Source organism: Hyperoodon ampullatus (assembly GCF_949752795.1).
Source record: "Hyperoodon ampullatus genome assembly, chromosome: 5".
In the NCBI taxonomy this organism is placed as follows: Eukaryota; Metazoa; Chordata; class Mammalia; order Artiodactyla; family Ziphiidae; genus Hyperoodon; species Hyperoodon ampullatus.
Window position 1 is genome coordinate 77,466,648 of NC_136918.1, and position 288,358 is coordinate 77,755,005.

Genomic DNA, 288,358 nt, shown 5'->3' on the forward strand with positions numbered 1-288,358 from the left:
AAAGTTTCTTCCTAGTTTTTATAATGTTTTTTTGAACTAGTGTGACCGTGGGGTTGAACTGCAGTCTACAGAAATTGGGAAATCTAAGTCACCCCTAAGAAGGGCATTTCCCTCTCCTGCATTGAGTCTGTGTGGCTGTTCTCCTACCGTCGAACACTATTAGGTTTTGTCCTTGCACCTGTTCGCTGGTATCCTCTCCTCAATTATTAACCTTCTGAGAGCTCACAGCATACGTCGGTATGTATAACTGGCTTTACCAAATTGAATGAAAAAGGAGTTGTGCAAAAAAATTTAAAAATGGATGTCAAGATGTTATGTAAGAGATTAGTGTAATTGTGAAATGTTCTATACATTATCAAATATATAAAGCTTTCTATATTGAATGTACATTATACAGATCATTCTTATGTGTACATAAAATTTTAAAAATAAAGGGAATTGACTGCTTTGTTAATGAGATATATTTGTTCTCGTTTCATTTTTCCCTTTGAAGACCTTGTATATCTTTATTTCTAAGACATTTAGTAGTAGTAGCAGTAAACAGAGTTTGCCTCACATTTCTAGTATCTCATACAGCTACATTGACATATATGTTCATTCCTAAATCCCTTCATTAGTATTTCAACCACATCTAAATTTCAAGACACAGAGAGCATCTCATTTATTTTCCATACAATATTCAGGAATGGGTCAGGCTGTTAATAAATAGTTTAATGCATGTGACACATTAATTCCAATATTTTTAAGAGGAAAGAAATTTAAAGAGTGAGAGGAGATTTCACATAACACAGATTTCAGCACCGAGGTCTTCTAGTGTGATCACAGACTACAGGAAAATATAAACATGTAAAATATATACAAACACTTCTTAAAGAATAAGGAAATATCCAACCCTCCAAGTTGCCTTTGAAAGCAAGAACCAAGTTTATTCCACAGTTGATGTGTAAGAAGAGCTGGAATGGACACTTATTCATATCATAAATTGTTAATTCAGACTTTTCCATCAGATTTTTCCATCTCTCAACTTAAAGATTATGGAGTAATGCACCCATGTAAGTATTTTAACATATACCTAGGTTTTTAGTTTCTAAGAGGCAATACTTAGTCATAAAAATATGTTCACTAAAAGAGATCCTAACAGCTAATTTAGGAGTAGGTGTTTTAGAAGAGCATAAATCAATACAACAATATATTTTCTTTAAATACTAAAAGAATGTAAATATTGTGAATATTTACAGTAAGGCCCATTTAAATAAATCTGCAAGTCACTGATGTTTGAATACCAATAACAGTTCATCTTTTTTTTAATATTTGAATTTTATTTATTTTTTATACAGCAGGTTCTTATTATCCCTTTTATACATATTGGTGTATATATGTCAGTCCCAATCTCCCATTTCATTACACCACCGCCAGCTCATCTTTATTGAACATTATGCCAAGCATTTTATAAAGTGTCATATGTGCATAACTTCCATTAATCCTCAGCAAACCTATGGGCTTGTTGCTGATATAATTCCCATCTTCCAGGTGAAGAACATGAGGTTCAGAGAGGCAAAGCAACTTACCGAAAGTCACACAACTAGTAAGTAACAGAGTAAGAAATTAAAACTACTTTTACTTGCCACCATAGTCTGTTTTCTGAGCCACTATCCTGAGATAACGATAATCTCAAATAGGTGTATGTGACTAGGAAGACTGAGTTTCTTTGTTTTTCTTTTTTTTTTTTAATATTTGAGTTATTATTTTTTTTTTTTCTTTTGGCCACACCTCATGGCATGTGGAACTTCCCCGACCAGGGATCAAACCCATGCCCCATGCAGTGGAAGCACAGAGTCTTAACCACTGGACCACCAGGGAAGCCCCTGTTTTTCATTTTTAAACATTTTTTATTGTAAACTAAAACAGGTATAGAAAATCTCACTGAACAAATTAGTTTAATGAATCACCCTTGACCTCCCAGGCAGGTCAAGAACTTTGCCAGCCTCTCCAGAAGCCCCAACATGTGCCCCCATCAGAATCATAGCCCCTCCCTTCAAAAGTGACCACTTGTCCAACACGTCCTTGTGTGACTTCGTAGTTCATCACCCACATGTACATCGCTAGACACCAGAGTTTGGTCTTGCTTTTTTTCTTTTTTAAATGTGTCTTTGAGTCTCTTTCAATCTGGCTGCCCCTCCATCCCTTTCTTTTCCCCACCACTTGTCTGTCAAAGTCCCTGCGGCCATTTGACCTGTTGGTTTTCCTACAGTTGGAAGTTGCTGATCACACAGTCCTGTTGCAATTCAGCTTGGTCCTCTGTCCTCTTTTGGAGTGGAGGTTTTATCTGAGATTTATGCGTGGGGAAATTTGCCTTGAGAGAGAAAAGAGACAGCATGAGCAGGGTAACAGGAAAGTAAGTATAGGATATCTGGAGGGGTGGGGTGGTATGGTGTGGGTGGCATATAGGGGTCCAGAGAGAACCGAACCTGAGGCCTAGGGAGGGGCCAGTTGGGCAGTGTCCTGAGTGCCAAGCTGAGGCATCGGCATGCAGGCCCAGATGTGGTTCAGGAATGAGCGCTGTGTTTTAAAATAGCAGTGGGCTGTGATCAATTTGGTGTGTTTGTTGGTGGGGGAGGGTGGTGAGAGGTGGCAAAACTGAAAGACACTAGTAACACACAGCCCATCTAAGGAGCAATGCAGGGGATGAACGCGGGAAACGGGCAAGAGACCACTCTTGGAAGTCATATGTAAGCCAGAGGATTGTCACTAGATAATCAGCTCCAGAACCCTTTTCAGTCCAGAAATTCTGTGATCCCTTTCCTAATGCATATTGTCCATTATGTGATGAAATGTCTCTAAATGACTAAACTTTACTAGGATTTGGGGAAGAGCAATTTGCAAAAAGTATTGCAGATAAACTCAGTCTGTTTCTGGCAAACTGTTGACTAGAAATTTAACTACCTGCTTGGAATGCTCAGCCCCCTATATGGTATAAGCACTTCCCTTTTAGTGGCCAGAGGGGCTGTGAGCAAGGAATGCAAAGGCTCCCTTGCATTTGTTCCCTTATCTATAAAATAATGATCATTCTTAACTGGCCCTTCCCAGGGCTGTTGTGAGGATTAAATACGGCTGTGAGAGGGCGTTGGGAACTGTGAGGCCTAAGAAGAGTGACAATAATGGTGAGCTGTTGTATCAATAGCAATTTTTCTCATTGTCTTCATACTTGGGATCAGGAATAGGGTAAAACAAATTCCAAGGACACTTTAGGTCAACATAAAGTGATTTGTAATTTTTTGTTAGTTTTTAAAATAGTCATGTTGTTACATAATTGCTAACTAAAAAGTCATTATCTTGGCTCCAAAATCAGAGATGCCATAATCTTTGGTCAGCAAAACCATCTGTTTCCTACACACTAAAACATCTTTTCCCTTAAGCTGCTGCCTGTTTACCATCAGATAAGGTCCAAGAGGCAAGGCCCAGAGAATGACTTAAATTTACTTCCAAATTGAGGACGCTTAACTACTGAGTTGAGTGAAGAGTTCTGTACTAAAACTAAAACACAGACTGTTTACACAGTCAAATGAGTCTCACTATAAAATGAAATGTAGAATTCAGAGTTTGGAGTTGGTGGATTAGAAAAAGCTAGAGAATACAGAATTCCTTGGAAAGCTGATTTCTAGCAGGCAGGGATGCCTGGACAACAGCAACCAGCCTCCAGTTTCCATTCCCCTATGAAAAGACCAGGGCTAAAACCTTGACCTGCAAAGGTCTGGTGGGTGGGTGCAGAGGGATGGCAGCTGTGCCCAATGGAGAGCAGCCTCTGCTTGGCTCCACTGGGACCTTCTGGGGGAAGAGCAGTCGCAGTGTGCTAAATGCTCCCATGCTCAGGAAGATAGGATCAAGTCTGGATTTCCATGTGAAGTTGGCTTTTAAAATACGGGCAACCCATTCAAAGGTTTTAAAACCAAGTGGGCCATACAAAAAGTACCTGCAGATTAGATTTGACCCAAGGGTGTTCAGTCCTCTTGAAATGAGATCGAAAATAGGAGTTACACGGAGTTGGATGAATGTGCTTTCTGTCTAAAGAGTTAATTAAGTCAGTTGTATTTTTAAATGACTGAACTGCTGTTGCAGTATGGGGTAGTTTCACCATCAGGTGCACTCCTGCTGCTTTCATGAAGAGAGGGAAGAGGACAAGACTTCAGCAAAGCTGTCATTATGGACTGAATATTTGTGCCCCGCCCCCACAAACTCATATGTTGAATCCCTAACCCCCAGTGTCTTTGGAAGTGAGGGCTTTGGCAGGTGATTAGGGTTAGATGAGGTCATGAGGGTGCAGCCCTCATGATGGGGTTAGTGCCCTTATAAGAAGAGACACCAGAGAGCTTGCTCACTCTCTCCTTGTGTGCACAGAAAAAGGTCATGAGGGCATACAGTGAGATGGCAGCTGCTTATAAGCCAACAAGAGAGGCCTCAGATGAAACCTACCTTGCCAGAACCTTGATCTCAGACTCCCCAGCCTCCAGAACTGTGAGAAATAAATGTCTGTTGTTTAAGCCACCCAGTCTGGTATTTTTTTATGGCAGCCTGAGCTGACTGATACACTGGTGCTGGCTGGAGGACCAGTAGCAGAAGGGAGAGGACAGTTTGCTCATAGTTTAGCAGGACAAGGGCTGATCAGAACCAGAGCCAACTGAGCATTGGTTGCACTTGGTATAAATTCAGCTTCAGTACCTTGGTAAAGAACTGATAGCCTGTCCGGAAGTTGGGAAGGCAAACCTCCAAGGCTGGTCTACAGCACACACTGAAGTTTGGAATGGGCGCTGGGTTAGAAGTAGGTAACTGGTTGGCTCCTGGGACCAAGTGTGTGTTTCCTGTTTTGTTGATTTTTTAATGTGTTAAATTTTGAGATCCAGATTATATCAGAATCACTACTGGATGCCCAAGGACCTAGGTGTTCATCCTAAGTAGTCCATCCTCATTCACATCAACCCCAAGTGGTTGTGTGGACTTTGGGTTGAATTCTGTGTCTCCCTGTGGTCTTGTGTCACCCAGTCTGTTTAATTGAGAGCAAGAGAGAGGCAGCAATTTTTCCTGGAACCAGCATAGGCCCTGGAGTTGGGGCCATCCAGGCTGCGGTTCTGGCCCTCACTGTGTGACCTCTCATCTTCAACTGGGGCTCATTAACACCTCCCTCTGTTCTGTAGATCAGAGATAATCAACATAAACACCTAACACATCCTAGACAGTGCCAGCCTCCTAGACAGTGAGGTGGTGAAGGGGGAGAAAACACTGCCTTAACAGGTAGAATCTGCCCTGCTTGGGATTCTGATCTTGGGCATAGATTTCTTCTCTAAAATGCCTAGGTTTCGTTTCTTTTTATGGCTGAGTAATATTCCATTGTATATATGTGCCACATCTTCTTTATCCATTCATCCGATGATGGACACTTAGGTTGTTTCCAGCTCCGGGCTATTGTGAATAGAGCTGCAATGAACATTTTGGTACATGTCTCTTTTTGAATTATGGTTTTCTCAGGGTATATGCCTAGTAGTGGGATTGCTGGGTCATATGGTAGTTCTATTTGTAGTTTTTTAAGGAACCTCCATACTGTTCTCCATAGTGGCTGTACCAATTCACATTCCCACCAGCAGTGCAAGAGTGTTCCCTTTTCTCCACACCCTCTCCAGCATTTATTGTTTCTAGATTTCTTGATGATGGCCATTCTGACTGGTGTGAGATGATATCTCATTGTAGTTTTGATTTGCATTTCTCTAATGATTAATGATGTTGAGCATTCTTTCATGTGTTTGTTGGCAGTCTGTATATCTTCTTTGGAGAAATGCCTATTTAAGTCTTCTGCCCATTTTTGGATTGGGTTGTTGAGGTGGATAGACCTAGAGTCTGTCATACAGAGTGAAGTAAGTCAGAAAGAGAAAGACAAATACCGTATGCTAACACATATATATGGAATTAAAAAAAAAAAAATGTCATGAAGAACCTAGGGGTAAAACGGGAATAAAGACACAGACCTACTTGAGAATGGACTTGAGGATATGGGGAGGGGGAAGGGTAAGCTGTGACAAAGCGAAAGAGAGGCAAGGACATATATACACTACCAAACGTAAGGTAGATAGATAGAGGGAAGCAGCCGCAGAACACAGGGAGATCAGCTCGGTGCTTTGTGACCGCCTGGAGGGGTGGGATGGGGAGGGTGGGAGGGAGGGAGATGCATGAGGGAAGGGATGTGGGAACAGATATATATGTATGACTGATTCACTTTGTTATAAAGCAGAAACTAATTTAAAAAAATGTTAAAAAAATAAAATAAAATAAAATGCCTAGGTTGGTCTGGTCAGGTAATATTTCACTGTTAAGTATCTCATAAAAGATAATATAAGCCGGGACTTCCCTGGTGGCCCAGTGGTTAAGACTCTGCACTCCCAATGCAGGGGGCCCGGTTTCGATCCCTGGTCAGGGAACTATATCCCACATGCATGCTGCAACTAAGTGTTCTCATGCCACAACTAAGCAACTGGCGAGCCACAACTAAGACCTGGTGCAACCAAATAAATAAAGATAAATATTAAATAAAATTTAAAAAAGAAAACAAAAAAGATAAGCAGTCTATGCAAAAATGTATAAAGGCACATATTTTATATAAGAGAACTCAGTCCCTCTCTAACCCCAGTGCTAGATGACTTCTAAGTATTTTGATACTGTTGTCTCTCAAGTAACTGGACTTATCATGAAACAGACTCTTTCTATCCTCCACCATAGTGGGAACATCCAGGACTCTATCCTGCTCATCAGCACTTTCCTAATGCTAGTGTTTACTGCATATGTTGTTTAATATATCATCTAGCATTTAGAGCAAAGAACTTCACATCTGGACCATCCATAACTTCCAAATTCAGGGAGTAAAAGGTGAGGCTGGGTTACTGTGGGCTCCAGAGCCCCACGAATACAGGATGTAGGGTGGCCGGTTTAAAAAGTTTGTTTTTCCATATGGCTTACAAAAGAAATATAAGTACATTTCCATCATTTTACAAAGCCTCAGCTTAGGGAAATGAATTTGTAAGAGCAGATAAAGGCCACAGAACTGTTAATGGAAAGTCTCAGTTATACATACAACGAATTAATGTTTATTCCTATATATTTTTAAAGATTTATTATTTATTTTATTTATTTTTGGCTGCATCGGGTCAGTTGCAGCATGCAGAATCTTTCATTGTGGCGCATGGGCTTCTTTCTAGTTGTGGCACATGGGTTTTCTCTCTCTAGTTGCGGTGTGTGGGTTCCAGAGCGCGAGGGCTCTGTAGTTTGCATCACGCAGGCTCTCTAGTTGAGGCGTGAGAGCTCAGTAGTTGTGGCGCCTGGCCTTAGTTGCCCCATGGCATGTTCCCTGACCAGGGATCGAACCTGTGTCCCCTGCATTGGAAGGTGGATTCTTTATCACTGGACCACCAGGGAAGTCCCATATGCCTATGTTTTTCAACACTGAAAAGGTATATGGCTTTCATAACAAGGTTATGTGATTACTGTGTATAAATTTTTGACAATTTTCAGTTACTCTCCAATGACATATAATAAAATTCAATATCTGTGAGGGAATATTTGCCTCATTCCCTGGCCCCTGTCAAGTGTGGCAATGTCTGTGAACAGGAGAAGAGGAACCCCATGTCCTCAATCTCTTTATTTCAGGGAAAGGCTTATGAAGTTGTGTGGCTTGAGTTCTTGAAGAAATGAGTCATTTATCTTCAGAAAAAAAGGTCATATGGAAGTAATTCTACAAATATTTGGTTGTGCATAAATTTAGATACTTAAGCTCAAACCCCACCCTTACACACTAATATTGTACAGGACTGCAAACAGCCCCTTGTATACATCTGTTTGGTGTCCCAGCATTCCAAGACAGGAAATGGAGCATATCCTCTGGCTTTAAATGCAAGAATTGGCCAGAGACAATCTTGTTAGCTCTAAAACAAGCAAGATGAGTTCAGGGTATTTATGCACCTCTTGAGTTTAGAGCAGAAAACTTTATCATTTGTTCCAGGCAGGAGTGTAGAAGCATGGAAGAGGCCAAAACGGGAAAAGAAGGCAATTTGGAGAAAACAGAGAAGGAAGAAGAAAACATTGGAAAAGAAAGCTGTTATTAGTTAATACCCTCAGAGATAAACATTGCATCCACAATACAGCAGGATGCCACTTTAAAAAATACTTTTATTCAGAGAATTAAAACCAGGTCTTGTATATTTTTAAAAATTAAAATAGCAGAAATAAAAAACCATGAGAGACAAAGTTGACATTGAGAGATAAAGTTGAGGAAATTTCCTTAAGAAGCAGAGTAAAAAGATGGAGATAGAAAAACAGGAATAAAAGTTAAGCAAGAGGCCCAGCCCAGAAGGCCCATTATCCAAAAAACCTAGATCCAGAAAGAGATACTAGTTTTTTAAAGTAGATGTTATGGACTGAATTTTTGTCCCCCCCCCAAACCAAATTCTTATGTTGAAATCCTTATCTTCAAGATGATGGAATTAGGGTGGAGCCCGCATGAATAGGATTAGTGCTGTTATAAAAGGGACCCCAGAGAGCTCTTTCAAGCTTTTTCTGCCAAGTGAAAACATAGTGAGAATGCAGCATTTGGAAACCAGAAACAGCCCTCAACAGATGCTGAATCTGTCCGTGCCTTGATCTTGGACTTCCAGCTTACATAACTGTGAGAAATAAGGTATGTTTAAGCTACTCAGTATATGGTATTTTGTTATAGCAGCCCGAGCTAACTAAAATGAGCAGAGAACAAAATCAAAAAGTCAAACTTTCCCAGTGCCCAGCCAAATAGATGAAAATAAACTCTGACACATTCATGTCATTGTGAAATTTTACAATATGGAAACAAGAAGTTCCTATAAGCTTCCAGGGTGTGGCAGGAGAAGGGGAGAACATTTCTCAGAAAGGAACAAGAATCAGAATAGCCTGGATTTCTCAATAACACTGAATGTTAGAAGACAAGGAGGTGATGCCTTCAAAAGCCTAAAGGAAAATGATTTCCCAGCCTAGGATTCTAGATCCAGCCACACTACCAATTAAATGAAGGGGGGGAAATTAAGACATTTCCAATTACACAGGGTCTCAGATTTACCTCCCATGCATGTTTTGTAAGAAGCTCCTGAAGAATGTTTTCCACCAAAGTTGGGTAACCAAGAAAGCAAGGTGGGATTTTCCAAATGGTGGTGAAAAGAGATCCTAAGGTAAGGCAACAGCTTGCAGCTGACTTAGAGCATGACCAGCCTGGAAAAGGCCAGAGCAGACCAGAGGCTCAGGGAACAAATTCTTCAAGAAGATGAAACTGATAGACAACCTACGTGTTTGAACATTGTAAGAGGAAGGAGGTTGATGTACCTGAGGAAAAGTTCAGAAGAGTCGGACAGCAAAATAACATTGTACATATGACCTGTAAGATTCTGACTGGTACTTACATAATTATAATGCCACCATGATTATATTGGGAGAATGGAAATGCAGGAAGGATGTGTGAGGGAGTGTAAGTTTGGTAGGGGAGAAGATGAAAGACAACTAAATAATGGCTAAACTAGAAAAAAATCAAGGATTAGCAATATACCAAACTATATATGAATAATAGTATTTTATCCAGATCAAATTCCCCAAGTGTGGTCATTATTTATGGATAAATGACATGATGTCTGCAACTAACTTGTCAGATAGCACCGAGAGAGGGAGAGAGAGAGGGAGAGAAAGAAAGGAATGTGGATCTAGATAAGGATATTTAGCTGTTCATTTTACTCTTCCTGCAACTTTTCTGAAGGTTTGAAATTTTTCAAAATAAAAACTGGGAGATGAGTAGTAGCATACTTGCATTATTTAGAAGTAGATAGCCATGTTTATCAATTAGCTTAAAAGTTTTAAAGTGTTTGCCTACGGGAATGGGAGGTTAGCATGTTGGAAGGGTGGGAAGGAGGAACCACTGATGTTTTCATGACTAGCTTTGAACAGTGATTTGACTGTTGAACTCAGACATGTACACCTTTGATTAAAAATAAAAACTAAATTAACAAATCAATACATATTAAAGGGAAATTAAAAATCAGTAAAACCAAAACTTTTAAAAAGCAGCTTTTTAGGCTTCCCTGGTGGCGCAGTGGTTGAGAGTCCACCTGCCGATGCAGGGGACACGGGTTAGTGCCCCGGTCCGGGAAGATCCCACATGCCGCGGAGCGACTGGGCCCGTGAGCCATGGCCGCTGAGCCTGCGCTTCCGGAGCCTGTGCTCCACAACGAGAGAGGCCCGTGTACCGCAAAAAAAAAAAAAAAAAAAAAAAAAAAAAGCAGCTTTTTATGGAAAGCATGGAAAGATATCCCATGCTCTTAGACTGGAAGAATTAATATTGTTAAAATGGCCATACTACCCAAAGCAATCTACAGATTTAATGCAATCTCTATCAAATTACCCAGGACATTTTTCACAGAACTAGAACAAATAATCCTAAAATTATATGGAACCATGAAAGACCCAGAATTGCCAAGGCAATCCTGAGGAAAACGAACAAAGCTGAAGGCAAAACACTCTCAGACTTCAGACAGTTACAAAGCTACAGTAATCAAAACAATGTGGTATTGGCATAAAAACAGACATATGGATCAATGGAACAGACTAGAGAGCCCCAGAAATAAACCCACACACCTACTGTCAATCAATCTTAGACAAAGGAGACAAGACCGTACAATAGAGAAAAGACAGTCTCTTCAGCAAGTTGTATTGGGAAAGCTGGACAGCCTCATGTAAATCAATGAAGCTAGAACACTCCCTCACATCATACAAAAAAATAAACTCAAATGGCTTATGACATGTCACCATAAAACTCCTAGAAAGACTTAAATATACGACATGTCACCATAAATCTCATAGGCAAAACATTCTCTGACATAAATTGTACAAATGTTTTCTTAGGTCAGTCTCTTAAGGCAATAGAAATAAAAGCAAAAATAAACAAATGGAACTTAATCAAAGTTATAAGCTTTTGAACAGCAAAGGAAACCATAAACAAAATGAAAAGACAACCTACGGACTGGGAGAAAATATTTGCAAATGATGCAACCGACAAGGGATTAATTTCCAAAATATAAAAACAGCTCATACAACTCAATATCAAAGAAACAAATGACCCAATCAAGAAATAGGCAGAAGACCTAAATAGACATTTCTCCAAAGAAGACATACAGGTGGCCAACAGACACTTGAAAATATGCTCCACATAGATAATTATTAGAGAATTGCAAATCAAAACTACAATGAGATACCACCTCACACTGGTCAGAATGGCCATCATCAAAAAGTCTATAAACAATACATGCTGGAGAGGGTGTGGAGAAAATGGAACCCTCTTACACTGTTGGTGGGAATGTAAATTGGTGCAGCCACTGTGGAGAATTGTATGGAGATTCCTTAAAAAACTAAAAAATGGAGCTACCATACAATATGGCAGTCCCACTCCTAGGCATATATCTGGAGAAAACTCTAATTCGAAATGATACATGCACCCCAATGTTCATAGCAGCACTATTTACAATAGCCAAGACATAGAAGCAACCTAAATGTCCATCTACAGATGAATGGATAAAGCAGATGTGGTACATATCTACACCTACAATGGCATACTACTCAGCCATAGAAAAGAATGAAATAATGCCATTTGCAGCAACACGGCTGGACCTAGAGATTATCACACTAAGTGAAGTAAGTCAGAGAAAGACAAATATCATATGATATCACTTATATATGGAATCTAAAATATGATAGGGACTTCCCTAGTGGTCCAGTGGTTATGACTTTGCCTTCCAATGCAGGGGATGCGGGTTCAATCCCTGGTCAGGGAGCTAAGATCCCACATGCCTCACAGCCAAAAAAAAAAAAAAAAAAAAAAAAATCCCAAAAACATAAAACAGAAGCAGTATTGTAAGAAATTCAATAAAGACTTTAAAAATGGTTCACATCAAAAAAAAATCTTAAAATAAATAAATATGATACAAATGAACTTATTTACAAATAAAAATATCACATATATGGAATCTAAAATATGATACAAATGAACTTATTTGCAAAACAGAAATAGACTCACAGACATAGAAAACAAACTTAGGGTTACTGAGGGGGAAAGGGGCAGGGAAGGAATAAATTAGAAATTTGAGATTAACTTATACACACTACTATCTATAAAATAGATAATCAACAAGGACCTACTGTAAAGCACAGGGGACTATATTCAATATCTTATAATAAACTTTAATGGAAAAGAATATGAAAATAGTATATATATGTATAACTAACTGAGTCACTTTGCTGTACAGCAGAAACTAACACAACATTGTAAATCAACTAAACTTCAATTTTTAAAAAACGTAAAAAAGCAGATTTTGTACATTCAAACAGTGTGGGAAATACAATAGAAAAAATATTATCCACAACAACTAAAGAAACAAAATATTTAGGAATAACTTTAACATGAAATGTGCAAGATTTCTATGAAGACTAGCCCTCTACTGAGGGACATAGAGGAATTATGGAACAGGTAAACATGTCTTATTCCTGGGGAGGATGATTCAATATTATAGAGGTGTCAGTTGTCACTAAAGTAAACTCAATGCAATCTCAGTCAAAATCTCAACAAAATTATTTTATGGCTCACTTGTGAGAATACTATAGAACTACAAGAAAGAAATTGGATAACGAATTGCTCAACCAGATTTTAAAATATATTAAAAAGCTACAGAAAATTAAACCTGTAACTGTGTGGCATAGGCACTGTAAACAAAAGGTCAACAGAAGCAAACAAACTATCAGTCCAAGTACATGATAGAGAGCGTGTGGTAAAGATGGCCTTTCCACTAGACATGTGGGGGGGGTGAGAGAGGAGAAATGGATTAATCAAGCAACTGGCTAGCCCTCGTATAGATATCCCCCCATATAATAAAGGATCCACAGAGTGGCCCTACCTCATTTACTTACATGCACGTATATCCCAGCTACATCAAACGTTTAAAGTGAAAAATAAAACATAAAACCCATTAAATAAAAGAGTGAACCTTCAATCCTAGCCAGTTGCCACAACAAGCCATGAGCATCTTCCTTGATTTCATCCTCTTTCTCACCACGTCGCTTTCAATTAACTGAGTTTTGTTTTTTCTACACCTTAAATATCTCTAGGGTCTATCTCCAGTCTGTCTCCCCATTGTGAAGCCCTCCAACAAGTTGCCTTGGTTCAGGGCAACAGGATCCTACCTGGTGTCTGACTTCTAACATGGTCTGAGTCCAGTACATTTTTCATGGAGCAACAGTTCTAAAACCAAGTATGACCTTTTTGATCCCATGTTCAATGCCCTTCCATGACTCCTCACTGTCAGGACCAAGTCCAGTGGCTCGTCTTTGGCCCTGCAGCCCTTCATACTCCAGCCCCTTCTCTCTCTGGCATCATCTCTCCTACTATCTCTGTATCATTCCAAAAATAGTGAACTTCTCAGTTTCTAGAGCTTGCCAGACTTTTCCCTTCAAACCTTCCCATATACTGTTCCACCCAGAACATTTCTCCCACACCTCTTGTTCTTAAGGTCTGAGAACCTCCAGTGACCCCCTGATATCATGGACTCCACTAATGAAATCATTGTACTTACTTGACCATCTCCCCATAAGAAGTAAGTTTTGTGTGTGCCAGGATCACGTCTGTCTTGTCCATCTAAGATCCCCCAGAATTTAGTATTATATCTAGAACATAACAGGCATTCAATAAGTAGTTGGTGAATGAATTGAACTGTGCTTGTATAAATCCATTTTTCACAATTAAAAAAAAACCAAATTCACATGGTGTAAAATTGATGGTAACAGCAAACAGCAGCTTTTACCAATTGACATTAACAGAGCCCCGGGCTGGGTCTGAGCCAGTGCTGCATGGGCTGTTTACAAAATTACAAATTCCTGTTCCAGGGCAGTCTCTTCTGACATCTAGGTATTGGGTTGGCCAAAAAGGTTTTTTTGGTTTTTTCCATAAGATGTTACAGAAAAAAACCAAACGAACGTTTTGGCCGACCCAATATTTTCAACAATGCCAGCTGTTCAGAATCTGATCCCCTGAGGTTTGGGGCTGGGACTAGAGGTCCCAAATGAGGAGAAATCTCACCTGTGATCCTCTTTTGCTTCCTGCTTCTAGGTCCTTCAGCTGAAGTTGCTTCAAACTCATCTTGTGCACTGTCCTCAACTTTCTACAGTGGAAATGGGATCTTAGAAATTCTAAAAATATTTTCCATAGTTTTCCACGTTAAGTACCAGTTTATTTTCTCAAGATTGTGTGATTGATGAAAACCTGGCATTTTCTTTTAGAAATGGGTAGGAGTTTTAGGTTAAGGGAGTTGTCAGCTAGCTGAAAGACCTCCTGAGGGCAAGGACAACATAGGTCTGCGGGCAAGTGCATCCCCACGGGCACTCAGGAAGGACTGGGGGAATTGCCCGGGACCAGGGTGTTCTCCGCCTTGGCTCTAAAGTTAACCTGGTGTTCTCTCAATTCCAGTTGGTCTAATGTCGTGTTGCTTCATCTAGATATAAATACAAAGTCCTTTTGATTTAATACTTTAAAGAATCATGAGGCAGCAACACTGAATAGGAAGGAACTATTTTAAGTCCCTCAGCACTCATGCTTCACTTGGAGCAAATGACAAAGCTTCTGTGACTGGTGGCTTCTGCCTCTCTTTTCTTCTGGATGGATTTTCAAACTTTGTCAGCAAAAGAGAGGTTAAACAGAACAAATAAAATCATTAACTAAGTACGTGAGGGTCACAACATATTATGCGCTTGCCTGTCAAATTATTTACTCCTTTGGGATTTGGTCCAGCTGTCTTGATGGGTTGGCAGGAGACTTCTTGCAAAGAGGTTTCAAATGGATTTGGAATTTAAATCTAACTTCAAGCAAAGCGGTCAGAGAGACTGCCAGGGTCCATAGGTCTGGGTGGGTCTGGCCTGAGGTCACCTGTGAGAGCTGGCTGTGAATGGAGGCTTGTGGGCTCTCAGCACTCGGAGAAGGGAGCCTGCCCTTCCTTGTAGGCACTGAACATCCACACCTGAAGAGTGGGCCGTCCCTCCAGCTGCATTCATGGCTTAGTCCCTGAGTAGTAGAAAGTTTGTTTGGAATCTTGGAGACAGATAATAGGAGTTTGTGATGGACTAAATGGAATGAAATGCAGCAAGTAATCCATTTGGGGGCGATCTCCCCTCAAGCCAAAAACCTCATCATAAACAATTTGCAGAGGATGCGTTGGGAGAGAATAATTGATGATCACAGCTTGAATTTTATAAAAAGTATTGTCTCCATTTCCCATGACAAGATCATCATTAATTTCCACCAAGCGGGGAGGACTCTGCTCACAAATCAACTGTGTGACCTCAAGAGACTGAGTTTACACCCTTCTATTTCCGTGTATTAGAGCCAAGCGTTTTTCCTACTTGGAAACCCTAACTGCCCTGAACAAACAGCAATTTTCCCTCACATGATCTTCAAGAATGGTTTACCACAGGACCCTTGGTAAACTAGAGATGCTTAGCAGTTCCTGTCATGATGAGTTTTGTTTTGTTTTTTTGTTTTTTTCGAAATACAGGAAATGCACTGGAGTTAACTTTTTCCTGCACCAGACAAAAGCATAGAAGATATAAAAACACTACCTTCCCTTAGCTACAGTAGTAAACAGTAGTTTGGGCTGCTCAGCATCTGTTCTCCGTATCTAATACCTCAAGGCCTTTCCTGTACCGAGTGTGACTGGTGGGTCTCAGGAACCTCCTGGCCAGGACAGTAGCCACTGGCCACGTGTGACTACTGAGCACTTGAAATATATCTGAGAAACTAAATTTTTAATTTAATTTTAATTAATTTCTTCAAGTTTAAAAACTGATGCTCAATTCAGTTTTTGAAAACTTATAAATGTGTTTGGAACAATTCAAGATCTTCTTTTTCAACTATAAATTTTATGAAACCCACAGACAGTTAACTTTTTACAGGTCAAATATTTCCATTGAAAAGTTAGCTTCCAAATTGAGATGTGTTGTAAATGTAAAATATACTCTGGATTTTGGGAGGGAAAGTGCAAAATATCTTACTGGTAATTTTTTATATTGATTACGTGTTGAAATGATAATATTTGGATATATTAGGTTAAATAAAATATATTGTTAAAATTAGTTTCTCACGTTTCTTTGTACTTCTTTAAAAGTGGCACTAGACAATTTAAAATCACACATGTGGCAGGCACTATATTTCTCTTTTCTCTCCCTGTTCCAGGACAGGCCCCAGTGGCCTGTGAGCTGAGCTTGGCCAACCAGCTGCTCCTCAGAGCTTGATCGGGTGAGGCAGCGGGCGAGGCGCAGACTGAGGGGTGGGGGAGGTCAAGGGAGGTCAGCCCTGCTTGTCGCTCACTCTCCCTCCCTGTGTCCTTTCCTGGTGAGACCCTCCAGGCTTTCTTGGTCTTCTGCTTCCATGCCCACCTAGCAGATTCCCTTTAGTACACGTTAGCCAGTCTCTTCCCAGGGTTTTCAGCCAGACACCCTAAAACAGATCTGACCAGGATTTGCAGGGAGTGAGTCTCTAGGCCCTCATTTCTCCAGAATCCCTGGTGCATCAGTTACCACTGAAGTCACCATCACCAGCACTGGATTGGGGCTGGGCTGGGGCAGCTCAAACTCCTCAGGCGATTCTGATGCTCAGCCAGGATTGAGAAGCATGGCTTTAGAACATCTTCTTTTAAGCATCTGCATGGCCAGTGAGTAAACAGGAGCTTGTGCTACCATACTTCCGATGGAAAGGAAAGCAAAGTTCCTGGGATCCCTGCACTCTGGCAGTCAACAGATGTTTAGTGAGGACTTATTAAGCACTCCCTGGGCATTGTTCTAGACACTGTGTATCAATGAGACAAAAACACAAGTATACTTCTTATTGGGAAATGGGAGGATAATAAGCCAAATAAAAAGGAAAGATACATAGTATGTTACAAGATGGACATTCTCAGGAGAAAGCCAAACCGGGGAAGGGGGTAAGGAGTGTGTGCATGTGTGTGTGTATGTGTGTGTGTGTGTGTTAGAAGGGCAGAGACATTTAGATAGGGTGATCACAGAGGGGACACCTAGAATGTTACATTTACAGGAAGGGAGCAAGCCTTGAGAAGGTGGAGTTGGGCCACCCCCAACTTGTGAGGCTGAAGGCTGCTCAAGGCTTCTGGACTTTGGAAGCTGTTGCTCGCAAGGAGCAGTGGTCCTGAGGGGGAGGGAAGGGGGTGTCAGAGTCTGTGTGAGGACATGATGAGACCCTTGCCTTAATGATATTCTCTACTTCGTATAACTTGATGTGCCATTTTGAAACTTGAATTCACTTTTGTCGTTTTAAGGGATCACAAGAGAATTTACATAGCTTCTAGACCAGATACCGTTTGTGGCCAGATGGGTGCCCTACTTCACCCAAAATATTCCTTGCTAAGAAGGGACTTCAGGGCTTCCCTGGTGGTGCAGTGGTTATGAATCCACCTGCACATGCAGGGGACACGGGTTCAAACCCTGGTCCAGGAAGATCCCACATGCTGCGGAGCAACTAAACCCGTGAACCACAACTACTGAGCCTGCACTCTAGAGCCTGTGAGCTACAACTCCTGAGCCCACATGCCACAACTACTGAAGCCTGCATGCCTAGAGCCCATGCTCCGCAACAAGAGAAGCCACCAAAAGGAGAAGCCCATGCACCGCAATGAAGAGTAGCCCCCACTCGCTGCAACTAGAGAGAGCCCGTGCACAGCAACAAAGACCCAACTCAGCCAAAAATAAATAAATACATAAGATTTATAAAAAAAAAAAAAAGGAGGGATCTCAACCTCTCACTGGAGGCTTCATGTTTTCAGCCAGCTGACCAGGAGCTGGGGTCTTCTTTGTTCCCTAGCCAGCAGCACCCACTTGACTACCAGAGTACCTCTAATCCTGGCCTGCACATGGGGGATGTGGACTTGAGGCTCATGTCTGTCTGTCTATCCAGGTGGAATGGGACTGTGTGCCTAGGGACAGGTAGCCTGTTAACAGTTGGGTTTTGATCGGTTTTTCATGCATGCGAGTAATCAAAGTTAAAACTAGAGTAGCCTAATTTCCTGGGAGTAGGTGGAGAGCCTTCCCCTGTGCAGAGTGAGGAAGATTTGGAATCAATAGTCCAGGTCTGTTGGGATAAGTGAGAAAACACAGGAGTGTTCTTTTTGCACATTTGTTTTTCATGAGTGCCCTATTTTAACAGGAAACAATATATATCGTTTCTAATTTTTTAAAAAATCTGGGGTATCCGAGGAACAGCAGAAGGCTGGTGTGGCTGGTATGCAGTAAGGAAAAACCAGTAGAAACGGAAGTCACAGAGGCCAGGGCAGGGGGGCGAGGAGGCATCTGCACCCTCCACTTTCGCTTGTTTAAAAGAGTGAAACAAGACTTTCCACCGGCTGGTAACAACCAACGACGCAGCGGGAAAAGGAGCTTCTGGCCACATGCCATTCTCCACCTGTCCGGCAGGCCCCAGAGAGGCACTGCTCAGGACAATCACCCTTTGTTTCCTCACATATTTGGGGGTGAAGATAAAGCAGATAAATGCCCTTGTTTCACAGAGCTTATCGAAACCACACTCTTACACTAGAATGTTTGTGGCTTTTCTTCATGATAATCACATAATCACAATGAGAAAGATAACAAAAAAAGAAATAAAATTATTGTGTCAGGATCATAAACTCTGAATGCTCTTTGCCCTGGATTAAGTGAGGACACATTCCCAGAATATTGTTTATTTGGAAAATTCTAACAATCACTGAATGTGGTTTTGTTTTTCTTAGTTACTCTGACTTCCCTCTGTACCTCGAGCTGATCACAGCACTCTGGCTGCTTTCCACATCAAGAAAATTTTAAAAAGTAAACATGCATTCTCTGAATTGTTAAAATACTCATTAAACGCCTATTTCATCAACTGATCTGTCCAAACTGCTGTGTGCCCCCCATTGCTGGGGCACTAATATCCCTTTTCAGCCCCAGCGTTTCTCCAGTTACCCGTAACCCACTCTGAGTCTGTTGTCCAACCACTGTGCTCATGGGCTGGTGCTCAGGCTTCTGCTCTGTTCTGTTTGCAGACCTATAAGTAAATGATTTGCCCTCTCGCCAACTGCAAATCAGGGACAAGGAGAGCATCCATGCACATGAATTCATTCATTCATACTTTTTTTTGAGTGCATACCAGCCAGACATGGTTCCAGTACACAAAATAAGTGGACTCTAGTGAGAAGACAGACCATAAATAAGTAGACATGTCAAGTGATAAGTGCTGTGAAAAGAATGGCAGGTAAAGAGGCTGGAGAGTGACAGCAGGTGGTGCTAGTCCAGAACAAGTGCTCAGGAAAGGACCTTTCGACAAGGTGACTTTGGAGCAGCCATCTGGTAATCTCAGGGTAGGTCTTCCCAGGCAGAGAAAAGAGTGAGAGCCAAGACTCCGAGGCCCAGCTGTGGTGGTCTGGTCTGCTGGAAGCACAGTCCAGAGGCTGTTTGGAGGGAGGCAGGTGGATGAGCGCAGAGAGGTACTGGGGACAAGCTCAGGTGGATCCTTGTCGGCCAAGGTGAGGGTTAGGGTTTTATTCCTAGTGAGATGGAAAGCCACTGCAGCATTTTGAGAGGTTCAGGCTGGCTGCTATGAGAACAGATTTGAAGCCCAGTTAGAAGACTACCACAGTAATCCAGGCAAAGGGAGAGTGGGGAAATAGGTGCAACAGGCAAACATTGGTTCCAAGTGCTAACAGGAGGCCCACTGCTTGGCCTGCACCCCTTCCACTCTGCTTCTTGGGGAGGGATCATCAGGCGCCCGGGAAAAAGAGAGGTCTGGCTGAGGCTACCTGGCTTGACTGAAATCAAGCGTTTGTTCATAGCAGTCATTTTCTTAAATACATTTCATTTTATAATATCCTTTATTTAAGAACTTTACTAATTTAAATCCTTCAGAAGCCTGGGTGAGACAGTGCCTTCTTCTGAATTTCCCAGCAACTGTTGTAGCTTAATTCAAGAAAAACAGGAGATGTATTTGTCTGCAAGCTTTATGCAGCCTATCTATTGAATCATCTACATGCTATACTATTGGTCTTTGCTGCTGTCACCCACTTTAATTTTCTTCGACAAAATGCATGCATGCCTATGACATGTAAGTAGACCAGAGTTGTGGGAAGAGCTGGAGTGATGTGGACCTGGGGGAAGGCTTGTAAACAGGTTGATGAGGAAATCAGCTCCTCCGTGATCAGCTGAAATTTCTCTTGTGTGTTCTTAAAAGGTTAGAACGTCAACTCCCAGAGATCCTTAACTGGCTGCTTCCTTGGATAAGCACTGCCACACCTTCTGTGACTGCTTATGTGTAGAGCTTTATGGCGACTTCCTGTCGGGCAGCCACAGCCCCACCTCTCCTGCTGCTGCCCACACTGCAAATCTTGGGTAAAGCCCTGACTGGTGAGCTCTCCCCTTCTTCTTGCCTTCCCACGTGGGGTCACCCTGAAGGGCTACTTCTCATTTTACAGCTGTGTGGGTTCAAATTCCTGGCAAACCTGGCTGACTGTCCTGGGTGGACTGCTCAGAGTGACCCACAGTGACAGCCTGAGGAGACCCCAGAAATGGCCCTGCCACTCCCATGTTTACAGTCATTCGCTCACTGTGACTGAGGCATAGTTCCCTTGATCTTACTTTATCCTTTGGAGACTGGAATTTTCCGTTTCAACAACTTTTACTACTCTTGTTTAACATGATTTTATCTGAATAACTTAAAGGTAGGTGAGAGAGGTGAATATGGATCACATGGGGGGATGGGTGAGGATGTGACAGACCTAGATAAAAACAGATCAACTGAAATGAATCAACCACCAACATAGCCAGTTTTTCTCAAAGAGGAAAAAATTATCACAAAATTACAACTACCAGATATAACTTTTAATTCTAATTGTTCAGAAACAATCCTGATTTCTCCTAAATCACAGCTTTTAAAACTAGTAATAAGGTTGACCAGCTTGGGTTATAAGATTTTATCCACTTTAAATAAGGATGCCTTATAAAGTACTTTATTGTGGTTCACAAGTATCAAAGTGCTTCTATATGGCTTCAGTGATTCCCACACAAGCCCTCAGTAGATAAGGGTCCTCTAGGTTTAAAAGTTAATCCCAACGTACAAAAAGAAATACGAGGTGCAGCGAGGTTAAGGCTCAAAGGCAAATGTTTACAAAGCCCACATGACATGGGTTTCGTAAATGTCTGGCCCTAACCCCACTCCAAGATGACATTTAAATAATGATTGAAATAATCTCTATGCATCAATAAATTCATGTGATGTGTATGCTTTCTAATAAAACAGTTTTAAAGCTTTCCAAACTCAAAATACTTTCATTTGAAAATTTAAAAAAATTGCCAGTAACTATTCCAATTCCACAAACTAAAAATGCAACAAGAAACTGGTAAAATTCATTTAAATAATATATTTTATTTAACTCAATATATCCAAAATATTACCATTTCAGCATGTAATCAATATTAAAAAAGTATTAATGAGACATTTAATTTTTTTTTCATACTGAGTCTTCAAAATCTGGTATATATTGTATACTTTCTTAATTTGGATGTTAAATTTTCATTCAAAATACTTGCTCTGTATTTAGATTTCATAAAATTTACATTTGCAAAAGACAATTCACATACCCAAGTTATTCCAAGCGTACTTAAAAGTTTTCCAGTAACTAAGTTGAGAATCTATATTTGGATTAATTAAAATGTAAAAAAATCAAAAATTCAGTTCTTCAGTTATGCTGACCACAGTTCAGGTGCTCAAGACTTACAACATGGCCCGGGCTGCAGTCCTCAGCAGCACTGACCTAAAGTGCCCCAAGGTAAGCTGTGACAAAGCGAAATAGAGGCATGGACATATATACACTACGAAACCTAAGGTAGATAGATAGTGGGAAGCAGCCGCAGAACACAGGGAGATCAGCTCGGTGCTTTGTGACCGCCTGGAGGGGTGGGATGGGGAGGGTGGGAGGGAGGGAGATGCATGAGGGAAGGGATGTGGGAACAGATATATATGTATGACTGATTCACTTTGTTATAAAGCAGAAACTAATAAAAAAATAAAAAAAAAAATAAAAAAATAAAATAAAGTGCCCCAAGGATGTTGGCTTAGGGTGTTGATATTAACAGAATGGTGTTCAGAGAACACTGTCTTTAATCTCCTCTCAAAACTGCATAACTTTCTTGTAGGTTAAACTATCCACTGTTAGCATCAACATTTTATACATAATTAAAATTTTTCTTAATTATATTTTCTCATAAGATGCCATGTCTTCTAGTAACAATCAGATTTTATGTATAAATGCTTCCTGTTGAATTAAGAAGAGGCTTATAGCAATACAAACTCTAAAATGACCCAATCAGTCATCCATCTTTCTCTAGTGCAAACATTACCACAAAGTGTTAAACCAGCCCCTAAAACCAATGTTAAAAAGGGGATTCCCGGGGCTTCCCTGGTGGCGCAGTGGTTGAGAGTCCGCCTGCCGATGCAGGGGACACGGGTTCGTGCCCCGGTCCGGGAAGATCCCACGTGCCGCGGAGCGGCTGGGCCCGTGAGCCATGGCCGCTGAGCCTGCGCGTCTGGAGCCTGTGCTCCGCAACAGGAGAGGCCACAACAGTGAGAGGCCCGCATACCGCAAAAAAAAAAGGGGGGGGGGATTCCCACAATATTTTTTACAAAGTAGTGATTAAATATTCCTTGAATATTTATTTAAGTGGAACAATTCCTGAAAGTAAAGAAGTGAAAATATTTTTACGCTATGCTTTAGTTCTCCAATTTATTTCATGATTTCTTTACAAGAGGAGCGTTTAAAAAATAAATGCTATACACTTAGGTGTTACACTGAATGACAACAGCTATGAAATTTCCTTTTTCACTGAAACCCTTGAAATTATAAGATTTTTAGTGTGACCCTTGAAATGACAAAACCCATTGATTAAAACAGATGCTCAAATCTTTACCAAAGTGAGTGATTAATCCTGTGCTTAAACTGCTGCAAAAGCTGAATGAGATACAAATGCTGCAGCCGATGAATTCTACACCTTGGCTCTCAGCCTTCTGGCTTGGTCCCACAGCTCCATTTTTGCGACTGCCGAGAGGTGAACTTCATCGGGCCCATCTGCTAAGCGCAATGTTCGCGTTAGGGCATACCTGCAAAAACACAAAGAGCAGGGATGGCAGGACTTATCAAAGAGGAACCTGATGCTTTAGCATCAGTCACTCTGATTCTAAGCCAAGATTATTAGTGTTTGAAATCTCGCCAAGGCAGTGATAAGAAAAATTGCACAGGGAAAATCAAGGAAAGTCAGCCCAAGGGCTTGTGAAATGCCATTTTCAAGTCCTCACCTTGGGAGTGGAATCTTAAATGGCACAGTGCAGTGGGCTTAATCTCAGTCTTGGTTTGCTGTAGGTACTAGTATTTGCTAGAACTAGGAGATGTCTTAGGTAATCCACAGGCCATGAAGAATATATAACATTTATATACTATAAATATATAGTACTATATATTGAGTTCTTTCTTATTAAAAATTGATGGGGGATAAACTGATGGGGCACTAGACTCTTATCTCCAGTGTGAGAGAGAAGGTGGCACCATGCCCGGTGATGATGGGCAGTGGAGAGTATTCCTTCTTGATCCCAGCAAGCACATGTGGACATGAGATGGTGGCTGGCATGCACTGCCGCGGTCTGGCCACGGCCTCCGGGTGTGGGTGGTGAAGTGTCCTAAGTGCACACCTAAGCCTTGCTCTGCTCCCCTCCTCTCCTTCCTGTTCCAGGGTGAACCCCCATGAGTTATTTACAGCCCAGGAACCCTCAGTGCCTCTTCTCAGTGTAAAAGTGAACATGATTGAGTGAAATGACAATTGTAATCATAAAACTATCTATTGGTACTGAGCTCTATAGTAAAATACCTATATTGCCTCAGTTAGCCTTCAATTTTGCTTTAAAGTAAGTTAGTTATCTTTATTTTCTTCATCAACAGTTAGTATCAAGCCATCTGTAGATTTTTAACTCCAAGCCCATCAAATGTAGACGGTGATTAAATGACATCTACTCACATGTTAGCCAGAGGGTATTCATGGGAAACGCCGGCACCTCCACACACTTGGATGGCCTGGTCAATAATTTTGCAGACGGCCCGAGGGGCAGCCACTTTAATCATTGCAATCTACATAAACAAGATATAAAAAGAATGTTCCTTTCTTAGACAATACACAATGTGATAGAATTTGATATAGTCTGTATTTTCTTTGTGAAAATAAACAAGGGAACTTTCCCGCATACACACACCACTGAAACACGATCTTTGATGAAAGCCAACAAAGATCCACTAATGCAGCTAACGGACATATTTCAGTCAACACAGACCTTCAAAGGAAAGAGATATCTCTTCCAAATCACATTTTATTAACTTATTTATTACTTGCATTGTCTTGTTTCTGAAAGGATTTCAGGCAACTGATAAGTGACATTCATCACCTTAGAGATCATGAAGAGTTAAAAAGTCTTTGATAATCAGTTTCCCCTTGGCAATTTCATGGCTTTTATAATTAAATGATCATGTTCTTATTCCAAATAAGGCCAGAAACATAAGAAGGTGGGGAAAAGAGGTGTCTTCTATGAAACATTTCTATGTGGCAGCACCGTGCTCTGCATTCTGTATCAACTTGGTCAGTCTTCGCTAGAACCCTAGGCCATAGGCAGACAGGTCAGATACTTTGCCCAAGGTCAAGCGGTTAGCAGAAATTAACATACCGGGTACAATTCCAAGTCAGTATAAAGTTTGGTATTTCTCTACTTTCTTTGCCTTCTGTTACTGCATCTCCAGAAAGCTGAAGATATTCTGCATCCTGAAAATCATTCCCTAAAGCAGCTCAGTGAAAGGAAAACTAGCAAGGGTGACTGTATAAATGTATAAATTATACATTTATAATTTTTAAACTGAAATCACATGGAAGCTTCCGATATTCTGAGTGCCCTCAAGCCACCATGAAACCTGGAATGCCCAAAGAGTGGGACAAAATTCTTGGAGAAGGCTTGGCAGATGGTGGTCCAAGGGGCCTCACCTCCTTCTTAGCACCAGAGCTGCCCAGAGTATCAATGCTGTGGGCAGCTTTCAAGGTCAACAAGCGGATCTCCTCAATGGCAATGCGGCTTTCAGCGATCCAGTGAGCCACCACCTCCTGCAGGGGAGCAAAGGGCAGCAGAAAAAGGAGATAAGCTGGTGTGTGAGTTCCACGTGTAACACAGACTGGTAGTTTGGTGAAAACATCATCTACGCCAAGGACTGTTCTCAAGCCTTCCTCTATATGTTTTTATTTTTATTATATATTTTAAATTTATTTATTTATTTATTTTATCTTTGGCTGCGTTGGGTCTTAGTTGCTGCATGTGTGCTTCCTCTAGTTGCGGTGAGTGGGGGCTACTCTTCGTTGTGGTGCGTGGGCTTCTCATTGTGGTGGCCTCTCTTGTTGCAGAGCACAGGCTCTAGGCATGCGGGCTTCAGTAGTTGTGGCACGCGGGCTCAGTATTTGTGGCGCACGGGATTAGTTGCTCCATGACATGTGAGGTCTTCCCAGACCAGGGCTTGAACCCGTGTTCCCTGCATTGGCAGGCAGGTTCTTAACCACTGCGCCACTGGGGAAGTCCTCTATATATTTTTAAATGGAAGAGTTAATTTGTTTGAAATAACCAGCCAGCCACTTACCCATGGAATGCTGCAGGTAACATTGGTGGATTTTAGAAAAAAACTTCATTTGCTCAGAAAAATAATTTATTTTGGATATCCTGGTGTCTAAAGTTAAGATGGTCTAACTGAGCAATTGTCTTATTGCCAAGACACTCCTTACTGGCCTTTCTGAATGCTAACTGCACAGTACCATTGAAACTTGGTTAAATGTAAGGTGGTGGACCTGCTTATAGACAATCTAGATAATTCCTAAGATAATTTCAGTGTGAGAATGGTCCAGCATCCTTTGTTGTGTTATTACTATTATTTATTTAGTAAACATGAACTTTTTCTTTGGTGAAGAGTTCTATGAATTTTAACACATGTATATACTGGTATAACCACAATCAAGATACCGAACAGTTTCATCTCCCCCAAAAAACTCCCTCATGCTGCCCCTTTTTAGCCCTACTTCTGCCCTCTAGCAACCACTGAATGGTTCTCAGTTATTATACTGTTGCCTTTTCCAGAATGTCATATAAATGGAATCATTTAGCATGTATTCTTTAGAGGCCAGCTTCCTTCACTCAGCATAATTCCTTTGAATTTCATCCGAATTGTTCTGTGTATCAACTGTCCATTCCTCTTTATCACTGAGTAGTATTCCATTGTAGGTATGTACCACAATTTGTTTTTCCATTCACCTGTTGAAGGACAGTTGCGTTGTTTCCAGTTTTTGGTGAATTATTAACAGAGCTTCTGTAAATATCTGTATATGGGTTTCTGTGTGAATATACTTTTTTATTTTTTAAAGCAAATACCAGGAGTGGAATTGTTAGGTCATGTGGTAAATACTTATAGGAAGCCATCAAAGTTTTCCAGGGTGACTGTACTATTTTGCCTCCCCACCAGCAGTATATGAGTTCCAGTTACTCTCCAAACCATCAGCACTTGCTATTGTCAATACTTTTAAATTTTAGCCATGTTAACAATGTGCAGAGATATCTCATGGTGGTTTTTTTTTTGTTTTGTTTTGTTTTTTTGCGGTACGCGGGCCTCTCACTGCTGTGGCCTCTCCCGTTGCGGAGCACGGGCTCCGGATGCGCAGGCTCAGCGGCCATTGCTCACGGGCCCAGCCGCTCCGTGGCATGTGGGATCTTCCCGGACCGGGGCACGAACCCGTGTCCCCTGCATCGGCAGGCGGACTCTCAACCACTGCGCCACCAGGGAAGCCCATCATGGTGGTTTTAATTTGCATTTCCCTAATTGCTGATGATATTGGTCACCTCTTGATATGTTTATTTGCCATTTATATATTCTGTTTGGTGACAAGTCTGTTCAAGTCATTTGCCCATTTTTTAATTGGGCTTAGAGAGCTGGGCTTAGAGTTCATTATTCAGTCATTTGTTAGATAGGCAATTTGCAAACACTTTCTCCCAGTCCATAGCTTTTTTCATTCTCTTAATAGTGACTTTCATAGTGCCAAAATGTTCAATTTTAATGACGTACAATTTGTCAATTTTTTTCCCTTATGTGTCATGTTTTTGGTGCATGTCTAAGAACATTTTGCCTAATACCAGGTCAGGAGACTTTTATCTTCGTGATATTTTCACCTATATAAAAAAGTCAATTGACCCATGTTTTTATGAGTCTATTTCTAGACCTGCTATTCTGTTCCAAAGACCTATGTGTCTCTCCTTATACCACACTGTCTTGATTGTCGTAGCTTATGGTAAGTCTTCAATCAGATACTGTGATTCCTCCAATTTTACTCTTCTTTTTCAAACTGTTTTATTATTTTAGTTTCTCTGCATTTCCATATAAATTCTAGGATCAACTTGCTTATGTCTACAAAAATGTTCTGCTGGGATTCTGATTGGAATTACATTAAACCTATAGATCAATTTGAGAATAGCTGACATCTTTACTATGTTAGCCTTCCAATCCATGAACACAGTATTTCTTTGTATTTATTTAGGCTTCTTTTGGTTTATTTTACACTTTTATAATTTTTAGCATGTAGATTCTATAAATGTTTTGTTAGATTTGTACTTATTTCCTTTCTTAGTCTATTGTAAATGGTATTTTAAAAATTTCAGCTTCCAATTGTTCACTGCTAGTATACAGAAATAAAATTAATTTTATGTGTTGATTCAATCCTATGACTTTGCTAAACTCACTTATTATTAGTTCTAGGAGGATTGTTTTGTTTAGTTTGGTAGATTTCTAAGGATTTTCTACACAATCATGTTGTCTGCAAAGAGGGGCAGTTTTATTTATTTTTTTCCCCAACTATGCACTTTATTTCTTTTTCTTGTCTCACCACAATGGCTAAGACTTCCTCTATGATGATAAAGAGCAGTGGTGATGGGACTTCCCTGGTGGCACAGTGTTTAAGAATCCGCCTGCCAATGCAGGGGACATGGGTTCGAGCCCTGGTCTGGGAAGATCCCACATGATGCCGAGCAACCAAGCCCGTGTGCCAAAACTACTGAGCTTATGCTCTAGAGCCTGTGAGCCACAACTACTGAGCCCATGTGCCGCCACTACTGAAGCTTGTGCACCTAGAGCCCATGCTCTGCAACAAGAGAAGCCACCGCAATGAGAAGTCCGCGCACTGCAATGAAGAGTAGCCCCCGCTCGCCCCAACTAGAGAAAGCCTGCGTGCAGCAATGAAGACCCAACACAGCTAAAAATAAATAAATAAATAAAAATTTTAAAAGTGTTTAAAAAAAAAAAGAGCAAAGGTGAGAGTAAACATCCTTGCTTTTTTCCCAATCTTGGGAATGAAAACATTCAGTTTTTCATTATTAAGTACGATGTTGGCTGTAGAATTTTTAGATGCTCCATATCAGGTTAAATAAATTCCTTTCTATCTCTAGTATGCTGAGAGTTTTATCATGAATAGATGCTGAATTTTGTCAAGTGCCTTTTTCTATCAATCGATATGATCATGTGGCTTTTCTTTTCTAGGCTGTTAATATGGCACATTACAGTGAGTAATTTTCTTAATGATTGATATTTGAATATGAATCAGCCTTGCATTCCTGGGATAAACCTCACTTGGTTGTTCTTTTTACATATTGCTGGATTACATTTGCTAGGTTTTTGCATCTATACTGGTCTGTAGTTTGTTCTTGTCTGGTTTTGGATTAGTGTAATTCTGGTCTCATAAATGAGTTGGCAAGTGCTTGCTCCTCTTCATTTTTCTGGAAGAGATTGTGTGGAATTTGTGTTATTTCTTCTTTAACTGTTTAGCAGAATTTACCAGTGATACCATTTGGGCCTGAAGATTTCTTTTCTCAGGATATTTTAAACTGTGTATTCAGCTTCTTTAATAGTTGTAGAACCATTCAGGTTATCTATTTCACATTGAGTGAGTTTTGGTATTTTGTGGCTTTTGAGGAATTGATCCATTTCATCTAAGTTGCTAAATTTATGTGCTCTGCATACATGCCTGAGTGTGTGTTTCCTAAGCCCCAGATCTAGAGTGGAGCAGACTCTACCTCAGATTCAGTACCAGTCCCTATTCTCCAGTTCAGGTTTTCCCAGAGAGCTCCACATTGTGGTTTATAGAATACTTGCACAAATTATGAAATTGGTATTTCCAAAGACTTCTATATCCAGGAAGGTGGAATAGATGTACTTTTCCCTATTCCTCCTGCAAAGTACAACTAAAATCTTGGGCATCATCCATAGGACAAAAACAAGAAGACTCTGAAAGGTAGAGAGAAGAAGCCAGACTGGCCAGGGACTTTGGGAACAGAAGAACAACATGGTAGTAAGTTCCCTCCGTTTCCTCTTTGTCTCATATATCCCAGACTTGGAGCTGAAGAAGCCAGCAACCTGGAAATACCAATGAGCACAGACAAAAATCAAACAAAAAACAGCCTCAACAAATACTGTCTTTAGCTGAAGGATTGGGAAGGGGCAGCTAGAAAGACAGAAAACTTAGAGAATAACCATTCTACCCAAGCCAATACTAAAGAAAAAAGCACTGGCCCCACTCCTATTCATGCCAGCACAGACTTCCACCTTTGTGAGTGCTGAGATGAGGTACCTCAACACCCTTGACAGGGTGGTATCAGACAGAGAGTGTCAAGTAAGGAGCGACAACAGGAACAAGTTCCCTCCCCTCTATGATGTCATTGGGGACCACCCGGTGATGAGAATGCACCCCTTTCCTCAGCTATCAGTGGAGACTGAGCAGGAAGCTGGACTTCTACCTACCTCTGCCTGGCAGTAATGAGGTGCAACCCCTTCCTCTAACAGAGCAGTGTCAGAGAAACCCAGCTAAAATAGAAAGTTTAAATAAGATCCAGAATCTCGTAACATAATATGAAAATGTCTAGGTTTTAACAAAAAATTATTTGTCATGCCAAAACCCAGGAAGTCTCAAAATTTATGATGATGACAACACTGAGATAACAGAAATGTTATAATTTCTGACAAAGATTTTAAAGCAACTATGAGAAAAATGCTTCAATCAGTAAATAGAAATACAACTGAAACAAATGAGAAAACAGAAAGCCTCAGCAAAGGAACTTAAGTCTTAGTAATGAAATTACTAAGAAGAAATAAAGAAGAAAAAAATGGATATTTTGTAACTGAAAAATATAACCATTTAAATAAAAAGCTCAGTGGATGGGCTCAACAGCAGAATGGAGGGGACAAAGGAAAAAATCAGTGAACTGGAAGACAGGACAATAGCAATTGCCCAATCTGAACTACAGCGAGAAAATAGACCAAAAAAATTTTTTTTAAAGAATAGCATTAAAATAAACAAATTAATTAATTAAAAATTAAAAAAAAGAGGATCTCAAGGAAAATTGAAAAATACACTGATGGGATTAATATGAAAATACAATACATAAAAATTTGTGGAATACAGGTAAAGCAGTGTTGAGAGGAAAATTTACAGCACTAAACACATAGATTAGAAAAGAGGAAATGTCTCACATCAATACTCCTTGCTACCGCACCAAGAACCTAGAAAAAAAGAGCAAAATAAGTCTGAAGAAAGCAAAAGAAAGGATATGATAAATAGCAGAAATCAATAAAATTGAAAACAAAACAAAAAAATAGAGAAAATCAATGAAACAAAGATCTTGTTAATGTTAAGTCATATCAATTATTATATTGTATAATTTTATATATTAATAATTAATATATATTCTTTGAAAAGACCACTAAAATTGAAGACCTCTAACAAGACAGACAAAGGAAAAGGAAGGCACAAATAACTAATTTCAGTAATGAAACAGGGTATCACTGAAGACCCTGCAGACATCAATAGGATAACAGGAGAATATTATGAACAACTCTAAACACATAAAATTGACAGCTTAGACAAAATGGATCACTTCCTCAAAAAATACAAACCACCACAATTCATTCAATATAAAATAGATAATGTGAATAACCCTATAACTATTAAGGAAACTGAACTGTAAATTAAAAACAACCCCCAGGGCTTCCCTGGTGGCGCAGTGGTTGACAGTCCACCTGCCGATGCAGGGGACACGGGTTCGTGCCCTGGTCCGGGAAGATCCCACATGCCGCGGAGCGGCTGGGCCCGTGAGCCATGGCCGCTGAGCCTGCGTGTCCGGAGCCTGTGCTCCGCAACGGGAGAGGCCACAACAGTGAGAGGCCCGCGTACCGCAAAAAAATAAAAATAAAAACAACCCCCAGACCAAATCTCCAGGCCCAAATAGTTTCATTGGAGAACTCTACCAAATGTCTAAAGAAGAATTAACATAAATCTAGACAATCTGGTTTTCTTTAATTAACAATAATCTTTTGATGTCCAGACTACCTGCCCTTTGTTGCAAAACTCCTATATATCCTGGCTCCCTCCTAGGAACAGTTCTCTCAGGGTTACTTGAGATGCTGCCTCTCAGGCTTGAAGTCCTAAAAATTTCTACCAAGTAAAACATAACTCTCGGGACTTCCCTGGTGGGCCAGTGGGTTAGACTCTGTGCTCCCTATGCAGGGGGCCCATGATCAATCCCTGGTTGGGGAACTAGATCCCGCATGCTTGCAGCAACTAAGAGTGCACATGCCACAACTAAGAAGTCTGCGTGCTTCAACTAAGAACCCACGTGCCACAACTAAGAGAGTCCACATGTTGCAACTAAAGATCACGCATGCCACAAATAAGACCTGGTGCAGCCAAAATAAAAAATAAATAGTAAATTTAAAAAGCAATAAAACTTTCAAAAAATAAAAATAATTATACATAATGACAAAGTAGGGTTTATTCTAAGGATGAAAAGCTAGTTTAGTATTGAAAATCCATCAATGTACTCCATCATATTAACAAGCTGAAAAAAATCACATGGTCATACAAATTAATGTAGAAAAATCATTTGACAAAATTCAACATTCATTCATGATAAAAACTCTCAGAAAACTAGTTATAGAGGGGAATTCAACTTAACAAAGAACATCTACAAAAAAACTACAGCCAACATTATGCATAATGTTCTCCTAAGAAACTGGATCACTCACACACAGCTGGTGAGAATGAAAAATGGCATAGTCATTCTGGAAGACAGTTTGGTGGTTTCTTAAAAAACTAAACATGCAACTACTGTATGACCCAGCAACTGCGTTTTTAGGCACTTATACCAGAGAAATAAAGACTTAAGTTGATGCTAAAACCTATACTTGAATGTTTATAGCAGCTTTATTTGTAACAGCTCAAAACTGAAAAGAACCCAAATATCCCTCAACAGGTGAATAGTTAAACTGTGATAATCCACACCAAGGAATACTACTCAGCAATAAAAAGAAGCCAGCTACTGATACATATAACCTGGATGAATCTCCAAAAACTTATGCTGAATGAAAAAAACCAACCCCCAAAGTTTAAATACTGTATAATTTCTTTTCTGAAATGACAAAATTATAAAGATAAAGAACAGATTAGTGGTTGCCAGGAGTTAAGGAGGAAGGAGTGGTGAGAGTGAAGTGGGTGCAGCTATAAAAGGACAACATGAGGGCTCTTTGTGGTAATGGAAATGTTCTGTATCTTGACTGTATTGATGACAATATCTTGGTTCTGATAATGTATTATAGTTTGATAAGATGTTGCAATTGTGGGAAACTGGGTCAAAGGTACAAGGTTTCTCTGTATTCTTTCTTTTTTTCTTTTTTTTGAATTTTATTTTATTTATTTTTTTATACAGCACGTTCTTATTAGTCATCCATTTTATACATATCAGTGTATACATGTCAATCACAATCACCCAATACATCAACCCCCACACCCACCCCCCCACCGCTTTCCCCCCTTGGTGTCCATACGTTTGTGCTCTACATCTGTGTCTCAATTTCTGCCCTGAAAACTGGTTCATCTGTACCATTTTTCTAGGTTCCATATATATGTGTTAATATACGATAATTGTTTTTCTCTTTCTGATTTACTTCACTCTGTATGACAGTCTCTAGATCCATTCACGTCTCAACAAATGACCCAATTTCATTCCTTTTTATGGCTGAGTACTACTCTATTGTATATATGTACAACATCTTCTTTATCCATTCATCTGTCGATGGGCATTTAGGTTGTTTCCATGACCTGGCTATTGTAAATAGTGCTGCAATGAACATTGGGGTGCGTGTGTCTTTTTGAATTATGGTTTTCTCTGGGTATATGCCCAGCAGTGGGATTGCTGAATCATACGGTAATTCTATTTTTAGTTTTTAAAGGAACCTCCATACTGTTCTCCATAGTGGCTGTATCAATTTACATTCCCACCAACAGGGCCAGAGGGTTCCCTTTTCTCCACACCCTCTCCAACATTTGCTGCTTGTAGATTTTCTGATGATGCCCATTCTAACTGGTGTGAGGTGATACCACACTGTAGTTTTGATTTGCATTTCTCTAATAATTAGTGATGTTGAGCAGCTTTTCATGTGCTTCTTGGCCATCTGTATGTCTTCTTTGGAGAAAAGTCTATTTAGGTCTTCTGCCCATTTTTGGATGGGGTTGTTTGGTTTTTTGAAACTGAGTTGCACGAGCTGCTTCTAAAATTGCAGGTTAATCCTTTGTGAGTTGCTTCATTTCCAAATATTTTCTCCCATTCTGAGGGTTGTCTTTTCATCTTGTTTATGATTTCCTTTGCTGTGCAAAAGTTTGTAAGTTTCATTAAGTGCCATTTGTATATTTTTGTTTTTATTTCCAGTTCTCTAGAAGGTGGGTCGAAAAGGATCTTGCTGTGATTTATGTCATAGAGTGTTCTGCCTATGTTTTCCTCTAAGAGTTTGATAGTGTCTGGCCTTATATTTAGGTCTTTAATCCATTTTGAGTTTATTTTTGTGTATGGTATTAGGGAGTGTCCTAATTTCATTCTTTTACATGTAGCTGTCCAGTTTTCCCAGCACCACTTATTGAAGAGGCTGTCTTTTCTCCATTGCATATTCTTGTATCCTTTATCAAAAATAAGGTGACCATATGTGCATGGGTTTAGCTCTGGGCGTTGGATCCTGTTCCATTGGTCTATATTTCTGTTTATGTGCCTGTACCATACTGTCTTGATTGCTGTAGCTTTGTAGTATAATCTGAAGTCAGGGAGCCAGATTCCTCCAGCTCTGTTTTTCTTTCTCAAGATTGCTTTGGCTATTCAGGGGTCTTTTGTGTTTCCATACAAATTGTGAAATTTTTTGTTCTAGTTCTCTGAAAAATGCCAGTGGTAGTTTGATAGGGATTTCACTGAATCTGTAAATTGCTTTGAGTAGTAGAGTCATTTTCACAATGCTGATTCTTCCAATCCAAGAACATGGTATATCTCTCCATCTATTTGTATCATCTTTAATTTCTTTCATTAGTGTCATAATTTTCTGCATACAGGTCTTTTGTCTACTTAGGTAGGTTTATTCCTAGGTATTTTATTCTTTATGTTGCAGTGGTAAATGGGAGGGTTTCCTTAATTCACTTTCAGATTTTTCATCATTAGTGTATAGGAATGCAAGAGATTTCGGTGCATTAATTTTGTATCCTGCAACTTTACCACATTCATTGATTAGCTCTACTAGTTTTCTGGTAACATCTTTAGGATTCTCTGTGTATAGCATCATGTCATCTGCAAACAGTGACAGTTTTACTTCTTCTTTTCCAATTTGGATTCCTTTTATTTCTTTTTCTTCTCTGATTGCTGAGGCTAAAACTTCCAAAACAATGTTGAATAATAGTGGTGAGAGTGGGCAACCTTGTCCTGTTCCTGATCTTAGTGGAAACGGTTTCAGTTTTTCACCATTCAGGATGACGTTGGCTGTGGGTTTGTCATATATGGACTTTATTATGTTGAGGTAAGTTGTCTCTATGCCTACTTCCTGGAGTGTTTTTATCATAAATTGGTGTTGAATTTTTTCAAAAGCTTTTTCTGCATCTATTGAGATGATCATATGGCTTTTCTTCTTCAATTTGTTAATATGGTATATCACATTGATTGATTTGCATATGTTGAAGAATCCTTGCATTCCTGGGATAAACCCCACTTGATCATGGTGTATAATCCTTTTAATGTGCTGTTGGATTCTGTTTGCTATTACTTTGTTGAGGATTATTGCATCTATGTTCATCAGTGATATTGGTTTTCTTTTTTTGTGACATCTTTGTCTGGTTTTGGTATCAGGGTGATGGTGGCCTCGTAGAAAGAGTTTGGGAGTGTTTCTCCCTCTACTATAGTTTGGAAGAGTTTGAGAAGGAAAGGTGTTAGCTCTTCCCTAAATGTCTGATAGAATTCGCCTCTGAATCCATCTGGTCCTGAGCTTTTGTTTGTTGGAATATTTTTAATCACAGTTTCAATTTCAGTGCTTGTGATTGGTCCGTTTATATTTTCTGTTTCTTCCTGGTTCAGTCTCAGAATGTTTTGCTTTTCTAAGAATTTTTCCATTTCTTCCAGGTTGTCCATTTTTTGGCATAGAGCTGCTTGTAGTAATCGCTTATGATCCTTTGTATCTCTGCAGTGTCAGTAGTTACTTCTCTTTTTTCATTTCTAATTCTATTGATTTGAGTCCTCTCCCTCTTTTTCTTGATGAGGCTGGCTGACGGTTTATCAATTTTGTTTATCTTCTCAAAGAACCAGCTTTGAGTTTTATTGATCTTTGCTATTGTTTCCTTCATTTCTTTTTCATTTATTTCTGATCTGATATTTATGATTTCTTTCCTCCTCCTAACTTTGGGTTTTTTTTGTTCTTCTTTCTCTAATTGCTTTAGGTGTAAGGTTAGGTTGTTTATTTGAGATGTTTCTTATTTTTTAAGGTAGGATTGTATTGCTATAAACTTCCCTCTTAGAACTGCTTTTGCTCCATCACATAGGTTTTGGGTCATATGTTTTCATTTTCATTTGTTTCTAGGTATTTTTTGATTTCCTGTCTGATTTTTTCAGTGATCTCCTGGTTATTAAGTAGTGTATTGTTTAGCCTCCATGTGTTTGTGTTTTTCACAGCTTTTTTTCCTGTAATTGATATGTAGTCTCATAGCGTTGTAGTAGGAAAAGATACTTGATACGATTTCAATTTTCTTAAATTTACTGAGGTTTGATTTGTGACCCAAGATATGATCCATCCTGGAGAAAATTCCATGAGAACCTGAGAAGAAAGTGTATTCTGTTATTTTTGGATGGAATGTCCTATAAATATCAATTAAGTCCATCTTGTTTAATGTATCATTTAAAGCTTGTGTTTCCTTATTCATTTTCATCTGGGATGATCTGTCCATTGGTGAAAGTGGGGTGTTAAAGTCCCCTACTATGAATGTGTTACTGTTAATTTCCCCTTTTATGGCTGTTAGTATTTGCCTTATGTATTGCGGTGCTCCTATGCCGGGTGCATAAATATTTACAATTGTTATATCTTCTTCTTGGATCGATCCCTTGACCATTATGTAGTGTCCTTCTTTGTCTCTTGTAATAGTCTTTATTTTAAAGTCTATTTTGTCTGATATGAGAACTGCTATTCCAGCTTTCTGTTGATTTTCATTTGCATCGAATACCTTTTCCATCCCCTCACTTTCAGTCTGTATGTGTCCCTAGGTCTGAAGTGGGTCTCTTGTAGACAGCATATATACGGGTTTTGTTTTTGTATCCTTTCAGCCAGTGTAGGTCTTTTGGTTGGAGCATTTACTCCATTTACATTTAAAGTAATTATCAATATATATGTTCCTATTACCATTTTCTTAATTGTTTTGGGTTTATTATTGTAGGTCTTTTCCTTTTCTTGTGTTTCCTTCCTAGAGAAGTTCCTTTAGCATTTGTTGTAAAGCTGGTTTGGTGGTGCTGAATTCTGTTAGCTTTTGCTCGTCAGTAAAGGTTTTAGTTTCTCTGGCGAATCTGAATGAGATCCTTGCTGGGTAATCTTGGTTGTAGGTTTTTCCCTTTCATCACTTTAAATATGTATTGCCACTCCTTCCTGGTTTGCAGAGTTTCTGCTGAAAGATCAGCTGTTAACCTTATGGGGATTCCCTTGTATGTTATTTGTTGTTTTTCCCTTGCTGCTTTTAATATTTTTTCTTTTTATTTAATTTTTGATAATTTGGTTAATATGTATCTTGCCATGTTTCTCCTTGGATTTATCCTGTATGGGACTTTTTGCCTTTCCTGGACTTGATTAACTATTTCCTTTCCCATATTAGTGAAGTTTTCAACTATAATCTCTTCAAATATTTTCTCAGTCCCTTTCTTTTTCTCTTCTTCTTCTGGAACCCCTGTAATTCTAATTTTGGTGCATTTAATGTTGTCCCAGAGGTCTCTGAGACTGTCCTCAATTCTTTTCATTCTTTTTTCTTTATTCTGCTCTGCAGTAGTTATTTCCACTATATTATCTTCCAGGTCGCTCTTCCGTTCTTCTGCCTCAGTTTTTCTGCCATTGATTCCATCTAGAGAATTTTAAATTTCATTTATTGTGTTGTTCATCATTGTCTGTTTGCTCTTTAGTTCTTGTAGTTCCTTGTTAAATGTTTCCTGTATTTTCTCCATTCCATTTCCAAGATTTTGGATCATCTTTACTATCATTATTCTGTATTCTTTTTCAGGTAGACTGCCTATTTCCTCTTCATTTGTTTGGTCTGGTGGGTTTTTATCTTGCTCCTTCATCTGCTGTGTATTTCTCTGCCTTCTCATTTTGCTTCACTTACTGTGTTTGGGGTCTCCTTTTCACAGGCTGCAGGTTTGTAGTTCCTGTTGTTTTTGCTGTCTGCCCGCAGTGGCGAAGGTTGGTTCAGTGGGTTGTGTCAGCCTCCTGGTGGAGGGGACTACAGCCTGTGTTCTGGTGGATGAGGGTGGATCTTGTCTTTCTGGTGGGCAGGTCTGCCTCTGGTGGTGTGTTTTGGGGTGTCTGTGTCCTTATCATGATTTTAGGCAGCCTCTCTGCTAATTGGTAGGGTTGTGTTCCTGTCTTGCTAGGTGTTTGGCATAGAGTGTCCAACACTGTAGCTTGCTGAGTGGAGCTGCGTCTTGGCGTCGAGATGGAGATCTCTGGGAGATTTTCGCCATATGATATGACATGGAGCTGGGAGTTCTCTGGTGGACCAATGTCCTGAACTCAACTCTCCTACCTCATAGGCACAGGCCTGTCTCCCGGCTGGAGCACCAAGATCCTGTCATCCACATGGCTCAGAATAAAAGGGAGAAAAAAGGAAAGGAAGAAAGAAAAATAAATTAAAAAATAAAATTAATAAAATAAAAAATAATTATTGAAAATAAAAAAATTTTTAAGTTATTAAAAAAAAAAAGAAAGAAGAGAGCAACCAAACCAAAAAACAAATCCACCAATGATAACAAGCACTAAAAACTATACAGAAAAAAACAAACAAACAAAAAAAAACAACCCGGACAGATAGAACCCTAGGACAAATGGTAAAAGCAAAGCTATACAGACAAAATCACACACAGAAACATATATATACACACTCCCAAAAACAGAAAAAGGAAAAAAAGTATATATCATTGCTCCCAAAGTCCACCACCTCAATTTTGGGATGATTCGTTGTCTATTCAGGTATTCCAGAGATATAGGGTACATCAAGTTGATTGTGGAGATTTAATCCACTGCTCTTGAGGCTGCTGGGAGAGATTTCCCTTTCTCTTCTTTGTTCGCACAGCTCCTCGGGTTCAGCTTTGTATTTGGCCCCGCCTCTGCATGTAGGTCACCTGAGGGCGTCTGTTCTTCACTCAGACAGGATGGGGTTAAAGGCACAGCTGATTAGGGAGCTCTGGCTCACTCAGGCCGGGGGAGGGAGGGGTACAGAATGCAGGGTGAGCCTGCGGCGGCAGAGACTGGTGTGACGCTGCAACAGCCTGAGATGCACCATGTGTTCTCCTGGGAAGTTGTCCCTGGATCACGGGACCCTGGCAGTGGCAGGCTGCACAGGCTCCCGGGAGGGGAGGTGTGGATAGTGACCTGTGCTTGCTCACAAGCTTCTTGGTGGCTGCAGCAGCAGCCTTAGCGTCTCATGCCCATCCCTGGTGTCTGCGCTGACGCACACGTTTCTGGAGCTCATTTAGTCGGCGCTCTTAATCTCCTCTCCTCGTGCACTGCCAAACAAAGAGGCAAGAAAAAGTCTCTTGCCTCTTCGGCAGCTCCAGACTTTTTACTGGACTCCCTCCTGGCTAGCTGTGGCACACTAGCCCCTTCAGGCTGTGTTCACGCAGTCAACCCCAGTCCTCTCCCCAGGATCTGACCTCTGAAGCCCGAGCCTCAGCTCCCAGCCCCCACCCGCCCTGGCGGGTGAGCAGACAAGCTTCTAGGGCTGGTGAGTGCTGGTCGGCACTGATCCTCCGTGCAGTAATCTCTCCGCTTTGCCCTCCGCACCCCTGTTGCTGAGCTCTCCTCTGCAGCTCCGAAGCTTTCCCCCCCGCGCCACCTGCAGTCTCCGCCCGTGAAGGGCCTTCCTAGTGTGTGGAAACCTTTCCTCCTTCACAGCTCCCTCCCACTGGTGCAGGTCTCGTCCCTATGCTTTTGTCTCTGTTTTTTCTTTTTTCTTTTGTCCTACCCAGGTACGTGGGGAGTTTTTGGCCTTTTGGGAGGTCTGAGGTCTTCTGCCAGCATTTAGTAGGTATTCTCTAGGGCTTGTTCCACATGTAGATGTATTTCTGATGTATTTGTGGGGAGGAAGGTGATCTCCATGTCTTACTCTTCTGCCATTTTGAAGCTCCTCCTAGGCAATCTTGAAAAGAGAAAAGTGTAAGAAGTGACAGTTGATGCCATGAGCAATTCTTTAGCTCCTACTCCAGCAACATTGTGGAGTTGTATCCATGGCCTCAAACATTCACATCTTCTTACTTCTTCCAACAGTGCCCATCTAACAGCTGAACCCTTGCTCTCAAAGTTAACTAAAGGGGTTCTTCCACAAATTCTTCCTAGGTATGTGCCATAAAGCAGGCTGTCATTTTTCCATAAGAACAATGTTACAACTAAATCATAGATATGCTGAATAATGTTTCAAAAAAAAGCAAACATGGCCTATAGGAATTCAAGGTAAAAAATATACTGCAAAATTTTTATGACTGTCACAAATGTACTTTACAAGGGGTTGTAAAGTACATTTGTGACAATCTTATAAAATGTACTAAAATATACATGTCCAGCAAACATGTCTAGCGAGGTTCTCTAGAATACAGTTTTATTACTACAAGTTTGACCTAACACTACACGTTAGCAATCATAAGTATTACATATTTAATAATAATTTTTCTTGCCTCCTTAAAATTTAGAAGGGCTTTTGGGGAGATGATTTGGATATCTCATTTCTCTTAAAAAGTTTTCTATTTTAGCTTAAAAGCTCTCTTCATTTCTTGTAAGCAAGGAAGTCTGAAATGATAGCGTCTTTTCCTCTTTTTAAATAAATTTATTTATTTATTTATTTTTGGCTGCTTTGGGTCTTCGTTGCTGTGTGTGGGTTTTTCTCTAGTTGCGGCGAGCGGGGGCTACTCTTCATTGTAGCGCACAGGCTTCTCATTGCAGTGGCTTTTCTTGTTTTAGAGCACAGGCTCTAGGTATGCAGGCTTCAGTAGTTGTGGCTCACAGGCTCAGTAGCTGTGGCTCGTGGGCTCTAGAATGCAGGCTCAGTAGTTGTGGCGCACAGGCTTAGTTGCTCCATGGCATGTGGGATCTTCCCGGACCAGGGTTCGAACCTGTGTCCCCTGCATTGGCATGCAGATTCTTTTTTTTTTTTTTTTTTTTTTTTTTTTTTTTTTTTTTTTTTTTTGCGGTACGTGGGCCTCTCACTGTTGTGGCCTCTCCCGTTGCGGAGCACAGGCTCCGGACGTGCAGGCTCAGCGGCCATGGCTCACGGGCCCAGCCGCTCCGCGGCATGTGGGATCTTCCCAGACCGGGGCACGAACCTGTGTCCCCTGCATCGGCAGGCGGACTCTCAACCACTGCGCCACCAGGGAAGCCCGGCATGCAGATTCTTAACCACTGCGCTACCAGGGAAGTACTGTCTCTTTTTCTCTTGATCAATATTGTCTAATTTGGATTATAGTGCCCGGATGTAAGGATGTAACTATATTGTTTACTGTACTTTGTAAACAACAGACTCAGTAGTACATAATTAAGAGATGAGAATTCAAAATATCTTGAACATCCCACCAAATGCTGATCCCATTTCTACTCTCATTTCTCCATTGTCAGGAAGCTCACTTCTTTTTAAAGCAGTCCATTCCATTTTTATATCTCTCTTATTTCACTGAGTTTTAGGCTATTTTCCTATATCTCTCCACTTATCTGTTCTAATTCCTTCCAGAAAGTCAAAGGACAAGGCTTCCTTCCTCCTTACAACAGCCCTCTCACGTCCACAGAGAGGGCTACTGTACGAGGTTCTCTAGAGAACGAGAGTCTGGGAAAGTTGAAGGAATTGTCCACACTCTGTGTGCTGAGGTGTTGAAGCACTTAAAGAGTTATTTAATCTTTCACAAAGATAACTACCTCTGGTCAGTCTATATTTAAATTCAGACATAAATATGTTTTGTGAAAAACATATTTTCTCCTTGTTTATTCAGAGGAAATCTCTTGCTGACCAAGTAATGCTGTTTTGGTTCAAGGTTAGTGTAATGCATTGGGTTACAATAAATTCAAATAAGTAATTATCCTTACATGTGAATACAGTTTCTTCTTAAAGGCCACCCTTTGTTTTGCCCGTTCACACATGATCTGCAAAGCACATTCAGCCAAACCTATTGTTCTCATACAGTGGTGGATTCTGCCAGGTCCAAGGCGGCCTTGGGCAATTTCAAATCCCCTACCTTCACCTGTGAGAAAGAAAGGATAACATGACCACAGCCTATTTCTTTTGTTATTTACACAAATCCTGAGAAACTTGTGAGCTGCCCTCAATAAAAATGGCATTCCAGTAGGAAAAAAGTCAGCTCTGTAATAAGGTTCACTATACCTTTATGGAACTTTGATTTCTATGTATTTTAAACCACCATCATCAAAAACTTGGATCAAATTTAAGAATGTTTTCTGAGTACCTACTCTGCATAAGTTGTTTTGTTAGAGCTGCAATGGTTACAAAGGTAGATAAGACACAGACCTGAGTTTAGAACCTAGAAGACGGGCAAGGATGCTAGAGATAAGGGATATGGAGAGGGACAAGAAAGGCAAAGGAGGGAGACACTGTCTTTTCATCATGGTAACCTTAGGGCCTGGCAGGATCAGGGGCTTTTTGAGTGGATGAGATGAGGAACACAAGAACCTTCCTGAAAGAGGTGGCATCAGAGGTGTTCCCTGAAGGTTGAGTAGGATTCCAACAGGCAAGAGGATGGAGTCATTCCAGGTATACAGTGTTCACAAAGTTATTTATGCTTCTAATGTGTATATGACTTGAATTCATAAAGTCCTGAGGTTTCAGTAAAACAAGTAGAGGCTTGAAGATCACGTTTTAGGAAAAAGTGTGTTGCTCTGAATTGTATAATTTTTATATTTAGCTGATGTGCTACCACATCAAATACTTAAATAAAACCTTATTATTCCATGTAAGAAAATCCATGAAAGGAAAAAAATTTCCTTTACAAATGGAGTAAATAAGAGGGGAAAGTATCTAAATTATGGTATACTTCGTATCTTTTCCAGATTTAGACCTGAAAATATTTTAAAACAAAATAATAGGGCTTCCCTGGTGGCGCAGTGGTTGAGAGTCTGCCTGCCGAGGCAGGGGACACGGGTTCATGCCCCGGTCCGGGAAGATCCCACATGCTGCAGAGCGGCTGGGCCCGTGGGCCGTGGCCGCTGAGCCTGCGCGTCCGGAGCCTGTGCTCCGCAACGGGAGAGGCCACAGCAGTGAGAGGCCCGCGTACCGCAAAAAAAAAAAAAAAAAAAAAAAAAATAGAGAATCATTTTCCCAAACTTATCTCACCTAGTATTAAATTGGTGGCAGGAACTCTCACTTGATTAAAATGGATCTCAAAATGTCCTCCATGGAAATTATCTATAAAATAGAGAATAAAATTTTAAAAAGCAAAATGAATTGACCAAAAAACAGTCACAGATAATTAATCTACTGAAATATAGTTATTCAAAGATAGTGGAATTTAAAGGCCTTATTTGTCATACATCCCTAGGTAGACCAGAGCCCTGAACCCCCAGCACTGTGTAGCTCAGAAAACTTATCAACTGTTTTAGAAATTTTAAGAGATTTTAGATATCATTTCATCAAGAGGTTTCTGAACTCATTCTCTGAAGTTGCAGAGCTATGAAAAAGGAAGACGGCTCCACAGCTCCGATCAAACTATTTTATTATTGTTTTGTTATTGCTTCTTCTTTGAAAATTTTTATATATGGGCTTCCAAAGAAAATTTTACTTGGAAAAAAAAAGTTCCACTGGTTCAAAAATTGAAAGTGAATAATGTAATTTAAATTTCTGATTTGACCATTGTGGAAACCAATGCCTGATGATGTGAAGAACCTGCTTGAAGGGACAGAGCAGGTTCAGCATTTAGAGACAAAGCTGAGGCTGGGCCTTCAGGTATGTTTGCTCCCAGTCTAGGCTTGTTCACTGTGTGTTTGCCTCTTGAAAATGCTGGCATGTGACTGAGATTGGGAACACATTCACATTTTGTCTTTACATCATCCCTCCTCCCTGCCAAATTATGCAGATAATCTCATGTTAACTCCACACACTTTCCCAGTCAGAAGAGACATTAATAATCAATTATATCCACACTGTTTCTTTTGGCCTTGGCACAGCGAGTTGGAGAGATGCTGGTGAAATTATCATACTGAAATTTCAAACATAGGCTCTACAGTGGAGGGTATTTGTAGCCAACAAACATTATAAACTCATTTTGGTGGTCTTTCAGGCTTTTGCTCTGCAACCCAACAACTTCCCACGCACAGTTTGCTCCAGTGAGCTTGTTCATCCCCATGCTGCCAACACACGTTTCTTTTCTTTATAATTCAATCCTTTTTTTAAAGTTAATTTTTATTGGAGTATAGTTGCTTTACAATGTTGTATTCATTTCTAGTGTACAGCAAAATTAATCAGCTACACATATCCCCTCTTTTTTGGATTTCCTTGCCACTTAGGTTACCACGTGCATTAAGCAGAGTTCCCTGGGCTATACAATATGTTCTCATTAGTTGTCTATTTTATACATAGTATCAATAGTATATATGTGTCAATCCCAATCTCCCAATTCCTCCCCCCTCCCCCCTCCCTTGGTATCCATACATTTGTTCTCTATGCCTGTGTCTCCATTTCTGCTTTGCAAATAAGATCATCTATACCATTTTTCTAGATTCCACATATATGCATTAATATACAATATTTGTTTTTCTGACTTACTTCACTCTGTATGACACTCTCTAGGTCCATCCACATCTCTACAAATGACCCAATTTCATTCCTTTTAATGGCTGAGTAATATTCCATTGTATATATGTACCATATCTTTTTTTTTGTTTGTTTTTGTTTTTTTTTTTTTTTTTGCGGTACGCGGGCTTCTCACTGTTGTGGCCTCTCCCGTTGCGGAGCACAGGCTCCGGACGCGCAGGCTCAGCGGCCATGGCTCACGGGCCCAGCCGCTGCGCGGCATGTGGGATCTTCCCAGACCGGGGCACGAACCCGCGTCCCCTGCATCGGCAGGCGGACTCGCAACCACTGCGCCACCAGGGAAGCCCTGTACCATATCTTTTTTATCCATTCATCTGTTGATGGACATTTAGGCTGCTTCCATGTCCTGGCTATTGTAAATAGTGCTGCAATGAACACTGGGGTGCATGTGTCTTTTTGAATTATGGTTTTCTCAGAGTATATGACCAGGAGTGGGATTGCTGTGTCATATGGTAGTTGTAGTTTTAGATTTTTAAGCAACCTCCATACTGTTCTCTATAGTGGCTGTACCAATTTACATTCCCACCGACAGTGCAGGAGGGGCTCCCTTTGCTCCACACCCTCTCCAGCATTTACCGTTTGTAGATATTTTGATGGTGGCCATTCTGACCAGTGTGAGGTGATACCTCATTGTAGTTTTGACTTGCATTTCTCTAATAATCAGTGTTGTTGAGCATCTTTTCATGTTTGCCAACACACTTAACCTGTGGGTGCATTCTCCAGCTGCAGCCTACAGAAAGTGATGATGCCAAATGTTCCATAAAACTGCAAGTCTTATATCTACTACTTGAATATTTTCATTAGCCACTTTCAACAATAAACAGAAAGCCAGGGTCACCACAAACCTGAAGTTCAGTAAACTTTTTCATAACATTTATCACCGGCTGACAGCTATATAACTTCTTATTTACATGTTTGTATTTATTCTCTGTCTCCTTCCCCCAGCATGTAAGCTCCACAAGGGCAGAGATCTTGGTCTACTGTGTTCACTAATGTATTCTAAGTACCTGGAACCGTGCTCAGCACTCAACAAATACTTGCTGGGTGAGCAACCTGATTGGCAAGGAAACAGTGAACATGAGCCTGAGCAAAAGTATCCTTGCTTCTTAGAAATTCCACCCAAGGACAGAAGGAAGGAAAAATTTTGCATTCAAATCAGTCAAAACCCATTGCTTATTAATAGCTCTTGAGGTTGATTGACTAAGAAAGCCAAACTTGAAAACAAAAATGAATGTTACTATGGGTTACCTACATTTAATTTTCCAGGTGTATTTCATTAATCTATTCCCCTGGATGATGAAGAGAAGACTGGCAGACAGAGTCGTTATTCCTTGAATACCAGTCTGCCCTTTCCCCAAAGCAGACAAAATGTGGTAGAATGCTGCACCACCTCTCTTTTTATTTGTTCTATTCTGAACTCCACTCGTATTTTTATTAAGCGTCAAAAAATTTCTAAGAACCCATCTTGTGCATTAAAATGCTATCTGGGGACTTCCCTGGTGGTCCAGTGGTTAAGAATCCACCTTCCAATGCAGGGGACGTGGGTTTGATCCCTGGTCAGGGAACTAAGATCCCACATGCTGTGGGGCAACTAAGCCCACGTGCCGCAACTACTAAGCCCGTGCTCTCTAGAGCCTGTGCACCATGACTAGAGAGACTGCCCGCTACAACGAAAGATCCCACATGCCGCAATGAAGATCCTGTGTGCCACAACTAAGACCTGATGCAGCCAAATAAATAAATAAATATTTTTAAAAAAATGCTATCTAGTCCCTTCAGTGTTACTGCATATTCTAGTCTTCCTGCTTGCAAATACATAGACAGGTTGATTGAGTACTTACCCAGGTAGCCAAAAACAGACAAGGGCCTTATTACTTCTACTCCAGGTGTGTTGATGGGAACAAGAATCATGCTGTGTTGTTTGTGTCTGGTCAAAAGAAAAACAGATGTTAGGAAAAGTGTGCTAAGTGGAAAAATAAAACAGATGTTAGGCAGAGTCTCAACTGTCATCTTTTCATTGTTGTTATCATGTAATTATGTAAGCAATGATGTTTGGAATGGGAACTGTGTAAAAAACATATATTAAGTACATTCAGATGCAGGCTGTGATCTGGAACAATGATGATTTTAAAAGATGTGAAAGTTATTTAACTGAGGCTTCTCATTGCTCAAAGTGGTAACTGGCAACTGATATTCAATACATTAAACATTTCAAGACTATTGCCTTGGATCTAAATGTCTAACTTACAAACAGTTTTGAAAAATTTTAAATATCTTGTAATCTGATCCAAACAGCTTTGAGGATTCAGCAACACTTTTAATACAGGAAATTCCACAGTGAAGAATGTACAGTGACACTCCCTAAAATGTTTTCTAAATATATCTTTTAGCAAAATAATTGTGAAATACAAACATGTGACATTTAATGTCATAATATATTTTATATTATTATGATTTGTGAGCCCAAATGGTGCGTTTTAAGTAAATTAAGTGGATACAGAGAAAGACCTACTCTTATTCCTCATAGATTTCTCAATCACTATTGTTTTATTACCTGGTTACAGAGTTATTGTTACTTTTTCCCATAACAATTGCAATTTTGCACTTTGGATTCCCAGCTCCTAAAACCAGAGAGAAAATTAGAACAATACATCATAAAAAGAAATTTTTAGCCTGACATTCCACTGTAAAAGTTCTAATCTTTCTAAATTTACCTCTGGGAAAACAAACAAACAAACATACAGAAAGAAAACCCTTAATTCATTAAAAAAATAATGCTATGTACAAAACTGTATATCCCCCAAGAAAAATCACTAGCCAAGGCCAAGAATGGACTTCTCAATGACAGCTGTGGCACGAAAATAGCCAGAAGTCAAAGAAGCCGTGAGGAGCTTCCCTGGTGGCACAGTGGTTGAGAGTCCGCCTGCCGATGCAGGGAGCCCGGGTTCGTGCTCCGGTCTGGGAGGATTCCATGTGCCGCGGAGCGGCTGGGCCCGTGGGCCGTGGCCGCTGGGCCTGCGCGTCCGGAGCCTGTGCTCCACGGGGGGAGAGGCCACAGCAGTGAGAGGCCCGCGTACCGCAAAAAAAAAAAAAAAAAAAAAAGAAGCCATGAAAGAACTGCAGCCCTTAAGACAAAATGACAGCTCTCCCATTCATACCATTTCAGACATCAGCATGCTAGAAAGGTTGTGAACTTCTAGCATATTTCCTCCTGTTTAGATCCCATATTTTCTGACGTATGGACAAGAAGTACTAAAACTCATGATATTTACTCCCCAACCAGTGACTGAGAAAGACCTAATTTCCCCAGCCATGGGGCTGGGTGAGGGTGAGTCTGTTGGAGGATTTCAGTACCTATCCCAGATTACATCATTTGCCCTAGTTATGCTATGGAGTAGCTGAAGATGGTTTACTTGGAGCTGTCCACATATATGAGGCTCTGATTCCACCTTCAGTAAGCCTGTTTTCATTCATTGATTTATTAAGGGTTAAAATTTGAAAATATAAAGTTATTCTCATTTTAATGTAAACTTTTATTTAACTACAATTTAAGGTCTATGGCAATTCCCCAAAGGGGCCTTCTTGCAAAAAGTAAGTTTCATTTTCACCAGCCTAAGCACCTAGTCCCTCAGGGAAACTACCATTTAACTGGTGTTCTAATTATAAGACTGCAAGCAACTGGATCAGATTAAGTTAAACACATAACTTCTTATAAAAAGTAGTTTTAGGAGATGTGAAATCATATGAAGATTAAATGTGAAATGTTAGGAATTATGTCAAATAGTAGAATAACACCATAAAATCCCAGGATTTAAAGGATAAACTCTATGGGACATATTAAAGGCCACTGCAAGGATGTAATCAGTGAGATCCAGATGTGGGAAATCTACAAGACACATAATCCAGTTTCTTCAACAATTAAATTGCAGTAAAAAGGAAAAAAAAAGGGATAGGGAAAAAAGGAAGGGAGCTTACAGATAAAAAGAGATGAAAAGAGACTTAAAAAGAGTCATCAACCAACAGGAATTTTTAGACCTTATTTGGATCCTAATTCAATTAAACAAACTAAAAAGCATTAATCACAATTATGAAACATTAGAAATTTGAATATGTAATGATAGGTAATGATATTAAGTAATTTTAGGTGTGCTAATGGTTTTGTGGTTACATTTTTAAAAGCACCCATATTGAGATACACACTGAAATGTTTGTGAAAGAACTAATGTGATGTCTGGGATTTATTTCAAAATATTATGGGGAGAGGAGGGAATGAGAGTAGGATGAAGCAAGGTTGGCCATGAGTTGGAAACTGCTGAGTTGTAAAACTATTCAGAGTATTCCTGGGAGACCTAAATATGTAGCAAAGATATAAAGGAGAAACATGGGTGGTACAGTGAAATGTCTGCAAAGAGGTCATATAATAGTGAACATGAGGAGTAAAGGAGGGTAGGGCCCAGAGGAAAGAGATGCCTTAACTCTATAGATTGAGGGGATTGGGAAAAGGACATAGTGAAGAAGCAGTGCTAGAAGAAAGATGATTAGTTGGGAAACAGAGACCAAGGCAAGCAGAGGTAAAGAAAGAGAAGAGAGGGTAAAAATGAATAGAAAAACTAGAGAAAAGGGGTCTACTTTAAACATTGGCACTTACATCTGAAATTTTGAAACTCCTTACAATTGAATCTTTGGCTCTATAGAAGAAATGGATGAAACAGAATGAACAACTACAGCTCTTGCAGTGTTTTCAGTCTATATGAGGAGATACTAAATAAACAGAGAAAACTATAGAGTAGAAACAATCTAATATTTCCTAGAGTTTAGAGCGGAAACTGAATTGATAGCTTTTCTAAAACCAACTTGGAGAGATTCAAGATAGCAGAAATATGTGTTTATCTCCCATTGCTCCTGAGATCCCATTGAAATAAAAACATAAAAGTATAATGAAGGCATAACCATAACAGAAAGGAAGTAAAGAATGTGAGGCAACAGGATTGGCCACCAACAAATGAGAGCTTTCAATAAATATCTGGGGAACAGATAGAGGCAAGTTGACCAATGAAATGTACAGAGAAGTCAGAGCCTAGCAAATGATGTAAGGAACTGCAAAGGGAGAGGGTTCTGACTCTGGAGTCAGAAGTTATGACTGAGAAGTGAGGCTACCAAAGGGGGATTAATCCAGTATTTATAGTTGGGCAAATGTAACAGGTGGCATAAAGTCATTCTGAGACCTGGGGGCCTGTAGCCTGAAAGCTAGCTTCCCATCAGCAGACTCTAAAGTGAGTCCCAGCCCAGCTCCACCAAAAGTTTCCTTGCAGAACTGCTACTCAGGAGAGAAAAATGGCTGGAAAAGAGCTGTTAAAACAAAGGAAACCTCAACCAGCTACTCTTCCTTTTTTCTTAAGTATGAACAGAAAAACAAGGATCTGTAGTATGTGAAGAGTCTGCAGCATTAAAGAGAATGACAGGCCCAAATAAAGAAACTGTAAAACTGATTGGAATCGGAAGACTAAAGACTCCAGGAGAGAGGTCTCCAGAAAAGAAAGAACTCAATAGAATTAAAGTTACAATTTAAAGGTGTGTGCGTGTGTGTGTGTGCGTGCGCATGTGTGTGTATGGATAAGGGGAAGGAGATATAAAAGCAAATAATGAAATGAAAGAAAAATGGCAATTAGAAACTGCAGGAAAATAATTTGTAAATGTACAAGTGAACCATGGTCTAAATATAAAAGAAACTACAGTATGGCATGAATTTAAATAATACATAGAGTGTAAAACTATCTTAACTGATGTTGATGCTTAGAAACACTCTCCTTACACTGGCCAAGGTGATATTATATTGAATCAGTTAGAGAAGGACATGAAACCTATCTAATACACTACTCAGACCAGCATTGAACAATATTAGCATAGTCCTATAAGGTAAGTGTTGGTTTTCAAAGTGTAGAGTCATTCTGTGTTCAACAATGATTATAGTTGCAAGACAGAAATAAATGTTAGTAATTCTGACAATGTAAAAGTAGAAGCTGTGGCTGACATAAGGTAAAATATGGAAGGGAAGAATAAAAGGTAGAGAAAGGGGTAGGTGCACTCATGTATCTTTAGGTTATAAAGAGGAGCTTGAAGAGATTCTGTGGAATGGGGATGCAGAGGAGAAATTTAGAGATATCATCTAAAGTGTAAAAAGTAATCAGTCAAAAAATTGAAATAATAAATGTCTACATTACAAAAGGGCAGAGAGTTATAATACATATGAGTGAAACTGTTCTTAATCAAATTGGGGAATCGATAAGTAGTGTCTAGAATGAATAAACTGGGAGAGAGAAAAAAACATTTTACCTAAAATTATAGCAGAAACCAGAGAACTAAAATCAGAAAACTAGAGTCTTCTCTAGGGTATGGTATTGTTGTGTGAAGGGATGGGAAACAGTATGCTCTTAAATATTTTCAGATTTGTTACCATTTCTAATTGAATAACAATAACTACTACTACTTTTTTAAAAAAATTTTAAAAACCAGCCTATTATCTTGTGAATAAATCTGTAGATCCTAATTTGGAGAAGGAAACTGAGAGACCTGCTGAATAAACTGCAATATATTTTTTCTCTTTCCTAATTTCCCTTTAATCTGAACGTTTTATCTTTGGACTGTGGAGGCAATTTCCTGCATATAGTGTGGCACTTCCCCACTTCTAAGTGATAATACATAACTCCAGAAATCCTACATGTACACCTCTGCCTTATGAAATGCCTAAAATGATAAAAACACTAAAAATAGATTTCATCTGGGAAAAGGAGGGGAAGGGAGGGAGGCAGTGTGCCTAAAATGGATGATTCTGTTCATCCCCAGGCTGGTAGTGGAATAAGGAAACACCTTAAACTGATTTAGAACTTGAATCACAAGACTGCTTTCTCCATGGCCAAAGCCAAAGGAATTGTCAGAACTTGCAATCATATATACATATACGCTTTTATTTAATGACTAGAAAGGAAGGGAAGGAAGCCTTTTAACTAACTGGAGCAGAACATTGAAAAAAAACAGCATTAAGTTGGCATTTGACGCAACACTGTAATCACATAATAAATATGTTAAGCAAAATTGTCTCCTATTTTTTCCCAAATATATGACTTATTGCCTTATCCTGGGGCTAAGACAAATATGACATATTATATATAAGATAAAGGGCAAGACTATTTTCTCCACCCTTCTGTGTTTTTGCATCATAATCTTATTACCAGTTGCTTCAAAGAAAATTCAATAGAAAGTTTTTATATTGAAAATAAATAAATCTGCTTTTTGTTAAAGGAAAAACGTAAGCATCTTCACAAATACAACAGAAATTTAATGTTGCCCAAGTAGAACACTTTACAATGCCTTGAAAAGTCTGCGGTATGTGTATTGATATTAGATAACAAAGGCCTTTAATTCAGGTTAAACATACTTATTGTATACCAACCAATAATAAATGGCAGTTATAGGATTTCTAGAATTTTGTATATATTATATATATATTAATATATATAATATATATATATATATATATATATATATATATATATATAATTTTAGAGCAGTTTTAGGTTCATAGCAAAATTGAGGGGAAGGTACAGAGATTTCCCATATCCCCCTTCCCACCTCCATACATAGCTTCCCCCATTATCAATACTGCTCACCAGAGTGGTACATTTTTTACAAGTGATGAACCTACATTGACCATCATAACCACCCAAAGTTCATAGTTTACATTATAGTTCATTCTTTTTTTTTAAAATGATAACATTTTATTATAGAAAAAACATCCCAAATATAGGATTTTGTATACACTGGTAGGTGAACAAGTACAACTTTAAAAGTAAATACAAAGTAAAGAGGCAAAACTACAAGCATTTTGCCTTTAAGAGAAAACATAACGTTCTCCTGCAGTGGTGAACCCACGCAGAGCACTAATGTGGCTCCATCTCCCGTAAAGGCATCAGGTTGCTTTCTGAACTATGCCCAGTTTATCAATTTCAAAATGATGGCAAGAAGGGAGTTCCCTGGTGGCCTAGTGGTTAGGATTTTGGGCTTTCACTGCCACTGGCCCGGGTTCAATCCCTGGTCGGGGAACTGAGATCCCTCAAATTGCACAGTGCAGCCAAAAAAACAAAAACAAAACAAAACAGAAAAAACACGATGGCAAGAACTGGCATTGAATAAATCTCTAAGACTGATTCTTAACTTTCTATTGACTGTTACTTTATAAAGCTTCCCATCACACTTTGAGCATTTAAAGCCTGGACTCTGATTGTTTTTACTTACAGAAGGACCCATTGGAACACTATGCATCTTTCCTGGGCTTATTCCACAGTATTTTCATAGATCTGTATACACATTACTGATCATTCTTTTTTTTTTTTTTTTTTTTTTTTTTTTTGTGGTATGCGGGCCTCTCACTGTTGTGGCCTCTCCCGTTGCGGAGCACAGGCTCCGGATGCGCAGGCTCAGCAGCCATGGCTCACGGGCCCAGCCGCTCCGCGGCATATGGGATCCTCCCAGACCGGGGCACGAACCCGTATCCCCTGCATCGGCAGGCGGACTCTCAACCACTGCGCCACCAGGGAGGCCCTACTGATCATTCTTGATGTTGTACATTCTATGGGTTAGGGCAAAGGTATAATGACATGTACCCATCATTATACATCTCACTGTCCTAAAAATCCTCTGTGCTCCAGCTACTCATCCCTCCCCACCCCCAACCCTGGCAACGACTGATCTTCTTACTGTCTCCAGAGAGTTTTGTCTTTTCCAGAATGTCATATAGTTGGAATCATAGCCTTTTCACTTAATAATAGGCATTTAAAGTTTCTCCATGTCTTTTCATGGCTTGGTAGCTCCTTTCTTTTTGCACTGGATAATATTCCATTATACAGATGTTCTTCTTTTAAATGGCCATCTCTCCTTCTTGCCTCTTCTTCTGGAACTCCAAGTACACATAGTTTAGACCTTTTGATATCATCCCACAGTTTCCTGAGACTGTTCATTTCTCTCCATCTTTTCTTCAAATTGGATAATTCCAAGTTCATTAACTCTTTCCTCTGTCATCTCCATTATGTTTTTAAGCCCATTCAGTGAATTTTTTTCAGATATTTTACTTTTCAATTCTAATATTTCTAATTAGTTCTTTTTCATGTTTTCTATTTATCTTCTGATATTTTCTTTTCCTTTTTCTTAACCTCACTGAGCAAATTTATAGTAGCTGTCTTAAGTCCTTGCCTGATAATTCCAACATCTGTGTCATTTGGAGGGTTGGGCTTTCCCCTTGAAAGTGGATCATGTTTTCCTGGTTCTTCATTTGATGAGTAATTTTAGATTGTATTCTGGACATTGTGATTCCTTTGTTTTGAAGACTCTAGATTCTGTTCTATCTCTCTGAAAAGCATTAATGTTTTTGTTTTATAGGGCAGTTAACTTAAGTAGAGTCAAACTTCAGAGTCTGTCTCAATTAAGGTGAATGGGAGGTCACATTTCAGTTCAGCTCTTTTTATTTAGCTGCAAGGTGCTTTGTGTCTGCCCTGTGAATCACTTTGGTTCACGAGTAAGCCAGAGACTTGGGCAAAGTTTACACATGAAACAGATCTCACTTTTTCCAGGTTTCTCCTTTCCTGAAATCCCACCCTATTCTATCATTTTCTGGGAGTGATGGCTGCCCCAGACACTGTCCTCTCGTTCCTTAGGACACAAACCCGAGTTATCTAGAGAAGCTTCAGCATTCTTGCACCACATTGTGTACTTAGGCCAAAGCCCCCCTTTTTTTTTTTTGGCCACATTGGGTCTTCGTGTGCTGTCCGTGGGCTTTCTCTAGTTGCGGCAAGTGGGGGCTACTCTTCATTGCGGTGTGTGGGCTTCTCTTTGCGGTAGCTTCTCTTGTTGCAGAGCATGGGCTCTAGGTGCATGGGATTCAGTAGTTGTGGCTCGTGGGCTCTAGAGCGGAGGCTCAGTAGTTGTGGTGCATGGGCTTAGTTGCTCCACGGCATGTGGGATCTTCCCAGACCAGGGCTGGAACCCGTGTTCCCTGCACTGGCAGGCAGATTCTTAACCACTGCACCATCAGGGAAGTCCCTAGGCTAAAGCCTTAAAATGAGACCTAGCACCTGTCTCGTCTTCCAAATTCTGACTCCGCTACAAAATCAGCCTGTCTTTGGTCACTCCCCAGACCCTTCAGGTAGTTATTTTTTGTAGCTTTTTATTTGTTACCTGTGAGAAGGTGAATTTTAAGCACTTTTTCCATCACACCAGACATGGCGCTCCCCTAGAGTTCTCTCCTTTAAACTTTGCCAAAACCAGGTCTTCACTTATCCAGTGTGATGGTTTCTTACATCATGTACCTAACATTAGTGTCAGTTGAAGTTTTAGAAATGCAATGATCTATATACACTACCAAACGTAAAACAGATAGCTAGTGGGAAGAAGCCACATAGCACAGGGAGATCAGCTCTGTGCTTTGTGACCATCTAGAGGGGTGGGATAGGGAGGGTGGAAGGGAAGGAGACACAAGAGGAAAGAGATATGGGGATATATGTGTATGTATAACTGATTCACTTTTTTATAAAGCAGAAACTAACACATCATTGTAAAGTAATTATACTCCAATAAAGATGTTAAAAAAAAAAGAAATGCAATGATCACCTCAAAATATGATTTAGGAAGCAGAATTAGGAATCTTAGAGGCTCTAAAATTTTTAAACCAACAAAACCAAGACCTAACAATTCTATTCCCCTCAATTATTATGTATTGTGAATTACATATGTAAAGTAAAATATAGTTAAGATTAAAATGCACAGATAACTAATGAGAACCTACTGTATAGCACAGGGAACTCTACTCAATGCTCTGTGGTGACCTAAATGGGAAGGAAATCCAAAAAAGAGGGTATACATGTATACGTATAGCTGATTCACTTTGTTGTACAGTAGAAACTAACACAATATTGTAAGGCAACTATACTCCAATAAAAATTTTAAAAATATGTGTCAATTCCCACTTTAAAAAATTTATCCAACAGCGTTTCACTTGTGTGAAATGATATACATATATAAGAGGTATTGGAAAACAAATTATTGGACTAATAAAGAAATTGATATTCAGGGCAAAAAGAAAAAATATTAAAATGCAATTGTTTTAAAACCAATGCTCTAATTTGGGTTTCTCCAAATTTAATGGAATCTACTTTTCAATCAGTTCTGAAAGAACTTTTTATAAGAAGGATGTTTCAGCTGCTACATCTTCCAGATTTTAATGAGAAAAGATTTCCCCATTCACATATTTCAAAATTAAGTTTTAAAAATCTAAGGTGTTATACTCTTGATGTTGAGCCCACTTGACTATCCTCCTTTATTGAACCATGTCTGACTTTCCAAATTGTGTTTATTTTTACAACAGTGTGTCCTTCTGATTTTTATAGGTGCTAATACATAGAAAATGAGTTCCACAAATCTGAGGATCAACCTGAAGAACATCAGGATGATTCAAATGGTAAATGATAATACTTAAATTACACTGTGCATCTTAACTGAAATTTCTTATCTGAAAACACTGGGCTGGGGGAATTTTTTTACCCTTGATTCATCCTGGCTCTGCAATAATATGTAATCATGCTTTGATTCTTAGCTAAAAATTATTGAGAAAATAGTCTTTTCCAGAAAGGCTTACTTTTAATTTTTCAACTGGATATTTTTCTACTTGGGGTTTTTGAGCTTTTACTCGTAGGAAGACTTGAGGCCCTTAGGCTGAAGAGTCAGTCCACTTGCCCCATATAACACATTATCTCCTTGGTGGGTGTACTTCTGAAGATCAGATTAGGACATAATGGTATGACTTGGGGTTCATTTTCATTACAGATCTTTTCTTTGTCTACTCTCTATCCTGGTAATCAAGAACATTTTGGGTAAATCTTTTAAGGTTTCATGGATTTTAATTCTAGATAAACAGAAGCTGAATCCTTCAAAAGTAAAATCTTGTCTACAATTCCCTCAAACCCTAACCAAAAGCCATCCTTTTCCAATTCTATATTTCTCTTTAATATTTCCCAATAGTATTTCTTGTCTTGCTCTTTCTATCATAAAAAAATGTTGCCACAGCTTTATGTAAGTGTCCAACAGATTTCAGATATCAGGTAAATTTTGAAGAAACTCAAGAAACAAGGCAAATAATTCTTTAATTCTGCTTTGCTCAATCTAATATGAAAAACAATTCAGATTCTAAAAAGATAAAACTTCTAAATTGGCTCTCCTTTTGGGGGTCATTAAGTAGAGGAAGTAAGGGTGAATATATAAGCTGTAAATTTTGAAATATTTTGATTTAACCTTGATGTTTCAGAAAATGGGAAAACTCTCTCACAAATATACCATCTCATCTTAGCTACAAGCATAATTTGGCAGGTGCAGCAACAGAAATGTCCTTCTTCTAAAGGGAGTTTTTGCTCTCATGTTATTTTAGTTAATGAACAGGATACCAAATGTCATAAATTAAATATATTAAAGGAAATCTGAATAGACCAGAAAACATCTAAATATATCTGCTGTGTCACAGGACTTCATGAATGAAAACAGATGGCATAGATAAGATAATTTTGTTTTTAATCCAGACTCTGTGGTATTTCAAAACTGTTCAAGTGCCAGGATTAAGTCAGGCTGAAAAGGACATTTTACTGATATTTGCTGATGAGTTTTAATTTCACAGGCTCTTACAACCACATGGTTATCAAACAAAATCATTCTCTAACACAAGGAAAGATGACAGGTGGAGAAAAACATGACTATTGGGTATGGATATGGCCTGTAACAATAAAAAAAAGTGATATAAACAATAATATAATATGAAGTGCAGTTAGCCATGTACAAAGTCTCAAGGTTATTTCTTCTACCAACATTGAACGTCTGAGGTGAAATACTTAAACTTCATTTGGTCTTAGCATTAATATTACTACTTAGCTTTAATTTAAATACAAATAAAAAACCAATATGAGTTAAGTAACATTTTACAATGAAATTTCCACTTGTTAAAAAAAGAAAAAGTTTATCATTCGGTTAAGAAAAAAAACAATCTCATGTGTGCCCTTGGAATATGTGCTATTATTAATAGGGGAAACAACCTTTGAAATTCACTTACTCTACCGCTAGGAAGGTTTATATTTAATAAGTATTCAATAAATGTTACATGCTGTCACTATTACAAAATACCATTGGATCAAAATCAGGTCCAAATAGAGCAGAATTGAAAATTTAAAAAAAATTTAAATAATCAAGACATTAAAGGGCTTCCCTGGTGGCGCAGTGGTTAAGAATCCGCCTGCCAATGCATGGGACACGGGTTCGAACCCTGGTCCTGGAAGATCCCACATGCTGCGGAGCAACAAATCTTGTGCTCCACAACTACTGAGCCTGTGCTCTAAGGCCCGCAAGCCACAACTACTGAAGCCCACAAGCCTAGAGCCCGTGCGCCATAAAAAGAGAAGCCACCGCAGTGAGAAGCCCGCGCACAGCAACGAAGACCCAATGCAACCAAAAATAAATAAATAAATTTATTTATTTATTTTAAAAAGACATTAAAAAATCTAGAAGAAAAAACAATTTAGTATCTATGAAATCTCTGGATGGGAAAGAAATTTTAAGCCTCAAAAATAAATGTGGGAATTCCCTGGCAGTCCAGTGGTTAGGACTCTGAGCTCTCACTGACAAGGCCCCAGCTTCAATCCCTGCACGCAGCCAAAAAAAAAAAAAAAAAAAAAAAAGAAATCAAAGGAAAAAGATTGACTGGTTTATCTGTATAAAATTATTGTACAGTAAGAAACAAAATTAAAGCAAAAAACAATTTAGGGAAAATATCTCACAAATAGCTGGCAAGGGCAGGGGAAGGGTACTGAATCTGTTACAAGTCATTTAAGACAGCAAGATGGTAGTGGGATAACACATTCAACTGGCAACGTTCTAGGGAAATAGACAGTTCCATATATATATATATATATATATATTTTTTTTTAAAGGGTTTCAAATGCTTGGCTTATTTATTTATTTATTTATTTATTTATTTATTTATTTATTCATGGCTGTGTTGGGTCTTCAATTCTGTGTGAGGGCTTTCTCTAGTTGTGGCAAGCGGGGGCCACTCTTCATCGCGGTGCGTGGGCCTCTCACTATCGCGGCCTCTCTTGTTGCGGAGCACAGGCTCCAGACGCGCAGGCTCAGTAGTTGTGGCTCACGGGCCTAGTTGCTCCGCGGCCTGTGGGATCTTCCCAGACCAGGGCTCGAACCCGTGTCCCCTGCATTAGCAGGCAGATTCTCAACCACTGCGCCACCAGGGAAGCCCCAGTTGCATATATTATTGGTGAAAGTGCAAAGTAATACCATCCCTCTGTAGTACAATTTGGCAATATCCATCAAAATTACAGATTCGTTTATCCTTTGATCCACCAATTCAACTTCTGGGATTTATCCTACAGATATAGCTGCTTCTGAATGAACTGACAGATGTAGATTATTACCTGTAGTAGTATTGTTTATACTTGCAAAGAATTGGGCATAAATCAATATCCATCAATAAGAGACTATTAAATGGTATGTCCACATAATGGAACCCTTCTAAAAAGAATAAGGAAGCTTTCTATGCACTTAATTGTAAGAACTCTAAGATTATTCTACAGAATGCTATATTTAGTGTAATAAGAAAAGGGATAGTTATACATGGTTAGTCCCATTCTTCAACATCCCTCAGTAAGATTAGATTAAGTGCAGTTTCCTACCATATCTACAAAGATGCTCTCTATAACATTATTTGTAATAGCAAAACACTGGAAACATTCAAAAAGTCCTATAGTAGTTGAATGGTAAGTCAAATTATGGTAATCCACATAAAATATTATTTAGCTATGAAAAAATGTCATTTATAGTGAGTTTGAATAACATGATAGTGCTTAAGCAAAAATGCTAAATAAAAAACTCATATACAATATGAATTCAATATGTAGTATGGACACTAAAGAGTAATCATAAGATTATTAATTTATATCTCAATATCGAAGACATTTTCAGTGAAAATGTAAAATATAGTTTAGTCAGATTGCTTCCCAAGCACCTAATACTGAGAAAAATGGCACTACAAGAGGAAGATGAGAAATGGGTGTGGAGAGAAAGACTCTATAGGAACAAGGGACATTGCTATGTTAGGACCAGTGAGAAAGGGTGAGAGACAATTTATGGTGAGAAGCCAGTTGGAATCAACTTATGGTGGAAGGCAAGTGGAAGAGAGGTACAAAAAAAAAAAAAAAAAAGGCGCTAAAGAAGCATCAAGTAAATACTCTGAAAAGTTGCCTAAGGTAAGTGATGCCTTTCCCTATCCTCCAAGCTTTATGATTGACTTTCAAATGTTGTCAAGTATTCCCTATTAACACCTCTTCTAGTTCTGTTGAGGAGGAAAATACAGGAAAAGGTCAGTCAGTGAGCTAGTTTCACCATGTTTCATACACAGGTGTGACTCACTATATACTACCAGAGGAAGCTTGATCCTGAGATCCTTTATGCCCCAGGGGCTGGGTATGTGTTTGAGTTAGCAAAAATAATGACTGAATTGAAAAGATGTGAAGATTATAGCTTTATAACTGATTTACAAGAAGGGAATCCTATTTACAAGAAAGTATGTGGTTGAAAGTACATGGGGGAGGAAATGAAGGAAAAGGACGGATACTTTTAAATATCTATAAATATGTATCAAAATTCTATAATAGACGACATCATGGAATTATACATATGCATAAGGGATAGTATGAAAAAGTAGAAATCATCTAAGACTAAAGATCTGGATCTAAAATTCCAGCTGCATTGCTAAATTTATAAGTCTGTGGAAGATAAGTTACTTAAGCACTGATTGATTGGTTGATTGATTGATTCATTCATTCATTCATAAATTTAATTAGCCATTAAAGAACTACAGCATCAAGGGCAAGTAAAATGGGACAATAATCAGAAGGGAAAGTAGAATTATTTATTAATTCAAAGTATTTATTGAGTATCTACTACATGCCAGGCACTATTCTATATATTTATATATGAACAAATTATACAAAAGTCCCTAATCTGATGAAGCTTATATTCTAATATAGGGTGAGATACATTAGACACCAAACAGAATATAAATGATATGGTAAATTAGCACATGAAAAGTGCTATGGTAAGGTTGATTGGGAGTATAGGCAGGTGAAGGGTATTTAGTTTATTTATTTAATTTTTGCCCTCTGTTTTATTGAGATATAATTGACATACAGCTCTGTATAAGTTTGACTTACATACGTCATGAAATGATTATCACAATAAGTTTGGTGAACATCCATCATCTCACACAGATACAAAATGAAAGAAATAGAAAAATATTTTCTTCCTTGTGATGAGAACTCTTAGGGTTTACTCTCTTAACACCTTCCATATATAACACGCAACAGTGTTAATTCTATTTATTATGTTGTACATTACATCCCTACTACTTATGTATCTTATAACTGGAAGTTTGTACCTTTTTTGACCACCTTCATCCAATTCCCTTCCACTTCCACCTGCCTCTTACAACCACATATCTGATCTCTTTTTTTATGTTTGTTTGTTTGTGAAGTACAATTGACCTACAACACTATGTTAGTTCCTGTTACATGACACAGTGACTGGATATTTCTAAACATTTTAAACTGACCACTATGATAAATCTAGTTATGATATGTCAACATACAAAGATATTACTTACTTATTGGCTATATTGCTCACACTATACATTTCATCCCCATGACTCATTTATTTTGCAACTGGAAGTTTGTAATCCTTTTTTTTTTTTTGAAAATTTGATGCACGCTATGGAATAATGTATTAAATGTATACATATCAACGAAGATGTATTTTTTTATACATTTATTTATTTTTGGCTGCATTGGGTCTTCGGGCAAGCAGGGGCTACTCTTCGTTGTGGTGCCCACGGGCTTCTCATTGCTGTGGCTTCTCTCGTTGTGGAGCTCCGACTCTAGAGCACAGGCTCAGTAGTTATGGCATGTGGGCTTAGTTGCTTCGAGGCATGTGGGATCTTCCCTGACCAGGGCTTGAACCCGTGTCTCCTGCATTGGCAGGCAGATTCTTAACCACTGCACCACCAAGGAAGCCCTGTAATCTCTTTTTAAGAGTTTGTAATCTCTTAATCTCCCTTACCTATTTCTTTCCTCCCCCATCCCCCTCCCACCTGGCAACCATCAGTTTGTTCTCTGTATCTATAACTCTGTTTCTGTTTTGTTATGTTTGTTCATTTGTTTTGTTTGTGAAGGGTATTTTAAATAGAATAATCAGGGGTTGCCTCAGTGAGGTGGTGGTGATTGGACAAAGACTGGAAAGACATGAGGGAGTGAGCCTTGCAAGTATTGAAAGGAAGCACATTCCAGGCAAATAGAAGAGCCAGTACAAAAGGAATGTGAAGGAATGTGCCTAGCACATTTCAAAACAGCAAGGAGGTTGGTGTGGCAGAATAAGCAAGCAAAGGGGAACAGAAGGAAATAAGTCAGAGAGGCAATGAGGGATGGAGGGTAGGCCATTCTAAGAATTTAGTGGAAGGTTGTTTGTTTGCTTCCTCCTGCCCCCAAAATACATAAGATAAAGAAGAATAAGAGGTAAGAGAAGGCAAAAGACCAGAGAGTCTAGAGAGGGCAGGGATAAATTTAAGAGCAGTATCCCTCAGCAAGCAGCAAGAGATCAGAGTAATGATCAGCCATGGTAAGGAGAAAAGATGCCTCTTTTGGAAGAATTGTGCTAGAGTCTGCTAAGAAAGGCTGATATGCTCATCTCTTAGCAAATTTGCGCTCAGTGACTTCACATTGGTAGCTGAAATTGGCCATGGTGGGAGTGTTTACACCATGGAAAATGTCTAACACTACAAATCCAGGCACTTTTTTCTTTTTCTTTTTTCAATTTGGAAGTGTTTTGTTTTATTTATTTAACATCTTTATTGGAGTATAATTGCTTTACAATGGTGTGTTAGTTTCTGTTGTATAACAAAGTGAATCACTTATACATATACATAATCCCCATATTCCTTCCCTCTTGCATCTCCCTCCCATCCTCCCTATCCCACCCCTCAAGGTGGTCACAAAACACCGAGCTGATCTTCCTGTGCTATGTGGCTGCTTCTCACTAGCTATCTATTTTACATTTGGTCAGGCACTTTTTTCTTGGTGAGATGGCTTAGCTGCATGCAAATAACTCTTCTCAAAGACTGGTGGATAACAAGTAGGAGAAGTTGGCTGTACCCCCAGACACATAATGTGGGAAGATGAAGGCCCCAGTGCTCTAGAGTTTATTTTCTGTGAATCAACAGGAAAGTAGGATCAATTGCTTGTAGAAAAAATGGCATTGGCCTGAAATAACTTCTGAAGGGGGAGACTGAGCCTAGAGAAAGTAAATAAGGGAACTGTTATGCAAATGTGAGGAGAGTCAAGGCCAAGGGTTAAATCTGCATACATTTCTCTTCTTTCTCTAACTTTCATTTGTTTGGAAGTAGGGGGAGGGGGACATAGCCAGAGATAGCCTTTCCAGACAGAAGGATTTTGAAAGTTTGTAGCTGGTCATTGAAGAAGATTACAGGAAGGCACAAGAATTTAAAGTCGTGGGGAAAGGCATACTCTGGGGTCAAGGACAGATAAGGAGTACAGTGAGGCCAAGGGGAGTCTCATAGTTTAAGCAAAATACAAAATGATGTGGTATAAAAATTTTAGTTCTACTATAAATGCCTAATGATTACTTAGAATTTAGTTTTTGATAATTTAGTCTTCACAAAGATAACTTTCTAGGTTACAATCATTTTTGTTTTCTTTCCTAGACAAAATAATTTTAGAGAGTATTTGTCTAGATGCTACCTACAAGTAAATCTTTGTTAGCTGCCTTGAGGCACTCTGGTGAATTCTTTTGGTTTGGCAGTCAGTACCTCAGCTGCAGGCACATTCCTGTTCCCTTTGGCTAAGTGGAAACTTCGAAAGGTCTGTAATTTTTGAAACGAGATCGAATTCCTTCAAGTTTGTAACCTAGGACACTTAAGAACTTGGATTTGAGTTCACAGGATGGTTATACATAAAATAAAAGATCAAGTGCTCACAAGGTTAAATTTCCTGAAAGCCTTACTGGATGTAAGACAAAGGCGGGGTATAAAACGAAAATAAAAGTATTCTGATTTAGAGAGGTCATTCTATCTTACTCTCTGCAATCAAGACTGCTCTTGTCTGCTGACAGAAACAGGTTGGTTTTTTCTTTCTTTTTTCATTCAGACTTGTATATGATTTTCTTTTAAGCCCAAAGGTTTGGTATATTTATGTTTGTAGAGGGAGTCTTGATGCATAAATGTTTACATGTGCAAAACAGACCTATTTGATAACAGTTATACATGTTAACCTTAAAACAAAAATATGAATATAGCAAGAAGAAAATATTATTTTAATACCATTACTTGCCTATAAAACTTTGTTAATAATAGGTTTTGCTATATCATTTTTTCCTGCTTTGTTTTATTGTTAATTTTTTTATTCTTATGATAATTACAAAGGCATTTAAATGTGTTTCTATGTTTCTGCCAGAAGGATCACTTCTGCAAATAGTTTCCATTCCTATTCTTATTTATTCATATTTTTAGTATGATTAATTCTTTTAAAATATCTTTCCTTAATATCTTATACTGTTTGGCCATATTACACCTTATCACCAGGTTCAAGATTTGTGTGATAAAAGAGAAGGAAAGAACAAAGTTCCTACCATATTAATAATTAACATATAAGAAAACGAAGACTAGAGTAGTCTTCCAGATCGGAACTTTTCAAATAACTTTAAGGATAAAGGGAGACAGAAGGGCTAAGGAAAAAGCATAACAAAACTCAGCACTATAATAAAAACACTGAAAGTTATTATTATATATATTTTAAAACTTGTGAATTCTGTGCAAGCTTATCTTAATACTACAGGATGTTAATAGCCAGTACAGTAGAATAACTTAATGAAGAGACATGAGATTCCTGGAGTATCATCTTTCCATTCTAGAGTAATAGCTTTATACCTGTTGGTAAAACCTTTAGTTTGACAAATATCTGCTGGGCACCTAGAGTGTGCCAGGCACTCTCTTTGGGTATTAATTATAAACATAAATCCAACAGGTCATAGTCTTAGGGAACTTAGAGCACAGAGGGAAAAGGTAGTCTGAGAAACATGTCTTCCATAGGATGGGGTCAGTTCTCTGAGAGATATGCAGATACAGTTATTGGATTGGGAAAGTCTTCTGGAGAGGTGACATCTAAGTTAACTGGGTAGGAACTGGCCCTTCAAGGGAACGGCAGGAAATAGTCCATCAGATAAAAGAACAGAATGAGTAATGATGTAGACATGTGCTGCAACATGGTGTGTGCCAGAAAATCGCTGGCATGTCAGTATTGTTACTGTCTACCATGTAGGGTGCACAGTAGAGGGATGTAGCAGGAACCATGGGTAGGACAACATTATGGAAGGAGCCTTGGGTATCATGGTAAGGAGCTTAGATTGTATCTTTCAGATGAAGGGATGTGTCTTTCAGGTGAGGAGCTAATAAGCAGCAGTGATGGATTGACATTTTAGAAAGAGAGCACTCTGATGGCAGTAAGAAAAATGTTTTGACAAGGAGGTGGTAAGGAGGAATAAGAACAGTAGGATGCCAGTTGGGAAGATATTGTAATAGGCCAGGTAATAATGATGGTCGAATTGTGTGGATGTGTCAAGGAGCACAGATTAAAAGGAAGAGACAGATTTGAGACCTATTTGGGAGGTAAAATCAGAATTTAGGGGCTGACTGGAAATCAGGGATGAAGATAAGAGATAAATCAAGGATGGTACAGGCTGAAGGCTTAGGTGACTAGTGGAACAACAGTGCTACCAAACAGTAGTTTACAATCAGCATATGGTGACAGGTTTTGGAGGGAAGCTAACTAGAGGAGACTTTGTTTTATAAAAGCCAACCAGTGGGGCTTCCCTGGTGGCGCAGTGGTTGAGGGTCCGCCTGCCGATGCAGGGGTCACGGGTTCGTGCCCGGCCCGGGAGGATCCCACATGCCGCGGAGCAGCTGGGCCCGTGAGCCATGACCGCTGAGCCTGCGCGTCCGGAGCCTGTGCTCCACAGCGGGAGAGGCCACAGCAGTGAGAGGCCCGCATACCGCAAAAAAAAAAAAAAAAAAAAAAACCAACCAGTAAAATTAAGTAAAATGCTGAGATAATATATTTAACTTATTTTAAAATAAATTCATAAATAAATAAAAATAATATTTATTTTAAATAAAATTATTTTAATTTTAAAATTTAATTTATTGTCAATATACTGTGTAAGAATCACAAAGTTGTATATGTAAAGTTACAGGGTTTAATGATTAATAAAATTCCCCAGGGTATTATTATCTTCCCTCTGTAAATCCCAGCTCCTGTACACAAACTTGTAAAAACAAGGGATGAAAAACTACTCTTGGGGATATATTCCAACGTGGCTTCCATTAAAGAGTTTCAAAGAGTGCCAGATTCAGGTTCACATATGCAATGGCAACAATCTATTCTCTAGTAAAAGAATAAAACATATGCTAGATCAAAAGCGTTTCCACTTAAGCAACATCAAAATAAATATCCTGTATTCTTTTTGGCATTTAGATTGGAGCCATGGCTTTGGAACACAACCAGTCAACAGATTACTATTATGAGGAAAATGAAGTGAATGACACTCATGACTATAGTCAGTATGAAGTGATCTGTATAAAAGAAGAGGTCAGAAAATTTGCAGAAGTTTTCCTGCCTGCCTTCTTCACAATAGCTTTCATCATTGGACTTGCAGGCAATTCCATAATAGTGGTGATTTATGCCCATTACAAAAAGCGGCGAACCAAAACAGATGTGTACATCCTGAATTTGGCAGTGGCAGACTTACTCCTTCTATTCACTCTGCCATTTTGGGCAGTTAATGCAGTTCATGGGTGGGTTTTAGGGAAAACCATGTGCAAAGTCACTTCAGCCTTGTACACAGTCAACTTTGTCTCTGGAATGCAGTTTCTGGCTTGTATCAGCATAGACAGATATTGGGCAGTAACGAAAGCCCCCAGTCAATTGGGAGTGCAAAAACAATGCCGGCTCATCTGTTTCTGTGTCTGGATGGTTGCCATCTTGCTGAGTATACCTCAGCTGGTTTTTTATACAGTAAATCACAAGGCTAGGTGCATTCCCATCTTTCCATACCATCTAGGAACATCAATGAAAGCATCAATTCAAATGCTGGAAATCTGCGTTGGATTTGTAATACCCTTTCTTATTATGGCAGTGTGCTACTTCATAACGGCAAAGACAATCATCAAGATGCCAAACATTACAAAATCTCGGCCCCTCAAAGTTCTGCTCACAGTGGTCATAGTTTTCCTTGTCACTCAGCTGCCTTATAACATTGTCAAGTTCTGCCAAGCCATAGATATCATCTACTCCCTGATCACCAACTGCGACATGAGCAAACGTATGGATGTTGCCATCCAAATCACAGAGAGCATTGCACTCTTTCACAGCTGCCTCAACCCGGTCCTGTATGTTTTTATGGGAAACTCTTTTAAAAACTATATCATGAAAGTTGCCAAGAAATATGGGTTCTGGAGAAGACAAAGACAAAATGTGGAGGAGATTCCTTTCGATTCTGAAGATGCTACAGAGCCAACCAGTACTTTCAGCATTTAAATATAAAACTGCTCTGTCTCTTGCTTCGATACACATGAATGAGGCTTCTCCCTCAGACCAAACATCTGCATCTTTCTGAAATTCAAATTTCAAACACTGTGGTGGCAACTTATAACAAAGAAGAGGTTAGGGTGGGGAAAGGGAGTGGGGTAGAAGCCAAGAAAAAGAGGAAACAAAAAATAAATGCATAAAACATGGAAATTAAAATTAACAATATAGGAAAATAGTAGTAACAATAATACATAAGAAAAACACTATAAGTTAGGTAATCTAAAACAGATTATTAAAGAAATTTAAATTATGGGGCATTTATAATTATTTTAAATTATCTAAATTTTAATATAAGAACAATTTCCCTGCATAATTTTAGTACTTGAATAACTATGTAGCAAAATTCAATGTCTTTTTCTTGTTTCTTAATTTGTAAGAGATTTCATAAAACTCCAGAAAGAATAACAATTGGCAATAAAAAACAAAAACAAAAACATAAAAAGCTTTTCTGGCTATTGTAATATATTACTGGTAAGTTTCTAAACATGTAATTTGCTTTTATGATGTCAACTTTCTTTAGTAATAAGCTGGTTATCCTGTTAGATTTATCATTTATACTCTAGAAGCAATCCTCAGACAATCACATTTATCTAGGTTTCAATTTTTATAACTGCCTAAAGGGCTTATCCATTTACGTGAGTCCATTACTGAGGGTTGACTAAATAATATATTTTTCTATGTCTAAAGACTCTTATTTTTCACTTAAATACTTGTATTTTTAAACAATGAAAATATGTACCACAATATATTATTTTTAATAATATGGACTGCTTATCTCTTTAAAAACAATTATATATAAATTATTATAGTCCATGTAATATGCCCCTATTAAAATTTAAATTTGATAGAAATGACAGTGGTCAAAAATAGTGTGCACTAATATAAATTTTTTCTCTCACAAACTGTAAAAAAAGACGTTTTCTGCTCTTAAATAAACATTGCCCAATCAAGACATTGTTTTAAAATTACTTTTCTTTTTATCAACTATTTCTAAATTGGAAAATGCTTTCAAAGGCAGAATTTAAAGAACGGTGGTCATGAAGTGAGTAACTATGTATTTTATTATTCTAGCACAGCATCTGGCACAAAGAATCAATAGAATACTCACCAGTGCACCACCATTTCTTGCCATTAATTACATAGCTATCTCCATCTTGTTGGATGTTACATTCAATATTTGTGGCATCACTTGAAGCTACATCGGGCTCTATAAATAAGCAAAGGCTGAATTTACAGGCAGGCAGCCACCATTAGTTTACAAAAGACACTTAGTTAAAGAAATGTGAACTCTTTGAGGACAGAGGCATCTTTGTCTTTTTCATCTTCCTACCCTTCCCCCATTCCCCCTGGTTCTCCTACAACCTACACATAGTAGGTATTCAATAAATGTGCATTGGAAGAATGAATGGATAAATGAAGTATTTAGAACAACTCAGATAGATCAACTATACGAACTGTGTTCTTGGCATCCTCAGTGATATATGACTTGGGATACAACTCAATCTTTTCGCCAATCATCAAACGTGCATTAAAAATATCATTCTTTACTTCCCACAATGAAAATCTGTACTACATATTTGCAAGCCAGATTTCCCCAACATAGGTTTAGTATCTTAAGCAACTTCTTTTTTCTTTTTTTTTAAATTAATTTTTATTGGAATATAGTTGATTTACAATGTCGTGTTAGTTTCTGCTGTACAGAAAAGTGAATCATATATCCACTCTTTTTTAGATTCTTTTCCCATATAGGTCATTACAGAGTATTGAGTAGAGTTCCCTGTGCTATACAGTAGGTTCTCAGCAGTTATCTGTTTTATATATAGTAGTGTGTATATGTTAATCCCAATCTCCCAATTTATCTCCCCACTCCCTCCCCTGCTTTCCCCCTTGGTAACCATAAATTTGTTTTTGACATCTGTGACTCTATTTCTGTAGTATCTTAAACAACTCCTAACTGTGCCTTGCAAATTCCATCAGGAATGCTTTCACCAATCTATTTATTTTGCATTCTATAAAGCTTGCTCAACACTTAATGTCTTCAGAAAGTTTTCCATAGGACACTTTTACAAGACTGCTTTACTGCACTGCATTTTAGAACTTATAGGCTAGCTCTCAGTCATAGTAATCTGCACTTGTTAATGTGCTGCTCTTTTGAATGGATCCTTAAGATATTTTATGTGTTCTCTTTCTAAAACTAGAGACCCTCTTTCTTTAGAAAAGTAGGTGTGTACTCTACTTATTTTGTAATTAATTAGAGCTTTGTAGACACAGCATACAGCAGGTGTTCAATAACAGCCTCTTACTGGTTTAAATGGAGATCAGTTTTGCTATTATAAATGTATGCCATGTTATAGAAGGACAATAAAATCTGGCCAAAATCATGGCCAGATGAAATTGAGTTTAATTCTATACTCAAATATGAAACAATGATTTTGTCCTTTGAAGAGTTCTTAATTACTGTTTCTTATGTACAAATGTACCAAAACCCATTTTTATTAACATGCTCCTAGTTTAATTACCCTACCTGATTATAAGTTGAGCTATATGACCAACACTGGTGAAAATTCTATTTTTCTGGGTTTATGGCAGAGTTGAGTAGTTTTTAAGTGTCAATATAAAATTATCACGAAGATCAATATTTCATACACTAGGGTAAAAAAGATCTTAAACACCCACAGATGGCAATTTTAGATGCAAGTCAAAAGGTTATAAAACTAGGTTTACTCTGCTGCTAATGCCTAAAGCAAGCTACCAGAAAACATCATCTGGTGTCCTCCCAAAGGGGAGGACAATTTTATTCTGCACATTTAAAAATGCCAAAAATTAAAATTGGGCTCACAACAAACATGTTCACTTTTCTGGTCACAGGCAAATTTGCCTGAAACACAGAGCCACATCCCACATTTCTTCAGTTCCTCCATAATAACCGGAAAGAGTGGCTCCACAATGGGAGAATGTGACTGATTTGCTCTTACCTGTCATACAGAAGCAAGAGGCAATGCTCCCTTGAAGAAGAGGCTCAAGCCACTGCTGCTTCTGTTTCTCACTTCCATACAGGTGAAGCACCTCCATGTTCCCTGTGTCTACATGTAATAAGGAAAAGCACTTGTTTTGCATTTAAAAATTTATCAATGTGAAATCCAAACTTTATATAGATAACAGACATGAACATTTTTAGAGCAAATATTTACTAACAAAAATATTTTCAAACATACAGATGAGATTGGGTGCATTCAGGGTGGCATGGCCGTAGACTAAACGTAATAGTAAATACAATTTACAAGGAAGGTATGCCATAAGTAGTTACAAGTACATGGCATTTGGTGCATATTTATTCAACTTGTTCTGAATCACAGACACTTGTCTACTTCATCCCAATGAAGCATGGCTCTAATGAGTTTTAACTCAATTAGGACTGAGGAAAATAATTTACTGGCCTAACCTTTGCCTGCTATCTTGCAAATATACTCTGCTTGGAGTGACTGCAATGCTCTTAGAGAACAATTAACATTACTTATTACTGAGACTCCTGTTCCTCAAACACACCCTGTGCTTTTTAACTTCCACATGCTTGCTTGGGCCAGGCCTTCTCTCTGGTGAAATTCTACCTGTCACTCCTAAGTAAACTTCTGCCTCTGAGCCATCTCCGTTGTGAAGACTCTCCAGCTACCCAATCAGAAATATCTCCTTACTTTGACCTCACATAGTAATTATTGTCTTTTTACCACTAACACTGCTCTTCCTTTGGTGATCCCATACCACCTAGAAAAGTACTAGGTAATATCTCAAGGATGCTAAACACGGAATCCCTGCCCTGGATAGAAAATGACAATAGATAATTTCAAGGACCCTCTCCAGCCCTCAGAGGGCACTGTGTAATACATGATACACTGCAGCATCACTCTCAGGTGAAAAAGAATGCTTCACGTCTGCTGTGGAGCAAAATGCTCTAGATGTCTTTCTCTGATTTTCATTCCCATCAAATTTCTAAAAATACTCTCTAAAACCTTTCTCTTGAATGCTGATCACTTATAAGATTTTGAGGAAGAATTTTTCAATATCGTCTCTTACAATGATATTAAGGACAGCTATTGAAATGCCTATGAAAATTGAGCTAAGTCTAAGTTAAGTCTCTCAAAACATGTTTGTACTCTGTTCAGGCACTCCTAACAGGGCCCAAGTTATATTAAAATACACACAATTCCTAGTAGATTAACACAAGCTTAAAATTCTTTTCAACTGAGGGAGAAAATGAGTCTTGAATTATAATTAATGAAGTTCATTGTTTTCTTTGCTTGTTTTAAATCCAGTGTTTCTTGTAGTTCGAATGAGGTAAATATTGAATAAAAACTTTCCAAAAATTAGTTTATTCTGAGAATGTGACAAACCAAAGTTATCATTTATAGGTTCGTTAAAAAAAAAAAAGCTTAGATAAATTACTTGTACAAAAAGAAAAAATTTCCCCCAAATTAGCCTCAAGGCCCCCAAATTTTCTAGTTATGGCTTTAGAATTAAAATGACTATTTTCAACATTCCAATATACAATATTGTATGACTTATTGATGGGCAAAAAACCCAAAACAAAACAAAACAAAAGGCAAATCAGAAGACTACATATGTGTCCCATAATATTTTATAACTATTTGGGAAATAATTTGGGTATCTTGAGTAGAAATTCATCTCATACACACTTAAGAAAACTCTTAAGTATTTAATCTACATCAATTATATTCCCTTCTTTATCTGCTTTGTATAAAGCAAAACACAATGCTTTAAAACACAATAGCCCAAAGGCCTTCATGAAGATATCTCCACTACAAAGAGAAAATGCCTAGTTTTCTACCTATGGTTTTATACATCTTGTTTGCTGAGGACAGTTGTTTATCATACTTTGGTCAAAGAAAATGTATTTCCCTTGCCAAGTTTAAAATTTCAGCAGTTTGGTGTATCATATTATAACCGATAGACTAATGAAATTTTAATACTAGAAAAAGGTCTATGACTATCTAGTGAAAAGTTCATAGGTCAAATGGAAAAATAGCGGCAGAGCTGCATCTGCAATGGATGCCTTCTATAGCATTATTTTTCATATTATGACCCATTAGTTTGTCATAAAATTAATTCAATGGAATATGACTAGCATTCTCTGAGAAATGAAAATAGATCAAAATAGAATACATTAGACTAGACTCAGTGGAAAATATATGAATTCATGTAGTAAGGGAAACTTGTTTCATGAAGCCTTTTTTCAGTAACATATGTCTCTTCCCTCCTCATTTCCATAAATCAATCCATGAACACATATATACAGCTTCATACACTACATATTGGGTCACAATATAAAATATATTTCTTAATATGAGTGGCAATAAAAAAAGTTTTAAGCAAAAGACTACCAGTTCTCTTTCCATAAAATTATGCTACCTATGTAGCATGATATAATAGCTACACATAATGAGATAAAATCTTCAGAAACTCTGTGAATAGATTTATTTACTTTTACAGTAGCCTCATTATTGGATTAAAATGTAGTCATCAGTAACTAGACAAATCAGTGTTTTGAAGAGAGAAAACAATATCTGGGACAAGTTCAACCATTATCAGAGGTTTATGGACTATCTTAATAATTCCCAAGAAATGAGAGTCAAAGTCCAGTGTGGAAACACTTCGAGAAGCAACTAGATTGTGTTTTCTCTGACATCCAACATACCTCTTTTGGGCACTTCCCTGCTTCATTAACTCTTTTTGGGAGGCTTCAGTACCAGGGCCATACAATAAGCACAAAAGGCAAAACAGAGGCCTAACTTGTGCAGGGACACTATAGGATATTATACAATTATCCTTCTACTACAAATCAAATGCAAGTCCTTGACTGGAAGCATCAAAAATAACCACAGTAACTTGGGGGAAAAAAGACTAAAGACATATCAAGGGTCTACCTTAGACCTACTGAGTCAGAATCTCCAGGGATGAAGGCTGTGAATCAGGATTTTTTAAAAGCTTCTTAGGGGGTTCCTTCTGCAAATTGGGTTTGAAAACACCTTCTAAAGACTACATTCCTGGTTTACTCCTTCCATACTAACTTTTATTTATTTATTTATTTTTTGCGGTACGCGGGCCTCTCACTGCTGTGGCCTCTCCCGCCGCGGAGCACAGGCTCCGGACACGCAGGCTCAGCGGCCAAGGCCCATGGGCCCAGCCACTCTGCAGCACGGGGGATCCTCCCGGACCGGGGCACGAACCCGCGTCCCCTGCATCGGCAGGCGGACTCCCAACCACTTGCGCCACCAGGGAAGCCCCCCATATTACCTTTTTTAAAGGAAAGTTGGCCTCCTTCCCTCATCCTTCCAATTTTTCATGCCAAAGTCCTCGAAGGCATCCTTGACTCCCCCATTAATACCTCATAACCAATCAGGAGATCCTCTTGGCTCTGCCCTCAAAATATATTTAGAATCTTTCCACTTGGGCTTCCCTGGTGGAGCAGTGGTTGAGAGTCTGCCTGCCGATGCAGGGGTCACAGGTTCGTGCTCAGGTCCGGGAAGATCCCGCATGCTGCGGAGCGGCTGGGCCCGTGAGCCATGGCCGCTGGGCCTGCGTGTCCGGAGCCTGTGCTCCGCAACGGGAGAGGCCACAACAGTGACAGGCCCGCGTACCGCAAAAAAAAAAAAAAAAAAAAAGTCAATATAGAATCTTTCCACTTCTCACTCTTTCCACTGCTACTCCCTTGAACAAATCCCCATCATCTCTCACCAAGACCATCACAAGACTCCCTGCTTACTTCCTTCCATAGCAGCCAGAGGGATCCTTTTAAAACTGAAGTGACATCTGCTCAAATCCCCATTTCACTGAAAGTATAAGCACTCACCTACCCTATAAACCCCAACATACAAGGCCCTTTCCTCTCTGATATCTTTTGCTATTCTTTCCCAGCCACACTGACCTCCTTGGCTATTCTTGAAATACACCAGTCACACTCTTGCTTTAGGGCCTTTGCATTTTATGTTCTCTATGCTATGAAAACTCTTCCCCTAGATCTCAGCATGATTAACTCTCTCACCTTCTTTAAGTCTTTACTGAATGTCATTTTCAGGGCTATTCTGAGCCTTCCATCTTAAATTGTTATACACATTACCTGTCCCTTAGCATTCCAGAGCTCCCCTACCTTGCTGTTTTTTTTCCCCAAAGCACTTTTCATCCTCAAACTTACTATATAATTACTTATTTAATCTAGCTATTGTTTATTTTTGTCTCTCTCTATTAGAATGCCAGCTCCATGAGGCAGGAATCTTTGTGTATTTTATTTCATGATAGTTCCTAAAATAGTGCTTGGCATATAGTAGGCAATTGATAAATAATTGGTGAGTAAATGGAGAGATAGTGAGGCTAACCAAAAGATTTAAAACTCTATCCATTCTAACTAACCATAGATATGTTTAATACCCAGTTAGAAAGCTGGAAACCTTATATGCCCAATCCCTTTGGTGGTGACTTCTATTCACTAATACTCTTAATGTAATGATGTTTAATAAAAGAATAACCCAATGAGAACTTTAGGTCCATTTTTTAAAATATTTAAATAAAAGTAACTGAAAGTAAAATTATAGACAAATTTATAAATCAATGACTTTGTGTAGAAAAACTTCCTTGTCATAAAATAGAGAAATTTTAAACACTGCTCAAAATATCTGAGAAAAGTTCTGTTTTTAAATAATGTTGTAACCTGGTGCTTGGCAGTTAAAGACATCTGGAGCAAAAAAGCATTTTCCTGTTTCTTCAGCAATCAAGGCATAGTCTACTTGGCTGAGACCGCTTACAGCTGGCAAAAACAAGTTCCAGAGGCCTTCTGCTTTGGCCATTTCCTGTCAAGGTGATGAATATGCCACAGTTATCATAATTTATCATGACCTAAAATTATTTATTTTTAAAAGATACTGGTATTTATGCCTTTTGAACTTATGAAATTATTTATTTCATTGTATCCTACAATGCAAGTAGTTATTAATTCATTATAAATCAACAATTTCTTAACAGTTAAGCTTCCTTAGATTTGGCTGAAAAACTAAATTTGCTTACTTGAGTACTTCTTATTGAATCACAGCGATTCTAAAATCTCCTACATCTGAGCATAATTATGCCAAATATACTATTTTGTCCATTTCAATTCCTAACGTGTTAAAATTTGAAAACATGAAATTTGGATTAAGCCCATGTGGGAAAAATACCCTGCCTCAACTTCAGTCTCAAGTGAGTAGTGCTGATTGTATTTTTAATTTGAACAGCTGTTAAGAGGCTATCTTCATCACATACCATACACAACACACTATGTAACCTAATTTGTATATTACAGATTCTATTTTTAACTTTACTTTTAAAAAGTTATAATTGATATAATTATCCTCTACATATATAACAACAGAAGCAACAGCAAACTAAGGTCTCAAAAAATGCCTGTATATAAATTCTCCACTTTTAAGGTTCTCTTATTTTTCTTACCTTGAGTTTATCAATCACTAAAGGTTTTTTCCACTTGTCTACTGAATTTTCATTTTGAACATAGAACTCAATTACCTCCTTAAAGTATAAAAGGAAAAAAAGTTCATTAGTTAAAGTTAGAAAAGTAAATAATGCCATAAACTGCTAATATCCAAAGTAAACACGTTTGGGTGAAGAAGCTTTTTCAGCTGCTACTGAATCAGTAAAATTTCTTTCTAAAACCAGACACAGAAGTATAAAAAATTCTAGATGTTTGCTCCTCACAAAATTATGTTGCCTCTGTATTAGAGGATTAACTTTCAAAATCCTATACCAAGATTTGAGTGTTCCATTTTCAGCAATGTGGCATACTAGATGGTCTTAGAATCCCCTCCCAGGATAATACAACTAAAAATGCTGGGTAAAATATTAAAAATAATTTAAAAAATACATGTAGTAATGATACATAGCTGTGCTGGAAAGCAAATAAGGAAATTCCTCAGAGGCCAGGAGTACAAAAGCCTGACTCTTCAGGTGTGAGTGAGCACTGGAACCAACTTTGTCTGGGGGATGTAGGCTGATCTATGTTCGCCTGGGCCCTAGTTTGCAGTGGGCCACGTAGGCAGGGGTCAGGAGGCAAAACCAAATGCCCCAAGCAAGGCAAGAGGGAGGATCAGAGCTCACTACTTCCCTCCACCAAAGCCAGGATGCCTGATCAGCAAAACCTAACTGGAAAAAAATAGAAAACAAAACCAAAAACCCACTGCTCAGTGGTAGACCAAGGGAATAAAGGTCATTCACAGGACGTAAGAGAAAAAAGAAACATTTCTAACCTGAGCCTGTCTTCACCCAAGTTTGAGATCTTAATTCACAGACCTATGGGGCCCTAAAATTTTGAGTCAAAAATTAAGTTTACAGTGTTCCTGGGGACAATGCTTGAAAGCACCTGGCAGAAGCAAAAGCAAATTCACTTTGGAGGAAGAGCTTTTATACAAAGTCTTAACTAATCCCTGCAGATAAAATTCCATTCCAAAGAACATGAGTTCAGAATGAAAAAATACTAAACACTCAAGGTAACAAGCCACCATTAGCAAGAATTAACAAAAACAATAGTTCAACAAAACAGAATCACACCTGCAAAGGCCACAGATAGAATAGTGATCAAACACAGAATATAAAGTATTTGTGTCCAGTAGATTTCAAGAATAAAAGAAGGAATTAAAAGGATGACAAAGGACTATCAAACTTGGCCAGACAAATTTGAAAAAGAACTGAATGCAACTTGAAGCAAAGAAAAACCATAGTAATTAAACTTAAAAATTCAATGGCAGTGGTTCTCAAACTTTGGTGGCATCAGAATCACTTGGTAGAACACAAGAGCCCAGGTCCTATCCTACTTCAGTGAGTCTACTTCTGTATTCCTACTTCTGTAATCTTAACTAGCTCTCTAGGCAATTCTGACACAATCCAAATAATGAGACCCACTGCTCTGTGCAAGGTTGAAAAGTAGATTAGATACAGCCAAATAATAATAATAATAAATTGAAAGAAGGATCTGAAGAAATTATTCCTTTCTTGAATGAAGCACAGAAATTCAATAGAAGGAAAATACGAGTGGTTAAAAGATATGATGATACAGAGAAAATCATTACTTCCCTTTTCTCAGGCAAAAAAAGGAAAATAAAAGGGAAAAAAAAGGTAAAAGTTTATTAGCAGATTCTCACTAAAGGAGCTTGATCCAAGAAGAAACATCTGAGTTGTAAGAAGGAATAGTAAATAAGGTGATAAATACATGGGTAAATGGATAAAACTAGCCACATAAAAAACAATAACAATAATCTCTCATTTGTGCAACTAAATCAAGATGAACTAAAATATTGGACTATAAGGGCCTTCTCCAATATTTTGCTATTAAAGCATCTCTGTACTTATTTTCTACACATAGGCTAGTAGAATTACTGAATTAAAGGCTATGAACATTGGCCAAAACTCCAAATTACAAAATTATTTTCTAAAATTGTTCTACCAATTTACAGTCATATGTTAAAATGTTCCTTTTATTGAAGCATGGCTAGTCTAGAATACAGTTATATTTAGTTAAAACTTCAAGAAGACAAAAGATGGCTCTTTCACAGGCACCAGGATGAATAGCACTTGTCATTCTGTCAGGAAGTCAGTTAAGTTGGAAGAATTCCTGTTTAGGGTTGTTTATTATTTCCATCCCTCACATTACTATGGAAAGAGTCAATGCAATTGTGTTTGATAAGATATATGTAATGTAATACATGTACAAATTCCCCATCTGTGACTACCTCTCTATGACACTACAGTTCTGAGAAATTAAATTATGCCATTTATATAATTTTTTAAAAATTTGTGTTATTTAATACTTCCTGTTCTAAAGTCTATAGATTTGGAGATTTGCAAAATCTATTTGTGGTATGGTAGGAGTCAGAATTAAAATAAAATATCTCATTACAAAGAAGCTTTCTTTAATTCTTTAAGTATGAAAAAGAGTTTACTGATGAAAAAAGAAAGCAGAAAATATGCTTGGTGCCTGATCAATTCTCCCCAAATATCTCCTTTAACATCTAACTTTCTCATTCACTGATTGAGATACTGCTTTGTATTATGTTGGTTCAGAATCTTAAATCTGAGCCTACAAATAATTTTGCAATATAATATGTTTTTTACTTTAAACTTAAGTCCGTTAGAAAAAAAGAAGCAACAGTTCCTCCCTAGTATATTATTAAACTCAGTAGGAAAATATGACTAATGTTATCATTATGTTAAAAGTGTGTTCTCAGATATGTCATGTTGCTAGTTCCTGTTTTACATGCTATTTTATTAGGACTCCTCATCCATTTTAAAGAGCAAGAATTGCCCTTTTTTTAAAATTTCTTTTTTCTTCCTGTTTTCTTAAGACATAATTGACATACAGCACTGTATATGTTTAAGGTATATGGCATAATAATTTGACTTACATACATCATGAATGATTATCACAAAAAGTTAGTGAACATACATCATCTCATATAGATACAAAATTAAAGAAATAGAAAACATTTTTTCTTGTGATGAGAACTCATATTTCATATATAACATACAGCAGTGTTAATTATATTTATCATGTATATTACATCCCTAGTATAACTGAAAGTTTACACCTTTTGACTACCTTCAACCAATTTCCCCTCCTCCCCCGAGGAAGAATTGCCTTTTAACATTTAAATGGATGATGGGTTCTGATGTTCTTACTTTATGATATTCAAGGCGTTTCAAAAGGTCATTAGAATAGCATAAACGGACCTTATTTTTTCCCATTATAGAAAATTGGAAAAATACGTAAAGTATTAAGAAAAAGTCATCAAGAGTCTTACTAGCTAAAGATATGTACTGTCAAGATGTTAGTGTATTATATGATACAATCTTATTTTCTAGATATGACTGTTTTAGTTTTTATAAATGTAGTTATAATCATATTGGCTTCCCTGGTGGCACAGTGGTTGAGAGTCCGCCTGCCGATGCAGGGGACACGGGTTCGTGCCCCCGTCCGGGAAGATTCTACATGCCGCGGAGCGGCTAGGCCCGTGAGCCATGGCCGCTGAGCCTGCGCGTCCGGAGCCTGTGCTCCGCAACGGGAGAGGCCACAACAGTGAGAGACCCGCGTAACGCAAAAACAAAAAAAAACTAGAGTGCTTTTTTAATTTATCATAAAGCATTTTCCTTTATTGCAAATTCTTTGTAAATATTTTAGTAGCTGCATGATATGAAGTTCAGCAGATGTATCACAGTCCAATTTGTAACACCTCTTCTGTGCTACATGCTTCCCTGGATCGCTCATTTACATTTATGAATGAAAGAACATGGCTACTTGGTTTCCTCTCCCAATTTGAGTCTCCTTTGAATAAATCAGTAAGGCTGATGGGAAAGCTGGGGTCTACACCAAACACACCATTGGAAAAAAAAAAAATGGAGGAGCACCAACAGTCATTGGAAACCCTGGCTTCTTTGAAACACATCATATGCTTTTTTAGAGTACTTTGGCAGCCTTTTGCCTGGGGCAAACACCATTGCTACCCAGGAGTGTTAGAAACCAACTCAAGCAGCCCACCTATTACAGGTTAATTCCTTTTTTTTTTTTTTTTTTTTTGCGGTACGCTGGCCTCTCACTGCTGTGGCCTCTCCCGCTGCGGAGCAAAGGCTCCGGACGCGCAGGCCCAGTGGCCACGGCCCACGGGCCCAGGTGCTCCACGGCATGTGGGATCCTCCCGGACCGGGGCACGAACCCGCGTCCCCTGCATCGGCAAGCGGACTCCCAACCACTGCGCCACCAGGGAAGCCCCAAGCCCCCAGGTTAATTCTTAAATCAAACATCTTGATTTCTCTTCCTCTTCTCACTCTTGCTCTCCACAACCGGCAATCACAGGGGACTCCATTGTAAAAAAAAAAGTGGTTACCACCTGAGTTACAGTCCTCTCTTAGAAATTCTTCTGAGATGTGTTAAGGTTTTTTCTTTGGTATGACCCACTCTGCTTCCCAAATCCTTTTCCATTCTCTTTTCAAAACCTTTAGTCCTGTGATGTGTACTTCTTCTGTTTTTGTGCTTTTACCAATTCCATTTAAAAAAAATTACTTTATTGTTAATTCAAGAGGATTTTATTTGTGTGAGGGGAGGTAAATGCTGATTTCAGTCTGCCATCTTGAACTCAAAGTGTTGCATTTTCTTTTTAACACCAAAAGTTCAGAATTTTATTTTAAAAAATATTTTAATTTTATACTGGAGTATAGTTGATTTACAATGTTGTGTCAGTTTCAGGTGTACAGCAAAGTGATTCAGTTATATATATATATATATTCTTTTTCAGATTCCTTTCCCATATTGGTTATTACAGAGTATTGAGTAGAGTTCCATGTGCTATAAATATGTCCTTGTCCTTGTTGATTATCTATTTTATATATAGTATATTTTATATATATAAATCTTTATAATAATTTTTATCTTTTCTTCAGAGCATTTATCATCTCTTACTTAATGTCTTTCTTTCATGCTAAAGTATAAGCTCTGTAGAAGCATAAGCCCTGTCTTCTTGTTCTTCCTTTTACTTTCAATGGCCTAACCCATTATTAGGTACCTAATAATTATTTGTTAACTGAATGAATGAATGTGTCACATAACTTGTCTACAGTCAGTGAATTTACTGAAACTTAACACCTTAAAATAGTAGCTTGCCGGGGGAGTGATGGTAGTATCTGTGAACAGCTTGAAATGATATACAAATTTTTCTGGGTATGCCTCTCTTGTTTAGCCTACAGTTCTCAATTTTCAAAGGGGCCCATTAAAGAAAAAAAAAGCTGAAAGTCACTGCCTTAGGAAAAGACCCACAAAGTAGCATTTAACTCTAAAATATTTAAAGATCTCAACTTTGTAAATCGCTAATTCCCTCTGACTTAATTTTAATTCCACAGATTTATCTGTGGCATTCCCTTGGCATATTTTAGAAGCTTGGAATTTCTCAGGATCAGGTTCTGTAGCAGTTCAGTGCTAAGGTGAGGAGGGGCATCTAGGTAAGGATTGACTGCAAAGAAATGATACCATGGTACTCCTAGAAGCAGAGATAACAGAAGTAATTCTTCAATAGTCTTGGAGCACAAATACATTCTGTTTGTTTATAGAATACTTACCTTTTCAGCTGGGAGGATGTGTTGTTTCATGAACTGCTTCACCCTAGTAAGAATTTCTTGGCCTGTCCTAGTCTGTACAAATAATTGTCTGGTAGTATCAGTCTGTGGAAGTGCAGTACTGAAAATTCTTTATAAAAAAAAAAGTTACAAAGATGTGCAAAACCATTATTATAGATTTCTGAATAGAATGTAAAGTCTTCCCCCAGTTTCCCAAAAACATCTCTCAGAAGAAGTTTCCATATTTTGGAGTTTTTTGTCTTTCATGTTATGGAAGGAATGCAGAATCACTTTATTTTGAACATTAAACTTTAGTGCTTAAAGCACTTTTTGGAGAAAACATAAACCTGGCATGACCTCAATCAATGGGAGTTTAAAATCTTTATTGAAGCCACATATCAGAATCTCTAAACAAGAAGGCAAAGAAATAGAATACAAATTTAATAATTACTCTTAGTATATGCCTCACAAATACAACTGCTGGATATCATTATAAACAAGACTTTTAAAGATCATTATGAAGAGCAGCATCATCATTTGTTATGTTGTGGAGATTACAAATATTCATGTATGAGATGAATTGTAAAACACAACTGTCCTAATGATATGCCATGGATATTTGTGGCTTGGGCAGAATTTCCAGGGACAGCATCATCCGTGCATTCAGTAAGTGCTATATATCACACTTTTTTTTGTTTGTTTTAAATTTTGCTTTATATTGGAGGATAGTTGATTTACAACATTTACAATGTTTCAGGTATACCACAAAGTGATTCAGTTATACATATACACATAGCTATTCTTTTTCAGATTCTTTTCCCATATAGGTTATTACAAAGTATTGAGTAGAGTTCCCTGTGTTATATGGTAGGTCCTTGTTGATTATCTATTTTATATATAGTAGTGTGTATATGTTAACCTCAACCCCCTAATTTATTTCTCCCCTCCATCACACCTGTTAGATGGGAGTGTGTTTGGAAGAAGTGTATTAGATGTCTCAAAAGTGCTCCACTAATGGAGATATGAATTTCAAAGACTCTTATGAAATGTCTGAATACAGTTTCATGCAATGTCATGGTGGAAGAGAGCAACATTTCTAAACTTAATAAATCATCTTATATAATACATAACTTTAAACAGGTATATGTAAGTAACTTAAACATTAGAAGGAAACATTTGAGAATTTTATCAATATCTTAAAGATTTATACATTTAAATTGGCAAAAAAAAACCTTTTAATCATTAAATGGGTACTTTCTTTAAATCTGAGGTCAATTTATTTTCAAGCATAAAAGAGATTTACTAAAAAAAAATTGACCATGATTGGCAGCAGCAATTCTGGTGTTGTAAGCAATAAAAACAATCCCTATCCCCCTAAAGTTTATGACCTTCACATACCTAATAAAGGCTATAATTTGAGTTAGCCACAGAATCTATATTTTGCTTACCTTTTTGAGAGTTGTAATCCAGTTTCTGCCAGAGGTTGCACAATATTGGCAAACTGAAAGCTACTTTCAGATGCATTATTTCCCAGAAGATATCTACTATATACTCCCTATAAGTAAATTAATACAAAGTGATTAAAATTCATGGAAAACTATTCTTCAACTATCCAGTCTTTCCAGTTTCCCAGCTATGTGAATCACTAAACTTACAAGGTACTAAGATATAAATCAGACTATCAGTTCTATTAATTTACATGCAGGCATAATTATACCACTCCAAATTAAAGAATTACACTTGTATCATTTGGTTAACATACTCTCATCATAACAGAATTATAACTGGAAGTCAAACCAAACTTTAAAATGAGTTTAGCAGTTGCTAAAGATACCAAATTGGTAAGTTATATCACCTCTAAAGATCATTGCTCTCCCGTCACAGTGGAGGAAAAAAAAACTAAAGAAACCAAAATAAAATTCAAAACTATAAAACCAAAGAGAAGGCAATGAGAGACTTCTAAAAGTATTTTATCTCATTTTTTGGACACCTAATTTAGGTGAAACTATTCTCCTTTGAACAGTGTTAGTTGAATGCTCATCTGTTTTTCTTTCTTAATTCTCCATGTTCTGTGTTTCCAACATAATATCCTCTCCTGTTCCCTGTCCCAAACACAATCAACTGAATTTCATTAGTTTTTTTCTTTATATAATTCTTTGTACAATAAAACACTGTAGCAGTCTTTCCATCATTTCCAATTTCACATTTCTAGTTAGAATGGAATGTTTATGATCATCTCTAAGGCTACTAACTACCTAGTTTATGACATACATATTAATTTCAATCATAAACCACGTCAAGCTTTTATTTGAAATGAAAATACATTTTAAATTCAAAGCCTATCTGTTATCTCACTTTGGAAATTGACAGATATAGAAACATACCATAAACGCTATTTTGAGAAATGCATCCAATCAACATGATTAACTAATATGATTAATATGATTCTAAACTACAGGATGAGATGTAAGACAACTATTTCCTAGACATTTCAGTTATTGGAGGACAGCATGAACTCTGAGGACAGGGAAAAATACCCATAATTTTTGTTAATCCTTCTTTTCCCATTCTTTTTTGTTTCTAAAATCTCTTATTTACTTGCTCTTCCTCCAAGCCCTAACCCCTTGCCAGAGATGAAGAATCTCAATTTCTTAAATAAACTAAGACTCAAAGTATAAGGGAGCTGAGTTAGTATAATGAAGAATGCATTTGTCTAAACTGTAAATTTACAAAACTGAATTTATGTTCAGTTTTCTCTCAAAATTTATCACATAACTATCACATTATTAGAAAATGGACAATTAATTAATTATGTGTTTGAGTGAGCTTATCTACTCACTCAAACACATAATTAAGAGGCTTCTGTATGCTAGGTACTGTGCTGGCTTTGGGAAATACAATGATAATTCCTTCATCATCAGCCCTGATTAATAGGGTTTTATAATCTGAATCAGATATCATATAAGGAGTTTAACTCTTTCTTATATTGGATATTCAGGAAAAAACCAATTATCACATGCTTTTTCTCTTTTTGTTATTATGTCATTCTCTCTCCCTTCTTCCATCTTTTTGGTTTATTATACCAAAAAGTGATACCACATTTTGCTACTCAAATTTTTCCCTTGCCATATTCCTATTCTGTAAACTCTGGATTTATGTTTTATCCATGTCTGGTATTTGTTATTATGGAAACTAAATTGATCTAAAGATAAGAATTTAAGGGAATACCCTGGTGGTCCAGTGGTTAGGACTCTGTGCTTTCAGTGCCGGGGCCCAGGTTCAATCCTTGGTAGGGGAACTAAGATCCCACAAGCAGAGCCATGATGTGGCCCAAAAGAAAACAAAAAAACAAAAAACAAAAAAAGGAATATAAAACCCCCAAAGACCAAAAATATTGTCAACAGTCCATAAATAAGTAATGGTGAAACACATGTTAAAAAATTAATTACCTGTGCTATTCCAGCAATTTTAAAATATGAAAGGGCAAGAAAAAAATTCCAGTTAGGAAGATTAGAATTAATTCCCCTGCAGCGGCAATATATTGAAATTAGTTCTTCCATTGATGGTACCCCTATAAAAATAGTACATACTATAAACGTTAATAAGAATGTCATGGTGAATATTTTAAAATGTCATATTGCATATAAATATAAAACTGAACATAAAATTAATCCATATAACAAAACATTAATCATTTAACAAAACATTATATCTATATAATTATAATATTATAATTAAAATAATAACTATAATATAATATTATCTTATAATAATATATTATTACTTATATTATAGTATAAATTATATTATACAATATAAATAATATATTATATTATTATTTATATTAATTATATATAATAATAAAATATATTATAATTAAAACATTATGACCCATATAATTATAATCCATATAACAAAACATGCTCTAAATGTTGATTTCCAAAAGAACATTATAGACAAATGATTATAATTTGCAACAAATTACTAGAAGTGGAATGATACATTCAAAAAAATTGATAGAATAAAATGATTTAAAAACATTTCAAGAAACAAAAGCTATTTATCTAAGATTGCAATATAATCCTTTTATTAATTATGAAGAAAAATAAATATAATTTTATATTAATAGCAATTTAGGCAACATTATGTTTTCATACCTATGTTTTCTTGCAAATGAGGACTTTGATTTAACAATGGAATGGTCCTTGGCCAAAAGTAGAACACAGAGAGATGAGCCAAGTCTGACAGAGGATGACCAATGGTTGAAAGCTCCCAATCTAGTATAGCTACAACTCGAGACTGTAATTAAAAATAAAAAGGTTTTAATATATTAAATCCAAAACAACTAAAATAAGGAGATGAATGAAATAGAATATATTGAAAATCATATTTTCCATCAAAAGCAAATGTAAGGCTGTAGTTTGCAGTCTTTACACACAGTGGCACATTTCATTTATCAAATAGAGCCAAGTCCCCTGTTTCCATTGCTGGCCAACAGCTCTGCATTTTACTTTACACAGCCTAACGTGTCTACTAATGAACGGAGGCAAAAGCAGTTGAAAAGTTTCAACTGAGAGTAACTATAGTAAAGAAGAAATTCTAACAATTACTTATAATTTAATAATCTATGCTCTGGTAATGAATCTTACAACATAACAAATATTACACTCTTATGACAATAGTAATTTTTTAAAGTAAGTTATTTCATGCAGTAGATATAAAACTATAATTGTTATAAAAGATGCTGTTTGTTTTATGAATACAAAATCCACCATTATATAGCAACATGATAAAAGAGTTGTGTAATTTGGAATCAATAACACGGAAAGCTTTCCTCATTCTATTTTGTAACAATATGTATCAAGGGACTATATAGCTTTATGTTAAGAACACAGGACATTCAACTGCAAATACAAGGGGAAAAGGCAATTTGTAAAACAATATGCATAGTATGATCCTATTTGTTTAAATAAAAAGGGTACAAATGAATACGCAAAGTTGAAAGAATATATACCAAACTGATAGCAATGGCTATGGTTACTTCAAGGGACTGAGGCAGGAGGGATGGGATATGGGAGGAGACACTCCATTGGAGGGTTCTGTACGGGAGGAGTGACATGATAGGATTTGTATTTTAAGGTCACTCTAGCTGCTATGTTTTGAATAGACTGTAGGGGAGGCAATGAGGAGGCTGCAGCAATAATCTAGACAAGGTTATCTAATCCAGATAAAACAGCAAAGCTCACTTAGACAATGCAAGTTACTGGGTTTCATGCCTTTATGTAACTTTGTGTGTGTGTGCTTGCACTCCCTTGCTTCTCTCACACACTTGAACACATTATTGTAGCTTTAAGGAAAAATGTGGTCTTTGGAATCACAGACCTGTATTCAAGTCCTAGCTCCACCATTTACTGGCTGTGTAATTCTGGACAAGCTAGTTAACCTTTCTGATTCTCAATTTTTGCAGCCATAACATACACCTTTTGCATAGATTTAGTGTGAAGATGAAATAAGAGCAGGTAACATGTCCATTTTGTTTACCAGTGTCTAGCTGCGAAGTACCTGACATACAGTAGGTGGCCAAAATGTATTTATTCAATGAATAAGTACAGAGCCTAGCACATAGCAGGCAATAAAAAAATTATCATTATGACCATGGGAAGATCACTACTTCCTCTATGAGTTGACTTCATAAGACTTTTTATGGTTGTGGTTATATTGAATTATAAGTTACTATATTAGCTAGATTTGTTAAATTTGCTTAAAAAAGGGATTGGACACATTTTTCTCTATACCATTCTGTTTGTTTCTGTGCTCTTGACGTCCAAAGAAAAGAAGATGATATACTTAATTATGCTATAAATGTTTACCTTTTTTTAATTGAAAATTGGGAATTTTCCCTGGAGTTAAGTTTCAAGAAATTTGAAACATTTTAAAAGTAATTACCCACAAAGCTATAAAACAATAGCCAGTGAGAAAAACTGATGGTTCATCAAGTTATCAATTAGTATAAATTAATTACCAATGGTTTATTAGAATCCTGTCTATTCCTGTTTGTATACAGAGCTATAGAAAGTGTAGCATAACTTCTAGTGGATGAGGTGAACATTTACTAATTCATTTTGCTGCTAAAGAACTTAAAATGATTTCTGAGAGTTTTTCTGAAACCTCAGCACAACCGAAGCTTTTCATTTTGTTGATTATCTTCTACACTGAGTTTTATTTTCTAGTATGCTTTTTGCCGTATTGAATTTTTTTAATTTTTTATTTATTTTTGGCTGTGTTGGGTCTTCACTCTGCACGCGGCCTTTCTCTAGTTGCGGTGAGCAGGGGCTACTCTTCATTGCAGTGCACGGGCTTCTCATCGCAGTGGCTTCTCTTGTTGTGGAGCACGGGCTCTAGGCACACAGGCTTCAGTAGTTGTGGCATGCGGGCTCAGTAGTTGTGGCACGCAGGCCCTAGAGCACACAGGCTTTAGTAGTTGTGGTGCACAGGCTCAGCAGTTGTGGCTCACGGGCTCTAGAGTGCAGGCTCAGGAGTTGTGGTGCACGGGCTTAGTTGCTCCGTGGCACGTGGGATCTTCCTGGACCAGGGATCGAACCCGTGTCCCCTGCATTGGCAGGCGGAATCTTAACCACTGCTCCACCAGGGAAGTCCCTTGAATTTTATTAATATCTATGTATATTACCTTTTCAAAACAAAAGAAACACATGCAATACAGTAGGACTGACAATAGAAGAAGGAGGTAGGAAAAAAGATAATAATTTTTAATAAAGTGATAAAGCTAAGAGTAGGTTATTACATAAAATTAAATGTCACAGGTCATATTGATATCTAGTTTTTAGTGTTGACAGCAGAATTTGCTCTGAGTTTTCTATGGACAAAATAAAGTATGAAGCATAATCAGTCACAATGTTTATAGTGCATGTAGATTAAAAACAAACCAGCTGCACTTGGGTTGCTTCCAAGTGCCCATCAACAGATGATTGGGTTAAGAGGACGTGGTATATACACAATGGAATATTACTCAGCCATAATAAAGAATGAAATATTGCCATTTGCAGCAACATGGATGGACCTAGAGAATATTATGCTTAGTGAAATAAGTCAGACAGAGAAAGACAAATACTATATGATATCATTTACATGTGGAATCTAAAATATAATACAAATGAATGCATAGGCAAAACAGAAACAGACTCACAGATATAGAAAACAAACTTGTGGTTACAAAGGTGAAAGGGGAGGGGAGAGGGACAAATTAGGGGTATGGGATTAACAGATACAAACTACTATATATAAAACAGATAAGCAACAAGGATATACTGTATTGCACAGGGAATTATACCCATTATCTTATAATAACCTATAATGGAGTATAATCTGCAAAAACCCTGAATGACAATGCTTTACACCTGAAACTGAAACTAACATTATATTACAAATCAACTGTACTTCAAAACAAAGCAAAAAAACTCAGCTGCTCAAGAGTGACAATTTTCATGGAGAGATCAGTCAAGACAGCAGAGTAGAAAGACCACGAGTTCACCTCCTCTCATGAGCACACCAAAATAACAACTATAAGCAGAACAACCATCAATGAAAAAGACCAGAACCTACCAGAAAAGATCTTCTACAATTAAAAACATAAAGAAGGAACCACAATGGGGTGGGTAGGACAGGTGGACCCACAATATAGTCAAGTCCCATAACCCCAGATGTATGACCCACAAACTGGAGAATAATTACACTGCAGAGGTTTTCCCACAGGAGTGAGAGGTCTGAGTCCCACATTGGGCTCCCCATTCTGGGGGTCCTGCAGCAGGAAGATGAGCCCCCAGTGCATTTGGTTTTGAAGGCTAGTGGTACTTAATTTTGGGAGTCCCAGAGGATTGGGGGAAACAGAGACTTCACTCTTAAAGGGTGCACAAAAAATCTCACACACTCCAGGACCCAAAATAAAAGCCATGATTTGATAGGAGCCTGGGACACACCTACCTATTGGTCTTAGAGAGTCTCCCAGAGAGGCAGGAGGCAACTGCAGCTCACTCTGGGGCCACAGACACTAGTGGAAGCCATTCTTGGGAGCTCCTTCTACCATGTGGACATTGGTCTTGGCAGACACCATTGTGGAATCCTCCCTCTGGCTTATTACCCCCAGGACCCAGCCCTGCCCTGGTCCAACAGCCTGTAGTCGCCAGTGCTGGGGTGCCTCAAGCCAAGTAACTAACTGGGCAAGGACACAGACCCACCCATCAGCAGACAGGCTGCCTTAAGACCCCCTAAGCCCACAGCTGCCTCTGGACATGGCCCTGCCTACCAGAGGGCCCAGGACCTAGCTCCAGCCACCAGTGGGCAGGGACCAGATGTAAGAAAACCACAATCTGGCAGCCTGCAGACAGCCCACCTACCAACAGGCCAGAGACCCTGCCCTGGGACAAGCCGGGCCCCAGCCCTGCTCACTAGCAGGCTAATTCAAGCTTCTTGACACCCCAGACCCTGTGTCAGAAACCCACCCCCCACCAGCAGCAATCTGATACCATCTCTGGAATCCCTGGACCCTGCAACCAACTCCAGGACCTTCTCTGCCTGCCAGTAGTCTGGAAATAACCCCAGGACCTGGCTTCACCCACGAGGAAGGTGGGCAACAACCCTGGAGTCTTCTGGACCCTGACTCTGCCAACCAGTGAGCCAGCACTAGCCTGGGGCCCCCTGGGCTAGTTCTTCAGTCAGTGACCTCGTGACCCAGCCCCACCAACCAGCAGCCAGCAGCCTCCACATAAGGCAGAGCCTAGCAACCAACTGGACTGGGGGTTAACCAAACCTACCAGACTGCCCACATACTCAGCTGGCCACAAGAGAAGGTCCCAGGTAGCCCTCATAGGGGGAACACCTAGAGCATATAGCTTGGGAGATGAGAAAGAAGTGCACTGCTGGGATGCATAGGGCATCTACTACAGGAGGTCACTTCTCCAAGTGTGACTAACTAACTTAGCAAATACATAAAAATACAAACAGCAACTTAGGCAAAATGAGGTGACAGAAGAACATGCTCCAGATGAAGAAATAAGATAAAACACCAGACAAAGAACTAAGTGAAGTGGAGACAGGAAATCTACTTAAGAAAGAGTTCAGGGTAGTGATGGTAAAGATGATGAAAAAACCCAGGAGAAGAATGGATGCACAGAGTGAGAAGTTAGAAGTTCTTAACAAAGAGTCAAAAAATATGCAGAACAACTGAACAGAGATGAAGAATACAATAAATGACATGAAAAAATATGCTAGAAGTAATCAATGGTAGACTAAATGATACAGAGGAATGGATCAGTGAGCTGGAAGACAGAGTAGTGGAAATCACTGATGTGGAACAGAAAAAAGAAAAAATAAGGAAAAGAAATGAGGACAGTTTAAGAGACCTCTGGGACAACATCAAGCACAATAACATTTGCATTATAGAGGTCCTACAAGGAGAAGAGAGAGAGAAAGGGGATGAGAACATATTTGAAGACATAACAGCTAAAAACTTCCCTAACCTGGGAATGGCAATAGACATCCAAGTCCCATAAGTGTAGAGTCCCATAAAGGATTAACCCAAAGAGGAACATGCCAAGACACATTTTAATTAAAATGGCAAAAAGCAAAGATAAAGAGAGACTATTAAAAGCAACAAGGGAAAAGCAAAAAATAACATATAAGGGAACTCCTATAAGGTTATCAGCTGACTTTTCAGCAGAAACTCTACAGGCCATAAGGGAGTGGTACAATACATTTAAAGTGGTGAAAGGAGGGCTTCCCTAGTGGTGCAGTGGTTAAGAATCCACCTGCCAATGCAGGGGACACAGGTTCGAGACCTGGTCTGGGAAGATCCAACATGCCATGAAGCATCTAAGCCTGTGCACCACAGCTACTGAGCCTGCACTCTAGAGCCTATGAGCCACAACTACTGAGCCCGCAGGCCACAACTACTGAAGTCCATCCACCTAGAGCCCGTGCTCTGCAACAAGAGAAGCCACCGAAATGAGAAGCCCACACACCACAACAAAGAGTAACTTTCACCCGCCACAACTAGAGAAAGCCAGTGTGCAGCAAAGAAGACCCAACACAGCCAAAAATAAATAAATTAAAAAAAAAAAGAATAAAGTGATGAAAGGGAAACCTTACAACCAGGAATACTCTACCCAGCAAGGCTCTTATTCAGATTTGATGAAGAGATCAAAAGTTTTACAGACAGACAAAAGCTAAAAGAGTTCAGCATCACCAAACTAGGTTTATAAGAAATGTTAAAGAAACTTCTCTAAGCAAAAAAGAAAAGGCCACAACTTGACACAAGAAAATTATGAAATGAAAAATTTCATTGGTAAAGGCAAACATAAGTAAAGGTAGGAAATTATCCATGCACAAAACTAGTAGGAAGATTAAAAGACAAAAGTAGTAAAATCATTAATATCCACAATAAGCAGGTAAGGAATACACAACCAATTAGATGTAAAATATGATATCAAAAAGAGTAATCATGAGAGGAAGAGAGTACAAATGCAGGGTTGTTAAAATGCATTTGAAATTAAGCAGTCAGCAACTTAAAACAATCATATATATATATATATATATATATATATATATATATAAAAATATATATATATGTATGTATGTATACCCACCTACCTCATCATAACCACAAACCAAAAATCTATAATAGATATACATACAAAAAAGAGAAAGGAATCCAAACATAACTCTAAAGATACTCATCACATCACATGACAAGAGAAAAAAAGAAGGGGATAAAAAAGACCCACAAAACAATTCCAAAACAATTAACAAAATGGCAATAAGAACTTACATATCAGTAATTACCTCAAATGTAAGTGAAATAAATGCTCCAATCAAAAGACACAGAGTGGCTGAATGGATACAAAAACAAGACCTGTATAGTTGCTGCCTACAAGAAACTCACTTGAGATCTAAAGACACAAAAAGACTAAAGTGAGGGGATGGAAAAAGGTATTCCATGCAAATGGAAATCAAAAGAAAGCTGGGGTAGCAAAAGTTATATCAGACAAAATAGACTTTAAAACAAAGACTGTTACAAGAGACAAAGACACTACACATAATGATCAAGGGATCAATCCAAGAAGAATATATAACAATTATAGATACATATGCACCCAACATAGGAGCACTTAAATACATAAAGTGACTATTAACAGGCATAAATGGAGATATCGACAGTAACATAATACTAGTGGGGGACTTTAACACCACACTTACATTAATGGACAGATCATCCAGACAGAAAATCAATAAGCCTTAAACGACACATTAGAACAGATGAACTTAGTTGATATATATAGAATATTCTATCTGAAAGCAGTGGAATACATATTCTTTTCAAGTGCACATGGACCATTCTCCAGGATAGAACACATGCTAGGCCACAAAACAATCCTCAGTAAATTTAAGAAAACTGAAATCATATGAAGCATCTTTTCCGACCACAACACTATGAGACTAGAAATTAACTACTAGAAAAAAACTGCAAAAAACACAAGAGGCTAAACAATATGCTACTAAACAACAAATGGAACACTGAGGAAGTCAAAAAGGAAATAACAACTTACCTAAAGACAAATGAAAATGAAAACATGATGATCCAAAATTTATGAGATGCAGCAAAAGCAGTTCTAAGAGGGAAGCTTATAGTGATACAAGCTTACCTCAGAAAAAAGAAAAATCTCAAATAAACAACTTAAACTTACACCTAAAGGACCTAGAAAAAGAAGAACAAACAAAACCCAAAGTCAGTAGGAGAAAATAAATCGTAAAGATCAGAGCAGAAATAAATGAAATAGAGACTAAAAAATCAATAGAAAAGATAAATGAAACTAAAAGCTGGTTCTCTAAGAAGATAAGCAACACTGATAAAACCTTTAGTCAGACTTATCAAGAAAAAAAGGGAGAGGGATCAAATCAATAAAATCAGAAATGAAAAAGGAGAAGTTACAACTGACATCACAGAAATATAAAGAATCATGAGAGACTACAATGAACAACAATATGTCAATAAAATCAACAACCTTGAAGAAACAGACAAATTTTTAGAAAGATACAATCTTCCCAGACTGAACCAGGAAGAAATAGAAAATATGAACAGATCAATTACCAGTAATGAAATTGAATCAGTAATTTAAAAACTCCCAAGAAACAGAAGTCCAGGACCAGATGGCTTCATGGGTGAATTCTACCAAACATTTACAGAAGAGTTAATCCCTATCCTTTTTAAACTATTCCAAAAAATTGCAGAGGAAGTAACACTTCTGAACCCATTCTATGAGGCAAGCATCACCCTGATATCAAAACCAGACAAAGATATGACAAAAAAAGAAAATTACAGGCCAATATCACTAATGAACATAGATGCAAAAATCCTCAACCAAATACTAGCAAACCAAATACAACAACACATTAAAAGGATCATACACCATGATCAAGTGGGATTTACCTCAGGGATGGAAGGACTTTTCAATATCTGCAAATTAATCAATGTGATATACCACATTAATAAACTGAAGAATAAAAATCATATGATCATCTCAATAGATGCAGGAAAAGCTTTTGACAAAATTCAACATCCATTTATGATATTTTTCTTAAGAAAGTGGGCATAGATTAGGGAACATATCTCAACATAATGAAGGTCATTCATGACAAACCCACAGTTAACATCATACTCAACAGTGAAAAGCTGAAAGGATTTCCTCTAAGATCAGGTACAAGACAGGGATGCCGACTCTTGCCATTTTTATTCAATATAGTATTGGAAGTCCTAATCACAGCAGTCAGACAAGAAAAAGAAATAAAAGGAATCCAAATTTGAAAGGAAAAAGTAAAACTGTCACTCTTTGTAGATCACATGGTATTATACATAGAAAATCCTAAAGACACCACCAGATAACTACTAGAGCTCATCAATGAATTTGGTAAAGTTGCAGGATACAAAATTAATGTACAGAAATCTGTTGCATTTCTATACACTAACAATGAACTATCAGAAAAAGAAGTTAAGGAAATAATCCCATTTACCGTTGCATCAAAAAGAACAAAATACCTAGGAATAAACCTACCTAAGGAGGTAAAAGGCCTGCAGTTGGAAAACTATAAGACTCTGACAAAAGAAAATGAAGATGACACAAACAGATGGAAAGATCTACCGTGTTCTTGGACTGGAAGAATTAATATTCTTAAAATGGCCATACTACCCAAGGCAATCTACAGGTTCAATGCAATCCCTATCAAAATACCAATGGCATTTTTCACAGAACTAGAACAAATAATTCTTAAATTTAGATGGAGGGAATTCCCTGGAGATCCAGGGGTTAGGACTCTGTGCTTTCACTGCCGAGGGCCCGAGTTCAATCCCTGGTAGGGGAACTAAGATCCCACGAGCTGTGCAGTGCAGCCAAAAAACAATTAAATTTTTATGGAAACACAAAAGATCCCAAATAGCCAAAACAATCTTGAGAAAGAACAGAAGTGGAAGAATCATGCTCCCTGACTTCAGACTATACTACAAAGCTACAGTCATTAACACAGTATGGTATTGGCACAAAAACAGACAAAAAGATGAATGGAATATAACAGAGAATATAGAAATAAATCCACGCACTTATGGTCAATTAATCTATGACAAAGGAGGCAAGAATATATAATGGAGAAGACAGTCTGTTCAAAAACTGATGCTGAGAAAACTGGACAGCTACATGTAAAAGCATGAAATAAGAACATTTTCTCACACTACATACAAAAATAAATTCAAAATGGATTAAAGACCTAAATGTAAGACTAGAAACAAAACTCCTAGAGGAAAACAGACCACACTCTGATATAAATTGTAGCCATATGTTTTTAGATTTATCTCCTAAAGCAAAGGAACTAAAAGCAAAAATAAACAAACGGGGCCTAATTAAACTTAAAAGCTTTTGCACAGCAAAGGAAACCATCAACAAAATAAGAAGACCACCTACTGAATGGGAGAAAATATTTGCAAATGATATGACCAATAAGGGGTTAATATCCCAAATATATAAACATTCATACAACTCAATATTTTTTTAAAAAACTGATTAAAAAATGTGCATAAGACCTGAATAGACTTTTTTCCGAAGAGGAAATGCAGATGGCCAACAGGCACATGAAAAGATGTTCAACATCGCTAATCATTAGGGAAATGAAATCAAAACCACAATGAGATATCACCTCACACCTGTCACAATGGCCATCATCAAAAAGAACACAAACAGCAAATGCTAGTCAGGATGTGGAGAAAAGGGAACCCTCATACAATGTTGGTGGGAATGTGAATTCATGCAGCCACTATGCAAAACAGTATGGAGGTTTTGCAAAAAACTAAAAATAGAACTATAATATGACTCAGCAATTCCACTCCTGGGTATATATCTGAAGAAAACAAAAACACTAATTTGAAAAGTTACATGTATCCAGTGTTCATACCAGCATTATTTACAGTAGTCAAGATATGGAAGCAACCTAAGTGTCCATCAACAGATGAATGGATATAGAAGACATGATATATATACACACACACACACACACACACACAATGGAATGCTACTCAGGCATAAAAAAGAAGGAAATTTTGCCATTTGCAACAACATGCATGGACTTGGATGGTATTATGTTAAGTGAAATAAGTTGGACAGAGAAAGACAAATGCTACATGATATCACTTATATGTGGAATGTAAAAAATAAACTAGTGAATATAACAAAAAAGAAACAGACTTATAGATTTAGAGAACAAACTAATGGTTACCAATGGGGAGAGGGAAGGAGGGAGGGGTAATTTAGAGGTAGGGGATTAAGAGGTACAAACTATTATGTATAAAATAAGCTATAAGGACACAGAGAATATAGTCAATATTTTATAATAACTATAAATGGAGTATAACCTTTAAAAATTGTGAATCACTATACTGTACACCTGTAACTTACATAATACTATATATCGACTATACTTTAATTTTTAAAAAGTAACAATTTTTCTTGGCAATGGCTTAAGAAAAATGTGCCCCATCAGTCTGCATGAAGGAAACATTGTGTAGTGGACTGAAATGTCTTCAACAACATCAAGAGAATTTCCAGGGGTATGTAATCCCTAGAAAGCAGCTTGTGCTGAAAAGTGATTAAAAGGACAAAAACGAATCAAGTCTAAATGTGAGAGTGGGAGTCTAGATGTAAAAGGCAACTTGATAGTTCAAGAAGAATAGAGAAGATTTGAAAAAGCCATTTAAAAAAATGTCACAGATTTTACAAAGAGATGAAGTTACAACCTAGATGAAATTATGCAGCATAGATATGTCCCAGACCCCATTAACGTGACTTTACGACTTCATTCTGTAGCAAAAATACAATGAACCAAGATCAGGGTTGGAGATTATATATAAAGTCAAGAGGTGAGAAGATTCTGCAATAATAATATAAGGTCAGGAAACTTTATAACTCTTACATTACTTGCGCACACATTCACAGTCAAAAAATTATTAATTCATTGATAATAAAGAAGGTAGTTCTTGAAATGAATGATCATGCCCACCTGGGCCAGGCAAGGTGAGAAGTCAAATGAAGTCAAAAGTTGACCAGTTCCAACAGAGATGAGAAGCAGTACAGTGTGGAAGGAATCATATGGAATTGGAAGTCAGTAGGTCTGAGTTCAAAACCTGGCTTTATGACCAAAGAGCATATTAAGGGTATTTAAAAACATCTGAAAAGTAAAAAGATTGGAAAAAAACCCCAATCCCCATGGCTTTTCTAGCAATAAAATTAAGTTTTATAATTAAGCTTTTCTCTAAATACACTGACATCTTAGAAATAGTGGGGGAATTGAAAAGAAAAATCCATTAAAAAGACAAGTTTTGTTTTGCATAACAAATTTTTTTTTCCATAAGACAACATATAAAAGGCTGCAAGGCAGATGACTTCAGAAGAAACAGTGCCCTTATATTTATCGTAAATACATCTGACTACTAATTAATGAATGCAGATAAAATATCTATGGGTTTATTAAATATATTTATTTTTCAAGTTGAAATGGTAATATGTACATTAAATTCCAAAATCTTAAACATTTCTCTGCCAGATGGGTAAGATTTATATTTGGAAAATTAACGATATTTTCCAGGAAAACTGGATTTCTTTTAAACATTGCAGTAAGCATTTTTTCCTACTGAAACACTTGCTCAAACATGCTTCCAATACGTTACATATCAGTAACTAGAAAATAACTAGGGATTGTGAAATTGAGTGATATATTTTAGTTTGGTTATTCCCTTTAGTAATTCTTTACTGGTTTACCACACACATTCTTAGATGGTTTATCATTTAAAATTGTTTTTGTTTTCTTTCTTAATTGTTGTGTTTTCTGACAACAAAAATAAAATATGCTGTTGTTTGGGGGAAAAAAAACAATAAAACCTCAAACCTTAAACATTACAGAAATGTACAACTTATAAATCTCCTATAATTTCATTCCCTATAAGTACTGTTTAGGTTTTAGTACATATCTACTAAAAGTAAAGATTTACTTTTACCCTAATTTTTTCTAAAGAATAGAGCTTGATAGGCAATCTTGGAAAAGTAGAATATAAAAACAGAGGGGAAAAGAAGAGAACTGAAATAAGTTGAGCACCAGCTGTGCCAGGTACCAGCTAGTTGCTCCATATCAATTACCTCATTTTAGCTCCTTGGGAACCCTGAATTTTTTTTTTCCCAATCCAAAAGGCACACAAGTCACACAATGTCAATTTCCTAGCTTTGATAACATACTCTAGTTGTGTGAGATCTCTTTGGGGAATCTGGATGATGGATACACAGGCCCCTCTACAATTTTTACAACTTCTTGTGAGTCTTTAATGATTTCAAAATAAAACGTTACAATAAAAACTGAGGCAAAGTAAGGGGTTAAGGTCATACTGGTAGAGAATAAAAATTAAGCATAAATAAATGAGATGGAAATAGTACCTTAGTGATTAAAGTCAATTATTTTAAAATAGATTCATTCAGAAACGTGTAACCACCTGCAGAAATGAATAAGATGCATTTACTGCTTTATAGGAGCTCTTAGTCTAGAAGGTCCCCACTTATTGAGCATCTACCATATAGACTCTAGAAACAAAGTTAAGAAAAAAATTAATTAAAGGTATAATTCTTACCCTCAAAGGAAAAATAAAAAGCTTTCAATCATATCCCTAGGAATATATACAGTGGAGCACATACATATACACATCCAGGGACTGATTTTCCAATTTTTGAAGTGCCTTCATGAAAAAACAAACATAGTCTAATTTCCTAATTATTTATGAAATTTAAAAAATGAGATGGAACTATTGACTAGAATTAAATTCTAAAGTTGCATAGCTTTTAATGCCAGTCCACAGTGGGAATGTTTTGCTTCTTTGACTATTCTCTTAATTTTACCGTATGATATACTTTAGCATTTGGGTATATATTGTTCTCTGCTGTTACCCAAGTATCTTTTCTCTCCATCTGTATTTTGAGCTCGTCAAGAGCTGTTTTTCCTTCTAAACCCATGTTTCAGAGCACATAGTTTGTAATAAATAAATGCCAGTTGACTTGTACTTTGTCAACTCTATGTTACTTCCATAAAAAATTAGCTACACATATTTATATGAGACAGAAATTGATTAACTTTGATTTAACTAATAATTAAGGGATTACTGGGTATAAAGTAGAAGACATTTTACTAGCTACTATATAACCCTAAAACATAAAAGATAATGATATATGTAACAAATTAGCATTGCCTCCACAGAACTTAAGTTAGATGATTCCTGTTTGGCAACTTTAATCCTATAAGAAACGGTTTTCTAACATGAGATTAAATATAAAAAGGGAATAATTATTTGGAACTTACCTGCTGTTACTTTCAGCATATTTAATATTTAATTTCAGCATATTTAAACATCTTGGTAGACAACACATAACTAAGGAGATTTAGGTCTGAATTTTTCCTTCCTTGCTTACGTAATGAATGTAAAAGTACTGTAGTTATATTGATAGAACACATAAAGAACGCTGACTTATTCAAAGATAGGCTCCAAAAATATTAATGAACCAAATGAAATAGATAAAATATAGACCAGATCCTGCTGTTTTAAGGTATATGATTTTCTAATTTTTCCAGGTTATAAATTAGCAATCTTTAATTTTCCTATTCTATATTTAACAGTTATAATTCAGAATTCATCCATGCCATTAACAAAAAGTTACATACGCACACATACGTATAATTACATATACATAATTTAAATACCCAAACTGACTTTTCTATGAAAAATTTTCTGTCTTGATGGTGAATGTGCTCGTATGTCTTTATATTATATTTGAACTTTCAATTGATATAGCAGTACTTCGAATTATGACAGCAATGCAATTTACAATGTTATTTTCCTCCTGTCCTCTTCCTGTATGAAAAGAACATGAAACCCAGAAGCTTAGCACATGAATTTAGAATAGCTCTTCCTGCCCTAAAACATCTTAGCATTCTGAGAAAACTAATGAACCCAGAAAATTTTCTCCTAAGAAGGAAGATTCAGGGAACTGTAAATCATTCACATCAATATCAGAATGCTAAGGGCCAAATAAATGTCTTGTTCAAAGGCATACAGGTAAAGAGAGGAGAACTGAAGTACTTTCTTCATTCCCACCACACTCCTCCAATCCTAGGCCTCACTATGCTCAGTGGAGGAGGGTTATAGCTCTGATTTGTTTGTACTCTTTATAAAGATTACACTGTGTACATTTACACAGGGCAAGGTTACATTAACCTCATACAAATTCTTTTGAAGCCTCAAAAGAGTCTTTTGGAATTCTGTCCTCTCTGAGCTTATAATAATCAAATTAAAAATTCTTTATCAGACATGGAAAAAAATGAAAATGAACCAGAAGAAAGAGCAAGAACGTGGATAAGCTAAATATATTTAGTAGCTGAAAAATTTCTTTGAAGAAAACAGCAACATGCATGTAAATTCCCAAATACTTTTAAAGTAGTAAATTAGATGATTAGACCCAGCCTTTTAAGGTGGGCAGATATCTATGCCAGAATATCTGCAGGACTTATTTCTAAAAGTTGTGAGTGATAAAGTTAGTTTTGAATATAGGGGAAGAATGGGGATGGGGTGGGCTCCTTCAGTGCTCTGGGGGAACATCTACTTAGTACGTGTATCCCAAATCAGACATACTCAATTTTTAATAAACAGGGCTTCCAATACCTCTTTAGGGTGGAAAACTATGTTATCTAGTTTGAAATCTCCATGAATCAAATTTTCTTCATTGTCATTATCTGGCAAGTTTTTCATTAGCCAGTCAGATAGTTGGTTCATGGCAGGGATGTCCTGATGAGCTGCAGCTTGATATTGCTTTGTCCAGGTTGATACCTAAAGATATATAAATTTTAAAAAAATGACAGAGCTGAAAGTGGAATATAAGATTCAGCAATTCTAAAATTAAAACAAAATTCAATTATATCAAATTTTGTTTTAGTGTTAAATGCTCAGGACAAATGCCGTGATACTCATATTAGCCTAAAACACTCATATCAGCCTGAAAGCTTCAACATTTAAGTTTCTCTTCCATCTAGTTCCATTTTACTTACCTAGACTTTTATCAGGAAAAAAAATACTGGCCTAGGAATCAAGAGACGTGGGTTCTAGTCTTTATTCAGCAACTATTTTGTGGAAGAAGAAAAAAAAAAAGAACACACACAAACACACATACGTACATACCAAAAAAAATAGACATAGAAAATTTCTGGAAGGGTCACAAGAAACAAGTAATCCCTGAAAACTGTAATACGGGGACTAGAAGAAGAAGGGAGATTTTTATTTTTCATTTTAATCCCCTTTCTTATTACCCATAGAATTTTCTAAAGAATCTTCAAAAATATATTACAGATATGAAAAATGCAAAGATTTTTTTATTGTTCTTAGAATTGAATGCAAATAAGACAACCTATTCTCAAAGTTCTCCATCAACTGAAATAATATTATTTATCTACTTATATCTCTCTCTCCACTTTCTAAGGTATCTCTGTTCAATTTAGTACAGTAAAGATCTTCATCTTTGGAGTCACAGAGGGTTGGGTTTAAATTATGTCTAAGCCACTTATTTGTATATTACTTAATAACTGCAAGCCTCAGTTTCCTCATCTGCAAAATGGGGGTAGTAATAGCTATGTATTAGGGTTCTTACAAAGATTAAAAAACACTAGGTCTAACAACTCACCTAGCATGGGAGCTGGCACATAACGAGTATTCCCTAAACCTTAGTTCCCGTTTCTCTCCTTTCTGCCCCCTCAAAAAGACATATGTACAAAGGGAAACAGCCCCATACATATCTGGTCTTGCTGTTCCTTTGATTTGAAATGCTCACCATCTCTTCCCTATTGCTCTAGATTTTATCCTTCCTTAAATACACAGTACAAGACATATCTTTCCCGGGAAGCTTTCCCCAACCTAAGCAAGGGCATACTGATATCTCCTCTGAATGGAACAGTTTTCATGATGAGTACCAAACAATTTACTACAAGATTACATACTCTTTTACACCATTTTCAAGTCTCATGTAAATGAGATTCAGGTATAGATGTCTCAAAAATGACCATAAGTTCCTTTAGGGGAAGAACTTAATTCTATTTTCCTGATATTTAACACAGTATTCAGCACATATTAAACATACATTCATGCTTAATAAATATCTGTTAAACTAATTTAAAAAGGGAAAATTGTATAGAAAATATATTGGTAAATTAAATGAAGTGATAGAAACAGCTTTAAATCTGCATTTATGTACATGCTGTTATAGAAGCTTTTGCTGAACAAAATCTGATATAAAAATATAAAATTATTTTATGTTTAAAACAAGTCAATCTGACAGCTGATATAAAAAGTTATAGCCAAGTTTTAGAAAAGTATAAAATAATAGGTTTTTATTTTAACTAATATTATTTCCAACAACTTGAGAAAAGGAGCTGTTTGTGTGGATGCATTACCTGTCTTTTGCAGTACCCAGCACCTCTACCATATCCTTCCAGCTGCAGTGACTGTATATTCAAGGAATGTAACTGAGCCAAGGTTTCTATCATGGCCACATATATGGCTGAGCGTTCTGCTGGGCTAACTCCAGGAATTGTGAAATCACGAAAGATTCGGCCCTATGGAAGCAATTACAACAGATAATATAAAACAAGATAAATCTTTTCATACCAATTATTTGCTGTTTCATCATCCCCTGTTGCCTACAAAAAAGATCAGGATACAGTTTTACAACGAAAACCAATTCTTTGTAGACTGCGCTAGAAAAACTGTCATTTGTGAAACATGTTTAACATAAGAGTGTACATGCCAAAGGGAAAATACAAGGATACACCAAGATGAACTTAAAGGACAAAAACTAATCTCAAGTAACATCTTACCAAAAAAAAAAACAACCTTAAAACAATTTGGATTTATTTTTAATGGATTGATGTCCTATTTGGAGTAGTTTTTTCCCCTACTATTTGGACGGTTTAGTTATTGCCACTACATATAGCTCTTTACTGACACCTAGAGGAAGACTAAGCCTAATTACTAAATTTGTTCCTAGTTTACTTCAATCCGCTCAAACAGTGTGTGCTCAAAATAAAATGAAAGTTTAATACAACACAGGGAATAGAGCCAGTATTTTATAATAACTGTAAGTGCAGTATAACCTTTAAAAATTGTGAATCACTATGTAATACACCTGTAACTTATATAATATTGTGCATCAACTGTATCTCAATAAAAAAATTAAAAAAACAAAAACAAAAACAAACAAAACTTCCATAGAGAACCAATCTTGCTGACACCTTGGTTTCAAACTTCTAGCCTCCAGAACAGAGAGAATAAATTTCTGTTGTTTTAAGAAAAAGAAAAAAGTTGAAGCCCTTGTAAAGCAAACTAATTACCTGCAATGTAGACTAATATACTATCATTTATTAACATCTAATTTCACAATTAAAAATAAAAGCAACAAAAAGTACAATTAAGTGTTAATTTACCTGTACATGTTCCATCACATAAAATTCTGTTCCAATGACACAAGCATCACTGCAGTACAATAAAGGTTTGGGAACGGGGAATCCAATTGAAAACAAAGTTTTCTGGACTTTAAATTCTCTATCAATCTAAATAGGATGATAGATAATTAAAAATCAGAAATACAGAAATTTAATAATTACTTGTGAGCTAACATTAAGGATAGAAATTAATTTTAAACCAGTATCAACAAATAAGCCAGAGGATAATAATTTCCTTAGTATTTTCCTTAAAAGTCTTAGTGTGAAAGATTGGTTCAAGATGGTGGAGTAGAAGGACGTGCTCTCACTCCCTCTTACAAGAACACCAGAATCACAACTAACTGCTGAACAATCATTGACAGGAAGACACTGGAACTCACCAAAAAAGATACCCCACATCCAAAGACAAAGGAGAAGCCACAGTGAGACGGCAGAAGGGGCGTACTCACGATAAATTCAAATCCCATAACTGCTGGGTGGGTGACTCACAAACTGGAGAACACTTATACCACAGAAGTCTACCCACTGGAGTGAAGGTTCTGAGCCCCACATCAGGCTTCCCAATCTGGGGGTCTGGCAACGGGAGGAGGAATTCCTAGAGAATCAGACTTTGAAGGCTAGTGGGATCTGATTGCAGGACTTCGACAGGACTGGGGGAAACAGAGACTCCACTCTTGGAGGGCACACACAATGTAGAGTCCTCATTGGGACCCAGGGGAAGGAGCTGTGACCACATAGGAGACTGAATCAGACCAGCCTGCTAGTGCTGGAGAGTCTCCTGCAGAGGTGGGGGGTGCCTGTGTGTCACTGGAAACAGAAGTTCTGGGAGGTACCTTTTGGCGTGAGCACTCCCAGAGTCTGCAATTAGCCCCACCAAAGAGCCTGGGTAGGTTCCAGTGTTGGGTCACCTCAGGCCAAACAACCAATAGGGAGGGAACCCAGTCCCATCCATCATCAGACAAGTGGATTAAAGTTTTACTGAGCTTTGCCCACCAGAGCAACACCCAGCTCTACCCACCACCAGTCCCTCCAATCAGGAAACTTGCACAAGCCTCTTAGATAGCCTCATCCACCAGACGGCAGACAGCAGAAGCAAGAGGAATTACAATCCTGCAGCCTGTAGAACAAAAACCACATTCACAGAAAGATAGACAAGATGAAAAGGCAGAGGGCTATGTACCAGATGAAGGAACAAGATAAAACCCCAGAAAAACAACTAAATGAAGTGGAGATAGGCAACCTTCCAGAAAAAGAATTCAGAATAACGATAGTGAAGATGATCCAGGACCTTGGAAAAAGAATGGAGGCAAAGATTGAGAAATTGCAAGAAATATTTAACAAAGATCTAGAAGAATAAAAGAACAAACAAAGAGAGATGAACAACACAATAACTGAAATGAAAAATACACTAGAAGGAATCAATAGCAGAATAACTCAGACAGAAGAACGGATAAGTGACCTGGAAGACAGAATGGAGGAATTCACTGCTGTGGAACAGAATAAAGAAAAAAGAATGAAAAGAAATGAAGACAGCCTAAGAGACATCTGAGACAACATTAAACGCAACAACATTCGCATTATAGGGGTCCCAGAAGGAGAAGAGAGAGAGAAAGCACTAGAGAAAATATTTGAAGAGATTATAGTCAAAAACCTCCCTAACATGGGAAGGAAATAGCCATCCAAGTCCAGGAAGTGCAGAGAGTCACATAGAGGATAAACCCAAGGAGAAACACGCAAAGACACATAGTAATCAAATTGGCAAAAATTAAAGACAAAGAAAAATTATTGAAAGCAGCAAGGGAGAAGTGACAAATAACACATAAGGGAACTCCCATAAGGTTAACAGCTGATTTCTCAGCAGAAACTCTACAAGCCAGAAGGGAGTGGCATGATATACTTAAAGTGATGAAAGGGGAGAATGTACAACCAAGATTACTCTACCTGGCAAGGATCTCATCCAGATTCTATAGAGAAATCAAAAGCTTTACAGACAAGCAAAAGCTAAGAGAATTCTGCACCACCAAACCAGCTCTAAAACAAATGCTAAGGGAACTTCTCTAAGTGGGACACACAAGAGAAGAAAAGGACCTACAAAAACAAACCCAAAACAGCTAAGAAAATGGTAATATGAACATACATATCGATAATTACCTTAAACATGAATGGATTAAATGCTCCAACCAAAATACACAGGCTTGATGAATGGATACAAAAATAAGACCCACATATATGCTGTGAACAAGAGACCCACTTCAGACCTAGGGACACATACAGACTGAAAGTGAGGGGATGGGAAAAGATATTCCATGCAAATGGAAATCAAAAGAAAGCTGGAGTAACAATACTCATATCAGATAAAATAGACTTTAAAATAAAGAATGTTACAAGAGACAAGGAAGGACACTACATAATGATCAAGGGATCAATCCAAGAAGAAGATATAACAATTACAAATATATATGCACCCAACATAGGAGCACCTCAATACATAAGGCAACTGCTAACATCTCTAAAAGAGGAAATTGACAGTAACAAAATAATAGTGGGGAACTTTAGCACCTCACACCAATGGACAGATCATCCAAACAGAAAATTAATAAGGAAACACAAGCTTTAAATGACACAATAGATCAGATAGATTTAATTGATATTTATAGGACATTCCATCCAAAAATGCAGATTACAATTTCTTCTCAAGTGCACATGGAACATTCGCCAGGATAGATCACATCCTGGGTCACAAATCCAGCCTCAGTAAATTTAAAAAAATTGAAATCATATCAAGCATCTTTTCTGACCACAACGCTATGAGATTAGAAATCAATTACAGGGAGAAAAATGTAAAAAGCACAAACACATGGAGGCTAAACAATACGTTACTAAATAACCAAGAGACCACTGAGGAAATCAAAGAGGAAATCAAAAAATACCTAGAGACAAATGACAATGAAAACATGACGATCCAAACCTATGGGATGCAGCAAAAGCAGTTCTAAGAGGGAAGTTTATAGCAGTAGAAGCCTACCTCAAGAAACAAGAAAAATCTCAAATAAACAATCTAACCTTACACCTAAAGGAACTAGAGAAAGAAGAACAAACAAAACCCGAAGTTAGCTGAAGGAAAGAAATCATAAAGATCAGAGCAGAAATAAATGAAATAGAAACAAAAAAAACAATAGCAAAGATCAATAAAACTAAAAGCTCATTCTTTGAGAAGATAAACAAAATTGATAAACCATTAGCCAGACTCATCAAGAAAAAGAGGGAGAGGGCTCAAATCAATAAAATTAGAAATGAAAAAGGAGAATTTACAACAGACACCACAGAAATACTAAGAGACTACTACATCCTAAGAGACTACTACAAGCAACTCTATGCCAATAAAATGGACCACCTGGAAGAAATGGACAAATTCTTAGAAAGGTATAACCATCCAAGACTGAACCAGGAAGGAATAGAAAATAAGAACAGACCAGTCACAAGTAATGACATTGAAACTGTGATTAAAAATCTTCCAACAGACTTCCGGGGAAGATAGCAGAAGAGTAAGACGCGGAGATCACCTTCCTCCCCACAGATACACCAGCAATACATCTACACGTGGAACAACTCCTACAGAACATCTACTGAACGCTGGCAGAAGACCTCAGACTTCCCAAAAGGCAAGAAACTCCCCACGTACCTGGGTAGGGCAAGAGAAAAAAGAATAAACAGAGACAAAAGGATAGGGACGGGACCTGCACAAGTGGGAGGGAGCTGTGAAGGAGGAAAGGTTTCCACACACTGGGAAGCCCCTTCGCGGGCGGAGACTGTGGGTGGCGGAGGCGGAAAGCTTCGGAGCCGCGGAGGAGAGCGCAGCGACAGGGGTGCGGAGGGCAGAGCGGAGAGATTCCCGCACAGAGGATCGGTGACGACCGGCACTCACCAGCCCGAGAGGCTTGTCTGCTCACCCTCTGGGGCAGGCGGGGGCTGGGAGCTGAGGCTCGGGCTTCGGTCGGAGCGCAGGGAGAGGACTGGGGTTGGTGGCGTGAACACAGCCTGCAGGGGGTTAGTGCACCACGGCTAGCCGGGAGGGAGTACGGGGAAAAGTCTGGAGCTGCCGAAGAGGCAAGAGACTTTTTCTTCCCTCTTTGTTTCCTGCTGCTTGAGGAGAGGGGATTAAGAGCGCTGCTTAAAGGAACTCCAGAGAGAGGCGCGAGCCGCGGCTAAAAGCGCGGACCCCAGAGACGGGCATGAGACGCTAAGGCTGCTGCTGCCGCCACCAGGAAGCCTGTGTGCGAGCACAGGTCACTATCCACACCCTCCTTCCGGGGAGCCTGTGCAGCCCACCACTGCCAGGTTCCCGGGATCCAGGGACAACTTCTCCGGGAGAATGCACGGCACGCCTCAGGCTGGTGCAACGTCACGCCAGCCTCTGCTGCCGCAGGCTCGCCCCGCACTCCATACCCCTCCGTCCCCCCGGCCTGAGTGGGCCAGAGTCCCCGAAGCAGCTGTTCCTTTAACCCTGTCCTGTCTGAGCAAAGAGCTCCAGCGACCTACACGCAGAAGTGGAGCCAAATCCAAAGCTGAGCCCCGGGAGCTGTGAGAACAAAGAAGTGAAAGGGAAATCGCTTCCAGCAGCCTCAGAAGCAGCAGATTAAAGCTCCACAATCAACTTCATGTACCCTGCATCTGTGGAATACCTGAATAGACAAGGAATCATCCCAAATTGAGCAGGTGGACTTGGAGAGCAAGATTTATGATTTTTTCCCCTTTTCCTCTTTTTGGGGGTGTGTATGTGTATGCTTCTATGTGAGATTTTGTCTGTATAGGTTTGCTTCCACCATCTGTCCTAAGGTTCTATCCATTTTTTTATTTAATTTTTTTCTTAATAATTATTTTTCATTTTAATAACTTTATTTTATCTTACTTTATTTTATTTTACTTTATCTTTCTTTCTTTCCTTCCTCCCTCCCTCCCTCCCTTCCTTCCTTCTTTCCTTCCTTCCTTCCCTCCTTTAGGCAACGAATCATCCCAAATTGAGGAGGTGGAATTTGAGAGCAAGATTTATGATTTTTTCCCCTTTTCCTCTTTTTCTGAGTGTGTATGTGTATACTCCTGTGTGAGATTTTGTCTGTATAGCTTTACTTCCACCATTTGTCCTAGGGTTCTATCCATCCAATTTTTCTTTTCTTAATATTTATTATTATTTTATAACGTTATTTTCTTTTCTTTATTTTATTTTACTTTATCTTCTTTCCTTCTTTCTTTTTTCCTTCCTTCCCTCCTTTCCTTCCTCCCTCCCTCCCTCTCTCTCTCTTTCTTTCTTTCTTTCTTTTGACTTTTACTAATTCTTTCTTTCTACTTTTTCTCCCTTTTATTCTGAGCCGTGTGGATGAAAGGCTCTTGGTGCTGCAGCCAGGAGTCAGTGCTGGGCCCCTGAGGTGGGAGAGAAAATTTGAGGACACTGGTCCACAAGAGACCTCCCAGCTCCACATAATATAAAACGGCGAAAATCTCCCAGAGATCTCCATCTCAACACCAGCACCCAGCTTCACTCAACGACCAGCAAGCTACAGTGCTGGACACCCTAGGCCAAACAACTAGCAAGACAGGAACACAACCCCTTCCATTAGCCGAGAGGCTGCCTAAAATCATAATAAGTCCACAGACACCCCAAAACACACCACCAGATGTGGATCTGCCCACCAGAAAGACAAGATCCAGCCTCATCCACCAGAACACAGGCACTAGTCCCCTCCACCAGGAAGCCTACACAGCCCACTGAACCAACCTTAGCCACTGGGGACAGACACCAAAAACAACGGGAACTACGAACCTGCAGCCTGCAAAAGGGAGAAAGAAAACACAGTAATACAAGCAAAATGAGAAGAAAGAAAAACACACAGCAGATAAGGAGCAAGAAAAAAACCCATCAGACCTAACAAATGAAGAGGAAATAGGCAGTCTACCTGAAAAAGAATTCAGAATAATGATAGTAAAGATGATCCAAAATCTTGGAAACAGAATAGACAAAATGCAAGAAACATTTAACAAGGACCTAGAAGAACTAAAGATGAAACAAGGAATGATGAACAACACAATAAATGAAATTAAAAATACTCTAGATGGGATCAATAGCAGAATAACTGAGGCAGAAGAACGGATAAGTGACCTGGAAGATAAACTAGTGGAAATAACTACTGCAGAGAAGAATAAAGAAGAAAGAATGAAAAGAACAGAGGACAGTCTCAGAGACCTCTGGGACAACATCAAATGCACCAACATTCAAATTATAGGGGTCCCAGAAGAAGAAGAGAAAAAGAAAGGGACTGAGAACATATTTGAAAAGATTATAGTTGAAAACTTCCATAATATGGGAAAGGAAATAGTTAATCAAGTCCAGGAAGCACAGAGAGTCCCATTCAGCATAAATCCAAGGAGAAATATGCCAAGACACATATTAATCAAACTGTCAAAAATTAAATACAAAGAAAAAATATTAAAAGCAGCAAGGCAAAAACAACAAATAACACACAAGGGAATCCCCATAAGGTTAACAGCTGATGTTTCAGCAGAAACTCTGCAAGCCAGAAAGGACTGGCAGGACACATTTAAAATGATGAAGGAGAAAAACCTGCAACCAAGATTACTCTACCCAGCAAGGATCTCATTCAGATTTCATGGAGAAATTAAAACGTTTACAGACAAGCAAAAGCTGAAAGAGTTCAGCACCACCAAACCAGCTTTACAACAAATGCTAAAGGAACTTCTCTAGGCAAGAAACACAACAGAAGGAAAAGACCTACAATAATGAACCAAAAACAATTAAGAAAATGGGAATAGGAACATACATATTGATAATTACCTTAAATGTAAATGGACTAAATGCTCCCACCAAAGGACACACATTGACTGAATGGATACAAAAACAAGACCCATGTATATGCTGTCTACAAGAGACCCACTTCAGACCTAGAGACACATACAAACTGAAAGTAAGGGAATGGAAAAAGATATTCCATTCAAATGGAAATCAAAAGAAAGCTGGAGTAGCAATTCTCATATCAGACAAAATAGACTTTAAAATAAAGACTATTAGAAGAGACAAAGAAGGACACTACATAATGATCAAGGGGTTGATCCGAGAAGAAGATATAACAATTGTAAATATTTATGCACCCAACATAGGAGCACCTCAATACATAAGGCAAATACTAACAGCCATAAAAGGGGAAATCGACAGTAACAAATTCATAGTAGGGAACTTTAACACCCCACTTTCACCAATGGACAGATCATCCAAAATGAAAATAAATAAGGAAACACAAGCTTTAAATGATACATTAAACAAGATGGACTTAATTGATATTTATAGGACATACCATCCAAAAAAACCAGAATAAATATTTTTCTCAAGTGCTCATGGAACATTCTCCAGGATAGATCATATCTTGGGTCACAAGTGAAGCCTTGGTAAATTTAAGAAAATTGAAATTGTGTCAAGTACCTTTTCCGACCACAGCGCTATGAGACTAGATATCAATTAAAGGAAAAGATCTGTAAAAAATAGAAACACATGGAGGCTAAACAATACACTACTCAATAACGAAGTGATCGCTGAAGAAATCAAAGAGGAAATAAAAAAATACCTAGAAACAAATGACAATGGAGACACGATGACCCAAAACCTATGGGATGCAGGAAAAGCAGTTCTAAGAGGGAAGTTTATAGCAATACAATCCTACCTTAAGAAACAGGAAACATCTCGAATAAACAACCTAACCTTGCACCTAAAGCAATTAGAGAAAGAAGAACAAAAACACCCCAAAGTTATCAGAAGGAAAGAAATCATAAAGATCAGATCAGAAATAAATGAAAAAGAAATGAAGGAAACGATAGCAAAGATCAATAAAACTAAAAGCTGGTTCTTTGAGAAGATAAACAAAATTTATAAACCATTAGCCAGACTCATCAAGAAAAAAGGGGAGAAGACTCAAATCAATAGAATTAGAAATGAAAAAGGAGAAGTAACAACTGACACCGCAGAAATACAAAGGATCATGAGAGATTACTACAAGCATCTCTATGCCAATAAAATGGACAATCTGGAAGAAATGGACAAATTCTTAGAAATGCACAGACTGCCAAGACTGAATCAGAAATAAATAGAAAATATGAACAGACCAATCACAAGCACTGAAATTGAAACTGTGATTAAAAATCTTCCAACAAATAAAAGCCCAGGATCAGATGGCTTCAGGAGCAAATTCTGTCAAACATTTAGAGAAGACCTAACACCTATCCTTCTCAAACTCTTCAAAAATACAGCAGAGGGAGGAATACTCCCAAACTCATTCTACGGGGCCACCATCACTTTGATACCAAAACCAGACAAGGATGTCACAAAGAAAGAAAACTGCAGGCCAGTATCACTGATGAACACACATGCAAAAATCCTCAACAAAATACTAGCAAACAGAATCCAACAGCACATTAAAAGGATCATACACCATGATCAAGTGGGGTTTATTCCAGGAATGCAAGGATTCTTCAATATACGCAAATCAATCAATGTGATACACCATATTAACAAGTTGAAGGAGAAAAACCATATGATCATCTCAATAGATGCAGAGAAAGCTTTCGACAAAATTCAACACCCATTTATGATAAAAACCCTGCAGAAAGTAGGCATAGAGGGAACTTTCCTCCACATAATAAAGGCCATATATGACAAACCCACAGCCAACATTGTCCTCAATGGTGAAAAACTGAAACCATTTCCACTAAGATCAGGAACAAGACAAGGCTGCCCACTCTCACCACTCTTATTCAACCTAGTTTTGGAAGTTTTAGCCACAGCAATCAGAGAAGAAAAGGAAATAAAAGGAATCCAAATTGGAAAAGAAGAAGTAAAGCTGTCACTGTTTGCAGATGACATGATACTATACATAGAGAATCCTAAAGATGCTACCGAAAAACTACTAGAGCTAATCAATGAATTTGGTAAAGTAGCAGGATACAAAATTAATGCACAGAAATCTCTGGCATTCCTGTACACTAATGATGAAAAATCTGAAAATGAAATCAAGAAAACACTCCCATTTACCATTGCAACAAAAAGAATAAAATATCTAGGAATAAACCTACCTAAGGAGACAAAAGACCTGTATGCAGAAAATTATAAGACACTGATGAAAGAAATTAAAGAGGATACAAATAGATGGAGAGATATACCATGCTCCTGGATTGGAAGAATCAATATTGTGAAAATGACTCTACTACCCAAAGCAATCTACAGAGTCAATGCAATCCCTATCAAACTACCACTGGCATTTTTCACAGAACTAGAACAAAAAATTTCAAAATTTGTTTGGAAACACAAAAGACCCCGAATAACCAAAGCAATCTTGAGAACGAAAAACGGAGCTGGAGGAATCAGGCTCCCTGACTTCAGACTATACTACAAAGCTACAGTAATTAAGACAGTGTGGTACTGGCATAAAAACAGAAAGATAGATCAGTGGATCAGGATAGAAAGCCCAGAGATAAACCCACGCACATATGGCCAACTTATCTTTGATAAAGGAGGCAGGAATGTACAGTGGAGAAAGGGCAGCCTCTTCAATAAGTGGTGCTGGGAAAACTGGACAGGGACATGTAAAAGTATGAGATTAGATCATTCCCTAACACCATAGACAAAAATAAGCTCAAAATGGATTAAAGACCTAAATGTAAGGCCAGAAACTATCAAACTCTTAGAGGAAAACATAGGTAGAACACTCTATGACATAAATCACAGCAAGATCCTTTTGGACCCACCTCCTAGAGAAATGGAACTAAAAACAAAGATAAACAGGGCCTCCCTGGTGGCGCAGTGGTTGAGAGTCCGCCTGCCGATGCAGGGGATACGGGTTCGTGCCCCGGTCTGGGAGGATCCCATATGCCGCGGAGCGGCTGGGCCCGTGAGCCATGGCTGCTGAGCCTGCGCATCCGGAGCCTGTGCTCCGCAACGGGAGAGGCCACAACAGTGAGAGGCCCGCGTACCACAAAAAAAAAAAAAAAAAAAAACAAAGATAAACAAATGGGACCTAATGAAACTTCAAAGCTTTTGCACAGCAAAGGAAACCATAAACAAGACCAAAAGACAACCCTCAGAATGGGAGAAAATATTTGCAAATGAAGCAACTGACAAAGGATTAATCTCCAAAATTTATAAACAGCTCATGCAGCTCAATAGCAAAAAAACAAACAAGCCAATCCAAAAATGGGCAGAAGACTTAAATAGGCATTTCTCCAAAGAAGATATACAGACTGCCAACAAACACATGGAAGAATGCTCAACATCATTAATCATTAGAGAAATGCAAATCAAAACTACAATGAGATATCATCTCACACCAGTCAGAATGGCCATCATCAAGAAATCTAGAAACAATAAATGCTGGAGAGGGTGTGGAGAAAAGGGAACACTCTTGCACTGCTGGTGGGAATGTGAATTGGTACAGCCACTATGGAGAACAGTATGGAGGTTCCTTAAAAAACTAAAAATAGAACTACCATATGACCCAGCAATCCCACTACTAGGCATATACCCTGAGAAAACCATAATTCAAAAAGAGACATGTACCAAAATGTTCATTGCAGCTCTATTCACAATAGCCCGGAGCTGGAAACAACCTAAGTGTCCATCATCGGATGAATGGATAAAGAAGATGTGGCACATATATACAATGGAATATTACTCAGCCATAAAAAGAAACGAAACTGAGCTATTTGTAATGAGGTGGATAGACCTAGAGTCTGTCATACAGAGTGAAGTAAGTCAGAAAGAGAAAGACAAATACCGTATGCTAACACATATATATGGAATTTAAAAAAAAAATGTCATGAAGAACCTAGGGGTAAAACGGGAATAAAGACACAGACCTACTTGAGAATGGACTTGAGGATATGGGGAGGGGGAAGGGTAAGCTGTGACAAAGGGAAAGAGAGGCATGGACATATATACACTACCAAACGTAAGGTAGATAGATAGTGGGAAGCAGCCGCAGAGCACAGGGAGATCAGCTCGGTGCTTTGTGACCGCCTGGAGGGGTGGGATGGGGAGGGTGGGAGGGAGGGAGATGCATGAGGGAAGGGATGTGGGAACAGATGTATATGTATGAGTGATTCACTTTGTTATAAAGCAGAAACTAATAAAAAAATAAATAAAAAAAAAGAAAAGAAAAACCATATGATCATCTCAATAGATGCAGTAAAAGCTTTTGACAAAATTCAACACCCATTTATGAAAAAAACTCTTCAGAAAGTGGGCATAGAAGGAAACTACCTCAACATAATAAAGGCCATATATGGCAAACCCACAGCAAACATCAATGGTGAGAAACTGAAAGCATTTCCTCTAAGATCAGGAAGAAGACAAGGATGTCCACTCTCACCACTATTATTCAACATAGTTTTGGAAGTCCTAGCCATGGCAACCAGAGAAGAAAAAGAACTAAAAGGAATACAAATTGGTAAAGAAGAAGTTAAACTGTCACTGTTTGCAGATGACATGATACTATACATAGCGAATCCTAAAGATGCCACCAGAAAACTACTAGAGGTAATCAATGAATTTGGTAAAGTTGCAAGACACAAAATTAATGCACAGAAATCTCTTGCATTCCTATACACTAATGATGAAAAATCTGAAAGAGAAATTAAGGAAACACTCCCATTTACCACTGCAACAGAAAGAATAAAATACCTAGGAATAAACCTACCTAGGGAGACAAAAAACCCTTAGGCAGAAAACTATAAGACACTTGTGAAAGAAATTAAAGATGATATCAACAGATGGAGAGATATACCATGTTCTTGGATTGGAAGAATCAACATTGTCAAAATGACTGTACTACCCAAAGCAATCTACAGATTCAATGCAATCCCTATCAAATTACCAATGGCATTTTATGCAGGGCTAGAACAAAATAAATCTTAAAATTTGTATGGAGACACAAAAGACCCCAAATAGCCAAAGCAGTCTTGAGGGAAAGAAACAGAGCTGGAAGAATCAGGCTCCCTGACTTCAGACTATACTACAAAGCTACAGTAGTGAACACAATATGGTACTGGCACAAAAACAGAAATATAGATCAATGAACTAGGATAGAAATCCCAGAGATAAACCCACGCACCTATGGTCAACTAATCTAAGACAAAGGAGGCAAGAACATACTATGGAGAAAAGACCATCTCTTCAATAAGTGGTGCTGGTAAAACTGGACAGCTACTTGTAAAAGAATGAAATTAGAACACTCCCTAACACCATACACAAAAATAAACTCAAAATGGATTAGAGACCTAAATGTAAGACCAGCCACTATAAAACTCTTAGAGGATAACATAGGAAGAACACTCTTGGACATAAATAACAGCAAGATCTTTTTGGATCCACCTCCTAGAGTAATGGAAATAAAAACAAAAATAAACAAATGGGACCTAATGAAACTTAAAAACTTTTGCAAAGCAAAGGAAACTACAAACAAGATGAAAAGACAACCCTCAGAATGGGAGAAAATATTTGCAAGTGAATCAATGGACAAAGGATTAATCTCCAAAATATATAAACAGTACATGCAGCTCAATATTAAAAAAACAAACAACCCAATCAAAAAATGGGCAGAAGACCTAAATAGACATTTCTCCAAAGAGGACATACAGATGGCCAAGACGCACATGAAAAGCTGCTCAACATCACTAATTATTAGAGAAATGCAAATCAAAACTACAATGAGGTATCACCTCACACCAGTAAGAATGGGTATCATCAGAAAATCTACAAAAAACAAATGCTGGAGAGGGTGTGAAGAAAAGGGAACCCTCTTGCACTGTTTGTGGGAATGTAAATTGATACAGCCACTATGAAGAACAGTATGGAGGTTCCTTAAAAAACTAAAAATAGAATTACCATATGACCCAGGAATCCTACTACTGGGCATATACCTGGAGAAAACCATAATTCAAAAAGACACATGCACCCTAATATTCATTGCTGCGGTATTTACAACAGCCAGGTCATGGAAGCAACCTAAATGCCCATTGACGGACGAATGGATAAAGAAGATGTGGTACATATATGCAATGGAATATTACTAAGCCATAGAAAGGAATGAAATTGGGTCATTTGTAGAGATGTGGATGAATCTGGAGACTGTCATACAGAGTGAAGTAAGTCAGAAAGAGAAAAATAAATATCGTATATTAACGCATATATGTGGAACTTAGAAAAATGGTACAGATGAACCGGTTTGCAGGGCAGAAATAGAGACACAGATGTAGAGAACAAATGTATGGACACCAAGGGGGGAGAACAGCGGGGAGTGGGGGTGCTGGTGTGATGAATTGGGAGATTGGGATTGATATGTATACACTGATGTGTATAAAATGGATGACTAATAAAAACCTTCTGTATAAAAGAATAAAATAAAATTCAAAAAAAATAATTGCTTTAACAAAATAAAGTCATCTTAGTGGGATTATTACAATTATAAATTAGGCCAGCACTAAAAATTGGTCATTTAATTAGGCTAAAAGGATAGGCATGTGCATGGGGCTTATTCCTAACTCTGATAATATGAAGGTGACATTTCCTGACCACAATATTTCACATGTATCATCATAAAAACATCCCTTTTTTTTCTTACCAGTTCCCTGCTTGCTGGCTCACTGTTGCTTTTGCTCCCCACCCCCCCAACTCCAGTTTCCCATGGGGGCTCTCTATTCCAACACTCTGGGCACAGTCAACTACAGAGTGCTGGGGAAGGCCAGTGGGTGCTGGTAGAAAGGAAATGCACCCACTCCTTCGGGAGATCAATGGAGGAACTTGTTTCCAAGGCAGGGGTGTGGGGATCCTTCCTGGTACCCAGGGCTGCCATGGAGCTCAAGATAACTACTGGGTAAGAAGGCAATGAGAAGCAAGCTGGTACTGAAGCAGGAGCCCAAATAAAAGAGGAGAAGAAAAGGGCTTCCTTAACCAGGACAGATATACAGCCTTATCACTCAGGACCCAGGGACACAGCTTACTGCAGAACTCTGATGCCAACTCATCTGCCTGCAAAGTCCATTTCCCCAGACTCAGGCAGTGGTGGCTGACCACTTCTAAGGAGAAGAAACCATGAAGCTCACTTTCACAACAGGGATAAAGCAGGTACTGCTGCAATAACTACAGCAGGGAAGTGACTAAACCCATAACCAAGGTGAGAGCAGCCAGTGGTGCCAATGGCTCTAGAAAGAAGTGTTTATAACCACCTGGTGCTGGGAAAGGGGGGTAGGGTAGAGTGGTGGAGGCTGGTCATAAAGTGGATGGCAGTGTGGGAACACTGCTTTTATCCAATGCAGATTTGGAAAAAATGAAGGAAGTTGAAACAAAAGTACTCCAGATCCTTGGGTGGAAAGCATTATGTTATGTTCTGATGTCTTCCAGACATCTAGGTCGTTATCAAGAGGAGACAAACCCAGCTATTTATTGGGACATAAATCTCTCCCTACAAGTGGGGATTTTCCTTCAGCCATGCAGTGTTGAGGCTTAATAAAAGTTACTAAACTTTTTCTACCTTAAGCATCCAAGTCACTTCATTTTCTGGGAATATGATACAGGACCAAGAAGGTCAAAATCTGCATTTTCCATTACTGTGATATTAAACCCCCCTTCAATGGCCCATCTCTAGTCAGCTGGGCCTGGGAAGCACCTGTTATACATGATTATAATAATATTCAAAATATGCATCATGCTTTTAATGTTCTCTTCTCTAAAAATCCATAGATAATATCTGTTTTTCTGAAAACAGAGTCAGTTTTCAACAAAAATCTTTTATAATTCTCACTGTCAATTTAGAGAATAATACAAAAATGATTATTTAAATATTTCTTTTTATCACCAAAAGATCAGGGAATTGTCATATCAAATATATTAAAGTATTCAGTGAGTATATATTGTTATAAGGTATAATAATGTGCTTCTTTTTCTTTTTTTTTTTTTTTTGCGATATGCGGGCCTCTCACTGTTGTGGCCTCTCCCGTTGCGGAGCACAGGCTCCGGACGCGCAGGCTCAGCGGCCATGGCTCACGGGCCCAGCCGCTCCGCGGCATGTGGGATCTTCCCAGATCGAGGCATGAACCCGTGTCCACTGCATCGGCAGGCAGACTCTCAACCACTACGCCACCAGGGAAGCCCTAATAATGTGCTTTTTAAAACATAATTTAACCAAAGTACAAAATATCTATAAATGAGTAGCACTGAAAATATTTACTGGGTGACTGTGTTTCTAGCTAATTGTATAGGAAGGAATCAAATCCATAAGAGGACTGGATATTGCTCAGGATTAACAGCCGAAACACAGCCTCAGATTTCAAACTCAAATCCTTAATAAAAACTAAAAGGGGGGGATACAATTAAAGTGAAATTTTCATCTAAGAAATAAAATGCATTTTCTATATTTAATAATTGTGATTATTTTTAAAAGCAATTTAAATTGTTTTGTGTGTATAAAATGCATTTATTAGTCAACAAGGAATTTATCATTGTGTTTGTATACCATACCTTATGTGCTTTAGGAAGAAGTGAGCCAGGTGGTTTTTTTCTGAGTACATATGCTTGAAAGCCCTTCTGGAGATAAAAGGTTGGATTGGACTGTCCTGATCTAGATAAGAGTAGAGAAAAGGTCAATAACAAAGATATATTTTTCCTTTTCCCCAAATCCTGCTGAAATTTCAAAAGAAAACACAAAATGAAAATGAACCCATTTCAATGGGGGAATGCCAAGAGGGGTGCTATCAGCAGCTAAGAACATGAGCTTTGGGATCATATACAGCAGATGGTAACACAGTGGCAGCTGGAGAATCTACAACCTACACAGGTAGAGGAGACCACACTTCCTACCTGCAAATCATGAGTTTTATCAGAAGTGCACCTAGAACAATGTCTAGATCTAAGCAAAGAAAGGCTGGGAGAAGAGATTGTAGGTGATCAGTCAGAAAATTAATTAAAGGATGCTGGAACAGCTGGATTGGTATTCCAACATCTGTCATTGGAGAGAGAACTCCAAGTACAGCTCTCTAAAGAGGGAATTCTGATAAGCAAGGTCCTAGAGTGGATATCTGGGCCAGGAAGTGCAACAGTGCCCCAGGTGACTCACAGACACCAGGGCACTGGCTTTCTCTGCCCTGTGAACAGAAATTCTCATGTGAACTAAGGAAATACACTCCAGCTACCAAAATTATTCAATCTATATCTTCATTTACACAGCTTTTAAATAATTCAACTGCATGAAAGAGAGGCCTTAAACTAAAAAAAAAAGACGAATTAATCCCTGAGGTAACAGGTAATAGGGGAAAGTTAAAAACATTTTTTTTCCTGAAGTTTCTCCCTAGGCCTCCACCTCCATCTGCAAAGAACAAGAGTAGTCCAGATTGAATGCAGCAGTCCGTCCAGTGTCTACTTCTAACTCTGATAAGCCAGACCCATCCTCCCCAGCAATCATCTTGGCACCATCTAATCCTGTGTGGGGGGTGCCTTTTAGCATAGGAAAGTGGAGATCATTGCCACAATGGTCAGGAAATGGGACCACTTCAAGCTGTGTTGTCTGTCTTCACATGGGACAATTTATTTGTGATGCTCCAAAGAGTCAAGGTGCAATGAACCTTACAAAGACATTTTTTAATGCCAAATGTCTGATTGGATGCATTTTTGATAATGCAGTCATATATGAAGCACTGGCGTTTTATGATGGTAAATGACCCAGGTGAAATATAAAAGGAAAACTAAAAGCTTCTTATTGAAGATACAGCTGCCATATGATCTAGCAATTTCACTTCTAGGTATATATCCAAGAGAACTGTCACTCATTCTATGGGACACACCCTATACCTTATCAATAACAACAACTCAAGCACTGCATTATCCTATTTTTTAAGCATTTCTATGTCTGATCATAATTTCCTTTCTTTCATTCCCACTAGTACCTCCATTCCAGTGCCATCTTAGGCACTACAACATTCAGGGCAAAAGAGGCTCCAGTAGGCAAGAACAGTCTCTAAAAGAGCCATAGGTGCTGGTTACTGGAAGCAGAAGCCACCAAACCAGGGTGTGCATGGAAACAGTAGAAAGGAATGCAAGAGAATCTGGGCAAAGTATCAATAATATCTACTAAAATAACTATTCTTGCTTCAAATTCATGACTATGAACCTCAAAGTGAACGCTGCCAGCAATCATAATATACTTCCTTGGCTTGTTCATTCTCCCATGCTCTTGGATGACTATTTCACAATTCCTATTCTTTCTTCAAACCTCCAACACTTTTCCCACCATCTTCACTCTCAGCTGATTACCTAGTTTCCTATTTCACAGAGAAAATAGGAGCAATCAGGTGAGAACTTCCACAAGCTTACACTACCATATCTACTGCACAGAAGCACCTGTACTCATATACTCTTCTTCCCTATAGAGTCTGTAGAAGAATGTCTACATTCCTATCTAAGGACAATCCCTTCTCTTGTGAATTAGATCCCATCCTACTCTTGTCTACTCAAGGACTTTGTTCTAGCCCTCTCTCCTACACAAATTTTTCTGTCTGTTCTGGATCACTGCCATCAGCATATAAACATTCTGCCTTTTTTTTTTAAAGACTTCTCTTGACCCCACTTCCCCCTCTATGTAAGACATTTATTTCCACCTTTGTAGAAAAATTCAAGAGTTGTTTATATTCCTTGCTCCAATTCCTCTCCTCCTATTTTCTCTTGAACCCATTTCAATTAAGCTTTCATTCCTATCTTTCCACTGAAATTACTTTTTCAAGGTCAATAATACTGCTATGGTATCAGACCATGGTTCTCCCCATCTCTCTGGCCACTCCTTTTGAGACTCCTTTGTAGGTTCCCCCTTAATTCTTCAACTTCTTATGTTGGGATGCCTGGGAATAAGTTCACAGACCTTCTGTATCTTCATGTAGACTCATCATCTAGGTAAGATCTCATGGCTTTAAATACCCTCTCTATCTCAATGACTCCCAAATGTAAATGTCTAGTTTAGATCTCTGCCCTGACCTCTGGACCCATATATCTGCCTGCTTACTATACATATCCACTCCAAAAGACATCTTGAAAGTTAACATTGCAAAACTGAGTTCCTGATATTTCCCTTCCAGTCTGATTGTCTACAGTCATCTCTACTTCATTTCATGATAACTCCATCCTTCCAGTTGCCAAGACAAAAATGGAACACTATTTGTCTCCTTTTCTTTTGCTTTCATACCCCACACCTGATCAGTCAGTAAATTCTTCAAAATAAATCCAGAATATGAGCACTTTGCACCTATCCTACACTACTACCCTGGTCCATACCACTAACTGCTCTGTGCCGGGTCATTGCAATACACTCCAAACTGGTCTCCTTGTATTTGCCTCCTTCAGTCAACACAATAGGCAAAGAGATTCTGTTTAAAAAGACAAATCACTTCCCTCCTCTGCCCCCAAATCCCTAATCTCTCACCATTTCGACTAACGTAAAGGCCAACGTCCTCATAACAGCCAACAGAATTCCTGTTGCCCTTGCTTACACAACTCCAGGCACATTGGCTTGTAGTCTCTCCACCCACTGGAGAGCTCTTGCTCTTGCTGTTCCCTCTGTCTGGAATACTCTTTCCCCAGATAGCTACATGGCTCACATCCCCATCTCTCTTTGCTGAATTCCATCTTCTCACTGAGGCCTTTCTTCTCCCTCCTCCTAAACATTTCCTATTCTCCTTTGTTTCTCTCCATGATACATATCACCTTTTTCTACACTGTAATATTTAGAAAGTGATTTTATTTATCATCTCTCTTCTCCAAATAGAATGGAAGTTACAAAAAGGCAAGATTTTTTTGTCTGTTATATCCCCAGTGGTTGGAGCAGTGCCAGGCATGTATTATGCACATAGCTGGAAATCATAAGTTTTGTTCTATCAAGTTATACAATGCCTTCATTATTGTTTAAATCTAAATATTTTTATTTCTAATATGATTTAATTTTTGCAAATTCTAAAAATAAATTTTGCATAGATTAAAAATATATACAAAATTTGTAAAGCATAAAGAATAACACAACAAACACCAGTGTTCTCACTACCCAGTTTAAGAAAGAAAAAAGTTACTGTATCTCTGAAGCTCTCTTTGTGTTCCTCCCTTCATTTTTTAATTTTTTGGCTGTGCAGAGCTGCTTGAGGGATCTTAGTTCCCCCACCAGGGATTGACCCTGGGCCACTGCAGTGAAAGCGCTGAGTCCTAACCACTGGACCACCAGGGAATTCCCTGTCCCTTCAGAGTAACTACTGTCTTGATTTTTAAATATATCATTACCTTGAAGTTTATCTCTTTAAACAATATACTGCTTATTTGTCCAGTTTTTGATTGTGTTGTTGTGTATAGCTGCAGCTGAATCATGTTCACTGCTGTATGGTGTTCCATCACATGAATATACTACAATTTATTCATCCATTCTACTATTGATGAACATCGTGTTTTATTCCTGTATTTTTGCTATTACAAACAGTGCAATGAACATTTTTGTAGATTATCTCCTGATACCATGGTACAAGAATTCCTCAGGAGTATAAAACTAGGAATAGAATTGCTTTGTCATGGGGCTTTGTCTTCATCTTTACAAGACTGTGCCAAATTGTTCTCCAAGGTAGTTATACTAATTCACACCCTCACCAATAGTGGATGAGTCCCTGTTATCTCATATCCTGCTTGATATTGTCAGATTAAAAAAAAAAGTGAATGTGATGGTGTGAAATGGTATCTTGTCATTTTAATTTGCATTTCCCCAATTATCATAGTGTAATGAGGTTGAGTATCTTCAAGTCTTTTGCCCATTTTTCTGTTGGGCTATTGTAGTTCTTTATATGTTCTGGATATTAATCTTTTGTCCATTATATACACTGAAAATATTTTCTTTTGTTCTTTCACTTTAAGGATTCTTTCACTAAAAAATTATCAGTCATTTCTTTCATGGTTTGTGCTTTTGTCTTTTTAAAGATTTTATTCTCTACTCCAAAGTCATAAAGATCTTCTCCTATATGTCTTCCAAATGTTTATAGTTTTGCCTTTACCATTCAAGTCTGTAGTCCACCTGGAACTGTGTGAGGCAGAGTAAGGGACAGGGCTACTTTCAATTTTTTCATACAGATAATAATTATTGCTGTATAATTTACTGAAAAACCTTTTCTCCCTCCAACCCCACACACAGATTCTCTGTGCCAGCACTGTCATATGTCAAAGTTCTATAAACATGTGGGTCTTTTTGTGGACTCTATTTTATTGATCTGTTTGTCTATTCTGTGCTAATAATATGCCATCTTAATTCAAATTTCCCACTTTGTTCTTCTTCAGGAGTGTTTTTGCTTATTCTTAGCCCTTTGCTCTTGTACATAAAATTTAGGAGTAATTTTTCAAGTTAGGGAAAAAATTAAGATTTTGATCGTCATTGCACTGAATCTATAGATCAGTTGGGAAAAAAGAGAAATGTACAATTCTGAATTCTCCTATTCGTGAACATGGCATCTCTCAATTCATTTAGTTCTTTTTAAGGTCCTAATACAGTTTTATAATTGCATTTACAAAGGTCTTGCACATACTTTATTCGATTAATATTTGAGAAATTTATATTTCTGTTGCTCTTATTAATTTTATCTTTCTGAAAATTATAATTTTACATTTTTGTTGCTAAAGTCAAGAAATGCAATTGATTTTCGCATACTGAACTTTGATAAACTCCATTATTTTCTGTAGATTATTGGCTCTTTAATCTGTATTTGAATTAGTTTCTAAAATGTATTTATTAGCTATCTTCTCTTGATTTCTAAACTTTTGGCACTTATATTCTGATTTTTTTTTTTTTTAAGAATGACGCTTTAGAATTTCTGAAACTTCCTTTGTGGCCTAACATGTCTTCAATTTTCATAAACTCTTTCATGTGTCTTGGAAATAAATGTGTATTCTCTGTGGAGATAGTTCCACACATATATATTATTTACACCACAACTAATTCCATTTATCAAGCACAATTCTGGTTTATTTAACTTTCAACTTAATTCAGAATTAACTCTCAGTTAGATAATTCTCCAACAACTCTAGGAGAGAAATATTACTATCCCCATTTTGCCAAAGGAGGATTCAATGCTCAAAAGAGTTAAATAAGTTGTTCAGATTCCCATAGCAAGTTTGAACTTTGAGCTGTTAGTTTGTTTATAACACAAGGCTTCTAGGCTAGAAACTTCAGCCATATTTTATTCCACCTTCTCCTTCATCCTACAATATCTATTATGACATGGTGCCTTTTATTTTTATTTTTTGTTGTTTTTAATTTGGCAGCGGCACGGCATGGCCCCGGGCAGTGAAAGCGCGAGTCCTAACCACTGGACCACCAGGGAATTCCCACAGGGTGCCTTTTAATTCCACACCCCCAAACCTTCTCTGATCCATCTCCTTTCCACTATTTTTAATTTCTCTAAAATCAGTACTCTGGGAATATAAATGTCAGTGATAAATGCCACTGGTGTACAGTTCTGTTACAGTGTTAAGCCATTTCACCTGTATTACTTCATTTAATTATCAGGATCAAGCAGAACAGGCAGATATTTATTACAGATTATGAAACTAGTTCTCAGAGAGTTCATGTACCATAGTATTTAAATTCCCAGTCAGTAAGTGGCACGTCTAGTTTTCTGGAAGCCAGGACTGCTTCTATAGCTCTGTTTATCAAAATACTATTTTTAGAATAAAGTCTATTTGAAAATTATTTTCTGTTATACAACATCAGACTAGAGCCAGATTCACTGTGGGGAACAGTGCTCTCAGAACGGTCATCCAGTTCTATACCCCTACTTCAGAAAGAACTAAAGCCCAAAGTGGTGCTGTGATTTGTTAAATGGAAGATCTAGGATAAGAATTCGGATCCCCCAACTGGTACCATTAACTCAGCCTCCAAGAATATGCCAATGTGAACGGAATTACATCCGCTTCTCAGAAAAAAAGGTTATAGGACAAACGTTGAACGAAGGCCTCTTTATATCCCACAGACCTTCCAACCTTAATTGCTTCAATGAATATAGTTAACAATGATTCCTTCTTGTAGTTGGAATCGTGAATGTTATCGTGCTTCCATCACTGCCCTTGAATTGGAAATACTCAGAATGTAATGCAAGGGACCGGTGACGGCAGCTCTCGCCTGCAGAGTGCGTCACTGCGGAAAAAGAAACAGGATGGGGGAAATTGGGAACACACCCAAGGCCAGAGGAAGAAAAACACAAGGCACAGATCTGTTTTTGCTAGCGGAGAAGGCTGGCGTCGGTACCTGTATTGGGCAACGGTCAGCTTGGCCTCGGGCTCGGCCCCAAAGCCGGGCAAGTGCTGGTGTAGGTAGGCCTCCAGAGACTTGCAGTCGAACTTGTGCTGGGGCAGCACTTCGGCCGTCTCGGGCTCGCGGGAGGCACCGGTCTCCATGATCAGTGCTGCCGCCTCAGACCACAGAGTCAGAGAAACCACAAGTCTCCACGGCTCGGATACCTCTGGTAGGGGAGCACCGCTCCACAGCCTGGGGCGAGTCCGAGACGCCCGCGCGGAGGCGGGCCCGCGGCTCCAGCCAATCACACCCCCACACACCCAGGTGCCGCTGCTGGGCAGCACTGGCCCAGGACTTGGGCTGTGTTAGGAAATGCCAGAAGGGCCTAGTGTGTTCGGATTTAAAATTTTCAGTCAGCCTCAGAGTTGGGGGTCTCAATTCTAAAGAAAGCAAAACCACTTTAGTCACTACGGGTAAATACGAACGCCGAAGCCTCCTCCGCCTCCAAATTTAATGCACCGGCAGGCGGAAGACCTATAGGGTCCGGTTCAGAAAAGGGCCCGTCAGGACCTCGAGCCCGGGAATAAAAGATCCTGGGGATTCTCCTTGCCCCCCGGTTGGAAAGGCAACATCGCAGGCCGCCGGCTCTGGACAATGATGACCCGGGCCCTGCTTCGGCCCGGGCGAAGAGGGAAACTGAAAGGGCTGGTTTTTCCTTGAGGGGGAACGATGACTGCAACGCACCGGAAGCGGCGCGCTGAGAGGCTCGCGGGAGCGGCGGAGACGGTCAGTCCGGGAGGCGCTGGGAGGGCTTCCTCAGGGTTGTGGGCTAGGAAGGCCGCCGCAAGGTGCCTCCTCACATACCCCTCGCGGGCCCAGCAGGCCAGCAGCGTGGGGCGGCGGCGACGTCGACGGCCGGGGCTGGGAGCGCTGGCGGCCGGGGTCCCAGCCATGGCCGAGTCTGTGGAGCGGCTGCAGCGGCGGGTCGAGGAGCTGGAGCGGGAACTGGCCCAGGAGAGAAGTCGCCGGGCCCTGGGGGGCGGCGATGGAGGAGGCGGTCGGGCCCGCATCGAAAAGATGAGCCCCGAGGTGGTGGATTCCAACCCCTACAGGTGACCTGCGTGGCGGGTCGGGGCGGGGAGAGGGGCGAGGTCACCGTCTCCAGGTGGTCAGGAGTGAGGCGCTCCCTGCTGCTGTCCAGCTCACAAGGCCTAGCACCTCCCTTTTCTTGTTCTGGGGTCCTGTTCCCAAACGGGCAAGACCAAGTCTTAGTACTGGTGAAACGTGTTCTTCCTCTTTTTAAAAAACCCAACTGAATCAGCCATATGGTGCTGCTCCAGTGCTTGCTGAGGACACGTATCCAGTTAACTACCGCCCCTGCCTCTATTAGTCTTCCTCGCTCTGCGTAAAACTGAGAGTAAAAACTTTCAGAAGACACCAGATGTAAAACCCGCTAAGCATAAACTTGGGAGCTTCATAAAGTCTTCTCAGTGTTTCTTAAATTGGGGGCATTGTGGAGAGAGCTGGATTAGCTCTAAAACCATTGGACTTCCCCAGGCCTGTCTGCTCCTCTCCTTTCTTGTTTTCCTAAGATTTGTTAATTCAGCGGGCGTGCACTGTCACTTTTCCTCTTCACCACAGCCCTAGGAGATTACTACTATTATTTTATCCCCATTTTATGAGAAAAATGAGGCTTAGAGAGCTGCTGTGACCTGCCGCAGGTCATAGAGCTATAACAGTAGGTAAAAAGGCCTGGACTGGCATTAGGTTTGTCTTACTCCAAAGTTCACATGGAACTGTCTCCCCAGTAAAAATAAATAAGCCATTAAGTAGTGTGGCTAAAAACTGGATAGTTTTAGAGTAGGTGAAACAGGAAAGATATTATTGTTGCTCTTTCTCTTCAAAGAGCAGGAGAGTTTGGGGCTTCCCTGGTGGCGCAGTGGTTGAGAGGCCGCCTGCCGATGCAGGGGACACGGGTTCGTGCCCCAGTCCGGGAAGATCCCACATGCCGCGGAGCATGTGAGACATGGCCCGTGAGACATGGCCGCTGAGTCTGTGCGTCCGGAGCCTGTGCTCCGCAGGGGGAGAGGCCACAACAGTGAGAGGCCCGCGTACCGCAAAAAAAAAAAAAAAGAATGAAAAGAGCAGGAGAGTTTGGATTTTAAAGAAGGGGTTTATTTATGACATACAAAGCCTCAGTGGAAGTCCTAGGGTGCATGTTTTTTGTCTGTTTTACAACCTAAAATGCAGACCAGTATTTGGCACAAAGATGTTAATTACAATTTTATTTGTAATAGAAAAACCTGACCAAAATTATAATTGTTCCATAATTACAAAAGAGTTCATTTTAACCCAAATTAAGTGAAATCATGCCAGATTCTTGCTTTTCTCTTATTTATCTTACTATGTTTAAAAAAATTTTTTTTCTTTCAGTTTTGAGATATAATTGACAGGGTGCATATATTTTACTTGACACATATGAGGGGTCCAAAATTTTTAGACGTTGAATAAGCATGAATTGACATCTCTAATTAGAATGAGTGGAAACTATTCCATTTGGCATTCTTAAACATTTTTCAATTTTACAAATGAAAATTTTGAAATATTCCCTCCAAGAAAAGCAAAGGAATGTGGATCATATATTTATTTTTTAAAATAAATTTATTTATTTATGGCTGCATTGGGTCTTTGTTGCTGTGCGCGGGCTTTCTCTAGTTGAGTGGGGACTACTCTTCGTTGCAGTGCGCGGGCTTCTTATTGCTGTGATGGCTTCTCTTGTTGTGGAGCACAAGCTCTAGGTGTGTGGGCTTCAGTAGTTGTGGCACGTGGGCCTCAGTAGTTGTGGCTCACGGGCTCTAGAGCGCAGGCTCAGTAGTTGTGGTGCACGGGCTTAGTTGCTCTGTGGCATGTGGGATCTTCCCAGACCAGGGCTCGAACCCATGTCCCCTGCATTGGCAGGTGGATTCTTAACCACTGCGTCACTAGAGAAGCCTGATCATATATTTATAATCATCTTTCAGACATCATTTTAATGTGAGATGATTCCTTGACATTGTAATGACCACGAACCTAACATTCAGAACTCAAATTTAAACATTTAGTATTTTCTATATTATTTGCACCATTTGTCTTTATTAAAACTGCTACTTAGGAGATGGCAGTTGTCACCCAAAGCTCTGCACTAGTACATGGAAATTTGATAAAGGTCAGCCTTAAGTTTTTGAATTGTTGTTCATTCAGCAAATATTTAGTGAGCACCTTTTCATCTCCAGCTGGATAATGTTATCTACCATTTATTATTATGCATAGACACTGGGAATACAAAGTAGACATGGTCATTTCCCTCCAGAGGTTACCGGATGAGTGTGAGATAGATAGAAAAGTAAACATGGGATTGCAATATGAGTGGTAAGAAATATGATAAAGTATTGATACATGGTTATCAGAAAAAATATAGGAGAGGGATTTGTAGGTCTCCTACATCATTTTAATTGCATCAAGTGATACAATAGAAATATAATATAAAGCCCCTGACCCTCAAAGACCTTTTGCTTTAGTTTGGGAGATTCAGTGGTTGTAGAATAATGATCAACACAAGTAACTGTAAAATTGTGTGGTATGTAATATAATTAGAAGCATGTTGACTAAATGAAGAGGTGAGCAGAGGCTTTGAAATTAGAAAACCTGGTTTTAAATACTGGCTCAAAAACTGAGCTCTGAGTAATTGTTTGACATTTAGCTAATCTTGGGCAAGTTAATTAACCTGAATCTTTTCCCCCATTCATAAAAGGAGGTTGCATTCTTCTCAGCATTATATATAAAGATTAAAGACAGCATCAAGGTAAAGATGGCAGATTGATCACAGGCATATATTATCACTGTCTACCCAATCCCACTAAAATGAAAGTAAAGGAGTTTTTAAAAAGGAATAAACCTCCACTGAAAAAAGAGGGTTTCTATAAGTAATTGGGGGATGGGTGAGCCCCTGTACTTGAAAGATTATAGTTAGACAGTTTTAGAATCTAGAAAAGGGATGGATGACTGATAACTGATGTAAAGGATCCAAAGAAATTGGCTCTAAACGCTGCAACCCAGTTTATACCACAGAATTCCCCAAAAGCTCAAGAATAGGCATAGTATTTCTAGAAGGGCTTAAGGTAGGGCTAAGAAAGATATGGCTGAAAATCTGTTGAAGAAACAACCCAGGTTCACTACTTCACTTTGGGTAGCTGGGCAAATGCCTCTTCTCTATCAGGAGAGAAGACTAGAGATTTACTCATTGGAGAGTAAAATAGAGGATTTACATTAATAATTGAAGCAAGTCTTCATACCTGAAGGAGGGGGATTAACTAAATGTTTACATACTGAATGCTAGGACTTCCAACCTTTTTCTTCCATTTAACACCCCCAAACTTACAGGCATAAAGACTTTTCAGGCTGGAAATTGAAAGATTCTTCTCTAGGGAATCTGAGAGCACCAAGAAGAGAGACTGAAAGACATTGACATTGTGGGTTTCTCAACTAAACAACCCAGCCAGATCACCCTACAGTGAAGCCCAAAGTCAAACGAGCAATGCCCACATCCCTGCCTTTATTAGTGTCTGGCTCTTAAATATGAGCAGAATAAAGGATGAGAGAAGCTCCTAATGTGAAAGAAGGAAAATAAAATTAGTTACTTGAATAGACTTTGTAAGGGGAACACAACCCAAATATTATTATTAGTATCTTCAGAAAGGAAAGATGTTGTGTAAATGAAACAGGACAAGTTACTACAAAAAGAAATCATTCAGATAACTGAAAAGAATTCTTGCAAATGGAGAATGATAACAAAAGTGAAAATCTCAATAGAAGATTTGGAAAGTAATGTTGAAAGAAATCCAGCGAACAGAGCAGAAAACTAAAATTGTGGACAATAGAAGAAAGAAATTAAGAGTAGAGGACTAGTCCAAGAGGTCCAACTTCCAAATAATAGAAGTTTCACAAAGTCCAGGAAAAACAAACCAACCAAACAAGGACATCATCACATTATTCAAGGAAATTTCCCAGAACTGAAAAAACATGTTTCCTATTTGAAAGAGTCCAACAAGTACTCAGCACAATTGATGAGAATAGATTCAACTCTAAGGGACATCATGAGATTTCAGAAGCTAGAAGACACCTTAGAAATTTTGAAGGAAAATGTTTCTAACATAGAATTCTATACCAAGTTAAACTATCGATTAAGTGTGTGTGTGTGTAGGTGTAGCTTTCAACGATTATATACCCTTTAATTTGTCAATTTTATAATACTTCTAAAAATAGAATTTTGATAAAACATTTTGATAAAACATTTTTAAGAAGTTTGGTAAATAACATTTTCAGACATACACGTTCTCAAAATTTACCTTCCTTGTACCCTTTACAAAGCTATGAGAAGATGTTCTTCCAACCATAGCAAGAGAATAAATTAAGAAATAATCTACAGCAGAGGCTCTCAAACTTTAGTGTGCATCACAATTACTTGGGGAGCTTGTTAAAACACAGATTGTTTAGGCCCCACATCCAAAGTTTGATTTGCTTTGTGATTATAGGGTGGGGACTCAAGAAATGATATTTCTAGCAAATTCCATAGGCCATCGATCCATAGGCCACACTTTAGAACCATTGAGCTCTAAGGTACCAGAAGCAGGAGATTAATACAGGATGAAGAAATGAAGAGAATTTGTAATGTGATGAAGAGAATGCAGGATGGGAGCTGTATGTGCAGTAAATGTGCACATGGGGACATGTCAGAAGATTCTAGTATATCTTTAAGAAGAAATTGCTAGAACACCTAATGTATATGACTAGAGCAATTTTAGACAACTGGGGTTGAATTTGTGAAAATACATAGAAAAGTAAACATAAGAACAAACACAATTATTAATTTCAAGGGTGGGGATCATACAGGAAAGGGTAAATTCTAATATACTACATTGTCCAGTTGTGAACAGTATTAACATCTAACCAAAATGACCATATAACAATATCAAGAGGCTGGTGAGATGGGAAATATTTGTGTTTAATGATAAAGAGTGAAATCTTCAGATAGTACCTAAACCTGAAAATCAAGAAATAAGTGTTAGCATGTTATTTAGAGGTATCCTGGTAACAGAGTTAAAAATGAGTGAGGAGAGGAAAATGGGGGTGCAGGCCAGAACACTGCTGAGTTTCCTAACAAGCCTAATAGAACTATTTGACTCTTAATGTGTAAACTAATGGGGATTGTATATGGGGATGTGTATATAATGTGTATATATGGGGATGTGTATATAATGGGGATGTGTATAGTTTTAAAGTATATGTATTTAAAAAAACCTAAAATACTGAAGAAGATAACAGACTAGCAGTAACTAGGTAAATACCTCTTAGAGTCCTTGGTATAAGAGGTGCTTACTGAAAGTAGACATTATCCATTGTGGGCAGAGGAAACAAGTGAATAGAATTCCATCCATGAGATTATTCTGATGTTAAACATTAAGTCTGAGTTAAACATTAAATATTTACATATACTAATAAGCATGGGAAAATGTTGAAATTTCACTTTGACCCATTCTCTAGAAACAACATTTGAGTCAATAGGTCTCAATCTTGACTGCACATTAGAATGTATGAGGAACTTTTTAAAAATCTTGTTGCACAGGCTACATCTTGGAGGGAGGGTATTCAGGCATCAGTGCTGAAGTGATTTAGTTTCATCTGGTAAAAATTAGCTGAAAGATTTCTCTCTCTCTCACACTCACTGTTTCTTCTCTCACAGTTTATTTTCTGTGATGATGTATGTTTACCTATATCACTATTAATTAAAAGATTGTAAGCCTTAAAATATTTCTTTCCTTTGTTTTAAGCCGCCTGATGGCATTGAAACGAATGGGAATTGTAAGTGACTATGAGGTAAGATAAATCCTTCCAGGTTTTTGAAGATGATTTCAGTAAATGAAAATAACTTTTGATGACATTTCCGATGAAGAATTTTTATTTATTTGTTTGTTTGTTTGTTTGTTTATTTACTTTTGGCTGCATTAGGTCTTTGTTGCTGCGCGCAGGCTTTCTCTAGTTGCGGTGAGCTGGGGCTACTCTTTGTTGCAGTGTGCAGGCTTCTCACTGCGGTGGTTTCTCTTGTTACAGAGCATGGGCTCTAGGTGTGCCGGCTTCAGTAGTTGTGGCTCACGGGCTCTAGAGCTCAGGCTCAGTAGTTGTGGCGCATGGGCTTAGTTGCTCTGTGGCATGTGGGATCTTCCCAGACCAGGGCTTGAACCCATGCCCCCTGCGTTGGCAGGCAGATTCTTAACCACTGTGCCACCAGGGAAGCCCCGATGAAGAATTATTAACCAACACACATATAATTTTGCATTTTACAGAAAATCCGTACCTTTGCTGTAGCAATAGTAGGTGTTGGTGGAGTTGGCAGTGTGACTGCTGAAATGCTGACAAGATGTGGCATTGGTAAGGTAAAAACATCTCTCTTTGTCTATCATTTAGGGAACCCAATCACTTCTGGAGTAAATCAGGTACAAATTAGAATTTCTTTTCTCCTTACTAATGGCTTATTGATTTGTGGTGTATTTATTTATTTATTAAAAAAATTTTTTCTATCCCAGGTTTTTTTTTTTTTTTAAATTGGGGTATAGTTGCTTTATAACGTTGTGTTAGTTTCTGGTGTCAACGAAGTGAATCAGTATATGTATACATATATCCCCTCCCTCTTGCACCTCCCTCCCACCCCCTTACCGCCCCCCCCCCCCGCATCGCCCCACATCCCACCCATCTAGGTCACCACAGAGCACCGAGCTGAGCTCCCAGTGCTATACAGCAGGTTCCTACTAGCAGTTTTCCACATGGTAGTGTATATAGGTCAATCCCAATCTCCCTATTCATCCCACCTCCCTAACCCCCCCCCGCGGTGTCCGCATGTCTGTTCTCTATGTCTGTGTCTCTATTCCTGCCCTGTAAATAGGTTCATCTGTACCATTTTTCTAGATGCCACATATATGCATTAATATACAATATTTGTTTTTCTCTTTCTTCACTCTGTATGACAGACCCTAGGTCCATGATGTGTGGTGTATTTATTCAGGTTGTTTTTTCTACCCCAGTTTGTGGGGTTAAGACATAAACCCACCCAAAAGGAAGCTAATATTATTACTAATTAAACAAGGACTACCTGATTTTGTTCAGGAACTTTTTTGTTTGGATTTAAGTGTTTTAGACATACAAGTTTAGGAAAGAAGGCTGTTAAATTGATAAAGTGTATAGTGAAACACTGAAACATCCAAAATATTTTTTTAAACACAGTTTTTATACAAGACAAACTAGAAGGCATGTACCTTTCTTACTCTTGAATTTGAAGTGGTGAATGCTCCAGATTTTTTTTAACCCATACATTTCTTTTTTTTTTGTTCTAAAATTTTTTTTTTGGGCCGTACCGCATGGCTTGCAGGATCTTAGTTCCCCGACCAGGGATTGAACACCCAGGGCCATGGCAGTGAAAGTGCTGAGTCCTAACCACTGGACTGCCAGGGAAGTCCCATACTTTTTTCTAAAATTGATTTGATTGGGTAGAAAGGAGAAGTTAACTTTGTACCAGAAATCAGCCTACCAATCTTAGATTTATAAAGCCAGAGTCCATGATGTTAGATAGATAGTGGTTGAATACATAAGTTTTCCACAGTTGTATATCATTTTGCTAAACTTTGTGGGAAAATGTTTGCTTTGTCAATGCTTTTTAATATGTTGGTCCCCTCCATGCCCCAAATTCTTAAAAGAAAGTGGTTTCAAAGTTGGCACTTATTTATCAATATAGAAAAGACAACACCAAAATACTAAAAATGTTTAACATTTTAAAGCCTTTCAAGAAGTTTATAAAAGCTAGCCAATAATTGCTTATACCTGACATACATGCCTTGGCTGATTGATCAAGGGTGGTAGAGATCATGGAGATTTGCTGGTCTCAGGTTTGAGTGTGCACTAGAATCACTTGGAAGGCTTATTAAAACAGATTGCCAGACTCTACCCCAGTGGTTTTGATTCTATAGGTTTCAGGTGGACCTAAGAATGTGCATTTCTAACAAGTTCCCAGGTGGTTCTGATGATGTTGTTCTGGGGACTATGCTTTAAGAACAGCATCACCTGGGAGCTTGTTATAAATGAAGATTCCCAGGCCCCACCCAAGACATGCTGAATCAGAATCTATATTTTAACAAGAACTCCAGGTGATTTGTAGGCATATTAATGTTGAGGAAGTACTCCAGTATTTCTAACAAGCTTCAGGTGATGCTGATGGGGTTATCCCAGGCCACATTTTGAGTAGCAAGGGTCTAGAACAGTTAGCAAATATTGCTGTAATTAAAATCACCTTGGATGTTTAAAAAAATTCTTATGTTCAGACTGCACCACATACTAGGTTACTAGGTTAATACTAGGTTAAACTCTGGGGATGAGACCTACACATTTGTATTTTTTAAATACAGTGGTTCCAGTGTCAACTCAAGTTTGTAAGCTAAGGATCTACATAGGTAAGTTTCAGAGCTCTTTCTTCAATATGTCAAACAGAGTAACAAGAAGCTGTTTCATGGGGTTAAGTAGGGAAGCGGAGGATTGGAGATCCAGAGCCCACTTCTTATCCCTGAAAGTTCTGGAATTCCTGGGGCACACTGAATCACCAGATCTAGATCAACTGCCTTATTTTTACAGATGAGGATACAGTCCTAAACAGTGAAAGTGACTTACCCAGAAGCAGAGCTAATTAGTGACACGGTTACTACTCACACCTCCTGTCCCCAAATTTAGGATTTCCTACAACTTACTCATAAACCAGCTATGAGGCCGAAACTCAAATTTAAAACTTGGCCTGACCTAATAAATATTGTTGACTGAGCTTAAATAAACCAAATTTTGGAGACTCTAGGTAGGGTTAGAAAGTTTCATAGAGAGTATAAGTGATATCTTTTCTAGCAAGATACTGAGAGTTACCTACGTGTTGTTCTTATGGGCTGGGTAAACTTTTTTTAGTTTCTGTATTGAGAAGAAGAAAATCCCATTTTTGTTTTTATTGTTAGATTTAGGATGCTGAGAATTATATTACAAAGTCACAGATTTTAGATAAAGAAGGAGGGACTTCAGGAACTGTATGTCATTTTTACACTGCTTTGAATTATTCCATAGGCCTAGAGGCTCGGTTTTTTTGTTTTTTGGTTTTTTTTTGGTTCTTTTTTCCTTCACTTTGGATAAATTGCATTGCTCTGCTTTCAAGTTCATTGATCCTCTTTTTCCCCTGCAACGTCTAATCTACTCTTAGTCTCATCCAATAAAAATTTAATTTTAGATAATTAAAAAAAAAAAGGGACTGTGGATATACTTGGGTTCAACCTGTTCTTACTGATAAGAAATGGACCTTTTGGCCATTTTAAAGTTGTGTGAGTGTGTTTGACAAATGCTGTCATGCCTAAATATATAGCAGGAAACAACAATTAACTGATTGGTTAATAATTCTGTTTGGAATAATGTTTTAGCTATGGCATGAGTATATATAGTGCCTTATTCATGAAAGGAATTGTGTTATACTATGGTTTTAAGTTACAGCATTTGTTTTTATCTTATTTAAAAATTTCATTTATCTAATGGGTTCTTGGTTTTTAGCCAAACATTGGAATGAAGTAGGATTTTGGTACAGTTTGTAAAACTTGCAATGAAATGGAATGAACATTAATTTTTGAGCTAATCATTTAGAGAGGCAGTACAGCGTTGTGTTTAGGGTACAGATGCTGGATTGAGAATGCCTGAATTTGAATCCCATTTTTACTACATATTAGCTGAGTGGCTTTTGGGCATGTACCCTAGTTGTCTTATTTCTAAAATGAGGATAAGAGAACCTATATATTGTATGGTCACTAAATGAGTTAATATTGGCACCTAGTATTTCAGAATTAGTTAATATTATTACTGTCAAACAGTTAAACCCATCAGGTAGAAAGCTGACTCGTTTGTTATTTTTAGTTTGTTTTTTTGGTATGTTTTTCATCAGAATACCACTATTTTCATTTTAGTTGCTACTCTTTGACTATGACAAGGTGGAACTGGCCAATATGAATAGACTTTTCTTCCAACCTCATCAAGCAGGATTAAGTAAAGTTCAAGCAGCAGAACATACTTTGAGGTAAATGGAATATCAGTTGAAGGCAGTGAAATTGGTGAAATCTTCCTGTGTGTATTTGGTATGAGTTAAACTAACATATAAATGCACCTGAATTTTCCTTTATAAAAATGCAGGTTTCACTTATACAAAAAGAATTTTCTTACCTCTTTGATCTGGGGTGGCAGCCTCCTTTTTTTTTTTTTTTTTTTTTTTTTTTTTTTTTTTTTTTTTTGCGGTACGCGGGCCTCTCACTGTTGTGGCCTCTCCCGTTGCGGAGCACAGGCTCCAGACGTGCAGGCTCAGTGGCCATGGCTCATGGGCCTAGCCGCTCCGCAGCATGTGGGATCTTCCTGGACCGGGGCACGAACCCATGTCCCCTGCATCGGCAGGCGGACTCTCAACCACTGCGCCACCAGGGAAGCCCGGCAGCCTCCTTTTTGATAGTAAATATTTTATGCTTTGAGGGCCATATGGTTTCTGTCAAAACTGCTCAACTATGCAGTTGTAGTAGCTGTAGGAAATATATCAATAAAAGTGAATGAGCACGACTGCTCCAATAAAAACTTTATTTATGGACTCTGAAATTTAAATTTCATATAAAATTTCATGTCGTAAAATATTGTTCTTCTTTTGACTTTTTTCTTTTCTTGCAGCCATTTAAAAATGTAGAAACTATTCTTAGCTTACAGAACTTACAAAAAAAAGGTGGCAGGGTGGTAGTCAGATTTGGCCCAAGAGCCAGAGTTTGCCAACCCTTACTCTAGGATGTTTCTTTGTGGTCCTAAACATATTTGTACTGAATTGAATAAGAAACAAAGAAGCTCTTCTGTCAGGCTGAACTGTAGCTAACAGAGGTAATAAAGGCTTAATTCCCAGCACGTAGATTGTGGGAATATTTTTGTAATCCTTCTGGCAGTCTACATGTTTTGAACCTGGTCCTTGAAGTGGGACAAAAGAGGTAGAAGAGGACTTTGGATTTTCTTTGAATGGCTTGAATTCCATTTCTCTAATGTCTGTTAAATAATTTTTAGCTCTTTTAGTTCTTTATCTTGCTTTCTCTTACTGTTTTACTAGTAGTTTTTATAATCATTCCATTTTTCCCTCTTAGGAACATTAATCCTGATGTTCTTTTTGAAGTACACAACTACAATGTAACCACAGTAGAAAACTTTGAACATTTCATGAATAGAATAAGGTAAAATTTTATTTATGAATATTTTGCACAGTGTCCAGCTCATTTTAAGTATTAGAAAATCTGTCAATGATTAATTAATTCACTGAGTTGGTAGGTTGATACATATTTTGTTTTTAAAATAGTTTTAAAATTTTTTGTGTAATTTTTATGTATTGGGAGCTCAGCAAAAAGCATATATTGTCCAAAAAACTATAGTAACAACAAAATGAAAAACAAATCTAAAAAAGCCTGTTATTATGATATAACAAGGGGCCTCAAGTATAAGTTCTGTGTTATAGATTATACTTCTATCTGAAAGTGGTTTTCTGCAGACTAACACCATTGAAATATTTAATTGTATTCAGTTAACTTTATTACATTTACATTTGTAGTGAAACATGAGTAGAAGTCTGTGAAAGCTAATAGGGAAATGGTAACTTTTGTGAACAGATTTTATACTTCTCGCACCTTTGTACATCTTGTATAAGAAATACTGTAATATCATTGATATTATGTTCGTAATAGTGAATACTCAATGTATACTGGGTCTTTAATATTAAATGCTATGTTATAATTACACTCAAACATTTACTGAAAGACTAAATGTATTGACTGAACAAATAATGTCTAATTAGAGTGTATTTTGTGTCCTGATTTTTTTCAAATAAAATTTATTTTCTTTGCCTAGTAATGGTGGATTAGAAGAAGGAAAACCTGTTGACCTAGTTCTTAGCTGTGTGGACAATTTTGAAGCTCGAATGACAATAAATACAGTGAGTATTCCTATTGTATAGTGTGTTATATTCATGGATTTATCTATTTTCCTGTATATTCTGTCAGTATATATTCTGCATTCTGAAAATAGTTCTGCATTTAAACCCTTTGATAATGCGTTTTATTTGTTTTTAATGTTCTCTCATCCTGTTTTTGAAATTTATTCTAATGTGACCTGTCTAGCCTTGTTGGTGTGACATATATTTCAGTATCCTACTGTCTCTTATGCCAATAGAGCAAACTAAAACAGCAGATAATTCTGATGTACAATTTTTTAAATGAATGAATATCTTATAATACTGTCTTATTCTTGGTCGGCATTGGTTTTTACCTTTGTTGATTTATTTTAAGTAAATGTATAAATGTGTATAAATTGCCTACACACATGAGTTCTCAAAAATAAAACTGAATTCTTTTTCTTTTGAATTACTGTGTTTTCAACTTTGCAAATAACATTTTTCATTTTTTGTTGCTGAAATTATTTTAGAAAAATGAAGTTTTACATTATTCTAATAAGAAATCCAATAAACTATGGTTCAGTTTAATTAGATATTTATATTGACTGCTTACCTGAATGCTATCAGTTTGTTTTTTAAGGAGAGTGGCGATTGCTAAGGAATTCCATTATTTACATCTTTCTTCTTTGTTTCTGAAAATTAATTTTAAAAAACCCTTTGTAATTCATTTAGTTAAACTCCAGTTTTTCATGAAAAGAACTTATGGTAAATTACTTCTTGCTTTTTTATGTTCTTCCTTGTGTTTTTACCTATTTCTATTAAGGCTTGTAATGAGCTTGGACAAACATGGATGGAGTCTGGGGTCAGTGAAAATGCAGTTTCAGGGCATATACAGCTCATAATTCCTGGAGAATCTGCTTGTTTTGCGGTATGCATGATTCATTTTGGGTTATTATTTTTCACTGTTAAGTACTGGAGTTCCTAGGGGCATTGAAAATGTTTACAATTCAAAGAAAAACCAAACTTTGAATGAATTTGATGGAATATTATTTGGAATCACTTATACTTTTTTCCCTTTCTTTTGAAGTATATTTTCTTTTATTCTTTTTCATGTAGTGTGCTCCACCGCTTGTAGTTGCTGCAAATATTGATGAGAAGACTCTGAAACGAGAAGGTGTTTGTGCAGCCAGTCTTCCTACCACTATGGGAGTGGTTGCTGGGATCTTGGTACAAAATGTGTTAAAGTGAGTGAAGGATAATTTTTCTGAATAGTCTTGTTTGCTTTTGACAAACATTTCAAATATTGGAATGACTAGCTAAGTATTTAATTTGTTTTTTTAGTTTAGTTTTAGATACACATATTTTAAATTTTTATATATGTATATTATGTGTATACTTTTATATATAAATATATTTAATTTAAATATATATTAATATTACATATATCAACACACACATATTTGTGTTACTCTCCATTTGGAATAGTTCTTATTAAATGGTACAGTGGTACTGGTATATTTATTTATGAAGCATTAACCAAATGATTTAAATTTCTGCACATCTGGCCAAAGGGTGAAGACCCATAAACACGCTCACTTCCACTATCTTGGTTTAACATTTCTAAAAATAATATGAATGTGATTAAACATTAACTAGGGTAATATCTCTGCTATCCGTAAACAGATACCCAGCAACCACACCATCTAAACTATAACTAATAAAGACAAACATTTCTTTGAAGCTAAAATTAATGTCATAGAGTTTTTGAACCAACTCATACTTTATGAAAAGCAGAACTGCTTTAGTTGTGCCCTAACTCAGGCCATTTTTTTCCCTCACTTTACAATGTTAATAAGCTTAGTTATGTTTCTTAAGCATCCAATATAATAAGAACAAATTGCAACATGATACAGGGAGGCACTCTAATATTTATCAGCCATCAGCAAAGAAATACCAGCATACATAAGAACTCTCAAGGCAACTGTCTAGGGCTGTTTCAGATGAGACAAATAGCCTGTCAAATTTCAGTAGGTCTTAATCTAAACACAACATTTTACAGTATGTTATGAAGAAGGGAAAAAAAAATCATGGCTACAAAGTATTCTCTTACCAATGTGTCATATCTAGCCAGCCCTCTATTGATGGACATTTAGGCTACTTACAGATTTTTTTGCTATTATTAACAGTGCTGCAAAAAGCATCTTGCATATATCTTTGTAGAGTAGATTTTTGTACATTGTGAATTTTTAGAAGTGGAATTTGAATTTCTAAGTTTATGCAATACTTATTTTGACAGATATTACTAAATTTCTCCTTCAAAAGGATGGTACATTTCCATGACAGTGTGGGAGTACCTGGTTTGTCCACACCTTTGGTAACATTGGGTATCATCAACCTTTTTTTTTTTTAAGTATAGTTAATTTACAATGTTGTGTTAGTTTCAAGTGTACAGCAAAGTGATATATATTCTTTTTCAGATTCTTTTCCATTATAGGTTATTACAAGATACTGAGTATAGTTACCTGTGCTATACATTAGGTCCTTGTTGTTAACCTATTTTATATACAGTAGTGTGTATATCCCAAACTCCTAACTTATCCTCCTCCCTCCTCGCCCCCCTCCCACTATCCCCTTTGTTTTCTATGTCTGAGTCTGTTTATGTTTTGTAAATAAGTTCATTTGTATCAATTTTTTAGATTCCACATATAAGTGATATAATATTTGTCTTTCTCTGTCTGACTTACTTCACTTAGTCCGATAATCTCTAGGTCCATCCATGTTGCTGCAAATGGCATTATTTCATTCTTTTTTATGGCTGAGTAATATTCCATTGTATATATATACCACATCTTTATCCATTCATCTGCTGATGGACAAGGTTGCTTCCATGTCTTGGCTATTGTAAATAGTGCTGCTGTGAACATTGGGGTGCATGTATCTTTTTGAATTAGAGTTTTCTCTGGACAGATGCCCAGGAGTGGGATTGCTGCATCATCTGATAACTCTATTTTTAGTTTTTTAAAGAACTTCTGTTATGCATAGTGGCTGCACCAATATACATTCTCACCAACAATGTAGGAGGGGTCCTTTTTCTCCACACCCTTTCCAGCAACTATTATTTGTAGACCTTTTGATGAAGGCCATTCTGACCAGTGTGACGTGATACCTCATTGTAGTTTTGATTTGCATTTCTCTAATGATTAATGATATTGAGCATTTTTTCATGTGCTTATTGGCCATCTGCATGTCTTCTTTGGAGAAATGTCTGTTTAGCTCTTCTGCCCATTTTTTGATTGGGTTGTTTGTTTTTTTGATATTGAGCTATAGAGCTGTTTGTATATTTGGAAATTAATCCCTTGTTGGTAGCATTGTTTGCAAATATTTTCTCCCAGTCCGTAGGTTGTTTTTTAATGTTTTTTATGGTTTCCTTCACTGTGCAAAAGCTTTTAAGTTTAATTAGGTCCCATTTGTTTATTTTTGTTTTTATTTCCATCACTCTAGGAGACAGATCCAAAAAAATATTTCTGTGATTTATGTCAAAGAGTGTTCTGCTTATGTTTTCCTCTAGGAGTTTTATAGTACCCAGTTTTACATTTAGGTCTTTAATCCATTTTGAGTTTATTTTTGTATATGGTGTTAGAGTCATCAAACTCTTTTATCTTTGTCAATTTGATAGGTGAAAAATGGGTATCTCATTTTAATTTCCAGTTGTGAAAAGGGTTGAGCACTTAACATTTTTCTGTGAATTGTCTTCTCACATCCTTTGCTCAGTTTTTTTGTCTTTCCTTGTTGTATATTAAGAACATGCATTTGCAGATTTTTTTTCCTTTTGTTGTTTATCTTTTGTACATGATTTTTCAGCTTTTCTATAAGCTTCTAAAAGGAATCAGATTTGACTGGAAGGGAGCACAAGGAGCTTTATGGCATACTAGAAATGCACTGTACAGTCTGCCCACCATTTCCTTGGGTTCTGCATTTTTAGATTCAACCAACTGTGGATCGAAAATATTAAAAAAGAAAAAATTCTGGAAAGTTCCAAAAGCAAAACTTGAATTTGCCATAAGCTTCCAACTATTTATATAACATCTGCATTGTATTTACAACTATTTACATAGCATTTACATTGTATTAGGTATTATAAGTAATCTAGAGATGATTTAAAATATATGGGAGGATGTGCACAGTTTATATGATACAGTTTATATACTATACCACTTTATATAAGGGGCTTAATTTTGGTATCCTGTGGGTGGGGGGTGTTCTGGAACCAGTCCCCCATAGATACTGAGTGCCAACTATATTTTGATCTGGTAGTGAATATTACATGGGTGAATACTTCTGTAACATTTTATTGAGATTTAATACAAATTTAAGATTGTAAACTTTGCAGCAAGTTATATATAAAAAACTTTTAAAAATTAGATTTAGTACTGTATCTCAGAGATTTTTAAGATACACTTCTGCCACATTTTAACTTCTGTGAAATTAATATGCTTCTTAGAGTTGTTGACATGTCATAGTTTAATTGGCAGCCTTTTATCTTTCTTACACGTTCAAAAAATAATAGTGCATTCTATGGTTGATGAAATGGAGTAGCCTTTCTTCACTGCATTCATTCAACAAAATCTACTATAAGCCAGGCCCTGTAAACAAGATAAGAAATTTGTTTTCTGGGTTGCTTGTTACAAAAATCATTACCTTCTTCAAAGTGATTTTTTAAAAAGTCAGTTACTTTTTTCTAATACTTTTATGGTTTTATTTCTTTAGTTAAGTCTACTTTGATTTGTTTTTCTAGGTTTCTGTTAAATTTTGGTACTGTTAGTTTTTACCTCGGATACAATGCAATGCAGGATTTTTTCCCTACTATGTCCATGAAGCCAAATCCTCAGTGTGATGACAGAAATTGTAGGAAGCAACAGGAAGAATATAAGGTATATGTCAATGTGTCACAATGCATGAGAGGTCATATTGCATAGGACAATAACTTAAAAAAGAAGAAAAAATTATTTAGATTTGGAATACAAGGTAAATGGATTCTGGATTTTTAAAGGTTTAATTTATTCACCGTGCTTTTTTTTTTTTTTTTTTTTTTTTGCGGTATGCGGGCCTCTCACTGTTGCGGCCCCTCCCGCTGCGGAGCACAGGCTCCGGACGTGCAGTCTCAGCGGCCATGGCTCACAGGCCCAGCCGCTCCGCAGCATGTGGGATCCTCCCGGACCGGGGCACGAACCCGCGTCCCCTGCATCGGCAGGCGGACTCTCAACCACTGCGCCACCAGGGAAGCCCCTATTCACCGTGCTTTAACATGAAAATTCTGTTCAAAGTCCTTTCTTGCTTTTGGTAAGATAAAAAACCTGTCTGAATTCATTAAAAAAAAATTTTTTTAATTTTAATTTTTTTTAACTAAAATATACTTGATGTATTGATACAATATTATGTTAGTTTCAGGTGTACCACATAGTGATTTGACATTTGCATACATTATGAAATAAGCACCATGATAAGTCCAGTTATCATCAGTCCCCATACAAAGTTATTACAATATTATTGACCATATTCCTTATGCTGTAAATTTTATCTCCATGACTTATTTGTTATATAATTATAGGTTTATACCTCTTTATCCCCTTCACCTATTTCACTCCCCACCTCCCCTATGGCAACATCATTTGTTTTCTGTATCTGTGAGTCTCTTTTTATTTTGTTTTTAGATCCCACATTTAAGTGAGATTATATGGTATTTGTCTTTGTCTGACTTATTTCATTTAGCATAATACCTTCTAGTTCCATCCATGTTGTCACAAATAGTAAAGATTCTTTTTTATGGCTGAATAATATTCCATTGTATATATGTACCACATTTTCTTTATCCATTTATCTGTTGATGGACATTTAGGTTGCTTCCATGTCTTGGCTGTTGTAAATAGTGCTGCAGTGAACATTGGAGTGCATATATCTTTTGAGTTAGTGCTTTTCTTAAAAAAAATACCCAGGGCTTCCCTGGTGGCACAGTGGTTGAGAGTCTGCCTGCCGATGCAGTGGACGTGGGTTCGTTCCCCGGTCCAGGAAGATCCCACATGCAGCGGAGCAGCTAAGCCCGTGAGCCATGGCCGCTGAGCCTGTGCGTCTGGAGCCTGTGCTCTGCAACGGGAGAGGCCACAACAGTGAGAGGCCCGTGTACCGCAAAAAAAACAAACAAACCCAGAAGTGAAATTGCTGGATCATATGGTAGTTGCATTTTTAATTTTTTGAGGCACCTCCATACTGTTTTCTTTAGTGGCTGCAACAATTTACAATCCCAGCAACAGTGCACAAGGTTTCCCTTTTTTCCGTATCCTCGCCAACACTTGTTATTTGTTGTCTTTTTGATAATAGTCATTCTGACAAGTGTTACCTCATTTTGGTTTTGATTTGCATTTCCCTGATGATTAGTGATATGTGTCTGTTGACTATCTGTATGGTCTTCCTTAGAAAAAAGCCTATCTGAATTCTTGGTTCTGATCAATTCTGACTGATGCTTCAGAGAACTGAAAATGAGTAAAAACACTGATACTGTTTGATTTCTACAGAAAAAGGTAGCAGCACTGCCCACACAGGAGGTTGTTCAAGAAGAGGAAGAAATAATACATGATGACAATGAGTGGGGTAAGAATTGTTTCATAAATTGAAATGGCAGCATAAAACAATCTTTTATGGGAGGGAAACTGATTATAATTAAGATATACAAGTTTTGAATGATTATTGCTCATTAAGTTCCTTAAAAACTGTTTTAAGATCAAGTTTAACCTTACAGGTATTGAGTTGGTATCTGAGGTTTCAGAAGAGGAACTGAAAAATTCTTCAGGTCCAATTCCTGACTTACCTGAAGGAATTACAGTGGCATATACAGTTCCCCAAAAGGTACATCTAAAATCTGTTTACCATAAGTAAATATAAGAGAAAATGTCTATTTATTTTCTTTAATCTTCAACCTATTTTATAATGCCAATGCAGTATTTCCTATTTTAGGTGTTTTACATTATAGGCATTAAGTTTTGTAAGAGAGAGAGGTATTCAGTGTTAATATGGAAATACAGGCACAGCACAGTTGAAACTATTTGAAAACATAGATGTAGAATAGTTTTGCTCGCTCATTGGTGGATCAAGTGAAATAGATTTTGATTAAGTGACAATACCATTTTTTTTGTATATTGATAAGTTTTAGCCACAATATCATTTAAAAATACCACTTCTGTAGAGATCTCAAGAACATTGAAATTACTGCCTTGCAAATCAAAAGACTGATGGGGAAAATAAAGGATTTTGTCTCTCCTAAAAATTAGAAGGCATACTTATTAAAGAAAGTTTACTTTGTAAACTTGTTGAACATGGTTAAGGCTTACTGATTATATGTTCCTAAGCATTAAGAACTTTAATTGGTTATTTTTTCACCATGTTTCCCTCATTTGTGGATAGCAAGAAGATTCTGTACCTGAAGTAACAGTGGAAGATTCTGGTGAAAGCTTGGAAGACCTCATGGCCAAGATGAAGAACATGTAAATAATGGACTGGCCTGTATTTTATTTCCTGTGTCTAAACCTGTTCCCTAGCAATTAAAAAGAAAATCATTTAAAACTGAGAAAACTTAGGGCAACATCAGTTGATGTATAATCTTCACTGAATTGTTATACTGTTTAAAAATACTGTGACTATTGCTTGTTACTCCCCGCCCCCCTTCAACTAAATCAGAAACTCTCCTAAAACTCATGTTTCATTCTAGTAAGAAAACTTCAAAGGATTATTGCAGGCAGTTATAAGTCTTATTTAAAACTTAGCCATTGAACTGTTTTGGCCTTTTGGGAGGGGTGGGAAGAAAGGGCCAATTTGATTTGCCTGAGGCCATGGACAACAGAATAGTGTGTGGTCAAATATAGGGAAAGGACAAGAGGTACAACCTATTGATTAGAGCCAGCAGGCATCTACTCATTGTGTTTGGAATTGCTCTCTTCAGGAAAACTGCCCACTACTACTAACTTGAGCAACAGTGAATTTCAAATAGTAAACCTATGAAATAAAAACATCCTTTCAAATGTTTCCTGATGAAACACAAGCTGAAATACAGTCATTGGAAAAGTTTGTAAACCTCTGAATTATATATTCAAAACAAGACAGAGGCAAATAAGAGGAAGCTTTCTTCGTGGATAGACAGATAAAGATATTTTCAGGATGTACAAATTATATTTCTGCACTGATTAAGAAAAAGCATATCATCTGTGGAACATATATCTGAGTCAGTGTGCTTTATTGAGGAGCAAAATATAAATTTAGGCTAAGATCATCTAAATTATACCCATCATATGGGCTACCTTCTAATACTTTATTTAAATTTGATTCCGTGGGTAATTAGATATTGGCAAAGGTTTGTCCTGGATAACGGACAATGAAAGAGGTCTAAATTGCCTCTGCAATGACTGACATGTATTTCTTCACAGGGAAGAGTATCATTTTCCCTGATCGTGACCACTAAATCGTAATTTGATAAACTGGTTTTCTCTGGATTTTGCATACAAATAATGAAGGCTTAGAGCACCTTGTTTGAAATAAATTCCTAATGGCTTGGAGACTAATAAAGACACATGAATGTGTAACCATTATCTGTAGGCTGGTACTATGCTAGTCTCCTATTTTGATGACTTTTTTGCTCTGAAAAGATATAAATGTCTAAATTCTATCTCTAGGAGGAAAATGTCATTAAAAATTAAAAGTGCATTTCCCACTTGTAAAGTAAAATTCTAAAAATAATTTCAGAAAGTCCCAAATATCAAATATGTTTAATATATTAGCTTTGAGATTTTAGCATACTGTGATTCTTATGTTTAGAGTGATGTCAGGAAAGTATGAGGATAGTTTTTCTAGCCTTGAAACATATTTACGTTGCCTTAGTAGGTCATTTGTTGTTTAAAATTTTAGTGTAGTCATCTGTAAAATAACTTTTCTAGTTCCTAGAGATGCTTTGAATTTCAAAAAAGAAATGCAGTCTTTCTAAGTCCCATTCCTTTGGTATACTAATTTGGTACCTCTGGTACACTAATTTGGTAAGGCTTTTACTTATAAGTTTATATAGTTTGATAAATAGCTAGAACCTACTATCTTTTTTAAAAAAAATTTTTATTGGAGTATAGTTGATTTACAATATGTGTTAGTTTCAGGTGTACACAAATTGAAACAGTTATACATATACATATTAGAACCTGCTATCTTCTAAAGACCTTTTTTCTGTTCTTAATTTGGCACTGTACCCTGCTGGTGTCTTATACTGTACCAAACCTTATCTAATTTCTTTGTCTTATATCTTCCATTAAAGTTATTACTTTAGCAGAAAAAATCTGGTAACAAGTATCTTTTGTAACCTAGAGAGCTCTCTTGACAATCTGTATGCCGTGAAAACTTGTATATGTAGGCAGCTATGAAAAATTAATCGTCACTGGATTTTACATTACTAAATAAACCCATAGTGCTTGACCAGATTTATAACACTATTGTTTCTAGTGTGAAAGATGGAAACACTCCAAAAATTGCCTCAGCACAAAGGCTCTAAATTACAGTAAAACAAACAATATGTTCAACTTTAATCCCTTTTTAATTGTTAGTGGGAAGTTAATTTGTGGTACTACTCAAATGTTTTATGTAAATAGTAAAAAAAAAAAATAATGTAGTATGGGTTTCTTTATGTAAAATTACTCCCTGAATACCTATAAACACACTGACCAACCCAAAAAGGTAATAAATATTTAACAATCTATTAATGAAGCTTTGACCACCCCATCACATGTTTTTTTAATATTTTTCTTTCTGAAAGTATTAATGAATGAAAATTAATTATAACTACCATAGTTTGGAGCCTACCAATTCCAATTTATAAATGTCTGAAAGCTACATTTTTCATTGTGAAAGGTGTATATTAATGTGCACATAATTATCCTATTTGAGTACCTCAAATACAAAGAAATGAATGTCTCAGCTATTTTTATCTTTTTAAGTAGGCATTCTACATGAAAACATTTGAGTTGATAGTATAATTAGTAAGATCAAAATATAGTCCTTGTTTTTAAAATATAGTCTTAAAAATTATATTTAAACTTAAACCTTTTGAAGTAGTCATCATCCCCCAACAAACTTACCATAAAGTCACTTTGAATAATATAAGTTTTCACTTTTTGTATATTTTTCAAGTCCAAATTTTATAGGAACAAAGAAAAAAATGCATTTTATTCTTTTGCTAGTTTTTCCTTTTTCCAGGGTTCTTCTAAAATATTAATCTCAGATTATTTCCTAAAGTTTAAGGCATTTAAATTTAATATATTACTTATAGTGTGTTAAATTTCTTATACCACTAAATAATCAAATTTTAAACTCTAAAAGATTAATTCTAAAATCAATGTCTGGTATATTTGAATTCAGTTACTTTGTGCCTTTCACAGCTGGTGTATTTGTGAATTCAATTACTTTGTGCCTTTCACAGCTGGCCATAACCAGAAAGATGTGTTTTGGTTATATTTATCTTCTTTTTTCCCTCTTGAATTTCTCCCAGAAGGGGGAAGAATGATGCTCATTTTGTAAGGTGCTACCTCATTTCTTTTAAGTCACCACTCTAGTGCCTTAGAATTAGACCACTGTTTCTCAAACATATGTGCATAAGAATCTGGGGAGAGGCTGTCTGAATTAATTAGCTCCCATGTGGCGCTGATGATCCTGGTTCACAGACCACCTTGAGTAGCCAAGCCTTAGAGAACATTAACCAAAATCCTACGGAGTCACTGAAGCTCAAGTTCAGGAAACTACTCAGTGAATACTGACAACATTCTAGTCTTTTTTGTAATGTTCAACATTTTTCTTAATTATATAAATATAATCCTCTTGTATTATAAAAAAATACACATTTTTCATTTTCACCAAGAACTTTATTGAATGTATTCACCCTTTTGTTCCACTACCTTCTCCCATTTTTCAGGCAACTTCATAATTCCATCTTCCCAAAACTTTTTATGTTTTTGAGGAAAGAACTGTTCCAGGTGCCTTCTACAGTCTTCCAGGGAATTGAAATTTTTTCCATTATGAGAATTTTTTAAAGACTGAAATAAATGGAAATCCGAAGGTGCAATGTCTGGCGAATACGGTGGATGAATCAGAACTTCCAAGCCAAGCTATAACAGTTTTTGCCTGGTCATCAAAGAAACATGCAGTCTTGCGTTATTCTGATGAAAGATAATGTGTTTTCTGTTGACTAATTCTGGACGCTTTTGATGGAGTGCTGCTTTCAGTTGGTCTAACTGGGAGTAGTACTTGTTGGAATTAATTGTTTCGTTTTCTGGAAGGAGCTCATAATAGAGAACTCCCTTCCAATCCCACCATGTACACAACATCACCTTCTTTGGATGAAGATTGGCCTTTGGTTTGGTTGGTGGTGGTTCATTACACTTGCCCCACAATCTCTTCCATTCCACGTTATTGTACAGTATCCACTTTTCATCGCCTGTCACAATTTGTTTTAAAAATGGAACGTTTTCGGGCTTCCCTGGTGGCGCAGTGGTTGAGAGTCTGCCTGCCGATGCAGGGGACACAGGTTCGTGTCCCGGTCTGGGAAGATCCCACATGCCGCGGAGTGGCTGGGCCCTTGAGCCATGGCCACTGAGCCTGCGCGTCCGGAGCCTGTGCTCCGCAACGGGAGAAGCCACAGCAGTGAGAGGCCCACGTACCGCAAAAAAAAAAAAGGAACGTTTTCATTACGTTTAAGTAGAGAATCACATGCGAAAATATGGTCAAGAAGGTTTTTTTCACTTAACTTATGTGGAACCTAAACATCAAAGCAATTAACATAACCAAGCTGGTGCAAATGATTTTCAGTGCTTGATTTGGATATTTTGAGTATATTGGCTATCTCCTGCGTGGTATAATGTGATTGATTGTTCTCAGTTAATGTCTCGATTTGATCCCTATCAACTTCAACTGGTCTACCCAACCATGGAGCATAGTCCACTGAGAAATCTCCAGCATGAAACTTTGCAAATCACTTTGACATGTTCAAACAGTCACAGCACCTTCTCCATACACTGCACAAATCCTTTTTGCGTTTTGGTTGTGTTTTTACCTTTCTTGAAATAATAAAGCATAATATGCTGAAAATGTTGCTTTTTTTCTTCCATCTTCAATATTAAAATGGCTACACAAAAATTAACCAATTTTGATAAATCTTTTTTAAAATGCATACTGATATGATAGCTGTCACATACAATCTAACAACGTTGTTACAAATGAAGTTAAAGACAACTAAGTGCTATTAGATCCATCTTACGGAAAAAAACGAATGAAACTTTTGGCCAACCCAATATAAACTGGAGTGGGAAAAAACTTGAAATTCCACTTTTATTCTAAAACAGTGAAATATGGTTATTACATCTTTCACCTTTACAATTAATACATGTTGGAATCTTACAAGTATTAAAGTTGAAGATTTTATTTATATATAAATACATAAATTGTACAAAACATTATCCCAAATTGGCAATATTTATAAAATCTATAAAAATATTTAATTTTCAGTATAAAATGGCCAACTAATTTGAGTCCAAGATAAATGAAGACATAGATTTGGCCATTTAAGAAAGAAGGTCATGTCCATATTTTGGGAAAGGTCAAAGAATGCCAAAGAGCTTGACCTGTTACTGCATTAATGACTTCAGATTGTGCAGGTACATTCTACACAGTAAAAACAATATACAGTGTAGACAGCACAGAAAGCAGAGGGCTTGGCCCAATCTGCTGAATGAAAAGGTAGAATAAAAAAGATGTAGCAGAGATTCCTATTACTAGTTCGTTTTACAGAAAACAATTCATACTTTCCGTCAACATTATCCCTTTACTCCTTGAAACTTTTCTTTGAGGTAGAGAACTGGGCCAGACTGCTGCTGAAAAGCAAGATGAGGAATGATGAGGCTAAAGTAACGAGAGAGGAGAAGAATCACGGAATTCTTGAACCGCTTGTCTTAGCTGCTTTGACAGCTCTCGTAGAACAGAGACCAGTCTACTCTCCATGATCAATTCTTCATGTCATCTTAGGATTCTAATGTTTCTACACCCTTGGTTCCCACACAATAGGAAAATTAATTCTTTTAAAGAACTAAAATAAAAACAATCATGACTCAAACTTCAATGTAGTCCAATACAATTTCATACAAATATCAGTTAAATCACACAAAATAAGTTTTCTTAAAAACTATTTTTATAAGTTTTAAATTCTAATGTTCCAAATGTTTCTTAATTATTTTATACTAAGTTGCATTTGCAATGAATTGCAGTTGCTGCTATTACCTTTGTCCTTGATGAAGGAAAACATTAGGAGAATGGGTTGTTTTTAAGCTAACCGTATCTCCACTTGATGAATGTTGGGAAGGAGCTTTTCCACCCAAAAGAGACGTTTCTGCTTCTTTTATTTCCATTGCCCTTCTGTATAGTTCAGCAGCTTTTTCGAAATCCCCTTCTTCATAGCTTTGAGACCAAAAAAAATCTCAAAATGAGAATATAACCTTTTAACAATTCTAGATGATCTTATAGGATACAGAAAAACAAGTTGTTAATAATTGCTCTTTTTTTCCAGTGCATTCATTCAGGCAGACCAATAAAACAGAATACCCAAACTCTTCTCCTTTCTGTCTTGTGCTGTTAAGTGTCTCATAGGGGCACCATTAAGACTACGTTGTAATGGATGCAGTGAAACTGCTAAGGGAATTTAGTATCCTGAGATAAACATAATGCAAAAATCAACATGTACTTAATGGTAAATCAGCTGTGAGGACAGCAAATTGCCCAGATTACCCTAGAGCCAGTTAGCTGCAAATGTAAACTGTCCTTCTCTATTTGCTGTGATATACTCCTCTACAAAATAGATCATGTCACCTTCATTCCACTCTGGATATTACTTCAGTATCTCTTGAAGTATATAGATCAACCCAAAACAACCCCTCCCACTACAATAAAAAGCATATCAGCAATAAATATTTTGTGGTGCTCTATGATGAGTCAAAGATGTTTTAAAAGGGATTTTGGCTGCATGAGGAAAGTGAAAAATTCTTACCTAAGCACAGCTAAATTTTTTAATGTTTCTCCAACTCGAGGATGCATCCGACCCAGGCTGTCTTCATATATCTTTAATGCTCTTTCATATAACGGCAAGGCCTCAATGTGTTTTTTCTTATTAAAAAAGAAACAATGCTCACTTGAACACACTGCATTTCTGAAATTACTATTAAGGTATTCTAGACTAAGCTACTTGGGTAAGTACTTTTAAAAAGTTAGTATCCTCCTACAAGATGTGGATAAACAGATTAATTTAGGAATAATAATGGGAGAAGCAGTATAATAAAAAGTCAGAAACTTCAGTTTTAGACTCGGCTTGGTAACCAATGACATTAATCCAATTATATAAGCACAAACCTGTTTTTGTCCACAGGGTACCATACCTGTTTTTCACTCATCACAGGCAAATGATAGAGCTTAAGAACAATATTAGATATAGAGATGTAGGGAGTCTCCAGAATTTAAAAAAAACTAAGCCTATGCAATGAACTAAACACTCAGTGTTTTACACTAAGAGGAGGGGACTATCCTACAAATATAACTTCAATAATTTCTCAAGTATTAAAGGGAACATTAGTAGATAACCTTAAATGTCCTTTAATTATTTTTACTGTGCCATATCTAATACATGTTTACCTATATTTCATACGGTAAAACCATTCACTTATAAAGAATTACAGTGTGGGAACTTACCATTTGGCTATAAAGAACAGCTAAGTTCACCAAGGCAGTAGCTACACTAGGATGCTTTGGGCCAAAGGATTTCTGCCGGATTTCAACAGCCAGCTCATACAAAGGTACAGCTTTGTCAAGTTTCCCCTAAAAAACAAAAGTGAAATCTAACAAAAATATTAAAGCAATAAATACTTTCTGATCAGAGCTTGTTCCATAAATACAATTTTATATTAAAAAGTAATTTTGAGGAAAAAAGTTCAGAAGCATTTCCTCCCAGTTTAATGGTTAAGTTTATAGATAACTGACATCTAATAGAACATGTAAGTACAGCTACATTGAATATGAAAACATTTTCTTTGATAACTCAGAAAGTCCTTTAGGATCATCCATTATTACTATTTCTGATGAAGTAAAAAGTATGTTGCTACTATACATAATTTAGAGATAGCATCAAAAAAAAAACTTGTTTTCCACCAAATCCTTTCCAGATTATTCTTTCTTTTTTATTTGAAAGTTAGGCAGAAATAGCAACTATGGATCCTTCATACTAAAACATCAACTTCACTACCAGGAGGACCAGCAAGGGTCCCACAAACAAAGTCTAAATACAGTCTAACTCTGTAACTGTGCTAAATGAAAGCAGACTTCTCTGCTTCTCTTTCTTCTTTTTTTTTTTTTTTTTGAGAACAGCTATAAACACTCCACATATCACTCAGGCTAGAACCCTATGGTAAAGAATGGTTACATTTAATTGCAAGCAAAGAAAAGAAAGAATGAAATTAAAATGGTCATTTAACCAGCTACAAGAGACTCCTCCTTCAGCCCTAACAATTGGGTGATTTGATATGTTTCTGGTAGCTTAACACAGCAAACCTAATCCTGGTTGAATTTTAGAACTTCTGAAATGTAATAGAAGAATAAGTTCTAATTAGGGTGCTGACAGATGCATTTGTATTTAGAATGTATTTTTAAAAACTAAACCAGTTAAGTCTGAAATAATATTTTTATTTATTTTTTTAAATTAATTTTTATTGGAGTATAGTTGCTTTACAATGTTGTGTTAGTTTCTGCTGTACAGCAAAGTGAATCAGTTATACATATACATGTATCCCCTCTTTTTTAGACTTCCTTCCCATTTAGGTCACCACAGATCACTCAGTAGGGTTCTCTGTGCTAAACAGTAGGTTCTCATTAGTTACCTATTTTATACATAGTAGTGTATATATGTCAATCCCAATCTCCCAATTTGTCCCACCCTCCCCTTTCCCCCTTGGTAACCATAAATTTATTCTCTACATCTGTGCCTCTATTTCTGCTTTGCCAGTAAGTTCATCTGTACCATTTTTCTAGATTCCCCATAAAAGCGGTATTATACGATATTTGTTTTTCTCTTTCCAACTTACTTCACTCTGTATGACAATCTCTAGGTCCATCCACATCTCTACAAATGGCACTATTTCATTCTTTTTTATGGCCGAGTAATATTCCATTGTATATATGTACCACATCTTTTTTACCCATTCCTCTGTTGATGGGCATTTAGGTTGCTTCTGTGTCCTGGCTATTGTAAATAGTACTGCAATGAACATCGGGGTGCATGCCTCCTTTCGAATTATGGTTTGCTCTGGAGATATGCCCAGGAGTGGGATTGCTGGGTCACATGGTAGTTGTCTTTTTAGTTTTTTAAGGAACCTCCATACTGTTCTCCATAGAGGCTGTATCAATTTACATTCTCACCAACAGTGCAAGAGGGTTCCCTTTTCTCCACACCCTCTCTAGCATTTGTTGTTTGTAGATTCTTTGATGATGGCCATTCTGACCTGTGTGAGGTGATGCCTCATTGTAGTTTTGGTATGCATTTCTCTAATAATTAGTGATGCTGAGCATCTTTTCATGTGCTTGTTGGCCATCTGTATGGCTTCTTTGGAGAAATGTCTATTTAGGTCTTCTGTCCATTTTTTTATTGGGTTGTTTGTTCTTTTGTTATTGAGCTGCATGAGCTATCTGTATATTTTGGAGATTAATTCCTTGTCACTTGCTTTGTTTGCAAATATTTTCTTCCATTCTGAGGGTTGTCTTTTTGTTTTTTTATGGTTTCCTTTGCTGTGCAAAAGCTTTTAAGTTTAACCAGGTCCGATTTGCTTATTTTTGTTTTTATTTTCATTAATCTAGGAGGCGGATCATAAAAGGTCTTGCTGCGATTTACGTCAAAGAATGTTCTGACTATGTTTTCCTCTAAGAGTTCTATAGTGTCTGGCCTTACATTTAGGTCTTTAATCCATTTTGAGTTTCTTTTTGTGTATGGTGTAAGGGAGTGTTCTAATTTCATTCTTTTACATGTAGCTGTCCAGTTTTCCCAGCACCACTTATTGAAGAGGCTGTCTTTTCTCCATTGTATATTCTTGCCTCCTTTGTCATAGATTAGGTGTCCATAGGTGTGTAGGTTTATCTCTGGGTTTTCTATTCTGTTCCGTTGATCTATATTTCTGTTTTTGTGGCAGTATCATACTGTCCTGATTACTGTAGCTTTGTAGTATAGTCTGAAGTCAGGGAGCCTGATTTCTCCAGCTCTGGTTTTCTTTCTCAAGATTGCTTTGGTTATTCAGGGTCCTTTGTGTCTCCATACAAATTGTAAAATTTTTTATTCTAATTCTGTGAAAAATGCCATTGGTAATTTGATAGGGATTGCATTGAATCTGTAGATTGCTTTGGGTAGTACAGTCATTTTCACAGTATTGATTCTTCCCATCCAAGTACATGGTATATCTCTCCATCTGTTTGTGTCGTCTTTGATGAAATATTTTTAAATGTTCTACTCAGCTACTTGTTAAAAAATTAAGTCAATATGATTTAAAAGCTCATAGAAATAATCTATCCATCAGAAGATAAATTATTTTGCTAATAACAATTATGGCTTAATTGGTATATTATAAAACACATGTAGGCATGCCAAGGATTACTTACCATTTTCTTATACAAGACTGCAAGATGCTTCACTGTATAAGCCAAAGAAGGGTGATCAGGAGCTAATGCTCGTCTCCGAATGTCTAAGGCTCTTTCATACAGTTCTTCTGCTTTATCATACTGTTTCTTTTCATTGCATAGAGCCGCCAGATTATTCAAAGACTGGGCACAGTCAGGGTGATCTGGTCCTAGAACTCGCTCCCTCATCTCCAAGGAACGCTTCAGAAACTGGTCAGCTGTTCTATGAACAAAAGCCACAAATGGTTTAAACAATTTATTCTCTAGAAGTGAGAATCCCTAGCCATAGTTAGGTGGAGAACTGAAGCACTTTTATTCTTAAATCCAAGATAGTTAAAATAAAGGATTCAGCTCAAAATCCTCTCCCCCTCTTTCTCACCCCCTCATCTCTTCCTGCCCTTTTCCAAAAACTAAAAATGCTTTCCTGATAGTGTGAAAGCCTAAAGTATCTGGACAATTGTCTCAATTCTCCACTTCACTTCTAAAAGACAAACCCATAAATAGTTTCCAAAACAAATTTTTTATATCTTTAAAAATTACTAGGCCAAACTCAAAACATTTTGGTATTCTTTCTTTCTCCCTTTGTAGTACTAATTAATTTTTAATAAAAGAACCCTTTGTGAAGTGGGCTAAATATTTGTTGTGTATTTCTGGTATCCAAAGTGTCAAATTTGTTATATTTTTCTGACATAAAAAGAAGTCCAAAAACACCTCTTTGTCACAAATATTAATGCCTTTGTGAGTCTTTATGCTCAAATAAACTGAAGAATAAAACTAGCAGCCATCTACATTCTTTAGTCCCAAATCTGTTCTTATGTGAGATCTTATGTACAATATCTACACAAACTCACTTTTCATAAACATATAAAACATACTAGGAAAGCTAGAGAATAACTTTTTAGTTACTAAAGAAACAATGTGAAAGGAAACAGTGGAGAAAATGTCATGGTCTTTGTTAAGTGTGGCCATGTTTATAACATATCATACATGAAATTTGGCATGGTTTCTATCAATTTTTTTCTAGCTTACCTTGATAGAAATGTAAAACAGCTTTGTATCTAAGAGACAAAATTGATACCCGTTTTCATTATTAACACCATGGTACTCACTCCAGGTTGTTCTGAAGATAGTAGAGCACACCCAGTTCATTGAGGGTCCGAGCATTGTCAGGTGTATCCTTACCTAACGTGAGCTCTTCTAACTGTAGGGCCCGTCTACGTAAAAGGGCAAATCCATACTGCAGCAAACACAAGAAATTCACAACAATCACCAAGTAAGTGCTATCTTTGATTCTGAAGCAATATACTAAGGTTCTGAAAAAATCCTTTCTCCTTTTTTTCCCTTTAAAGTAGATTACAATTACCTTAAGTATCATACTGAATTAATCTAATGATTTATGAAAATATATATACTTCCATGTAGCATCACATTCTTAAATTCATTAAAAAACTATTTTGTGAAAATAATTATGAGATTATTTTAGCAAAATGAACTGAATCCCAAAGTACTTCAAGAAGATTAGGAAACAGAATTAACATGTATATATTTATTAACCCTATTACTAAACATTTAAATATCGGGTACTTAAAATTGCACATAGCACTTGCAACTAGAAGACAAATAAGTCCTGGAGCTCAAATGTACAGCATAGCAAATATAAGCAAAAATACTGTATTAAAATCATCAGACTTGCTAAGAGACTAGATCTTAATTATTCCCACCACAAAAAAGAAATGATAATTATGTGATGTGACAGAGGTGTTAGCTAATGCTATGGTAATAATCATATTACAATATATAAATTCATCAGATATGCATGTTGTACATCTTAAATTTACACAATGTTAGATGTCAAATATATTTCAATTAAAAAAATTGCACATAGCATTTTAAGTTAAAACAAACAAATATGCTATATTTAGATTTTATTAGCAACTTAGAAAAATGAAAAATTTTTTGCACTCAAGGGCAATTATTTCTTGGCATTTGAATCTAACATAAAATGTTTACTAAATTTCTTTTATTCTGTTTTCCAACCCTTTAAAGAATTGAAACAGCTTTTAAGTCCATCTTCTAAAATCTTAATTAACTTTAAATTAACTGAATAGTTCTACTTAAAAAAAAAAATTCCCCAGATTTATTGAGATATAATTGACATATAACATTGTGTAAGTTTAAAGTGTAAAACATGATGATACGTATGTAGTGTAAAACGATTATCACAATACATAGTTCCACTTTTTAAAAGTCTACTAATTTGTACTTCTCAGTGATACTAATATTTAAACATGTATTATAAATAAGAAAATGTTAATCAGTACTTCCATAGAAGTCACTTTAAAATCTAAAGTTCTTAAATATGTGAGATTTATGCATCTACATTATGATATTCAGAGATGTTCTTTTCCTTTTTGTTCAAAACACAACACAAAAGAAATCTGCATTACCAAGTTGCCTTTTCTCCTTGTAGCTTTCTGACGAATTTTAAAAGATTTTATTCTAAAATGTTCAGCTTGTTCATATCTTAAAAAAAAAAAAAGTCAAATGAAAGAAACATATGTCCAAAGTGTCATACTTCAGTGAAATGAAACCACCAGTGTAAAGTTTTTTTGGCTAATTAAATACAGCATTATTTCTAGAAGTGATAGTCATATGGAATTTAAAATCTTTAACAAAAACTTTCATAAAACAAAATCTAACAAAACAAATCTAGTCCCCCAAGTAGCTGACATTTAACTGTTTTTAACTGATTAAACTCATTTTGAATCTCTAAAGGGTGATCTAACTAAATGAAAATCCAAAACTTTAGTTTGCTATATCAGCTTCCACACAGGTTAATTTTTTGTCAAATAGAAATGTGAAAATCACACAAAATCTGTGTGAAACAATACTTCTGGTTAAAAGAAAAAATTCCAATATGTATCACTTCTGATTGAGCAAAACAAATGATTTCAGATACAGGAAGAGATATCATTCGGAGGGCTTATTATACTAGGGATCAGCAAACTTCTTCTGTAAAGGACTAGATAGTAAACATTTTAGGCTTTGTGGGTCCCATGGTCTCTGTTGCAACTACAAAACTGCTGTTGAAGCATGGAAACAACCACAGACAATATGTAAATGAAAAAAATGTGGCTGTGTTACACTACAACTCTACGTCCCAAACAGGGGACCTTCTGGACTTGGCACGTGGGCAACAGTTTGCTGCCCCCTGTATTGGTAGTACACTCAATATTAGAGTTAGCGAAGAAGCCCGGTTTCAAACCTAACTATATGACTCCAAAGTCCATGCTCTATCCTTTGCACATCTTGAAATAGAGATGAATCTTGTAGTTCTAATTTTTTGTTCACCCCCCAGACCAAGAATAATATTTGAACATGGTGGATTCAAAAGAATATAGGATAAGGAAAATATGGGATATGGAAAAATACACAGCCACGAAACAAAGCCTCCCACATAAGTACATTAAGAACTGTAACTCCCTGTCATAAAACCAGAGAATTACCAATTGAAATCTTACTTATTTTGTTTCTGGTACAAAGTTGCAAGTGCTTCAAGTTCGCGAGCAATATGTGGATGGTCCGCACCATAGGCATTTTCTGAGATTTCCAATGCCTGTTTATATAGTTGTTCAGCATTGCCAAACTTCTTCCACTGCACATACACACTCGCTAGTTGGTGGAGGGACTGAGCTACTTGTGGGTGATCTGGATCTAAAGCTGTTTCTCGAATTTCTAGAGACCTCTGCAAAGGCACCACAGCCTGGGGGAAGAAAAAGGTTAAAGGCCAATTAAAGTGAGTGAAATGCTGTAAGATCTGATTAGCACAACAAATAAAAGCTGCATTAACTCCTAGGAAGGAGAGAAGAGTAAACATGAAAACCCACACAGTCTCTAACTCCCTGTTGAAGTTACCTGACTGAGAAGGCCTAGATCCTTGAGAAATCGCCCCAGGGTTTCATAAAGGTCAGCTAAGCAAATCATGCTCTCCTCGCCTTCACAGTTTTTCTCATACTGCTTCAATGAATCAAAGTATTCTGCTGCCATCGCGCTTTTGTCTTTGCCAACAAACTGCCAGTAACTCAGCAACTCAGCAAAGTGTCCTCTGTTGCAACAAACAACAGTAATTTAATGAAAAAGAAACTTTAAACCCCACTATTGAGTGAAGATGCCACAATTCATATCAAGCTATTGATAGTTTATTAGTAGGCTAGTCCAGTGTAGTGAAGTAAGGGTGTAGACTGGGACTGCCATCTGAGTCCATAGCAGCCTAGCTGTGTGTTCTCTTACACCTCATCATCCTCATCTGCAGAAGGGGCACACCAACACCACCTGCCTCAGGTGTTACTGTAAGGAGATTATGGCCTGTAGCAAGTACTCCATAGTGTTGGCTGCTACCATTAATATCATTATGGTTACTCACCAATGGAAACCTATCATAAGCCTGTTTAGACATTTCATGATATGCAGTCAACTGCTGAGTTCACCCAAAAATTATTTTAAATGATAGAAATCAGAACAGAAGAAATTAATGAAACACAGGCAAACTGTCAGAATATCTGCTTTGTATTTTCATCAAGGAATTGAATGATAAAAGTAAGCTTATTCATCTATTGATGGTATTAAGTAGGATGGGAGAGCTGGTAAACTAAAAGGATGAATCTGATTTCAAATGAAATCATGAAAAACTGGGATGGAGATCAGAAATAATCTATAAGGTGCAACAAAGAAATCTGAGAGAGTTCTCTAAGAAGCAAAACAAATTATGCCTCTAAATTATGAGAAGTGAGTAAATTTCCAGGTGAGACAGAAAAACCCCCTGGTAGGGCTTAGAGGTCAGAAGGTTGTCTCATAAAAATGTGGTTCTGCCGGAGGCAAATTCAAACACACCAGGAGAGACAATAAGACATTTATGAAGGACTTCCCTGGTGGTCCAGTGGTTAAGACTCAGTGCTTCCACCGCAGGGGGCAAGGGTTCAATCCCTAGTTGGGGAAACAAGATCCCACATGCCATAGGGCACAGCCAAAAAGACAAAATAAAAACTTAAAAAAAAAAGACATTTATGAAAAAGGGTAATCCTTTCTTTAAATTCTGACACCAGTCAGATTCTCTGTTGAGCCCAGAGTCTGTTTTGAAGGCTATACTTTGAAATATTTGAATACCCTGAGAGGCAGACATCATTAACTGCCTCTCTGGGTGGTCTGGATTTAAACCTGCTTCAGTGAAAGATTAAGATACAAAGCTATCTCAAGAGTATTCCAGGTCTGATTTTATGAAAAACTGCAATACTCTATCTTTCTTGTTTACGTCTTGGAAAAAGTAGATGTTTTGGCAATTTGCAAACTGTATTAAAATTTCTCCCACACTGTTTCATACTTCAGTTACCACTGAAACTGGACAAATTTTTAAATGAAGAATGCCATTTTTCTTTGTTACACTGAAGAACTGTTTAAATCTGTTTTTCCTAGGAAAAGGTGTCCTACAAATAAGTTTCTTACCTTTTATACAGGTTTTGAGACACAAAGAGGTTAAGAAGGCAATCGTGCAGCTTCTGTTTACTTCCCTGCTGCTGGAATAGCCAAGGCAGTTCATCTGCACTCCTCCAAGTCACTCGGTCCTGACTATTAGAAGAGACGGGACAACATTCAATAATACATTGCTACAATGAGATCACTTCAAAAGGCTACAGACAAATGCTAAAGGAGGAGAGAGACATTTGAGATATATCCCTGACTCTGAGTATAAACTAATGCTGAGAAAACTAGGTCAAAATCAGAAACTTGACCAATCTAACTATGAAAATAAAGTGGTCAGGACCACTGACCAAACTAAAGTTTATTTTCCTAAAATTGAACTATTAAAAAAAAATCAATAGACCCAAATATACACACACAGATATAAACAGACACACACATATTTTTAAACTACTTAAACTATTTAACTAGAATAAAATAAAAATAATAAAATGATCCTTCATTGATATCACTTAAGTTTAAATCTTCAGCATAATATTAAAAGACTGACTTACATAAACATCTTTTGTTCTTTTGGCATTAACAGAATAGGAGAGGACTTAACCTTTTAAAATAATAAGGAAATTTTTATACATTAAGTTACGCAAGAAAGAGAAATAAGGACACGGAGGTAGAGCGTGTTGCAGAAGCTACAGAAAAACAACATGGACATCTACAATACCTTAGCTGCATGGTGAAATGGTTGGTTAGCTTTTGCCTATATGAAGAAATAATGGTGGGACCTTCCATGTACTCTAGTCTCACTGTTTCCCAAGCCTATGGAGAAAAAGAAAAAACATTAGTCTATTTTCTGTAAGTCACTGTACAATCTAACAATGAATTTGTAAAAAGAAATTTACAATTATTTCAATTTTATAGTTGTATAATAGAAAGAGCATTAGAATACTTTAAAATTTGGTATATATTTATGTGATAAACTGACATGAGAATTCCTGTAAGAACTCAAAATATAATTCAATTCAAACTTCTGGTGAATACATTAAAAATCTGAAATGTGTTTTGCAAAAGTACTAAAAAGAGCAAATTATATTTAAGTGATATACAATAAAGGAGAAAGATAAGCCTGTGAAATTACAAACATTCCACACCTGCATATATAACACAGCATACTCAAATGAAAGACTTCATTTATATTTGTTTACATGTATAAATCAACCATGGCATTGCAGATGATAAGAATTATATTGGTATTTCTGTGGTATTTGTTGTGATTTCTCCTCTTTCATTTCTTGTTTTGTTTATTTGGGTCTTTTCTCTTTTCTTCTTGGTGACTCTGGCCAGAGGTTTGCCAATGTTTTAAATTTACTTACTTACTTACTTACTTACTTACTTATTTATATTTTTGGCTGCATGGGTGTTCGTTGCTGCACGCGGGCTTTCTCTAGTTGTGGTGAGTGGGGGCTACTCTTCGTGGCAGTGTGTGGGCTTCTCACTGCAGTGGCTTCTCTTGTTGTGGAGCACGGGTTCTAGGTACACAGGCTTCAGTAGTTGTGGCATGTGGGCTCAGTAGTTGTGGCTCACGGGCTCTAGAGTGCAGGCTCAGTCACTGTGGCACAGGGGCTTAGTTGCTCTGCGGCACGTGGGATCTCCCCGGACCAGGGCTTGAACCTGTGTCCCCTGCATTGGCAGGTGGATTCTTAACCACTGTGCCACCAGGGAAGTCCCGAGGTTTGTTAATTTTGTTTACCCTTTCAAAGAACCAGTTCTTGGTATTATTGATTTCTTCTATTGTTTTTTAAATCTCTATTTTATTTATTTCCTCTCTGATCTTTATTATCTCCTTCCTTCTGCTGACTTTAGGTTTTGTTTGTTCTATTTCTAATTCTTTTAGGTGGTGGGTTAGGTTGTTTATTTGAGATTTTTCTTATCTCTATGAACTTCCCTCTTAGAACTGCTTTTGCTGCATCCCATAGATTTGGTATGGTTGTGTTTTCATTGTCATTTGCCTCAAGGTATTTTTAAATTTCTTCATTGATTTCATCATTGACCCACTGGTTTTTCAGTAGTATGTTGCTTAGTCTCCATGTAATTGTGTTTTTTTTTCTCATTTCTTTTTCTGTGGTTGATTTCTAGTTTCATGACATTGTGGTCAGAAAAGATGCTTGAAATAATTTCTATACTTTTATATTTGTTGAGACTTGTTTTGTGCCCTAGTATGTGGTCAATCCTAGAGAATGTTCCATGTGCACTTGAAAAGAATGTGTATTCTGCTTTATTTGGGATGTAATGTCTTGAAAATATCAATTAAGTCTAACTGTTCTATTGAATCATTTAGGATCTCTGTTGCCTTATTGATTTTCTGTCTCAAAGATCTGTCCATTGATGTGAGTAGGGTGTTAAAATCTCCTACCATTATTGTATTCTCATCAATTTCTCCTGTTGTGTCTGTTAGTATTTATTTTATGTATTTGGGTGCTCCTATATTGGGTGCATATATGTTGATGAGTGTAATATCCTCTCCTTGTATTGATCCTTATATCATTATATAGTGTCCTTCTTTATCTTTCTTTATAGCCTTTGTTTTAAAGTCTATTTTGTCTGATATGAGTATTGCAACCCCACTTTCTTGTTATTTCCATTTGCATGAAATATCTTTTTCCATCCCCTCACTTTCAATCTATGTGTGTCCTTTGCCCTAAAATGGGTCTCATGTAGGCAGCATATTGTCAGCTCTTGTTTTTTTCTCCAATCTGCCACTGTGTCTTTTGACTGGAGCATCTAGTCCATTGACAGCTGAGGTAATTATTGATAGATATGTATTTATTGCCATTTTAAACCTTGTTTTCCCATTGATTTTATATTTCTTCTTTGTCTCTTTTTCTTTTTGTTTTTCCTTTCATGGTTTGATGGTTTTCTTTTGTATTATGCTTACGTTCTCTTCTTTTTGGTTTTTGTGAATCTATTGTATGTTTTTGATTTATGGTTACCCTGTTTTTCAAGTACGTTAACCCCTTCCTGTATCTACTTGCCTTAGACTGGTAGTTACATAGGCTCAAACACATTCTAGAAAAAAATCTACATTTTCTTATGCTCTTCTCCCACATTTTATGATTCTGATGTCCTCTTTTACATCTTCATGTTTGTCCTTTTGCTGTTCATTGTGGTTCATGTGTGATTCTGTGAATCATCACTCTCACAGAAATTTTTTTTTTAATCTGTGTACTGGCTTATTTAAGTGATTTACTTTCCAATTGTGGTTTTCTCTTCCCTAGATTCTTACTTCTTTTCTATTTAGATAAGATCTTTCAATATTTCCTTTAGTATAGGTTTAGTTTTTGCTTGTCTGAAAAATTCTTTATCTCTCCTTCTATTGTAAATGATAATCTTGGTGGGTGGAATTTCCTAGGTTTCAGGTTTTTCCCTTTCAGAACTTTGAATATATCTTGTCACTCCCTTCTGGCTTGCAACACTCCTGTAGAGAAATCAGCTGATAGCCTTATGGGGGTTCCCTTGTAATCAACTCTTTGTTTTTCTCTTGCTGCCTTTAGAATCCTCTCTTTAACTTTTGCCATTTTTATTATAATATGTCTTGGTGTAGGTCTGTTTGGGTTTATCTTGTTTGGGACCCTCTGTGCTTCCTGAACCTGGATACCTCTTTCCTTCTTTAGGTTTGGGAAGTTTTCAGCCATAATTTCTTCAATCCCCTTTTCTCTTTCTTCTACTTCTGGGATCCCTATTATGCATAGATTGGCACACTTTATATTATCCCATAGGTCTCTTATATTGCTTTCATTTTTTTTTTCATTTGGCTTTCTGTCTGCTGTTCTGATAGGGTGATTTCCATTATTCTATCTTCCAGATCACTTATTCATTCTTCTGCATTATTCATTCTGCTATTCATTGTCTTTAGCTCAGTTTTCATTTCAGCAAGTGAATTTTCTAATTTTTCTTGGCTCTTCCCTATAGTTTCTAGCTCCTTTTTACAGTAGTCTGTATTTCTATCAATAGTCCTTCTTAATTCCTTCAGTATTTTCATTATCTCCTTTTTGAACTCAGTGTCTATTAGACTGAAGAGGTCTGTTTCATTGTTTGTTCTTTCAGAGGAATTCTCTTGATCTTTTAATTAGGAGTGGTTCCTCTGATTCATTTTACTTATATTTCTCTTGCTCTATGAGTTTAGGAGAAACAATTATCTACTGTGGTCTTGGAGGGCTATTTTTACATGGCAGCATCCCTGGGTAGGCTGTGTGGGTTTAATATTTTTTGTTGCAAGGCCGTAAGAGAATACTATGAACAATTCATGCCAACAAATTCAACAACCTAGAAGAAATGGACAACTTTCTAGAAACATACAGCCCATTAAAACTGAATCAAGAAGAAACAGGTAACTTGAACAGACTGATAACTAGAAGTGAAATAGAATCTGTAATTTAAAAACTCCCTACAAACAAAAGTCCAGGGTCAGATGGCTTCACAGGGGAATTCTACTGAATGTACAAGGAAGAACTTATACCTGTCCTTCTCAAACTCTTCTAAAAGACTGAAGAGGAAGGAACACTCCCAACGACACTCTGTGAAGCCACCATCACCCTGATATGAAAACCAGACAAAGACACTACTAAAAAAGAAAATTATAGGTCAATATCTTTGATGAATATAGATGCAAAAATTCTCAACAAAATATTAACAAACTGAATCCAACAACACATAAAAAAGATCATATACCTCAATCAAGTTGGATTCATCCCAGGGTCACAAGGATGGTTCAACATACGCAAATCAATCAATATGATACACCACATCAACAAAAGAAAAGACAAACATCACATGATCATCTCAATAGATGCAGAAAAAGCATTTGAGAAAATTCAATATCCAATCATGATAAAAACTCTTACCAAAGTGGGTATAGAGGGAACATATTTCAACATAATAAAAGCTATTTATGACAAACCAACAGCCAATATAATACTCAATGGTGAAAAGATAAAAGCTTTCCCGCTAAAATCTGAAAGACAAGGATGACCACTCTCACCACTTCTCTTCAACATACTATTGGAAGTCCTAGCCACAGAAGTCAGACAAGAAAAAAAGTAAAAGGTATTTAAATTGGTAGGGTAGAGTTAAAATTGTCATTATATGCAGATGACATGATACTACATATAGAAAACCTTAAAGACTCCACACAAAAACTACTAGAACTGATGAACAAATTCAGTAAGGTAGCAGGATACAAGATTAACATACAGAAATCCATTGCATTTCTTTACACTAATAATGAAACATCAGAAAGGGAATGTAAAAAAAAACCCCAAACAATCCCTTTTAAAATCACATCCAAAAAAATAAAATATGGAGGAATAAACCTGACCCAAGAGGTGAAAGACTTTTATGCTGAGAACTACAAAACATTAATAAAGGAAACTGAAGATGATTCAAAGAAATGGAAAGATATCCCATGCTCTTGGATTGGAAGAATTAATATTGTTAAAATGGCCATACTACCAAAAGCAATCTACATATTTAATGTGATCCTAATCAAATTACCCATGACATTTTTCAAAGAACTAGAACAAGTAATTCTAAAATGTATATGGAACCATAAAAGACCCAGAATTGCCAAAGCAATCCTTAGGAAAAAGAACAAACCCTCCCAGACATCAGACAATACTACAAAGCTATAGCAATCAAAAGCATGGTATTGGCACAAAAACAGACATATGAACCATTGGAACAGAATAGAGAGCCCAGAAATAAACCCAGACACCCACTGTCAATTAATCTTCAACAAAGGAGGCAAGAACATACAATGGGGAAAAGACAGTCTCTTCAGCAAGTGGTGTTGTAGAAGTTGGACAGCCACAATGTAAGTCAGTGAAGTTAGAACACATCCTCACACCATACACAAAAATAAACTCAAAATGGCTTAAAGATTTAAATATAAAAGACATGATACCATAAAACTCCTGGAAGAGAACATAGGCAAGACATTCTCTGACATAAATCGTACCAATGTTTTCTTAGGTCAGTCTCCCAAGGCAATAGAAATAAAAGCAAAAATAAACAAACAAGACCTAATCAAACTTACAAGCTTCTGTACAGCAAAGAAAACCATAAAAAAACCAAAAAGACAACCTATAGACTGGGAGAAAATATTTGCCAATGATGTGACCAACAAGGGCTTAATTTCCAAAATATACAAACAGCTCATACAACTCAATAACAAAAAAACAGAATCAAAAAATGGGTGGAAGACCTAAATAGACATTTCTCCAAAGAAGACATACAGATAACCAATAGGCACATGAAATTATCTCATCATCGTTAACTATGAGAGAAATGCAAATCAAACTACAATGAGGTACCACCTCACATGAGTCAGATGGCCATCATTAAAAAGTCTACAAATAACAAATGCTGGAGAGGGTGTGGAGAAAAGGGAACCCTCCTACACTGTTGGTGAGAATGTAAGTTGGTGCAGCTACTATAGAAAACAGTATGGAGATTCCTTAAAAAACTAAAAATAGAATTATCATATGATCCAGCAATCTCACTCCTAGGAATATTTCTAGACAAAACTATAATTCAAAAAGATATATGCACCCCTATGTTCACAATAGCACTATTTACTATAGCCAAGACATGGAAAAAATCTAAATGTCCATTGACAGATGGACATTCATGAAAAAGAATGAAATAATGTCATTTGCAGCATGGATGGACCTAGTGATTATCATACTAAGTGAAGTAAGTCAGAGAGAGAAAGACAAATACTGTATGTGGGATCTAAAATATGACAAAAATGAACATATCTGTGAAACAGAAACAGATTCACAGACACAGAAAACAGATTTGTGGTTTCCAAGGGGAAGGGGGGTGGGGGAGGGAAGGATCAGGAGTTTGGTATTAGCAGATGCAAACTAGTATATGGGGAAAAAAAAGTTATATTAGTCATTTTTTACTACGTGCTAGACATCATGTCTAGGACCTCACCAGGATCAATTAATTATTCACCACCTCAATTAATTATCTTTACAACCCCTCAGGTAAGCTGCAAACATCTGCCCAAGGCTCAGAGAACTTGCCCAAGGTTACATTAAGCTGTGAAGAGCTGGGCTGTGAACTGAGGCAGAGTGACTTACAGAGCCAAGTTCTTAAAACATATATAATATACCAGCAATTCAATGAAATATAAAATTGAAAAAACTACCTTTTAAAGTAATAGCCATTTTGGGCCTCCCTGGTGGCGCAGTGGTTGAGAGTCCGCCTGCCGATGCAGGGGATACGGGTTCGTGCCCCGGTCTGGGAGGATCCCATATGCCGCGGAGCGGCTGGGCCCGTGAGCCATGGCTGCTGAGCCTGCGCGTCCGGAGCCTGTGCTCCGCAACGGGAGAGGCCACAACGGTGAGAGGCCCGCGTACCACACAAAAAAAAAAAAAAAAATAAAAAAAAAAAAAAAATAAAGTAATAGCCATTTCATAAAAGTACTTACTTCATAAGAATAATATTAGCCAAATTTTGTATCTAACCTAAAATCACTGGAAAAAATTTTTGTAATGCCAAATTTGAGATTTCAATTTTGTCTTATAATTGAAATATTTCAAATGATGTGGTATTATATAGCATAATACATATGCGATGATATGTGGACATTTCAATAAGTGAAAAAACCTTATTAAGATAACATTTACCTGTAGATGTTGAAACTTGAGCAAACCACAACCATAAGTCAACAAACACATTTTGTGTAAACTGTGAATAAGGGAGGTCAAGACAGCCCAGGATAGCTCAGGATAGAGTTCCATCAATTCTGATTCACTCACACCATTGTGACTAACATTTACAAGGCAGAGAATCTAGGGAGAAAAAAGAATTAACAATGATTATAAAGCACTTCTATTAGTAACTAACAGCCATTAAAATTTCCACAATTCTTTTAAACTTATTAACTTATTTGAATTTATCATTCAAGTGATTTAATAAACCAAGAAACAGATTTCTTAAAATAAAACACACTTTCCAAAAGGCACTAATAAGATAGTGTACATATAAAGTCTAGCACACCAAAGATAACACACATACAGAAAAAGTTTAGTGAAAATTAAAACTGCAGGAAATGTATTATTAAAACTAATGACAGAGTCCTGATTCTGGGAAGATGGTGGAAGAAAACAGTCCTCCTACTACAAATGCCTGTTAATGTCAGATAACATGTAACAAAACATTTCCAAAAGCACAACTGAACCTGCAGAAAAAAAGGGAAATCCCCCAAGTATCCCGAATAAATAGGAAACTGAAAGCTAGAGGGCTAAGTGCTGGAGCTGCTGTCCCTGGGTGAAGTGGGGAGAGAGGATAAGCAGCACTCCCGTAACTTAGCTTGGGTTTTCACACCCACAGTCGGGATGGAAGGGGAGCCTTTAAGCTCTGTGAAGCAAGGAGCTGGAACTATGATAGAATGCTTTCCAACACAGGGACCTTTCAAAGGCTGTCCCCTTAGTGACGGAGTGCCTGAGGGAAACAGCCAACAGACAGAAGACTGTGGGCTTAGAGGCAGAATGAAAAGTCAAACCCAGGGGAACCCCCAACCTGAGAAATTGACATAAAAATGGATCCAGGTTAAAACTATAAGAGTTCCGCAAGGTTGCTAGTAAATTTCCAAAAATTAAATTGAATAACCAGAAACAAAAAATTTAAAATGTTATTTTAACTATAGAGTCCTTAGAAACAAATTTTAACAAAAGATGTTTAAGACTTTTATGGGGAAGAAGATAAAATGTTATTGATAATCATCATTCAAGAAGATGACTAAATAAATGGAGAGCTATTTAGCTTTCCATGAAGGAGAAGACTTATATGATAATTTCCCCCAACTTAGCCTCTAAATCCAATGCAACTACAATTAAAATTGCATATTGAGTTTCCATAGCACTTGCTGAGCCAATTCTAAAAATACATGTGGGAAATGAGCCAAGACAACTGTGGAAAATATTAAGAGGGGGTTTGCCTAACCAAATATCAAAGCTTACTTTAAAGTTCTAATAGTTAAGACAGTGGTATTGACAAGGAATAGTAAATTGGAACGAACAGCCTAGAAAAAGACTCTTGTTTATATGTGAGCTTGATACTTGACAGATGGCATTCCAAATCAGTAGAAAAGATGTATTAAGTAAAATGAACAATTAACTAGCTGTATTTTAAAAGATTGAGAAGTAGGTTCCTGGGAATTCCCTGCCATGGCCCAGGTTCAATCCCTGGTCAGGGAATTAAGATCCCACAAGTCGCGTAGCCAAAAAAAAAAAAAAGAAGTAGATTCCTTCCTCACACAATAAATAAAAATATACCATATGAGTTAAGGACTCACACATGAAGAACAAAATTATAAAATATTTTGAAGGGAAAAAAATATAAGAATACTTCTATGATAGCAAAGGATTATAAAAAATAAGATACAACAGGCATAAGCCATGAAAGAAACTGTTGATAAATCTGACTTCATTAAAATAAAACTTTGTATAATGACACCATAAAGTTAAAAGACAAGAACAGGAAAAAGACACTGATTTGCAAACTCTATAACAAAGGATTTGTATTCAATATGTAGAACATTTAAAAACTCCTAACAGATCAACAAGAAAAAGTCAACGCCATTGAAAAATGGGTAAAGGAACTGAACAAGCAATTCACCTAAGAGGAAACAAGAATAACCAAGAAGCATGAAAAGATGAAAAATCTCCATGATAATCAGGAAAATGCAAATTCCCTGAGATATCACTTCTGGCCACAGCACACTATGGTAGTGGGTATAGTATATTCTCAAAACATATTTAGCATTACAAGGATTTATTGTTTACTTCAATTCACACACAAATACAAACAAGGCAAAATAATCTTCCCTTTATAAGTTTATTACACTTTACCTGTTTCATTAGTTCTTTATCCATATCATTTGTCATGGACTCCTGGATAGATCGAAGAACAAGTCTATATAATGAAACAGTATCTTGACACTGGAAACACTGAAGAAGGATTTTATCTAAATTGCTTGCTCTCCCAGCACTGTTGGAATTGAGAACAGATTTAATTTCTTACAGTCTGCCAACATCTGTGAAAAATTTGGGGTAAATAAAAACAGTGCTCTATTTTACCTCTATGCTTTGTACTGTTTAACTGATAACAACAGGAATTAAATAAAACATGACACAGGAAAACATTAGTTTTATGGGGCTGCTAGAGTCATCACAGTTATTTTAATGTATTACCATTTAATTCAATTCAATAAACATATGCTGGGACTTAACTATGTGTCAAGTAACTACTATACATTATGAAACATAAAAATGAGTAAGACATAGTTCTTATCACCTAGAGGCATGCCGCCTACGTACAGGAAGCAGGAAAATAATTATAAATAAGTATTATTAGTTAGCCATGCAAATTAAATTTTAAAAAATAGAACCAGAATTTGGAAAACATCAGGCTAAAGAAAATCAGTAAATGGGGTTTGTTTTAAAATATTACACAATATTTACCGGTAGTTTCTTTTTTAAATACATAGATATGCAAAGAATAGGGAAAAAACAAAAAAAATGGTTCCATAGTCCCTCTTAAAAGAGGTAATTTCAATAACTATTATGAAATGCATGACTCTTGAACTGTACTTATGCAAGCCACTGATGTTCACAGATGTACCGCCACAACTCTGGGGACAGTGAAAATATCAAATATCATGGACAATTCAAAGTTTCAGAAGATTTTTTTCGTGCTTCAGGTGAGAATGTGGAATTAGGAGACAAGAGTACTAGATTTAGTGTCTAGAATATGAGTTGTGCTAGGATTACAACCTACTGTGATGAATACCAAAACAAGTGTTGATCTTTTTTACCTCTGGTTGCGAACAGACAAAGCAGGTGAGGCTGTACTGAAGAAGTAAAAGTAGTAAAACTCTCTACTGCTTATCTAAAGGCAAATTATGAATGGATTTCTAAAATAGAAGACCAATTGTAAGATGAAAGGTTTATCAGGACGTGGGAAGAGAGACAATTAAAACTTCCTACCTACATACCTACCTACTGATAGTGAAAAACACCTGAAATAACATTTTTATGCCTTAGTTGTCTCCTCACTTTCTCAAAGCTAGAGGCCTCAAGGAGGCGACAATGAGCACTCCTGGGTGGGCCCCAAATTGAGGTCAAAGATGGCCTTCTTTTGCAACCTCCAGTCAGGAGAAGGTTATTGTGATGAAAACCAGACAGATATACCCAACAAGTTCTGATATTCAAGGACTAGCAGCAATCTTCAGTCATAGGTCACATTCTCACGGTAGTTAGTATCACTGTTAGAATAAACAGAATCTTAGTGGCCCAAGATTGTCATAATGATCAGTTTTCAGTTTCACACAGTGAAGAAGCGTTCTGCAGCAAACACAAACATGCTGAAGATGACATAAAATAACCACCACTTACCATGCAATCATTTTGCCGAAAAGAGTGACATAAAGGGCATTGCAGGTTGTAGCAGAACGACAGTGTCGTTCTAGCTTCTTCTCCTGCACCAGTTTACCAAAAAACAAAACAGAAACACAAAACCACCCTGGAATTAAGTGGTCTTTACAACCAAGCCATCAACAAATATCCCTGCAGAAATAACACGGTTCCTGCCACCTCATCAGCGGCATCACTGCCGTGTGGTACTGAACCACAGATGCTGTCAACATGCAAATGCTTTTTTGCTTTTAAAATACTGCTTAATATAATACAGTAAACCTTAAGACCAAAGTCTTTTTTATTGCTTCTTCTATATCTGTTATTAGTTTAAGAGTAAATGCATTTAAGAAAGTAATTATTACTAAGTTCCAATTTTCCTTAGAACCATATAGAGTACTATATAGAATTTTAAGTCTCATATAAGGTGTTTTTATAAGGAAAGCTATAGAGAGTAATAGAAAGTAGCAAAATTAAAAGTACTTACCTGCTCTTTACTCAGTTTAATGTCTACAGAGTGGCATTCTGCGATTATAATAGATTTTGCATCTTTCGGATTTAAAGGGTCAAGATGAAGTGTAGGCCACAACCTTTTATTTAAAGAAAAGAAAAATGAAATTCTCTTTTAATAATACAACAAAGCTGTAATCTACCCACAAGACAAGTCAAAGTCCATTACAAGAATTAAATCTTTATACTGCCTTCATAAAATAAAATTAATCTCTGTTAATCATATTAATAGTATTTAATTTTTTAGCAATTAATCACAACAAACACTGTTATAAACAGCTTATACACGAAGTATATAACATTTCCAGTTCTGTGTTCTATACCATCAGTAAAACAACACAGGTATTAGTGCCTGTGAGGAATAGTGTCAGACAGTCTTCGTCCACAGGTTACTTGTAATCCAATTAGAATTTACACCCTACAACATCCATTCTCAATGGGGTGGTGAAAATTGTTTGTTGGGGAGGGGAAATCTTACTCTCTTTATGCATAAAGCACAAATATACACACATATCTGTTTATATTCATGAATCGATATATGATGTATGTACGGTATTAACACTTCTTGGCAGGTGATTAGGAAGAAAATCACTAAAGGGCTCCTAGGGTGGGGAGGCAAAAATAGGTCAAGAAACACTGCCTTACAGAACTCAACCACTGCATCCCTTTTTGAGGACTGTTAAGGTGAGCTTGCATTTCAGGACCACAGGTGTCTGGTCTATTTTTCCTAGCCCAGCCTTCCCCATTTTCCTCACCCATAAATTTAACTGCCTACTAGACATCACCAATTGGAGCTACAATCGGCAACTCAAACAAACCATGTCCAAAGACAAAAGTCATGACCTTTGCTCCACAAACCTGCCCATCCTTTGTGTTTCCCATCTCAGTTCATGGAACCACAGTTTACTTAATTTCTCAAGCCAGAAACCTGGGAGCTATCCTAGCTTTCTTTCTCACATCTCTGATCTAACCTCCCACCAAATCATATAGATTGCATCCTTTTCTTGAATTAGTCCACTTCTCCCCATCCTCACTGACATCATATGAAAAATATGACATATCAAAAACCTTTCTTTGTTTATACTTTAAAAGTTTCATGTAATCTGAAAGAATTAAATTTAGCACTTACCTCCATGCTGGAGGGCATGTTTCCACATTCACAGAAACAATTACTCTTACATTCACTGGCAGTGGATCTATCAGCCATTTCATGTGTTTTTCAACTTGCTTAAAAATTTAAAAACAAAATTCCATCTATTAATTCAAAATATTTCAAAAGCAACCCAATAACAGCTCCCCAAGTAAAATGAAATTCTCATTAAATTTCTCATTATTATTAAGGATAAAATCTTATTTTTTGGATGATTTATCTCAGAATATTAGAAGAACGAGTGGCAAAACACTACTATCACTGATCTGAATTCTGGGCATGTAAGGAAATGTCAAGGCCCTAAAACCATGTCAAAATGAACAATATTTGCTAATTGTGAAAATACAGTTGGTCCTTCCCAATAAGATACTAGCATCTACTGGCATATATATATATATATATTTTTATCCACATGCTTCCTCTCTAGAAATTAAGCAGAAATAAAAGAAACAACATCAACATTTTCTTCTCACAAACATATGATTTAAATGTTTGCCATAGTCACTACTACTATTTTTGTCTCTTTCTGAGTATATCAATAGGTTAAAAAGTGAAAACATACCTGAATTTGATCTATAGAATCAATAATGATGATGATGCTGCCTTGATGACGGGCAGAGAGTTTTTCCAGCCAATGTGGAAATTCTTCCAGAAGCTTAGCAGGATCCAATGTCAGAGCAGATACTGACCAAGAATGCTGCATCAACTACAAGGTGAGAACACACGCAAATTAAAGTAGCTACACTGTATCACAACTGGTAAGAACTATTTCTGTCTGCATTTTAAACCAAAATTGTCACCAAAAGGACCCAACTGCATTGAGTATAATTTTTAACCTTATGCAAAACCAAAACAAATGTGTAATACTGAAAATTGGTTTATCATCAGGTACTCAGGCCTGACAACTTCTGAATCTAAATAAAAATTCTGATAACTCCAAAAGACAGTGTATTTTTCTACCTTTAGAGTCAGTCGTTTAATAATCAAGGAAGACTCTGAGCTGGTTGACATGGGCCTCCCCACAAAATGAGAAAGAATTAGTGTGTTAGGGGAATTCTTCTGTTGTAACTGGATCCTGAAAGAAAAAGACCTTTTATAAGATTGATGAAGCTCCTTTACAGTCAACAAAAAAAGAATTCACAATGCATTAAGCATCAAATGCTACCTGTTAGTAATTACATGGTCAGTCAATTTTGAATTAATATGGGAAATTTCCATTTTTACACCACTTTTAGATTCTTTTAAATAAACCATTAAAAATTATAGCTTCATTTTAATTACAAATTGGTGTTACTAATGTAAACCAAAACACTATACATTTGAGGTTAAAGTATTAGTAAAATGAGCATTAACCTTTAATTACAAGTATGTTATTAAAGGAAAAAGGAAGTTTCTTTGTTAAGTACAAAAATAGTATTCCCAAACATAACTCTGAATAAAAGGGCAATAAAAAGGAAACAACATACACTAACTCCTCAATGTAAATAATAACTATGAGTGAAAGGAAATGGTCTTACCACTTGTTTTTCAATAATATGATGAACTAAAATAAAACTAAGAGTTTATTAGCTTATATGAACCTTAGTCCATAATTTGAAGAACTAGTTTGCATTCATAGTAAAGATTATCCTTTATTTTGATATTCTTTATGATTTATTCTACTCTAGTCAGTCTTTGTCTTGTTTCAAATATTTAAAATCCCAATGAAACTTTTAAGATGAAGCCAGTAATTGAAAATAAAGGTACATGCCCCTATAATTCACCTAACTCCATGCCACAGTGACCACTCCCTTAGCTCTGACCTACATAATTTATGTAAACAATCACAAATGCTCACATTTCCTATTCCTTTCTCATTCTGTATCTTCTCTCTAACTTTCAAATTGTATATATCTCAGGGCATGAGTCTGTTATATTACTCCTTTTGCTTTTTTAATGTTCAGTACAGGCCCTGAAGCAAGGTAGACATTCAATAATTCATATTGTTGAACAAATTCAGTAATTCAAATGATGACAATGATAACAATTTAATTGCACTGAATCATACCACTTTGATAAAAGAAGGGACTTTCCAGAGCCTGGTCCTCCAGATACAAGAAGGGGTGGAATTGGTGCTGGTGCTGCCACTAGATCATTAAGGCGTTGGTAATACTAGAAATAAAAATGAATTTGAATTGTGAAGAGCATGCCTCTTAGAATACTAAATAGAGTCAATTTCTGATTATCCTCTGAAATCAGTGGAGAAAAGCCACATGAAAAAATGAAATCTACTTTTAATCAATAGCACCCTCATAATTGCTTATTTTTATGGCTGGTTAAATATGTCCAAAGTAGTAAACTAAGAATGGGCCCCAATTTCTCCTACCATAGTATTAATGGATGAGGGGCAACCTTTCAGATCCCCATGGGGCTTTGCTCCATTCAGATGTCCTGCAGAACGCTGCAGGGAGACTACTGCATTACCCCAAGTTCCTGAACCATGGAAAGTACCACAGGTGGCCTTGAGGGCACCAGCAGGCATCGTACATCTCCTGGTCAGAAGAACACCTGTCCTGGAGACCATCTCAGTTTCCAGAGAAACAAGAGAGGGTCTTGTCTGGGGCCTTGGAGTCTCCCAACATGCTACTGAGATCCAAGCTAGGACACCTGAGATGTTTCTGAAACTGCATGTGTTCCATGCAAAGTCCGAGAACTCCTATTTCCTAGGCTTTCCCCAGATAGGAAAACCTCATTCAGAGCTGAAAAGGACATGCTCAGAAAACTGAAATATCTCAGTCGTTATAAAGGAGTTTCCAAAGTCATCTTGGGGGTTAGGATGTTTATTAAGTGTACCAGTGGTCTAAATGATAGCTGATGAGGAATCAAAAGAATGTGTAATAAATAAGTAGTTTATGCGAGCTTTAGGGTAAAAGAAATTTCCAGCAACTACAATAAATAATGACTTGGTATAGTTTTTCAATCAATTTTTCTGTTTGTCATATCATATTCCCCAGGAATTCAAATATTTCTCATAGAAATGATACTTCTCAAGAAGAAAAGGGCTTAATTGATTTATGACCTTGTAAATCCTAACAATTTAGTTCATGGTCCCAACTAAAGCCCATTTATAGACCCATGTTTCCCACATTAAGACCCCTTGCCATAGAAGAAAGCATAGGATTTGGAGCCAGAAGACCTAGGTTAAAATCTCACATCTGCAATCTACACCCTGTATGCTCTTAGGCAAACTATAATCTGGACCTTAGGTTCTTCATTTATATAATAAAATAGTGATAACAATGCCTGTCTTATAAAATGACAACAATTTAACATTTACCATATGCCAGGTACCATGCCAAGTGCTTTATGTGCATGACCTGATTTAATCCCCCAAACAACCGTGTGAGATAGGTGTTATTAGTTATCCTCATTTTACAGACAAGAAAGTCAAAGTTTAGAGCTAAGTAACTTGATCAAAATCCATAGTGAGGAAATGGTGGAACCAGGACATAAACACTGACAGTCTAAATTATGAAAGTCATTAAAAATCCTATAAAAATACAGCTGTTAGTGACAACTACTGTAATACTCTTTAAGATATTAGTTCTTATATTAATTTTTAAATATTAAGTATTTTTGAACTTGAATGCAGGTTCTTTGTGCACTTCTAGTTTTGTTTATTTGCTTAGATATTTAAGTATGCTGAAGGACTGACCTGCCTACTGCATTAACTACTCTGCTTTGTTTTCTGAATGTTTGATATTTTGATTCCTCCAAGAATTGGAACAATAGAGAGCCTTACTATTTTTATCAAGTTTCCTAGTTATCCTAAACTTGGTCTGGTGAATTGCAGATGGTAGCATAATAAACATGTAGTTGATAAATCCTAATCTGTAACTAAACATGGTTGATATTCATAAGTATATTTGAATCTCACACATCTTTCATATGATACAAACCTAAGCACATGTCTCAACATGGATAATTAAGCCATGAGGGCAGATACTAACACAATCCTTAACCTTGACTATAATTAGGTAAAACCACAATTATGATACAGCCTTTAAGCAGCAACGATCTTTGTTGGAACAATACTCCAAATGCTTACTTTCTCGAATCCCAACTCATGGGCTGAATTTGAAGCCTGCTGAAAAGCTTCCATTTGCTCTTGTTCATCATGTATGTCCCACAGAACATCACCAAAATCATCTTCTTCTGGAATAGAATCTTCACTGCCCAAATCCTTAGCTTCCAGGTCTGTATTTTCAAAGCCCAGGATGTCCTGAACACCAAGAGCAAGCACACAAAAGCAAACAAAGGAAGTAAAGACCTTGTACAGTACTGTCAGCACACAGGCCTAAGGTGGCCCTCACCTACCTCGGAGGGCAAGCCCAAACCTATGACCTTTGTATGGTACCTCCAGGGATCAATTTATAACTATAAAAATAAGCAATAGTTTAAAAATAAAGAAAAGAAGTAAAGAAATATTAAAATAATAAAAACAAACATCACTCTCATTCATTAAAAATAAAGTTAGAGGGAATCTGGTTTCTGAAAAATGTTACACAATATCTTTGGTTATATCTGGCTGGTGAACAATTTTAAAGACCGTGCTAATGCCTAAGAAATATGCTGCTTTACATTTTTACACGCATTTAATTACTAAGATGGGGTTTCTTGATATCAAATATCTCTGCTATAATGTCTAGTCTTTATATTAATCACTGAAAATATGTTGTCCTACAAATGGTAAAGTTGGTCAATATGTCCATTTTCACTTACTGCCATTTACTCTGTTCAATTCATCTTATTTTGGGGCTCACTCTTTTTCTGTGATAACAAATCTGCATACTTGTAACACAAGTTAATTTTAAAAAGTAATTTAATCCCTTACTTCTCAAATAGGGTCCCTGGTACCCTGAGGGAGGGGCCAGCAGGTAAGGATAAACACAAGCTAAACATCTGGTGCCCGTTTTACCTGAAGATAGGGAATTCTTTTTCTTTTTCTTATTATTAGAATTTTTGCTGATACATAATTTTAAATGATTTTTAATATTAAAAAAGACAGGTAAACATCAAGCAGAATATATAATTCACATAAAGTTTCAAGATAATACTGAGACATCATAGAAACTTTAAGTTTGAGACACCTCTGTGATCCATGATCTCAGACACCTAGAGGTGTGTTTTCACCCCTCTCTATTGCTAGGGGGATAATGTGGTAGAAAAATTCAAGACAGATTTTTCTAATATACAAAAACTCAAGGTGCACACAGAATCTAAGGAGACTCTCTGTTGAACAGGATGAACATTATCCCTCATATACTTCCTTTTTACCTACCACTTTTGTAATCCATTTTATACTTAATGGATATTAAAACATCAAATCGTTTGTGAGACAACTGAGAGATACAGATACATGGTACTGGGAATAACACAATAATACCACCAGATGGACTCTTGCCAGAAAAGAGGGCACTTTACCCCGGTATTGTTTTCAAAAAAAACAAACAAGTGCTTTTCTCTGGAAAACCCAATTTTATAGAAATCACTCAAGATATTTGAGAAGAAATCTTACAGGGAATGCACATTTACCTGTTTAATAATCTTTTCTACATAAATATAGGTTTTACAGACTCCTTCTGCAGGATCTCCTGAGTGATCAATGATCTGGGGGGAAAAAAAGAAGTTTAACAACAAGAAAAAAACAAGACTAACAGGAGGGGGGGTAAACACTTTTAGAGTGCTTATATGTTAGGAACTGTTCTAAGTACTTTGCGTATATTAGCTCATTTACCCTCACAACCCTAGGAGGGAGGCACTGTTATTCCCTCCATTTCATAGAAGAGGAAACTGAGGCAAGTTAAAAAACTTGTCTAAGGTCACACAAGGGATTTAGTGTGAACAATGTTGCAAATAAAACAAAAAGTATGCTTTCTTTTTTGCTTATGTGTCCATCTGAGAAAGTGACTGGAGTTGGTGATACCAAAACTCTGTCCAGGACCTGGTGTCACCACTGAAAGTCCACTTTGGTCTGGATGATGCACACACCTGCTCATTTTGACATGTGACAGCAGGAACCTGTTAAGGAACCAGATAGGTGGGATGGTGTGTGCTGGGGCCCTGGTAGCAGCATCTGCGCTCCCATGGTGCGTAGTGAGGCCATGGAGCCTCTGTTCCTGCCAGCACTTGGATGCAAACAGAAGTAAATTTTATCATGTGGAGCAGACAGTGTGGAAAATATTCCTAAGTTTGGCTTGATTCCTTTCAGCTCACAGCCTTGGGGGAAATAGTTTTTGTTTTTTTCTTCTTGTCCTATAACCTGAACACGTAGGTTCATATAAAAACCCTCCCTGAATAGTGCTTGCTTTCTGCCTGTTTGTTTCGGAAGGGTAACCAGGGTAACCTGAGGAAACATGGAAGGGTTGCGGTCCCAGGCTGTAGTGGTCAGAGGGAACCAACCTTTCATTCGTGGGAGACAATGGGGCCCCCTCTGCTTTCCCCTGTGGGCTGGGGCCTGGCACACAGTAGGTGCTCAGCAAATCTGTGGGTTACTTATGGAATGATCCAGAGGAGTGGTGGGGGGAGGAGCCATGTGCCAAGGCTGAGGGCAGCTCCACGACCTTCACTTGGGGGACAGGTCGGGGAGCCGGTACAGAGGACAAGGCAACCACCCCCCCACTGTCACTCTCAGTTCCTCCCCTGCTTGGCTGGGGGGCTTGGCCCACGGTGAAAGGAATGGTCTTTTTTCAGGAAAATTCCAATGGCTGAACTCTCACACTTCTGCTTCAGGTAAGAACTTGTGGATACCTTGCTAATCAATTCACCTTTTTGGGTATGAACATTCCAAAGCTGGGAAAAGCCCAACACCAGCCTTTATTGTTTTAATCACTCTGCTGAGTGTCCCTTCTCTTGATGTCCTGAATAAAGGTCATTTTTTTTTGTAAACACACAGACACACATACACACGTACACATGTGTACACACATGTATGCATGCCTACACACTGACCCACACACGAGTTAAACAGCTACTTTAATTTCATCTTATGTATTTCTGTACCATTCAATACACATAACCTTCAAAATCCATCTTTATGCCAATAAAGCAAAGAAGTTTATCCTACATTTAAATTTATAATCATAGTAGAGAGATCTTATTTGACTCATATATAAAAAAATTCATCCTCTAGTATACTAATTTTTAAAAGCAACATTTATAGAACAAATAGAAAAAAGATAAAGATTAATATCTTTCGTCGTGGCACCTAGTGAACTAGGCTGGTACTAAAATAATTCAAACAAAGAATGAAATGGCTCTGGAGATTAACTGTAATAAAAATGTACTCTTGTCTTAGACTCTTCACTATGTTATGCTGGCCTCAAGAACAATGCCTGTATTCATATTTGGTCTTATTTTCTGGCTAGGCATAGAGAAACAGAAACTTCGTCAAAATCCTAGAGTTGTTTTTGATTGTATTCTTAACACTAACTATAAACATTTACCAAGTTATCTCAGCATGCAGTAATGCAAAGCCTGTAATCTCTATTCTAAAATATATCCCACCATGCATCTAGGGATGATCAAATCCTTCTACTCATCAACAGTTTTTGGCTTTTCCCAATGCTTGCAGGAAAGGCTACCATGAAAAGGCTCCTCCTTACACTAATCCTTGGTCAATAATAGATAGAAGGACTCTGTGCTTGGGAAAAAAGCACAGTAGAGATTCTGATTTATCCACTTACAGATCATACACTTTTTAGGCACATATTGCTGTTGATGCCTCTCTTTCTCTCATAGTCCACAACTAATCTGTTAGGAAATCTATTGGCTCTGTCAAAATTTATCCAGAATCCTACTGCTTTTTATCACATCCTCTACCACCACCCTGGTCTAAGCCACCAGCATCTCTCACTTGGATGACGGCAACAGCTCTCCACCTCTGCCCTATCCCACTACCTTCCCTCCAAACCACAGTCAATTCTCAACACAGCAGCCCAGGAGAGTCTTGTCAGAATAGCATTTCTTCCTCTTTGGTTAAATCCTTCAACGGCTCCCCACCTCACTCTAAGTAAAAAAAACAAGGTTCTTCAGCGTCGGCCCCCATGACTGCTCCTACTCATGTCCCCTCACTTGCTCTGTTCCAGCCCCACTGGCTTCCTTCCTCTCCCCAAACACGCCAGCACCTCTCTCTGCCAAGCATGTTCTTAAAAACAACCTATGAATTTTACCTTGGCTTTGTTGGTCTTGTTCAGGTTAGAAACTTGATCAATCAGCTGCTGGACAGAGTCAGAACTGACTTTCCCATCCTCCAAACGATGATAAATTAATCGTGGTTTGCCTTCAGTGTTTTTCAGAAAAGCTTCTTCACAGTCTTCCAATAACAGGCTAGATTGGAAATCAGTATTTCTTGTGCTATACTGCACTGTGGCAGCACACAGTTAGTCAATTAACCTAAGTGCCAAGAAGGGGGATTTACTACAATGACAAGTGGCCAGAAAAGGCCCCGCTGCAGAATAAGTGAAACTTTCCAAAAATGGTTGTTTTTATAGCTCTGTTCTAGCTTAGTGTCAATATTAAAGTATAATATATTCACTAGCAGACAATGAGAGTAGGTACAATAAATTAAATTTTAAAGCATACATAATTTTTTTTTTTTTTTTTTTTTTTTGCGGTACATGGGCCTCTCACTGTTGTGGCCTCTCCCGTTGTTGAGCACAGGCTCCGGACGTGCAGGCCCAGCGGCCATGGCTCACGGGCCCAGCAGCTCCGCGGCATGTGGGATCTTCCCGGACCGGGGCACGAACCCGCGTCCCCTGCATCAGCAGGCAGACTCTCAACCACTGCACCACCAGGGAAGCCCAGCATACATAATTTTAATTTTTTTAAATCTAATTTAAAAAAACACTTCTCAAAAATACTGTTAAACATTGCTCAAAATAATGGTCCATACTCATGAGACTTTGCAAATAAATGGAAAACCTAATTCTATTCACAATTATATAATTTCAAGTTAAAACACAAACATCATCAGCCTCAAGATTTCAAGATTTTTCTCTTCTCTAGTCCTTTAGCCTTTACTCATTCAGTAAATGATCTGAACCCTTATACCCCAGATACACTGTAAGAAAGATCCAGAGGCAGATGGGGAAGGTTAGATAGCTATTAAAATCTTGACTGTGGTAAAGGTTAAAAAAAAAATCCTAACTATGCTCAATGTACCGTAACTACAGTCTGTACTATTCCTATTTAAATTCCAGAAAAATCTTCAAATAACCTACTAGTGTTTTCTACACCACAAGGAAAACTAAACAATTCCCATTTCTAAAAAGCATTAAATGAAAGTTTGTCTAGAAAGGCAAATTAGTGTGTGTATACAGGGGAAAGCCATTATATGATTCAGAATTTGCATAAAAAACTAAAATACCGGCCCCAATACGAAACAGAAAAAAAAAAAGCAAAAAGAAGAAAACAGAAAAAACAACATGGTTTTAAGGATTAAAGAATTAACAAGAGAAAAACAACAAGTGACATATACTATCACCTAAGATAAAATACTACCTAGATATTAAAGAATAAAACAGGATATATTCTTAATATAAAAACAAAACAGGAAAATAAAAGAGGGAAGGGGAGGTAAAGGACTCCAACTAAAGGAAATCAAGTTGAAGGAATCCTTAAACTTATTTTGGGAAAAGGTTCCTTGACCACGTAGCTCCCTGGCCACCTGGCCTCTGGGTAGAGTCTTAAGGATCAATGATAGGTTATATTGCAGGGACTCTCATAAAGCTTAGGGCTCCAAACACTTCCAAACACAGTTAAAGTCAGAGTTGGTCCTCAATAAAAAGAGAAAAAAGCTTTGGAAAGATTAAATCCAATCAGATAGAAAATATAGAAAGAAAAATTAATTTATTTAACCTATCTTATTTTGTCTTCTATCTATACATCTAACTGGTAACAAAAAAAAAGCTTCATTTGCAGACTAGATTCATTGGTGTGATTATATTTCACATTATAAGAAAACTGCTCACTTTACTGGATTTAAGTAGTTAGCTCCTCAGAGAATTAAAAATATGATTTAACACCTATGCAAGTGTTCAAGTGCCTCTCAATCTGTATCTGAAGAAAGAAAATAATAAAGGTTAATGCTGATTATTGAAATCGGGGTCACCACCTTCTTCTGTAAAGGGTCAGCTAGTAAACATTTTGGGCTTTGCGGGCCATACAGCCTCTGCTGAAATACTCAACTCTGCTGTTGTAGTGTGAAAGCAGCTGTAGACAATACATAAATGAATGAACATACCTGTGCTCCAATAAAACTTTATTTATAAAAACAGGTGGCTGACTGGATATGACCTGAGGGCCATAGGTTGCTGACCTCTGATTAAAATGATCTTTACATTAATGATGTTAAACTTATAACCTATTAACAAGCCTAACAGTGTGAAACTTTAAATTTATTTTATTCACGTATTAAAAGTCATAGAATTTATTGAATTTCATGGATTGTTTTTGATTATAAGAATGCAATTAGAACTTATCTTTCAAGTTCATCTGGTAATCTCAATTCTATTTATGAGTTTAACTTCTATAATAAATTATAGAATTTTCAGCTTACCTTGGTAAGGTTAAATGAATGAATAAGATAACTAATGAACTCTTCTCAATTTCCCATTTTCTTACAGTGAGGTACTGATTTTCAATATCAATTGGAAAATACACAGCATGGAAAAAATATCCCATTGTCTCACACATTCTTTTAAGTTTAGGTGAACAGTCCTAAAAACAAATTAAAACATAAGAAAGCACAGCTTATTTAACTAAAGATCTAGTCAGCTTCATACTACTTAAAATCAAAAAGGTTATGTTGGATATTCTCTGATTTAAAACTTTAAAAAATATATGATCACACCTTAAAGAAAATCTTTAAGAGAAAAGGCAAGTTTCTCTATAAAATAAAAATAGTAATAGCTTAGCAACTTTCCTGTTTCCTAGCCCAGAAAATGATTTATCTCATAATAAACCTAAAACAACAGGAGTAAAGTATCAGGCTATTTTGCTTTGGTAGTTATTTATTTTTATTATTATTATTACAAATGACTTCTGTTTATTGTTATAGGGTGAAAAATGTAAATCCATAGATTTATATAGTAAAAAGTGTCCGCCGTGGTATATTAGAACACTAAAGCAAACAGATATAAAAATATGTTGGTCTATAACAAATCAAGGTACTTAGTATGATGATGATTATTATGCAATAAATTAGTAATTCCCTCAACATGTGTTTGGGAACAGCCTATACTCAGTGAGTAGAAGCTTTGGTTTTCAAAATACTTTGTCTTTTTACCAAAATTGAGTATTATCAAAAAGGAAAGCTAAATGAACTTATTAGTCAACAATCTGGACGATGTTAATATAGCAGGTATAGCATGTGACATGCATATTTATTTAAAATTCAGTTAGAACAGTAGTTGGTAAACTTTTCTGTAGAGGGCCAGATGGCAAATTAATAACAGCTTAAGAACTTGGCTGTTTTGGCAAAGGTTTTTGTGGTCCATTTAGTCTCCATCATAATTTATTCTGCCACTAGTGAGAAGCAACCTGAGACAATACATTGCGCGTGGCTGTGTTCCAATATAACTTTATTTATAGACACCAAAATTTGAATTTCATATAATTTTCATGTCAAAATATTATTCTTCTTTTGATTTTTTTCAACCGTTTAAAACTGTAAAAACCAATCTTAGCTCTAGGTCATACACAGACAGACTGCAGGCCAGATTTGGCCCACAGGCTGTAGTTTGCTGACCCCTGCCTTAGATTAACTCCAATGGCTGCCTTGAAAAATTTAAAACCATGACAAGGATTAAATTTTGACATAATCTGAAACAGATTCAAGAATAGAGCTGGCAGGTATTAACTATAGCAGACACCATCAGTAAGGGCTGTAAACACTGTGGAGAACGTGTAATGAAGCATTCAGAAGCATAAAGTTCCAAGGCCTTAATTTGAATATACTGATAATACTGAGTAAGACATTTTCTTGAGAAAAGCCCAAGATGCTTCCTACTCTTTAAGACATAATCTAGTGGGTAGTAAACTACTTGGTTCAGGCAATCAGTAGTATCATAACCAGGACACAACATTAACTTTATTTTAAATCAGTGAATACAGAATTTATAAATGCCCTCACCTTAAGGAAAAGATCCATTTCGGGCTGGGTTTCATCTGTATAAATGAGGTAACATCTGACAGTGTTACTCCACAGAGAATGTGAAAACAAGGGGGTAACTTGTAATAAACTAGCTACAGCAATATCCCAGTCATCTGAAAATAAAATTTCTCATAAGTTCCCGAAAAATAATTACTAGAAAATATTTGACAACATGATTCCCCAAAAGTCTGAAAGAAAACAACAGGCATCATCGGATCTCACTTGTAATACCGACAAAGCTTCTAGAATAAGATATTAGAAGGCACTCAGTTCTCTAACCTCAAATTCTATCCTGGGGCTTAAAGCAATCAATGTCACCAGTGGTCTTTGCTGGGGTACCCGTGGCTCCAGTCAAATGTCAGGGAACTAGGCAACATGGGCTGTTCAATTAGTTTGCTACTTGAGGAGAGCCTACATTCCCAGTTTTATCTACTAATTATTCTTGAAATACATTGAGTCAAAAAGAAAGTTCAAGAACAGTACAAAATAAAAAATAACCAAAAGATAGTGAGAATGAATATTTTAAGACATATTTGACTAATTCAAAATGCATAATTAAAAAAATAATTTTCATTTTGCTAATAGGTAAATAATTTCAGGGTTTTTAAAAAAATTTATTCATTTATTTATCTTTGGCTGCATTGGGTCTTGGCTGCTACGCAAGGCTCTCTCTAGTTGCAGCGAGCAGGGGCCACTCCTTGTTGTGGTGTACGGGCTTCTCATTGCAGTGGCCTGTCTCTGTCGTGGAGCACGGGCTCCAGGCGCGTGGGCCTCAGTAGTTGTAGCACGTGGGCTCAGTAGTTGTGGCTCGCGGGCTCTAGAGCACAGGCTCAGCAGCCATGGCTTTAGTTGCTCCACGGCAGGTGGGATCCTCCCGGACCAGGGCTTAAACCCTTGTCCTCTGCATTGGCAGGTGGACTCCCAACCACTGTGCCACCAGGGAAGTCCCTATATTTCAAAGTTTTAAGAAAAGAGTGGAGCTACTTATAACATTTCAGATCTGAGGTGGTATTGAAATTCGGAACAGATCTTAAGAGCTGTTTTGGATACCAAATTATATAAAAGATAATGAATAAGAATACTATATTATATAACTGAAGTTTTGTACTCTACTCCACAACTTCTCTAACCTTCAACACCATCAAAGATGCAGAGGGAAAGACTAAACACTACTGTTTTTCAGTTAATCTACATTAGGCTCTCACCGCTCAACTAAAATATCCGAGAACTCAGACCAGAAATTCAGTTATTAGAACCTATTGGCCAGTCTGGCTGGGAGGCACCATCTGATCCTGATGTGAATTATGTAACTTCATCATTCCTGGTCAGTGACAAGCACCAGTACATGATGGTTTGACAGTGGAAGACACCCAGAACACAAGTCTCATGCTCTGCTGATGGCAGTTTTCCCAGCATAAGATTATAGTACACGAACAGTCACTACCATTAACCAAGGTAATTGGCAAATGGCGTGTGTTACCTCTGTTGACGTTAGCAAAGGGTCCTTCTATATCTATAGAACTATGGGCAAACTCAGGGCCCCGGAAAGACTGCTGAAGCTGAATCATACTCCCTATGGAGGGCTCACTTCCCAAGGCTCCACCAGTCCAATACTCGCACTGGGGTCCAGCAGCTGTAAAAGCAAGAGATTACATCTGATGAAAACCAAATTATATTGGAATTTCAAAAACTTATCATATATATTCAATGGATTTCTAATGCAAAAAATACTACAATATTATAAATACAACAGATATTCAAACTTTGATTTTGAAATCAAAACAATGATTTTGAAAGTACTTTGCCACCAACTTCTGGCAAGTTCTAAGGTGGTGGTTAACAGAATTCTGGTTATCACCTCAAACTTACACAGGGGATTAAAAAGAGAAAGATGAAAATAAATTAGGAATACAATAACCAAAAGAATTATAATAACAGAGAGGAGTTAAAAACACCCCCCAACAAAAAAATTCTAAAAACATTCCTAACTATATGATTTAGGTATCAGTGTAAAATGTGAAGGAAAGAATTTCAAAGGAAGACTATTACTGGCACACCAGTAATTCATATTGAGTCATATTGGTAATTCATTAGGATGTAAGCTAAGGATGTAAAGAGCACATTTTCTTTACTTCTCAGAGCAAAAAAATTAATGATTGAATCAACAGGTACTTATGAACACGTTGGTTTTTTTTTTAATAAATAATAATTCATGGCATCCTTGACTAAACATAAGTAAACTGGTATTTGGGCTAAATCTCTGGCAAAACTGAGCTTATTATTTGTGGGTGACAAATAGTGAGTGACATTCCCTCAAGCATTCCTTCTTCATGTTTATATCGAAATAGGAAGAAAGACCTACGAGGAAATATTAACTCGTTTTTATTAACTTGCTAAGAGAATTAGAACATAATAGTTTTGAAACCCTGTACATTTTAACATATGTCAATACTGAAATAATCACTAGGACTAATGTCATTAAGAATCACTTCACTTTTTTTCTCAAAGGTTAGTAATAAAAGTCCCAGGATGCTAGTCAAATTCCAATGGTACTAAAATGAAAATTAAAAGGGAATTATCAGTTGCCATATTTCACTTTAAAATACATCAGTTTGTAAGAATATAATTATATTTTTAATAAATGGGAGAGTGACTGCATTTTTCCACCGCATTTAAAATAGAATATTTCTCAAAATCAATCACACTTCTTTATTATTTCCTTGGAACACAGTGGAACCTTTCAGTCTATGATTCCAGGTTTTTCTTTATTTCTAGAAAAAACACTTTCTATGTTTAATTGTAAAACAAAAACTTTAAAAGTATTTCACAAAACTGCATTGGAAACCACTCAATGAAATATTATGCAGATATTCTGATAGTTGTAAAGAATATATCAATTATGTGGAAAAATAATGTGACAGAGACTACTAACTGTCCTCCAACATCCATTCTCCCCTTCTTCCTTTAGTGACACAACCCCAAACTTTATGTGGATACATGGCTCTCCCGCTAATGATTACACTTTCCCATCTTCCTAGGTAGAGTTCTGGCCAATGGGGTTTGAGTAGGAGCAATCTGTATATCTTTCAGATTGTGCTTTCAAGGAAAGTAAGGTATTCCCTCCCTCCCCCTAGCTAAATTGTAGATGTAATGTTGGGACTTAGAGGGGCTTAGACCAGAGAGAGAAAAGCTATGGGTTAAGGTTGGTAGAACAATGAGACAGAAGGAACCTCAGCCTCTACATCATGGACTTCATAGAAAAGAGCTGTCATAACAAATGAGAAAGAGAAAGTGCAACTCTATTTGTAACAGCAATTACTTATAAGTAAAAGGATTCAAAGTTGGCTCTATAATCATTATACCTATATTGAAATCTCAAAATATTATAAATAGGAAATAAATTTACCAGTAACATCTGTACAGTTGTCATCTGAATCAGACTCTCCAGGATCAAATACATGGATCCCCTGAACCTGTAGCCTCTGAAGTTTACTCTCCAGCTCTCGCTTGGCCCTCAATAAATCCTGAATTTCATTTTCCTTGGTTTCCCTAAAAATCTTTAAAAGAAGGATTTTAATTTTGAAACCCTTTTCCATAATCAAAAATTGTATCATCAACTTTTAAGGGAAAATCCTTTCTTTCATAAAATCAATATTCATTTGGTCCTTGATCTCCCCTTTTGTAGGATGAATAATCTGAGTACCTCTACATCACTGTTTTGTAACTGGAACCCACTGGAATTCCAGCAGGATGTGTGTCTATAGTGTGGAGCTGCCTTGTGTGCTCCCTGATGTTTAGCAAATTTGTCCCCCTCCCATTTAATGCCAGTAATGCTTACCCATAGAAAACATCCCCAAACATTCTAAATGCTTTCCCCTAATAGAAACACTTTCCTTTCCCACCCACCCCCCACAAATCCCTATTAAAATGTTCACTTTTATACCTTTTCTTTGAAACTACCTTAAGTTTACTTCGTCCAACTCAAAAATGTAAGAAGTGCTTTAGTTTAGTTCTTATAACTTTCATGGCTCCTACATCATTTACTTCTGGTTATTCATCGCAGTATTATATGAACTTTTAAAATATACTGCTTTTATTCCATATCACTTTGGGGATAAAGATGTATGAAATTTACCTTAAATTGCCTCTTAACTTTATCTCTGTCATGTTCAAATGTAGCTGCTCTCTCCATTGCTTGATATTTTGCTTCTAAAGCACTTTCCTTTTCCCGAAGTATCTTCTGGTAAGTTTTCTGAAGTGCCTGGAATAATTTACCTTGTTATTTCTAACAAAAATAGCATGCCTCCCAAATTTTACATTATCTTATATACATATTAAATATCTTAGAATTTTAACAATCTACTTACTTTTTCACCAGTTATCAAGAAATGCATATTGCCATTCTATTCAAACACATAATGGAAAAAAATGCAAATATGCTTGAATTATAAATGAAGATATTTGACATTAAGCTTTCAATAGAAATTAATGCTTTTTCTTTGAAATACTGCACTAGTTCTTAATCTTCACTACACCTCAGCTTTCCCATCTTTAAGAGAACAAAAAGTACAACTTGTAAGGCTTAACCTGAAGGATAATTACTTCTGTGAGACTGTGCACTCCTTGGCTCCATGTCTTACTCCTCTTGCTAGCCCCAAGCACTAGCAGTGCCTGATATACGGCAGGCTTCCAGTAAATGTCTGCTGAATGGATTAAATAAATACAGAAGGTTTTTTTAAAATGTCTAGATATGTGAGAAAGGAATCAAAAGGGTTACATAAGGAATCAGGATTGGTAACAGGAATAACCTGGGACTGTGACATTTGTCAACACTTAGTGCACTCTACCCTGGTTGGTCTGGCTTTCTTTCCTACCTCCACCTCAGTCTTTTGCAATATGCAGTGAATCCAAGACAATGGCTTGGATGCATGAAATCAGATATCTGAAATGCATAAGTCCATTTCATATATGCAAGTGCATTAAGACTGCCCAATAGGAAAATCTGTAAGACAACAGATAAAACTGCTTATGTCTTCCCAGATAACAGTGCTAATTATACAACAGCTAATGGGGGTGGGGTAGGGGTGGAGAGGGATTGACTAGAAGGACTAGTCTAGAAGGAAGAAGGCTTCTTCCTTCTAGAAAAACCAGGACTGAGGTATTTATTCTATTCCTCCTGTAATGAGCTCAGGAACACTTGGGCTGTCCAGAAGTCTCTTCCATAGTAAAGAAAAATAGAGTAAACAAACTACAACCCTCAGAGGGGCCCCAAACTGATGACACAAAAATCTCACGCCTTTGCTCACAAAAAAATAACTTTCCTAATAATCAGTGAAAATAGATCTATTACAGGAAGGGCATGTAATAATTGTTTTTCGAGTAATTTAATCAAGTGGATTAAGGAAATTTGACTATACCTAGGGAACGTTTTCAACCACAGCAGTTAAGGTGGTGAAAACCAGGGGCTGCCAGAAAAATTCATTTCAAGATCACTGAAATCCAACAGCTATGGAACTTCATAAAGAAACGAAAATAGGGGCTTCCTGGTGGCGCAGTGGTTAAGAATCCACCTGCCGGGCTTCCCTGGTGGCGCAGTGGTTGACAGTCCGCCTGCCGATGCAGGGGACACGGGTTCGTGCCCTGGTCCGGGAGGATCCCACATGCCGCGGAGCGGCTGGGCCCGTGAGCCATGGCCGCTGGGCCAGCGCGTCCGGAGCCTGTGCTCCGCAACGGGAGAGGCCGCAACAGTGAGAGGCCTGCGTACTGCAAAAAGAAAAAAAAAAAAAAAAGAATCCACCTGCCAATGCAGGGGACACGGGTTCAAGCCCTGGTCCAGGAAGATCCCACCTGCTGCGGAACAACTAAGCCCGCGTGCCTGGAGCCCGTGCTTCACAACAAGAGCAGCCACGGCAGTGAGAAACCTGCCCACGGTGATGAACAGTAGCCCCCACCCTCGCCCCAACTAGAGAAAGCCCGCCCGCAGCAAGGAAGGCCCAACTTAGCCAAAAAAAACAAGAATAAATAAGTTTAAAAATATATTTTAAAGAAGAATAAATAAAAATACATTTTAAAAAAATTTTAAAAAAAAGAAACGGAGACAGAAGCCCCACCTCCGAGGTATGTAAATTTGTGGGGGGGTGGAGGGGTGGGAGGGCGAGGCGTGGTTAAAAACTCCTAGGAAGGGTTTGATGAGTTGCCTCAACAGATGTCACCAAAGTCTTTTGTGTATATGTGTGCCCCGTGTGGACCTACTTCTCTGGAGATTAGCATTTGTTGCTTCAGGACACTTTCAGGCTAATTGCTTCAAGGCATCTGAATGAATGGACCAGAAATAGAAAAGGGGGGGGGGCGGTTAGTTAAGGAATCACTTTAGACCCAAGACAGTATGTCCCCTCAAATTAAAATGCAGAGCAGTCAGGCGTCCAGGGTGCAGCTGGCAGTGCGGCCAAGAGGCTGCGAGGCGGTGGGCAGGCGGCCCCGGGGCTCAGTTTCCCGGGTGTCGCGGCCGTCCCCGGTGAGCGCCTGGGCCCGGCGTTACCTGCAGCTCTGCCCGCAGCCGCTTGTTCTCCGTGTCCAGCTTGGCCTCGCGGCGGCCCATGGATAACAACTCCTGGTTCTTGCTGACCCGGAATATCTCGTACTCCTTCTTCAGCCGCTCGTACTCGGCCGCCGCGTACTCCAGCTCGGGCACCGACGAGCCAGTGGACTTGAAGCTGGCCCCCAGCAGCCCGCCGCCGCCCGCCCCGCGGGGCAGCGAACCCGGCCCGGCCCCCGCCGCCGCCCCCGCGCCCCGGCGGAACGAGCTGCGCAGCAGGCGGGCCTTGGGCTTCACCTCCACCGGGATCTCGCAGGCCTCGCCGCCGCCCGCCCCGTACGTGTCCTCGATCACCTCCCCGCCGGCGGGGCTCACGAGCGACGAGGCAGTCCCCATGGCGCCGGCGGCCGCCGCTCCTTGCCACCAGGTTACCAGGAGGGGGCGGGACCAGACGAGTGGGAGGGACCAGACGAGTGGGATGAGGCGGGGCAGCAGGAAGGGGCGGGGCGAGCCCATCGAGAAGGGGAGGGCCAGTGGGCGGACAAGAGGGATGGGGCGGGGCAGCCGGGTAGTACGGGGCAGGGCAGGGTGGCTAGGCGGGGCCCGAGGAGCGGAACGGATGGGGCGGGGCAGCAGGGCTGGGCTGGGAGTGAGAGCGGAGCGCGCAGGGCGGAGTGAGCAGCGTGGCGGTCGCGCAATTCCACCACTGCGCTATGTCAGAGCCTACGGACAAGGTGAAGTATTGACTTTTTGCAACAAGGGACACTGCAGAGAGCGCTTCACAGGAATATGGGGCATCTCACCAAGTAAAGGAAAGGATAGACTATGACAGTATTTGAGGGATATCATGAAAAATGGAGAGAGATGGGAAAACAGTTTTAAACTTTTAAGTCAAGAAAGTGTGGGGTTGGCGTCTTCTCTCTTATGCTATCTTGTGTTCTTGCCCCTCCGCCGGGTTTCTAACCTCTCCAGGTTTGGAGCCCTGGAAGGAGGACAGGAGAGGGGAGGGAAAGGCTTTATTTGATTGACACTGCTGTGAACTGGATGTTTGTGCTCTTTGGACTTGGCAAACTGTTAAAACTGGCCCTTCTCAGAGATAGTTTTGTAAGTTCTTCAAAGACTCTCTCCCCCTCATAACTGGAAATCTTTAATCTTCAGTTTTCTTGACCTGGGCTGGTGCAGCTATATTCCAGCTGGTGCTCACTGCTTCCCCAGCTGTAAGGAATTCAGTGATACTTTAAGGATCCTGTCCGCTGATGTTTATTCCTCCCTACAGGGTCCCACTTTGACAGACCCAACATAATTCATGCTAGTACACTTGCTGGTGGGTTCCATATCTGATCTACAGGTGTTACAGGTCAGGTTTCCTGGGAAACAGATTCTGAAATAGAGATAACCATGCAAGATGTTTATTTGGGAGTGTCCTTGGGATCAACTCCTGTAGAAAGGAAGGGAAAGAAGCAAAATTGGTCAGCGGGAGAAGCTGAGCTTTGCTGCAGCCTCAACAGAGGCCTTAGCCAATCTACAGGGAGTTCTGATCCTGGCATAGCTCTGCAGAGTTGTTCTAAATTGGGGTGGGGGGCTGGGACTTTGTACCCCCATACCAGACAGTCATCAGCTTTCTTCAGCCAAAGCAATCCCCTAGGAGACTGACAGTTGAGGACTCTCTGCTGGCATCACTTCTAGTGGCTGGAGGAACAAGTCTTTCAGGCATCACAACATCTACCACAACAGGAAACACATTTTCACCTCAAAGAACCCTGGGAATGCAGGCCAGTTCTCACTCCCTCCATCAAAGTAGCTAGTCATCCTTTCTTTTACCCTTTAAGTTTTCTTCAGGAGGGAATCAGATAACAGGCCACTGTGTTCTTCAAACTCCAAGAGATACATATTAACTTCTTCAAATAGTCTCCTGAGATAAGGGGAAACATTCCCACCATCAAGTATCTCAAGAACTCCTCTCTTTTAAAGTCCTTTCTGATCGCCAGCTTCTAATACTTGTACCCTCAATGTGGATCAGTGGTTCAGGGAATCATTCACTAGGTTTCTGCCACCTCCTTTGAAAAATTCTGCATCTTAGTCTTATACCTCCTTTGGAATGTGCATCAGCTGGAGACTTCCACTATTATGCTTGCATACTAAAATAAAAAGCCATCACTTATTCCCTCCAAACCAATAGCAAACTACAGTAACTTCCCATAATTTGTGGAGTAAATTCAGATTCTGCAGCCTAGGACCAGTGCCCTGGAACAATGACCCTCCTTTCCTCACCTCTAATTTATCCAGTAACATCCCTCTACCCACGTTCTTCCACTCTAGTTGGGCTGATTTTCTTCTTGTCCTCATACCAATGTAGTTTCTATTTCCTTTCAGTACTCTGCCAACCCTCGTTTCTTTCAAAGTCTAGCTTCTTTCTCTAAGAAACTTTCCCTGGATAATCATACCTTTCAAGGGTTTATCATATCAATATTTTCAATTCAGTAATCTTTGCCTTTGTGCAAAATACTGTACTTAACTTTTCCTGACCTTGTTCTCCATTAATTGTGTCCCCATTCTATTCATCTTGGTTTTTGGTAGTTGTTATTGTTATGATGCCATTTGTTGCTTAGATTCATCACGAGCAATCATATTGAACTCCTGCTGAGAATATAATGTAGTGCAAATGACTGATGACCCGAAGAGATGTCAGATGTGGCTGGGGTTCTCAAAAAGCATAGGAGTTGTCACTGCCTTCCCTAATAACCTTTACATAGTTTTGCAGATGCCCCCGCAAAACAAATCCAGGTTTGCTGAGACCATGGAGACTCCTTTCTATATAGTGATTACTGGCTGTCTTTCTCATCAAGGACAATATGTATAAATTCAGCACACATACTGACCTTGGATAACTGTTGGTTAATGCCTAATGACATAACTGAGTGAGTGAGCCCAGAGGTGACCAGTTATAGGGTGCTAGCAGATACTCAGTGTTGTTGGTTTCCAACATATTTCTTAATCCTAAACTTATCACAGAATTTGTTCCAGTTTCCAACCTCATAATTTGTTTCCCTTCTTTATGCTGAATTTAACCCACAAACATCATTCTTCATTTTGAAAGAATAATTTTGAATACAGAACTACGGTGAGGAATGAAGTCTCTGGCAGGCAGCTTATGGCCCATTAAAGATGGCTACAAAATTTTTAATACTCTATCCATTGAAAGGTGAGGTTTATGATGAGGACAGGCTACATAATTTGTGGGACCCAGTGCAAAATGAAAATGTAGTGCCCTTTGTTCAAAAATTATAAAGAATTTTGGGCTTCCCTGGTGGCGCAGTGGTTGAGAGTCCGCCTGCCGATGCAGGGGACACGGGTTCGTGCCCCGGTCTGGGAAGATCCCACATGCCGCGGAGCGGCTGGGCCCGTGAGCCATGGCCACTGAGCCTGTGCTCCGGAGCCTGTGCTCCGCAAGGGGAGAGGCCACAACAGTGAGAGGCCCGCCTACCGCAAAAAAAAAAAAAAAAAAAAAAAAAAATTATAAAGAATTTCAAAACAGCAATAAACCAAGCATGGACTCCTTTTGAGTTCAGGTTTCTATGCAGCTGCACTTGAGGTTTTTCAAAGGGTCACACACCCATGACTCCAGCCTGTTTATGACTCCTCCCCTTGAGTCTGGTTGAGCTCTGGAACTTTTTTGACCAGCAGACTATGGCAGAAATGACTCTGTTCCACTTTCTGTGTCTTGGAACACTCTCTCTGGGAGCCTTGAGCTGCCATGTAAGGAGACCTACTACTCCAGCCAAGGTTGCCAGACTGGAGGTGTGTAGGCATTCCAGGCAACAGTCCCAGTTGGCCCAGCCTCCCAGCCAAGGCATGTGAAGTGAAGCCATCTTGGACTCTTCAGGCCAAACTATTTGCTCGTTGGGTACCACTAAGTGACTTTAATCAGCACCACAGGAGAGCAGAAGAATCATCCAGCCGACCTCTGCCCAAATCTTGACCCACAAAATCATGAAATGTAATAAAATTGTTAGTTTAAGCCAATGAATTTGATAGTAATTTCTTTTCACACCTGGAACATGAGAAAAATTTCCCCACATTTGGTCAGGTAGCTTGTAAAATTAATTAATAAACAATGCTGCCGCCTTTAAAAAAATGTAATTTGTAGAATAAATATCATTTGTGTAGGTTAGTGTATGTTTGGTCTCCAGACTGTGACTCTCAAATCGCTTGGGACATTTGTTAAAAATTGAGATCCACTGAGTTTTAATTTGTGAGACTGGAGCTTGCAAATTTTCATGTTTAGTTAGCTTCCAAGTGATACTTACATACTTTAAGGTCTCAGAACCACTGAGTTTGCATGAAAATTGTGGCTAGTGGCTAGGGATGATCTAATTCATTCCTACGCAAAGTGTGGTCCACCTTACAAATGTCCAGCATCACCTTAACAGATGTCCCAAGTAATTCTGACAGGGGGCAGGATTTGGCCATCATCATGTTTTAAAAGTGACTCAGAGGATTTTAATCATTAGTCAAGGAGAAAACCAGTGGTTTCATCCTCTGCTGACTCATTATTGCCAACATGGGTGCAATCCCCCTTGGTAACCATTTTGGCATTTATGTGTATGCATCCAGGTTCCTGTTTAAGCTTTCTTTCCTTTCATCACAGTTCATCATAGTGAGTGCACATGTGATTTTGACCATATTGATAGTATTGTGCTTCAATTTTGGAGATGGACATGGCATCACAAATGGCTGAAATGTCCCCAAGAAATGTATCTCCTTGGGATAAATGACTATCTAATTGGATATGCAAAGAGTAATAGTCTTTGAAGAGAAAGGAATTTTACAGAGGGAAGGGATTCTAATTCTCATTAAAATTGCCAACCTTGTCTGAGCCCCTTTAGTCCTGCTCAGTTCTACCACCTGAACTGATCCCTAAAGTCCCTTGCTACAAAGTCTGTAGTGACTGATTTCAGGAATTGATTAACAATGGGGAACATCTAATCTGATTAAGCATCTGTGATTTAACATTTCTACCATTAGGGGACAGTATAACTCAGGAAAAAATTTGGCTGGTAATTTGTATATAAAAAACAATCATTTTTCTCATATGAAATAAAGATTGTAAAGAATTCAGTCCAGGTATTATTGTTTTCAGTAGTGATCATCTGCATTGCCTTACTTAGTTCCCATCACAAGTAATCACATGACTCTGGAAATTAGTCATGAAATAGACAAGAGTAAGGGTTTGCAAACTTTTTCTATTTTGTGGGCCATATGGTCTCTGTCTCAGTTACTCAACTCTGCCATTATAGCACAAAACAGCCATACACAATATATAAATGAATGGGCATGTCTGCATTCCTATTAAACTTTATTTACAGAAACAGATGGCAGGGTTTGCTTTAGCTTAAGGGCTGTAGTTTGCTGACCCCTGTACTAGAGGGGTAGTTTTCAAACCTGTATAATTTTCAGAAGTATGTGGGGAGCTTGTTAAAAATTTAGAGTCCTGGACCGCACATCAAATCTACTGAATCAAAATATCTGTGGATGGGGCCCAGGCATCTGAATGTTTTAAAGTTCCCACATGATTCTGAAGTAAATTCTTATTTAGCAACCATTAGGCCAAAATAAAGTTCCCCTTTTAGGGAACTATAAGGTCCTTCTTGACATATTGTAATATTTTCAGTATCCGAGTAGCTATCCATGCTACAAAAGATATAAACGTAGAGCTTAGGCTCAGATTATCTCTGTAGGTACTTTCAAAGCACATCAATGAAGGTCTCATTCCCATATAAATGTTTGTATTAAGTGACTGGTTTGGGGGTTGTTTTGTACCACAGCACATCCCAGCCTGTCCTGACTGATAGAGGGCCATACTGAATTACTTTGAACTGGGAAGGGGAAGAGACTGAAGACATGGAAAAAGGGGAAGGAAGAATGTAGAGAGATGGTGGAATGTTGTATAGTACTTCCCCAAAATGTCCCAAATCTTCAATAAACTTCCACTCTCACTAAAAACTTGCTGTGATTGGATTTTTGATTTTTTGATTTTTTTTTTTTTGCAGAAATTGGTGAAGGTGAGGGGTTTAATGCCTAGGTGAGTACAAGGGTGAAACAAAGGCAACACACACAGATGCAGTGGAAGGGAAGTTGGATAAGAATATTTTAAATATGGAGTATCCATTCCTCATGAAGTATATTCTCTAAAGATAGGGTTGCCCTGGGCCGTTTTGCCTTGGACTAAGGAAATGTATGGGTATATAGAAGGCCATGCATTGAAAAGAGCTCCAGTGGGTCTTGTTAAGAATATGCTATCAAAGATATTTACTTGTGGTTCTAAAGCATACTGCACATTTTGGACATTTGTTTAATAAATAAAATAGACCTATTTTTCTGGGGCAGAAGCAGCCTCTGAGATGCAAGAAGCCATTTATTTCTTGCTTGCTGAGGCATGTCCCTTTGTTTCTGAAGTTCAGGACTGTTCTCCCCACTCCTCCCATCCCTACTCACATTCAGCTGTAGAGTTGAATGTAACCTTAATTTCTTTTACGGAACCACCCATCCCAAATCTGGTACCCAATGTCCACTTCAGACTGTCATTAGTAACATCACTTCTTACCCACACTTATGACCCACATGTCAGGAAGCAGTCAAGGAGCCAGATTTAACCAGCTCCTACAGAGAAGAAATGTAGTCTTCTTCACTACTGTATAAAATTGAGAAAGGATATGCCTTTTCTGACTTAAATCAGACACTGGGGAGTCAGCTGAGATCTGTTGTTGCAAGAAAGAACTATATTTCTTCATAAGAAATATATGGATAGTATTTAGTATTTGAACCATACTTTCTCAAGAAACAATGTTAGACAAGGTGGTATTGTTTCAGCTCAGCACACAGAATACTATTTATGCTTAGTGCAGAATAAAAACAACTCAAATACCATTGTATTTTGTATTCTCTGGAACCATGCTCTCAGCATATTAACTCGGATTTTCTAGGAATACATCTATCCTCAGGTTAGGAAATCTTAGATATCACCCCTGTTCATGTTTGTGGCCTGTTAAACACTATGAAGAGGACACCTACAGAAGGAAATGATAAAGAGTAGCATAGAAATAAATGAAATGGAGAATAGGAAAACAATAGAAAAGATCAACAAAACTGAGTTGTTTTTTTTGAAAACATAAACATAACTGATAAAACTTTAGTTGGGCTAAGAAAAAAAGGAAAGAAGACTCAAAGAAAACATAGAGGAAAAGCTCCTTGACATTGGTCTTGGCAGCAGAAGCAAAAATAAATGAGTGGGTTACATCAAGTTAAAATGCTTCTGTAGAGCAACAACAAAAAACAATCAACAAAATGAAAGGTGAACTATAGAATGGGAGAAAATATTTTTAAACCATATATCTGATAAAGGGTTAATATCCAAAATGTATAAAGAACTCATACAACTCAATGGCAAAAATTAAATAATCCAATTTAAAAATGGGCAAAGGACCTGAACAGACATTTTTCTGAAGAAGACATACAAATGACCAACAGGTACATGGAAAGGTATTCAACATCACTAATCATTAGGGAAATACAAATCAAAACCTCAATGAGATACCACCTCACACCTATGAGAATTGCTATTATCAAAAAGGCAAAAGATGGTTGTTGGTGAAGGTATGAAGAAAAGGGAACAATTATGCCCCACTGTTGGTGGGACTATAAATCAATACAACCATTATAGAAAACACTATGGAGCTTCCTCAAAAAATTAAAAATGGAACAATTATATGATCCAGCAATCCCACTTCTGGGTATATATCCAAAGGAAATTAAATCACTATCTCAAAAGAGATACGTGCACCCTATATTCACTGCAGCATTATTCACAATAGCCACGACATGGGAACAACTTAAATGTCCATTGATGGATGAATGTATAAAGAAACTGTGGTATACATACACAATGGAGTATTATTCAGCCCTAAGAAAGAAGGAAATTTTGCAATTTGCAATAATGGTTATGAACCTGGAGGGCATTATGCTAAGTGAAATAAGCCAGACACAGAAAGACACTTTTAGATTCCACTTGTATGTGGAATCTAAAAAAGTTGAATTTGTAGAAGCAGAGGGTAGAATAGTGATTACCAGAGGTGGGGGAGGTAGAGAAAATGGAGAGATATTGGTCAAAATATCAATTATAATATAAATAAGTCCTGGGGATCTAATGTATAGCATGATGACTGTAGTTAAAATATTGTATACTTGAAGTTTGCTAATAGAGTAGATCTTAAATGTTCTCACCACACACAAAAGAATGGTAACATATGAGCTGATGGATGTGTAAACTAACCATATTGTGGTAATCACTTCACTATATATATATATATAATTATCACTTTGTATACCTTAAATTTACGCAATGCTATTTTCAATCATATCTCAGTAAAGCTGGGGAAAAAATGTGACTCCACTACATACCCATCCAAATAACTAAAATAAAATGAAAAAGACAGACAATTTTAAGTGTCTGCAAGGACAAGGATTTGGAGCAACTGTAACTTTTCTACTCTGAGGGAGTGTAGATTGACACGAGCACTTTGGAAAATTGTTGCCTAGTATCTCTTAAAGCTGCATATCCCAGCTATTCTGGTCCTAGGCACAAACCTTGCAGAGATACATACATATGTTTGCCATAAGACATGTACCAGAATGTGAAAAGTAGTATCATAACTATCCAAGTTCTCATCAACAGTAAAGTGGATGAATATGTGGTGGTATAGTCACAGAGGAATACTACACAATAATGAAAATGAATAAATTACTTCAACAGGCAACAATATAATTACATTTCACAAATGTAGAGTGAAATAAGCAGACACAAAAGAGTTCATGTTTCATGATGTCATTCATAGCATGTTCCAAAGCAGACAAAAATAATTTATGATGATAGAGGTCAGAGTAGTAGTTTCTTTGTGTGTGAGAGAGAACCTGGGCCTTCTGGGGTGCCATACGTTCTACTCTTTGATCTGGGAGGTAGTAACATGAGTTGTTCACTTTATAAAAATTAACTGAGATTTAAACTTATGATTTTTGCATTTTTCTGAATGTCTACTATATTTTAATAAAGGAAATTTATGCTTAAAAAATTAAAAAGTATTGTTCACTTTTTCTTTAGAGGATTTTAGATTTTGATGCCGTCTTTTTCATCTCTGTGCAGTTTTAGAGCCACAACAATATTGCTCAGAATGTTGGAGCTATGTTTTCACCATAGAACATTCTCCAGCATTCGTCCTTTCCAGTTAATTCCTGAGATTTTCCAAAGCTCTGGTGTAGCGGAAGGGGAAAAAAGGAGGCACTGAAACACACCAGGGTTTTAATCTCAGCTCTGCTATTTTCTAGCAGTGTGATTTTTGGCAAGTCACTTTACCTTTGCCTTTTTTCTGCAAGTCTTTTTTTTTTCCTTAACAGTAAAATGGAGTTGTCAATAGGTGCGTCATAGACCGGCTGTAAGAATTATATTTGATATCACAGGGTGACTGAGCTTTATCTCACATGATCCCTTCTCAGTCGATGGTAGCTCCTTGTTTCCTCACCTCCCACCCCACCCTACCCACTTGCATCTGGGAACTAAGTAGAACCAATTCCCTGAATAAGTTAAAAGGTTGACGTTCAGATGGAAGTAGGTCTGACATTATACGCATCATTAATAAAAGTCAATGAACATATAGCTCTCACTTCCATGTAGTTCACTTATAGGGAAACCTCACCTATGGGAAATTCCACCCAAAAGCCACAAATGGAAAAGGAGAAAAGTGATGTCTGTAAAAGTCCTTGTACTTTCCGTGGCCAACATTCACCTAATTCACAGGAGAGGATCTGAGGTTGCCATGAAGGTCCTATGCACTATTATGTTAGATATTGGCTCCCAAATTTACAGTGGATTACAGAGCAGGAACACTGCAGTAGTGAAAACAGGAGCTGTGGTCTGAAGTCAAGGAGGAAGCAGGGAAACTGTAAAAATTAGGAGAATTTTTTTTAAAGGGGGTAGTGTAGAATTTTTAAAAAAGGAGTTTAGCATTCCTGTTGTCCCTTTGAACATTGTAAGATAGTATAATAATCTATGTCAATAATAATTATTCCTTAATTGTCAATAAAAGTATATATTTTATTTTTAGTTGTTTTAAGTATATTGGAAAGTATGTAATACTTTTTTAATTTCCATTTTTTAAAAAGTAGGTAATATGTAATATGTAAGTAGTTAATATATTTCCTTAAAAAAGATGTTGGTGGCCCTTCATCAAGAAATTTAAGTTATCTTGAAATTTCAGTGTATAGAATAACTGTGGATGTCAGTTACTTCCACATGCCTCTGTGTGTGTGTGTGTGTGTACATACACACATATAATTAATTCTTTTAAAAGATTTTGCTATAAAGATAATATATTCATGTAAAAATATCCTCTTTGAACTCTACATTGGGAGATTTACCCAATTACTAAAAGAATAAAAATTCTTAATTCTAATATGGTTTCACAGAACATTGCTGCAGTGAGGTCTCAGAGGATAAAACCACATCTATCAAATACTATTTCCTTGGATTATGAACAAACATCCTTTGAGTAAATTATATCCTTCTTTACCTTAAGAAATAAAATATCAGGCATCTCATCATCTCCTAAAGAGTAATTTTTGTCACTCTTTTCTCCACATTAAATTATCTTGAATGTTTCAACTTCTTAGAGTAAATTGGCTTCCCCAGAACTATCTATGTTTTTGAAATTACTTTTCTTTCCTTAGAAGTAATTTCTATATATGATTGAACTCTGTGGCAAAGTTCCTGTCCTGGGTAATTTTTCATTAGTAACTTTGTGGACTTAAACGCAATACTTACAGAAGCCACATATAAATTGACAATATTTATTGTCAATACTCATGAATTAATTTTTTATTTTTTCCTCTTCTTTTAAAAACTTTTTTCCTCAAAATAAATCAAAGACTTAGATCCAACAGATTCTGGAGTTCTACTTCCATTTAAAAGGAAAAAAATTATATCTTCATTTAGATTCAAGTATTTAAAAATATTATTCCATCTCTCCATATTTGCTTGCTAGTTATACATTTATGTATTAATCTTTTCATGGTTGCTATAAACATTTCAACATATATCCGTGGTTTATTAGAGTTTATTATGAATTAGAACTTTTAGCATTTCTCATATAATGCAAGAATTTAAAAACTTAAACTCTATATACTCTCCTTAACTGTTGTGCTTTTGTTGTCAGGCATTTTATTCATATATTAAAATCCTATAAGATGCAATTCTTTTTATATAGTTGATGCTTATTCATATTTATGCCCTTTTTACCCTTTCTGTTGCTCTTCATTCCTTGCTGCATTCTCCTGCTTCCATCTAGGGTCACTTGAAAATTCCCTTAGTAATCTTCTTTTAGGAAAAGTCTGCTGGTGACAAACACTCTCCATTTCTGTTTGTGTTAAAACATCTTTATCTCTCTTTTTAGAAGGATGTTTTTGCTGAATATAGAATTCTAGACTGGCAAGTTTGTTTAATTTTAAATGTGTCATTCCACTGATTCTAGCTTTCATTAGTATGTTTCACATTCAGCTATAAGTCTTATTACTGAGACCTTGAAGATAGCGTCCCCCCTTCCCCTGCCTTGCATGCCTGCTTTTTAATCCTCTCTTTATCTTTCATTTTCAGCAGTTTGACTGTGATTTTTGCATCCTGGTTGGGATTTTAGTTTCTTGAGCTGAAGGCTTGATATCTTAGGTTGATAAGCTTTACAAATCCTAGCCAATCTCTTTGACTCAAATAATGTTTTTGCCCAAATCTCTCTCTTCCTATTCTGGTTCTTTCATTAAATGTGTGTTTGACATTTTCACTTTACCTTATATGTCTCTTATCTGTTTTCTACATTTTCTATTATTTTATTCTCATACTTCAGTCTGGATGTTTTATACTAACTATCTTCAATTTCACTAATCCTCACTTATACTGACTTTAATCTGCCTTTGGAATCATCTATTTAATTCTCATATTTATTCATTTAGCTGTATTTGTTTATTTATACTAGAATTTTAGTTTAATTCCTTGAAAAGTGTTCAGTCCTTTCATAAAATTCTCCATATTGTCATCTATTTTCTTTTTTTAGTTATTCTACTATTTTTTAATTTTTATTTTTTATATATTTTTAATTGAAGGATAGTTGATTTACAATGTTGTGTTAATTTCTGCTGTACAGCAGAGTGATTCAGTTATACACACGCACACACACATACACATACATTTTTTTCTATATTCTTTTCCATTATGGTTTATCACAGGATATTGAATATAGTTCCCTGTGCTATATGGTAGGACCTTGTTGTTTATCCATTCTATATATAATAGTTTGCATCTGCTAACCCCTAACTCCCAATCCATCCCTTCCCTGCCTCCCCTCCCCCATGTCAACACAAGTCTGTTCTCTAGGTCTGTGAGTCTGTTTCTGTTTCATAGATAAATTCTTTTGTGTCATATTTTAGATTCGACATATAAGTGATATCATATGGTATTTGTCTTTCTCTTTCTGACTTACTTCACTTAGTATGATAATCTCTAGGTCCATCCATGTTGTTGCAAATGGCATTATTTCACTCTTCTTCATAGCTGAGTAACATTCCATTGTGTATATATACCACATCTTCTTTTTCCGTTCATCTGTCGGTGGACATTTAGGTTGTTTCCGTGTCTTCGCTATTGTAAACAGGACGCAATGAACATAGAAATGCATGTATCTCTTTGAATTATAGTTTTGTCTGGATATATGCCCAAGAGTGGGATTGCTGGATCATATGGTAACTCTATTTTTAGTTGTTTTTTTTTTAGGAACCTCCATACTGTTTTCCATAGTGGCTGCACCAGTTTACATCCCACCAACAGTGTAGGAGGGTTCCCTTTTCTCCACACCCAATCCAGCATTGGTTATTTATAGACTTTTTGATGATGGCCATTCTGACTGGTGTGAGGTGGCACCTCATTGTAGTTTTGATTTACATTTCTATAATAATTAGCAATTTTGAGCATCTTTTCAAGTGCCTCTTGGCCATCTGTATGTCTTCTTTTTTTTTTATTGGAGTATAATTGCTCTACAATGTTGTGTTAGTTTCTGATATACAATGAAGTGAATCAGCTATATGTATACCTATATCCCCTCCCTCTTGGACCTCCCTCCCACACCCCCATCCCACCCATCTAGGTTGTCACAGAGCACCGAGTTGAACTCCCTGTGCTATACAGCAGGTTCCCACTAGCCATCCATTTTACACATGGTAGTATATCTATGTCAAACCAAATCTCCCAATTCATCCCACCCTCCCCTTCCCCCTCTGTGTCCACATGTCCATTCTGTACGTCTACATCTCTATGGAGAAATGTCTATCTAAGTCTTCTGCCCATTTATTGATTGGGTTGGTTGTTTTTTGTTATTGAGTTGTATGAGCTGTTTGTATGTTTTGGAAATTAAACCCTTGTCAGTCTCATCATTTGCAAGTGTTTTCTCCCAGTCTGTAATTTGTCTTTTCATTTTGTTTATGGTTTCCTTCAACTGTAGAAAAGCTTCTAAATTTGATTAGGTCCCATTTGTTTATTATTGCTTTTATTTCTATTGCCTTGGAAGACTGACCTAAGAAGGTATTGCTACAATTTATGTCAGAGAATATTTTGCCTATGTTCTCTTCTAGGAGTTTTATGGTGTCCTGTCTTATATTTAAGTCTTTAAGCCATTTCGAGTTTATTTTTGTATATGGCATGAGGATGTTTCTAGCTTCATTGATTTACATGCATTTTCCAACTTTCCCAATATCACTTGCTAAAGAGAATTTTTCTACATTGTATATTCTTGCCTCCTTTGTCAAAGATTAATTGACAGTAGGTGTGTGGGTTTATTTAAGCACTCTCTATTCTGTTCCATTGATCCACATGTCTGTTTTTGTGCCAATACCATGCTGTTTTGCTTACTGTAGCTTTGTAGTATTGTCTGAATCTGGGAGGGTTATGCCTCCTGCTTTGTTGTTTTTCCTCAGGATTGCTTTGACAATTCTGGGTCTTTATGGTTCCATATAAATTTTAGAATTATTTGTTCTAGTTCTGTGAAAAATGTCCTGGGTAAGTTGATAGGGATTGCATTAAATCTGTAGATTGCTTTGGGTAATATGGCCATTTTAACAATATTAATTCTTCCAATCCAAGAGCATGAGATAGCTTTCCATTTCTTTGGATCACCTTCAGTTTCCTTAATTAATATTTTATAGTTCTCAGCAGATAAATCTTTCACCTCATTGGTCAGGTTTATTCCTACATGTATTTTTTTCTGGATGTGATTTTTAAAGGGATTGTTTTACTGTATAGAACAGGGAATTCTACTCAATACTCTATATAGGAATAGATTCTTAAAAAGAGTGGATATATGTATATATATAACTGATTCACTTTGCTGTACAGCAGAAACTAACACATTTTAAATCAACTCTACTCCAATAAAAATTAATTTAAAATATGATAAATGGTATAGGATTTTTAAAAAAGGATTTTTTTTACATTCCTTTTCTGATATTTCATTGTTAGTGTAAAGAAATGCAACCAATTTCTGTATGTTAATCTTGTATCCTCCTACTTTGCTGAATTCTTTTATCAGTTCTAGTAGTTTTTGCGTTGAGTCTTTAGGATTTTCTATATAGAGTATCAGGTCATCTGCACATAATGACACATTTACCTCTTCCCTTCCAATTTGGACACCTTTTATTTCTTTGTCTTGTCTGATTGCTGTGGCTAGGACTCCAATACTATGTTGAATAGAAGTGGTGAGAGTGGGCATCCTTGTCTTGTTCCAGATTTTAGCGGGAAGACTTTCAGCTTTTCACCATTGAGTATTATATTGGCTGTGGGTGTCATCTATTTTCTTGAATGTATCTTCCAGAAATCTCACTAGACCAAAAGATTGCAGTAGAAAACAAATCTGCTGAAAGATGACTGCTGCACTGGCCTATTGAATCTTATCTCTACAGGAAGGAAAAATAAGCACAAGATATAAAGGTTAAAAGTCATGAGAATTATGTGTAGCAAAAGAGAGGGTGATCTGCATTGATGACATAAAATGGTGATAGAATTTAAATGCTGAATAGGACTTTGGTGATAATGTCAGGTAAGTCCACCGTAGTGCCTAGTGTCTTGCACCTAATGAACACTCAATAAGTCTATATTATGAGTGCCTTCTCTAGATTGAATCAAGCCCAGAAGATGACCTGCCCAAGAAACACAATACAAACATACCTAACATGGAGCTCAACTCAGGAGAATGTCACACAGAGTTGTCATCTCTACAAAGTATCTTCCATTGACACGTCATTTTCCTTTGTTTATTAGACTTTTTATTATAAAAACTGTAAAACATATACAAAGTAAATAGAATGATTTACACAAAGTAGATAGAATACTGAATCCTTATGTACATATCAACAAAGTTCAAAATTGTTCAACATTCTAATTATTATTTCATGTAATTATTGTTTCATCTATTCCTTTATCCACTCTCCAACCCTCAATTTATAATTTTTTTGAGGTAGAATTTATGAACATTGAAAAAACAAATCATAACTGTGCAATGTTGGCATGTGGATCTACTCATGTAACTGTTCTCTTATGGACTGAATTATGTCCCCTAAAGTTCATAATTTTAAGCCCTAACCCCCACTGTGCCTGTATTTGGAGATAGGGCATATAATGAGGTTAAGTGAGGTCATTAGGATGGGTCCTTAATCTGATAGGACTGCCGTCCTTATGAGAAGAGGAAGAGACACCAGAGATCTCTCTCTGCACCCAGAGAGGGCCACGTGAGCACACAGCGAGATAGTGGCCACCTACAAGCCAAGGGAAGAGGCTTCAGAATGAAACTAAACCTGCCAGCACCTTGATCTTGAATTTTCAGTCCCTAGAATTGTGAGAAATAAATTTCTGTTGTTTAAGCCTCCCAGTCTGTGGTGTTTTCTTGAGACCAATACACATATCTTACCATGATAGAGAACATTTTAACCTACCAAGAAAATTCCCTCCTGTCTCTTTCCAGACTGTCCCCTATTTGCTCTTCTTCTCATTCTTGAGACAACATTTTTTACTTTACCTTATATTTGTTTTTTTAATTGAAGTATAGTTAATTTACAATGTTGTGTTAGTTTCAGGTGTACAGCAAAGTGATTATATATAAAATATTCTTTTTCAGATTCTTTTCTATTATATATCATTGTAAGATATTGAATATAGTTCCCTATGCTATATAGTAGGTCCTTGTAGTTTATCTATTTTATATATAGTAGTGTGTATATGTTAATCCCAAACTCCTAATTTATCATTCCCCCAGCTCCCGCTATCCCCTTTGGTAACCATATGTTTGTCTTCTATGTCTGTGAGTCTATTTGTTTTGTAAGTAAGTTCATTTATATCAGTTTTTAAGATTCCACATATAAGTGATAGCATATGATATTTGTCTTTCTGTCTTCACTTAATATGATAATCTGTAGGTCCATCCATGTTGCTGCAAAGGGCATTATTTCACTCTTTTCTATGGCTGATTAATGTCCCATTGTGTATATATACCATGCCTTCTTTATCCATTCATCTGTCAATGGAGGTTTACTTGCTTCCATGTCTTGGCTATTGTAAATAGTGCTGCAATGAACATTAGGGTGCATGTATCTTTTCGAATTAGAGTTTTCTCTGAATATACGCCCAAGATTGGAATTGCAGTATCACATGGTAACACCTTATATTTGTTTTACCTGTTTAAGAAATTCCTATATGTGAAATGACTCAGTATGTTGTCTTTGTGTTTCTTTTGCTCAGTATTATATCGGTGAGGCTCACTGATGTTGTTGTATGAAACTAGTTAATTCCTTTTCATTGTTCAGTAGGATTCCGTTGCATGAACACATCACAATTTATCTGTTCCCATAGTGATGTACACTTGAGTTGACTTCAGTTTTTGGCTGTTGTGACTAGAGCTGCTATTTACATTCTTGTACAAGCCTTTTTGTGGACATAAGTTTTGATTTCTCTCAGATAAATGCTTAGGAGTAGAATTGCCGGGTCAAAGAATATGTGTATGTTTAATTTCATAAGAAACCACCATTAAAACCTTTACTGACAAACAAAAGCTAAGAGAAGTCAGCACCACCAAACCAGCTTTACAACAAATGCTAAAGGAACTTCTCTAGGCAGGAAACACAAGAGAAGGAAAAGACCTACAATAACAAACCAAAAACAAGTAAGATAATAGTAATAGGAACATACATATCAATAATTACCTTAAATGTAAATGGATTAAATGCTCCAACCAAAAGACACAGACTGGCTGAATGGATACAAAAACAGGACCCATATATATGCTGTCTACAAGAGACTCATTTCACACCTAGGGAAACATACAGACTGAAAGTGAGAGGATAGAAGAAGATATTCCATAAAAATGGAAATCGAAAGAAAGCTGGAGTAGCAAATCTCATATCGGACAAAATAGTCTTTAAAATAGACTATTACAAGAGACAAAGAAGAACACTACATAATGATCAAGGGTTCAATCCAAGAAGATGATATAACAATTATAAATATTTATGCACCCAACATAGGAGCACCTCAATACATAAGGCAAATGGTAACAGCCATAAAAGGGGAAATCGACAGTAACACAATTATAGTAGGGGACTTTAATACCCCACTTTCACCAATGGCCAGATCATCCAGAATGAAAATAAATAAGGAAATATGAGATATACATGACATATTCAACAAGATGGACTTATTGATATTTATAGGACATTCCATCCAAAAAAAAAAAACCAGAATACACTTTCTTCACAAGTGCTCATGGAATATTCACCAGGATAGCTCATATCTTGGGTCACAAATCAAGCCTTGGTAAATTTAAGAAAATTGAAATTGTATCACGCATCTTTTCCAACCACAATGCTATGAGACTAGATATCAATTAGAGGGAAAAAAACTGTAAAAAATACAAACAGATGGAGACTAAAAAATACACTACTTAATATCCAAGAGATCACTCAAGAAATCAAAGAGGAAATCAAAATATACCTAGAGACAAATGACAATGAAAACACAACAACCTAAAACCTACGGGATGCAGCAAAAGCAGTTCTAAGAGGAAAATTTATAGCAATACAATCCTACCTTAAGAAACAAGAAAAATCTCAAATAAATAACCTAACCTTACACCTACAGGAATTAGAGAAAGAAGAACAAAAAAGACCCCAAGGTTAGCAGAAGGAAAAAAATCATAAAGATCAGATCAGAAATAAATGAAAAAATTGAAGGAAACGATAGCAAAGATCAATAAAACTAAAAGCTGGTTCTTTGAGAAGATAAACAATATTGATAAACCATTAGGCAGACTCATCACAAAAAAAAGGGAGACGACTGAAATCAACAGAATTAGAAAGGAAAAGGGAGAAGTAACAACTGACACTGCAGAAATACAGAGGATCATGAGAGATTACTACAAGCAACTATATGCCAGTAAAATGGACAACCTGGAAGAAATGGACAAATTTTTAGAAAAGCACACCCTTCTGAGACTGAACCAGGAAGAAATAGAAAATATTAACAGACCAATCACAATCACTGAAACTGAAACTGTGATTAAAAATCCTCCAACAAACAAAAGTCAAGGACCAGATGGCTTCACAGGCGAATTCTGTTAAACATTTCGAGAGGAGCTAAAACCTTCTCAAACTCTTCCAAAATATAGCAGAGGAAGGAACACTCCCAAACTCATTCTATGAGGCCACCATTACCCTGATACTAAAACCAAACAAAAATGTCACAAGAAAAGAAAAATACAGACCAGTAACACTGATGAACATAGATGCAAAAATCCTAAACAAAATACTAGCAAACAGAATCCAACAGCACATTAAGAGGATCATGCACCCTGATCAAGTGGGGTTTGTCTCAGGAATGCAAGGATTCTTCAATATACGGAAATCAATGTGATAAACCATATTAACAGATTGAAGGACCAAAACCATATGATCATCTCAATAGATGCAGAAGAAGTTTTCAACATAATTCAACACCGATTTATGATAAAAACCCTCCAGAAAGTAGGCATAGAGGGAACTTACCTCAACATAATAAAATCCATATATGACAAACACACAGCAACATAATTCTCAATGGTGAGAAACTGTAACCAGTTCCACTAAGATCAGGAACAAGACAAGGTTGCTCACTCTCACCACTATTATTCAACATAGTTTTGGAAGCTTTAGCCACAGCAATAGGAGAAGAAAAAGAAATAAAAGGAATCTGAATCATAAAAGAAGTAAAGCTGTCACTGTTTGCAGATGACATGATCCTATACACAGAGAATCCTAAAGATGCTACCAGAAAACTACTAGAGCTAATCAATGAGTTTGGTAAAGTAGCATGATAAAAAATTAATGCCCAGAAATCTCTTGCATTCCTATACACTAATGATGAAAAATCTGAAAGAGAAATTAAGAAAACACTCCCATTTACCATTGCAACAAAAAGAATAAAATATCTAGGAATAAACCTACCTAGGGAGACAAATGACGTGTATGCAGAAAATTATAAAACACTGATGAAAGAAATTAAAGATGATACAAATAGATGGAGAGATATACCATGTTCCTGGATTGGAAGAATCAACATTGTGAAAATGACTCTACTGCTCAAAGCAATCTACAGATTCAATGCAATCCCTATCAAACTACCACTGGCATTTTTCACAGAACTAGAACAAAAAATTTCACAATTTGTATGGAAACACAAAAGACCCCCAACAGCCAAAGCAATCTTGAGAAAGAAAAACACAGCTGGAGGGATCAGGCTCCCTGACTTCAGGCTATACTATAAAGCTGCAGTAATCAAGACAGTATGGTACTGGCACAAAAACAGAAATATAGATCAATGGAACAGGATAGAAAGCCCAGAGATAAACCCACGCACATATGGTCCTTTGTTAAAGGAGGCAAGAATATACAATGGAGAAAAGACAGCCTCCTCAAAAAATGGTGCTGGGAAAACTGGACAACTACATGTAAAAATATGAAATTAGAACACTCCCTAACACCATACACACACAAAAAAACTCAAAGTGGATTAAAGACCTAAATGTAAGGCTAGACACTATCATACTCTTAGAGGAAAACCTAGGCAGAACACTCTGACATAAATCACAGCAAGATCTTTTTTGACCCACCTCCTAGAGAAATAGAAATAAAAACAAAAATAAACAAATGGGACCTAATGAAACTTAAAAGCTTTTGCACAGCAAAGGAAACCATAAACAAGACGAAAAGACAGCCCTCAGAATGGGGGGAAATATTTGCAAATGAAGCAAGTGACAAAGGATTAATCTCCAAAATTTACAAGCAGCTCATGCAGGTCAATATCAAAAAAACAACCCAATCCAAAAATGGGCAGAAGACCTAAAAAGACATTTCTCCAAAGAAGATATACACATTGCCAACAGACACATGAAAGAGTGCTCAACATCATTAATAATTAGAGAAATGCAAATCATTACTACAATGAGATATCATCTCACTCCAGTCAGAATGGCCATCATCAAAAAATCTACAAACAATAAATGCTGGAGGGGGTGTGGAGAAAAGGAAACCCTCTTGCACTGTTGACGGGAATGTAAATTGATACAGCCACTATGGATAACAGTAAGGAGGTTCCTTAAAATACTAAAAATAGAACTACCATACCACCTAGCAACCCCACTGCTGGCCATATACCCTGAGAAAACCATAACTGAAAAAGAGTCATGTACCAAAATGTTCATTGCAGCTCCATTTACAATAGCCAGGACATGGAAGCAACCGAAGTGTCCATCAACAGATGAATGGATAAACAAGATGTGGCACATATATACAATGGAATATTACTCAGCCATAAAACGAAATGAAATTGAGTTATTTGTAGTCACGTGGATGGATCGAGAGTCTGTCATACAAAGTGAAGTAAGTCAGAAAGAGAAAAGCAATTACCATATGCTAACAAATATATATGGAATCTAAGAAAAAAAATGGGCATGAAGAGCATAGGGACAAGATGGGAATAAAGACACAGACATACTAGAGGATGGACTTGAGGATATGGGGAGGGGGAAGGGTAAGCTGTGACAAAGTGAGAGACTGGCATGGACATATATACACTACCAAACATAAAATAGATAGCTAGTGGGAAGCAGCCGCATAGCACAGGGAGATCAGCTTGGTGCTTTGTGACCACCTTGTGGGGGGGATAGGGAGGGTGGGAGGGAAGGAGATGCAAGAGGGAAGAAATATGGGAACATATGTATATATATATAACTGAGTCACTTTGTTATAAAACAGAAACTAACATACCATTGTAAGGCAGTTATACTCCAATAATTGTGTTAAAAAAAAGTGGACTCCAACATTTAATTTTTTTATTTATATAGCACTAGTCCCCCCATCACTCACTCCTCTAAATCACTGCCAGCATCATGGCCTAGTTACCTGGTCCTTGGGATGGCTCTGCTCACATGTGCCTCACCAGCTCTGTGCCCTCCAGTCCCGTCATGAAAACCTCCTTATGATACGAGATTCTGAGAAGTAAGTGGTGGCAGCACTGGCCTGTGGTCTGTGGTGTATCACTTGGATTTCAGTCCTGGAGGAAGAAGTTAAGCAGCTAGCCTATCATCCTTTATCTCATGTAACCAGGAGGACACTCCTGGGAGATAAAGAAAACAAGTGACCCAATATAATCTCTTTATGAACATGCTGATAATTGGCCTCCTGGTAAATAAACTAGATGAGACTGACTAGCAAGAGACACCCCATTTATGGAACACTTATAGCCAAAGCGACCCTGGATTAGGATTGCTTATGGAAGACTAATTTAGAGTCTTTGAGTTATGAATCATTGCTCCCTGGAGGATTCCATTTAAGTCATAATGATCTGGGTAAAAATAGAGATGATTCATAACCTACAGTCTCCCTGTTGTGTAAGGTAACCCACACATCTCTTTGCCATGGGCTAAAGAGTACAAGTCTGTTGTAGGAAGACAGGACCTGGGGAACCACACTCCAGATCCTGGACTCCTTCCTGCTTCACCTGTGCCTCTTAATTACATGTATCCTTAAAATGATTAGTGAAACTTGATAGTAACAGAGAAACTCACACTAACCAAGAGAGTTGTTGGCATGGTCCAGCCATGCTTTTTCAGTGAACAAAGTATTATTGAACCCTAAAAACAAGGGGCTAGAACCTCTTAACGATGTGTGTCAAATTCATTGGACTTTTAATTCACTAATAGCCATGTTCTAGAATCTAACTCAGATGTTTCTCTGGCTATCATAACTTTATTCTCTCTAAAAATGTAGAGGTAAAATGAACACTAAACCTCCTTTAGAAAATAGGGGTTCTGGCCCTAGCTCTACTGCAAATGGACTGTGTGACCTTGGACAGAACCCTCAACCTCTCTGAACCTCAGTTTTATCATCTGCACAATGGGGAGGGTGATCATACTACCTCCCACATGGAGTTGCCATGAGAATCAAATGAAAGATGTAGGAAAATGCTAAATAAACTGTACAAAATACAGTCATATTTCTACTAGAGCAATCAATTTAAAGAAGCAATACTCTCTCTCCAGTGCTTCTCCAGTACTATCTCTTCCAGTACTTTTACTAATACTGGCCTAAATATGTAGTAAAAAAGTCTGAATTCTCTTACTTATACTTACAGATCCCTGATTCATCTCTGTTTCTAAAAAATATTTTATAAAGTATACTTTCCATGAATTGAAACACATAGATCTTAAATATACAGTTCAGTCAAGCTTGACAAATGCATACACCTATGTAACCCATACTTCCATCAAGATATAGAACATTTCCAACACCCATAAAGATCCCATGTACCCCTTTCTAGTCCATCACACCCTTAAGAAACACCATTGCTCTGATTTCTACTGCAGTGTATTAGTTTTGCCTGTTCTAGAACTTCATACTTTCTTGTGCTTGGCTTCTTTCATTCAGGATAATGTTTTTGAAAGTTAGCCACATTGTTGTGGATATAAGTAGCACATTCTTTTATATTTTTCTGTATAGGACTCCATTGTATGAATATAACATAATTTATTTATCCATGCTCCTGTCAATGGCCATTCGGTTGTTTCTAGTTTTTAGCTATCAAGATGGGCTAAGGACAGTTTCTTGCCTAGAGAAGTTCCTGTAGCATTTGTTGTAAAGCTGGTTTGGTGGTGCTGAATTCTCTTAGTTTTTGCTTGTCTGTAAAGGTTTTAAGTTCTCTGTTGAATCTGAATGAAATCCTTGCTGGGTAGAGTAATCTTGGTTGTAGGTCTTTCCCTTTCATCACTTTAAACATGTCCTGCCACTCTCTTCTGTTTTGCTGAGTTTCTACTGAAAGATCAGCTGTTAACCTTATGGTGATTCCCTTGTATGTTATTTGTTGCTTTTCCCTTGCTGCTTTTAATAATTTTTCTCTGCATTTAATTTTTGATAGTTTGATTAATATGTGTCTTGCCATGTTTATCCTTGGATTTATCCTGTATGGGACTCTCTGTACTTCCCAGACTTACTGACTATTTCCTTTCCCATATTAGGGAAGTTTTCAACTATAATCTCTTCAGATATTTTCTCAGTCCCTTTCTTTTCCTCTTCTTCTTCTGGGACCCCTATAATTCAAATGTTGGTGCACTTAATGTTGTCCCAGAGGTCTCTGAGACTGTCCTCAATTCTTTTCATTCTTTTTTCTTTATTCTGCTCTGCAGTAGTTATTTCCACTATTTTATCTTCCGGGTCTCTTTATCTGTTCTTCTGCCTCAGTTATTCTGCTCTTGATTCCTTCTAGAGAATTTTAAATTTCATTTATTGTGTTGTTCATCATTGTTTGTTTGTTCTTGTTCATCATTGTTTGTTTGTTCTTTAGTTCTTCTAGGTCCTTGTTAAACGTTTCTTGTATTTTCTCTATTCTATTTCCAAGATTTTGGATCATCTTTACTATCATTATCCTGAATTCTTTTTCAGGTAGACTGCCTATTTCCTCTTCAGTTGTTTTGTCTGGTGTGTTTTTACTTTGCTCCTTCATCTGCTGTGTATTTCTCTGTCTTCTCTTTTTGCTTAACTTACTGTGTTTGGGGTCTCCTTTTCACAGGCTGCAGGTTCGTTGTTCCTGTTGTTTTTGTTGTCTGCCTCCAGGGGGTTGGTTGGATCAGTGGGTTGTTTATGCTTCCTGGTGGAGGAGACTGGTGCCTGTGTTCTGGTGGGTGAGTCTTGATATTATCTTTCTGGTGGGCAGGACCATGTCTAGTGGTGTGTTTTGGGGTCTCTGTGACCTTATTATGATTTTAGGCAGCCTCTCTGCTAATGGGTGGGGTTGTGTTCCTGTCTTGCTAGTTTTTTGGCATGGGGTGTCCAACACTGGAGCTTGCTGGTCATTGAGTGGAGCTGGGTCTTAGCGTTGAGATGGAGATCTCCACGAGAGCTCTTGCCAACTGATATTATGTGGGACCAGGAGGTCTCTGGTGGTCCAATGTCCTGATATGGGCTCTCCCATCTCAGAGGCTCAGGCCTGACACCTAGCCGGAGCAACAAGACCCTGTCAACCACAGAGTTGCTTTTGGAAGCTGAGAAATACCTCTGCAAGTTGAAGGTCCAGGAAAGCTGGTGGTGTACTTCCAGTCCAAGACCCAAGCCTGAAGGCCTGGAGAAATATGCTGCAAGCACACTTCCAGGGCAAAGAGGCGGGTCTGTAGTACCTTTTGTTTTCCTTTGTGCTCTGTCTAGTTTTATTTGCTCATAGGTTGCTGTGGGCAGAGGCCTTGCACCGATGCTTCAGTCCAGAATTCCTAGTGAGAAACGGTTCTTCCCCAAAGCCTTTTAAAATTTATTTTTAAATTTACATTCAGTACAATTCTCTCTTTTTGGTGTACAGTTGTGTGAGTTTTTAAATTTTTTAATATATCCTCTGTTACAGATTTTTTTAATTGAAATATAGTTGATGTATAATATTGTATAGAGTCAAGTGTACAGCAAAGTGATTCAGTTATATATATATATTTTTCACGTTATTTTCCATTATTGGATACTAGAAGATATTGAATATTTTTCCCTGTGTTATACAGTAAATCCTTGTTGCTCATCTATTTTATGTATAGTAGTTTGTGTCTCTTAATCCCATACTCCTAATTTAGCCCTCCCTCTTCCTTTTCTTCTGCTGCTTCTTTTTTTTTTTTTTTTTTTGCAGTACGTGGGCCTCTCATTGTTGTGGCCTCTTCCGTTGTGGAGCACAGGCTCCGGACGTGCAGGCTCAGCGGCCATGGCTCACGGGCCCAGCCACTCCACGGCACGTGGGATCTTCCCTGACCGGGGCACGAACCCGTATCCCCTGCATCAGCAGGCGGACTCTCAACCACTGTGCCACCAGGGAAGCCCCCTTTTCTTCTTTTTTCTTCTTTTTTTTATACAGCAGGTTCTTATTAGTTATCCATTTTATACATATTAGTGTATATATGTCAATCCCGATCTCCCAATTCATCCCACCACCACCCCCCACCACTTTCCCCCTTGGTGTCCATACATTTGTTCTCTACATCTATGTCTCTATTTCTGCCTTGCAACCCGTTTCATCTGTACCATTTTTCTAGATTCCACATATGTGCGTTATTATATGATATTTGTTTTTCTCTTTCTGACTTACTTCACTTTGTATGACTGTCTCTAGGTCCATCTACGTCTCTACGAATGACCCAGTTTTGTTCCTTTTTCTGGCTGAGTAATATTCCATTGTATATATGCGCCACATCTTCTTTATCCATTCATCTGTCGATGGACATTTTGGTTGCTTGAATGTCCTGCCTATTGTAAATAGTGCTGCATGAACATTGGGGTGCATGTGTCTTTTTGAATTATGGTTTTCTCTGGGTATATGCCCAGTAGTGGGACTGCTGGATCATATGGTAGTTCTATTTTTAGTTTTTTAAGGAACCTCCATACTGTCCTCCATAGTGGCTGTATAATTTACGTTCCCACCAACAGTGCAGGAGGGTTCCCTTTTCTCCACACCCTTCCCAGCATTTACTGTTTGTAGATTAAGAGTGAACTCTGCACTAGCCTTTTCTTGGCAAGGCTACACGTCTCCAATCTGAGGTTTCCTTGCTATCCCTTCTGATTTCCCTGGAGTTTTAGAAAAACTCCTTAGCCCCTCAGGTGAGCCAGTCCTGGCACTGTCCAGTCTCAACACCAGCTATACCACCTCTAATCTGGAGCAGGTGCCGGGATGGTTCTTTCTCTTGCTCCCACCCCCTTTTCCTGCCTTTACTAATTTTCTCCCCAGACACATCATCCATCCCCCTCCATCAGGTATCTTTGGCTCTGTTTCCTTCTTTCTCATTCCTTCCCTTAGACCGTGATACAGATCATGTCATCCCCTTGATTAACCCTCCAACAAATTCTGCTTTCATGGGGTGCATTCCTTCAACACATCAGAGGCCTTGGGCATCATTGGTCATTGGTCATCTATCAGGAGTGCTCTGCCCACATCTTGGCATGCCCAACCCTGTCTGGACATTAAGGTCTCCCACCACATGTTTTCTTCTCAAGCAGATCTTCCTGACCACTCTACCTCCCCATCCTGCATCACTTCACCCATTAAAATTTTTTTCTTCAAAGCTTTATTAATCTCTGATTATCTTGTTCATTATTTTGTTTTCTTTATTATTTGCCATCTCCCCTCACCTAAGTCTCCATGAGAGCAAGGGCCTTATCTACTAAAAGATGACATTTGTCTTTGGTTTATAAGAAAATGAATTAAACTTCAGAGAAAGGTCCAGGTAGTGTGTCCCTGTTTCCTCAGAATAGTCCAGGTTATTTCCATGTCATTATTAATAGCACTCACTTTCATTCTCAAAAGCGTGCCAGTGGGATGGTGAGAATACCTTTCTCTGGGTCTCTTGTCATTGGTGCTAAGCACTAAGAATTATCTTTTTGTGGTTTTATTTTTTTTATTGAAGTATAGTTGATTTACAGTGTTAGTTTCAGGTGGACAGCAAAGTGATTCAAATTTACATATTTATATATATATATATATATATATATATATATATATATATATATATTCTTTTCCCTTATAGGTTATTACATAATATTGAGTACAGTTCCCTGTGCTATACAGTAGGTTCTTGTTGGTTATCTATTTTATGTGTAGCAGTGTGCTTATGTTAATCCCAAACTCCTAATTTTTCCCTTCCCCCTTTCCCCTTTAGTAACCATAAGTTTGTTATGTCTGTGAGTCTATTTCTGTTTTGTATATAAGTTCATTTGTATTTTATTTATTTATTTTTTAGATTCCACATGTAAGTGATACCATATGATATTTGTCTTTGTCTGGCTTACTTCACTTAGTATGATTATCTCTATGTCCATTCATATTGCTGAAAATGGCATTATTTCATTATTTTTTATGGCAGAGTAATATTCCATTGTATAAATATACTACATCTATTTATACATTGTATAAATATACTACATTTTTTATCTATTCATCTGTCGATGGACATTTAGGTTGTTTCCATGTCTTGGCTATTGTAAATAGTGCTGCAGTGAACTTTGGGGTGCATCTATCTTTTTGGATATATACCCAGGAATGGGATTGCTTGGTCATATGGTGGCTCTATTTTTAGTTTTTTAAAGAACCTCATACTGTTCTCCATAGTGGCTGCACCAATTTACATTCCCACCAACAGTGCAGGAGGGTTCCCTTTCTCCACACCCTCCCCAGCATTTACTGTTTGTAGAAATTTTAATGATGGCCATTCTGACCTGTGTGAGGAATTATCTTTTTGTGATCAGCACTCTTTGTAACCAAACTTCCCTGACACAAGGAAGGCTTCAGCCTCAACATAGATTTGATTTGAAGCAGGGAATGGATGTGGGGTAAACATACAAACTGTAAATGTCAGCTCCCTCAGTTGATATAAAATTATTTCTCTGCTATAAAAGTACATTTGACTATCTTTAATAATTTCAGAGTATCCTGGCATATGGATGCCTGCTACTTTATCTAACTAATCCCTTATTAATAAATATTTCAATTCTTTTCAGTTTTTTCGTTAACAATGTTGTGACAATGAACATTCATATATATTTGTTTTTGTATACTGGTGGAAAATTTCATCAGGTTAAATTTCTACATATGAAATCGCTGGATCAAGAGATCTGCATGTTTACAAAGCTGATGGTTATTGTCTAAGGCCATTTGAAACAGGAAATTAATATAATGATCACCTTCCACTAAAGCAAGCATGTGTTTCAGTTTCCATTTTGGGGGTAATACACTTATATTTTACACATACATACAAATCTGCCCTCTATGAGGAAAAATGTTTAGATATTCAAACTATATAATTATCTTTTGCATTCCCAGCTTTCACTTTAATGATCTCTAATGCATGCATATGGAGTGAATTCATGGATCATTAGCAGTGATACACATTTTGTGTTTATTTTAGGCTATGTAATGGTCACAGATGGATCCCTAATTTACCCATTTCTCCCTTTTTTTAGATAACAGTCCCAATGTCTACAAACTCAAGGAGATAGTTACATGCTAAACTCTGAAATAAAGTCAGTCTTTGTGATTTTAGTGTGGGTACACTAAAACCACATCATATTAGAGCTGTAAGGGATCTTATAGATCTGTAACTGGAGTGCCCCAATTCATAATTTGGGATGCAAATAAGGCGCCACTCAGGTGGGGGCGCAAAGTTGAATGTGGGAGCTCTCGCATGCCCAGTGAACAGGAAATACAGTGACCTTTGCTGGGAGCCCCTTCCTCTAATAGGCCAGGGCTCTCCTGGTCATTTCTGTTTCAAATTCTGGAGTCCCAACTGAGACTGGGGACTCTGCTGTTCCACAGAGGTTGGTGGCTCTAGGAGAAGCCGCTAGTGTAGCTTGCTTTGGCCACTGCTCTTCTTTAAGGGGCCAAAGAGAAGGTCCCAGCCCTCAGGAGTAAGTTCAGCCAGTGGTGGGCTTCAAGCAAACCTGGCTTGGATTCCCATCATTATAGCTCCTCACTCACATGGCCACTTCCCCAGGAATCAAGCCTGCTCCCTGATCCGGGGTTGTGTCTTGTCCCACTGTGCACTACACTTTGAACTCCTAAGTTGGTGCAGAAGCTGGGCTGGTGGTCCTATCTTTTCTCCTTGGTGGTGAGTTTACCTAGGGTTCTCATGGCCCTTCCCTGACTCTATGAATAGCTCAGGGCAATCCCCAGTTTGCCCTGACTAGTTTTAATTTTCGAGAAAAAGTGTAAGCGTCTTGATCCCCTCCTGCCCTCATCCCCTAGGAGTGTCTTGGGCTCCAAATACAAATTTGGTTACTCCCTGACAGTGGTCTTCATGCTCCACATATCAGTATTTTTTTTCTCTCTCTCTCTCTCAGATATTAAATTCCATTTTACCCATCTATTCTACTGGAGATCACTTAAGTCTAGTCCCCTCATTTTAAAAGTGAGGAAACTGAGGCACAGAGGGAAGAGAATTTACTTACCCATGTCACACACCTGGTCACAATAGACCAGAGACAAGAATTCTTTTCTTCTAAATCGTAATTCAGAGCTCTGTTGTTTCCACTAAGATGTTTCTGTTTTGTGGGTTTTCTCAGATGAATTTTGAAATGCTAGCCATTTTCTTTCTACATTCTTGACCACATTCCAAGCTGCCCAGCTGAAAAATGTTCAGACATGCTGGGTACGTTTTTATTTACCTAGTAGTGATTTCCAGAGTCAAAACCAAACCACTCATTAAATTCAGCTGCTGTTTCAGAAAACTCACATCATTGTCCCCCTTCATTAGGACAGAATAATCAAGAGCTAGCCCTGAGCACATTCATTGTCCTAGAATGTGCTTTGATGCTTCTCTGTGACCCAATGAATCTAGAAAAATCTTTATGCTGCAGCCCAGCATTTGCTGCATGTTTCCCTTTCCATAGCTCCTCTTGACTCTCCTTTGGGTCAAATCTTTTCAAGGAGTTTCTGATTCTGTTTCATCCTAAACATTTGTCACTTGATGGACAGCTGAAGGAAGCAACCGGAAAGTGGTTTGGAGAGGTAATAAATACGTGTGAAAAGCAATCTCAAGTTTTGGTTGTTGACCCCAAGGGCTGGATTCCTTACCTGTGGCATGGAGTCCTGAGCGTTCACCCATTCCTCAGGCTGACTGCTGGCTTTGGGTGGGACGTGCAGACAGGTCATGGGTGGGGGAAGAGAAGGGTACGAGTGTTCACATTTACAGGTCCTTCTCAGGAATTCTATTTCACAAAGCCCAGAGTTTTGCTGAGTATTGGCAGAATACGTGGAGTTGACTTGCCTAACATTGGGTCAGACTGCCAGGCAGCATTAGTCAGGACACCATTCTACAAAGACGGCCTCCAGAACTTTCTGAAAAATACCTTTGAAAGAATCATGTTTCCATCTTGATTTATCTTTATGCATTAAAATGCAGTGAAGACTTAACTCTCTAGGTTTGCAACCATAAATTTTACTAAAATGTCACAGTTCCACTCTGTCATCCACGTTGGCTCATATCTCTAGAAGTTCTCAGCCCTGGTAGCACATTGAATCAGCTGGTGGACTTTTAGAAATTTCCAATACCCTGGCCACTACTCAGAGGAATTAAATCAGACCCTCTTGGGGTGGGACCTAGGTATCAGTACTTTTAAAAACCCTCTGGTGATTCTGCTGTGTAGTTTAGGTTGAGAACCACTGCCTAAAAATTGCTCGCTACAGGCAACAATTAGCCTAAAGTACAAACTCTAAGCTTTGTGAGGGCAGAAACTGGTCTGTTTACTCTCACTCATCCCCAACACCTCTAATATCTCCTGGCCCATAGTTGGTACCTAATAAATATTTACTAAGTGAATGAATACATGTTTATTTTGAACTTCATAAAGATGTATATAAAGAAATGCTCTTCCTTTTGCCTGGGGATAATGTTACGCATCTGTAGTCATGGCACTAGATCAGGGTTAGAGGCTTCTAGTTACCCTGAATTCTTAAATTACAGGATCCTGGAAGGCTTATGGCCCTCAGGGAGAAGCCTGGCTGGCCAGAGCTGTGGGGACTTTTAGGGAGGATCAGCACAGTGGCTATTTACCAACTGGAATGAAAACATTTTGATATTTTAACCATAGGTCCTTCTGTACTCATGTATTAAGCAGGCCACAGTGGTTTGGGCTTTTCCTTCTACTGTTGCCAGAGATTTTTAGTCTAAAAGGCTGTGTATGATCTGGTGTTGTCCTCTCTCTGACTTCACTTTCTATCATTCCCCAGTCCCTCTCCCTGCACTCCAACCACACTGGCCTTCTCTGTGGTTCTTGAACACTGTCAAGCTCCTTCTTGCCTCAGTGTCCTTGCACTTGTTGTTTAGTCTGCTGGACCATTCACCTGATGGAGGCATGCAAAGTCATGGTGCAAAGGGCTTGGATACAAAGAGAGGCATGACAGCAATCAGTTTGGCAGGAAACCTACCACGTGGCCCCTTTAGGTCAATACTAAATCTCTCAGATAAAATGCTCAGCACCTCAGTTTTCGTCTCTCTCTCTCTCTCTCTCTCTCTCTCTCTCTCTCTCAGTGTGTGCTCAAAAACATTTTTGTTGCCTGCTAGAATCTGAATATTAACTATTTTCTTTATGTTTCTGCAATAAATCTCCAAATTGTCTCTTCCTTCCCTTTCGACTCCATACTCCCTGGCCATCCCCTTCCCCAGATTAATGCTTTATAATACTGGCTAAGGAGATGCTTCATATGGAAATACAAAGGAGAAATGCACATTTATATGGTTTAAGATACTATCCCAATTATTCTTACAATAGTTACTCACACTAGGCTCAAGCAAAGGGCTGAGTACTTTTTACATATTGTCCCATTTAATCTTCACAAGAGATTTTCTCCTCTTACATGTGAGAAAACTGAGACCTTAAATGGTTGAAGAAACTGCTCTAGAAATCCTTCCTAGTTAAATGGTAGAGCAGGATTTTAACTCAGAGCTGCCAAACTCTATAGCCCATGCTCTTAAGCCTTGCACTCTCTCTGCCTCTCTGTAAGATCGCCATCTGTAAGGTCCCCTTTATAAAGCTCCAAAATTCCCTGATGCCACCTATTTGTCTGAAGCTTGTTTACTGCTCTAAGGGATATGCACTAGCTGCAAACTGCCTGGCTAAAACTTCAAAGAAAATAGTAAAAAGAAGCATGACATAGAGAGTGATTGTAATGGCAAATCACAGAAGAATATTAGGGAAGTCTCCATACAGAAGGCTTTTTTCTAATCCAGAGAAATGGCAATGACATTTCATCATGGAGCATGGCCTAGCGGAATGGGCTGCCAGGCTGAAATGTACTTGAATATTTTATCTTCATGTTGGGCACATAAGCAAGGGTACATATTATATGCACGACTGTTTTTCTTTGGGTTAAGGCAGTAAATTTCTCTTGGTATATGGTATCCAGTTAAGCTTCTGAAAAAACTCTGATTTCCTAGTCCTAAATTCAACATGGCTGAAAAATATGTTTCTTCACAGCTTCTATCATTTCTACTTAATCCTAAATTATTAATAGTTTCAATTTATTCCTAAGAAGTTACTATTTTACTTTCTAATTATTCAAGGGGAAGAGTTGAGTGAAAAAAAAATGTTAGCACTTGTATTTATTTTCTTGTTCCACACTGTTAAAAAACAATGTTAAAATGTGGTCCCTGGGACAGCAGCCTGCACATCATCAGGGAAACTTGTTTGAAATGCAAATTCTTGGGCCACCACCCAGACCATATGTGTGTCTCCTAGAAACTTTATGGTTTAAACTGTTGTATTTAGGTTTATAATTCATCTCATGTTAATATTTTTCCATGTACTTATCCAGTTGTACCAGCATCCTTTATTAAAAAGACTTTCCTTCTCCCAGTTGAATTGCCTTAGCTCTTTTGTTCCAATCAATTGACTGTAAATGTGCGGTCCATTTCTGGGCTTTCTAATCTGTTCTACTAATCTATTTATCCTTCACCAATCCCACACTGTCATGATTATGGTACCTTTATAATAAGTCTTGAAATCACATAGGATGAGTCTCCAACATTTTTTTTTTTTTTGGCTCCATTTACTTAGGCCTTCTATAATTTCTCTCAGCAATGTTTTGCATATAGGGTTTTGGTGTATATGACTTGCATTTCGTTTGTTAAAATATGTGTGTCTGTGTGTGTGTGTGTGCATGTGTGTGTGTGTTTATGCCCTTCTGTTAACAATATTTTTTTAACATTTTTATTGGAGTATAATTGCTTTACAATGGTGTGTTAGTTTCTGCTTTACAACAAAGTGAATCAGTTATACATATACATATATCCCCATATCTCCTCCCTCTTGCATCTCCCTCTCTCCAACCCTCCCTATCCCACCCTTCTAGCTGGTCACAAAGCACCGAGCTGATCTCCCTGTGCTATGTGACTGCTTCCTACTAGCTATCTATTTTAGATTTGATAGTGTATATATGTCCATATATACACTACCACTCTCTCAATTTGTCCCAGCTTACCCTTCCCCCTCCCCGTGTCCTCAAGTCCATTCTCTAGTAGGTCTGCGTCTTTATTCCCATCTTCCCCCTAGGTTCTTCATGAACTTTTTTTTTTTTTAGATTCCATGTTAGCATACGGTATTTGTTTTTCTCTTTCTGACTTACTTCACTCTGTATGACAGACTCTAGGTCCATCCACCTCTCTACAAACAACTCAACTTCGTTTCTTTTTACGGCTGAGTAATATTGCATTGTATATATGTGCCACATCTTCTTTATCCATTCATCTGTTGATGGACACTCTGATTGATTCCATCTTCTGGCTATTGTAAATAGAGCTGCAATGAACATTGTGGTACATGACTCTTTTTGAATGATGGTTTTTCTCAGGGTATATGCCCAGCAGTGGGATTGCTGGGTCCTATGGTAGTTCTACTATTAGTTGCTTAAGGAACCTCCATACTGTTCTCCATAGTGGCTGTATCAATTTACATTCCCACCAACAGTGCAACAGTGTTCCCTTTTCTCCACACCCTCTCCAGCATTTATTGTTTCTAGATTTCTTGATGATGGCCATTCTGACTGGTGCGAGATGATATCTCATTGTAGTTTTGATTGGCATTTTTCTACTGATTAATGATGTTGAACATTCTTTCATGTGTTTGTTGGCAGTCTGTATATCTTCTTTGGAGAAATGTCTATTTACATCTTCTGCCCATTTTTGGATTGGGTTGTTTGTTTTTTTGTTATTGAGCTGCATGAGCTGCTTGTAAATTTTGAAGATTAATCCTTTGTCAGTTGCTTCATTTGCAAATATTTTTTCCCATTCTGAGGGTTGTCTTTTGGTCTTGTTTATGGGTTCCGTTGCTGTACAAAAGCTTTGAAGTTTCATTAGGTCCCATTTCTTTAGTTTTGTTTTTATTTCCATTTCTCTAGGACGTGGGTCAAAAAGGATCTTGCTGTGATTTATGTCATAGAGTGTCCTGTCTATGTTTTCCTCTAAGAGTTTAATAGTTTCTGGCCTTACATTGAGGTCTTTAATCCATTTTGAGCTTATTTTTGTGTATGGTGTTAGGGAGTGATCTAATCTCATACTTTTACATGGACCTGTCCAGTTTTCCCAGCACCACTTATTGAAGAGGCTGTCCTTTCTCCACTGTACATTCCTGCCTCCTTTATCAAAGATAAGGTGACCATATGTGCGTGGGTTTATCTCTGGGCTTTGTATCCTGTTCCATTGATCTATATTTCTGTTTTTGTGCCAGTACCATAATGTCTTGATTACTGTAGCTTTGTAGTATAGTCTGAGGTCAGGGAGCCTGATTCCTCCAGCTCCGTTTTTTGTTCTCAAGATTGCTTTGGCTATTTGGGGTCTTTTGTGTTTCCATACAAATTGTGAAAAAAAATTTTCTAGTTCTGTGAAAAATGCCAGTGGTAGTTTGATAGAGATTGCATTGAATCTGTACATTGCTTTGGGTAGTAGAGTCATTTTCACAATGTTGATTCTTCCAATCCAAGAACATGGTATATCTCTTCATCTATTTGTATCATCTTTAATTTCTTTCATCAGTGTCTTATAATTTTCTGCATACAGGTCTTTTGTCTCCTTAGGTAGCTTTATTCCTAGATATTTTGTTCTTTTTGTTGCAGTGGTAAATGGGAGTGTTTTCTTCATTTCACTTTCATATTTTTCATCATTAGTGTATAGGAATGCCAGAGATTTCTGTGCATTAATTTTGTATCCAGCTACTTTACCAAATTCATTGATTAGCTCTAGTAGTTTTCTGGTAGCATCTTTAGGATTCTCTATGTATAGTATCATGTCATCTGCAAACAGTGACAGCTTTACTTCTTCTTTTCCTATTTGGATTCCTTTTATTTCCTTTTCTTCTCTGATTGCTGTGGCTAAAACTTCCAAAACTAGGTTGAATAAGCGTGGTGAGAGTGGGCAACCTTGTCTTGTTCCTGATCTTAGTGGAAATGGTTTAATTGTTTCACCATTGAGTATGATGTTGCCTGTGGTTTTGTCATATATGTCCTTTATTATGTTGAGGAAAGTTCCCTCTATGCCTACTTTCTGCAGGGTTTTTATCATAAATGGGTGTTGAATTTTGTTGACAGCTTTCTCTGCATCTATTGAGATGATCATATGGTTTTTCTCCTTCAATTTGTTAATATGGTGTATCACATTGATTGATTTGCATATATTAAAGAATCCTTGGATTCCTGGAATAAACCCCACTTGATCATGGTGTATGATCCTTTTAATGTGCTGTTGAATTCTGTTTGCTAGTATTTTGTTGAGGATTTTTGCATCTATGCTCATCAGTTATATTGGCCTGTAGGTTTTTTTCTTTGTGACATCCTTGTCTGGTTTTGGTATCAGGGTGATGGTGGTCTCATAGAATTAGTCTGGGAATGTTCCTCCCTCTGCTATATTTTGGAAGAGTTTGAGAAGGATAGGTGTTAGCTCTTCTCTAAATGTTTGATGGAACTCGCCTGTGAAGCCATCTGGTCCTGGGCTTTTGTTTGCTGGAAGATTTTTAATCACAGTTTCAATTTCAGTGCTTGTGATTGGTCTGTTCATATTTTCTATTTCTTCCTGATTCAGTCTTGGCAGGCTGTGCATTTCTAAGAATTTGTCCATTTCTTCCAGGTTGTCCATTTTATTGGCATAGAGTTGCTTGTAGTAATCTCTCATGATCTTTGGTATTTCTCTAGTGTCAGTTTTTTTTTTTTTGGCGGTACACGGGCCTCTCACTGCTGTGGCCTCTCCCGTTGCAGAGCACAGGCTCCGGACGCTCAGGCTCAGCGGCCATGGCTCACGGGCCCAGCCACTCCGTGGCATGTGGGCTCCTCCCGGACCGGGGCACCAACCCGTGTCCCCTGCATTGGCAGGCGGACTCTCAACCACTGAGCCACCAGGGAAGCCCTAGTGTCAGTTTTTACTTCTCCTTTTTCATTTCTAATTCTATTGACTTCAGTCTTCTCCCTTTTTTTCTTGATGAGTCTGGCTAATGGCTTATCAATTTTGTTTATCTTCTCAAAGAACCAGCTTTTAGTTTTAGTGATCTTTGCTATCATTTCCTTCATCTCTTTGTTGTATTTCTGATCTGATAATTATGATTCCTTTCCTTCTGCTAACTTTGGGGTGTTTTTGTTATTCTTTCTCTAATTGCTTTAGGCGCAAGGTTAGGTTGTTTATTCGAGATGTTTCCTGTTTCTTAAGGTGGGACTGTATTGCTATAAACTTCCCTCTTAGAACTGCTTTTGCTGCATCCCATAGGTTTTGGGTCGTCGCATCTCCATTGTCATTTGTTTCTAGGTATTTTTTGATTTCCTCTTTGATTTCTACAGTGATCACTTCATTATTAGGTAGTGTATTGTTTAGCCTGCATGTGTTTGTATTTTTTGCAGATCTTTTCCTGTAATTGATATCTAGTCTCATAGCGTTGTGGTCCGAAAAGATACTTGATACAATTTCAATTTTCTTAAATTTACCAAGGCCTGATTTGTGACCCAGGATATGATCTATCCTGGAGAATGTTCCATGAGTGCTTGAGAAAAATGTGTATTCTGTTGTTTTTGGATGGAATGTCCTATAAATATCAATTAAGTCCATCTTGTTTAATGTATCATTTAAAGCTTGTGTTTCCTTATTTATTTTCATTTTGGATGATCTGTCCATTGGTGAAAGTGGGGTGTTAAGTCCCCTACTATGAGTGTGTTACTGTCGATTTCCCCTTTTATGGCTGTTAGTAGTTGCCTTATGTATTGAGGTGCTCTTATGTTGGGTGCATACATATTTACAATTGTTATATCTTCTTCTTGGATCGATCCCTTGATCATCATGTAGTGTCCTTCTTTGTCTCTTCTAATAGTCTTTATTTTAAAGTCTAGTTTGTCTAATATGAGAATTGCTACTCCAGCTTACTTTTGGTTTCCACTTTCATGGCATATCTTTTTCCATCCTCTCACTTTCAGTCTGTATGTTTCTATAGGTCTGAAGTGGGTCTCTTGTAGTCAGCATATGTATGGGTCTTGTTTTTGTATCCATTCAGCCAGTCTGTGTCTTTTGGTGGGAGCATTAAATCCATTTACATTTAAGGTAATTATCAATATGTATATTCCTATTCCCATTTTTTCATTGTTCTGGGTTTGTTATTATAGGTATTTTCCTTCTGTTGTGTTTCTTGCCTAGATCAGTTCCTTTAGCATTTGTTGTAAAGCTGGTTTTGTGGTGCTGAACTCTCTCAGCTTTTGCTTCTCTGTAAAGATTTTAATTTCTCCATGAAATCTGAATGAGATCCTTGCTGGGTAGAGTAATCATGGTTGTAGGTATTTCTCCTTCGTCACTTTAAATATGTCCTGCCAGTCCCTTCTGGCTTGCAGTGTTTCTGCTGAAAGATCAGCTGTTAACCTTATGGGGATTCCCTTGTGTGTTATTTGTTGTTTTTCCCTTGTTGCTTTTTATACGTTTTCTTTGTATTTAATTTTTGACAGTTTGATTAATATGTGACTTGGTGTATTTATCCTTGGATTTATCCTGTATGGGACTCTCTGTCCTTCCTGGAGTTGATTAACTATTTCCTTTCCTATATTAGGGAAGTCTTCAACTATAATCTCTTCAAATATTTTCTCAGTCCCTTTCTTTTTTCTCTTCTTCTTCTGGAACCCTTATAATTCAAATGTTGGTGCATTTAATGTTGTCCCAGAGGTCTCTGAGAGTGTACTCAGTTCTTTTCATTCTTTTTTCTTTATTCTGCTCTGCAGTAGTTATTTCCACTATTTTATCTTCCAGGTCACTTATCCGTTCTTCTGCCTCAGTTGTTCTGCTCTTGATCCCTTCTAGAGTATTTTTACTTTCATTTATTGTGTTGTTCATCATCGCTTATTTCATCTTTAGTTCTTCAAGGTCCTTGTTAGATGTTTCTTGCATTTTCTCTATTATATTTCCAAGATTTTGGATCATCTTTATTGTCATTATTCTGAATTATTTTTCCAGTAGACTGCCTATTTGCTCTTCATTTGTTAGGTCTGGTGGGTTTTTATCTTGCTCCTTCATCTGCTGTGTGTTTTTCTCTCTTCTCATTTAGCTTATCTTACTGTGTTTGGGGTCTCCTTTTTGCAGACTGCAGGTTTGTAGTTCCCGTTGTTTTGGTGTCTGTCCCCAGTGGCTAAATTTGGTTCAGTGGGTTCTGTAGGTTTCCTGGTGGAGGGGACTAGTGCCTGTGTTCTGGTGGATGAGGCTCGATCTTGTCTTTCTGGTGGACAGGTCCACGTCTGGTGGTGTGTTTTGGGGTGTCTGTGGACTTATTGTGATTTTAGGCAGCCTCTCTGCTAATGGGTGGGGTTGTGTTCCTGTATTGCTAGTTGTTTGGCCTAGGGTGTCCAGCACTGTAGCTTGCTGGTCATTGAGTGGAGCTGGGTTTTGATGTTGAGAGGGAGATCTCTGGGAGATTTTCACCATTTGATATTATGTGGAGCTGGGAAGTTTCTTATGAACCGGTGCCCCGAAGTTGGCTCTCCCACCTCAGAGGCACAGCACTGATTCCTGGCTGCAGCACCAAGAGCCTTTCATCCACATGGCTCAGAATACAATAGAGAAAAAGTAGAAAGAAAAGTGATACATGAAAATAAAATAAAGTAAGGTAAAATAAAATAAAGTTATTAAAATACAAAAAATAATTATTGAGAAAAAAATTTTTTAAGTTAAAAAAAAAAAGGACGGATAGAAACCTAGGACAAATGGTGAAAGCAAAGCTATGCAGACAAAATCTCACACAGAAGCATACACACTCACAAAAAGAGGAAAGGGGGAAAAATCATAAATCTTGCTCTCAAAGTCCACCTCCTCAATTTGGGATGATTCGTTGTCTATTCATGTATTCCACAGATGCAGGGTACATCAAGTTGATTGTGGAGATTTATTCCGCTGCTCCTGAGGCTGCTGGGAGGGATTTCCCTTTCTCCTCTTTGTTCGCACAGCTCCCGGGGTTCAGCTTTGGATTTGTCCCCGCCTCTGCGTGTAGGTCGCCGGAGGGCATCTGTTCTTCGCTCAGACAGGACAGCGTTAAGGGAGCCGCTGATTCGGGGGCTCTGGGTCACTCAGGCCCTGGGGTGGGATGGGTACAGATGCGGGGCGAGCCTGCGGCGGCAGAGGCCGGCATGACGTTTTACCAGCCTGAGGCGTGCCGTGCGTTCTCCCGGGGAAACCGTCCCTGGATCCCGGGACCCTCGCAGTGGCGGGCTGCACAGGCTCCTCAGAAGGGAGGTGTGGAGAGTGACCTGTGCTCACACACAGGCTTCTTGATGGCGGTAGCTGCAGCCTTAACGTCTCATGCCCGTCTCTGGGGTGCGCGCCATTAGCCGCGGCTCACGCCTGTCTCTGGAGCTCCTTTAAGCAGCGCTCTTAATCTCCTCTCCTCGCGCACCAGGAAACAAAGAGGGAAGAAAAAGTCTCTTGCCTCTTCGGCAGGTCCAGACTCTTCCCCGGACTCCCTCCCGGTTAGCCGTGGTGCACACACCCCTTCAGGCTGTGTTCACGCTGCCAACACCAGTCCTCTGCGCTCCGACAGAAGCCTGAGCCTCAGCTCCCAGCCCCCGTCCACTCCGGTGGGTGAGCAAACAAGCCTCTCGGGCTGGTGAGTGCTGGTTGGCACCAATCCTCTGTGCGGGAATCTCTCCACTTTGCCCTGCCCCTGTTGCTGAGCTCTCCTCCGGGTCTCCGAAGCTCCCCCCCTCCGCCACCCGCAGTCTCCGCCTGCGAAGGGGCTTCTAGTGTGTGGAAACCTTTCCTCCTTCACAGTTTCCTCCCACTGGTGCAGGTCCCAACCCTATTCTTTTGTCTCTGTTTATTCTTTTCTCTTTTGCCCTACCCAGGTACGTGGGGGGTTTCTTGACTTTTGGGAGGTCTGAGGTCTTCTGCCAGCGTTCAGTAGGTGTTCTGTAGGAGGTGTTCCACGTGTAGATGTGTTTCTGATGTGTCTGTGGGGAGGAAGGTGATCTCCACGTCTTACTCTTGCGCCATCTTCCCCCTCTCCCCCGTATATGTCCTATTTTATTTATCTATTCATTTATCATTGCAATGGATACTTGGGTTTCTTCCACTTTTTAGCTATTGTGAATAATGCTGCTATGAGCATGGATGTACAAATATCTGTTTGAATCCCTGCTTTCAATGCTTTTGGGTATATACTTTATTTATTTATTTATTTATTTTTATTTATTTATTTTTTTGCGGTACACGGGCCTCTCACTGTTGTGGCCTCTCCTGTTGCGGAGCACAGGCTCCGGATGCACAGGCTCAGTGGCCATGGCTCATGGGCCCAGCCGCTCCGCAGCATGTGGGATCTTCCCAGACTGGGGCACAAACCCATGTCCCCTGCCTCAGCAGGCAGACTCTGAACCACTGCGCCACCAGGGAAGCCCTGGGTATATACTTTAAATGGTATTTTTAAGACTATCTTCCAAATGTTTATTTCTAAAATATAGAAATACAATTGATTTTTGTATACTGATCTTGTTTTCTTTCTGTGACTTTATTAATTCATGTATTAGTTCTACCAGTTTTTTAGTGGATTATTTAAAACATTTCTTTCATATAGTCTGTTGACTGTGAATAAAGGCAGTTTTACTTCTTCCTTCTAAACTTCATGCTTTTTACTTATTTTCTTGCTTTAATGCATGACTAAGACCTTAAGGACAATGTTTAGTAAAAGTTGCGAGAGCAGACATCTTTACCTTGCTCCCAATCTTGGGGTGGAAATGTTCAGTATTTCACTATTAGGGAAAATATTAGTTACACATTTTTGTTGACAGCTTTTATTGGATGGGGGAAACTCATTTCTATTCATGCTTTGACAAGAGTTTTTCTAAACAACTTTACTGAAATATAGTTGGTATACAAAAACCCACATGTTTAATGTATAAAATTTGATGAATTTGAACATATGCATACACCTGTGAAACCACAATCAAGGCAATAAACATATCCATCACCTCCAAAAGTTATCGTGCACATACACTGAATTTTTTTGAATGCCTTTTCTGTGACTTGAAAAAAATCTCTAGCAAAAGGCAATGAATTTTATGGACCAACAATGATTCAATTCCTGAAGTAAGGTGAAAGGCCCAACTTCTTTGTGCATTTTCCTGCCTGAACAACAGTAAGATTTTATAAACTAATAAAGAAGAGAAAATGGTCGTTGGGGTGGCAACCAGCAGTCATGGTTATAAGAAGCCGTCTGAACTCAATTTTTGAAGTGTATATTACCAGAAAATTAATAGAATGTCCTGCCAAATTTGACGTCTTGTTTCACCTACCCATCCTGCTCATGGCAGTCTAACTTGTCTTCTTAAATACAGATCTGACCATGCTACAGCTTTGCTCAAAATTTTTTGCTGGCTACCTATCACTACAAAACAAGTTCTGGGGCTTCCCTGGTGGAACAGTGGATAAGAATGCACCTTCTAATGCAGTGATATGGGTTCGAGCCCTGAGCCGGGAAGATCCCACATGCTGCGGAGCAACTAAGCCTGTGCCCCACAACTACTGAGTCTGCACTCTAGAGCCTGTGAACCACAACTACTGAGCCCATGTGCTGCAACTACTAAAGTCTGCATGCCTAGAGCCCGTGCTCCACAACAAGAGAAGCCACCGTAATGAGAAGACTGCGCACTTCAATGAAGAGTACTCCCCACTCACCGCAACTAGAGAAAGCCCGTGCACAGCAACGAAGACCCAACACAGCCAAAAATAAATAAATAAATAAATAAATAAGTTTATTTTTTTAAAAAAAAGTTCTGTAGCATGACATCCAAAGCCTTAATGGATTTGGCTCCATGTTGTCTTTTCAGCAGTATCTTTCAGTGCACCTCCTTCTACCTTTGTCACACATCTGTCCTTCCTCTGACATGCTGTGCATCCCTGTGTCTGTTATTGCCAGTAATGCCTCCACATTATCACTCCACAATCCACGCATCTTTCAAAATCCAGCTCAAATGCCACCTCTTCCACAATGCCAGCCACAATTGTTCCCGTTGCAATTGATCTATATTATCTCTGTGCTCTGTTATATCTATAATGCTCTCTTGTTGGATATTTAGTGGCAAATGTGTTTAGATTATGTTTTCTTCAACTGTGTATCATTACATTGGCTCACATAGGCGTGGCAGATAGACAGCTCAGAAGCCACAAGTTCCCATTTGTGATCCCATAGAAAATATTACTAAATGATTACAGCATGATTTTCCACTAAACCTAAGTGCACTTCAAGGCACCTCAGGACATTATTTTTTTTTCAAGTATACAATATTGTTAACTCTAATCACCATGCTGTACATTAAGCCCCCAGAACTTATTTACCATGTAACTGAAAGTTTACACCCTTTGACCAATATACCCCCATTTTCCCCACCCCCCAGCTCCTGGCAACCATCAATCTACTTTTTCTATGAGTTCAGCTTTTTTAAATTCGACATATAAGTATTTATAAGGATACTGTATAAGGGTCATCCAGTATTTGTTTTTCTCTGTTAGGCTTATTTTATTTAGCATAATGCTCTCAAGTGTTATTCACGTTACAGCAAACGTCAGGGTTTCCTTCTTTTATGACTGAATAATATTCCATTGCATATATATATATACACACACAACATTTTCTTTATGCATCTATCTATCCATTGACAGACACTTAGGTAGTTTCCATTTCTTGGCTATAATTAATGCTGCAATGAACATAGGATTGAAGATATCCCTTCAAGATAGTGATTTCTTTTCCTTCCAATATATACCCAGAAGTCAGATTTCTGGATCATACAGTAGTTATATTTTTAATTTTTTGAGGAAACTTCATACTTTTTTGTAGTAACTGTACCAGTTTACATCCCTATGGCAGTGCACAGTGATTTCTCCTCATCCTCAACATCACTTGTTATCTCTTGGCTTTTTGATGATAACCAATCTAACAATTGTGAGGTGATATCTCTTTGTGGTTTTGATTTACATTTCCCTGTGATTAGTGATGTTGAGTACATTTTTATATACCTGCTAGCTGTTAGTGTGTCTTGTTTGGAAAAATGTCTATTCAAGTCTTTGTCCATTTTAAAATCAGATTGTCTCATTGCTATTGAATTGTATGGGTTCCTCATGTAATTATGATATTAACCCCTTCTCAGATATGTGGCTTACAAATATTTTCTCCTATTCTGTAGGTTGCCCTTTCAATTTGTTAATTGTTTCCTTTGCTGTGCAGAAGCTTTTTATAGTTTGATGTAGTCCCACTTGTTGTTTATTGCTTTTGTTGCTTGTGGTTTTTGTGTCATATCCAAAAAATCATTGCCAGGGCCAATGCCAAGGAGGCTTTTCTTATATTTTCTTCCAGGAGTTTTATGGTTTCAGGTCTTAATGTAAGTTTTTAATCCATTTTGAGTTAATTTTTCTGAGTTGTGTAAGATACAAATCCAAATTCATTCTTCTCTATATGAATATAATTTCCCCACTGAATATTCTTGGCTTATCAAATATTAGTTGAAGGTATATGTGTGGGTTTACTTCTGGACTCTTGATTCTGTTCGATTGGTCTGGGTGTCTGTTTTTATGCCACTAAGTTACTGTTTTTATTACCATAATTTTGTAATATAGTTTGAAACAGAGAGTGTAATGCCTTCAGCTGTATTCTTCTTTCTCATGATTGTTTTGGCTACTGGGGGACTTTTGTGGTTCCACACAACTTTTAAGATTGATGTATCTATTTATGTGAAAAATGTCATTGAAATTTTGATAGGGATTGCATTGAATCTATAGATGTCTTTGGGTAGTGTGGACATTTTATTAATAATAATATTTAATAATATTATTATTCTGATGTATGGGCATAGGGTATTTTTCCATTTACTTGCCTCTTCATCAATTTCTTTCATCAGTGTGTTATAACTTTAGGAGTACAGAGTTTTCACCTCCTTGGTTAAATTTATTCTTAAGTGTTTTATTGTTAGATGCTCTTGTAAATGTGATTTTCCTTATTTCTCTTTCAGATAGTTCTTTGTTAGTGTATAGAAATGGAACTGACTTCTGTATGTTGATTTTGTATCCTGTAACTTTACTCGATTCATTTATTAGTTCTAATAGTTTCTTGGTGAAGTCTTAAGGGTTTTCTATATGTAAGATTAGGGATATTATTAGTTTATTATTAATAACTGCCCAGGCACTTATTACCAGTCAATTAAATGAAATCTGCATTCCATCTTTAGCTAAATTTATGATCTTCTTCATAACAAAAGGTTAATGCTTTGGTTAGTTGAAGTGAATTTCACCACATAGACTCTATGGGTGGTTTCCACCAAAGACTAAATTTATTTGGTAGAGGATAGAAAGTTAGAGGATTATAGAGGATTATAATGCTATAGCATTATAGCATGTGGCAGAGCTGGCCACATGGAAGAAATCTGTTAACAACAGCAACCAGTTCTTGCTGAAGAGAGGCCAGGCTGTCAGACCAATTTTATTTTCTTCCCAAGAAACCCATCAGAGACCTTTTTATTTTCTTGGTTTAGAATCTAAAAATCAGATAAAGGACTACATCAGCTCTGTGTAAGGCCATACTCTGTGAATCTCATGGGCCAAGGTGAAGAGTGAGAGTGTTTCTGAATGTCACAATCCATTTCATTACTATGGGGTAAACCTTCATTAGACATGGCTATAAGTTTCACCCCTGGGAACAGCAGGTGTCTACAACAAATTGAACTCTTTAAACCATACAGACTGATTAACGTTCAAAAGTCAGTTTGGGAAATGACAGAGTCATCAGGGGTTTCTTTGAAGATAAGGTCAGTCTCAAATGTTTGTCTATTTCTTTGAAACCATGCTATACTGTCCAATACAATGACCATTAGCCACGTTTGGTTATTTAAATTTAAATTAATTAAATAAAATTAAAACTTCAGTTCCTCAGTCACACTAGCCACATTTTAAGTGCTCAACTAGCCACATGTGGCTTGCAACTACCACATTGGACAGAACAGATAAAGAACATTTCTACCACCACAGAAAGTTCTAGTGGACAACACTGTTTTAAGGCCTCCTGTAACAGACCTGAACTCCTCTGCACTGTAGTTTAGAGTTTTTGCAAAATTTTTGCTTGCATGCACCAGTTATATTCTTTAGTATTACCATTATTTATATCATGTAACTATTTTATTTATGTTTCTTTCACCCAAATAAATGCTTTTCTCTTCCGAGGCCTTTCTGTTTAATGTCTCATTTGAGAAAAATATCAAGGAAGTTTTATTCCCTATAGTTAGAGACCTGTGTGGTAAGCGAGATTCTATTATTTATCTTCCGTTGTTTCGTTATGGTGGTTAATATCTTCCCTGCTTCCTCTGAATTCTTTTTTGTGACCTGCTAAGTTGGCTATGTCCTGCATGGTTGTCTGAATTTAAATTACCTACCATTTTGCCTTTCTAAGGAAAATGTAGTGAATTCAGTCATTAAAGGAAGGGACTTTAGGGAAATAATGTTCCATAAGGCTCCTATCTATTCTGAGACATTTTTATTCTTGCCTCTTCTCCCACGTTAAATCAAAGCTATTGTACAAAGGGAGGTGTATTGAAAATAGGCCACACGATACAATGTGGCTAAAGCTTCCACATTAGTTTTAAATGAGGTTCATTTGAAATGACTTTAAACTTGGTTATGGTGGCTATTCAATATAATGCTCATTCTTTGTTACAACTCAAAGCCATATCCTTACTTTATTTATTCCTATGAAGATAAGATTAAATGTTTTTTAAAATTTTAAGTAAGGTGAAATATGAAGAAACAGAAATAAGATATATTGTAGTATAAGAGACAAAATCTAATCATTTCTATCCCTATGGGTCACAGATGATAATTTTTCCTTGTAATTTCCTACTAAGGCACCTCTTTGAATAAGGTCTGGACTGGCTACTAAGTATTCATGTATTCTGTTTATCCACATGATGCTGAGGCTAAAGACTTGGTATATATTTGGAAAAAATGAACCCAAACTTCCCTTTTCCAGCTTCATTGTTGTCACGACAAGCGATCTTTAGAGACAGCTGTAGTGGGGGGTTAATTACATCCCACTAGGGTTTGAATTCTAGCTCCACCCCTCCGGACTGTGTGGACCATAAAAATTACTCTATATTGTTTCAGCTTCTTCATCTTGGAGATGAGTTTGATTTCCAAGCTACATCATTGGATTTTCCTGAGGTTTAATAAAAGTCCTTAAAACAGTGCCTTTACCTTTCACTCGGGTTCCAAGCCTAAAAAAATCAATTTTCTATGACTTTAAACCTTAAAAATGCAATTGCTATGGTCTGAATGATTTTGTATCCCCCCTCAAATTCATAGAGCCCTTATGAATGAGATTAATACCCTTATAAAAGAGACCCCAGAGAGAGCTCCCTTGCCCCTTCTGGTTATGAGGACATAACCAGAAGTCTGCCGCCCATAAGCAGACCTTCATCAGAACTCGACTATGCTAACATTGTGGACTTCCAGCCTTCAGAACTGTGAGAAATAAATTTCAGTAGTTTATAAGCTACCAGTCTTAAAGCAGCCAGAACACACTAAGACAACAATTTATGTCCAGTGAAATGCACAGGTCTTAAGTATACAGTTTGATTAGCTTTGACAAATATATACACCATATAACCCATTATCAAGGTGTAAGAGATTTCTATCTCCCTATTAAGTTCCCATAGCCCCTTCCCAATCAATCCCTGCCCCCACACCCAACACACATGAGGTAATCACTATTTTGATTTTATCACCACAGCTTTTGTCTGTTCTAGAATTTCATCTCAATGGAATCAAAGAGTATGTATCCTTTTGTATCAGGCTTTTCTCATTTTCTATGAATTTTGATGAAATATTTCATATTCTTCTGTAATATCCCTTTCATCTACATTTTATATGGACAACCTGTCTTTAACACATTTAAAAATCACTGGTAGGGAGTTTTAATTTTTAAAGTCCAAGAGCATGACTTGGTGATTTGGAAATGGCCTTGTAATTCCTAGCTCCCTGACCAAGGGAGTTTTGGCAAGTTACTTAAACTCTCTGAACCTCACTTATCACTTTAATGTGACTTCTGTAATACTTACCTCCAATGAATTTTTATTAGGATAAAATGAAATAGTGAATGTAGAGTACCCACCACTTGTGGGTACTAAAAAATTTCCCAGTTCCCTCCCCTTTTAGGCCAGTTAAGTCTCACAGCAATACCAGCCAGTCATTTTGGCCATTTATATGATTAATCAGGTACCCATCAATTACACTGGATATGTGACTCTGCTTTAATTACTAAGTAGGCTCAAATTAAGGTTGTTTTCTTATATAATTACAACCTTTATTTTTATTTGCCCCTTTATAATTTACAGATCATTGTTTCCATATGTTAGCTCATTTAATCTTTATTGCATCTGTTGTGAAAAATAATTGATACTGTTTTTATTTTACAGATAAGAAAACCAAGACTCAATGTGATTAAGTAACGTGACCAGAGTCATCCAAACAGTTCATGGGCTTTAACACCAGGCTCTGGGTACTAAAGCTTATGCTTTTCATGGAGCAATGCTGTGTCCCCTGGGGTGAAGACAAGAGTGACCCAAGACCCTCAAGTCTAACTGCCATCACGTTGCACTCAGGAGAATTTCCAGAGCAACTTGTGTACCCAGGAGCTGGCCAGGCAGATGTGGGCATTCTCTGAAGCTCTCCATGTGTCTTCTGCCTTCAGCACAAGTGGTGCTTTGCTGTGAATCAACTATGGTCCAATTGTTCCTTTGTTTGTTTATTCATTCATCAACAGGTGTATGTTATTCTGACCATTTATGTGACTATTATATGCCAGAAACTATTCTGGGCACTGGAAGTTCAGCCATATGCAAAATAGCCTAAAAAAAAAAAAACTTGCTCTAATGGAACTTACATTCTAAATGGGGAACATGGGCAGTAAGTGAATGAACAAACATGTCTGTTTATTTACTTATTTAATGTTGAGGAGTAATAAGGTCTTTGAAGAAAAATAAAATAGGAAAGAGGAACCTGGAGGGCATGGTATTTGTTGTTCTAAATAGGGTGGTGAGGGAACTCCTTGTTGATAAGGTGAAGGACGTGGGAAATGAGCCACAGAGATATGGGGTGGGGTTGGAGTTTGGGGTGTTCTTGGAAAAGGGAAGAGCAAGTCCAAAAGCACCATGGCAGGAGGATACTTGGTATCTTCTAGGAATAGTCAGGAGGCCAGTGAGCCTGAAGCAGAGTGAGCCAGGGGCAGAGGGGTAAGAGAGGAGTAATAGGGTACCAATCATGATGGGCCTTATTTGACATTTTAAGGATTGGGGCATTTATTCTGAATGAGATGAAAAGCCAGTAGATGATTCCAATCTGAGGAAGCACATGATTTGACTTATATTCTTAAAGGATTATTCTGGTTCCTGGGGTGAGAACATACCACAGGAAGGAAAGGATGGAAGCATGGAGACCTGTTAGGAGGCTGTGGCAGCAATCCAGATGAGAGATGATGTTGGCTTGGATGGAATTAGCAGTGGTGGAGGTCATGAGAATGGTTAGATTCTGGATATGATTTGAGGCTAGAGCCATCAGGATTTGCTGATGGGTTGGCAGTAGTTTGTGAAAGTGAGGTCAAGGTGATGTCAAGGTTTTTGTCCTGAGCCATTGGAAAGGTAGAATTTCTATCACCTAAGGTGGAGAAGGCAGGGAGAGGAACAGGTTTGGGGAGGAATATCAGAAGTCTGTTTTTTGGAGAAGTTGAACTTGAGATGCCTGTTAGACATCAAGTGGAAATACTGGGTAGCAGATGGATATGAGTCTAGAGTGTAGGGACAAGATCTGGGCTGAAGATACAAATTTGCGACTTGTGAGAAAAGAGGAAAGATTCAAAGCTAGAGGCTAGATGAGTAACTGGATGGTGTGGGAGTGTAGACAGAAAAAAGTTCAGTTTAAATCTCCTTGTAACTTTGATGAAAATGTGAGTTAAAATGAAAACTCTCAATTACAGAAAGGTTATTGGAAAGGTTTTATCCCTTATTACTATTTAATATGTTCATGACATTTCTCACTTATTCCTCACCCACCCTTTTCCTTACTAAAGAGGTTCTTACTAATTTTATCTTTATGAAAACCAGCCCTGCAGGCCACTTGTTCTGGTTCCCTCTCAGATTAATGGGCCCTGAAGTTACTATTGGTCTCTTTTTGAAACTGCTTTCCACTCTTTTCAACTCTTTGGAAATTAAAGGAAGCCAAGGAGGCACAAAAATAACTGCTATATTTTCTGTGGGCTCAAGGGCCTTATCAATGTGAGGAACAGAGTTTTAGTTTAAAAAACTTTGTCTTCCTATAAGAAATAAAGATAGGAAACATTCCAGCTGTTTTGTTTTCATCCATGACCTTGAGAATTGCCTTCGTTTTCCAAATGGAGGAACAAAATCTATTTCATTGGAATGTGGATGGGCAGAAATAATCCTTTCACTACTCTGGATGTTATATAATTTTTAGATTGTTTGCAAAAGTCACTCTGAGTAATCTAAAGATGAAATGAAAGATAAAGTATCAGGAAAGATTTTGTTACAGTTACTATGGCTGCGAAACAAATTACCCTAAAACTGAGTGGAATAAAGCAGACATTTATTATGCTCTCAAATTCTGTGGGTAACAAATTTGGACAGGGCACAGCAGGGCTGGCTTCCTCCTCCCTGATGCCTGGGGCATCAGGTAGAAGATGTGAAGCTGGGAGCAGGAATCATCTGAAGGCTCATGCACTCAACTATAGCAGCTGGTACTAGGTGCCACTTGGGGCCACAGTTTCTCTCCATTCTCCATGTGGTCTCTCTGCATGGACTAGTTTGGACTTATTTGCAGCATGGTGGCTGGGTTTCAAGGGTGAGTGTCCTGAAATAGAGAGCCAGGTGGACTCTGTCTCCTTTCTTTGGCTTAACCTCAGAAGTCACATGCTTCACTTCTGCCATAGTCTCTTTGTAGGGGCAGTCTCAAGCTCACCTGGGTTCAGATCAAGGAATAAAGGTCCTGCCTCTCAATGGGGAGAGTGTCAATCACATTGCAAGAGGAGCATATGGAAAGGGATATATAAATTGGTGCATCCATCTTTGAGAAAATACAATCTGCTAAAGATTTAGTGACTATCAGGAACATAAGCTGTTAAATTCAAAGAGTTTTTGAGGAGGGAAGTAGAGAAGAGATAAACACCTCTGAGAAGAGAATGAAGGTTGAGGTAAGAACTTCTGTCACTAATTTTAGGAATGCTTTTTTTTTCCTTCCTACTTTGCAGACCATGAAAATGTTGCTTCAGGAAAAGGTCTGTATCTGTATCTCAGGTTCACAGTCTCATTAAGGCAGTATTTGTACAGTTTGCTGGATGACTTCTCAGAAGGGCACAAGGAAGTGACATATGGTGAAGATGCAAACAATTACTGAAGGCCCTTGGGAGTTTGCAGACATCACCCATATAAGAGAGAAGCTTTCCTATGAAGCTGTTCCCCTCCCTGACAAGAGGCCAGTGAATTCCCTGATCCACTCTGTTCTTAACTTCCACCAATTTCCCTCCAGACATATGCAAAAAGAATCAGGCTAAATCATACCCTTTACCTCTGAAGATTTAGATCTGGGGGAAAGCTCTTCTTTCCCCACATGCTAAGTCAGCACCATGGACCAATTTTTAGCAGAAATTATTGTCTTTATCCAGGTTAGAGGGTAGATTAGAAAGATTCACAACCTCTAAAGACTGGGAGGGAAGTGAAAGAAATCCTTGGTGTTATGGAAGCTCATGGTAAAGCGAATGCAAATATGTGGGCAAATTTGGTGAGTTATTTGGGATGATTTCAGATTTCCAAGCAGTGTGTATGCTATGGGGACAAATATCAGGGTGATGTTTTCTGGCTTTGCCCATATATGGTCCAATCATTGGAAGTTCTAGGCTCCCCATCAGCACTCATGAGCAAGGTGACACAAAGCAGGAAGAAAGCTTTTTAAAAAATAAAAAGCACTTAGGTCATAAAATATTAGAAATGATTTCAAATCTTAATGCAGTTTAAATGGACCAGATTTTTGCCGTTTTCAAAGTATCAGACAGCTGAGACTGAACTTTATTGATTAGTTCTATTTTAATCAGCCTTTGACTATTGGGACCTCAGGATGTTGGGCTATGAAAGTCCTACAAATGTTGGGGTCTGGCTGCATGGGTGCTGCAGAAGCAGAGGTATACAGGGCAATAGTGGGTGCTATGAGAGCATTGCAGGGTCCAGGTGGACTTGGTAAAAGCCAGGAAGTGTTTGGAAGTCAAGGGAAAGTGAGGGAACCAAGAATAGAGAAGTTAGTTTCCCAAGAATGGGTAATTTCATGCAGGCACTGTGGAAAGGATTTGGAAGGAAGGTAGCAGTGGGAGATTGGGTTAGGGATGAAGAAGCCCAGACCAGTTCTGAGATAAATTTGAGAAAGAAAAGGTGACCTGGGTGCATGGGGTACTTCCATTTTGCCTTCTGGGAGATAACATGAAATTTGGGTAACTTAATCTTTCAAAAAATAATTTATGTAGTAGGATAAGTCTCTGCCTTATGTGGTAGAGACTTCTAATGGTCACCCTATCCTGTTCGCCTCTCTTCTTGGCCCACGGAAGTTACTCTTGTGCATCTGTCTTCTATTTCGATGGGGCCATGTACCTAGTCTGACCTGTGGGCTGTGGGCACAGGTCATGTGAACCAAAGTATCTAATTACTGCTGTAAGACTCTCCACTTCTCTCTTACCTCTGCCTGCAGAACCTGAAATATTCCAGATGACGGAGCCTTCACTATTCTGGTTCTGGAATGATGGCGATGTGAACAAGAGACTCCCCACCCATAGCCCCACTGATGTAAAATGGACATGTTGCATGAGCAAAGAAATAATTGTGTTAAACTACTGAGATGTGGGGTTATTACCTCAGCATAATCTAATCGGTCATGAATGACACAAGTCAGATGTGCAAATGCTATAGCATTATTTTCTATAATTTATTTCATTTTGCTGTCAAGTCTACATCTTGCTGGAGGCTGACAAGGGAAGTTAAGCATGCCAATTAATGGTAATAGTCTCATTTTTGGAATTTATACATATCTATGTGTGTGTGTATATATATATATTGTTTTTGTTTTGTTTTGTTTTTCCCCCAAACTCAAGTTCATGGTTTGTTTGTTTTTTTTCTCAGCCAACATGGTATCTAGATGTGAGGGTAGCTCATTTGTCTTCATGCCAGAGGGGAGGAGAGAGATTTATGCTCTTCCTGGACCCTGGATACCATGCTGACTTTGCTGCAGAACTTTATGGCTAGGACTGCAGCTGACTTCATTTTTCCCAGGTTTTCCTAGGCTCGGCAGGTCCTCAGGTCTTGGCTAAGTCCCATCTAGTAGCCCTGCCCAGGATATCCAACCCCTGGCCCAGCCTCTACTATAGAATTACCTTTTCATGGAAGTACAATGCAGACTTGAGAGTCCTTACCCTCAGCCACATTTTTGGATCCCCACATTGGCCTACAGGCCTGTCTGAATCACTTTTTTACTGCCTCCTCTTTATTTACCTTAGATTTCTATCCTTTCACTGTCTGTCCCCACTGCCTGAGCTAAGGATCAGAGAGACAGGAGTGCTTGGGCCCTTAGGGGCCAGACAAATTCTTCCTCCTACACTCTCCCCTGCCCCCAGTCTGGTTTTCCCCTCCAGATAGGGTATGACCTGCCCTTTCTTTCTGGTGGGGATTTCCTCTAAGTCACTTCCTTCTTCTCTTCTGTAGACATCTTTGTTCTACATGGCCCTGCCTCCTTCGTTAAGGCATTAAGCCTCGTGGCTTGGCCTTAATGGCAAACATGATTTATGGGGAGAATAAAAAAAAACACAGGTTCACATTTTCAAGATAATTACATTAGCATTTATAAAGCACTTCCTCCTTGGAAATTCTGCCTACTGTCCTGACATTTTTGGCATTTGCTGACTCACTTGGAGGAGAGTCCAGCAGCCTCCAGTGTGTGGTAAGGGATGTGAACAGCCCTGGTGTCAACCTTCTTGGTTCAGGTTGGTTGACTGACCCAGGGAGCTCCTTCCACTCTGTGGAACACTATATATAAAATATTTGCCTGCTGCAAAATAAACTGAGTTTAACCTCCAATTCCCATAGAAACCCTAAGGGAAAGACAATCTTTTCTTTTCAGTCTGCCAGCTACCTTGTTTTCCTAAACTCCATACTTTAATTTCCTTTAGGGTCTTACTCAGATAGTCATGGCTTATTTCAAGACTAGCAAGGATCAAATGAATAAATGCAAACTTTTTTTTTTTTACCTGGCTTTTTGTCATATCTTTAGTTGGTACATGGACGTCTTAAGTGAATTTTGCCTTATTAAGAGAAATTCCCATTTTTGTACAGAGTATCTTGTCTAATTTTGCACCTCTCTTATGGGATGGCCACCGTAAATATGATACCAAAAGATGATTTTAAGCCGAACCTCAGGGAGTCTTGCTGTTTTTGAGCCTTGAGAATGGTTTATCCTGGAGACTCTTAGTTATTCTTCATGAAAAATAATGATTACTCAAGAGCTTTCTCATTTTTTTTTTTAGTTTGTTGCTGAATATTTTTAGCCATGCATGATCTTGTATTTGTTGAATTCATGACACTCTGTCTTTTATCTCCCCATCAAACAATCAAATCATGCTTCAGGAATATGCCACCTGTCTTCCTTGCTGAAAGTTTGTGCTAGATAAAATAGCTACATTTTTCTCTGGTGACAGGGACCATACAGAGGAACCTCTCCTTTCCTCTTTAGTCGACACAAGATGTTGGGAGCATGTGCATGAGCAGGTGTATAGCATTTTGACAAAAGATGCATTCCTGAAAGTTGCCTCTTGGTTTCAAATCTTATGACCTTATTTGTGTTGGACAGCTTTGTTCATTACTTAAAAAATTCATCAGGTCTACTTCTTACTTGAGCTATTTCTATGGCAGCTAGTTCCTGTAGACTTTAATCTGTTTCATGCAGGGGTTCTGGGCTCATGCCATGGTCATGCACCTCTACTTTCTTGCCCTATGACTTCTCTGGTACCACATCATGGAATACTGCTCTGTACATACAAATATACAACCCCAAAATTCAGAGGAATAAACTCTTACTTGAGCCACCCTTGACCAATGGGAGAGAAGAGCAGATATATCCATCTGCTTCATCTTTTATCCCCAGGACACTTCTGAAATAAGGCTCCTTGGAAGGTCATGATGGATCAAGTACTGGCTGCTCATAGTAAAGGCCAAGTCAATAACAGAAGGCTTTGCCTTCTTTCTGTTTTGGTTTTCCTGTCCTGCAGTCTTGTTCCCTAGGAACCATTACAAAATAACTTACCTGCAAGGAAGCTTTTGCCTCAGGTTCTGCTTTGGGGGGGTAAACAAGGCTAAGATAATATCTTCTTTATAAAATAGGAGCTAGTATTTTCTCATTAAAGCCTACTAATAGAGAGTCAAACATATAGAGGAGAAGCATTTGAGAGTTTGGTGAATGTGTGAGTATGTGTGCATGCATATGCCAGAGTATGAAACTACATTCCAAAGCCAGCTGTATTAGTTATTTGGTTTTCCACACAAAGAGATAGACAAGTGGGTTATCCAAAAATCTTTTATATTTAAAATTAAGATGTACCCATCCCCCCCATTTACTAATAGTCAAAACTCATCTTTCCTTTTCTATTCCTGGCTTCAAGTTCCTTCCAGCTTGATACTTCTTTTATAACCTAGGATCCTGTAGTATAATCATAGGGAAGAGGTCTTAGAGAATCTACAAAGCAGATAACACACTTAACTGTAAAAGTTAAATTGGAATTATCTGCTACTTGGGATGATACACATTTTACTCCTATTAATATGAATAATAAGGCTTGACTGAATTGGTACTGGTGATAGAGAATATGATTTTCTTTTATTTAAAACTGGAAACCTGTTTAATTGGAAGTTCCTAATGGATTAATTGTCAAAATAGCTAATAGAAGGATGTGTAGGGGGTTAAAAGGAAAGGGGGTTAGAAGAACACCTTCTTAAGTAAAGCTAGGCCCGTTCCAAATTCTAGAGCCTCATGACTGTGGAGGGGGAATCCTGATAACCATTTACATAATCAATGTCTTGAGAAGGAAATTGTTCCTCTGCTGTGATATTGTGATTTATAATAAATATATATTTAGCCTTCATCCCATTCCTAGCATGGAGCTCCTAAAATCCTTGGAATTTACTAAGTGAAGAGAGAGAAAGTTATGTTATGTTAATAATGTGACATTTGGAAAACCCCTAGGTGACCTAAGGATGGGGGCCGGTTGCCAGGGGAAACAATCTTGTGATTAGAGGGCTGGAACTTTCAGTCCCACTACCCACCCCCATATCCTCACCTCTGGGGAGGGGAGGGAGACTGGATATTGAATTCAATCACCAATGGCCAGTGATTTAACCAACCATGCCTATGTAATGAAGTCCCCATAAAAACCCTAAAGGATGGGGTTCAGAGAGCTTCCTGATTGGTAAACACATGAAAGTGCTTGAATAGTGGTGTCCCCAAGAGAGAGCATGGAAGCCCTGAACCCCTTCCCATGTACTTTTCCCTATGTCCTTCATCTGGCTGTTCATCTGTATCCTTTACAATATCCTTTATAATAAACTGGTAAAATAAGTAAATTTCTGAGTCCTATGAGCTGATCAATCAAATTACTTGAACCCAAAGAGAGGGTGATGGAAACCTCTGATCTAGTGGGCCAGAGGCCCAGGTGACAGCCTGGACTTGCTATTGGCATCTGAGTTTAGGGGAGGGAGGTGCAGTCTCATAGGACTAAGGCCTTAACCTGTGGGATCTGACACTATGTCCAGGTAGATAGTGTCAGAATTGAGTTAAATTGTAGGACACCCAGTCAGTGTCTGCTGAGAATTGCTCGGTGGTGTTGGAAAGAACACACATTGGACCGGCCCAATAGAATAGGAAAATAGAGTCCCATCAACTCAAAGGAACAGGTATGTTATAAGAGAGTTTTGGAGGAGGGGATCCCTAAAAATTTGCTGTCTACTAGGGTTGCTGACGTTGGGGTTCTAGTCACTTGATAGCATGCTTCAAGTGATTTTTGTCCTATTATTGCTCATTTCTGAGTAACTGGTAGATATCATGTGGTTCTGGTTTCTTTTTCCTTTGCCAGGACAGGCAAAAGTAAGAGAAAATCTGGACTCACCCCCTTTCTTGTGGTTGCATTATGTGGGTAATTAGTCATTGTGGAATCTCTTTAATCTTTTTTTGTGGCAAGCGGGGGCTACCCTTCGTTGCAGTGTGCGGGTTTCTCATTGCAGTGGCTTCTCTTTGTTGCAGAGCATGGGCTCTAGGCACACGGGCTTCAGTAGTTGCAGCACACAGTCTCAGTAGTTGTGGTTCGCGGGCTCTAGAGCGCAGGCTCAGTAGCTGTGGCGTGCGGGCTTGGTTGTTCCTTGGCATGTGGGATCTTCCCAGACCAGGGCTCGAACCTGTGTCCCCTGCATTGGCAGGAGGATTCTTAACCACTGCACCACCAGGGAAGTCCCTCTTTAATCTTCTGTTCAATTTTGATAATTTTATTTGCTTTGGTGAATCATAAGCAACCATGATTGCACACGTTCCCTTTTGAGATCTTTCAACAATATACCAGTTGAACGAAGAATTTCAGAAGTTGATTGTAGTAATTAAAACTATTTTGGTTGCAAATGACAGAAAGCCAAGTGATAGTTGTTTAAGCAAGTATGTTGTGGTGTCTCACAGATCTCAAGGGCAGACCTCTCTCTTCACGTTTTTCATGTTGATGTCTTTATTTTTCTACCTCATTTCCCTCTTCCTCACTCCTTCAGCTGGCTTGCTGTGCTTGCATGGGAAGAAAACATGGCGGTCAACAGGACCTACCTGACCTTTTCATTTAAAGTTTCAGTCACCTGGGAAGAGATGGACTCTCCTCATTTCAGTTATAAAATCCCTGGCAAAGGACTTGGAATGGCCCAGCTTGGATCAAATGCTCACTCTGGAACCAATCTGCTTGCTAGGACAGGTTCTGGAATGTGATTGGCCCAGATATCTTCTCCTAGACCAGCTAACTATGGCCATGGTACACTGTGTACAAGATGATTGGCCCAGAGGTTACTATGTTGATAAAACAGGGAAGAAGAGGGAGAAGAGGCTATTTTCAGAAGAAAGCAGGGGAGCGGTAGAGGTGGCTCCATGTAGTTGAAGAAATAATTGTTCATTACACTGACACTTTAGCATCAATTTAAGGCAAATTTCACATAAAATACCAAATCATTTTTGGTGCTGGCAATATTAAATTGTTCCTTGAGAAAAACATGGATGTTTTAAAAATATATAGTTCCTACTTATGACATGGATAAAGATAATGTAACAATTTAGTCATAATATCTAGTTTATTAAAAATATGTAAATATTGGAATGTTGATGGGGTATTAGAATGCAATGAAAATGAAATATCAAATCATTATATGGCCTAATTCCCCCAGCTACTGAAATATTCCTTCAATTGCATGTGTATTTAGTTTTATTTGTTGTTATTTGTTAATTGTGTAAATAATAAGTAATTAAGCAGTCTAGCTCTGGGAGTACTTTGCTTGGTTTGGTATTTTTCTTTGCCACTTACTAGCTGTATGGCCTTGGAAAAATTACATAATCTCCCTATGCCTCAGATTATTCACCTGTAAAGTGGGAGCAATAATTGTGACCTTTTCATAGGTTGTTATGACTATAAAATTAGTTATATGTGCAGAGTGCTTAGAACATGTGCCTGACATGTAGTCAGCATTCAGTTAATGTTCGCTATTAATATTAGAATACTCTGCAAATTACTACTTTCTTCAAGACTATAAGAGATGGATACAAATGGACTTTCTTGCATACTTTTTTGAATTTCATTGAAATGATAAACTGGGCTCTTTGCAGAAAGTTCGTGAGCTCTATCTTTCAGAAAAATACAAAGTAGGGGTCAGTGGTCATGCTTTGAAGACTTGAGACATATTCTGCGCTACATATCCATTAAGACTTTTCACAAATGTTTTATTTCATAGATGTTCCAGCACCCTCTCCTCTGAGCACAAGGTAAGATTTTATTTTCCACTTACTGGAAGTCAAGTGACCTGCTCTGGCAATGATTTCTTGGCGTACAAACTTTGAGTCAGGGTGCATGTTGCCTCACTTCCTTTTCCTTCTAGCATGACAACTGGCATCTTCTAAGATGAGGGCTTCTCCATTAGCCTGAATCCCTGATGGACAACTCACAATGGACATGTAGTATGAACAACAAAGAAATTTTTGTTATTTTAAACAACTAAAATTTTGCTATTTAGATTCCAGTACAACTCAAGACCTCCAAATAAGGCCTCTGAAAAGGAGGGTATATTCAGGTATTAGGTCTGTCTGGGCTGGTTCTCCTTTGACTATATTTCATTCAGGAATGAATATCTGCATAATTAGGATATCAATTACAAATAACATCGCATTACTAAGAACAAATGTTTTACTGCAGGACAAGAACACCCACATTTTGTGCAATGATGCTGTTATTATTTAAAACTCTGGCATCAATTGAAATTTTATATTAAAGTAATAAATTTCTAACCCAGCCTCACAAAAGCAGAGCTCATTTTTAAGGCTGCCATCTCTGTTTGCTTGGTAAAGCCCATACATCCATCATTCCAACACTTACAAATACTGGTATTGATAAAGTGTCTTTCATTGTTCTGTGTAGTTTTAACTATGCATTTCATCTATTTCTTTTACTGCTGTAATTTATAAGAGACCTAATTTTTTCTATCCAAAAATTCTTTCAAATTAAGGAACTTGGTTTTGTCTTATCTATCTTGAATCTTAAGAAGCACAGTTTATTTGGCCCTTTAAAATAGTGTTTCCTGTTATTCCTGGGCTAGAAATGAGCATACAGTTGGGTAAAGAACCAGATTAAACTTGTGGAGATTCTGTTTTGCTGAGGCTTGAGTTTTACTGTACATTTCCTCCACATTCAACTGGCCAACAAAATCCTTTTCATGTTTTCCCTCAGAAATGTCTCTCTCTCTTTTTTTTAAATGAAAAGACACTTCATTTATTAAGACTCTATTATCTAATAATCTTAACTGTATTTTTCTTTAACATAGAATAGGCTGTTCTTATCACTTGCTTTTTTTTAATTAAAAAATATTTTAACATCTTTATTGGAGTACAGTTTTTTACAATGGTGTGTTAGTTTCTGCTGTATAACAAAGTGAAACAGCTATACATATACATACTTCCCAATCTCTTCCCTCTTGCGTCTCCCTCCCACCGTCCCTGTCCCACCCCTCTAGGTGGTCACAAAGCACGGAGCTGATCTCCCTGTGCTATGCGGCTGCTAGCCACTAGATATCTATTTTATATTTGGTAGTATATATATGTCCATGCAACTCTCTCACTTGGTCCCAGCTTACCCTTCCCCCTCCCTGTGTCCTCACCTCCATTCTCTATGTCTGCATCTTTATTCCTCTCCTAACCCTAGGTTCTTTTTTTTTTTTAACATCTTTATTGGAGTTTAATTGCTTTACAATGGTGTGTTAGTTTCTGCATTATAACAAAGTGAATCAGTTATACATATACATATGTCCCCATATCTTTTCCCTCTTGCATCTCCCTCCCTCCCATCCTCCCTATCCGACCCTGCTAGTTGGTGACAAAGCACCGAGCTGATCTCCCTGTGCTAAGCGGCTGCTTCTCACTAGCTATCTATTTTAAGTTTGGTACTGTATATATGTCCATGCCACTCTCTCACTTTGTCCCAGCTTACCCTTCCCCCTCCCCATATCCTCAAGTCCATTCTCTAGTAGGTCTGCATCTTTATTCCCATCTGGCCCCTAGGTTCTTCGTGACCAATTTTTTTTTGTAGATTGCATACATATGTGTTAGCATACCGTATTTGTTTTTTCCTTTCTCACTTACTTCAGTCTGTATGACAATCTCTAGGTCCATCCACCTCGCTACAAATAACTCAGTTGCATTCCTTTTTATGGTTAAGTAATATTCCATTGTACATATGTGCCACATCTTCTTTATCCATTCATCAGTTGATGGACACTTAGGTTGCTTCCATGTCCAGGCTATTGCAAATAGAACTGCAATGTTCTATTGCAAATAGAACTGCAATGAACATTTTGGTACATGACTCTTTTTCAATTATGGTTTTCTCAGGGTATATACCCAGTAGTGGGATTGCTGGGTCGTATGGTAGTTCTATTTTTAGTTTGTTAAGAAACGTCCATACTGTTCTCCATAGTGGCTGTATCAATTTACATTCCCACCAACAGTGCAAGAGTTCCCTTTTCTCCACACCCTGTCCAGTATTTATTGTTTGCAGATTTTTTGTTGATGGCCATTCTGACCAGTGTGAGATATCTCATTGTAGTTTTGATTTGCATTTCTCTAATGATTAATGATGTTGAGCATTCTTTCATGTGTCTGTTGGCAATCTGTACATCTTCTTTGGAGAAATGTCTATTTAGGTCTTCTGCCCATTTTTGGATTGCATTGTTAGCTTTTTTAATGTTGAGCTGCATGAGCTGCTTGTAAATATGGAGATTAATCCTTTGTCAGTTGATTCATTTGCAAATGTTTTCTCCCATTCTGAGGGTTGTCTTTTTGTCTTGTTTATGGTTTCTATTGCTGTACAAAAGCTTTTAAGTTTCATTAGGTCCCATTTGTTTATTTTTGTTTTTATTTCCATTTCTTTAGGAGGTAGGTCAAAAAGCATCTGGCTGTGATTTATGTCATAGAGTATTCTGCCTAGGTTTTCCTCTAAGAGTTTGATAGTTTCTGGCCTTACATTTAGGTCTTTAATCCATTTTGAGTTTATTTTTGTGTATGGAGTTAGGGAGTGTTCTAATTTCATTCTTTTACATGTAGCTGTCCTGTTTTCCCAGCACCACTTATTGAAGATACTGTCTTTTCTCCATTGTATATCCTTGCCTCTTTTGTCATAGATTAGTTGACCATAGGTGTGTAGTTGATCACGCAACATGTAGTAAGTCAGAAAGCGAAAGACACATATCCTATGATATCACTTATAGGTGTTACCTAAAAATTGATACCAGTGAAGATATTTCCACAGAGAAAGGCAATCACAGATTCATTAAACAAACATGTTTCACCAACGGAAAGGTGTGAGGATTGGATACATTAGCTTACTGGGGTTAACAGAGATATACAAACACAGGTGAAGTGTATAATCACCAAAGACCTACGGAATAACAAGAGAAGACTACTCAACATTCTATCATAACCTACATGGGAAAAGGATCCAAAGAAGAATAGATATATGTATATGTGTAAAAGAACGACATCTTGCACACCTAGAAGAAGCAACACAATGTAATCAAACTTGCTGTGATAAAAAATAAAAATTCAGTTAAAAAACGAACAAGAAGTAGTGAGACATAAACTTAAGGGGCTCTTTCCTGGCACATTCCATTCTAATTTACAACCTAGAACACGACTTCCATTGAGGCTCTGTTACCCTAGTAACCAGATTCGGTAAAGGAGAACTGCTGCCACCTTGTGGCCGTTTCACACAGCAGCAGCTCTAAACCCAGCGCTAATGGTTACATGCTATTCAAAATAATTGGAGGCCTGTAAATGACACGTGCCCTCAAAAGATATCCTTGGATCGTAAATCGAGCAAAAAACTCAAAAAACGTGCACATTTCAAAATGACACTTTCAAGAGGCATATTTTACGCACATTTTGTCTTCTCTTTCTTGTTGTTTGTTCCTTTTTTTCTTGTTAAAAAAAAAGGGCATGGCTAAAGGAACTTCTCTAGGCAAGAAACACAACAGAAGGAATATACCTACAATAACGAACCCAAAGCAATTAAGGAAATGGGAATAGAAACATACATATCAATAATTACCTTAAATGTAAATGGACTAAATGCTCCCACCAAAAGACACAGAGTGGCTGAATGGATACAAAAACAAGACCCATATATATGCTGTCTACAAGAGACCCACTTCAGACCTAGAGACACATACAGATTGAAAGTAAGGGGATGGAAAAAGATATTCCATGCAAATGGAAATCAAAAGAAAGCTGGAGTAGCAATTCTTATATCAGACAAAATAGACTTTAAAATAAAGACTATTAGAAGAGACAAAGAAGGACACTACATAACGATAAAGGGATCGATCCAAGAAGAAGATATAACAATTGTAAATATTTATGCACCCAACATAGGAGCACCTCAATACATAAGGCAAATACTAACAGCCATAAAAGGGGAAATCGACAGTAACACAATCATAGTAGGGGACTTTAACACCACACTTTCACCAATGGACAGATCATCCAAAATGAAAATAAATAAGGAAACACAAGCTTTAAATGATACATTAAACAAGATGGACTTAGTTGATATTTATAGGACATTCCATCCAAAAACAACAGAATACACATTTTTCTCAAGTGCTCATGGAACATTCTCCAGGATAGATCATATCTTGGGTCACAAATCAAGCCTTGGTAAATTTAAGAAAATTGAAATTGTATCAAGTATCTTTTCCGACCACAATGCTATGAGACTAGACATCAATTACAGGAAAAGATATGTAAAAAATACAAACACATGGAGGCTAAACAATACACTACTCAATAACGAAATGATCACTGAAGAAATCAAAGAGGAAATCAAAAAATACCTAGAAACAAATGACAATGGAGACACGACGACCCAAAACCTATGGGACGCAGCAAAAGCAGTTCTAAGGGGGAAGTTTATAGCAATACAATCCCACCTTAAGAAACAGGAAACATTTCGAGTAAACAACCTGACCCTGCACCTAAAGCAATTAGAGAAAGAAGAACAAAAAACCCCCAAAGTTAGAAGAAGGAAAGAAATCATAAAGATCAGATCAGAAATAAATGAAAAAGAAATGAAGGAAACAATAGCAAAGATCAATAAAACTAAAAGCTGGTTCTTTGAGAAGATAAACAAAATTGACAAACCATTAGCCAGACTCATCAAGAAAAGAAGGGAGAAGACTCAAATCAATAGAATTAGAAATGAAAAAGGAGAAGTAACAACTGACACTGCAGAAATACAAAAGATCATGAGAGATTACTACAAGCAACTCTATGCCAATAAAATGGACAACCTGGAAGAAATGGACAAATTCTTAGAAATGCACAACCTACCAAGACTGACTCAGGAAGAAATAGAAAATATGAATAGACCAATCACAAGCACTGAAATTGAAACTGTGATTAAAAATCTTCCATCAAACAAAAGCCCAGGACCAGATGGCTTCACAGGCGAATTCTATCAAACATTTAGAGAAGAGCTAACACCCATCCTTCTCAAACTCTTCCAAACAATTTCAGAGGAAGGAACACTCCCAAACTCATTCTACGAGGCCACCATCACCTTGATACCAAAACCAGGCAAGGATGTCACAAAGAAAGAAAACTACAGGCCAATATCACTGATGAACATAGATGCAAAAATCCTCAACAAAATACTAGCAAACAGAATCCAACAGCACACTAAAAGGATCATACAGCATGATCAAGTGGGGTTTATTCCAGGAATGCAAGGATTCTTCAATATACGCAAATCAATCAATGTGATACACCATATTAACAAGTTGAAGAAGAAAAACCATATGATCATCTCAATAGATGCAGAGAAAGCTTTCGACAAAATTCATCACCCGTTTATGATAAAAACCCTGCAGAAAGTAGGCATAGAGGGAACTTTCCTCCACATAATAAAGGCCATATATGACAAACCCACAGCCAACATTGTCCTCAATGGTGAAAAACTGAAACCATTTCCACTAAGATCAGGAACAAAACAAGGCTGCCCACTCTCACCACTCTTATTCAACCTAGTTTTGGAAGTTTTAGCCACAGCAATCAGAGAAGAAAAGGAAATAAAAGGAATCCAAATTGGAAAAGAAGAAGTAAAGCTGTCACTGTTTGCAGATGACATGATACTATACATAGAGAATCCTAAAGATGCTACCGAAAAACTACTAGAGCTAATCAATGAATTTGGTAAAGTAGCAGGATACAAAATTAATGCACAGAAATCTCTGGCATTCCTGTACACTAATGATGAAAAATCTGAAAATGAAATCAAGAAAACACTCCCATTTACCATTGCAACAAAAAGAATAAAATATCTAGGAATAAACCTACCTAAGGAGACAAAAGACCTGTATGCAGAAAATTATAAGACACTGATGAAAGAAATTAAAGAGGATACAAATAGATGGAGAGATATACCATGCTCCTGGATTGGAAGAATCAATATGGTGAAAATGACTCTACTACCCAAAGCAATCTACAGATTCAATGCAATCCCTATCAAACTACCACTGGCATTTTTCACAGAACTTCAACAAAAAATTTCAAAATTTGTTTGGAAAAACAAAAGACCCCGAATAGCCAAAGCAATCTTGAGAACGAAAAACGGAGCTGGAGGAATCAGGCTCCCTGACTTCAGACTATACTACAAAGCTACAGTAATTAAGACAGTGTGGTACTGGCATAAAAACAGAAAGATAGATCAGTGGATCAGGATAGAAAGCCCAGAGATAAACCCACGCACATAAGGCCAACTTATCTTTGATAAAGGAGGCAGGAATGTACAGTGGAGAAAGGACAGCCTCTTCAATAAGTGGTGCTGGGAAAACTGGACAGGGACATGTAAAATTATGAGATTAGATCATTCCCTAACACCATACACAAAAATAAGCTCAAAATGGATTAAAGACCTAAATGTAAGGCCAGAAACTATCAAACTCTTAGAGGAAAACATAGGTAGAACACTCTATGACATAAATCACAGCAAGATCCTTTTGGACCCACCTCCTAGAGAAATGGAACTAAAAACAAAGATAAACAAATGGGACCTAATGAAACTTCAAAGCTTTTGCACAGCAAAGGAAACCATAAACAAGACCAAAAGACAACCCTCAGAATGGGAGAAAATATTTGCAAATGAAGCAACTGACAAAGGATTAATCTCCAAAATTTATAAACAGCTCATGCAGCTCAATAGCAAAAAAACAAACAACCCAATCCAAAAATGGGCAGAAGACTTAAATAGGCATTTCTCCAAAGAAGATATACAGACTGCCAACAAACACATGAAAGAATGTTCAACATCATTAATCATTAGAGAAATGCAAATCAAAACTACAATGAGATATCATCTCACACCATTCAGAATGGCCATCATCAAGAAATCTAGAAACAATAAATGCTGGAGAGGGTGTGGAGAAAAGGGAACACTCTTGCACTGCTGGTGGGAATGTGAATTGGTGCAGCCACTATGGAGAACAGTATGGAGGTTCCTTAAAAAACTAAAAATAGAACTACCATATGACCCAGCAATACCACTACTAGGCATATACCCTGAGAAAACCATAATTCAAAAAGAGACATGTACCAAAATGTTCATTGCAGCTCTATTCACAATAGCCCGGAGCTGGAAACAACCTAAGTGTCCATCATCGGATGAATGGATAAAGAAGATGTGGCACATATATACAATGGAATATTACTCAGCCATAAAAAGGAACGAAACTGAGCTATTTGTAATGAGGTGGATAGACCTAGAGTCTGTCATACAGAGTGAAGTAAGTCAGAAAGAGAAAGACAAATACCGTATGCTAACACATATATATGGAATTAAAAAAAAAATGTCATGAAGAACCTAGGGGTAAAACGGGAATAAAGACACAGACTTACTTGAGAACGGACTTGAGGATATGGGGAGCGTGAAGGGTAAGCTGTGACAAAGCGAAAGAGAGGCATGGACATATATACACTACCAAACGTAAGGTAGATAGATAGTGGGAAGCAGCCGCAGAGCACAGGGAGATCAGCTCGGTGCTTTGTGACCGCCTGGAGGGGTGGGATAGGGAGGGTGGGAGGGAGGGAGATGCAATAGGGAAGGGATGTGGGAACAGATGTGTATGTATGACTGATTCACTTTGTTATAAAGCAGAAACTAATAAAAAAAATAAAAATAGAAGTTTGGGGAATGGCAAAAAAAAAAAAAAAAAAAAGGCATGGAAAAAGGCTCAACATCAGGAATTAATAAACCATGAAAATCCAGTCTACCAAAAGGTTCACTTCACAGCCGTCAGAATGATCATCACCAAAAAAGTCTACAAAGAATAAATGCTGAAGGGGTTTTAGAGAGCTCCGTACCTGCTAGCTGCTGGTGGGATGTAACCTGTTAACAGCCAGTAGTGAGAACAGAACGGAGGTGAGTTTAAAGGTAAAAATTGAGCTACCATGTTATCTGGTGGGCCCTTTCATACACCTATCACCTGAGTAGACCAGAATTAAAAAGACACAGGCTGGCAATCCTGCACTGCAGCATCATTTAACATAGCCAAGACGTGGAAGAAACCAAAATGTTCATCAACAGAAAAATGCACAATGAATAAGTGGTCCATGTACAGAAGGAGTATTAACCATGGAAAAGAATGAAACAGTGACGTTTGCACCACCATAGAAGGACCTACAGATAAACACCCAGTTTGAAGTAAGGAAGAAACTGAAAAACACATAATCTATGATATCAATTATAGATGTTACCTAAAACTTGATGCCGATGAAATTATTTCCAAGAGGAGGAAACGCATGGGTTAAGAAAACAAAATTGCCCTCTGCCCCCATAGTTCGCCCATGTCCCGCACACGAGAGCTTCCACGCTCCTTTGGAACCCTGGTATTTGCCGCTGCCCCACAGAGGACACCTGCAGACGGCCTGGCTCTGGCGGCTTCTGCGCGCAGCCCCACAGGGCTGCGTATGTGCACTTCTTTAAAAGCTGCCGTCTAAGGCTGGGCTTCCCGTCAGCCGAGTCAGTGCGGGCTGAGACCTCCCCTCCCTTCAGGACACTGACAGGGCTGCTGGGCAGAGCCTCACCCACTGGGAGCCGCGAAAAATAAAATAGGCTGCTAGACGGTCACAAAGCCTGAGAGACAACCGAGAGCTGGGGCAGGGCTGCAGGATAAAGTCCATCTACACGAGGCCTCTCCTTCCAGACCAGGAAGGTGGCTGCTTCACTTAAGGCACGGAAACCAGCACCGAGAGTCGAGGAACATGAAGAAACAGGAATATATTCCAAGTGAAAGAAGAAGATAAAACCTCAGGGGGGAAAATTAATGAAACAGATAATTTACCTGATAAAAAGTTCAAAACTAACCTATATTCTCAGATGAGAAGGCAGAGGCTGAGTCAAAAAGTGAAGATTCACTCTCTTCCATAGCGCTGACAGTTTTATTCAAAATACTGAAGATTCCTAGGAGTGGAATTACTTATCATCTGGTAGATGAAAGGCTCTTGGTGCTGCAGCCAGGAGTCAGTGCTGTGCCTCTGAAGTGGGAGAGCCAACTTCAGGACACGGATCCACAAGAGACCTCCCAGCACCACATAATATCAAGCAGCAAAAATCTCCCAGAGATCTCCATCTCAACACCAGCACCCAGCTTCAGTCAACGACCAGCAAGCTACAGTGCGGGTCACCCTATGCCAAGCAACTAGCAAGACAGGAACACAACCCCACCCATTAGCAGAGAGGCTGCCTAAAAACATAATAAGGCCACAAGCACCCCAAAACACACCACCAGACGTGGACCTGTCCACCAGAAAGACAAGATCGAGCCTCAACCACCAGAACACAGGCACTAGTCCCCCCCACCAGGAAGCCTACACAAACTACTGAAACAACCTTAGCCACTGGGGACAGACACCAAAAACAACGGGAACTACGAATCTGCAGCCTGCAAAAAGGAGACCCCAAACACAGTAAGATAAGCAAAATGAGAAGACAGAAAAACACACAGCAGGTAAAAGACCAAGATAAAAACCTACCAGACCTAACAAATGAAGAGGTAACAGGCAGTCTACCTGAAAAAGAATTCAGAATAATGATTGTAAAGATGATCCAAGATTCTATTTCCAAGATCCAAAATCTTGGAAATAGAATAGACAAAATGCAAGAAACAGTTAACAAGGACCTAGAAGAACTAAAGATGAATCAAGCATCGATTAAAAACACAATAAATGAAATAAAAAATACTCTAGATGGGATCAATAGCAGAATAACTGAGGCAGAAGAACGGATAAGTGAGGTGGAAGATAAAATAGTGGAAATAACTGCTGCAGAGCAAAATAAAGGAAAAAGAATGAAAAGAACAGAGGACAGTCTCAGAGACCTCTGGGACAACATTAAACGCACCAACATTCGAATTATAGGGGTTCCAGAAGAAGAAGAGAAAAAGAAAGGGACTGAGAAAATATTTGAAGAGATTATAGTTGAAAACTTCCCTAATATAGGAAAGGAAATAGTTAATCAAGTCCAGGAGGCACAGAGAGTCCTATATAGAATAAATCCAAGAAGAAATATGCCAGGACACATATTAATCAAACTGTCAAAAATTAAACACAAAGAAATCATATTAAAAGCAGCAAGGGAAAAACAACAAATAACACACAAGGGAATCCCCATCGGGTTAACAGCTGATCTCTCAGCAGAAACTGTACAAGCCAAAAAGGAGTGGCAGAACATAATTAAAGTGATGAAGGAGAAAAACCTGCAACCAAGATTACTCTACCCAGCAGGGAACTCATTCACATTTGATGGAGAAATTAAAACCTTTAGAGACAAGAAAAAGCTGAGAGAGTTCAGCACCACCAAACCAGCTTTACAACAAATCCTAAAGGAACTTCTCTAGGCAAGAAACACAACAGAAGGAAAATACCTACAATAACGAACCCAAACAATTAAGGAAATGGGAATAGGAATATACATATCAATAATTACCTTAAATGTAAATGGATTAAATGCTCCCACCAAAAGACACAGGTTGGCTCAATGGATACAAAAACAAGACTCATATATATGCTGTCTACAAGAGACCCACTTCAGACCTAGAGACACATACAGACTGAAAGTAAGGGGATGGAAAAAGATATTCCATGCAAATGGAAATCAAAAGAAAGTTGGAGTAGCAATTCTTTTATCAGACAAAATAGACTTTAAAATAAAGACTATTAGAAGAGACAAAGAAGGACACTACATAATGATAAAGGGATCGATCCAAGAAGAAGATATAACAATTGTAAATATTTATGCACCCAAGATAGGAGCACCTCAATACATAAGGCAAATACTAACAGCCATAAAAGGGGAAATCGACAGTAGCACACTCATAGTAGGGGACTTTAACACCCCACTTTCACCAAAGGACAGATCATCCAAAATGAAAATAAATAAGGAAACACAAGCTTTAAATGATACATTAAACAAGATGGACTTAATTGATATTTATAGGACATTCCATCCCAAAACAACAGAATACACATTTTTCTCAAGTGCTCATGGAACATTCTCCAGGATAGATCATATCTTGGGTCACAAATCAAGCCTTGGTAAATTTAAGAAAATTGAAATTGTATCAAGTATCTTTTCCGACCACAAAGCTATGAGACTAGACATCAATTACAGGAAAAGATCTGTAAAAAATACAAACACATAGGGCCTCCCTGGTGGCGCAGTGGTTGAGAGTCCGCCTGCCGATGCAGGGGATACGGGTTCGTGCCCCGGTCTGGGAGGATCCCATATGCCGCGGAGCGGCTGGGCCCGTGAGCCATGGCTGCTGAGCCTGCGCATCCGGAGCCTGTGCTCCGCAACGGGAGAGGCCACAACAGTGAGAGGCCCGCGTACCACAAAAAAAAAAAAAAAAAAAAAAAAAAAAAAAAAAAAAAAAAAAATACAAACACATGGAGGCTAAACAATACACTACTCAATAACGAAGTGATCACTGAAGAAATCAAAGAGGAAATCAAAAAATACCTAGAAACAAATGACAATGGAGACACGACGACCCAAAACCTATGGGACGCAGCAAAAGCAGTTCTAAGGGGGAAGTTTATAGCAATACAATCCCACCTTAAGAAACAGGAAACATCTCGAGTAAACAACCTGACCCTGCACCTAAAGCAATTAGAGAAAGAAGAACAAAAAAACCCCAAAGTTAGCAGAAGGAAAGATATCATAAAGATCAGATCAGAAATAAATGAAAAAGAAATGAAGGAAACGATAGCAAAGATCACTAAAACTAAAAGCTGGTTCTTTGAGAAGATAAACAAAATTGATAAAGCATTAGCCAGACTCATCAAGAAAAAAAGGGAGCAGACACATATCAATAGAATTAGAGATGAAAAAGGAGAAGTAACAACTGACACTGCAGAAATACAAAAGATCATGAGAGATTACTACAAGAAAGTCTATGAAAATAAAATAGACAACCTGGAAGAAATGGACAAATTCTTAGAAAATCACAACCTTCTGAGACTGAATCAGGAAGAAATAGAAAATATGAATAGACCAATCACAAGCACTGAAATTGAAACTGTGATTAAAAATCTTCCAACAAACAAAAGCCCAGGACCAGATGGCTTCACAGGTGAATTCTATCAAACATTTAGAGAAGAATTAACACCTATCCTTCTCAAACTCTTCCAAAATATAGCAGAGGGAGGAACACTCCCAAACTCATTCTATGAGGCCACCATCAACCTGATACCAAAACCAGGCAAGGATGTCACAAAGAAAGAAAACTACAGGCCAATATCACTGATGAACATAGATGCAAAAATCCTCAACAAAATACTAGCAAACAGAATCCAACAGCACACTAAAAGGATCATACAGCATGATCAAGTGGGGTTTATTCCAGGAATGCAAGGATTCTTCAATATACGCAAATCAATCAATGTGATACACCATATTAACAAGTTGAAGAAGAAAAACCATATGATCATCTCAATAGATGCAGAGAAAGCTTTCGACAAAATTCATCACCCGTTTATGATAAAAACCCTGCAGAAAGTAGGCATAGAGGGAACTTTCCTCCACATAATAAAGGCCATATATGACAAACCCACAGCCAACATTGTCCTTAATGGTGAAAAACTGAAACCATTTCCACTAAAATCAGGAACAGGACAAGGTTGCCCACTCTCACCACTCTTATTCAACATAGTTTTGGAAGTTTTAGCCACAGCAATCAGAGAAGAAAAGGAAATGAAAGGAATTCAAATTGGAAAAGAAGAAGTAAAGCTGTCACTGTTTGCAGATGACATGATACTATACATAGAGAAACCTAAAGATGCTACCAGAAAACTACTAGAGCTAATCAATGAATTTGGTAAAGTAGCAGGATACAAAATTAATGCACAGAAATCTCTGGCATTCCTGTACACTAATGATGAAAAATCTGAAAGTGAAATCAAGAAAACACTCCCATTTACCATTGCAACAAAAAGAATAAAATATCTAGGAATAAACCTACCTAAGGAGACAAAAGACCTGTATGCAGAAAATTATAAGACACTGATGGAAGAAATTAAAGATGATACAAATAGATGGAGAGATATACCACGCTCCTGGATTGGAAGAATCAATCTTGTGAAAATAGCTTTACTACCCAAAGCAATCTACAGATTCAATGCAATCCCTATCAAACTACCACTGGCATTCTTCACAGAACTAGAACAAAGAATTTCAAAATTTGTTTGGAAAAACAAAAGACCCCGAATAGCCAAAGCAATCTTGAGAACGAAAAACGGAGCTGGAGGAATCAGGCTCCCTGACTTCAGACTATACTACAAAGCTACAGTCATCAAGACAGTGTGATACTGGCACAAAAACAGAAAGATAGATCAATGGAACAGGATAGAAAGCCCAGAGATAAACCCACGCACATATGGTCAACTTATCTTTGATAAAGGAGGCAGGAATGTACAGTGGAGAAAGGACAGCCTCTTCAATAAGTGGTGCTGTGAAAACTGGACAGGGACATGTAAAAGTATGAGATTAGACCATTCCCTGACACCATACACAAAAATAAGCTCAAAATGGATTAAAGATCTAAATGTAAGGCCAGAAACTATCAAAGTCTTAGAGGAAAACATAGGCAGAACACTCTATGACATAAATCACAGCAAGATCCTTTTGGACCCACCTCCTAGAGAAATGGAAATAAAAACAAAGATAAACAAATGGGACCTAATGAAACTTAAAAGCTTTTGCACAGCAAAGGAAACCATAAACAAGACCAAAAGACAACCCTCAGAATGGGAGAAAATATTTGCAAATGAAGCAACTGACGAGGGATTAATCTCCAAAATTTATAAGCAGCTCATGCAGCTCAATAGCAAAAAAACAAACAACCCAATCCAAAAATGGGCAGAAGACTTAAATAGGCATTTCTCCAAAGAAGATATACAGACTGCCAACAAACACATGAAAGAATGCTCAACATCATTAATCATTAGAGAAATGCAAATCAAAACTACAATGAGATATCATCTCACACCAGTCAGAATGGCCATCATCAAGATATCTAGAAACAATAAATGCTGGAGAGGGTGTGGAGAAAAGGGAACACTCTTGCACTGCTGGTGGGAATGTGAATTGGTACAGCCACTATGGAGAACAGTATGGAGGTTCCTTAAAAAACTACAAATAGAACTACCATATGACCCAGCAATCCCACTACTGGGCATATACCCTGAGAAAACCATAATTCAAAAAGAGACATGTACCAAAATGTTCATTGCAGCTCTATTCACAATAGCCTGGAGATGGAAACAACCTACGTGTCCATGATTGGATGAATGGATAAAGAAGATGTGGCACATATATACAATGGAATATTACTCAGCCATAAAAAGAAACGAAACTGAGCTTTTTGTAATGAGGTGGATAGACCTAGAGTGTGTCATACAGAGTGAAGTAAGTCAGAAAGAGAAAGACAAATACCGTATGCTAACACATATATATGGAATTTAAGAAAAAAAAATGTCATGAAGAACCTAGGGGTAAAACAGGAATAAAGACACAGATCTACTTGAGAATGGACTTGAGGATATGGGGAGTGGGAAGGCTAAGCTGTGACAAAGCGAAAGAGAGGCATGGACATATATACATTACCAAACGTAAGGTAGATAGATAGTGGGAAGCAGCCGCATAGCACAAGGAGATCAGCTCGGTGCTTTGTGACCGCCTGGAGGGGTGGGATGGGGAGGATGGGAGGGAAGGAGATGCAGGAGGGAAGGGATGTGGGAACAGATGTATATGTATGACTGATTCACTTTGTTATAAAGCAGAGACTAATAAAAAAAAAAAAAGAAAGAAAACAAAATTATATTTATCCAAATGGAAAAGTGTAAGGAATGGATGAATTAGGATATGGGGGTTAACAGACATGTACTAACACATATGAAATATATGTCACAAAGTAACTATGGAATACCAAGGGAGGTGTACTCAACACTCTCTAATAACGTACATGAGAAAGCATCCAAAGATGAATAGTTAGATATATAGGTATAATGAATCAGATTTTGTACACCTAAAACAAACAACATTTTTATCCAGTTTGCTCTGATAATTAATAAAAATTAAATTTAAATAACAAACAAGAAGTAAGGAGATATAAGCTCTTGGGGGTTTGCCCTGGCACATTCCACTCTAACTTGCAGCGTACTAACAGGATTTCCAGGAAGGCTCTGTTGCCCAAATAACTCGAGTTGGAAATGTAGAAATGCTGCCGCCTTGTGGCCGTTTCCCTCAAGAGCGGTCTTAAACCCACAGCTAACGGTCACTTAACATTCACAAGGACACAGGGCTGTAGAGGACACCTGCCCTCAAAAATTGTGCTGTGGTAGGGAATGGACAAAACAATTCAAAACTGGCACAATTTTCAAGGACATGGTATGAAGAGGTAAGTTTTACTCACTCTTTCTCAAAAAAAGGAAAATGGATAAAAGCTCAACATCAGGAATTATGAGACTCATGCAAATCGAACCTACAAAAAGGTTTCAGCTCACGCAAGTCAACTACCATCAGCAAAAGGTCTACAAACAATAAATGCTGAAGGGGTTTTAGAGAACTGTGTACCCTCTAGCTGCTGGTGAGATGTACAGTGGTAACAGCCAATAATGAGAACAGAAAGGAGCTGCGTTTAAAAGTAAACATTGAGCCACCATTCCATCTAGCAGGACCACCACTGAGCCTCTCACCTGAGAAGACCAGAGTCGAGAAGGCACAGGCTGCAACAGCTGCACTGCAGGAATTTTCCCAGTAGCCAAGACACGGAAGCAACAAAATGTCCATTAACAGATGAATGGATAAAGAAGAAGTGGTCCATGTACACAATGGAACATTAGCCATGGAAAGCAATGAAACACTGCTCTTTGAGGCACCATAGAGGAGCCTAGAGATGATCACAGGACATGCGGTAAGTCGGAAAGCAAAAGACACATACTATGATATCACTTATAGGCATTATCTAACAACTGACACAAATGAACATACTTCCACAGAGAAAGATACTCACAGACTTAGAAAACATACTTTGCTTATCTAAAAGGAAAGGTGGGGGTAATGGATAAATTAAGATTAGGGTTGCCTTTCGTGTACAAATACCTATTAAATACATATATCAAAAAGACCGACTATAGAGCAAGGGAGGTCTACGGAACACTGCAATAATTTACATGGGAAGAGGATCTGTACATTAATATATATACATATATATGTACACATTACTCAGATTGTGTATACCTACGACAACCAATATTCTAATCATTACCCCGATTTAAAAACTTAAAACAATGAACAAGAAATAATGTGACATAAACTTATGGGGTTTTTTTCCTGGCACATTCCATTCTAATGTACAACCTGGGAACATGACTTCTAAAAAGGCTCTGCTGCCTTTGTAACGAGATTTGGGGATGGAGAAATGCTGCCGCGTTGTGGCCGTTTCCCACAACAGCAGCTTTAAACCCAGTGCTAATGGTCACTAAATATTCACACTCATTGCAGGCCTGTAAATGATCCCTGCACTCCAAAAAACATCCTGGCCTCGAAAATTGACCAAAAATTTCAAAAGAGGGCAAGCTTCCAAGAAGACAATTTCAAGAGATTTATTGTACTCACTGTTTTTTTCTGTTTTCTGTTTAAGAGAAATAAAACAAGGTGTGGCGAAATGCTGAACGTTAGGAATTACTAAAGGCATGCAAATCCAAATTACAAAAGCCTATCAGCTCACACGAGTCACAATGGCCATCAGCAAAAATTCTGCAAACTATAAATGCTGAAGGGGTTGTGGAGAAATGTGTACCCTCGGTTCAAAGTGGGACATGGTAAGAGCCAGTAATGAGACCACAAAGGATATTCCTTGAAAAGGTAAATATTGAGCTACCATTCAATCAAGACTACCCACAAGCGGGTCTATCGCCTGAGAGGATGAGAATCAAAAAGACACGGGTTGGCAATCCTGCACTCCGGCAATATTTACCATAGCCAACACTTGGAAGCAACGAAAATGTCCATCAACAGAGGAATGCACAAAGAAGAAGTGGTCAATGTACACAATGGAATATGACTCCAATAAAAAATATAAATTCATTTTAAAAAACAAACATAAGTAAGGAGACATCAGCATTTGGGGGTTTATCCGGGCACATTCCTCTCTAATTTATAACGGAGGAAAACCACTGGCAGGAAGATTTGTTTCCCTAGTTACCAGAGTGGGAAAAGCAGAAATGCTGCCACCCTCTGCCCATTACCTGCAAGAGCAGCTTTAAAACCTGTGCTAAGGGTCACCTCACATGCACAAGTACTGTTGAGCTGTAAATGAAACCTGCCCTCAAAATGTCTTGAGGGAGGTAATGGCCAAAATATATCAAAATGTGGCACATACTTCAAGAAACAATTTGAAGAAGTAAGCTGTACTCTCATTTTTAAGGGAAAAAAAGGACATGCCTGAAAGCTCAATTTCAAGGGATTATAAGACGCATGCAAATAAACCCACAAACAGGTACCAGCTCACACCAGTCAGAATAAACTTCAGCAAAAAACTACAAGCAATAAATGCTGAAGGGTTTGTGGTGAAGTGCATAGCCTCAACTTTAAGTGGGATGTGACCTGGTAACAGCCACTAAAGAGAGCAGAATGGAGATGCCCTTACATTGTAAACATGTTGCTACCATATGATCCAGCAGCCCCACTCTTGGGCCTATAACCTAAGAAGACAGAATTGGAAAGACACAGGCAGGCAAATCTGCATTGCAGCCGTATTACAATAGCCAAGACATGGAAGCAACCAAAATGTCCATCAACAGATGAGTGGACAAAGAAGAACTGGTACATGTACAGACGGAATATTAGCCAAGGAAAGAAAGGACACAATGCCATTTGGAGCACCGTAGATGAGTCTAGAGTTGATCACACAACTTGTAGTAAGTCAGAAAGCAAAAGACACATATCCTATGATATCACTTATAGATGTTACCTAAAAATTGATACCAGTGAAGATATTTCCACAGAGAAAGGCAATCACAGATTCATTAAACAAACTTATATTTCACCAATGGAAAGGTGTGAGGATTGGATAATTAGGTTACTGGGGTTAACAGAGATGTACAAACACAGGTGAAGTATATAATCACCAAAGACCTATGGAATACCAAGAGGAGACTACTCAACATTCTGTCATAACCTACATGGGAAAAGGATCTGAAGAAGAATAGATATATGTATATGTGTAAAAGAATGACATCTTGCACACCTAGAAGAAGCAAAACATTGCAATCAAACTTGCTGTTATAAAAAAATAAATTCAGTTAAAAAAACGCATAAGAAGTAGTGAGACATAAACTTAAGGGGCTCTTTCCTGGCACATTCCATTCTAATTTACAACCTAGAACACAACTTCCATTGAGGCTCTGTTACCCTAGTAACCAGATTCGGTAAAGGAGAACTGCTGCCACCTTGTGGCCGTTTCACACAACAGCAGCTCTAAACCCAGCGCTAACGTTTACTTGCTATTCAAAATAATTGCAGGCCTGTAAATGACACGTGCCCTCAAAACAAACCCTTGGGTCGTACATGAAGCAAAAAACTCAAAAGACATGCATATTTCAAAACGACACTTTCAAGAGGCATATTTTACGCACATTTTGTCTTCTCTTTCTTGTTGTTTGTTTCTTTTTTTTCTTAAAAATGGGCATGGAAAAAGGCTCAACATCAGGAATTAATAAACTATGAAAATCCAGTCTACACAAAGGTTCACCTCACAACCGTCAGAATGATCATCGCCAAAAAAGTCTACAAAGAATAAATGCTGAAGGGGTTTTAGAGAACTCCGTACCTGCTAGCTGCTGGTGGGATGTAACCTGGTAACAGCCAGTAGTGAGAACAGAACGGAGGTGAGTTTAAAGGTAAAAATTGAGCTACCATATTATCTGATAGGCCCTTTCATACACCTATCACCTGAGTAGACTAGAATCACAAAGACACAGGCTGGCAATCCTGCACTGCAGCATCATTTTAACATAGCCAAGACGTGGAAGAAACCAAAATGTTCATCAACAGAAAAGTGCACAACGAATAAGTGGTCCATGTACAGAAGGAATATTAGCCATGGAAAAGAATGAAACAGTGTCGTTTACACCACCATAGAAGGACCTACAGCTAAACACCCAATTTGAAATAAGGAAGAAATGAAAGAATAGATAATCTATGATATCAATTATAGGTGTTACCTAAAAATTGATACCCATGAAATTATTTCCAAGAGGAGGACACACATGGATTAAGAAAACAAAATTATGTTTAACCAAATGGAAAAGTGTAAGGAATGGATGAATTAGGATATGGGGGTTAACAGACATGTACTTACACATATGAAATATATGTCACAAAATAACTATGGAATACCAAGAGATGTGTACTCAACACTCTCTAATAATCTACACAGGAAAGGATCCAAAGATCAATAGTTAGATACATAGGTATAGTGAATCAGATTTTGTACACCTAAAACAAACAACATTTTTATCAAGTTTGCTCTGATAATTAATAAAAGTTAAATTTAAATAACAAACAAGAAGTAAGGAGATATAAGCTCTTGGGGGTTTGCCCTGGCACATTCCACTCTAACTTGCAGCGTACTAACAGGATTTCCAGGAAGGCTCTGTTGTCCAAAAACCTCAAGTTGGAAATATAGAAATGCTGCTGCCTTGTGGCCGTTTCCCGCAAGAGCAGCTTTAATCCCACAGCTAATGGTCACTTAACATTCACAAGGACACAGGGCTGTAAAAGACACCTGCACTCAAAAATTGTGCTGAGGTAGGGAATGGACAAAAAAATTCAAAACTGGCAAAATTTTCAAGCAGATAGTATAAAGAGGTAAGTTTTACTCACTCTTTTTCAAAAAAAAGGAAAATGGATAAAAGCTCAACATTAGGAATTATGAGAGTCATGCAAACAGAACCTACAAAAAGGTTTCAATTCACATCAGTCGAATTACCATCAGCAAAATGTCTACAAACAATAAATGCTGAAGGGGTTTTAGAGAACTGTGTACCTCTAGCTGCTGGTCACATGTAAAGCAGTAAGATCCTGTAATGAAAACAGAAAGGAGCTGCGTTTAAAAGTAAAATTTGAGATGCCATTCGATCCAGCATGCCCACCACTGGGCCTATCACCTAAGAACCGAATCGAGAAGACACATGCTGACAAAGCTGTACTGAGGCAATATTCAAATTAGCCAAGACATGGAAGCTGTGAAAATGTCAATCAACAGATGAATGGACAAAGAACATATGGTACATGTACCTAATGGAAGATTAGCTTTTGAAAAAAATTAACAATGCCATTTTCATGACTACAGGTGACCCTAGAAATAATCATATTACGTTAAGTCAGAAGTGTATGATATATATCCTATGATATAATTTTTATATATTATCTTAAGATTCCTACCAATGAACGTATTTCCAAAGGAAAAGACACTCAGAGATGTATAAAGCAAACTAATGGTTAACCAAAATGAAAGGTGGGAGGACGGATAAATTAGGATTATGGTGTTAACATACATACACTAATGTATGTTATATGTATATAATCTTATAATATATAAAATATATAAGTTATATAATCACTAATACATACAAATTATATAATCTCCAAACACCTACCAAACACCAAGGGAGGTCTACTTAACACTGTAATAACGTACATGGTAACAGGATCCAAAGATGAACAGATATATGTATGAAAAACTGATCAGAATCTGTACATCCAGAGAATCACAACACTCTAATAAAATTTACTCAGATAGGGGCTTCCCTGGTGGCGCAGTGGTTGAGAATCTGCCTGCCAATGCAGGGGACACTGGTCTGAGCCCTGGTCTGGGAGGATCCCACATGCCGCGGAGCAACTAGGCCCGTGAGCCACAACTACTGAGCCTGCGCGTCTGGAGCATGTGCTGCGCAACAAGAGAGGCTGCGATAGTGAGAAGCCCGCGTACCGCGATGAAGAGTGGCGCCCGCTTGCCGCAACTAGAGAAAGCCCTCGCACAGAAACGAAGACCCAACACAGCCAAAAATAAATAAATAAATATTAAAGGCAAAGAAGATAGGGGAAATTGTAGATAGAGTAAGGATCTAGTTTTAAAAAAATTTTTACTCTGATAAAAAACATAAAATAAATTCAAAAAACAAACATAAGTAGGAGACATAAGCTTTTCGGAGTTTGTCCTGGAACATTCCACTACAATTTGCAACCTAGGAACACAACTTCCAGGAAGGCTCTCCTGCCCTTGTAACCAAAGCTAGGAATGTAGAAATCTGCCGCTTTGTGGCCAATTCCCGCAACAACAGCTTTAATCCCAGTGCTATTGGTCACTTAATATTCACAAGGACTGCAGGGCTTTAAATGACACCTGCCCTCAAAAATTATCCTGCGGTCAGGAATGGACATTAATATGCAAAACAGTAGAAAATCTGGAGGAGACAATTTCAAGAGGTATATTTCCTCACAGTGTTTTTTTTTTTAAAGGACATGAAAAAATGTTCAACATCAAGAATTATTAGGGACATGCAAATTTAAACTATAAAAAGGTATTACCTCACAATAGTCTGAATGGCCATCAGAGAAAAATGTCTGCAAACAATAAATGCTGAATGGGTTTCCGAGAATGGATACACTCCTATGCTGTTGCTGGGATGTAAACTGGTAACAGCCGCTAATCAGAACAGAATGAAGGTGCCTTTAAAAGGTAACAGTTGAGCTACTATGTGATCCTGCCAAACCACTAATGGGCCTGTAACCCGAGAACACCAGAATTCAGAAAGACACAGGTACCCAAAACTGCTCTTCAGCGATACTTAAAATAGCCAGACATGGATGCAAGCAAAATGTCCAAGTACAGATGAACGGACAAAGAAGTGGTACATGTACACAATTGAATATTAGCCATGGAAAAGATGAAACAATGCCTTTTGCAGCACCACTGATGAACCTAGGGGTAATCATACTACGTAAAGTAAGTCACAAAAAGAAAGACAAATATCCAATGATATCATTTACTAGTGTTATCTAAAAATTGATATCCATGAACATATTTCCACTGAGAAAGACCCATACAGACTTTGAAAAAGGTGAAAGGAATGGAAAAATTAGGATGTTGGGGTTAACATGCATTTAATAATTCATATAAAATATATAATCAAGAAGGACCTACTGGATGCCAAGAGAGGTCTACTCAACTCTCTCTAATGACCTACATGGGAAAGAATCTAAACCTGATTAGATATATGTATATATGTATATGTATGAATGAACCAGGTTCTGTACACCTAGAACAAACATAACATTGTAATCAAATTTACTCTGATAAGAAATAAAAATTAAATTAAACAAGAAGTAATGTGACACAAGATTTTGGGTATTTGTCCTGGCACTTTACACTCCAATTTACAACCTAGGAAGAGGAATTCCACTAAGACTCTGTTTTCCCTAGCAATCAAGTTGAGTATGAATAAATTCCGCTGCCTTGTTGCCCTTTCCTGCAACTTCAACTTTAAAAACAATGCTCAAAAAAAAAAAAAACCAATGCTTATGGGTACTTAATATTCACAAGGACCGTTGGGCTGTAAATGACACCCACAATCAGGAAATATCCAGTGGTAGGTAATCAAAATAAATTCCAAAGGAACAGACCTCAAGATCCTATTTCAATAGGTAAATTTTACACTGTTTAAAAGAAAAGCACTTGAAAAGATGCTCTAATTCCTGTATTATTAGCATCATGAAAATCAAAACTACAATGAGGGATCACTTCACATGAGTAAGAATAGCGATCATCGAAAAGTCTACAAACAGTAAATGCTTAAGAGGTTGTAGAAAAAAGGGAACCCTCCTATGCTACTGTTGGGATCTAACGTGGTAACAGCCACTATAAATAACAGTATGGAGGTGGCTTTACAAGGTAAAATTAGAGGTACCATATGATCCAGCAGTCCCACTCCCAGGCGTATAACAGGAGAAAACCAGAATTGGAAAACACACATGCACCCATATGTGTACTGCAGCACAATTTACAATGTCTAAGACATGGAAGCAACCAAAATATCCATCAGCAGATGGATGGATAAAGAAGTGGTACATGTTCACAGTGAAATATTACTCAGAAATGAAAAAGAATGAAGGAATGCCATTTGCAGCATCATGGATAGAATTAGATAATCATACTAAGTGAAGTAAGTCAGAAAGAGAAAGTCAAATATCAGATGATACTACTTATAGCTGAAATTTAAAAATTGATACCAATGAACTAATTTACAAGAGAGAAACAGGGACTATCCAGGTGGTCCAATGGTTAAGAATCCGAGATTCCACTTCAGAGGGCATGGGTTCGATCCCTGGTGTTGGGAGAACTAATATCACGTGTGCCTCGCAGTACAGCCAAACAAATAAAATAAAAGAGAGAGAAACAGACTCACAGACTTAGAAAACAAACTTATGGTTACCCAGTGAGAAAGGTGGGAAGAAGGAATAAATCAGGAGGCTGGGAAAAATATTTACACACTAATACATATAAAATAGATTATCAACAAGGACCTACTGTATAACAAAGGGAAGTCTACTCAACACTCTCTAATAACCTATATGGGAAAATAATCTGAAGATGAACAGACATATGAATATACATAACTGAACAAGATTCTCTATGCCTACCACAAACAGAATATTTTAAATCAACTTTATTCCAATAAAAAAGAAAAATTAAATTAAAACAAAAATAAGAAGTAACAAAACAGAAGATTTTGGGTGTTTGTTCTGCCACAGCCCACACTAATTTACAATCCAGGAGCCCGTCTTCCACAGTGGGCCTGGTTACCCAAGTAACCAGAGAGGGGCATGAAGGAAATCCTACCACCTGTGCCCATTTTCACAACAGCAACTTTAAAACATGTGCTTATGGGCACTTCATAGTCACAAGGACTGCCAGGGTGTAAATGACACCTGCCCTTAACAAATGTCCTATGGTAGTTACCGAACAAAAATTCAAAATTGTCAGAGTTTCAAAAAGCCTATGTCAACTGTAACTTTTTCTCACAGTGTTTAAAAAAAACACATGCAAAGATGCTCAAAATCTCGAATTATTAGATACATGCAAATCAAAACTACAACAAGGTATCACCTCGCACCATCAGAATGGCCATCATCAAAAAGTTTACAAACCATAAATGCTGGAGAGGACATGGAGAAAAGGGAACCCTCCTATGTTGTTGGTGAGATGTAAGTTGGTAAGAGCTACTATAAAGCAGACTATGGAGATGTAAAAATAGAGCTACCATATCATCCAGCAGTCCTACTTCTGGGCGTACATCTTCAGAAAGCCAGAATTCAAAAAGACAAATGCACCCAAACCCAAACATGCGCTGCAGCACTATTTACAATAGCCAAGACATGGAGACAACCAAAATGTCCATCAACAGATGAATGGATAATGAAGAAGTGGTACATGTACACAATCAAATATTATTGAGAAATGAAAAAGGATGATCATCTCTAGGTCCATTCCTGTTGCTGCAAATGGCATTATTTCATTCTAAGTGAAGTAATTCAGATAGAAAAAGAAAAATATCATATGATATCACTTATAGTGGAGTCTAAAAAATGATAGAAATGAACAAATTTATAAAACAGAAACAAACCAACAGACTTCAGATATCCTTCAGTGAGAAAAATTTTTTAATCTGTTACCAATCATTAAATGTCAACCTGAAAAATGTAAGCAATAAATAACATTGTAAAGGTATTAATTCTCCCCAAATTAACCTATACCAGGCATTAGCAAACTAAACCTGGAGATCACATCCAGCCTATCACCTTCTTTTGTAAATTAAATTTAATGAATGACCCACAAGAAAACCCATAATGAGACATCAGGTCACACCTCTCAACGTGGCTATTATTCCAAAGTCTACAAATATGAAATGTTGTTCATGACATGGAGAAGGGAATCCTAGTACACTGTTGGTGGGATTATAAATTGGTACACCCACTATGAAAAGAATATGGAGGTCCTGAGAAAAGCTACAAGTAGAACTATCATATTAGCCAACAATTCCACTGCTTGGTATAGGTACAAAGAAAATGAAGACACCAATTTGACAAGATACATGCATCCCAGTGTTCATAGCAGCATTATTTATAATTGCCAACATATGGAAGCAAACTAAATGTCCATCAACAGATAAGTGGATAAAGATGTGGTATGTATACACAATAGACTATTACTCAGCCATTAAAAAGGATCAAATTCTGCCATTTGTAACAACATGGGTAGGCCTAGAATATTTATACCTACTTAAATGAGTTAGAGAAAGACAAATACTCTATGTTCTCACTTCTCTGTAGAATCTAAAAATGCAAGAAAGGAATGTATATAACAAAACAGAAATAGACTCACAGAGAACAAATTAGTGGTTACTGGTGGGGTGAGTGAAGGGGGGAGGGAAAGACAGTAGTTTGTTTCTCTAAATCCAATACCCCTATGTATGAAATAAACAAACAAGTATATATAGTACAACACAGGGAAATATAGCCATTATTCTGTAATCACTTTAGTGGAGCATGATCTATAAAAATATTCAATCCATATGTTGTACCCCTGAGACTAATGTAATATTGTAAATCAACTATACTTCAATTTAAATAATCCATAGGGTGGCTGAATGGATTAAAGAAAGTTCAATTATACTGTGTACAAGAGATTCATATTAACTTCTAATCCATATATAGCATAAAATTGAATGATTGGAAAAAAAATACTCCATGAAAATGGTACTTGCCTAACTAGTCTATTATGAGGTAAAAGAGACTTGAAGTCAAACCTCTCAAAGGAAAGTAGGTTATCATACAATGATAAATGGATTAATTCATCAAGAAATCATGACAATTATAAATATGTATGTATCCAGCTTTGGAGCCTCTCAACATATAAAGAATATATTAACCCACGTGAAGGGGAACATGTGCAGAAATAAAATAATGGTAAGAAACATTGATATCCAACTTTCAACACTGTATAGATCATCCAGACAGAATATCAATCAGGAAACACTGAACTTGAACACACACTTGATATCAAATGAACCTAAAATACATCTACAGTATATTCCACTCAACAGCAGCAAACTTTCCATTGTTCTTAAGTACACATAGAACATTGCCTAGGGTAGATCCTATGTTAAGCCACAAAACAAGTCTTCAAAAATCCAAGAATATTGAAATCGTATCAAGGATCATTTCCAACCACAATGGTATGAAACTGACATTCAATATTAAAAAAAATAATTGAAAATTCAAGAACACTTAGAAATTGAACAATAAGCTCCTGAATAGCCAATGCATACATGAATAAATCAAAAGGGAAATTTAAAAGAAATCTTAAAGCAAACAAAATTGGAAACACAAAGTACCTAAATTTATGGAATACAGGAACAAGACTGCAATTCAAAGAGTTATGTTTACAGTAACAAATGCATATATTTTCAAAGAATTCTTGAGAGGGGATCAAGATGATAGAGTAGGAAGATACTGAGCTCCCCTCCTGCCATGGACACACCCAAATTACAACAACTTACACGGAAATTATCTCTGAAGACTAGCAGGGAACGTTTTCCACAACTAAAGATATAAGGAAGGAGAAACCACAAGGCAGGTAGGAGGACTGGAAACACAATCTAATTGGAACCCATATGTGGAGCACAGTGACCCACAGCTGGAAGATATCACAATTGCATAGGTCCTCCACATGGAGGGAAGGGTCTGAGCCTGGCATCAGGCTGCTCAGCCCAGGGTTCCTGCACTGGAAGAAAAGAACACAGCAGGTCTGGCTTTGAAAACCTGAAGGGCTTATTTTCAGGAAAGCTAGAGGCTAAAGAAAACTGAGACTTTGCTCTCATAGGGCACACACAAATCTCACATGTTCTCAGTCCCTGTGCAGAGCCAACAGTGTGAAAGACACAGGTGTCGGACCCACTTGCTAATCTTGGAGAGCTTCTTGGAAAGGCAAGAGGCAGCTGGGACTCCCACTAGGAACTGAGACATTGGCAAGCAACATTTTAGAGTCTTCCATGGAACTGATTAGAATCAGGGGCCTGCCCCATTTACCACCATACCCATAGCACTCCTGCACCAGAAGGCCTTGCAACCAGACACACTGGGGGCCTACCCTGTCTGCCTGTGCACCTGGAGCACCACACAGCCACCCATAATGGAGGGCTGCCTTGGTTATCAGCACACCCACGGCAATCACATACTGCAGGGGCTCACAGCCATTTAGGCCAGGGTCCAACACAGCCTACCAGCTTGTCTACAGCAGTTGGCCCTGCCGTAAGAGAAAGGTGTGTGCAGCCCACACAGGGGACACCCCTGGAGCATGTGGCTCTGCTGGCCAGAGGGCAATGTGCTGCTGAGCCCTAACGGTCATCTCCTATATAAGGCCACTTCTCTGAGACCCGGGAATGTAACAACCTGAACCTAATGAATAGAAATTCACAGAGAATTAGGAAACATAAGGAAATAGAGGAATATGTTACAAATGAAGTAACAAGACATGGCATCAGAAAAAGAACTGAATAAAACAGGGATAAACATTCTACCTGATAAAAAAAAGTGTTCACAGTAGTGATTATAAAGATGCTCACCCAAGTCAGGAGAAGAATAGATGGACACAGTGAGAATTTCAACAAAGAGTAATAACATGTCAAAAAGAACCAAACAGTGAACAACACAATAAAAGAGCTTAAACACACACACACACACACACACACACACACACACACACACGAGAGAGAGAAGCCACATTATATTATAGGATACAGAAGAACAGATCAGTGAAATGGAAAACAGAGTAGTGAAAATCACCCAAACTGAATAGCACAAAGAAAAAACAATTAGGACTATAGGTAAAGGGACCTCTGAGACAACATCAACAATATTAACATGAGCATTACAGGGGTCCCAGAACAAGGAGAAGAGAGAAATGGGCAGAGAACTTATTAGAGGATATAGTAACTGATAACTTTCCTAACCTGGGGAAGGAAACACACATCCAGGTCCAGGAAACACAGAGTCTCAAAGAAGATGAAGACAAACAGGTCCACAACAAGACATATTATAAAGCCCCCCAAATTTAAAAATTTAAAGAGGGATCACAGAAGTAGTGAAATAAAAGGGTCTAGTTATGTTCAAGGTTCTCCCATAAGACTGTGAGATGACTTCTCAGCAGAATTTGCAGACTACGAAGGAATGATAAGATATATTCAATGGGCTAAAAAGAAAAAGTCTACAACAGGAATACTCTACCAGCAAGATTATGATTCAGAATTGAAGGAGAGGGTTTACCTGATGGCACAGTGGTTGATAATCTTCCTGCCAATGCAGGAGACACGGGTTTGAGCCCTGACCAGGAAGATCCCACATGCCACAGAGCAACTAAGACTGTGTGCCACAACTACTGAGCCTGTTCTCTAGAGCCCATGAGCCACAACTACTGAAGCCTGAGCACCTAGAACCCATGTTCCACAACAAGAAGAGCCACTGCAATGAGAAGTCCATGAACCACAACGAAGAGTAGCCTCCACTTGCCACAACTAGAGAAAAGACCACGCATGGCAATGAAGACCTAACACAGCCAAAAATAAATAAATAAATAAATTTATGGGGAAAAAAAAGAATTGAAGGAGAGATCAAGAGTTTCCCAGACTAGCAAAAGCTAAAAGAGTTCATCACTAATAACCAGCCTTATACGCAATGTTGAAGGATTTTACTTAAGCTTAAAAAACTCTCACTAATTATTGATAGAAACAAGAAAACAAACAAAAGTAAAAATCTCACTGCAAAAATTATACATAGAGTAAGGGTAGTAGATCAAACATTTATTAAGCTTCTGTAAAGAATAAAAGACAATAGTAGTATGTTTTTTTTAAAAAAGAGGGCCCAAATAAATCAGAAATGAAAGCGATGATGTTACAACAGACACCACAGAAATACAAAGTATCCTAAGATACACACAGGGTAACTCAAGGCTCAGACTGGACAGAGCCCACTCTCCATTCCACTGTACATGAGTTACAGGAGCCTCAGAAACTGAGGAGGGGGTCCCTGAGGGGAGGCACAAGATAGAAGATGTTAGGCATTAACCTGACTGTATTTATGTTAAACGTGCCTGAACTACATTCACATGAGATGGTTTTGCCCTGTATGTACATCAGCACCTTTAGTCTGAACTGCAGATCTTTGGCTTCACCACCTCCACTGACAGCATTAGCTTCACCTGCTGTGGACCGTCTCCTATAGGATTTCCAGAACCACAAATCATCGAAGCTTCACAGGACCCAGAGTCTGTGAGACTCCACTCAGAGTCTCAGAGTCTCAACTCCACTCAGAGACATAGAGTCACAAAAGAGACTCCACTCTTGGAGGGCACACAACAGTAGTGTGCACATCAGGACCCAAGGGAAGGAGCAGTGACCCCATAGGAGACTGAGCAGACCTACCTGCTAGTTTTCAAGGGTGTCCTGCAGAGGCGGGGGGAGACTGTGGCTCACTGTGGGAACAAGGACACTGGCAGCAGAAGTTCTGGGAAGTCCTCCTTGGCATGAGCCCTCCCAGAGTCCACCATTAACCCCACCAAAGAGCCAGGGAGGCTCCAGTGCTGGGTTGCCTCAGGCCAAACAACTAACAGAGAGGGAACTGAGCCCCATGCATCAGCAGACAAGTGGATTAAAGTTTTATTGAGCTCTGCCTACCAGAGCAACACCCAGCTCTACCCACCACCAGTCCCTCCCATCAGGAAGGTTGCACAAGCCTCTAAGATAGACTCATCCACCAGAAGGCAGACAGCAGAAGCAAGAAGAACTACAATTCTGCAGCCTATGGAAGGAAAACCACATTCACAGAAAGACGGACAAAATGAAAAGGCAGAGGAATTTGTACCAGATGAAGGAACAAGATAAAACCCCAAAAAAACAACTAAATAAGGTAGAGATAGGCAACCTTCCAGAAAAAGAATTCAGAATAATGATAGTGAAGATGATCCAAGACCTTGGAAAAAGAACAGAGGCAAAGATCAAGAAGATGCAAGAAATGCTTAACAAACACCTAGAAGAATTAAAGAACAAACAAACAGAGATGAACAATACAATAACTGAAATGAAAAATACACTAGAAGGAATCAATACCAGAATAACTGAGGCAGAAGAACGGACAAGTGACCTGGAAGACAGAAAGGTGGAATTCACTGCTGCAGAACAGAATAAACAAAAAAGAATGAAAAGAAATGGAGACAGCCTAAGAGACCTCTGGGATAACATTAAATGCAAAAACATTCGCATTATATGGGTCCCAGAAGGAGAAGAGAGAGAGAAAGGACCTGAGAAAATATTTGAAGAGATTATAGTCGAAAACTTCCTTAGCATGGGAAAGGAAATAGCCACCCAAGTCCAGGAAGCACAGAGAGTCCCAGGCAGGATAAACCCAAGCAGAAAAATGCCAACACACATAGTAATCAAATTGACAAAAATTACAGGCAAAGAAAAATTATTGAAAGCAACCAGGGAAAAATGACAAATAATATAAAAGGGAACTCCCATAAGGTTAACAGCTGATTTCTCAGCAGAAACACTACAAACAAGAAGGGAGTGGTATGATATATTGAAAGTGATGAAACAGAAGAACCTACAACCAAGAGAACTCTACCCAGCAAGGATCTCATTCAGATTTGATGGAGAAATCAAAAGCTTTATAGACAAGCAAAAGGTAAAAGAACTCAGCACCACCAAAACAGCTCTACAACAAATGCTAAAGGAAGCTCTCTAAGTGGGAAACAAAAGAGAAGAAAAAGTTCTACAAAAACAAACCCATAACAATTAAGAAAATAGTAATAGGAACATATATATCAATATTTACATTAAATGTGAATGGATTAAATGCTCCAACCAAAAGACACAGGCTTGTTGCATGGATGCAAAAACAAGATCCATATATATGCTGTCTATAAGAGACCCATTTCAGACCTAGGGACACATACAGACTGAAAGTGAGAGGATGGAAAAGGATATTCCATGCAAATGAAAATCAAAGGAAAGCTGGAGTAGCAATACTTATATCAGATAAAATAGACTTTAAAATAAAGAATGTTACAAGAGACAAGAAAGGACATTACATAATGATCAATGGATCAATCCAAGAAGAAGATATAACAATTATAAATATATATGTACACAACATAGGAGCACCTCAATACATAAGGCAACTGCTAACAGCTGTAAAAGAGGAAATTGACAGTAACACAATAATAGCAGGGGACTTTAACACTTTACTTACACCAATGGAGATCATCCAGACAGAAAATTAATAAGGAAACACAAGCTTTAAATGACACAATAGAACAAATAGATTTAATTAATATTTATAAGACATTCCATCCAAAAACAGCAGATTACACATTCTTATCAACTGCACACAGAACATTCTCCAGGATACATCACATCTTGGGTCACAAATAAAGCATCAGTAAATTTAAGGAAACTGAAATCATATCAAACGTCTGTTCCAACCACAAGGCTATGAGATTAGAAATCAATTACAGGGAAAAAAACGTAAAAAGCACAAACACATGGAGGCTTAACAATACGTTACTAAATAACCAAGAGATCACTGAAGAAATAAAAGAGGAAATCAAAAACTACCTACAGACAAATGGCAACAAAAACATGATGATCCAACACCTATGGGATGCAGCAAAAGCAGTTCTAAAAGGGAAGTTTACAGCAATACAAGCCTACCTCAATGAACAAGAAAAATCTCAAATAAACAATCTAACCTTATACCTAAAGGAACCAGAGAAAGAAGAACAAAACCCAAAGTTAGTAGAAGGAAAGAAATCATAAAGATCAGAGCAGAAATAAATGAAATAGAAACAAAGAAAACAATAGCAAAGATCAATAAAACTAAAAGCTGGTTCTTTGAGAAGATAAACAAAAATGATAAACATTTAGCCAGACTCAAGAAAAAGAGGGAGAGGACTCAAATCAATAAAATTAGAAATGAAAAAGGAGAAGTTGCAACAGACACCACAGAAATACAAAGCATCCTAAGAGACTACTACAAGCAACTCTATGCCAATAATATGGACAAACTGGAGGAAATGGACAAATTCTTAGGTATAACCTTCCAAGAAGAAACAGAAAATATGAACAGACAAATCACAAGTAATGAAATTGAAACTGTGATTTAAAATCTTCCAACAAACAAAAGTCCAGAACCAGATGGCATCAGAGGTGAATTCTATCAAACATTTAGACAAGAACTAACACCAAAACTTCTGAAACTCTTCAGAAATTTTCAGGGGAAGGAACAATCCCAAACTCATTCTATGAGGCCACCATTACCCTGATATCAAAACCAGACAATGATACTACAAAAAAAGAAAATTATAGACCAATATCACTGATGAATATAGATGTAAAAATCCTCAACAAAATACTAGCAAACAGAATTGAACAACACATTAAAAGGATCATACACCATGATCAGGTGGGGTTTATCCCAGGGATGCAAGGATTCTCCAATATACACAAACCAATCAATGTGATACACCATATTAACAAATTGTAGAATAAAAATATGATCATCTCAATAGATGCAGGAAAAGCTGTTGACAAAATTCAACACCCATTTATGATAAAAAGTCTCCAGAAAGTGGGCATAGAGGGAATCTACCTCAACATAATAAAGGCCATTTATGACAAACCCACAGCACACATCATTCTCAATGGTGAAAAAATAAAAGCATTTCCTCTAAGATCAGGAACAAGACAAGGATGTCCACTCTCACCACTATTATTCAGCAAAGTTTTGGAAGTCCTAGACACAGCAATCAGAGAAGAAAAAGAAATAAAAGGAATACAAATTGGAAAAGAAGAAGTAAAACTGTCACTGTTTGCAAATGACACGATACTATACAGAGTGAATCCTAAAGATGACACCAGAAAACTACTAGAGCTAATCAATGAATTTGATAAAGTTGTAGGATACAAAATCAGTGCACAGAAATCTCTTGCATTCCTATACACTAACAATGAAAAATCAGAAAGAGAAATTAAGGAAACAATCCCATTCACTATTGCAACAAAAAGAATAAAATACGTAGGAATGAACCTACCTAAGGGGTAAAAGACCTGTACTCAGAAAACTATAAGACACTGCTGAAAGAAATCAAAGATGATATAAACAGATGGAGGTATAAACCATGTTCTTGGGTTAGAAGAATCAATATTGTGAAAATGACTATACTACCCAAAGCAATCTACAGATTCAATGCAATCCCTATCAAATTACCAGTAGCATTTTCTACAGAACTAGAAAAAAAAAATCTTAAAATTTGTATGGAGACAAAAAAGACCCCGAATAGCCAAAGCAGTCTTGAGGGAAATTAAAAGACCTGGAGGAATCAGACTTCCTGACTTCAGGCTATACTACAAAGCTACAGTAACCAAGACTATATGGTACTGGCACAAAAACAGAAATATAGATCAATGGAACAGGATAGAAAGCACAGAGAAAAACCTACGTACCTATGGCTAACTCATCTATGACAAAGGAGGCAAGGATATACAATGAAGAAAAGACAGTCTCTTCAATAAGTGGTGCTGGGAAAACTGGACAGCTACATGTAAAAGAATGAAATTAGAACACTCCATAACATCATACACAAAAATAAACTCAAAATGGATTAGAGACCTAAATGTAAGACCAGACACTATAAAACTCTTAGAGGAAAACATAGGCAGAACACTCTATGACATAAATCACAGCAAGATCCTTTTTGACCCACCTCCTAGAGAAATGGAAATAAAAACAAAAATAAACAAATGGGACCTAATGAAACTTAAAAGCTTTTGCACAGCAAAGGAAAACATAAACAAGATGAAAAGACAACCCGCAGAATGGGAGAAAATATTTTCAAATGAAGCAAATGACAAAGGATTAATCTATAAAATTTACAAGCAGCTCATGTAGCTCAATTTCACAAAAACAAGCAACCCAATCCAAAAATGGGAAGAAGACCTAAATAGACATTTCTCCACAGACGATATACAGGTTGCCAACAAACACATGAAAGGATGCTGAACATCACTAATCATTAGAGAAATGCAAATCAAAACTACAGTGAGGTATCACCTCACACCTGTTAGAATGGGCATCTTCAGAAAATCTACAAACAACAAATGCTGGAGAGGGCTGGAGAAAAGGAACCCTCTTCCACTATTGGTGGGAATGTAAATTGATGCAATCACTATGGAGAACAGTATGGAGGTTCCTTAAAAATCTAAAAATAGAATTACCATATGATCCAGCAATCCCACTACTGGGTATATACCCAGAGAAAACTATAAAGCAAACAGAAACATTAACCACAATGTTCATTGCAGCACTATTTACAATAGCCAGGTAATGGAAGCAACCTAAATGCCCACAGACAGACGAATGGATAAAGATGTGGAACATATATAAAATGGAATATTTCTCAGCCATAAAAAGGGATGAAATTGGGTCATTTGTAGAGACATCGATGGATCTAGAGACTGTCATACAGAGTGAAGTAAGTCAGAAAGAGAAAAACAAATATTGTGTATTACTGCATACATGTGGAACCAAGAAAAATGGTACAGATGAACCGGTTTGCAGGGCAGAAATAGAGACACAGAGGTAGAGAACAAACGTATGGACACCAAGGGGGGAAAGCCGTGGAGGGGTGGTGGTGGGATGAATTGGGAGATTGGGATTGACATGTATAAATTTATATGTATAAAATAGATAACCAATAAGAACCTGCTGTATAAAAAAATAAATAAAATTAAATTAAAAAAAATAAAACAGAAAAAGAAGTTCTTCCCTTCCCAAAGGTGTATTTATATGAATGAATTATTTCCATGCTTATATCTATAAATACAAAAAATA

At 37.9% G+C, this 288,358-nt stretch overlaps 4 protein-coding genes across 4 annotated transcripts; 2 read left to right on the forward strand and 2 right to left on the reverse strand.

Annotated features, from left to right (window-relative positions):
• Window positions 1–23,157: 23,157 nt before the first annotated feature.
• ACAD11 (acyl-CoA dehydrogenase family member 11) lies at window positions 23,158–126,219 on the reverse strand (the record flags this gene model as incomplete). Its single annotated transcript, XM_079705136.1, has 20 exons — window positions 23,158–23,272; window positions 24,181–24,290; window positions 25,189–25,305; window positions 41,889–42,043; window positions 43,150–43,221; window positions 46,467–46,552; window positions 47,180–47,246; window positions 68,539–68,637; window positions 70,406–70,513; window positions 75,151–75,289; window positions 75,924–76,001; window positions 81,588–81,714; window positions 83,033–83,139; window positions 85,034–85,155; window positions 85,742–85,883; window positions 100,888–101,052; window positions 102,666–102,827; window positions 103,695–103,820; window positions 119,281–119,380; window positions 126,071–126,219. 20 exons carry the CDS (start codon window positions 126,217–126,219, stop codon window positions 23,158–23,160), a joined length of 2,346 nt encoding a protein of 781 aa, XP_079561262.1.
• On the forward strand, window positions 66,327–67,379 carry ACKR4 (atypical chemokine receptor 4; the record flags this gene model as incomplete). Its single annotated transcript, XM_079705140.1, has 1 exon — window positions 66,327–67,379. The coding sequence occupies one exon, from the start codon at window positions 66,327–66,329 to the stop codon at window positions 67,377–67,379; it is 1,053 nt and encodes a 350-aa protein (XP_079561266.1).
• Window positions 126,220–127,009: 790 nt separating the features above from the next.
• UBA5 (ubiquitin like modifier activating enzyme 5) lies at window positions 127,010–146,714 on the forward strand (the record flags this gene model as incomplete). The annotated part of the gene is made up of 12 exons (XM_079704406.1): window positions 127,010–127,170; window positions 132,925–132,970; window positions 133,438–133,527; window positions 137,122–137,231; window positions 138,319–138,405; window positions 139,073–139,157; window positions 139,939–140,043; window positions 140,232–140,359; window positions 143,911–144,046; window positions 145,685–145,760; window positions 145,909–146,015; window positions 146,571–146,714. 12 exons carry the CDS (start codon window positions 127,010–127,012, stop codon window positions 146,652–146,654), a joined length of 1,215 nt encoding a protein of 404 aa, XP_079560532.1. The 3' UTR covers window positions 146,655–146,714.
• Window positions 146,715–152,201: 5,487 nt separating this feature from the next.
• NPHP3 (nephrocystin 3) lies at window positions 152,202–194,623 on the reverse strand (the record flags this gene model as incomplete). Its single annotated transcript, XM_079704616.1, has 28 exons — window positions 152,202–152,271; window positions 152,463–152,639; window positions 153,226–153,341; window positions 153,921–154,046; window positions 156,867–157,107; window positions 157,994–158,121; window positions 159,332–159,407; window positions 160,406–160,647; window positions 160,800–160,989; window positions 162,384–162,506; window positions 163,081–163,175; window positions 170,051–170,215; window positions 172,277–172,415; window positions 173,822–173,904; window positions 174,327–174,429; window positions 175,479–175,576; window positions 176,062–176,205; window positions 176,460–176,574; window positions 177,547–177,650; window positions 179,587–179,760; window positions 181,074–181,148; window positions 183,710–183,866; window positions 186,097–186,257; window positions 187,672–187,805; window positions 189,173–189,325; window positions 191,099–191,249; window positions 191,828–191,953; window positions 194,231–194,623. 28 exons carry the CDS (start codon window positions 194,621–194,623, stop codon window positions 152,202–152,204), a joined length of 4,059 nt encoding a protein of 1,352 aa, XP_079560742.1.
• Between the last annotated feature and the right edge of the window lie 93,735 nt (window positions 194,624–288,358).